The 288358-nt window shown below is 35.9% G+C and overlaps 2 protein-coding genes and 1 pseudogene across 3 annotated transcripts; all 3 read left to right on the plus strand.

Annotated features, from left to right (window-relative positions):
- Window positions 1-50613: 50613 nt before the first annotated feature.
- Window positions 50614-198037, plus strand: LRRK2 (leucine rich repeat kinase 2; the record flags this gene model as incomplete). The annotated part of the gene is made up of 51 exons (XM_079714150.1): window positions 50614-50767; window positions 51047-51132; window positions 55541-55650; window positions 58144-58232; window positions 61530-61664; window positions 64006-64144; window positions 66560-66687; window positions 72120-72239; window positions 72729-72868; window positions 72961-73040; window positions 74382-74488; window positions 80312-80441; window positions 81853-81977; window positions 86218-86330; window positions 97199-97343; window positions 97471-97610; window positions 99792-99920; window positions 99995-100165; window positions 104682-104940; window positions 108672-108860; window positions 115637-115755; window positions 116181-116250; window positions 116753-116970; window positions 124572-124822; window positions 125130-125278; window positions 129142-129235; window positions 131554-131740; window positions 132831-133012; window positions 135538-135767; window positions 136168-136295; window positions 137628-137846; window positions 141197-141398; window positions 142409-142497; window positions 155081-155268; window positions 156149-156303; window positions 157370-157516; window positions 157674-157865; window positions 158519-158665; window positions 161811-161911; window positions 164730-164920; window positions 170140-170300; window positions 179275-179445; window positions 180682-180782; window positions 184220-184414; window positions 185901-186094; window positions 187344-187416; window positions 189426-189610; window positions 193101-193253; window positions 194500-194712; window positions 196741-196808; window positions 197428-198037. The coding sequence occupies 51 exons, from the start codon at window positions 50614-50616 to the stop codon at window positions 197547-197549; spliced, it is 7584 nt and encodes a 2527-aa protein (XP_079570276.1). The 3' UTR covers window positions 197550-198037.
- Window positions 152521-152796, plus strand: LOC307059955 (high mobility group nucleosome-binding domain-containing protein 3-like; the record flags this gene model as incomplete). The annotated part of the gene is made up of 1 exon (XM_079714232.1): window positions 152521-152796. The coding sequence occupies one exon, from the start codon at window positions 152521-152523 to the stop codon at window positions 152794-152796; it is 276 nt and encodes a 91-aa protein (XP_079570358.1).
- A 7428-nt stretch (window positions 198038-205465) lies between the features above and the next one.
- On the plus strand, window positions 205466-208003 carry LOC307061072 (mitochondrial coenzyme A transporter SLC25A42-like; annotated as a pseudogene). Its single transcript has 2 exons — window positions 205466-206095; window positions 207696-208003. The product of its transcript is annotated as a mitochondrial coenzyme A transporter SLC25A42-like (transcript).
- Window positions 208004-288358: the final 80355 nt, after the last annotated feature.

Consider the following 288358-nt stretch of genomic DNA (forward strand, 5'->3'; position numbering starts at 1 on the left):
ACAAAAAAGAAAATTACAGACCAATATCACCAATGAATATAGATGCAAAAATCCTCGACAAAATACCAGCGAACAGAATCCAACAACACAGTAAAAGGATCATACACCATGACCAAGTGGGATTTATCCCAGGAATGCAAGGATTCTTCAATATATGCAAATCAATCAATGTGATACATCATATTAACAAATTGAAGAATAAAAACCATATGATCATCTCAATAGATGCAGAAAAATCTTTGGACAAAATTCAACACCCATTTATGATAAAAACTCTCCAGAAAGTGGGCATAGAGGGAACCTACCTCAACATAATAAAGGCCATATATGACAAACCCACAGCAAACATCATTCTCAATGGTGAGAAACTGAAAGCATTTCCTCTAAGATCAGGAGCAAGACAAGGATGTCCACTCTCACCATTATTATTCAACATAGTTTGGGAAGTCCTACTCATGGCAATCAGAGAAGAAAAAGAAATAAAAGGAATACAAATTGGAAAAGAAGAAGTAACACTGTCACTGTTTGCAGATGACATGATAGTATACATAGAGAATCCTAAAGATGTCACCAGAAAACTACTAGAGCTAATCAATGAATTTGGTAAAATAGCAGGATACAGAATTAATGCACAGAAATCTCTTGCATTCCTATATATTAATGATGAAAAATTTGAAAGAGAAATTAAAGAAACACTGCCATTTACCATTACAACAAAAAGAACAAAATACCTAGGAATAAACCTACCTAGGGTGACAAAAGACCTGTATGCAGAAAACTATAAGACACTGATGAAAGAAGTTAAAGATGATACCACCAGATGGAGAGATACACCATGTCCTTGCATTGGAAGAATCAATATTGTGAAAATGACTCTACTACCCAAAGCAATCTACAGATTCAATACAATCCCTATCAAATTACCAATGGCATTTTTTATGGAACTAGAACAAAAAATCTTAAAATTTGTATGGAGACACAAAAGACCCCAAATAGCCAAAGCAGTTTTGAGGGAAAAAACTGGAGCTGGAGTAATCAGACTCCCTGACTTCAGATTATACTACAAAGCTACAGTAATCAAGACAATATGGTACTGGCACAAAAACAGAAACATAGATCAATAGAACAAGATAGAAAGCCCAGAGATGAACCCACGCACCTATGGTCAACTAATCTATGACAAAGGAGGAAAGGATATACAAAGGAGAAAAGACAGTCTCTTCAATAAGTGGTGCTGGGAAAACTGGACACGTACATGTAAAAGAATGAAATTAGAACGCTCCCTAACACCATACACAAAAATAAACTCAAAATGAATTAAAGACCTAAATGTAAATCCAGACACGATAAAACTCTTAGAGGAAAACATGGGCAGAACACTCTTTGACATAACACAGCAAGATAGCTTTTGATCCACCTCCTAGAGTAACAGAAATAAAAACAAAAATAAACAAATGTAACCTAATGAAACTTCAAAGCTTTTGCACAGCAAAGGAAACCATAAACAAGACGAAATGATAACCCTCAGAATGGGAGAAAATATTTGCAAACGAATCAGTGGACAAAGGATTAATCTCCAAAATATATAAACAGCTCATGCAGCTCAATACTAAAAAAACAAAAAACTCAATCCAAAAATGGGCAGAAGACCTAAATAGACATTTCTCCAAAGAAGACATACAGATGGCCAAGAAGCGCATGAAAAGCTGCTCCATATCACTAATTATTAGAGAAATGAAAATCAAAACTACAATGAGGTATCACCTCACACCAGTTAGAATGGACATCATCAGAAAATCTACAAACAACAAATGCTGGAGAAAGTGTGGAGAAAAGGGAACCCTCTTGCACTGTTTGTGGGAACGTAAATTGATACAACCACTACGGAGAACAGTATGCAGGTTCCTTTAAAAACTAAAAATAAAATTATCATATGATGCAGCAATCCCACTACTGGGCATATACCCAGAGAAAACCATAATTCAAAAAGACACATGCACCCCAATGTCCATTGCAACACTATATACAATAAGCAGGTCATGGAAGCAACCTAAATGCCCATCTACAGACGAATGGATAAAGAAGATGTGGTACATATATACAATGGAATATTACTCAGCTATAAATAAGAACAAAATTAGGCCATTTGTTGAGACATGGATGGATCTAGAGACTGTCATACAGAGTGAAGTAAGTCAGAAAGAGAAAAACAAATATCGTATATTAATGCATATATGTGGAACCTAGAAAAATGGTACAGATGAAACGGTTTGCAGGGCAGAAACTGAGACACAGATGTAGGGAACAAACGTATGGACACCAAGGGGGGAAAGAGGCAGGGGGTTGGGGGTGGTGGTGTGACGAATTTGGCGATTGGGATTGACATGTATACATTGATGTGTATAAAATTGTTGACTAATAAGAACCTGCTGTATAAAAAAATAAATAATATTAAATTAAAAAATTAAAAAAACATTTAAAGTGGTTACTGATAGGTATGTATTTTTTACCATTTTGTTTCTTATTTTCTGGTTGTTTTTGTAGTTCTCTTTTCTTTTCTTCTTGTGGTTTCTTGTCTTGTGGTTTGATGATTTTTTTTAGTGGTATGCTTGTGTTCCTTTCTTTAGTGGTATGCTTGTGTATCTATTGGAGGTTTTGGACTTGTGATTAACATGGGATTCATATATGTTGACTTACAACTATATCTACTTGTTTTAAACTGGTAGGCATTTAACTTCATTTACACATTCTAAATGAACTACATTTTTTACTCCTCTCCCCCATGCTTTGTGTTTTCAATGTCATATTTTACGTCTTTATGTTTATCCCCTTGTATTTATAGGTGATTTTATAATTTTTGTCTTTTAATTTTTTAACTAGCTTACTTAAGTAGTAGATGCACTGTCTTTACTATATATTTACCTTTATTAGCGGGATTTTTCCTTTCATATAAATTATTTCTTCTTGTCATAGCCTTTTCTTTTCCACTTAAAAAAGATCTCTAACACTTCTTATAAGGTAGATTTAGTATTAATGTACACTTTTAGTTTTTCCTTGTCTGAGAAGTTCTTTATCTTTTCTTCCATTTTGAATGATTACCTTGCTGTGTAGAGTATCTTAGATTGCAGATTTTTTTTTTCCTTTCAACACTTTAAATATATCATGCTACTCCCTTATGGCCTACGGAGCTGTTGCTGAAAAATTAACTGATAGACTTATAGGGGTTCCTTGGTATGTGACTCTCTGTTTTTCTCTTGCAGACTTTAGAATTCTCTCTTTATATTTAACTCTTGCCATTTTAATCATGTTATGTATTGGTATGGGACTCATTGGATTCATCTTGTTTGGAAATCTTTGTGCTTCCTATACCTGGATATATATTTCTTTCTCCAGGTTCAGGAAGTTTTCAGCCATAATTTCATCAAATACATTGTCTACGTCTTTCTTTTGCTCTTCTCCTTCTGGAACCCCTATTTGCAAATGTTAAGATGCTTGATGTTGTCTCTGAGGTTCCTTAAGCTACTCTCATTTTTAAAAATTTATTATTCTTTTTGCTGTTTTGAATGGGTGATTTCCATTGTTCTATCTTCCAGATAACTTATGTGTTCTTTTGTATCACCTGGTCTGCTGCTAATTCCCTCTAGAGTAGTTTTCATTGCAGTTATTCACTTCAGCTCTGACTGGTTCTTTTTTTATATTTTCTAGTTCTTTGTTAAAATTCTCACTGTGTTCATCTATTCTTTTCCTGAGTTCAATTAGCTTTCTTATTATTATTGTTTTCAATTCTTTATCAGATAAATTATTTCCCTCTGTCTCATTAGGGGTTTTTTTCCAGAGTTTTTTCCTTTTTCTGTAATTTGAATCATGTTTTTCCAACTTCTCATTTTGTTTAACTTTCTCTGTCTCTGTAAAATTAAGTGAAATGGTTACCTATCCTGGTACTGAAGGTGTGTCCTTATGCAGGAGCATCCTTATGCATTCTTCATGTACCCAACATTCTTCACCCTGCACTTAGCCTTGTTCCTTTCTGAGTGTATGCAGGGGCAGGTGCTCTGGTGCTGGCAGTCTCTATCCTGCAGCTAGCCTCACCCCTTTCCGAGGGTTAAAATTGATGGCCACTCTGGTGTTGGTGGTCTCTTCTCTGGACCTAGTCTTGTTCCCTCCTGAGTGTGTGCATCATTGTGCATGCTGGCAATGGCTTCCTCTATGCTTGTCAGAGGCAGGGCTGGGGTCAGAACTGGTTCTGTTCCCTCCACATGTGTGCACTCTCATTGACAATGGCAGCCTCCGTCTTTGTGAGAAGTAGTGCAGAAGCAAGAGTCTCTGGAGTAGGATCCTGGAATGAGCTAAGGTTGGGGGGCACACTGGTGTAATCCTGGCAAGGGTCAGAGTCTCAAGCAGTTTTCAATCTGCTGCCTACACATTGTGACTGGGAGTAAGCAGGCCTGTGTGTGTGCTCTTTAAGAGCAGAGTCTTGGTTTCTACACCCCTCCAGTAGGCCCCACTGGTTTTTAAACTAGCTAATGGGGCTCATATTCCTAGTGTTAGACCTCAGAGCTGGGGTGCCTAATAAGCAACTTGAATTCCTTGATCCCCAGGGAAGGTCCCCAAGCCTGTAATTTCCCCCTCCTTTTCTGTGTACTCCACTAGGGGTGCAGGTCTTGAACAGATGCTTCTTTTTCCTTCTTACCAGACTCTATGTGGATCTATCTTTACAGTCTTGGTTATAGAAAAGCTCTTCTGCTAGTCCCCAGGTTGATTTCAGTGAGAGCTGGACTATATATAGTTGTAGTTTCAATGTGTTTGTGAGGGGAGATGAGCCCAGCATCCTCCTACTCTGCCATCTTGATCTTCTTTAGTGAACTATTTTTAACATAACCATTTACTTATAAGCTCCAAAATAAACAAGTAAGAATGTTTATGTGTAAAGTTTAAGAAAATTCACAAAGTTCTTGATAAAGCCACTAGAATATTTTAAAATGTGGAATCTTCTTGACTTTGGGAAGATTTCAATATGAGAGGACAGATGAGATGAGCCCTTGGGATCACCTCCAACATGTGTGCTTAGATGAATAATGGTGAGTGTAGATATTGTCAGGGAGGAAGAAATTTTCCTTTACCCTTCTAGGTTCTTCTGGCTGGTCTACGAATTAAATTGCTGTGGGACACATTAATAGTAGAAAATCAAACAAACTTTCAATAACATATATTCCCAGGAGACACCCAGAGAAATTGAGTAACTCACCAAAGTGGCTGAAACCCTCACCTTAAACACAGTTTTCAACTAAAGACAAAAAGGGATGTTGGGGTAGTGATTTGGACCTCAGGAGGAAGAAGACAATTTACATGACCATGGAAAAGCAAGTTTGGTAAACAGATGTTGCTTGCTTATGCAGAGACAAGGAGACACAGAGTGAAATTTTAACAAATAGAATTTGCTTTCTTTCTTCCTGTCTATGCACCTAGTTCATACTCTAGTTATCCACGGTAATAGTTCCCATCTTGGACAAGGTCCTCTACCTATACATTCTTTTAGGCATTAAGGGGGAAGGTCCAAGTTTCTTCCTGAGTCTTTTTGGGCCTTGATTGATTTCAGCTTGAAATAATTCACATGCCACATAGACATTTTAGGGTGGCAAATTTTGCTCCCCTACAGGATCATTGTTTAATTTTTAGGTTATTAGAGCAAAAGGGTATTTGCTTGAAATTTTACTAATAATGCTTGGGTACATGACTAGTTAAGTAAAGAAACTTGTTTGTAATGGTTAATTTCCTCAAGCTCTGTTTGATGAGATGCCATGCTCCCAAGATTCTCTTTAACAACAGGCCCATGGTACGAGCACAAAAACAGAAATATAGAACAATGGAACAGGATAGAAAGCCAGAGATAAACACACGCACATATGGTCACCTTATTTTTGATAAAGGAGGCAAGAATATACAATAGAAAAAAGACAGCTTCTTCAATAAGTTGTGCTTGGAAAACTGGACAGCTACATGCAAAAGAATGAAATTAGAACACTCCTTAACACCATACACAAAAATAAACTCAAAATGGATTCAAGACCTAAATGTAAGGCCAGACACTATAAAACTCTTAGAGGAAAACATGGACAGAAATCTATGACATAAGTCACAATAAGATCCTTTCTGACCCACCTCCTAGAGAAATGGAAATAAAAACAAAAATAAACAAATGGGACCTAATGAAACTTAAAAGCTTTTGCACAGCAAAGGAAACAATAAACATGACGAAAAGACAACCCTCAGAATGGGAGAAAATATTTGCAAATGAAGCAACTGACAAAGGATTAGTCTCCAAAATATACAAGCAGCTCATGCAGCTCAATATCAAAAAAGACAAACAACCCAATCCAAAAATGGGCAGAAGACCTAAATAGGCAATTCTCCAAAGAAGATATACAGATTGCCAACAAACACACGAAAGAATGCTCAACATCACTAATCATTAGAGAATTGCAAATCAAAACTACAATGAGGTATCACCTCACACCAGTCAGAATGGCCATCATCAAAAAATCTACAAACAATAAAATTGCTGGAGAGTGTGTGGAGAAAACAGAACCCTCTTGCACTGTTGGTGGGAATGTAAATTGACATAGCCACTATGGAGAACAGTATGGAAGTTCCTTAAAAAACTAAAAATAAAACTACCATATGACCCAGCAATCCCACTTCTGGGCATATACCATAATTCAAGAAGGGTCATGTGCCGCCATGTTCATTGCATCACTATTTACAATAGCCAGGACATGGAAGCAACCTAAATGTCCATCGACAGATGAATGGATAAAGAAGATGAGGCACATATATACAATGGAATACTACTCAGCCATAAAAAGAAACAAAATTGAGTTACTTGTAGTGAGGTGGATGGACCTAGAATCTGTCATACAGAGTGAAGTAAGTCAGAAAGAAAAAAACAAATACTGTATTCTAACACATATATATGGAATCTAAAAAAAAAGAAAGAAAAAAAGGTTCTGGAGAACCTAGGGGCAGAACAGGAATAAAGACCCAGGTGTAGAGAATGGACTTGAGGACACGGGGAGGGGGAAGGGTAAGCTGGGAGGAAGAGGGAGAGTGGCATGAACATACATACACTACCAAATGTAAAATAGATAGCTAGTGGGAAGGAGCCGCATAGCCCAGGGAGATCAGCTTGGTGCTTTGTGGCCACCTAGGGGGGTGAGATAGGGAGGGTGGGAGGGAGACGCAAGAGGGAGGAGATATGGAGATGTATGTATGTGTATAGCTGATTCGCTTTGTTATAAAGCAGAGACTAACACACCATTGTGGAGCAATTATACTCCAATAAAGATGTTTCAAAAAAAAAAGAATTTATATTATCAAAAAAACCCCAAAAACAAAGAAACAACAGGCCCAGGGGTTGAGCTCATTTTGCTACAGATACTTATCCCTTTAAACATACAGTTAGTCTCAATGACTGAATATGACTCAACTTGTCTTTGCAATAACTTATTTTTTCCCCTTTGGGACATGAATTGTTAACTCTACTTTTAAAGTGGTGAGAATCTTGCTTCTTCTTTCCCTCTATTCTGTACACCCCAGGAGCATTTCAGAGAGTAACATTCTCAGAGGGTAAACTTGTGAAGGGAAATTTAAAGGCAAACATTCACTCTAGGAAAAGGCAGAGCAATGACAGCTTTTGCTTCCAAGGTTACAATGGCTTTGTCAAGAGTAAGAAGTGTCACAGAGACCCAGTAAAAATTGGAAAATAGTTTGTTTCTCTTGAGGCATGTCCTTGCCTACCTTTCCATGCCCTTCCTTCATGCTGTAGGAAAAAAGCTTCCAGATGAGCTTTAAAATCTGACCTACGTAGATTCATCTTTCTTTTGCTTGCAGGTTTGAATAATAGACCAATCAGTGTGGGCAAGGAACTCTAGGAATAGCTTTAAAAATATTGGCTGCTATTTCATGATTTTTTCTGGTTCATAAGGGAACCATGTTGGAGACTGATATCAATATCACTCTTGAGGTTATGCCATTCTGCTTCCTGTACCTCTTTTTGGGCTTCACCAGGTCCTACCAGCATGTGCAGAAGGTCGTAAAGATTTGCCAGTCTGGGGTCTTAGGCCCTGATGAAGATTAAATTCTTTAGAAAAGTTTTGGGGATCCTTTCTGGGTTTAGTGTGGCTCTTGGTTTGGTCTTTGACCCAAAGGTGAAAGATACCTGAAGGTGGTTACCCAAGATGTGGCCTTATTTTATAAGATAACTGTTTTGGGACTTCCCTGGTGGCACAGTAGTTAAGAATCCACCTTCCAATGCAGGGGACACGGGTTCAAGCCCTTGTCCAGGAAGATCCCACATGCCTCGGAGCAACTAAGCCCGTGCACCATAACTACTGAGTCTGCGCGCTAGAGGAACAACTACTGAAGCCTGGGCACCCGTGCTCTGCAACAAGAGAAGCCACTGCACTGAGAAGTCTGAACACCACAACAAAGAGTAGCCCCCACTCACCACAACTAAAGAAAGACCGTGCACAGCAACGAAGAACCAATGCAGGCAAAAATTAAAAAAGAAGAAAGAAATGAAAAAGATAACTGTTTAATATTCTCTGTAGAGTAGAAAGGCAAATCAGATAGAGGATTAGTAGATGTGAGTGCTCAGGTAAAGGAAGGTAGAGGCGAGTAGTAGGAGTCATATTAGTCTTATAGCCTTTTTTTGGGCTACCTCATGTGTCTTCAATTTTTTAATAGCCTTTTGCAATGAATACGTCATTGAAGCTATTTTGGAATCTTGAAGACTTTGGGGGCTTTCTGCAGGCCAATTAAAATTGGTATCCCATTATCTTTGCTTGATTTGGGAACCATTGCTTTCCAGTGTACACCTTTAGTAAGATTTTGCCATTATTATTGATATCTACAGCTTCCAGGACCATATTTCTTAAAAATAAGGTGTGCTGGAAGGTGGAACATTGAATTATTTAGATTTGAAGATCCTATTTCTCTAGATAAGCTTTGGGTGTCTCAGAATTAAATTAACCTAAGAGAGGTGTGCCCCTGGGTTGAGAGTTTTATGGTGTTTTACAGGGTACCAAATTATCCTAGCTTGAGAGTCTTAGATTTAGGTGTTGAGTGCTCTAACAGCTTCTACATGCTTGATCTATACCCACCAGTTTTGCAACTTTGGCTTCTGAGACTCCCATTATCAATAGATCTAGGGACTTCCCTGGTGGTCCAGTGGTTAAGACTTTGCTTTCCAATGCAGTGGGTGAGGGTTCAATCCCTGATCAGCAAGCTAAGATCCCACACGCCTTGTGGCCAAAAACCAAAACATAAAAAAAAAGAAGCAATATTGTAACAAATTCAATAAAAGACTTTAAAAATTGTCCACCTCAAAAAAACCTTTAAAAATAATAGATCTATTATTCCTTTACATCATGTGCACATTAACAGTAACCAAGAGTAACTGAGGAAGCAGAACTATGGGCACCAGCAATGACCAAAGAAACAGTACTGTGGAATGGCCAAGGGCTAGGGACTGGAGTTCCAGGTGGACTGGTTTGCCAGCTCAACCTGACATGCTGAGCCATGGACAGCAATTGTGGACTAACAAAGCTCTAAGGACTGGTACTCTGATAGAGCCTCCTGTCAGTCTAGGCTGACCTATTAAGCCTGGACTAGAAAGTCAGTAATAGTGAGAGCATGGATTAAGATCCTAGAGGAACCTACCTATGGCTTTTAGAAACAGCGAGGAAGACAGAACCCAAAGGATTCAGTAGCTACCAACACCTGCATTTCTAGTTGTCTCTGAAACTTCGGATTCCACCACCACCCACAAAACTGTGAAAAAAAAATTCAGCTGAGTAAATTTTGAAGATTCAGGAATTAATGAATTGGGCAGCATCCAATCTAGCAGATAGAAAGGAGTCTGAAGAGCTATAAAAGGCAAGAGATTTTATAGGCAGAAGGGAGCAGGAACAAGGAAGCTTTACTAGGCTAAAAAGCAGAGTGGTTATCCAAAGTTTACTTTTCTGATAGGGGATGGCAGGGGTCTATCTGACAGATTACCTAACCAATACTGACCAGGTGATTCCTGATTTACTGGTTTAAGGTTCTATTCCTGAGAGAACCAAAACTGTGATTATGTTAAGTCTCAGTTTGGTGACATAGGCCTTCCCATAAATGACTCCATTTTGAGCCTGCAGTCTTGTTTTTAACAGGACTTAGTAGGTATCTAGGCTGTATAATTTTAGAAGGTCCAGGAGAGTGGCCCTAGCTCTCATTATCTCCCACATCAAAGAGTAATGATGTAAAACTCCTAGAAGAGAACACAGGCAAAACATTCTCTGACATAAATCATACCAATGTTTTCTTAGGTCGGTCTATGAAGGCAATAGAAATAAAAGCAAAAAAACCCAAATGGGACCTAATCAAACTTATAAGCCTTTGCACAGCAAAGGAAACCATAAACAAAACAAAAAGACAAGTTACACACTGGGAGAAAATACTTGCAAATAATGTGACTGAAAAGGGATTAATTTCCAAAATATACAAATAGCTTATACAACTCAATAACAAAAAAAAAATCCAATAAAAAAATGGGCAGGAGACCTAAATAGACATTTCTCCAAAGAAGACATACAGATGGTCAATAGGCACATGAAAAGATGCTCAACATCACTAATTATTAGAGAAATGCAAATCAAAACTACAACAAGGTATCACCTCACACTGGTCAGAATGGCCGTCATTAAAATATCTACAAATAACAAATTAGCAAGCAATAAATGTTGGAGAGGGTGTGGAGAAAAGGGAACCCTTCTACAATGTTGGTAGAAATGTAAATTGGTACAGCCACTATGGAGAACAATATGGAGATTCCTCAAAAAACTAAAAATAGAGTTGCCATGTGATTCAGCAATCCCATTCTGGGCATATATCCAGACAAAACTATAATTCAAAAAGATACATGCACCCCTATATTCATTGCAGCACTATTTACAATAGCCAAGATGTGGAAGCAACCTAAATGTCCATCAACAAATGAATGGATAAAGAAGATGTGTGTAATATTACTCAGCCATAAAAAAGACTAAAATAATGCCATTTGCAGCAACATGGATGGACCCAGAGATTATCATACTAAGTGAAGTAAGCCAGACAGAGAAAGACAAATATCATATGATATTGCTTATATGTGGAATCCTAAGAAAAAAAACTGATATGTATGAGCTTATTTACAAAACAGAAATAGATCCAGAGACATAGAAAACAAACTTATGTTTTACCAAAGGGGAAAGTGTTGGGGGAGGGATAAATGAGGATATTGGGATTAACCTATTCACACTACCATAGATAAAATGGATAATCAACAAGGACCTACTGTATAGCACAGGAACTATACTCAATATTTTGTAATAACCTATAAGAGTCTGAAAAAGAATCTATATATATATATATATATATATATATATATATATATATATATATAAACTGAATCACTTTGCTGTATACCTGAAACTAGCACAACATTGTAAATCAGCTGTGCTTCAATTAAAATATATTTATAAAATTAAAAAAAAATAAATCCATGGAGGAGGTAAGGCATACAGTTATTGTTCTTTTCACCTTAGAATAAATTATGTCATCTGTTTTCTAACTCAGGACTGCAAAGCAAGAAGGAGTTGAACAGGGCTGAAAGGGATTCCATTGTAGGCATCACTTACCAGCCAGGGAGCAGTATGAGAACTCTAAATGGAGTCAAAGAGAGGTGGTTGGATAGAGAAATAGGCCTAGTCCTAGCTCTGTTATTACCAGCAGGGTGTCACTTCACCTCTCAAGGTCTCAGTTCCCTGATTTTTAATAAGGGGATTGGATTAGAATGACTTCTAAGTTCCTATATAGTCCTGATGTTCTATCAAGTCTGTCCCCTCCATTCTTAAACTCACTGATTGATGAAGGAGTCTCCATGTGTCCTGTATAAACCTATTATCATACTATGAACTTTGATTTCACCTTATTTCATATTTTCAGACTAAACGGTCTTAGGTATTTTCACATACAGAAGCTACTTTACCTCCTATATTACTCTAGTTATGTGTTCTCTCACTTCTACAGATTTGTTATCTTCAAAGTTTCTTGACCCATAACTTCTTTTCACTGTCTTAGAGACAAGATGCATATTAAAGTAACTAAACAAGGCAAGCTTCCTGTTTCATAATTTGCTTGCTTCCTAAAAGTAACTGGTGTTTTACTTTTGACCAAAGAGCACCCTAAACTGATATTTTCAAGGCCTAATGAGACTCCTATCTTTGCTAAGGGATGAGTCACAGTCACATAGTCATTGTCATATCAGTAGAGTATGGATTATTTTTATCTCAATAGGTTATGTTACTTTTGTCCCTACTGGACATTATCTTTGTTTTGTTTTGTTTGTGTTTTGTTTTTTTGGTAGGCCATGACTCGTGGCTTATGGGATGGGATCTCAGTTCCCCAATCAGGGACTGAAACTGGGCCAGTTGTGAAAGCCTGGAATCCTAACCACTAGGCCACCAGGGAACTCTCTGAACCTTATCTAATACTTTAATGCCTAGTTGCATTGCACAGCTCATGGATACTGTTCTTGCTATCCTTTAGGCACTGTCATATTTTCAAGTAGAAAACAAGAGGGACAGAGCTCCTTCCTCAAATTAAATAATGTCTTTTCATCTTTCTTCTTACTCCATGCTCAAGAATATAAATTGCAGCAGAATCTATAAGAGGGTCTGGACAACAAACAGGATTATATCTCTCAATGTGAGCTTTAGTGCTTGAACATTGATATGTACAAGTGTAGTGAATGGTGTTTGTGGTTCTGGAACTGGACAGGGGACTTTATATGAGTAGCTTTGACCCTGCTACAACAAATTCGTGAATCACATGTGATCCCTGCCCCTGTCCTAATGCTCTACTTCTGTGGAGGGAAAACGATCCGTACTAGAGAGTGAATGGGACATCTATAACTTTCACCTCTGTAAGGACGTTCTTGATGCCGCCCTGAAATGTTTTCTGTTCCAAAGCATTCTCATCATACTCTTTGTCACTGTTTACTCCTCTTTCAACATCTTTTTGTAAGGTTAGTAGAAAAATAAGATTTAGATCTGTAATCTGCATTGTATCCTTAAATATTTTTTAAAAAATAAGTGGGACATGAATCTAGAGATGAGTATGAAAGAAATACTCAAATCATTTGGCCCATTTTTATTAAAAACAATTTAGCAGGGCACCTACATTGGTAATGAGACCTTCCTTAATTCAGTAAATATTTAGTGAGTCCTTAATATATTACAAACACTTTTCTATTTGAACAGACCAACATGGGGGCTCTTTTGGGGGCAAATTTGTCAAAAGGTAAATAGTTAACAAGTACATATAATTACATATAAGAAAGTAATAAACTTTAAGAATTGAAGATACAGAGAAATTGACTTTGAGGCAAGTAATAACAATAGGAAAGTCATATTGCCAATCACTTTATATATATTAAGTTTTAATCTCATAACAATCTGTGTTAGTTTTCTAAAGTTGCCGTAACAAAATACCACAGCCTGGGTGGCTTAAACAGCAGAAATTATTTTTCTCACAGTCCTGGAGTCTAGAAGTGAGAGATCAAGGTGTCAACGTGTTTTCTCCTGAGCCTTCTCTCCTTGGCTTGCATATGGTTGCCTTCTTTTCCTCTGTACACAAATCCTTGGTGTCTCTCTGAGTGTCCTAATCTCCTCTTGTAAACACACCAGTCAGATTGGATTAGGGTCTCCTCTAACTATCCCATTTCAATTTTACCTTTTTAAAGATCCTATCTCCAAATACAGTCACATTCTGTGGTATGGGGGCCAGAGTGGGTGGGTGTTAGGGCTCCAACACATGAATTTAACCTGTGTAACAAATCCTGTGAGGTAGGTACTGTTATTATCTCTGCAGATGAGACTCAGAGAGGTTAAGTAACTTGCCTGGGGTTTGAACTTCAAGAGCTATGCATTTAATTACTATGTTCATGTATAAGAAGACAATCAACTAAGGAAATTAGGAGGTAAGCTATTGGAAATCAGTAAAACTGAGATGCATCCTTCAGCCAAAAGCACATGGCATGGATTCAGATGGTCTGAATTCAAGTTCCTACTCTCCTATTTACAAGTTGTGTAACGTTAAGACTGTTAACCACACTGAGATTTTTTTCTCCCTTCTCTTACCCTCCAAAATAATCCCAATGCTCTCTAAAATTTTCTTTTTCATTAACAACAACAACAAAAAATCTTGGTAGTAATCTGTTAAACATTTCTTTACACACTAATGAGTTGCAGGCCACATTTGAAAAACAGTGCATCATGCAGCTTTTGTGGACAAATGTAAAATCTTCTCAATTAGTGGTCCTAGCTCAGAGTTTTGTGGTTCTGTAGTCTTTGGTTACCTAAAGGCAACTCATAAGAAGGAAGTTACATTCTCTTAATGAAAAGAAACACATACAATATGATGAATATGATGCATTAATTTTATTCTTGCTCTGCTGAGTGCTGCTCACCTGTCCTCTCCTCCTGTGTCCCGACAGAGTGGGAAGGCACGAATTAAGAGCAAAGTGATTGGAGATCAGCTTTTTCATGACACTGTCCCTACATGGGTGAATGCTGCTGGGTCCCCTACCTCCCATCATGGTTTGAACTTACTTAACCTTCTTGGCACAGGAAGAGACCTGGGAGAATTACAGGCTTCTCATGTAAGGTATTGCACAATGCATTGATCACCTCAAAACAGGAAATAGCACTTGTAGTCTTGCAAGGGTGCACACACACACACATGCACACAATGCTTGTACATGTGCAAAAGAGCTAAGAACAGAGAGAGAGAAAAAATTAGCTCCAAGAAATAATATCACTTATGGTCAATGACCTTAATACATTAACTTGGCCAGTAAAACAAACATCAGCTAGTGTATATCAGTCTCTCACCAATCTTCTCAATCAAGTAAGACTCTCCTCTTCTCTTGGGAAGGAGCTAGTAAAAGGGTGGAGAGAATGATGGTGGCTTCCTCCCCAGAACATCCTCATAGTCAGTTAAGTATGGAATGAAAATCTCTAGCACTCCCTGAGAGGTCAGAACTATTTGTGATAGTACCTATTTTATGACCCAAGAAAGGAATGTAAGGAGAAAAGACAAGTTCCCTCTACACTTGTCACCTAGCATTTTTAGATATTCTTTTATGTGTGCCACAAAATCAAAGAAATACTAAAACTTCATAAACCCAAGAAGACTAATTATCACCAAAAATTAAAACACAGTGTAGTATGCCCCTGAGGGAATATATCAGAATCTCCTTAGGTAAAGGATGAAAGAGGTGTAGTTTGAAAACTCCCCTAGTAATTCTGAAAAGTCCCTTCAGCGCTTTTCCATCACTCTCCCCCTACATGCACAAATTGAGAACCAAGCAAGATTCCAAGCAAGAAGGGAAGAGTGCCAAGAACAAGTCCCTAGGGAATACCAATATTTGTGACTTAAGCAGATGAAAATAATCTTATAAAATAGACCAAGGACCTTCTAGAAAATCGGAAGAATGCCAAGAGAGGATGGACTCCTAGAAGCCAAAAGCATAGATTGTTTCAAGATAGAAAGAGTAAGTTAACAACATCAAATGCTGCTGATTGGTCAGTAACATTGATATATTATTATTTTTAATGATAATAATGTACAAGGTGCTTTGTATGTGCTCATTTGATCTCTCAAGGACTGCATGAGGTAAAAAGGAAAATTAGAAGTGTTAAATAACTTGCTGGGATTTAAATGCAGGTCTGTATGATTCCAAAGCCTGCTTGTCTTCAAGCTGTTTTCAGGTTGTTGGTGGTTTTGATAGAATGTGGGGCATGGAAAGCAGAGCACTCTGATGATACTGTTAATGGGAATTAAGGGAAGGTAGGCAGTGAGGACACCGAAGCTCAACCGTGACAAAAAATGAGAGAGATGGAACCAGAAAGGGGAAATAGAGTCCAGCTTATGCTTCATTTTGTTTATAAGATGCAGTTTTGTGTAGTGATTAAGATCACATGCTCTTCATCCAGACTGGGATGATTGGAAACCCAGGCTGCTCATCAGCTGGGTATTACTCAATCTCACAGGGCCTCTGCGTGCTCACCTCACAGGGCATTTGTGAGAATAAAAAGGGAGCTGATATGTGGAAAGTACTTAGGAAGTGTTATTATTTTAAAAGTTTATATGCTGAGAGAAAGGAGGAAGTGAAGAGGAAAACTCTGTTAACAATTCTGTGATTCTATGATTCTATGATTACATACCTAAATAGATCTTACCTAGGAGATAATTTAATTTAGCTAGATGTAGGCTAAAGATATAATTGATAAAGAAGCAGCAATCACTCCTGTTAGCCAGTGTCTTAGTCTGTTCAGGCTGCTCTGACAGAATACCATTATTCTGAGTGGCTTAAACAACAGAAATTTACTTTTTACAGTTCTAGAGGCTGGGAAATCCAAGATTCAGTGTCTGATGAAAGCCTGTTTACTGGTTCTCAGACAGCATCTTCTTGCTTGTCTTCACATGGCAGAGGGAGCAAAGGAGCTCTCTGGGGTCTCTTCCGTGAGGGCACTAATCCCATTCAAGGGGGCTCCACCTTCATGGCCTAATCACTTTCCAAAGGCCACACCTTCTAATACCATCACATTGGGGATTAGGTTTCAACATATGAGTTCAAACAATGTATAGCAGCTGGGACAGGGAATGTTTCATCATTTTTGTGAATTGGACAAATTTCATGTTTTGGTATGTATTCAAACATGATTGCATAGTGTTCTAGTTTTTGTCTTGATCTATCACAGTCACAGAGTGGCCTTGTCTGATGTTAATGTTCTATGAAACTTTAGGCTGCATAGAACAGCAAGGCCTAGTTGTGAGAGCAGGTCAGCTCTTGGCATCACCAAGACCTAGCTGGGTGTTATTTTTGGATTTGGCCTCTTCCCATTATGGGGTTCAAATTCTAAGTGGTTCTTGACACTCACTAATAACTTAAAGGTTGACATATTGCAAAATGTTTTAGAGGATTTAAACCTTAAAACTTTAAGACAGGGGACCCTGGGAAGATGGCGGAAGAGTAAGACGCGGAGATCACCTTCCTCCCCACAGATACATCAGAAATTCATCTACACGTGGAACAACTCCTACAGAACACCTACTGAACGCTGACAGAAGACCTCAGACCCCCCAAAAGGCAAGAAACTCCTCACATACCTGGGTAGGGCAAAAGAAAAAAGAATAAACAGAGACAAAAGGATAGGGATGGGACCTGCACCAGCGGGAGGGAGCCGTGAAGGAGGAAAGGTTTCCACACACTACAAGCCCCTTCGCGGGCGGAGACTGCGGGTGGCGGAGGGGGAAAGCTTCGGAGTAGCGGAGGAGAGCACAGCAACAGGGGTGTGGAGGGCAAAGCGGAGAGATTCCGGCACAGAGGATCGGTGCCCTCAGGCACACACCAGCCCGAGAGGCTTGTCTGCTTGGCCGCCGGGGCGGGCGGGGCTGGGAGCTGAGGCTCGGGTATCGGCTTTCAGTCGGAGCGCAGGGAGAGGACTGGGGCTGGCGGCAGGAAGAGAGCCTGAAGGGGTTAGTGCACCACGGCTAGCCCGGAGGGAGTCCGGGGAAAGGGTCTAGAGCTGCCGAAGAGGCAAGAGGCTTTTTCTTCCCTTTTGTTTCCTGGTGCGCGAGGAGAGGGCATTAAGAGGGCTGCTTTGGGAAGCGCCGGAGACGGGCGCGAGCCGCGGCTAAAGGCGCGGACCCCAGAGACGGGCGAGGGACGCTGGGGCTGCTGCTGCTGCCGCCGCCGCGGGGCCTGTGTGCGAGCGCGGGTCACTGTCCGCCCCGCCTTCCGGGGAGCCTGTGCAGCCCGCCACTGCCGGGGTCCCGGGACCCACGGACAGCTTCCCCGGGAAAGCGCACGGAGCGCCTCGGGCTGGTGCAACGTCACACCGGCCTCTGCCGCCGCAGGCCCGCCCCGCACTGCGTGCCCCTCCCTCCCCTCTGCCTGAGTGAGCCAGAGCCCCCGAATCAGCGGCTCCTTTAAACCCGTCCTGTCTGAGCGAAGAACGGACGCCCTCCGGCGACCTACGCGCAGAGGCGGGGCCAGGTCCAAGGCTGAGACCCGGGAGCTGTGAGAGCAGAGAAGAGACAGGGAAATCTCTCCGTGCAGCCTCGGAGGCAGCGGATTAAAGCTCCACGGTCCACTTGATGTGCCCTGCGTCTGTGGAGTGCATGAATGGACAGCGAATCATCCCAAATTGAGGAAGTGGACTTTGAGGACAAGATTTAAGACTTTCCCCCCTTTTCCTCTTTTTACAACGAATTATCCCAAATTAAGGAGGTGGACTTAGAGAGCAAGATTTCAGACTTCTCGCCCTTTTCCTCTTTTTACAACTAAGTATCCCAAATTGAGGAGGTGGACTTCGAGAGCAAGATTTTTGATTTTTCCCCCTGCTCTCTTTTTGTGAATGTGTATGTGTATTCTTCTGTGTAAGATTCTCTCTGTATAGCTTTGCTTCCACCATATGTCCCAGGGTTCTATCGGTCCGTTTTTTTTTTCAATAATTACTTTTTAATTTTAATAACGCTACTATATTTCATACTTTATTCTATTTTACTTTACCTGCTCTTTCTTTTTTTCCTACCTTACCTTCCTCCCTCCCTCCCTCCGCCCCTCCTTTCCTTCTTTCTCTCTTCCATTCCTTCCTCCCTCCCTCCCTCCCTCCTGCCTTTCTTTCCTTCCTCCCTCCCTCCCACCCCTCTTCCTTTCACTTTCTTTTTCTTTCCTTCCTCCCTCCCTCCCTCCTGTCTTTCTTTCTTTCTTTCTTTCTTTCTTTCTTTCTTTCTTTCTTTCTTTCTTTCTTTCCTTCCTCCCTCCCTCCCTCCCTTCTTCCATTCACTCTTCCTTTTTCTTTCATTCCTCCCTCTCTCCCTCCTTTCTTTCTTTCTTTCCATCCTTCGTTCCTCCCTCCCTCCTTTCTTTCTTTCTTCCTTCCTTCCTTTCTATCCTTCTTCCTTTCTTTCTCTCTCTCTTTCTTTTTTCTACTAATTCTTTCTTTCTACTTTTTCTCCCTTTTATTCTGAGCCGGGTAGATGAAAGGCTCTTGGTGCTGCAGCCAGGAGTCAGTGCTGTGCCTCTGAAGTGGGAGAGCCAACTTCAGGACACAGGTCCACAAGAGACCTCCCAGCTCCATATAATATCAAGCAGCGAAAATCTCCCAGAGATCTCCATCTCAAGACCAGCACCCAGCTTCAGTCAACGACCAGCAAACTACAGTGCTGGTCACCCTATGCCAAGCAACTAGCAAGGCAGGAACACAACCCCACCCATTAGCAGAGAGGCTGCCTAAAAACATAATAAGGCCACAGGCACCCCAAAACACACTACCAAATGTGGACCGGTCCACCAGAAAGACAAGATCGAGCCTCAACCACCAGAACACAGGAACTAGTCCCCCCCACCAGGAAGCCTACACAACCTACTGAAACAACCTTAGCCACTGGGGACAGACACCAAAAACAACAGGAACTACGAATCTGAAGCCTGCAAAAAGGAGACCCCAAACACAGTAACATAAGCAAAATGAGAAAACAGAAAAACACACAGCAGGTGAAGGAGAATGAAGAGGTAATAGGCAGTCTACCTGAAAAAGAATTCAGAATAATGATAGTAAAGATGATCCAAGATTCTATTTCCAAGATCCAAAATCTTGGAAATAGAATAGAAAAAATGCAAGAAACAGTTAACAAGGACCTAGAAGAACTAAAGATGAATCAAGCATCAATTAAAAACCCAATAAATGAAATGAAAAATACTCTAGATGGGATCAATAGCAGAATAACTGAGGCAGAAGAACGGATAAGTGAGGTGGAAGATAAAATAGTGGAAATAACTGATGCAGAGCAAAATAAAGAAAAAAGAATGAAAAGAACAGAGGACAGTCTCAGAGACCTCTGGGACAACATTAAATGCACCAACATTTGAATTATACGGGTTCCAGAAGAAGAAGAGAAAAAGAAAGGGACTGAGAAAATATTTGAAGAGATTATAGTTGAAAACTTCCCTAATATGGGAAAGGAAATAGTTAATCAAGTCCAGGAGGCACAGAGAGTCCCATACAGAATAAATCCAAGGAAAAATATGCCAAGACACATATTAATCAAACTGTCAAAAATTAAACACAAAGAAATCATATTAAAAGCAGCAAGGCAAAAGCAACAAATAACACACAAGGGAATCCCCATCAGGGTAACAGCTGATCTCTCAGCAGAAACTCTACAAGCCAGAAGGGAGTGGCAGGACATAATTAAAGTGATGAAGGAGAAAAACCTGCAACCAAGATTACTCTACCCAGCAAGGATCTCATTCAGATTTGATGGAGAAATTAAAACCTATACAGACAAGCAAAAGCTGAGAGAGTTCAGCACCACCAAACCAGCTTTACAACAAATGCTAAAGGAACTTCTCTAGGCAAGAAACACAACAGAAGGAAAAGACCTACAGTAATGAACCCAAAGCAATTAAGGAAATGGGAATAGGAACATACATATCAATAATTACCTTAAATGTAAATGGACTAAATGCTTCCACCAAAAGACACAGATTGGCTGAATGGATACAAAAACAGGACCCATATATATGCTGTCTACAAGAGACACACCTCAGACCTAGAGACACATACAGATTGAAAGTAAGGGGATGGAAAAAGATATTCCATGCAAATGGAAACCAAAAGAAAGCTGGAGTAGCAATTCTTATATCAGACAAAATAGACTTTAAAATAAAGACTATTAGAAGAGACAAAGAAGGACACTACATAATGATAAAGGGATCGATCCAAGAAGAAGATATAACAATTGTAAATATTTATGCACCCAACATAGGAGCACCTCAATACATAAGGCAAATACTAACAGCCATAAAAGGGGAAATCGACAGTAACACAATCATAGTAGGGGACTTTAACACCCCACTTTCACCAATGGACAGATCATCCAAAATGAAAATAAACAAGGAAACACAAGCTTTAAATGATACATTAAACAAGATGGACTTAATTGATATTTATAGGACATTCCATCCAAAAACAACAGAATACACATTTTTCTCAAGTGCTCATGGAACATTCTCCAGGATAGATCATATCTTGGGTCACAAATCAAGCCTTGGTAAATTTAAGAAAATTGAAATTGTATCAAGTATCTTTTCTGAGCACAATGCTATGAGACTAGACATCAATTACAGGAAAAGATCTGTAAAAAAATACAAACACATGGAGGCTAAACAATACACTACTGAATAACGAAGTGATCACTGAAGAAATCAAAGAGGAAATTAAAAAATACCTAGAAACAAATGACAATGGAGACAAGATGACCCAAAACCTATGGGACGCGGCAAAAGCAGTTCTAAGGGGGAAATTTATAGCAATACAATCCCACCTTAAGAAACAGGAAACATGTCGAGCAAACAACCTGACCCTGCACCTAAATCAATTAGAGAAAGAAGAACAAAAAACCCCCAAAGCTAGCAGAAGGAAAGAAATCATAAAGATCAGATCAGAAATAAATGTAAAAGAAATGAAGGAAACGATAGCAAAGATCAATAAAACTAAAAGCTGGTTCTTTGAGAAGATAAACAAAATAGACAAACCATTAGCCAGACTCATCAAGAAAAAAAGGGAGAAGACTCAAATCAATAGAATTAGAAATGAAAAAGGAGAAGTAACAACTGACATTTCAGAAATACAAAAGATCATGAGAGATTACTACAAGCAACACTATGCCTATAAAATGGACAACCTGGAAGAAATGGACAAACTCTTAGAAATGCACAACCTGCCAAGACTGAATCAGGAAGAAATAGAAAATATGAATAGACCAATCACAAGCACTGAAATTGAAACTGTGATTAAAAATCTTCAACAAACAAAAGCCCAGGACCAGATGGCTTCACAGGCGAATTCTATCAAACATTTAGAGAAGAGCTAACACCCATCCTTCTCAAACTCTTCCAAACAATTTCAGAGGAAGGAACACTCCCAAACTCATTCTATGACACCACCATCACCTTGATACCAAAACCAGACAAGGATGTCACAAAGAAAGAAAACTACAGGCCAATATCACTGATGAACATAGATGCAAAAATCCTCAACAAAATACTAGCAAACAGAGTCCAACAGCACATTAAAAGGATCATACACCATGATCAAGTGGGGTTTATTCCAGGAATGCAAGGATTCTTCAATATACACAAATCAATCAATGTGATACACCATATTAACAAATTGAAGGAGAAAAACCATATGATCATCTCAATAGATGCAGAGAAAGCTTTCGACAAAATTCAACACCCATTTATGATAAAAACCCCTCAGAAAGTAGGCATAGAGGGAACTTTCCTCAACATAATAAAGGCCATATATGACAAACCCACAGCCAACATTGTCCTCAATGGTGAAAAACTGAAACCATTTCCACTAAGATCAGGAACAAGACAAGGCTACCCACTCTCACCACTCTTATTTAACCTAGTTTTGGAAGTTTTAGCCACAGCAATCAGAGAAGAAAAGGAAATAAAAGGAATCCAAATTCGAAAAGAAGAAGTAAAGCTGTCACTGTTTGCAGATGACATGATACTATACAAAGAGAATCCTAAAGATGCTACCAGAAAACTACTAGAGCTAATCAATGAATTTGGTAAAGTAGCAGGATACAAAATTAATGCACAGAAATCTCTGGCATTCCTGTACACTAATGATGAAAAATCTGAAAGTGAAATCAAGAAAACACTCCCATTTACCATTGCAACAAAAAGAATAAAATATCTAGGAATAAACCTACCTAAGGAGACAAAAGACCTGTATGCAGAAAATTATGACACTGATGAAAGAAATTAAAGATGATACAAATAGATGGAGAGATATACCATGCTCCTGGATTGGAAGAATCAATATTGTGAAAATGACTCTACTACCCAAAGCAATCTACAGATTCAATGGAATCCCTATCAAACTACCACTGGCAGTTTTCACAGAATTAGAACGAAAAATTTCAAAATTTGTCTGGAAAAACAAAAGACCCCGAATAGCCAAGCAATCTTGAGAACAAAAAACGGAGCTGGAGGAATCAGGCTCCCTGACTTCAGACTATACTACAAAGCTACAGTAATCAAGACAGTGTGGTACTGGCACAAAAACAGAAATATAGATCAATGGAACAGGATAGAAAGTCCAGAGATAAACCCATGCACATATGGTCAACTTATCTTTGATAAAGGAGGCAGGAATGTACAGTGGAGAAATGACAGCCTCTTCAATAAGTGGTGCTGGGAAAACTGGACAGGGACATGTAAAAGTATGAGATTAGATCATTCCCTAACACCATACACAAAAATAAGCTCAAAATGGATTAAAGGCCTAAATATAAGCCCAAAAACTATCAAACTCTTAGAGGAAAACATAGGCAGAACACTCTATGACATAAATCACAGCAAGATCCTTTTGGACCCACCTCCTAGAGAAATGGAAATAAAAACAAAGATAAACAAATGGGACCTAATGAAACTTCAAAGCCTTTGCACAGCAAAGGAAACCATAAAGAAGATCAAAAGACAACCCTCAGAATGGGAGAAAATATTTGCAAATGAAGCAACTGACAAAGGATTAATCTCCAAAATTTATAAACAGCTCATGCAGCTCAATAGCAAAAAAACAAACAACCCAATCCAAAAATGGGCAGAAGACTTAAATAGGCATTCCCCAAAGAAGACATCCAGACTGCCAACAAACACATGAAATAATGCTCAACATCATTAATCATTAGAGAAATGCAAATCAAAACTACAATGAGATATCATCTCACACCAGTCAGAATGGCCATCATCAAGAAATCTAGAAACAATAAATGCTGGAGAGGGTGTGGAGAAAAGGGAACACTCTTGCACTGCTGGTGGGAATGTGAATTGGTACAGCCACTATGGAGAACAGTATGGAGGTTCCTTAAAAAACTAAAAATAGAACTACCATATGACCCAGCAATCCCACTACTAGGCATATACCCTGAGAAAACCATAATTCAAAAAGAGACATGTACCAAAATGTTCATTGCAACTCTATTCACAATAGCCCGGAGCTGGAAACAACCTAAGTGTCCATCATTGGATGAATGGATAAAGAAGATGTGGCACATATATACAATGGAATATTACTCAGCCATAAAAAGAAACGAAACTGAGCTATTTGTAATGAGGTGGCTAGACCCAGAGTCTGTCATACAGAGTGAAGTAAGTCAGAAAGAGAAAGACAAATACCGTATGCTAACACATATATATGGAATTAAAAAAAAAATGTCATGAAGAACCTGGGGTAAAACGGGAATAAAGACACAGACCTACTTGAGAATGGACTTGAGGATATGGGGAGGGGGAAGGGTAAGCTGTGACAAAGCGAAAGAGAGGCATGGACATAAATACACTACCAAACGTAAGGTAGATAGATAGTGGGAAGCAGCCGCAGAGCACAGGGAGATCAGCTCGGTGCTTTGTGACCGCCTGGAGGGGTGGGATGGGGAGGGTGGGAGGGAGGGAGATGCATGAGGGAAGGGATGTGGGAACAGATGTATATGTATGACTGATTCACTTTGTTATAAAGCAGAAAGTAATAAAAAAATAAATAAATATAAACTTTAAGACATAATTGATAGATTACTGTTTAAAAATATAAAATTTTAATCTACTAGTTAAGGTGTGCCCTCTAAAAATATTAATTTTTAATCTCTCAATGTAGGATTTCTATTTTACCTTAAGAAAATTTCCCAGAAATTTTCATCTCTTTTACCCAGAGTAGTCACAATCAGAAAACCTTTTAGAGAAAATGTTCATCTAAAATTGAAATAGTTTGCACCAGGAACAAAATCTTGTAAGACAGGCCCCGATGGATATTATAGTTTAAATATTAAGTCATAATTCTCTTTTACTTTAATGCTGAGTTAATATGCACTGATATAATAATGGGTAAGATGTTCAATTTCTTTATATATATATAAAATTTTGCCAGAGTTAGAAATAACTACTTGATACAGTGGCTTGAGCCTTCTTTGCATATTTTTCCATAATACATCTTTACTATTGCTAAGTTGCAAAGGCCACATATTTTGGATAAGTTTTTTCAGTTATATTCTACATATATATATATATATTTTTTTTTTGAGCACTAACCATAGGAAAAACAGTATGCTAGATGCTGATGCCCAATTTCATATTTCTTATTTTAAACCGATTCAAAGTGCCCTCAGTTTTGGACTCCTTGCTTCTGTTATAGAGATATGGAGAGAAATATACAGATGTTATTTGAAAATATCTCTTCGACAAGAAAGTAGTAAATCTTTTTTTTTTTTTTTTTTTTTTTGCGGTATGTGGGCCTCTCACTGTTGTGGCCTCTCCCGTTGCGGAGCACAGGCTCCGGATGCACAGGCTCAGCGGCCATGGCTCACGGGCCCAGCCACTCCACGGCATGTGGGATCCTCCCGGACCGGGGCACGAACCCGCGTCCCCTGCATCGGCAGGCGGACTCTCAACCACTGCGCCACCAGGGAAGCCCAGTAGTAAATCTTAAACTGTTGTTGAATGGCAGTCAGTAATCAGAACCATAAATACAGTTTTTTCCCCTTGATGAAACTGTAACAGCCTATTTAGAAATGTTGCAGTGCTCATATTTTACTTTTCTTAAATTTTATCCCAAAGATCTTAAAGTCAAAAACACCACAGAGATTTTACTTTTGGAAGAGTCTCCTGGCAAGAGGATGTGGATTCTCTAGAGTGAATAAGTCATCTCTTTTGACATTGGTACCAGTCAGTGAGCAGATGAACTCTGGTGAGGTTCCAGTCAACAAATTCAAAGGGTTCCTTAATTTTGCTAATGATCAATGTGACTCTCAGCAAATGCTCTCTTCAGTAAGTTTTATATTCTTAAAGTAAATTTTAAGCACAATATATAGTAGTTTTAAAAGATACATTGTTGGAAGTAAAATATTAAAATAATTAGTATCATTCAGTAAGTTTTTCTTGGAATCATAGAATTTTTGAAGTGGAGGAATGTCACCATTATTGTAATAAGATAAATATCGTTTGTTGAGTGTAGTCTTGTATCATGGATACATTTGATAATTAGTATTGAATTTTAACACTTGTTATTTAGAGGTTAGCATGGAAAGATCTAAAGAAAGGAAAATAATAAAGAAAGAAAAATAAACTGTCTGAAGTTAAAAAAAAAAGAGAGATAGTAAATGGTGAAACTGGAGTTAGAAACCAGATGTTTGACTCCAAAGGTTATGATGTTAACCATCATAGTCATAAAGTTTAATACTTTTGATATTAAAGTATCAAAATATTTGATATTACCTACCATAGGCCAAGCACAGTTCTAACGTTTTACATACATTTTATCATTTAATCCTCACGACAACCCTGAGAAATGGATACTATTTCATAGGCGCCCAGAGGTTGAGCATGATTGGCCTGATAATCATAGACCTAGTAACCAGCTCATTATTATGCCTCACTGACTCTCTGGTTGAATAACAAAGTTAAATTAAAGGACTTTTAATCCACCCCACATCTGATGCCTGAAGTCTATCTCTGACTTTCTAAGAGAAAGAATGTCTAGTTGACATTTCCAAGCGTAGTAAATTACAACTTCCCAAGGCAACCTAGTCCATCTCTGGACTATCTGTCCTCCTTGAGTTTATATCCATTGGTCAGAATTTTACGTCTTAGGACAACATAAAGAAAGGCACATAACTCTTCTAATTTGCAACTGAATGCAGAGTTAGACTTTTTTTTCCACATGGAAAAAGTGATGTTTGGAGTCACAACATGAATTTAAGTGTCTTTAGCATATTTATATTAACTAAGATTTATAAGCTTCCTCTATGCGTCGTGTATTTTATTATCTCTTTTTTTACATTCTATTTATACTCTTTTAAAGAACTTTAAAACGTCTCTTCCACTCAAAAAGTATTTTGTCATAAAAACTTTCAAAACACAAAATAAGCCTAAATATATAAAAACCTCAAAATTAATAATTATCAAAGTTTTGCCACATATACTTCGTCCATCACTTTTCCCTTTTCTTTCATGTTGCTGAAATATTTTAAAGCAAATAATAGTATGTTATTCCACCCTTACATATAAATGTCTAAAATTATAGATATTTCCTTATATAACCACAATATGTTCTTTCCATTTTGAAAAGGTGAAGATGATTTTAGAAAAGATTGCTTCTAAGAGGCTTAAACTCCACATTTCGGGAGGAAGGTGCGTTATGGTTTCAAACATTTTATTAGTAGTTATTTATATTTTTTTCATTTCTATGTGAATCAGCAGCTTAGAAATCTTATTACTGAATCATTCTTTTTTTAAATGTTGAAATTGCACGAAGAACATAGGATTTTTAGAGCTGTATATCATTTACGAATAGCTTGCTTTTTCTTCTGAATGACCAACATGAGAGAAATAAAATTTAAAGTAGTTTGTGGCTCACACAGGAAGTGTAGGGCATAAAGTTAATTATGTAAAATATTACCCATATTTTTAAAAAAGAGAACAAATGAAAAAGAAACCCAAAGAACGGCTTTAATTTTCTAACTTTTAGGTCCTATATTTTTCTTCCAGAAGTTTTGTTTTGGGCATTTTCGTAAATTTTACAAGTTTGTTTTAGTCTTTTTTTTCCTAATGTGTCATTTCCTTTAATTGTAAACATAATCAGATGCCTATACTACAGAAGAGTTTTAATGAGAAAAAAAAAGAGAGATGAAAATCACCCACAAATGCCAACATCCAGAAATAACTAGATAACCAATGTTTATGTTAGATAGATTTAAGTAGATATATTAAGTATTTTTATATATTTTGGACATTAGCGTTTTTTCTTTTTCTTATTTGCTATCATAAATACCATTTTTAAAAAGCTTTATTGAGATAAAATTCACATACCATACAATTCATCCATATAAAGTATGCAATTCAGTGGTTTTTATTATGTTTACAAATATGTGTAACCATCACCACAGTCAATTTTAGAATATTTTAATCATCTTTAAAGAAACCCTGTGCTCTTTAGTTACCCTCCCTTGTCCACCCATCCCATTTCTTCCCCACCCCCTAACTTTAAGCAACAATCACTACCTTACTTGGTCTTTTGTGACCGGCTTCTTTCATTTCACATAATGTTTTCAAGGATCATCCATAGTGTAGCATGTGTTAGAACTATATTCCATTGGTTACACCACATTTTGTTCATCTTTTTATCAGTTGATAGCATATGCAATGTTTAACAATGAGTAACATTATACATATCTTCGTGTTCTATTATTTTTGTTTTATTTGATATGAGAATTTTAAAAGTGGAATTACTTGCATAAAGGGTATGAGTTCTTTCAGGGCTTTAACACAAACTATCAAGTATTCTCAAGTTTATAGAAAAAAGTTGATATCTCAGTTGTTGGTTGAACTTATATTTCTTTGATTAATTGGGAGGACGGGCAATTTTTCATGTTCTTTGATTAATATTTTATTAATTTTAGTGCATTTTGCCTAATTTTATTTTGTGATGCCATTTTTTCTTCATTGGTTATAAGAGCTTTGTACAAAATGAGGATCTCACCTTTGCACATATGCTGTTCCGTCTCCATGTATAAATTTTGCTCATTTTTCAGTTCACAGTTTAATTGCCGCATCTCCCATCTATCTTCCCTAAGGCCTCAGTTCAGGTTAAGTGTCCCCTACTCTCTTTTGCCTTGCCTGCTTACAAGGAATTATTCAATTGACATTTTTGCTGGTTTGGCTATGTGCAGGAGAACTGAAGAGTTCCCAGACAGGGCTGTACATGTTACTTTCCCAGGGGCACCAGTTGAGGAAAACAAGTGGAGCCTGAGACCATTCCACAATTTGCAACCAACAGGGGACACCTTTTTCTCCAGTTCTTCCCATAGATGTAACTTTTGGGTAGCAGCAGCCACGGGGACTGAATCTGTGCTGTTTGCCATTGCATCTTCAATTCCTACACAGTATTGGCCAGAATTTAATAAATGTTTGTTGAAGGAAAGAAAGGAGAAAAGGAAAGAAGAAAGGTTATTAACTTTTTTTTTTTTTTTTTTTTTTTTGCGGTAGGCGGGCCTCTCACTGTTGTGGCCTCTCCCCTTGCGGAGCATAGGCTCCGGAGCACAGGCTCAGTGGCCATGGCTCACGGGCCCAGCCGCTCCGCGGCATGTGGGATCTTCCCAGACCGGGGCACGAACCCGTGTCCCCTGCATCGGCAGGCGGACTCTCAATCACTGCGCCACCAGGGAAGCCCGGTTATTAACTTTTTACTCACTATATATTTTGCAAATATAGTCCCTCTGTTTGTCCTTTGCCAAGTAAAATTTTAGTGTATTTGTATGCACAGGATTTAAACATTTAAAAATTTCAGTTGAATGTAATATTCTCCTTTATGGTAGAGTTTTAAAAAAATTATACTCAGAAAACACTTCTACATTTTTGTTTTTTATTTAGTCTCATAATCCATCTAGAATTTATTGTGATGTTTATTCTAATGTGATAAACCTGATACTCTCATCCAATAACTTGAGTTTCTTCAGAGCTATTTAAAAATTTATTTCTTCTCTGTTGATTCATAATGTTTCCCTGATAAGTACTAAGTTCTCATATACACTAAGCTCTGTTTTAGATTTATCAATTCTGCATCATTGTTTAACAGTATTTGCAACAATTATGTACTCTTCTATTGTTTTTGCCTTGCAAAATACTTTAATGTCTAATAGAGAAATCTTCTCTCATAATTTCTTTTCCAAAATTTTCTCAGTTTTTTCCACAAACTTGCCTTCATACATGAATTTTTAAAATATTATGTTTAATTCTACTAAAGATAATAAAACCAGTGACATTTTAATTGGGATTATGTTTATAAATTAATTTGAGATGAATTAAAAATCTTTATAGATCTTTATTATATTTACTTTTCATCCAAAAAAATGGAATATCCATTTATTTCAATTCATCATGTATTTTAATAATTTTAAGGATGTCTTCTGTGTGTATTTGTGTGTTTAATAGACCCTGCACATGTTTCTTGTTAGGACAGTCCCTAGGGTTTTTTTGGGAAGGAGGTGTTAATTTATTTTTTTTTTAATGAAACTATTTATGTGAACCCTTTTTTCCCTATTGAGTTTATGAACTCTACTGTTGTTATATTGCAAACTATCTTTTTAACATAAAGCTTATATTTTATCACTTTAGTGAACTGTCTAATTTTAAAAGATTTGTAACCACTCACTTCGGTTTTATAGACTCATAACTATATCACTTGCAAATAATGAAGCTCTTTCAAATAGTCACTTTTTTGTTGTTTCAGTTTATCTTATGCTCTACCCCAAATTTCCAAAAAGCATGCTAACTAATGATAGCCATTTGCCTCATTAGACATTGAACTGTGATCCTCATGGCAAATAATAAGAAATTCTGAGTTCCTTGAGGGCAGAGCTCATGCTTTTCTTTTTGAATCTTCAGCATCTATCACAATACCTAGAATAAAGGAGGTGCACTATAAATATTTATTTCATTAATAAGCTTGTTTATGTGAATAGGAATGTCTCTAAGCTTTGATCCACATTAAAGGTACATCAGTCTCTTAATTTATGTTTGTTTTTTAAGTGATGTTTACTAAAATGCTTTGTAATTACAAGAGTAGAAATTGTCAGCAATGATAATTAAATATTTCTAAAGGATTAGTCCAACTAAAATAAGAATAATCTGTATGTTCTTTTTTAGGATCAACTTTATTGTAAGAATTTATGCCAATAAAAACAAATCTACTAAGTGCTTATTCATACAAGCGTGCTTTGTTATGATGTATTCAGTCTACAATAATGTAATCTGTTCTAATATGGACGTAAAGAATTTTATGTCTTTTCCAAATGACACAGGTATATAAACCTTAGTTTTTCTGGGAACTATGCCCGACTTTATAAATAACAACAACCACTACAACCATTTTAAGCATGTTTCAGATAATGTTTTAGATATTTTATCCATGTTAATGTATTATTGTTAATTTCACCAAAGGATTGGGATGAATAAAATATGAGTTTTTCTAGTATTTTTTTAATGTCCCTTTTGTAAACTGTCTTCAAGGGATTCATATTCTTCTTTATGAATTGATAATCTTTAAATATATCTATTTTAGACATGTGTGGTAGAGACACATTGTGACTAGTATATTATTTTGATCTCTTTTGTTACAACCTTATCTCAGGATATTTGTTGAGTTTGGTTTAATCAGAAGCTCTGTATTTTAATTTAACTTTAGAAAGAACACTCCTTTCCAATAAAACTCAAATGCATATAATATTCTAATATTATAATTTATTTTTGTACAACATTAATCTCTAATATAATCTCTAATATAAGTCTAATTTAGCAATTTATTTGCTTACTTTTAAAAATAATTAATTAATTTTTAATAATTTTTATTGACATATAGTTGACTTACAATATTGTGTTAGTTTCAGGTTCACAGCAAAGTGAACCTATATCTATATATAGTCATTCTTTTTCAGATTCTTTTCCCATATAGGTTACCACAGAATATTGAGTAGAGCTCCCTATGCTACACTTGCTTTTTTTTTTTTGGCCACACCCCAGGGCTTGCGTGATCTTAGTTACCCAACCAGGGATCGAACCCGCACACTTGGCAGTGAAAGTGCGGAGTCCTAACCACTGGACCACCAGGGAATTCCCTTGCTTATTTTTCTATAGATATAAACCCTTGACTTCCATTTATTTTGCCTAGAGTTTCTAAAGCTTACAACTTTGTTGGAATGAAAAATTTTTTGCCCATTGCTTACTAATGTAAGAGGTCACAAAGACACACTTTCCTCAAACTCTGGCTTTAAATGTATCTCACATTAAAACAGCTACAGTGAAGTCCGGAGTAATTGTGGATTAAAGCTCTGCTTCTCCTGTGTCACACAGCAATGCTGCATCATTAAAGGCTTAGTCTTGTCTCTTATCCTGGAAGATGACCAGAGTGTGTGATGGCTCCCACCTCACTGGTACAATTGAAATCAAAGAGTTATGTCAGTGACTCCAACCAAACTGCAAACTTACTGGCTGTCAAAGCCTAGGGATTGAAACTCATATAGCATCTACAGCCATGCAGGCCCTTCACACAGTCTGCCTAGTTTACTCACAGAAGACCAGATTATGTGGCAGTAGGTATTAGACCCCACTGTGTAATATCAGCCTATGTCATGTGGACCTGGTGGACAGCACTAACAGATATTACAGAGCAGGAAAAATATGGCATTTTACATAAACTCTGTACCAGCCCATATCATGGGTCCCAAATGGAGTTCACCCAGGCTGATAAATATCAAATATAACAAAGTAGTAGACAAATTATCAAGCTAAATGAGCTCAAAAGCATATCACCTTATAAACTAATTGTACTCTCTAGTTGGCTATGAGATTATTGTGTAGGTTGACTTTTTTCCAATTTGCTTTCCACTCAAGAGTACAAAAAAAAGTTTGAGATTTTTTTTTGGATCCATTGTCTGCTCTCAAATGTTTGTAACTTTCATTAAATTTTAAGCTACACCTCCATTACACATAAACTCAGCTGAATAACAATGGTTTGTTCATCCAACTGCCTTAAACAGGTAGAGCATCCACTAGAATCTTTCCAGGCTTTGGAAAATAAAAAATTTTAGCTATCTTTAAGGCAACACTCCTTGCATTTGAACAAGTAACTACAAAGTTAATGTTTAAGGTGTTTTAAAATTTCCAAATGCTGATGACATAGTTGAAAGAAGATTTTTAAAAATATAATCATATCAAAAATATATATATAATCATATCAAATTTTCACTTTAGGAAGGCTCAGATTACCCTCCCCTTGAGCAAACCACCCATCAGTGTCTAGCTCCACATTGCCTGGGCCTGTGTAGTTCTGGGTGAGTTGTAAGACTTCTGTCTAATCTGGTAAATCAGTTAATCTGGTTAGTTTTTGAAGGTAGGCTCATTTTCAGAACTGAAATATTGAACCTAAAATGAAAGTGGAACCAAATTTCCCCTTCCTTATTTTAAACAGAAGTGGACCTGAGCTGCCGCAATCATGGGGGTGTTTGATATTGCAACAAAGGAAGTGAAACAGATAAAAGAATCCTGTGCAAGGAGGGGCCATCTTCAGGTAATAGTCAGATTGGAAATGGCCTTTTTCTGGTTACAAACATTTGCAACTCAGAACTTCTCTTATTGCCTATTGCATGGCACAGCTCTTAACACAAATGGAAATACTAAGAACAAATTTACACATCAGAGATGCTATTCCTGCTGAACCAGTAGTTGTAGCCAGTGGATATGCAAAGGCAATGGGAGAAAGAAAACTTTAGAAACCTGATGAAAATTTGTAGATATGAAAAGTTGGAGCAATCAATTAAACACCCAAGTCCTTTAACACTGTTTTCAGTTACTTGGACCTTGGTGGCCTCTATGGATTCATTCATTCTCGCCACTCCCTGCCTTAAACTCAATGTTTATCTCACTTTCATCAGTACTCAGTGTACTCTCTCCTCTCCAGGTCTGTTGCTGGAGGAACATTCTCTTGTCTGACTCCCTGACTTCTGAGTTAAGTGGTCTCCTATATCTCTCCTATTTATCTTAACTTATCATTATTCTTAGCATACTGTATTTAATTCCACTTACTAGTTTACCCTGCTGCTAGGCTGCAGACATTGGCTTATCTGTCCTCTTCACCATTTCATCCCAAATCCCTGGCACCTAGAAGTCCTTCAATAAGTGTTTGTTGAATGAATGAGTTCATTTCTTTGGTGCAGAAGCACCAAAGAAATTTTACATTTAAAATTTAAAAAGTTTTAATAGTAGGATCAAATCTCAGATGGCACACACAATTGTGCAAATATTATCATTATCTTCATTTTCTTTAAATTAGCTGAATTCTAACTCCAAGCTGCTGTTCGTCTGGATGGTAGGACATTCGATCTCTGTCATTTAGGGTCTGGATCCTTCCTTGCAGTTGCACAGAATCAGAGAGTTTTATATGTGATCCAGGAAATGGCTGAATGGGCTCCAGGGTCCTTCTGGTCCTGCTCCTAGTGCAAGGCTGCAGAAGTCTCACCCATCTCTGCTTTTGGTCTACACAGGGGTTCGTGGATCTGACCTGCTTCTGGGAAGCCCCTGACCAGAGCCCAGCCTTCTGAGTACCTGGAAGTAATTTGCTTTAAAGCCTGATCACTGTCCTGTCTCCCCAGCTCTCCCACCCCTCAATTTGGACATTTATTTTGGATCTTAGGGAAATCTTACCTCCCCCACTCCTTTTCCTTTTGTCCTCCAAATAACACCTTCTCACTTTTCATTGGCACTTAATCTCTTAAAAAAGAGTAGGCCTTAGGATAATAAAAAGGAGGGAAGAAATCTTCTCTCTGAGTCCCATAAATCTTGGACAAGAAACACAAAAGGCATGAATAACCAGTTAGAAGTTGGAAGTGGAAGGAAAAATACTGAGAGTAAAAATCCAAAATAATTTCAAACAATGATGATAATAACAAAAGTCTGCTACCTCTTGACTCACGTAAGTGATGGTCTGCGCTATATGGTCCACAATATAAATAATGTTAGATACAGAATTAGAGATAATGCAGATAGACAAAGAAGATCAGAACCATTTCCCTCAGGTACAAGCTAAGGTGGGCAACAATTTCTAGAAAGCAACATGTGGAAATTAAAACCCAAACACACTGTGTTTTTTTTTTTTTTTTTTTTTTTTTTTTTTTTTTTTTTTGTGGTACGCGGGCCTCTCACTGTTGTGGCCTCTCCCGTTGCGGAGCACAGGCTCCGGATGCACAGGCTCAGCAGCCATGGCTCACGGGCCCAGCCGCTCCGCGGTATATGGGATCCTCCCAGACCGGGGCACGAACCCGTATCCCCTGCATCGGCAGGCGGACTCTCAACCACTGCGCCACCAGGGAGGCCCCACACTGTGTTTTATTTAAAGTTATTTCCTCTCTCTTTCCCTTTCATATATTATGATAAGTTTATATATGTGTTTATGTGTACACATGCATACATAATAAATTTTATATAACTATAATAATATATATTTATATAACATAATAATTATATAATATCATATATCAATATAATATGTACATTGTATGGCATATAATATGTACTATATATGATATATATACACAATTATATATTATAATTATATATTATATAATAAACATGCAATTTGTACTATATATGTTATATGCTATATACATATGTGTATATATGCATACATATGCATCTATTTATATGATAAGCTTATATATAATAGACAAATATATAATAAGCTTAAGAATGAGTATTCTAAGAGGACAATGGAACTAGGGAGACAGGGTTATTTCAAAAACAATGGAATAAAATTCCCCATTGGGTGAGGTATTTCTGAGAACAGCACAGTATTTGTTATGTAGATTGTCCTCTAGTCTGAGGCATAGAATGAGAGGACTACAGAAATCAGGTAAATAAAATCACTATCATTAATAACATTTGTGGGGCATTCATTGCATATGGAGGGCATCAGCAGCTTTGGTTTCAGCAGAATCTGGCTACAATAGAAGGGCATGGCTGCTATTTTCAGGGGACTGGAGATAGTCTCCCGGGCTCAGGCAGCAGAGGTCCATGTGCCCTCAGCACGTGGTTAGCAGTAGTCATCTTGCTTTTGCTGAGGTAGAAACAGGGGCAATCCCCCATTCACTCAATATTTATCAACTATATCCCTGAATTTAAAAAAATGGCTAAGGGTTTTATAGTATCTGGTCTTACATTTAGGTCTTTAATCCATTTTGAGTTTATTTTTGTGTATGGTATTAAAGAATGTTCTAATTTCATTTATTTACATGTAGCTGTCCAGTTTTCTCAGCACCATTTATTGAAGAACTGTCTTTCCTTCATTTTATAGTCTTTTCTCCTTTGTTGTAGATTAATTGGCCATAGGTGCGTGGGTTTATTTCTGGGCTTTCTATCCTGTTCCATGGTTCTATATTTCTGTTTTCATGCCAGTACCATACTGTTTTGATGTCTTGTAGCTTTATAATATAGTCTGAAGTCAGGGAGCCTGATTTCTCCAACTCCATTCTTCTTTCTCAAGATTGCTTTGGAAAACATAGGCAGAACACTCTCTGACATGAATCACAGCAATATCTTTTTCAATCCATCTCCCAGAGTAATGGAAATAAAAACAAAAATAAACAAACGGGACCTAATTAAACTTAAAATGTTTTGCACAACAAAGGAAACCATAAACAAAATGAAAAGACAACCCACAGAATGGGAGAAAATATTTGCAAATGATGAGACCAACAAGGGATTAGTCTCCAAAATTTACAAACAACTCCTGCAGCTCAATATCAAAAGAACAAACAACCCAATCAAAAAAATGGGCAGAAGACCTAAACAGACATTTCTCCAAAGAAGATATACAGATGGTCAAGAGACACATGAAAAGATACTCAACATTACTAATTATTAGAGAAATGCAAAATCAAAACTACAGTGAGATATCACCTCACATCAGCCAGAATGGCCATCATCAAAAAATTTGAAAACAAAAAATGTTGGAGAGGGTGTGGAGAAAAGGGAACCCTCCTACAATGTTGGTGGGAATGTAAATTGGTATAGCCACTATGGAGAACAGTATGGAGGTTCCTTAAAAAACTAAAAATAGAGCTACCATATGATCCAGCAATCCCACTTTTGGGCATATATCCGGAGAAAAACTTGATTCGAAAGTATACATGCACCCCAATGTTCATTGAAGCACTGTTTACAGTAGCCAAGACATGGAAACAACCTAAATATCCATTGAGAGATGAATGGATAAAGAAGCTGTGGTACATATGTACAGTGGAATATAGCTCAGCCATTAAAAAGGCTAGATTGGGAGTTTGGGATTGACATGTACACACTGCTAAATTCAAAATAAAGTACATTTCCATGAAAAAAAATTTTCCTTATTGGAAAAAAAAATGGCTTAACTCTGGGGGCACAGGAGTGAGAAAAACTCATAGACTATCATGGAGTTTATAATCTAATCAAGGAAGAAAAGAAAAAAATTAAGTTAGTTCCTACTTGGTAGTCAAAAGAATACTCTGGGGGCACATGTGATATACATCCTGGGGACTCCACGAATATTTGGAAGATCATGAAGGACCTAATGTTGGCCCAGAGCAGGGGGTGACAGCTCCAGAGAACTGCTGTTTGTCTGCTGTGACTCTCTGTGGATCCCTAGTCTCGTTTGGCCAACAAAATATGTTACATTTTATGATGTGTAAATTAAGTGTGTAGGAACCCAAACTTAGTTCTCAATTTCTGAAAAAGTCTTCTCATTTTGTGGACTCTAAACCGTGAGTCAAAGTCAAAGAGACTTATCTGAGGTTTTAATATGCTTTCAGCCAAAGCAAACCCTACCAACCATTGCAATGATGATCTGGGCCCCAGACCTGCCATGCCACTGGGGGTTTCTCCCGTTCTGTCTCTGCATAGTGATGACTTTTCACAGCCCATTTCTTCCTGGTGAGAATTGTCTCCAGTTACACAGTTAAGTGTTTGAATCCCAGCTCCACGTCTTACTTAGGCAATTTATAACTTCTTTAAAACTATTTCTTGAAAAATAGGAGTAATAGCTGCGTCTTAGGATTGCTGAGCTTAAACACATTACATATGCAAAATGTCCTGAATAAAGTAGGATTCATAGGTGCTCAGGAAATTTTGTGTCCCTTTATTTCCAGTGACTCATCCACTCTTTTATTTCGTATGTAGCCATCTGTGACAAGAAATTTTTTCTGCCCTACATAAGCATTGCTCAACTCCAAGGAAAATGGCTTTAAACTTTGCCCAGGATGTTTTCATAATGTTCTTGAGCCAGAAGTATGAAGAAATACCCGACACGGGAGGAGCACAGTCACTCTCTCATGGCTAGTTCTACATCTACTAGCTGTAGTTTCTCTTTCTCTTTCTTCTCTCTGCTGTTGCAAGTGCTCTGGGCATTAAGATCTTAGCTTTTTAAAGATTTTTTACTCCTCTTTGGGATCATTTATAGACAGACTGTGTGTGTGTGTGTATGTGTGAATGCATAACAATAAAAAACCTGATTTAGCTTTTGCAGCCAGTAGAATTTCTGTTACTGCTTTCATCTTCTCTATTTCTCTTTTCAATTTTTTAATTGAAGTATAGTTGACTTACAACATTGTGTTAATTTCAGGTGTACAGCAAATTGATTCAGTTTTCCCCTTATAGCTTATTACAAAATATTGAGTGTAGTTCCCTGTGCTATACAATAGGACCTTGTTGGTTATCTATTTTATATATAGTAGTGTGTATATGTCAATCTCAAACTCCTAATTTATCCTCCCATCCCCGTCCCCCACCTTTCCCCTTTGGTAACTCTAAATTTGTTTTCTATGTCTGTGAGTCTATTTCTGTTTTGTACATACATTCATCTGTATCATTTATTTTTAAGATTCCACATATAGGCAATGTCATATATTTGTCTTTCTCTGTCTTACTTCACTTAGTGTGATAAACTCTAGCTCCATCCATGTTGCTGCAAATGGCATTATTTCATCCTTTTTTATGGCTGAGTAATATTCCAACTTCTCTATGTCTCTTACCCTTGCCAGGTCACTCTTACAGAATATGATGAAATGTGTATTTTGTATCACATGGATCCCCTGTGATTTGCTTTTTTAGTATTCTAAAAACCTTGTGTCTAAAGACCTTGCTATATTCCTAAAGGACATAATACCTTTTGATGATAAAATCTTACTCTGGATGTTTATATTAACTTATTATTTATTATTTTTAATCATTGAGACATCTTTCACTTGCAATATTTGTACCAGTTGAATAGAAATGTCCTCTATCATTCTCTTCTGTTTATTCTTCAAATCAGAAAAATAAAGGTGATAATTCCTTGATGTCTTCTCTGATTTTCTTTTTAAACAACAGTATTTCCGTTTTAAAAGATTTTTTTAGTACCTTAATACTATTTTCTATGGTAAATATAGCACAAGAGTTTTTGGTTAATCTTTGTCAATTGTTCAGTAATTGGATTGAGTTGTAGAAGAAATTTGTCACAAGAGACTGACATAGCTACGTATACTTTCTATTCTGTTCTATTCTATTATTCCCCCTGCAAACTCTTCATCTTGGCAGCATTTGGCAGTAGACACTGTGGGGAGAGGAGCTAATCTCACTTGTTCATAACCATCTTCCTATTAGGTAGTGGGTGATCAATACATATATACTGAATGAGTAAATGAGGGAATGAATTGATGTGCCTTTAGAGAAGAAGATGACTGTCAATACATCAGAAGTTTTATACTATTTTTTGTCAAAATTTTCCCTTTCTGATTCTTTTGGAATTGCCTTAAACTGTTTTCTGTATCTTGTTGTGATACTTCCAACTCTATTTTTCCTAGTTTAGCTCTGGTTTTGGATGTGTTCCATAATTAATACTGGAAAGTTTAAAAAGAATATGTGAAATTCAAGACAGAGGAAAACAGGAACAGCCTGGTTGGCTGTCCTCCAAGAGGCCTTCCCCAGAGTGCATGGTAAACCTGGCATGGTCCCCTGTGCCCCTGGACTTGATGGCCCAGATACCTGGCCTATATAGACAACACATTCACATTGAACTTGTTCAAGGGCATCCACACAAACCAAACTTACCCTTCCAAGTAGTATAAAGCAAAAATGTTAATGTACTGATTACAATAAGAAATATAACTGCCATGAGGACCAGAATACACATATCATCCTGCATAGTACATTTCTTCCCTGTAATCATAACAACAACCATAGTAATGACTAAAAATTTTTGAGAAAACTACAGGGAAGTCAACTTATAAACACTAGTTATTTGCTGAGCATGAAATCAGAAAAGTGACTAGATGATTTAAATGTTTAGAAGCAACAGGCTACCTAGTTAAGGTATTCTTCCATTCAATATAAATTGAAAACTTTCTTTCTTCTAATCCCCAACTCCAACATGTTCCCATCCTTCACCCTCACAGATGACCTCACACACAGCCCACCATTACAATGGGAACTCTTCTTATTTCCTGTTATTCCACCTACAAACTTACCTGCCTCCACAGTGCCCCTTCCTCCTTCCTTTAGGTTACTCTAAAACCTCCCTGAGGTTAATTCCAACCCTGTTATTTATACTCCAGATATTATGTGCACAGGGTTTCCACTTGGAGTTCATTCTGTAAATTATCTCCTCCTGGCCTTTCCTTTTATGTTTCTGTATCATAAAACAATACAGAATGCCCCACTCTTAATGCCACCCCAACACCACCTCCAGGATATATGGTTTCTTTGCTAGATTCCTACCTCCTGTGATCTGGCTTCAACCCACACTACTCTCCTGGTACGGCTCTTGGCAAGGGAACCCCCAGTCTCTTTGCCAGGAATGTTGAGACATGGTGGCACACTTGCCCCTTGAGTTCATTGTCTCCTTGATCTCTTACTGATCATTCTCAATTGGTTTTCCTCCTACATCTTTGGCTGTTCTTTCTTAATCACCTTTTTTGGACTTCTCCTTTCCAGTCCCAAGTGTTTTTTTGTCCTAAAGGAGATTTCATTTTTCCTTCTGGATGATTTATTATTTTTAAGTTGGAGGCAAACCTAAAAAATGTGGAGGCCCACATTTTCCTCTTACCTTTTGACCTATAGATATGACCCCTTACCACTTGTATGTACCACAGACATAATATCTATGATTCCAAAACTGAGCTTGCCACTGGGCCCTGCTCCATCTCTGTTGGTTCTTGGCTTGATGAATGGTACCACCATCACTTAATAGTTAAGTTTCATACTTCTTCCTTTGCACCTTCACATCAAACCAATAACCAAGTTCAGTTCATTCTGTGACTGAAATTTCTTTCAAATCCATTGCTGTTTTCCATCTTTACTGCTATGGCCTCATCATTCAGGTCACCACCATCTCTCTCTTGGATTCCTTCAAGAGCAACCAAACACAATCTTATTTTCCTCCAATTTTGTCCTTTCAATTTCTTTTCCCACCCTAAAGAATACCCCTTCCATAGTGATCACTTGGAAGCACAAATCTTCACATGTCACTATTTTAAGCAAAACTCTGCAGTGGCCACCCTGTTTTCCTTATGCAAAAGCCAAAGCCCCTAACATGACTTACAATGCCCTTCATGATGTGATTTTGGCTTACCTTCCCTGCTTTATCTCTCACCTGTCTTGCAGTCATGCTGTAATGCAGCTACCAGATCTGCCTTGAGGACTGAAGCTTTATTCTTCTAGCTCCTGGGGCTACTGTTGGCAGACAGCCCTCAGCTGCCATCCCTTTTCAGAACTGCCTTAGCTAAAGAGAATTCTCTCACACAAAGTCATGCCACTTCCCATTCCCAGAAATACCTCTATCCATTGACTGGTTCACATGGAGGAATAAAGACCTGGTTCCATTATCTCAACTTGGAATCACTCTGAGGGCCATTTCAGCTCCAGAGTCCCTGGTAGGTTTGGCTGAGCTCTCTGCTGACACTGTATCACAGCCCAACTTCTCTCTCTGCTCAACCTTATTTCCTTCCCTCCTTTCCATACTCCATAGTAAAGAGTGCTCTCTAATAATCCGCACCCCCCCGCCACCAACCCTAAACTCTGTCTCAGAATCTGCTTCCTGAAAAATCCAACCTGCATCAACTCTGTTTTGCACTCCTGGCTCTATTCATACTGAATATTGTTGAATTTCTAGAATGCTTGTCTTGCTCTCTGTCACCTCCAGCCCTGTGCTTTCCAGATTAGAAGAAAGGCTTCTCTCATTTTATTTTCCTATTCCAAAAATTCCTTTTTCAATGTACTCTCGTTGTAACCTACACGTAGCTCATTACAGCACTTATAACTCAACACTATAACACCCCTGGATTGTAAACTCTGTGTTTACTTTCATATCCCCAGTGCCTGGCACATAACAGAGGCTCAGTAAACAATTTTCATTCATTCATTCATAATAGGGTAGCTTCATCAGAAGGTCCAAAATCCAATGGTCAAGATGCACTCTCCAACAGTGCAGTCTACTTTTTTTTTTTTTTTTTTTTTTGATGTGGACCATTTTTTAAAGTCTTTATTGAATTTGTTGCAACTTTACTTCTGTTTTATGTCTTGGTTTTTTTGGCCACGAGGCATGTGGGATCTGAGCTCCCCCACCAGGGATTGAACCCTCACCCCCTGCATTGGAAGGCAAAGTCTTGACCACTGGACCACCAGGGAAGTCTCATTGTGCAGTCTGCTTTTGTTCCACTTCACTACTAAAGGTTATCTTAATAAGAACCTCTCCTGGTTGGGCATTACTCAAGTTTGCCTATTACATTCTTTATCTGTGTTTTCATGGTTGACCACCAATCCCCTTCACATAAATATATTTGTTCTTTAGATATGTTAACATATTTAACCAGTTAAGTATAGTGTTGCCAGCCTGGGTGCAGTTGTGTCTCTTCGAAGTGATTTTAATATATTATTTTTGGCCTCATCTGCTTTCGTTGGTTTTATGCTTCATTTTTTCCCCAAGTTCTTGTGGAGTTTGGTAAGTCTCCCCTATAGTTCCCATGTTCTGGCGGCCAACAACAGCAAGGCCGTTTATTAACATTTTTCTCTCTTGGCGTTTTCTGGTTTGCAATAAAACAAATACGTTTTCCAACTGTTGGTAGCAACTTATGTTTTTTAGCAGGATTCTTGCTTGTCCATGGGAAGAAACACTAATTTTGGGGAAAAGGTGATACTAATGGAGAGATAATAAGAGGCAAGAAGTAGGTTCAGAATGCTCTTTCAGATACTTGAAATATGAAAAATAACACCTCATTAATATCTGAAAAATACCTGAAGACTAACTGCACATGTAAAGCAGTCTTTCCCCTTTGCATTCCTGTTCAGTGAGCGCAGCACTTGGGCTTCAGGGCTTGTCCTGCACAGAACACTTGTCAGTAGGGTCTCCCAGTTACCCACACCAGAGTGCACTTCTCAGTCCTTCCTGCTCTTACCTCACTGGTAAACACTTCCCCGTTTACACACTTGCCTCCATTCTTCCCTTTCCTCCTCTCACCCCTCCCGGTACCTGCTGGGCCTCTTCTTTCACTTTCACTGTGTTGTTTTGCTTCATAATTTTTTGAATATCTGTCTGACTAGACTGTGAACTACTTCAGGGTAGAGATTGTGTCTTCTGGGTCCCTAACACACAAGCAGAGCTCAAACACAGTAGGTGCACAATGGTTATTGACTTAATAACTGAATATCCTAGAATATGTTTATTTTTATAGTTCAAATTTGCCTTCTTATTAATCTCAAAAAATCACTCTGAACTAATTAAACAATCAAATTTTTAAATAGTCTAGAAAGATATATGCTTCTTATGATAGATTTAGGTAAAATCATTCACTTACGATAGTCATCTAAATTTTTTGGAAACTCTGGTACTAGTGGTGAAAGATATGATTGATATATATCTCTTCATTTGGAACTTAAGCGTGCATATGCTTTTATTTATTTATTTATTTTGTGGTACGCGGGCCTCCATGGCTCATGGGCCTAGCCGCTCTGCGGCATGTGGGATCTTCCCGGACTGGGGCACGAACCCGTGTCCCCTGCATTGGCAGGCGGACTCTCAACCACTGCGCCACCAGGGAAGCCCCAGCTTTTATTTTATAACTACGCTTGGCAGGGATATGAAACTATGTTCTAAAGATACCATTTAATTATTGAGTTGTAAAAATAATGTTTCTCCTAAAAAGAAATTTCAAGTTATTTTTTCCTATGAAGAAATGTGATAAAAAAAGATGCATCATTTAATTTTTCTTGTTCTTAATATTATTTTATCAGTAGAGATTAAGTACTATGAATAATAATTTATTTTTTTCAATTCAAGAAATATTTTTGACCACCTATAATATGCCCAGCAACATAAAGGCAATGATCTATTTTTGGTGAAATAGACATTGAATTGGTTTTCTATGACACTGCTTTTATTTTTCTATAATACTCTTAATATACATACGTACTTCTAAAAATTGTAAACTAGAATATAATATTAGCATAAATTTGGAGACTGATTTCCTGAGCAAACCAAGCATGAAGACTGTGGATACTCTGCTGTTCTAATCTCAGAGTAACTTGGATTTGATTTAATGAGAGATTATTTCAGCTGATAGGGGAAGAATATCACATCACAAGCACAGCTGTAATTTTTATCTCTAGTTCAGAAACCAGAAACAAAAAGTTGCTTTCTGTACATATAAGGCATAGATGACAAAAGGTAAGTGCAGTTTCAGTGATTAGACAGCCTTTCTCTGGTTTAATGAAACTCACATGGAACAACAAAATGATGGAAAAAGTTTGGACTGAGAGTCTGAGACTGTCATACAGTTCAGTTCTGCCTTTTAGTGATGACTGGGAAAGATTATTTTACTCCTCTGGTCTTCCATTTACATTCATTCAGTTATTCATCCAAGTGACAGATATTCATGGAATGGCTATGCTGTGCCAGAAACTGTTTTGTAGTGTGGGTATAGAACAAAACTCAAGATGCTCTCATGGAATTTGTAGCCATCAATGTAGTATTTCTGAGAGCAGGCTTACATTACTTGGATTATTGTTTTTGGGCTATGTAGACTTTTGAATTATAGCATATATCCAGGGAGTCTGCTACAATTCAGTTTGAATTTTCCTGTTTGGCTTGTGCCATGTAAAATATTTTATATTTATTAGTGTGGTAAGTTATATTCTCCAAATAAGTTTTCTACTTATAAACTTTGTATTTTATAAATTTCTTTGCCTTATTTCTTATTATAATACATTATTTGCTGTGAAAAATTTGAAAAACACATGAAGCATAAAAATCACTTATAATTCTATGACCTCACAAGAACCCCTCTTACACATGTGTTTATCTTATCTACTTTCAGTAGTTTATTAGGCATGTACTTTTTTGTTTATTTTTGCAAAACTTGGATCAAAATTCTGTAATTTTATGTCCAACTTTTATATATTCTGAATAATTTATTATTTCCTCATATACTAACTCTCAAACAAATTTCAAGGAGTTCTTTGCCAATTTGATGAATAAAAGGAATTCATCTATTTTTTATTTATTACTTTGAGCACCAGTGAAGTTGAAAATACATTTAATTTTTTTTTTATGAAATAAGTTAGGAATACAGAGCATTGATAACAATGTAATGAACATCCATGTATCCAATAATAAGTTTAAGAAAAAAAATTACAGATACAATTCTAGCCTTCAGTGTATTCTTCCTGGATGCATTTCTACTTTCCTCTCCCCAGAGGTTAACCACTAGCTAGAATTTATTAGTCCCATGCATAATTTTTATACTTTTACTATGGAACATTGCATGTTTAGTATTAGAGTATTGATATCCCAGTAGGATATATATACTACTGGAACTTTTAAAAAGGTATTATATTTTTTTGTTGTTTAGTCATGTTGATGAAGCTCTAGTTCAATAATTTTCACAGATTTATATGTCTATTATATGAATATATGAAATGTAAGTGTTGATGGATATTCAAGTGGTTTTCATTTTCATTACAAGCAAAAAATGCCGAACTGAACATTTTAATATGAATTTCTTATGCATATGTGAGACTGTCTCTAAGGAATATCCTTGGAGAGAAAGTGCTGGGTCACAGAATACTTACATCTTCAGCTCTACTAGATACTTGCATATTGCTTTCCAAAGTGATTTTTCTGATTTATACTCTCACCAGTAGTGTATAAGTGTTCTAGTTCCTCCATATCCCAGCCAATCACTGGCATTATCAAACTTTACATTTTTGGTTAATCTGAGGGGTGTGAAATCATATCTCATTATGGCTTTAATTTGCACTTCTATTTTTAGTGGGGTTGGGCATCAGGTTTAAATGGCATTTTCTCTTCTGTAAATGCCTTTTATATCTTTTGTTATATAAAAACTAGTCTTTTATGATTTATGATAGTTCTTTTTACCTTTTCTTATTAATATTTTCTTGGTTATATGCATTGCAAAAATTTTTCAGCCCGTGGTCATCTTTTAACTTTGTTGATGGAGTCTTTGTATGAAGTTTTAAATTTTAATGTACTTTAATTTAACAATCTTTTCCTTTATGGACTGTGATGATTATGTCTTGCCTTTCCCTATCTTAAGGTCTTCAAAAGGTCATTTCCCCTTCAAAACATTCAAAACATTTAGTTACATTTTTCATATAAAATTGTTCAATCCAACATGGAATTTATTTTTAATATGGCATGAGGTAAGGGTATGATTTGCGTTTTTTTCTACAACCAATTGTCTCAGATTCATTTATCAAATAATCTATTCTTTTCCCACTGGTACACAATGCAACATCTCTCATATAATTTCCATATATATAAGGGTATGTTTCTGGGTTCTAACTCTTTCATTCATTTTTTTTGCATAGTACCAGAAACATGCTGGTTAGCTCTTACAGCATCATAATAAGACTGAACACACTGCTTCATATGTTGTAGAGGTTATGCCCTGCATTAGGACACCAGGCTGAAAGGATGGGTGGAGTCTGAAATCCAAATCTTGCTTTGTGTACCCTGGTACAGGGCTGTGTCTGCCTGGAAGGAGGTGCACATTTTTCTAATTCACAGGAAGACATTGTTAGGCACTTTTTCCTCCTCTGGAAAATTGATAAAGGCTATCAGAAGCCCTGAATCAATGTCTGATTGGGCAATTCTCCTGTTTTGTCCTTCTTCAAAGGTGTCTTGGCTCTTCTAGGCCCTTCTCTCTTGCTGAAAAAAAAATTTTTTTGCTTATATTTTCATTAGCCTTGCACAGTTTCTTTATTACTTTGTGGGGGCATTGGCATCTTTTTGATATTTAATCTTTTCATTAATTGATATGGCCTATTCACTCATTTATACCTTGTTAATAATGCCTTTTAATACAGTTTAATAATTTCTTCATAAAGGTTTTAAAAATATTTTGTTACATCTACTCCCAAGTTCTCTCTCTCTTTCTCATTGTTGTTATTATGCACTGATACACACAGAAAATTGAATTTTATAACTATGTGTTACTGATATTTAGGAACACAATTCTTGTATAGTTATGAATATACTTTCCTTATAGTTATTGTCCATTCACAGTGAATTTCCAGTTCAAAACTTTAATCCATTTTTCTTCTGGGGTACCTGTGGCTTGTCATTTCCCATCCAGTGATTTGTAAGGACTTTTAAAAGATTAAGGCTAATTGTTTTTGTCATATGTATTGGCAAATTTTTTTTTTTTTACAGTATGCCATTTGCCTTTTAGTTTTATTTATGTTGTTTTCCTTGACTGCAGAAAATTAGAATTTTTATGGAGTTACATACACCAATCTTCTGTAGTTTTTATGTTTCCTCATACCAAGATTAAATAACTGTTAATTTATATTTTCTTTTTAGTTATTTTCATTTAACTTTTTAACTCATCTGGAATTTGTTTTGGTAATTTACTGTAATTAGCAATGTCTTTTATTTTCTCCTCCCAGGAAGTTAGTCAACTGTTCCATTTTATTCTCCACTGAATATTACCTCTATCATGAATTTGTACTTGAAGTTTTCCTTTTCAGTCTGTTAACTATCTGAAGACTTAATAAGTGTTGGGATTTTAGTCAATCCATTAAACATTTTTTTTTTTAAGAAGATGTTGGGGGTAGGAGTTTATTAATTAATTAATTTATTTTTGCTGCGTTGGGTCTTCATTTCTGTGCGAGGGCTTTCTCTAGTTGTGGCAAGCGGGGGCCATTCTTCATCGCGGTGCGCGGGCCTCTCACTATCGTGGCCTCTCGTTGCGGAGCACAGGCTCCAGACGCGCAGGCTCAGTAGTTGTGGCTCACGGGCCTAGTTGCTCCGTGGCATGTGGGATCCTCCCAGACCAGGGCTCGAACCCGTGTCCCCTGCATTAGCAGGCAGATTCTCAACCAGTGTGCCACCAGGGAAGCCCTAAACATTTTTCAAAGCCAAGAAGATACTTTGCCTTACCACTGCAGTAGTTTGGGGAAATGGTCCCAGCCGAGAATTCATGTCCTCACATCATCTACCCCCAGTCTGGCTGATATAGATAGAGTGGACAATCAATAGGCAAGAGACAGATGAATAAACTGAGGAAAAGAAGAGACACCTTTCTACTTAGATTTATTTTTTTTTGGCAAGGAGATATATTTTTAACTTTTTGCAAGTTAATAATCCAGGAGACTGGGAAGGAGAAACTGATACAGAGGAATGGGAAGGAAGGCACGAAAGGGAGCATTCCTAGGAAGGAATGTCCTAACTGATTAGTTAGAAGTTGAAACAAGTTCAGTTAGGAAAATATACACTTCAGGTATGATACAGATGGCAAGGCTGAAAGATTTTTGTTTTGTTTTGATTTTTTCATAACGGAAAATTTTATACAGAGAAAACAGTACAGGAATCCACACGAACCCATCGCTATCGTCAACAATTATCAGTTCAAAAGTTGGTATTGTTTCATGTCTCCTTCGACGCATATCCACCCTTTTCCCCACCACTGGATTACCTCTAAGCAAATCCTAATATTCTATCATTTCAAATGTGAACATCTGAGCATGTGTCTATAAAATATAAAAAGTCTTTCTGAAAATAAAACATAGTCACAATATTCAGGCTGAATTTGAATTTCCGATCTACTTACCTAACATATTAAGGAAGCCTAGCTCATTTTGATTAAAGTGGTAGAGTGTAAACAACCTTCAATTTGGGGTTAGGAGATCTACCTGCATTTAAGTCCTGACTCTCAAGTTCTCATCTGTGTGACACCACCAATGCTCTTCTCTTATCGACTCTAAATTTCCGTTTCCTCATCAGTAAAAGAAGGATAAGTAGCTGTCTTATCCATTTCAGAAGTGTCATCAGAATTGGGTAACACAAGTGAAATAAAAGGATCTAACTTCCAGTCCAATCTTCTCCATTGTGAATGATCCCCCCCCACCCCGCCCCCATCCCAGGAGAGATCTTCTGAAGGTAATAGATTATCTTTGTCCAGCCTTGTCTTTAGTTTTTCTTGCTTGGGTTTCTCTTCCTGAAAAAACACATTACTGTGGTACTTTTTTTTTTTTTTTTTAACACTTTAGTAATTTTGAATACCAAGAGAACAATGTTTAGGTTTGTATCTCTCACCTCTTCATTTCATTTATCCTGTGTTTTTCTGTAGTTTTTTTTAAAATTAATTAATTTAATTAATTTATTTTTGCTTGCATTAGGTCCTCCTTGCTGTGCGGGCTTTCTCCAGTTGCGGTGAGCGGGGGCCACTGTACGCCGCGGTGCACAGGCTTCTCATTGCTGTGGCTTCTCTTGTTGCAGAGCACGGGCTCTCTAGGGCACGGGGGCTTCAGTAGTTGTGGCTCATGGTTTCTAGAGCTCAGGCTCAGTAGTTGTGGCCGCTCGGGCTTAGTTGCTCCACAGCACGTGGGATCTTCCTGGACCAGGGCTCCAACCCGTGTCCTTTGCCTTGGCAGGCGGATTCCTAACCACTGCACCACCAGGGAAGCCCTCTCTTTAGTTTTAATTGCACTGAACTGAAACTCAAATTTTCAAAAGCTAATTTTAGTGGCCTTTTGGCCAGCAGAGCTTCCAGATAACTAACAGGAAAAATGTTTTTGTTTCCTTCCCTACAAACAGCCACAGCAACCATATAAAAGCATTTAACTGGGTCCATTTTGGTTGCTTAAATCTTCGTCCATCCTTGGGGGGAAATTACTCATCTCCCTATAGTGGTAACTATAAAGAGAATGTTTTCCTAAAAGGGGCCAACTGGGCGGCTCCCTCTTTTCCCAACGCCCCGATTTCTATTCTTAGATCTGGAGATCCGCGGCAGCTTTTATTTTTCTTCTTCTTCCTAGTTCCCAGACCTTCCGCGGGGCTGCAGGAGTCCAGGCTGGTGGGTCGGGCCGCGTGCGCCGCGGTGCAGACGCGCGCCTCGCCGGCCGCTGCAGGGCCCGGGGACTGGGCACTTGGCGGAGTCCGCTGAGTCGGTTTCTTCCTGCGCGACTCCCGGGCCGCGCCGCCGCGGAGAGCGGGATCCGGTCTCGGGAGGCTGCGCCGGCCCGGGGTCCCGTCTCGGCCGGCGTGGGGGCCACGGCCACTGTCACCCGGGCCGGGCGGGCTCTTGCTGCGTCCTACCCGCCTGCCACGGTTCGGCGGGCACCGCACCTCAGCCGAACCTCTCGCAGGCCCCAGAGCTGTGTTTTGGCCCTGGGTGGGGGAGGGGGAAGCAGAGGAGGAGAGGGAGCGGGCGGGGGAGGGCGGCGCCGGACGCGGAGCCGCCGCCTTCGCATAAATGGGCGGGCGTGGGTGCAGATGGGGTCAGCCGGGAGCGCTGGCTGCGGGCGGTGAGCTGGGCTCGTCTTCTGACCGGAGCGGCCGGCCTTGGTGCGGGAGGGGCGGCCGGTTTGGAGCAGGGTCGGTCATGGCCAGTGGCAGCTGTCAGGAGAGCGAGGAGGAGGATGAGGAAACTCTGAAGAAGTTGATAGTCAGGCTGAACAATGTCCAGGAAGGAAAACAGATAGAGACGCTGGTCCAAATCCTGGAGGATATGCTCGTGTTCACTTACGCCGACCACGGTAATCGTTTTCCAGGGAACTGTCCCTTTACCGTCCCCCGCCCCGGCCCTCCTTCCCGCCCTGGCCTTTTTTACAAACTTTCTCCCCCCGAACTTTGTGGCCGCACAAACCTGGATTCTTGAGAAGCCGCAAACTCTCTACTCCTTAGGGCAGAAAAGAGCTGACAATTCTAGGAAGGTCTTGAGCTCACTTCTTTTGCTTTCTCCCTCCTTTTCAGACTTAAAAGGGGTGCCATGAATCGTGACTTTGCTACTTTTCCCTAACCCCCTTCTTTTCCAGCCTCCAAGTTATTTCAAGACAAAAATGTCCACGTGCCTCTGTTGATCGTCTTGGACTCGTATATGAGAGTCGCTAGTGTGCAGCAGGTAAGGGAATTGTTTTCATTTCTCCCATTTCCCCTTCTCATTGGAAATAGGTGTTTTTCTATTAATATTCTATAACCAGAGTTCTGGGTTATTTCTGAGATTTGTCCTGACAAACTGCTGACTGTGGTTTTAAGATGGAAGCGTTTTCAAATCATTATCAAATGTTAACGGTGTAAGAGGGCCAACTGTGTGCTCCCTAATTGTATTTAAGAAGTAAGTTTATACAATCGGCTGACAGAATATGGATGGTGGTGGGAGGGGAATAATAATGGATTGAGGTTTAGTTCTGACATTGGCTAGATGGCTAGTTCATCAGTGCTTAAATAAAATTATTCTAAGAATCTTCCCAATGTACAGCATGTCCTACAGATGACACAATTGTGAATAGTTTGGGAAAGAGGAATAATGAACAGTAATAGAACTAATAATAATTAAATTAATAAAATGAAGTTACTGGCAAACTCTCATAGGTTTAAGGTTTTCTTTTTTTTTTAAACTTGAAGACAGATTTCTAACCTTCTTTAGTTGTAGTACACCTTGTATTATCTAAAGAGAGTGATGTTTTAGGATTCCCCTATAAGTTTAAATCTATACTTCTCAACCGTTTTCGTATAAAATGAATGTAAAAATGAATCTTAGAACCTGCACCGTAGGAAACCCAGAAATTTGTTACATATCTTAGATATATTTAAAAAGGAGCCTTAAGATGATAATTAAGGATGATTTACAGTCAAAACAAAATTACTGCCTAAGGTTAAGTTCCTTTGTAGATATTGAGATTTGGGGAACTGAAATTACTTTTTTCATTTGCATGTTAGATCCTGAAGGGAAAGAGAATTGAACTTTGAACTCTATCGAGGTGCAGTGTTTCTTAATACCTACTTGAGAGGCTAGACAGATGTAAGAATTATCTGGATCTCTTAAGTCTGTATTTGTCTATCTTATGCTAATCTCTGTGTCTAGCTATGTCTAGTTTGGGTGAAACATATATCTAGCTTCTTTTATATGAAGATGTTTATATCTCAGATAAATGGTTACTTTTATTTTTCTTCAACTGAAATATTTCCCATCTGACTATTGATTTTCAGGCTGTTAGCACAGATCATGAAAAAATGGAGACATGATAAAGACACTGTTCTTTTTAACACCCAATGTTTGAATTTTGCCCATGAAACATGAGTCACTCCCTGGCACTGACCTATCGTGCTTGCTACTCTCCACCCACATCATCCTTCTTACTTGCCTCTGCTTTGGTGTTCCAAAGTGCCTTGTCTGGCATCCTCCATTACTTGGATTCTGTTCTTGGTAGAGTCTCCTCTGCCAGGTACAACTCAGAACAATTGGGCCCTGGGTGACCTTCGGTCTGCAGGATCTAGAGGAGGCAGTGCTAGACTTGAGAATCCAGGGAAGCCTGCAACATTCCCACCACCTAATTCTTCTTCATTTTAGAAACTGCCTGAGCCTGGACATGTTTGTTTGGAGTAGTTATGAATGTCACTCAATATCCTTGCCCAGTAGGTACCAGAGATAAATGAAAATAAGGAATTGTCTTTTGATTTGGTAATTTAATGGAATAGAATTATTAGTTTCAGCACAAAATATTAATCTACAAAGGACATTATGTATATTATATCATTTGATTCTCGCTGGACTCTCACTATCCTCTCAGAAATCTCACTGCATGTTTTTTCCTCAGAATAAGTAGCTCATTTAGGATCGCAGAGCTAGTGACAGAGTCAGGACTCAAGCTTCACACACCTCCAGAATCTTTTTCCATCATAGAGTAGGTGCTGATATCATAAGATTTTTGCACAAGTAAAAAGTACCATGGTATGGTACAAATACTGTGGCCGTGCTACACACAATGACATTATCGATTTAAATTATCATTGATCTTATCAAAGGGATGTGGAGTGGGGTAGCTCTACTGATATTTTAATACTCCACTTAAAAGAAAAAAAAAGTTTTTCCTTCAGATTTCTTCATATTACTGGTGAAATTAGTATAGATATTCTTTAAAGCTTTATATCTTGAATCAGCTGGAGGTGCTGAATTAAAAGCACTTGATGAATTTAAGGAGTTAAGGTAAAGTACCCTTCAAAAGTAAATAGAAGGTTTGTTTTCAGAATTCATTTAACATGATATTCCAGACTCTGAATTTTTATTTTCAATGTCTTTTCATATTTTATTAGTTCTCCTTAATAAATCACAATTTTTAGAGAATTGGTAGTTAGGCTGCTGTCTTATAAATTTCTTTTCCTGTAAGTCATCTGATCATTTCTCTGTGTTCTTCAATTTACATTACTTCTCTTTATCCACACAGTTTCCACCTTGATGTAAGTGAGTGAAATATATGAAAGTGACTAAAATTTTCTTTAACCCCTAGACTCTTTCCCATTGTGCATTACTTAGATACTTGAGTTTACAGAATAATTATAATAAAGTGAAACTACCAATTTAATTGTATTATAACTGTGCAGGATGGGAGCCTTCTCTTTTTGAAAGATAAGCTTTTAATTGAATACATTAATGGATCAATTGTTACCTCTGCTTTGCGGCTAGCAATTCTATTTAATCTTGGAAGCTCAGTTGCCTCAGTCTTTTTGCAAAGCAATTACTGATGCTGCTGCTTCACCAAGCAAAACAAAACAGGTTTTCTCCTTGAGTCAGCCATGCAGGTGCAGAGATGAGTATAGCATCCTGTGTGATTTATGATTTTATATTTCCCACCAGAAACTGTTCCAAATGTTAATTTTTGAAATACTTGGGGAAAAAAGTCTTGATGATTTTATGAAAGCACGAAAATAGCCAGTTTCTATGACATCCAGATTGTCAATATCTGTTTGGCTTATGTGGAGGAGGTTGTCTACTTAAATATAGGCAAAAATAGCTGTCAGAAATTGCTTCCTTTTCAAGGAATTTGAAATCGTGTAAGAGAAAGTGATGACAGAGTAAAGCAATTCATGCTTAATCCAGAAAAGATCTGGAAATAATATTGTAAAGAGATCTTATGTAATCACTTTTATCGTATTAAATACCCCTTGTTTATTCCTGTAAACAAGTAGGAAACGTGCCATTATTCCTTTTTGGTTGCGTAGAGATTTCTCCCCTTTTCACTCAACCCTCTGTACCACTCAGCTCCAACTCACGTATCCAGTCTCATTTAGCAATGGGCCCCTCTTTGGCAGCCTCCTCCCCATTTAACATCCTACTTTACTTCCTCACAACTCATCAGTATTAGAAGTTTCCATTTCCCTATTTTGAGTGACCAAATTTATAATTCTTTTGAAATCTGGCTCAAATCCTACCTTTTCTGTATTATATTCTTCCCTGAGTAATTCTAGCGAATCCTGCTTTCAGGATTCATATTATATTGGTATTTATCACACATCGTGCTTAGGCACTTTTTCATTAATCTCTAGATCTGCATGTATATGCATTTTCTATTTTCTTTTTCTGACCATATCAAGTTTAGTTCTGTAATATAGTAGAAAGAATTGAAGAGTCCTTAAATTTGGGGAGGAAACTATAACAGGAAAAGTGAGTTAAATTTAATCTCCAGTTTGGAATTAAAATATCGTACTGAAAAAAATGTATTTTTTTCAGAAGTAAAGAGCAGCTTATTCAAGTTGGCATCATGTATAAATGAGCTGAACGAAGGTATATTTAAAATGCATCAGGAAGATCATACTTAATTTGGAAATGTGAGAGAGTTCAGGGACACTTGTGATGTCTAGACCTCAACAGCTCATATTTAGGTGTACGGAAGAAATCTAGAGGGATCCACTGAGAAATTCTACCTCCTCTCTATCTCATAGTGCCTTTCTCTTTTACCTATGAAAGATGTTACATTGTCATCACACGATGCTACTTCTTTTGCTATTTTTTCCAGCTCCATTATCTGGGGAGCAGTCTTTCCTGATAACTTACACTTTGCCATCAAAATCTCCAACTTCCCCTAATCCTCCATTCCAAACTACTTCATTTCTTCTTATAATTAAAGTACTAAATATTTAGAAGAAAATCTGTCAGGTAGATATGCCTTAAAAAGTACAAAGGCCTGAGAATAGCCTTTCCTGTACTTCATAATTTTGGTGTGTCCTCTAAAACTATTTTTTCGTGTGTTTTATTTCCTTTTATATAGACAATAGGCAGTCTATTGCCTTCATCATTCAGAAATGTTATAATATTTTTTGTATGCCTTTTCAGTAGATTTTTGAAGAAAGATGTATTCTAAGTATATGAGTTGCTTTTCTCAGCATTTTTAGAGTATCATTTTGTTTTAAAATAACTATTTTAAAATAATGTAGCCACTTATTCTATTAAGAATGAAGAGATTCTTTGACTGAATATATTCTATTTGTTTGGTTTTTTTTTAACTGTGAATATTTGTCTTTCTTCTTTTTAGGTGGGTTGGTCACTTTTATGCAAATTAATAGAAATCTGTCCAAATACAATGCAAAGCTTAATGGGTCCCCAGGATATTGGACATGATTGGGAAGTCCTAGGGGTTCACCAGTAAGTATGCAAAAACAAACTCCATTGAATATTTATCTGTACATATGACAACCGTTCCCTTGATACATTGCATTTGCAATCCAAGCCAATCTAGTAAAAATCCTTTAAAATACATATAGTTTTCCTTGAATCAATGATTTACATTTATAGAGAGCTTTTGACTCAGAAGTCTATAATCTATTTGAATTAGAAAACTAACATTTGAGGTAAGAAGTCAGGTGTTGTTATTATTTTAGTAATTTAATAATAGGTATACAATTGATTAAGTTGTAGATTGTTGATGACTGCTTATGAATTCAAACTAAGGAAAGATTTTTTTTTCTTCTTTTACTTTTTAATAGTAGAACTGACAAACCACTACTTCTTCAAAACAAAAATATGGGAACTAAAATGTTAGTTCTATAAATAGTAATTTAGAAGTTTATGCTTTACTGTCTTTAAAAAGTACATTTATGTATATTCATACATATATATTTAATGAGCTTAAACTACAGCTTTCAAAATGAAGAAAAAAGAGGAAATTATCTTTCAGCACATCTGCAGCCAAATCTTGATAGCTATTTACCAGCTATATTATTGCAGTTTGCAACATAATGACTTCTTAAATGAGACTACTTCTTTAGCCATAATTAGTTAAGAAAAACTTTTCTGAAAAAAAATGTGTTTCTAGGAAAATCCTTTTTGGATAACTTTGTTTCTTGACATTTAAGAAAATATCTTCTGTCATCAACTTTAGGCATTCTTTATACCTAATGTGACTTTTCTTTACCACAGAGAAGTGAATACTAATTGCTTCCAAAGGCATATTGCTTGTGGAAAATGTAATTAAAGCAAAACTAAATTTTACATCTTTGCATTATTTATTAGTATTAACTGTGGCTGCAGATTTTGACAAATCAGAGCTGTTTGTTCATAGGCGAGCATGTCTGTGCTTATACATTTTTCCATCTTTGATAAACATGTGTTGCTGTTCTTCGGTTTCTAGAATCTAAAGACTGTGCTTTGAAAAGAGACTATTTACAGTTAATAGGTGCTCTCATCTCCAAACTAATCTCTGAAATTCTATGAGTCAGTAGTAAAGAATACTGCATTTAATGAGGAATTAGACAAAATATGCCTGCAATTAGTAGTTGTAATGTTATGTGTCCCTTGGTTTGGATGAGAATTTCCAAGATCCCCAAAGATTAGCCATCTATAACTTTAGGGAGCAATGGAAAACTCAACTAGTCATATTCTGGTATAAACCAAATGTTCAAATTAACTTACCTAAGCGTTTCTACAGGGAGTTTCATTCACTCATTTATTTGGTCACTCACTCATTATTCATTCGTCTTCTGTTCGTCAGGTATTACACTCCTTTAGGCCAGAAGTAGTGTGAACAGTGTAGACACACTCTCTCTACAGTGGAGCATATTAGATCATTACCAGCAAATATTTATTGTAAAACATATCTCCTTATATTCAAGGACTTTTATCTCCCCAAAGGCTTACAGTACTAAAGAAGAAATCTCTTGTGTGGTGTTGAAGTCAGGAATAGTGGGAGTGGTGCAGGGAGAGGTAGGGGCAGCATAGGTAGGAGGAGAATTGACAGAGTCAAAGGACATGGTCTCTCAATTCTTCACCTCATCACCTGGAGACCACGTGCCGTTTCTTGGATCTAGGTGAAGCCATGGAGGCTCTCTCTTCTCCTAACAATAGAAAGCCAAACAGCACTGGGGTAGGAATAGACTAAAGATTGTATATATATATTTTTTCGGTACACGGGCCTCTCACTGTTGTGGCCTCTCTCATTGCGGAGCACAGGCTCCGGACGCGCAGGCTCAGCGGCCATGGCTCACGGGCCCAGCCGCTCCGCGGCATGTGGGATCTTCCCGGACCAGGGCACGAACCCATGTCCCCTGCATCGGCAGGCAGAGTCTCAACCACTGTGCCACCAGGGAAGCCTAAGATTGTATATTTTAGAATTGATAACTCAGGAGCTCAAATTTAATGCATTTGAACTAATTGAATACTATTGATAGACTAGGTTCACTTTCTGTTATAAAATATCAATTTCTCTTTCAAAAATAGTAAAAATCAATAATATAAATATTCAAATGGTTAGTTTTTATATACAAGCTAACATTTTAATTACATCTCTCTATAATAATATCAATGTGTATAACATATAATTCACAAGTTTGTATCACATATAAAATGATTGATCCCTTGGTGCATATAACTCAATATTATTTTGGATATAGAATTGGGTGAAATAGTTAATAATTGAATTTGAATATTTAGAGGAAAAAGTTATAACTTTTCTATTGAGACTCATAATAATTCCCTGTTAATCATCATAAACCTGGCTCAGGTTTACAGGGAGAAAAAATACACTAGCTTCAATATAGGGAATGAAATACAATGAGATGAATAAAAATGTAGGTGAGTAAAAAACAATATCTGAAAGAGCAAACATCTAGGCATGATCTTGATCTTTGTTTTCAATTACAGACTGATTCTTAAAATGCTAACAGTTCATAATGCCAGTGTCAACCTGTCAACAGTTGGATTGAAGGCCTTAGATCTTCTCCTAACTTCAGGTAGTATATACACACATTTTTAATGTTGACTCAAAAAAACATTTAAAATCATTTGCTAAATGTGTTTTGATGTTTTTTGTTTAAAGTATAATCACATAATATAACCTCAATATTGATGATTTCCAAAATTCTGTGTTTCCATTTTCCTTTTTTAAAAAAATAAATTTATTTATTTATTTTTGGCTGCATTGGGTCTTCGTTGCTGGGCGCAGGCTTTCTCTAGTTGCGGGGAGCAGGGGCTACTTTTCATTGAGTGCGTGGGCTTCTCACTGGGTGACTTCTCTTTGTTGTGGAGCATGGGCTCTAGGTGCGTGGGCTTCAGTAGTTGTGGCATGTGGGCTCAGTAGTTGTGGCTCGCGGGCTCTAGAGCACAGGCTCAGTAGTTGTGGCGCACGGGCTTTGTTGCTCTGTGACATGTGGGGTCTTCCTGGACCAGGGCCCAAACCTGTGTCCCCTGCATTGGCAGGCAGATTCTTAACCATTGCGCCACCAGGGAATCCCCTCCATTTTCTTTCCTTATCTCTTTTCTCTACACTTTTTCTTTCAAAAATACCACCCAACATCTTGGCCTTAAACAACGCCTTATATATTACTCCCAAATCTAATGTCTGTCACCAGCTTTGCTTCTCAGATCTGGTCCCACATCTCACATTCTCATTAGTTTGTTAGCCATACATGTCCTTGTCATGACTGTATTGTACTTCATTATATCTCTAATATGTTTTCTATAATATATGCTCTAGAATATGACATAATAGTAATATGTCATAATAAAAATATATAGCATTTCTTCTTGAGTGCTTGCTAAATGCTAGGCTTAGCATGTAAAATACTTAATATGCTTTTAAAAGCATAATCCTCAAAACATCCCTTGAGTTTAGTATTTTATCTCAGTTTTCTAGAGAACACTGAAGCATAGAGAGATTACCTCAGCCAAAAACTAGTAGAACCAGGGTCTGATTTCACATGTCAGGTTCTTTCCCTGAGTAAACTTATACTTGGAGGATAATGGACCTGAAAACAAAGAATGTTGCTGTGGTGCAATAGTTGTGATCATTGCTGTGACAGACACTTGCTATGATGTAAGGTTCTGAGAAGAAAGGCTCCTTTCAGGGAAGCTAAGCATGAAGGATAGGGTGGATTTCCTTCAAAGTGTGAAGGGTGCTTTAGGTCAAGAAAACAGCATGTGCAGCGTTGCAGAGGCCTGAGAGGGGCTGGATGTGTGGGTGGTAAGATTTTTAAAGGCCCTCATTGGCCATGCTAAGTGATGAAGGTCCAATAGGAGAAAGAGAAAGGAAGAAAGAGGGTGAAGATCAGAGAATGAACTGAAGAGGGATAGGAAGGGCCAGAAGGTACTCACCACTTCACCAGAGCCTTTTATTAAAATATATAATGGGTACTAACTAGTCTTAACCATGATTTATTTAAACTCATCCTTGGAATCTTTTTTTTTGGTGGGGGTGGGGAGGTAAAGATTTATTCTCCATTTGGCAATGGACAGGAGGTTTATGAATTTGAGAAATCTCCCAACATGAAGATATCAAGGTTAGCAGCATGTAGACAAATAGTAATTTGACATGTGTTTTGAAAAGACTAGTTAATTTCTTCCACGTAACATTAAGAATTTTGAGCTTTTAGGAAAGTTTGTAATGTGTTTTAGAGTCCATTTCAGGTACTTATTAGAGGCTAATTTATGAATCATTTTTTTGTTTGGCTTATTTGTTAACTGAGGTAATAGTTATTGGGCATTTACTGCTGTGCTGGCTGCTAGAGAACTCTCAGACAGGTGAGGCAAAGTTCCTACAATGTAGAAGTTCACAGTCCAGCACCACTGTCCAATATAACTTTTTGCAATGAAGGAAATGTTGTATATGTTCAAAATCATGACAAGTAGCCACATGTGGTGGTTGAACATTGGAAATGTGAGAAAGTGAATTTTAATTTTATTTAATTTTAATTGATTTAAATTTGAGTTTAAGTAGCCTCATGTGATTGGTGGCTACAGAATTGGACAGCACTGACAAACAGATAAAAAGCATTTAAAGAAATGATTTCAATGTAATGAGGAAAGTACTCTAACAGAGATATGAAGAAAACCACCATAGGAACAAAGAGAAGAGAGCAGCTAAGCTCATTTGTAGGAGTTAAGAGCATGGTCATGACCTGCTTTAATTTTAATCCAGCTCTGCCTCTTATTTGTTCTACTTTGGGCAAAGTCACTGCATCACTTCTGTGCCTCAGTGTCCTTATCTCTATCTAACATGAGGATTGCACCTACCTCACGGGGTTGTGGTGGTTTACACGTGTTAGAGTGAACTATCAGTACTTCAACCTATGTCTGACATGTTATGTGCTGTAGAAATGTTTGTTACGACTACCACTCCTACAGTTTTTATTGACAGAATAGATACTATTTGTGTTATTTCTTGATTTAAGGTAGGATCATATTTGGTGCAGAAAATGGCAAAGGCATTCCATGAAGCTAGTGCAAGTGCAAAAATATATCAAAAGAAATGTGTTTGTGATGAGCAAGGAGTTTAGCATGTTTGGAGTCAGTAGTGCAGGGAGGGACGTGAGGCTGATGAGATACATGTAGTCTGTGAAAAGTCTTGTTTGTCAGACTGAGGAGTGCGGGAAGGCCTTAGAAGACTTCAGCAAGGGATTTACAGATCCCATTTGTGTTTTAGAAATATAATGCAACAGGTAAACTAGTTAGGTAGGGATTTGGGCCTACCAGAGCAATTATGCAATTGTGTTTGCATTCTAGGTGAGAAGTGTTGGGGTCCTGAACAAGACAGAAATGGAGGGGCCTAGTTCAAAAGGAGTTTCTGAGATATTTAGAAGGACTTGAAGGACTTGGTAATGAGTTGATTCTTTGGCTAGTCAGAGAATGAGAAGAGAGAGGGAGGATGAAAGAAGGAAGATGACTGTAGTTTCTCTGGTAACTATTGGATGGTGGTTATTGATGAAGAGATGGAACTGGGGTAGGCTAGGTTTGGGTGGCCATGGAGTATTCAGATGGTGTGGTCTAAGAGGCAGGTAGAAATGTTTCAGGAATTCGGGGCAAGAGGTCTTGGCTATGGGTATTGATTGGGAATCACAGAGTTATGGTAAAGTGTACTGGGAATTTATCTCATTTAGAAAGACTGTAAAGCTTGATAGGTCTAACATCTGGGGCAATTAAGTGGTTCATCAAAAAGAGAAGTCCACAAACCATTCATAGCCCTCATGTAAAAATGAAGACATTAAATGTTAAAGCAGATATTTACTTGGAGCATATTGTTCTCTTTGAAATAGGTAAAATCACTTTGCTGATATTGGATGAAGAAAATGATATTTTCTTGTTAATTTTTGATGCCATGCGCACATTTTCAGCCAGTGACGAAGTCCAGAAACTTGGATGCAAAGCTTTACATGTGCTGTTTGAGAGAGGTATTTAAAATGTCAAATTCTTTATTTTGATATTTATATAAGGAGAAAGGGTTTATAGTGGGATAAGTAGGATATAATTATGATAATAAGAAAATATCTGAAATTGTACTATTTATTAAAAGTTGGATTGTCAGGCAAAGATAAGTAATGGAGTTAATTCAGAAATATTGCTTGTTTTTGCAGAATGAATTTCATTCATGGATTATCAATTATGCAATTGTAGTAAACTTTCTTCCATTGCTTAACAAGGCATAGGTTCACTTTGCAAACTACGTGTAGGAGTTAAGGAAGAAAAAGTAATACTGTGAAGCCAAGCATAGGTTAAGTTTGGGTTTATGATGTTAAGTCATCACCAGAGTTTTAGAAATTGCTAAAGGCTCTGGATAAAGAACCAAGAGGTTTACAAAGTGTCCCTTAGGAAAAAGACTAATATGTATTTTATCACATGGCACTGAGAATGATGACAGCGATAACCATGTAATTTTATAGTTGGTTGGAACCTTTAGTCCTTCCACTGGCTTGATGAGGAAATGGATCAGAGAAGTGAAATGAGCAACCTGCCGGAGAGTACATAGCTAGTTATCTCCATTACAGTTCAATTTACCACAGTTTTTGAGAGCACCTTTTTTGTCATTATGAGAGCCAAGAGTGCTAGGAGTTTAGGATAAGAATAACGTATGTGGGCCCTGTGTTCATGTCAGTTTACCTACTCTAGTTTCTGGAAGCTCCAGGAATGGAAATTCTACTGTTTAATTCCCTGTCTTATTCCAGAAGGACTTCAAATAGCTTATAGATATTTATAATACATTAGAGGAAAAGAAAAATGAATGAGGAAATGGGTGAAGGGAAAATGATATGAAGCTAGGTTAAATTTACTGCTTACTTCAGATCCTGTATCTTTGCAAAGGGATGGACCAGAAATTTGGTTCTTTGCTTCCTATCAGGCAAAGAGGTAAACATCATTGGTTACAAAGTTACTTGAGATAAAAGTAAACTCATTAATCAGAAGAAGCAATCAGTCTCATGGGAGACTTGAGAAAATACTCCCTTGGGTTTCCCTGGATAAGTTGATAAAATACATACAGTTTGCAAGGAACACAGTGTATTTCAGTGAAAGAGATTCCATCAAGAGTCAGAACAGCATGGGCATGGGGCTCAGCTCTCTGGTGGTGGAAGAGAGGAATGGAGGAACTGCATGTCTTTCAGGCTGTCTTCTCTAAATGTCATATCTTGAAACTAAGCTTTTGATAAGAATTGGGCAGAATAGAGTTTGAGGAATTACTGTCTTGAGGGCTTATAATCTTCTGTGCTGCAGTTTAAGGAGCACATTCTTATTCATGAAATAAGGGTTAGCATCACTCACCGGCATTGTGGGATCCCTCTAGGACACATGAAGAAGCACCAGGGAATGTTAAAAAGATGATCTTATTTGATAGATCAGTGCTGACAGTATTGTGATTGTAAATGTAGAGTAGAAACATTTCTGAAGTTTTAAAGAATATGAAGTTCCCCAGGACTTAGTGGCACGTGTAAAGTTAATTTTCAAAATTTGAAACTATGCTCTGGAAGCTGTTTCATAAAATGAGAAGGTTTGGTGATACTTCTCATTTATTAGAAGAACCCAGTCAATTTCACATTATATTATATGGACTATTGGTGTAAAGTTGAACAGCAAAAAGTAATGTTGATTATGAAGAGTGACACTAACATTTATGTCAGTGTCCTTCTCAGGCTAGATAAACCAGATTTTTATACATGTTTTTGAGGTTCCCACCCAATAAAATGACTCCAAATGAAACTCATTGGCTTGATCTCAAGACTTTAATTATGAAAATTAATGATGACAATTTTTGATCTCTGATGAAGTCAAGACCATTAAGATGAAGTATTTCGAAGTCTAATTACTTGTTATTTGCTAAAGTTCATTCCTCTTGAACTCATGCATTTAACTGAACTGCCCTTCAACAATGTACCATTAATCACTCCTTTTAAAGTATTGTCATATGTTCACTTCAGTTGGCCACCTTTATTATTCATTGATTAGTTTTCTCTAGAATCTTTCAAGTGAAATTGTAAATAATTTTATTTTTCTGAGAACTGTTTGGTTACTACATTTCAAAACATGGAATAACTAATATGGGTCAAAACAATTATTTTAACCTCAATAGCTTTTTTCCCCATTATAAAATTCCTAGGAAGGGCTCTTTGCTAAACTATAATTTTTAATTTATGTTTATTGTATCTACTGTCTTATCTAATCATCATGAATATTACATTTTTGAGTAATTAAAATTTTATATCATGTTTGAGCTCTTTCGGTATTTTGTCTTTCATTTTTTAGTTTCAGAGGAGCAACTGACTGAATTTGTTGAGAATAAAGATTATATGATATTGCTAAGTACATTAAAAAATTTTAAAGATGAAGAGGAAATTGTGTTTCATGTACTGCACTGTTTATATTCCCTAGCAATTCCTTGTAAGTAGCCTGCATACATGGTTTCATTTTTGAATCTGAAAAATTACAATATATCTTCTTTCTGAGTGTGTTTCAAAAATATTTTTATTATTTAGAAACTTGTAGATGCTAAACTCATTCACTTATTCACTTAATAAATTTTTATTTATTGATGCTGTACTGCTACTGGCTCTGGGCTTGGTGCTGGAGAAACAGTAGCAGAAAATATAAACATGTTTCCTTTCTGACCCCATAGTACCCCACAAGATACAGATAAGCATGGAAGTGATTACGAAGTATTATAGGGCAAGTGTTGGCAGAAGTACCTAGGGTTTTGAGAACAAACAGGGAGTGAGGCAAGATCTCTCAGCAGAGTCTTGAATGATGAGGAGAGCTTTGTGTGCGGAGAGGTGTGAAGTGAAGTAGAAGTGCAGGCAGTATCCCAGGCAGTGGGCATCCTAAGCGTAAAGATCCTGGAGCAAAAGAGAGCATAGAGGAATCAAGATGACAAAAGTAGCTCAGTAAACTGTATTTATAAGTGTGTGCACGCATGCGTGTGTGTAATACACATGGAGAGCCCTGAGCATCTGCTCCTGTGCCATTTCATGGAGGTAGGGGAAGGGCTTGATGAGAGTCAGTGGATGAGGCTGGAGACATAACCAGATCCTAGGGCCTGAAAAGCCACAAGAAGGAGTTGGAACTTTATTGTGATTCTTGTTTAGCATTCGGGTGATGCTATGAAATCTAGCCACTTTTATAACAAAAAAAGTACAAATAAGAAGAAATTAATTTGCTGTGTATGCTACCAGTGAATACTAATGGACTAAAATAATACATCAGATTTCTATTACTTCTGTTTTGTAACTTCACATGAGCATTCTGTATTTCATGTATTACCTGTTTGGGCTTGTACAGGATTTACACATGCATTTATCTGGTAATAATTTCATCTTCACACATGTGAAGTTGTGAGGATTAAATCAGTTAAATAATGTGAAAAATGTAGACTAGCACCTGGTAATGTAATGTAGTAAGTGTGGTTAAAACACTGACAGTATTACTACATGCTTTGTATTTCATACATATGTAGCTTATTATATATAGTATGCATATATGGTTTCAGACATAGAAATCTCACAGATGTGAGACTAATCACCTTGTGAAAGAATGCCCTTTCTTAATAATGGTTATAAAATCCATCATTTTCTTATCCATGGAAAGTTAAACTCTTAGAAGTAGATGGGGCAGAACAATAATAGGAAATGGAGTTTAAACTTTTCTGAGTCGTCTACTGCCAACAAACTGAATATATTCTTCATTTTACCTTTCCTTGGCTATACATTTATTTATTTATTTTGTGCTGGTTGTTCTGAAATTCATTCTTTTCCACGCACATCACCATAACTCCAGTGTAAATGTGCTGATTCATAAAGAAAAGGTCAAAGAAAGCAGCAACTAAAAATTTTAAAAAAGCAAGTGTTTTAAACTTTACCTTGGATCTAGAGCAAGTTGTATCTTTGATTCTGAATAAAAGGAGGTAATTGCATTGAGGCCATTTCCTTTCCTTCTTTTTCCATATTTAGTGTTTTTTAAATACAACTTAGACATTAAAAATGTAGGTTTTGGAAAGCAGTTGGTTAGTTTGATTGTGCCAAAAAAGAAAGAAAAATGTTTTGCAAACACCTTTTTTCTGTCTGTTTTAAGAATAGTCAACATTTCATTCAGACATATAAATTAGTTTTCTCCACATAGGTTCACATACTCTATTGATTAATTGCCTTCCCAGTGGATTCTTTCCTTCCTTTGTGGTTCACCTATGTTTATCACTTAGTTATACATTTTAATATTATGTCTCTCCTCTCCCCTTCATCCATTCTTTTCCCCGTCTATCTCAGAGCCTTCAGGAAGCTCGGTTTTGCTGCCTTTTACACTGGCTGCTCTTCTGCTGCCCTTCTGGAATGGACAGGAAATAGATGATAGCTGATTCTACCTCTTCTATTATGTGATATAATCTTGATTTTCTTTCTGTTGGTTTGAGAAAAAGGAGCAATTAAAATCCGTTATCCAATGGAATAGTGCCTCATTCGGAAACAGGCCCCAAATCCATTTATTTGAAAACTTACAGCCAAAACTTTATGTATTTTGACTGATATAAAAAGCACTCTCAGTTTTCCCTTTATTTTCTTTAAGTTTTTAAGCCAAAAATACAGGAATAAAGCAACTTTCCCTTAATGCTAGAGATGAGTCCTAAATCGTATTATATTAACATCGAACAACAGTAGCTATTTATAGCTATTTGACAGAACATGATATTTAAATTTGGAAATGTAGCCATTATACTGCCATATACTTAAAATCTCTGTAAGGTGTCTTTGTATGCATATTTCAAAGGGGAAATGATTACCTTATTGAAAATTACGATTTCTTTAAATTTAGGCAGTAATGTTGAAGTCCTCATGAGTGGCAACGTCAGGTGTTATAATATTGTGGTAGAAGCCATGATAGCATTCCCTATCAGTGAAAAAATTCAAGAAGTGAGTTGCTGCTTGCTCCATAGGCTTACATTAGGTAAGTTATAATTCTTGGTTAATTTATTGCAGTCTATACGATGTAAGTATATATAGCATACATATATTTATGTTTATGGATAAGTAACATATTGACATACACTGGATGGAAATATTGTAAATTAGCAAACTGTTCTGCCATTCTTAGGTGGAATTCTAATAGGAGTGGCAAAAATAAAAGTGTGCAATATGAGAAGTCTTATCACTGTTATGCTATATTTAAAGTATTATTATGTAAATAGTTGATACATACAAAAGAATAAGCATAACATATAGAAAATGTGAAGCACAGTGCAAAAGAACTCCTCACCCAACTTAAGTATTAGTACATTACCAGTGCTGGTAAAGCTACTCTGGGCTCTGCCCTTCTTCCACTTTCTCTACAGAGGTTAACACTCTCCAGAGTTTTGTGTTAATAAACCTTTTGCTTTCTAAATTAAATTTTACTACATTCATTTATCTCTGTAAACAAAATTGTTAACGTTTGCTTGTTTTTGCTTGATAAAAATGGCATCATGCTGAATGTTGTCTTCTGCAAGTTTTTAAAAGCTATTTTGTTTGTAGACTCATGAATATTTTTGCATATAGTTGTATGTAGTATTCTATGATGTGAGTATACCACAATTTATTTATCCATTTTCCTATCCACGGACATTGGTTTATGTCTTGTTTTATGCTATTACCATCTGTCTTGCTATGAAAATGTAAAGGAAGGTGAATATCTTTTTAAATATTTCTTTGCTCTTGGTGCTTCTTCTTTTTGTGGAGTACCTGATTTGCCCTTTTCTGTTTTCCATGGTGTAGTCTGTCTTCTTAAAAATTGATTCTTAGTTCTGGCTAATAATGTTTTGGTGGTCAGTTATATGTATCGAAAATATTTTGTCTTGATTGGTGAGCTGTCTTTTTATCTTCTTTATGTGGCTTTTGTGGTATAGTTTAATTTCATGATTAGTTGCTTTGTGATTTACCCTTTTTAATGTATTTTAAGAAATCCTTCCTTTGCTTAAGATAATAAATGTATTCCACATTTTATCCAAAATCTTTCTAATTTAAACATTAAAGTGTTAAAATCTGTTTGAAATTATTTTATACATAGGAATTCAATTACCCCCCCCATTTATAATATGGAGAGCAAAAATTATTATATGGTTCATCCATTTCCCAGTAGTATCATATATTGAATATATGTATGTAATATGTATGTATTATTTATAGGTTTATAATATGTAATATATGTATATTTCTGTTTTTGCTGTTCTGTTGTGTTTGTTTGTTGATTTGATTTGCCTGGCTCCATATCAAACTTTAAATTATTATAGCTCTGTAAGTCCTGATATCTCAAAAGCTAATAGGTAAAGTCATTATATATTCTTCTTCTTTGGTTACAGCTTGGCTTTTTTCATGGGCCTTTACAATGCCATATACATTTTAGAATTAACTTGTCCAGTTCCTTGGAAAACTCTATTTGGATTTTGATTAAAATCATACAGAATATATGGATCAATTTAAGAACTGACAACTTTACATTATAATTTTTTCCATACAAGTCTTGCACATCTTATTAGTTATTTCTAGGTACCCTATTTTTGTTATTATAAACGGTGTCTTTTTTAAAATTGTATTTTTGAACTGTGTATGTGTAAAGAAATGCAAATGATTTTTTGCATATTAATCTTATTTAAACTCTTATTAATTGTAAAAATTCATTTATAAATGATCTTAGGTTTTCTGTGTAGCAGTTATTTAATTTGATTTCCTTGTCTTCTTGCATGGCCCACAATTACTAGTATGGTGTTGAATAGAAGCCGTGATAGTAGGCATCCTTGTCTTTTTCTTGATTTTAAAGGGAATGCTTTATATTCTCCCATCCAGAATAATGCTTATTATATGGGCTTTTGTTATTGTTATTGTTAATCTTGTTTGTTTTGTGACAAGTAGCTTTTGTCAAGTTAAGAAGTTTCCTTCTGTTTCTTGTTTACTTTTATTTTAATATGTGGGCTTTTTAAAAAGAATTATGAATATTGAATTTTATCAAATATTTAAAAAAACTTTAAGATCATTTGTTTTCTTCTTATCTTGATAATATGGAGAATTAGAATTGCATGTACAGGTTTTCTAATAGTAAGCCACTTTGTACTCCTGTGATAAATTCAAGTTGGTCATTTTATTAGATTTTTTATATATTTATAAAAAAATCTAAAATATAAAAAATATAAAAAATTTATATATTTATTTTCAGATCTGCCAGGTAACTTTTGACTGACTCTTATTCGCTCTTCCCTTCCCCTTTCTCTTTTCTTTTATTCTAATTTTATTTCTTTAATCATTAATACATAGCTATCTTGTGTTCTGTATCTGATAATTCCAATATATGAAGTTCTTGAGAGTTTAAACCTACTGCTCCTGTGTTGACTGCCTGTCTGTCATGGAGTCTTGTTTTCCTGTATGTTTGTGAGTTTTTCTTTGATTGAGTTTAATCTCTGAGAATCCTGAGGACCTAAACATCTCATCCAGAGATGTTTGCCAGGAGCTAGGGCACAGGACTGACCTGGGACCACTTTAGAATATTTTTAAGATTCAAACTTGAAGTGGAAGACTCTGATTGAGCTACCCTCCTGTGGAGAGAGTACAAGGCTAGTCTGATCAAGGCTAGTTGATCACAGTGACTCATACTTTCCCACATGGCTACTCTGGCTTGACCATTTGCTTTCAGCTCAGAGTTCTTGTTTCAGCTCCTTGTTGAGCCTTCCCCAACTCCCTCAATACACACCTTGGAGATTTCCTTGATGTTTTTGTGAGGAGAGCAACGCATTAAAAAGTAAATGGTTGGTGAATAGTAAGGTAGGATCCCTAACTGTTGGAAATTGGTTCCAACAACCTTTTCTAAAAAGGATCACCAGAAATGTTTTGTGCAAAATCAGGATTATTATAATAGACATTTGACTTTTCATCACTATAACTTTGGGAAAAAACATCACCATTCATTTGAAAAAACTCATTTTTATGTTTTTATAGTAGAAACTTATATTTTCACTTACAGAAATATGGCTATATCCCCTGTATTCAGAATTTGTATAATTCTGCAATTGATTTTAACCTTAGGAATATTCCTAGGTAGTTTCAGTTAAAATGGAATTTTTATAAATTGAATTCTAATTTTCATGCACAACTTCAGTTTGTTTCTTTCCTTGATAAGCATTTATTGAATGCTTATCATATGACCAAAACTGTGGAGATATGAAAATAATGTCTTATTGGCACATTTCTTTCATATTTTCTAAAGTAGTTTCATATACAATATATAATTTTTTGATCCTTGAAACAATCCTGGGAGATGTGATATTTTTATTATCTCCGTATTTACAGATGAGGACCTATTTTAGCAAGTCTGTGTGTCTTATCCAAGATCATGTAGTCAGTAAGTGGTAACATCAGGCTAAGAATCCAGATTTCTGCATTCATAACCAAAACAAAGCATTTCTTCTAAAATGTTGTAGCCATTTACTAGTTTATTTCTTTTATCAGGTGAGAATTTAACTCATATTTTCATGAAGAAGCACACAGTTGTACAAGCTAGCTGATATCTGGTAAAGTTTTAAAGTAATTCAAAAGTTGATTTCTTAAATCTAGCTAATAGAGTAGCACATTAATATAGAATTCTCTATTTCATGTTCTACAATTCACCACTCAAGTTAAAACTTGAATGACATACTAAGAATGTGAGTTTACCTTAATCCCTTAAATGAGCCAGATGAATAAGTGGTTTTATTGTCATGATGAGGAAATGGTACTTGATTTTCAAATAGGTCTACAATAGCACATTAAGGGTGGTTGACATTATACTGTTGAAATTAAATAAACCATATAAACTATTATATCATTTATAAGTTTTATATTGTTCTGTGACATTTTTTGAAAGTAAAAAGTCATCAAATTGATCTTTTTTTTTTGGCTGCACCTCAAGGCTTGTGGGATCTTAGTTCCCTCACCAGGGATTAAACCCAGGCCCTTGGCAGTGACAGTGCAGAGTCTTAACCACTGGACCACCAGCGAATTTCCTCAAATTGATATTTAGTTAAAGGTGCTTTCTTAGTGACTAGAGAATTTATTGTCCCTGTTATTGTTTCAAAGAAGCTGAATAAAACTTTTCACTTCTTCCTCATAATTAAAATAAAAACCCCAAATCAGTAAATAAATACTAAGCATTTTGTCAAATCATGAAATTCAGTTATGGGGTTAATGCATTTAAAGGCCTTATATAATTTACTATATATTTTCACATAAATTAAATATAAATGAAAATAAGATAAGGCCAGTCTCACTGATGTTTGCTCAGAGCCATACAGTTTTCAGTGGTAGAGCAGCTGTTGGCAGTGGCATGGGAATAATACTAGGGAAAAGGAGGTGAGACAGCCCAAGTTTAGATAAGCTGGTAAAAGTGGAAAAGAACCTGTTTTGAAATGACCCTCCAAGACGAGAGACCACTAAGGGCTGGGGAGTATGTCAGCTTAATGGGTGAATGTGGAAGAGGCATGAACATAAAAAGGTGTTGATAAAGAGGAGCTACCCCTAGTTAATCTGCCTTTTGATTTTGAAGCTTTGATTAATATTTAGTGTGGGCTTTAGGCTTTTCATGGTATAGAATCTTTTCCAATTCTGGCTGTGTGTCTCAGGAATCATCTAATTACACATATAGCTAACTAGGAGTTTCATTCTTACTCCTAGAAGGAAACTTGGTGACTGTTAATGAGTTACAGATAAGCTAAGTGGAAGGAGGCACATATTTTTGGACTGTCATTTACAAGTTTTTTCCTTATAAGGATTTAGATTTCTATATGATTATGAGAAGAATGAGTATAAAAATGTAAGGGATGTCTTCCTGGGTCGGGTTAGAGGTAGTAAAATATTCTCATATTTTTCTTCTAAGATTATCATAGACAAGGGCAGATAATGATAAGTGTGCCAATGGGTTTTCTGAGCACTATTCTTTAAGTGAAAGAAGGCTGTTTCAGCAAAAGCATTTAATGACAAGGAAGGTTTTTTCCCCCGTCTTTTAGAAGGCAGGAAAATTAAGCTGTTTTGTACACTCAATATTGTAGTGTCATGAATAACAGATACCTCATTGTTTTAATATGATGATGACATGAGAGGGAGTCAATGAACACAAGTTAATGTAACTCAAACATTTAATTTTTTTTTTTTTGCCCATTCAGTTCCGTTGTCTAAGCAAGATAATTGAATGAGTGCATAAAATAAATTTTCAATACTTTATGCAATCCTCTTAAGCTATTTTAATTAAAGTAAATATATGTTTTAATGTCATTAAGAATAGTCATCACTACTCAAATTTGTTGATTTAAATACTGTTATGTGATTAAAGGTAATTTAAGTTCCATGGATGAGAATTCCACTAATATCTCACTTAACTTTTAGGTAATTTTTTTAATATCCTGGTATTAAACGAGGTGCATGAGTTTGTGGTGAAAGCTGTGCAGCAGTATTCAGAGAATGCAGCATTACAGATCGCAGCACTCAGCTGTTTAGCTCTCCTCAGTAAGTAACTTAACTAACAAGGAAATTCTTACAGGTGCATTTGCTCTTGAATATTAACATTATAACAAGATAACATTATAACAAGAAAGTCATATGTGGAGAAGGAACCCTTAAATGCCTTTTCTGTCTTAATGTAACTCATTTTCCAATAGACGATACTTTCAAGGGAACTAACAGTTGTGGTAAGTACATCCTTCCCAGTTCAGTTATCAGTAAATACATCCTTGATTTAGCTTTATTATTAGCAGTTAACTTCCTTAATTAATCTTCTTCTAGCCTATTAGTTTTGTTTGGTACCCTCTTGCTCATCTGGTAATTTATCTAGATGGGATAGCAGTATGATGAAGTGTGTAATATATTAAAAAGGTCTTTTAATTAACCAGGGCCACTACTAAAGAATACCTCACTCTGTTGATAATGTTTCAATATACGGATTTAGAGTTGGTCATTCAAACTGTAAGTAAGTTACATGTTTACATTTTTTTCAAGCTGAGACCATTTTCTTAAATCAAGACTTAGAGGAAAAGAATGAGAATCAGGAGAATGATGATGAAGAAGAAGATAAATTGTTTTGGCTGGAAGCCTGCTACAAAGCATTAACGTGGCATAGAAAGAACAAGCATGTGCAGGTTGGACTCTTTCATAAATTTTATAGTCGTTCAAAATTGTTTGTTCAATAATTTATTTTTTGACAGGTTTCTTTTTTCTTTCCCTAATCCAGGAGGCTGCATGTTGGGCCCTGAATAATCTCCTTATGTACCAAAACAGTTTACATGAGAAGATTGGAGATGAAGATGGCCAGTCAGTAGTTTTGATTCTATATGATAGAAAATTTCAATCATATTTTTAATCAATCCACATGAAATACCATAACTGAAATTTTTATTGTTTGAAATATTTTTGATGTAGGCATTTATGTTTTAAGTGTTGCCACAAAATACTTGTGGATATATATTTTGATCCCATTGCCTTGGATAGTTAGTAAAAGGTGGTTTGTTTGAGAGTTATTACTGAGAGATTTAGAATCAAGAGTCATTCAGTAAATTATGAATCATCAAGAAAGAACCTTTCAGTTTTCTGGCTAATCATTTAAAATGCCATATTAATTAATCTCAAGTGATAGAAATCGCAGAGCAATCTGTGACCTTTTCTGTTGTGGTTACTAGCCAGCAGGTTGTCAATATCAGGAATTAGATGTGCTTAGAAGCCTCATATAGTGATTCCCCACTTGGTGTAGCAGTGTTGACCTCTCTCCTCTTGAGAGGGTTATATGTAGCTGTCAGCTCTTGAGGATGCTTTCTATGGGAGCACCATTTAAACCTCGTAAGACCAGTCACCTCTCCCACAGACACACGAGTTCTGAGTATATCAGATTTGTTTCATGTCCATGAGCAACTGCTTAGATTTTTACTGTTGGCTCTGCATATCCTCTGGATTTTAAATTTTGAATGACTTACCTTGGAAATTTAAATAGTAATATTCTGCATCTCAAATCCTGACAGCCTGTCAGCAGAGTAATCTACTGCCAATCAGAAGGGAATTAATGACACAGATGCTATTTATTTAAACATCTATTTTGAATGGAAACAGTAAATTTTGAAAAATATATGTTAAACCAGCCTTCTAATCTGCTTTGAGCAATCTTTTAAAGAAATTAGGATAAGGTTGGTTCATGTTGCAGTTTATAAATTTCAGTTCATAGACACTAATTCCTCAAAATCCATAGGAGATCATTAAAATAAATACATCATTAAAACATATTTATGCTCTACATTAAAAATTTCACTTTGCTTCATTATGACTTTTAATTTTTCATTTCTTGCTTACATCATCTTCTTTTTCTCACTTAATCTTTTTACCCTTAGCACCTCTTTATATATCTGCTGAGTCTTTTATTTTCTTCGTCTACTGCTTATCTACTTTGAAGAAACAGAAATACTACTTTATTAGTAGTTCATGGATTTGAATATAACTTTTAAATACAAAACTGTTTAACTGTAATTCACTCCTGTGAGTAGAGGTGGCATAAAATATTGTTTATCTGCCCTTATTTGTTGTTAGAGAGATTAGATAACAGTAAGTGAATATTTGAGCTAATTATTAAAGAGATTACTATTCATATTGTGGTTGAATTTGTGAAAGGTTCCCAGCTCACAGGGAAGTGATGCTCTCGATGCTGATGCATTCTTCATCAAAAGAAGTCTTCCAGGCATCTGCAAATGCATTGTCGACTCTGTTAGAACAAAATGGTAAGAGATACACCATATTTTTTAATAAAAAGAAACACATTTTGTGGTATTTTTTAAATTATAAAAGCAATATATTGTAAAAACTTCAAATATGTAAATTACACATCTGATATATAGATATATTGATATATAGATAAAAGGATAAAGAAGAAAATAACATTTTGATGTTCTTCTTCTGGACTTCTATGTATGTACTTACACATGACTTATACAATATACTTTATATTTTTTGGAGAAATGGGATCATACAATCTTTTATAAACAAATTTTACATTTCTTTTTTTGTGTTGATAAATGAAAATTCTCACATTATTGTTTTTAATGGTTGTGTAGTTTCCCAATGTATGCCTGTTTCCTATTTTGTAGTCCAGTTTCTTGTTGATGGACTTTTTTTTTTTTTTTTTTTTTTCTGTACGCGGGCCTCTCACCGCTGTGGCCTCTCCCGTCGTGGAGCACAGGCTCTGGACGCGTAGGCCCAGTGGCCATGGCCCACGGGCTCAGCCGTCCGCGGCACGTGGGATCCTCCCGGACTGGGGCACGAACCCGCGTCCCCTGCGTCAGCAGGCGGGCCCTCAACCACTGCGCCACCAGGGAAGCCCTTGTTGATGGACTTTTAGTTTGTGTCCAGTGGTATTTTTTTTGGATACCTATAATAATCGCCAAATGGTCACATTTTCCCCCCCATTTCCTTTATACACTCTTCTTGTTAGTTTCTTAGGAATGCAATGAGTGGAGAGATATTCACCATTATAAAATCTGCTAAAATTGTCCATTATAAAAATTAAAAAAAAATAGTCCTTTACATGTAAATCTTATAGCTTTGCATTATTAAGGAGAGAAAAATGGCTGTTATACCTTTGGAAGAACACTTGAGGTTTAAAATTGAGGCTCAGGCTGCTCTGATTCCTGCCCTCATAAACAGGAAATACTGCCAGAAAATCTTGGGATAAAATTCATCATAAAGGCATTGGGACTTGGCAGCTCTTGAAGGATATTTTTGCAGAGAGAAAAATAGAGAAAAACACTGAAAGCTTGAAAGTAAGACCAGTGTTAGCATCAGCTTTTAGTAGAGAACCTGGTTAGAGTGAAAAGAATAAAGAAACCTCCTCATGCATGTTTCCTTACACTACTATTTAAGTCAAATCAAGAGAAAAATCACTTCTTTGTTTTCCTCCTTTCTCACTCTACCTCTCTGATGGCACTGAAAAGTCCATCATAAGAGGCTTGGGCCGGCAAGAGCCCTGAGAGTTAGCCAGGGGTTGCCTTCAAGGGATAATGAGTCAGAGTGGCAGAAAAGGAAACTGCTCTTCTTGAGTCTCCCATCCTCTACTGTGCAGAGACCTGGATGGGGATCTCACTCTTGAAAATGAGCACTGGCCTTGGCTGTTTTTTGTGTGAGGCCCCTTAGGGAGGAGACAAACCCTTACCATGTACAAACCACATTGTGTTGGTGCTGTAGTTCTTAACTCCCTGGAAATCTTTGATATGTCAACAAAACAACCATGATTTTGTGAGATTTAAACTGCTTCTTTTTTTTTTGTTGTTGTTTTTTTAAGAAAAGGATTACTTTATACATATTGACACATACATGTAAGAATCCTGGAGACATTAACTAAAGCTACTATAGTAGTACTCATTTCTGTAATTGGTCACCAGGTCGTAGTTGGTGTGCGTGTATGTGTATATGTATATATATTTAGTTAGTATCTATAGTTTCTGTTTTCATCTCCTCATTCCATATTTCCCATGTCCTCCGCCAGAACTTCAGTTGCTCCTGGTTCTGGAGTGACCCAAATCTTCATCCATAAAAGGTCAAAGTCCTCAGTCATACTGCTTTTTTTTGGTTGCTGTAGTTTTCTTTCTTTCTTTTTTTTGATTTTTTTTTAATTGAAGTATAGTTGATTTACAATGTTGTGTTAGTTTCAGGTGTACAGCACAGTGATTCAGTTATACATACATATATTCTTTTTCAGATTATTTTCCCTTATAGGTGATTACAAATATTGAGTATAGTTCCCTGTGCTATACAGTAGGTACTTGTTGGTTACTTATTTTATATATTATAGTAGTGTGTTGGTTGCTGTAGTTTTCAATTCACTTTTACTGTTGGGGATGCAGGTATCAAGAGGCTGCTAGAGATTACCTTGGATCTCAGACAGTCTTCCTCGCCACCACTGTGTAGCAGTAACCTGTCTCCCCTTGGTAATTGGATCAGTAACAACAGCCGGGAGAGTAGCTCCTTTTTTAAACTGGTGGTTCAGTTCATAAGTAGCTTAAAGTGGCCAGGTAGATGTCACATGCTCTGATTAGGTGGAACCATTGTTGTTTCCCCTGATGAAAGCTTATCCTGCTCCATGCAAGATGGTGGTATTTAGGTTGGAAGATGTACCGTTTTTACTTTTTTAAAATATTTTTTCTTGTGCTTTTTTCTTCATTTTTATTGAGATATAATTGACATAAAGCATTGTATAAGTTTAAGGTGTACAGCATTATGAAATTATTAGTACAATAAGTTCCGTGAACATCCATCATCTCATATAGATACAAAATAAAAGAAAAAAGAAATGTTTTCCTTGTGATGAGAACTCTTAGGAATAACTCTCTTAGCAACTTTCATATATAACACACAGCAGTGTTACTTATATTAATCATGTTGTACATTACAGCCCTAGTATTTATTTATCTTATAAATGGGAGTTTGTACCTTTTCACCACTTTCATCCAATCCCCCCTTCCACCCCTCCCCCAGCTTTTGGTAACCACAAATTCCTCTTTTTCTATGAGCCTGTTTTTGAAATATAATTGACCTGCAGCACTCTGTTAGTTCCAGGTGCACAACATAGCGATTTTATATTTCTATACACTACAAAATGAGCAGCATGATAAGTCTAGTTATCATCTGTCATTATACAAAGATATTACATTATTATAGACTATATTTCCCATGCTATACATTCCATCCCTATGACTCCTTTATTGTGTAACAGGAAGTTTGTACCTCTTAAGTTCCTTCCCTCTCTTTCACTTATCCCCCACTGTTCTCTGCTCTGGCAACCACCATTTTGTTTGCTGTATCTATGAGTCTGTTTGTTTCATTGTTTGTTCACTTCTTTTCCTTTTTACATTCCACATATAAGTGAAATCATAGGATATTTGTCTTTCTCCTACTTATTTCACTTAGTCTAACCCCCTAGGTCCATCATGTTGCTGCAAGTGGTAAGATTTTACTATTTTTCATGGCTCAGTAGTATTCACATCTTCCATTCATGTATCTATGGGCACTTAGGTTGCTTCCATATTTTGGCTATTGTAAATAATGCTACAATGAACATAGGGGTGCATATATATTTTTTTCTTTTTAAAAAAAGTTTATTGGAATATAGTTGATTTACAGTGTTGTGTTAGCTTCAGGTGTACAGCAAAGTGATTCACTTATATATATGTAAATATATGTATTCTTTTTTTACATTCTCTTCTGTTATAGGTTATTACAAGATACTGAGTATAGTTCCCTGTGCTATACAGTAGGTCCTTGTTGGTTATCTATTTTACATATAGTAGTGTGTATATTTTAATCCCAAACTCCCAATTTATCCCTTCCCCCCCTTTGGTAGCTATAAGTTTGTTTTCTGTGTCTGTGAATCTATTTCTTTTTTGTAAATAAGTTCATTTGTATAATTTTTTTTAGATTCCTCATATATAAGTGATATCATATGATATTTGTCTTTCTTCATTTGTATCATTTTTTTAGATTCCTCATATAAGTGATATCATATGATATTTATCTTTCTCTGTCTGGCTTACTTCACTTAGTATGAGCATGTATCTTTTCGAATTAGCATTTTTGTTTTCTTTGGATAAATATCCAGGAGTGGAATTGCTGGATCATATGGTAGTTCTATTTTTAATTTTTTGAGGTATCTCCATACTGTTTTCCATAGTGCCTGCACCAATTTGCATTTCTACCAACAGTTTATGAGGGTTCACTTCTCTGCACATCCTCGTCAACATTTGTTATTTGTGGCCTTTTTGATGATAGCCATTCTGATAGTTGTGAGGTGATAAATCGTTATGGTTTTGATTTGCATTTCCCTGATGATTAGTAATGTTGAGCATCTTTTCATGTGTGTGTTGGCCATCCTTAAATCTTCTTTGAAAAATGTTTATTAGGGTCATCTGCCCATATTTTAGTCTTGTTATTTGTTTTTCTGATGTTGGGTTCTATAAGTTCTTTGTATATTTTGAATGTGAATCCCTTATTAGATATATCATTTGCAAATATCTTCTCCCATTCAGTAGGTGGCCATTTCATTTTGTTGATAGTTTCCTTTACTGGGCAAAAGCTTTTTAGTTCGATGCAGTTCCATTTGTTCATTTTTACTTTTTTTTTTTTTTTTTTTTTACGGAATGCGGGCCTCTCACTGTTGCACTGTTGTGGCCTCTCCCGTTGCGGAGCACAGGCTCTGGACGCGCAGGCCCAGTGGCCATGGCTCATGGGCCTAGCCGCTCCACGGCACGTGGCATCTTCCCAGACTGGGGCACAAACCCGTGTCCCCTGCATCAGCAGGCCGACTCTCAACCACTGCGCCACCAGGGAAGCCCCATTTTTACTTTTGATTCCCTTGCCTGAGGAGAGAGATCGAAAAAAAATATTGCTAAGATCATTGTGAAAGAGCATACTGCTTATGTTTTCTTTTAGGAGTTTTATGGTTTCAGGTCTTCCATTTAATTCTTTAATCTATTTTGAGTTTATTTTTGTATATCCTGTGAAAAGGAAGTCCAGCTTGATTCTTTTGTATGTAGCTGTCCAGTTTTCCTAACACAATTTATGGAAGAGGCTGTGTTTACCCCATTGTATATGCCTGCATCCTTTGTTAGAGAGTAAATGAACATATACGTGTGGGTACATTTCTGGGCTCTCTAGTCTGTTCCATTGAGCTGTGTGTTTGTTTTGCCAGTATCATACTGTTTTGTTTACTGTTAGTTTGAAATCAGGGAGTGTGATGCCTCCAGTTTTGTTCTTCTTTTTAAGATTGTTTTAGATATTTGGTGTATTTTGTGTTTCCCTAAAAATCTTAGAATGGTTTGTTCTAGTTCTGTGAAAAATGCCATTGGTATTTTGATAGGGATTGCTTTGAATCTGTAGATTGCCTGGGGTAGTTTGGTCATTTTAACAGTATTAATTCTTCCAATCCATGAGCACAGAATAGCTTTTCATTTGTTTGTGTCATCTTCATTTTCTTTCATTAGTGTCTATAGTTTTCTGAGTATAGGTCTTTTACATCCGTAGTTAGATTTATTTCTGATGCAATTGTATATGGGATTGTTTTCTTAATTTCCCTTTCTGATAGTTCGTTCTCATTGTGTGTATAGGGAACACAATGTATTTCTGTATTTTAATTTTGTACCTGCAACTTTACTAAGTTTATTTATTAGTTCTAATACTTTTTTGGTGGCATCTTTAGGATTTTCTTTATATATATCATGTCATTTGCAAACAGTGACAGTTTTACGTCTTCCTCACCAATTTGGATTCCCTATATTTCTTTGTCTAGTGTGGCTAGGACTTCAAATACTATATTGAATAAAAATGACAAAAGTGGGCATCCTTGTCTTGTTCCTGATCTTAGAGGAAATGCTTCAGCTTTTCCCCATTGAGTATGATATTGGCTATAGGTTTTTCATATAAGGCCGTTATTATGTTGAGGTATGTTCCCTCTAAACTCACTTTGTTCAGTTTTTATCATAAATAGTATGTGTCTTTTTGCACGATTATGAGAATGTGCTTTCATTTATACAAGTAACATTTAAAAAATCTTGTAGTTAATTTCAGAAAGATCCTGTTATCAAAAGGAATATATCTGAATGTATTGGAGTTAATGCAGAAGCATATACATTCCCCTGAAGTGGCTGAAAGTGGCTGTAAAATGCTAAATCATCTTTTTGAAGGAAGGTAATACATATTTCTGAGTTTATGTAGAATATATTAATTGGACCAGGTAGAATATCAATATTTTGAGCATAATTTTAAGAATAAAAGGAAAAACAAGACATTTGAAGAGTGAAACATTTTGCAATATAATTTCATGTCAGTGATACATAGACTTATTTTATCTACATATTGAAAGGGATGATAAAGTAGAACTATGTTGAAGGTTTGCTTTTGTGCTTAATGCTTGGTGTTGACTATGTTTTGAAAAATGGCAGTTATATAGAACATAACCTTAAACAGTTTTTCAGATTATTGTGTTATGTGAAAGGTATAAAAGATAAAATCAGGATATGGCTTCTAATTGTTATTTTTAAGTTTACCTTAAATTGTGATTTTTATGGTCCTGGCAGTGTGTGAACCTTTATATATGAGGCAAAAATGCAGTGGAATAACTGACAGTTTAAGATTTTGTGCATTCTGGGCAATTAATGTTTCTGGCTGTTTTCTCATATATTAAATGTGTAAATTTCCAGTCCTGGGGATTCAAAGTTAACTATGACATTGTGCCTGCCCTTAAAAATCTCCTTGTCTAGTTGGGGAGACTAATTTATAAACAGATAATTACAATACAGTGTGATAATTCAATGGCAGGATGTGTAAAATCATAGGGTCTTGCTTAACCAAGCTAGGGTGACCAAAGGAGAGAGGCTACAAAGAGGGGATGTGTTTAACCTGGGACTTTAAAGTGGAAAAAAGGGACTATATGTCAGTAACCACAGACCCACGCAAAGTGAGGACACAGTTATGACATGCGGAAGTTTTAGTCAGTAGGGCACTGTGTAAAGCAAGGGCTGCCTCTATTAAAGTTTGTAGGACCTACTGAAATCTACATTTATTTATATGTAAAACAAAGTATAGCTAAAATACCTTAGAGAAACCAAGACTTTAGTGCAAAAAATAATTAAGAATACCATATAAGAAGTCTAGTGGTGTTAATCTGGAAGAGGCAAGTAGTTATACAATAAACAGCTCTCTGGACTTGGCGGTCAGAGTTTGCATTCCAGCTCTGGCTCTGTCACGTTCCAGTGATAGAACCTTGATGTTTAACCTCTGTTAGCCTAAATTCTGTAGCTAGAAAATGCAAATAATAACACCTACTTTCCAGGGTTGCTGCCAGTGACCCATGTATAGATCAGAAGGAAGTTGTTAGTTCTGGGAAACTAAATAAAAGAATTCCCAGTTTACTGTAAATTTAATTTCTTGATGTCAAAGTTTAACTCAATTAGAATTTAAATTATGTATGCTCATACTGCCGAATTCACATCAGCCTTTTCTGATAAAATAGTTCTGTTTTCTCGTACTTGTTTCAACTTGGTGTTTATATTGGAATCAGGTTGTACTTTTAATAAGCATTTCAATATTTTATCTCTAGTAACACTTCCCTGGATACAATGGCAGCAGTGGCCCCCAAAATAATAACAGTTATGAGAAGTCATGAGACGTCATTATCAGTGCAGCTGGAGGCACTTCGAGCTATTTTACATTTTATAGTTCCAGGTAAGTTACATAATTGATTGTGGGAAGAGATGTCATTTTAAGTGGATTTTTTGACTTTTCATGAAATATCAACTTTCTAGGCAAAAATTAAAGGACCAGTTCCCGCCAACCAAATGTAATCTTTTCACTAGCCCAAAAATTAAAATAGAGGGAAAATGATGATGTGGAAGAGTCAGATAAATTTAGATTAAAATTTAATAAGAAACATCAATAATTTATTTCCAGAAAAAATAACTGCAGCATAGTGTGGAGCTTTACCTCCAAGGAGAGTGTCATCTCTGCTATTTCTTTTCTATTTCTGTTGACCTTACCAAGTCCAAGTTTTTTTGTTTGTTTTTTTCCTGTCTGAATTATAATACCCAATTAATTTTCACACTTCCTCTTTTGCCTCTTTCCAGTCCTTCTTTTACTCTGCGGTTGAATTAATCTTTCTCAAATATAACCATGTAGCTTTTACTCATGAGCCACAATAGTGTCCATCCTCCCCACATTTACTTCCTGCTTACATCTGTTATGACCTTATTTGTTCTCCAAAGCCCATTTCAAACACCTGCTCCCCCATTCATTCAGCACGTATTTATTAAGTGCCTTTTATGTTCTATATATTGTGATGACTGCAAAGGTCTGAAAGACAAGTAAAAAAAGACATGACTGTACTATTTATAGGAGCCTAGAGGTAGACAGATAGTTAATTACCAGACAGTTGCGAGGAGCTATTATAGATACATGTATTATAAAAGGCTATGAGAGTATTGGTGGAGGCACAGATAATTTATTCAAAAGAGTAGGCCAGAGACTGTGATATTTGAACCTGAGGGGTGAATAAGGCTGACCTGGTAAAAAGGCCAGGAAGGACATTTCAAGCAGAAAGAGAAAGTGCTCATGGTGTGGGGTGAGTGGAGCATGGTATGTGAGGAAAGCAGTCCTGGGGATAAATGTGGAAGGACAGGCAGAGGCTGAGAGGGAAGGGCCTTGAACACAACACTGAGCAATTTGTGCTTTTTTTTAGTGCAAGTCAATTCAAATTTATTTAAGGTGTTTCAAAATTGCAGTGTCATAACCAAATCTGCAATTTATAACAGTAGCACTGTGGTGTGGAGAATGATTGGCGGGGGGGGAACCTCCTGCAGGGAGATTAGGCTGGAGGCTGTGATAGGTGAGACATGGTGGGGGCCCAGCAGAGAAAACAGAGGAGAGGATGGATGTGGGAGATGTTTAGGAGGTACATTTGGCGTGACTTTCTGACTACTGAATATAAGGGATGTTATTATTATTTTGCTCTGTAAAAGTCCCAATTCTTTTGAAGCCCATTTCTTTTGGTCCTTTTTAAATGAAATCTTCCTAAATCTACCATTATCTGTAGTCATATTGGTATTTTGTGTTTCTGAGTATAAGAGTATTCTCTGTGTAAGAGTATAGATTTTTTCAAGGAGAGGGCTTTCTTTAGTCATGCCTTTTTTTTTTTTTTAACCCCCTGGTAACTTGAACAAAAATAGCTATTCAATAAATTTTGAATTGAATCATGATGTCCCATTCATAGTTGTCATACAACTTTAGAGATATAATTTAACAGACATAGTTTTGCTTGAAAATATTATCATGAATTTTTTTAAACTTTGTAGATTGTAAAAAACAAAACAAAATCCTTTTGATTACCCTTAAAGTTGTCAACCTTCTTCTTTTGAGAGTGGATTTGAGTTTTAAAGATAACCAAAAGACATTATGAATCGTCTGTTAGTGAATAACATTCTTTTAGTTCAAAAATAAGTTTTGAATGCAGAATTTCTTTTATTGTTCTGAGATTGAGCCTGAAGCGACATTGATAGTCAGTAATAATTTAGACGTATGAAATGATGTATTTAAATGTTTTTTTATAATAATGTTTAGGTATATTAAACAGGTGCCCTTGAAAATAATTGTTTAACTTTATGGTGGTACTTTATGTATGGAAACATATTAATAGACATGTTTTATAAGCATATCAACATATAAATACATTAGGTAAAGGCTTAACCATCTACTTTACTCTATGCTAACCTACTATATTACCATACCATACCACACGATACCATACTCTACCATGCTGTAACTATACCATACTATACTTTATCATTCTATATTATATCATTCTGTATGTCAATGAGTAACTATAATATCAGTACCCCAGTAGTTTTGAGGTTGAATATGATTCTGGTTTTGACATGCTGAAGTAGGTACTTATGTTTAGATGTACATGTATTAATTTATTAACTAGACCACATTCAGATTATTAATTGTAACAAAGATGTGCATTATAGCAAATGTGTATAATTTAATTCAGGGTCACATATTGCAGCTAGTATTACGTCTCTTAAGTTTCTTTCAATCTGGTACTGTTCACTTCCTCCTCTTTTATATAACAATAACTTATTGAAGTGATTGAGCCTGTTGCTTTAAAAAAATAATAAAGACCTGCTTATTTTAATAAAATAGCATTTGACTTGTTCTTTCTTGATTTAGTGTCAGTTCTAGAGGAAAAAATTCTTTAGGAAAAGACATATGCATATTGAGAAGTGTATAGAGGAAAGTGATTATGAATATAAAACCACATCCTTAAGAACAATAAGAGAAGCTGAATTTGTTTAATTTGGAGAGGAGATAACGCAGAGGTTATGAAAGCTATTAAAACTCATTTATAGTTAATAACAAATGTGTAAAGCATTATTCAAAGTACTTTATGTATATAAACTTTTAAAATTCTTGTAGCAACCCATAAGGCAGATTCTACTTTTCCACCCCATTTTAAAGATGATGAAACTGAGGCATAAGATGTAGAGATTTTAAGGTCACAGCTTATGTAACGGAGCCAGGTTTTCACCCTGTGCAGCCTGAATCAGAGTGGGTGCTTTTTAAAGACACATTTGTGCAATAAGTGTATGTGGAACAACTGTTATCCCTAAAGCACTATGCTTGGAACTCTTGGTAACCTAGAGATGATTAGGTTATGGATCCTGCCTTCAAAAAGTTCACAGTTCAAACAATTTAAAGGACTATTATGTGGAAAGGAAATTATATCCATTCTGGATAGTAGAACCTCAAGTGATATAACAAAGACCAGAGATGAACTTTTGGGAATATTCATGTGGTCTTAATATAGGAAAGACATTTAATAAGTCTCCTTGCATATGACATGAAGATTTTACTTCTCAACAGGACTGCTTTTAATGGTCACATCTGCTTGTGATATAATGGGCAGCTTCAGCAATTAATGTGATCTTGGTCACTGAAAATGAGACACTGAGAGTTTAAGTAACTTGTCGAAGGTCATACAGCTGTAGTGGATGTCAGGACCTGTTTGAATAAATTTTAAAATGAGGACTGAAAGTTCTAGGAGGGTGAAAATCATGCCTGTCATATTCACTGTGGTATTCTCAGCATGTAGCAAATCCCTTGCAAGTATTTGGCATTCAAATGTTTGTTAAGTAAATGAAAAGTTATATGCAGTCAACTTATAGTTTGTGTTAATACAAATTATTGAAGTGAAAGTTTAGAAGGAATTGTTTACTAATAATTATTTCTATAGTCATAGGTTTTAGAAACGTTATTTATTCATAATAATTTTACTTATATGTTCTATTGTATAACCAATATTTTTTGACTTCCTGTTTTTCCAACAGTTTTGGGTTAGTTCAGCTACAATGTAGATGAATAAAGAATATGTTTTCTTTAAGTTACTTAATACCTTTATACAGCCTTAGAGGACTTTTAATAAAACTATATGCTCTTTACCATTACAATGCTGAAACTAAAAACTTTTTTTTTCACTGTTATTCCAGCTGCTTTTTTATGTCTACATTTCGTATCTGACCTTTTTATGTTGCAGTCCAAGTAACTTTGATCTTTTCTCAAGTTGTCCATTGTTGCATAAAAATCTTCTAGCTTCTTGTAATGAGTACAGCCTATTCATACAAAAAAGAGATTGTTTGTTCCAGAAAATTCCTCCACCATAGTAACTTCTTGCTACTTTAAATTCAGTGAACATCCGCACACACTGTATTTATTTTACACTCAGTGATGAACTGTTTTTAGAAATTTCTTAAAGCTAAGAGTTATTCTTTGGTAAGGAACCATGGATTAGAAAAAGGTATAACATATATATGTATTGTTGGGTTAATTATAATCATTCCTAATAAGTGACAATCTATTCAGCCCAAATCTTTATGAGAAAAACATTTGTTTATTTGTTTATTTTTTCATTTAGGCATCCCAGAAGAATCCAGGGAAGATACTGAATATCAGCATAAGCTAAATATGGTTAAAAACCAGTGTTTCAGGAATGATATTCACAAATTGGTCCTAGCGGCTTTGAACAGGGTACGTATAATATAGGTTTTCTGCCTTTCTACTCTTAACTAGAATATGAAATTGGGGAAGTAGGGGGGCTTTTATCAGCTTAAGTTTTCCATGTTCCGTTTACGATGATAGTAGGAAGTTATATGTTTAGAGACATAAGATGAAAGTAGGGATGTAGGGGGTGAAGAGATGTGCCATTCCAGCTAAGAGAAGTGCACCGTTAACTACAGACTTTTGACAGGCTCTTTTGATAAATCCATTCGAGTCTGTTCAATCAGAAAGAGAACTCTAGATGTGCACCTAAGCCTCACGAGTGCTGTCAGGAGCCATGACTGCTATTTTCTCTTTCTGTCCTCCTGGCTGTTTGTCTTTATTTTCTGGTCCCAGGCTGAAAGGTTCAGTCCATGAAGACACACAGGGCACACATTAAAGTCTTTTATGATTCCCTGTGCTTGTTTTCATTTTACTTCTTAGGGATAACCTCTGAAATGGCTCAGTGTGCATTGTTTTCTCCCAATGTTAGGTATTTACATATCTATGTACATTTGCAATAATATAATTAATAAATTAATAACCATACTACATCTGAAAAAGAAGAGGAGCATTATGTTTATATTGTGCAGTGCAAAAGGTATTGATGGAATTGAGATGGTTTTGAAATTTAACATAAGATGAATTGGTTCTTTATAAAAGATATCAGAGTAAAGATGTGAAGATTAGTTAATGTTTTCATGAAAGGAAGAGAGTAGTCAAAGCAATTAATGGAGATAATTTCTTGTGATTTAGTATACTTTGAAAAATGTCATGAAGTAATTAGAAGAGCCTGCAGAGAGATCTTCAAAAATGCGATTTAAACTGAACTTTATAATGTAATTGTTTATGATATATTTGAGTCATTTGTACTCAGACCTTAATATGATTCTTGAGTATAGCCATGGGTTGAATTTAATTCCAGAAATATTTGGTGAAAATAAGTATATGGAAGGAACTGTGTTAGACACTGGGAAAACAAAAATGAATATGCTTTGTATCCTTCTGTAATGGATCTCATAATCTGGCTGGGCCATGCATAAAACATAAAACACATATTAGGTTGTTCTGTATTAGCACTTATGAGCTGCACTAGCTTTATGGACAGTACTTTAGGAACATAGAGGAGAGAGTAGTTAATTTTGTTCATGGTATATGTTGGTGAGAAGCAAGAGGTACCAGAAAAGCCTTTTGGTAACTCTGATTCTGGTTATTCCATCTTTCCTAACATTATTGAATACGGGTGTGATAGAGTGGAAGGAGTGGACAGTCAAGGGAGAAGTACTGTGCTTACTGCCGTCAGTACTGTGATGCCAAGAAGATCACTCTGCTCCCAGGTCTTACTTTCTGTTGCTATATAATCCCAGGAGGAGTGGTTGAGAACCTCCCTACCACTTCCTTTATTTTCCATGCCACACTTGAGTAATGACACACAGCATCTCACTAAACAGTGACTGTCATTTGTGGGCAGGGAATTAAGGTCATGGGGAAACAGAAGTGACACTATTTATTTTAAAAATTCTCCCCTGTGTAATTCCCCTAATTCTTCACCATGGTTGAGAAAAAATGCTCTAAAAGATGAATGTATCTTTTTTTTAGTTCTAAAATTCTGTGATTGCATGTTTCACTCTGAATTAGTGTTACAAGGCATCAGAGATTTTAGGTCCAAATACTACTGATGTAATAAAATGAATTACCATTAAAAATAAGTCTATTCTTGGAGAGCAGACTTCCAAATAAGATAGAATTTGAGATTCAGCTAAGATTTACAATGTGAAGACTACTAAAAGTATTTATTAAAGTGAATCAATGTTTGGAGACATATGTGTGTATGTATATATATACACATATAATATATATATATATATATATATATATATATATATATACACATACATATGTATGTGTAAATCCAATAACATTCAGGCTGAAGTTAAATGTCTGAAATATTGACATTCCATTTATGTTTGATCCTTTTAGCTTTTTCTGCACATGAAACATTCAGTTACCTGTTCTAGAGAGATTGATTTGCCCAGTATTGTCTCTGGAGAACACAGTAGAAAATAGGACTCTCAGCATTTTGGTCACATCTGTGCTTTGTCTGCAGTGACACTACTGCTGTCTTCAGCCAGGGAACTTACAAAGTCAAACCAATCTTCTGATTAAATGGACACAAATCAAAGAGCTTGTGTGCTTCTCAAAAACCTTAAAGCAAAATGTACCCAGTTTAAATACTGAAGATATTTATTTCAACTGTAAATAATATGTAGTGAAAGAAAGAGCCTATTTGCAAAAGTAACAATAATAACAACAGCAAAAAGAAATTACATAGGAGTAAAGTAATAAAAGTATATAAAACTACTCTAAAGAAAACTATGAAACAACTGAGAGTAAGTACAAAAGAAGAGTTGAACATAGGAAAATGTATATACTCTCTGTTTTGATAAAATTACTAATTTTTAAAAAATGAAAATTGATCTGTATTTATGAACCCTTAATAAAAATAACAATAGTATTTTATGGCACTAGATAAGCTAGTATAAAATTTTGAGAAAATTAATTAAATAATATACATGAATAACCAGTCGAATTTTGAAAAAAAGGATAATTAATATGGCCTAACTCTAGTAGATTATCAAACATATTATAAAATTTTAGTAATTAAAATGGTGTGACATTGGCACTGGAGATGGATCAATGAATCAGTGAATCACATAATGGTGATTTAGGATATAGACTCAAATGCAAATGTTCAATTCATATATGATATTTCCCAACTACTGGGGAGGGAAATAGATTGCTTGTGTTGAAGAACTAATTCTCTCACCATTGGAGAAAGCAAAGGAAGCTGCATATTTACCTTACTCATTTAAAGATTAAATCTCATGTGGATGAGATTTAAAGGTAAAAATGAATTTGGCATATAAACACATAAAAAGGTTCTCAAGTATGTACAGTCATTATTAAAGAAATGTAAATTTTAAAAAAGAAAAACCTTTTGGGGGAAATTTAGTAATATCTATCTAAATTAAAATGGACATGTTTTCTGACCAGCGGTTCCACTCTAAGAATTTATAATATAGATATACCTGTACATGTACACAAAGTATTTTTAAACAAGAATGTTTATTGTGGCATTATCTGTAGTAAGAAAAATGTGGTAACAAGCTAAATGTTTATGTGGTAATCATTAGTGTTGTTTGCCAAATGTTTTCAGTTCTCCACCTTCTGGTGATTTTGGGATAGTATTTATTGACCCTTTTGTTGTTAGATTGGATCATGTGTCTGGTTTTGACCAAGCAGTTGTAAGTAGAGGTTACATCTGTCATTTCTGGACAAAACATTTAATTGCTGGTGAGGCATCTTACAGAACAGGGGTTCCCAATCCACAGGCAATGGAGCATACTGGTTCGTGGCCTGTTAGGAACCAGGCCGCACAGCAGGAGGTGAGCGGTAGGCGAGCGAGCTAAGCTTCATCTGTATTTACAACCACTCCCCATCGCTCACATTACCGCCTGAACTCTGTCTCCTCTCAGATCAGTGGCGGCATTAGATTCTCACAGGAGCGCGAACCCTACTATGAACTGCTCATGCGAGGGATCTAGGTTGCACGCTCCTTATGAGAATCTAATGCCTGTTGATCTGAGGTGGAGCTGAGGCAGTGATGCTAGCGCTGAGGAGCGGCTGCAAATACAGATTATCACTAGCAGAGAGGTTTGACTGCACAGAGACCATAATAAATCAATTGCTTGCAGACTCATATCAAAACCCTATCAGTTTTTCTCTTTCTGACTAGCTGATTCACTTTGTTATAAAGCAGAAACTAACACACCATTGTAAACCAATTATACTCCAAGAAAGATGTTAAAAAAATAAAAATAAAACACTATCAGTGAGTGGCAAGTGACAAGCTGCATCTGGTGGCAGGCTTTAAGTCAGAATCTGACACTTATTTTAGTCCACACATGGCCCTCCCATTATTTTATTTACCACTCCTGTCTGCGCCTCTTTCCTTCACTGCGCACTTGTCTCAGTCAGTTTTGGTAAGCCCCCCACAAGCTAACCCTAGCCAAAATGAGTAAAAAACAAACATCGCTGGAGAGCTTCTTTGAAAAGGGAGAAAGACCCAATGATGAGACAGTAGAAGACTCTAAGACTGCCAACAAAAAGAAAGCTGCATATAAAAGAAAAATACCGAGTCCTTAAATTAAGCGTTCATTGCAACAGGTGAATCACATTTTCCAAGCCCGCTTTGTATAATATGTGGCGACCGGCTATCCAGCGAAGCCATGAAACCTTCAAAACTGTTTTGCCACATGGAGACCAAGCACCCTGCATTAAAAGACAAGCCTTTGGAGTTTTTCAAAAGAAAAAAATGTGAACACGAAGAAGAGAAGCAATTATTGAAGGCCACCACTTCATCAAATGTGTCTGCACTAAGAGCATCATTCTTAGTGGCTAACCACATTGCTAAAGCTAAGAAGTCCTTTACTATTGGTGAAGAGTTTATCCTGCTTGCTGCTGAGGACATTTGTTGTAAACTTTTAGGAGAGGCTGCAGTTCAAAAGGTGGCACGTGTTCCTCTCTAGGCTAGCACTATAAGTAGACGAATTGATGAAATAACAGAGGATATTGAGGCACAATTGTTAGGGAGGATTAATGAGTCACCGTGGTACACAATCCAGGTTGATGAGTCTACCGATGTTGACAACAAGGCAGCAAAGCTTGTTTTTGTGCGATATATATTTTCAGGAGGATGTGCATGAGGATATGTTATGTGCACTTTTGTTGCCAACCAACAACACAGCTGCAGAACTATTCAAGTCTTTGAATGATTACATATCAGGAAAACTGAATTGGTCATTTTGTGTAGGTATATGTGTGGACAGAGCGGCTGCCATGACTGGACAGCTTTCTGGTTTCACTACTCGGGTCAAAGAGGTCACTTCTGAATGTGAGTCTACACGCTGTGTCATCCATAGAGAAATGCTGGCTAGCCGAAAGATGTCACCTGAACTTAACAGCGTTTTGCAGGATGTGATTAAAATTATCAACCACATTAAAGTACATGCCCTTAACTCACGTCTGTTCATGCAGCTCTGTGAGGAGATGGATGCAGAGCACACACGTCTTCTCTTATACACAGAAGTGAGATGGCTTTCTAAAGGTAGATCACTGGCCAGCGTTTTTGAGTTACGAGAGCCACTCCGAAGATTTCTTTTAGAAAAACAGTCACCACTGGCAGCACATTTCAGTGACACAGAATGGGTCACAAAACTTGCTTACTTGTGTGACATACACAACCTGCTCAACAAACTCAATCTGTTACTTCAGGGGAGATGACAACTGTGTTCAAGTCAGCAGATAAAGAGGCTGCATTCAAAGCCAAACTGGAATTATTTGGGCGACGAGTGAACATTGGGATTTTTGACATGTTTCAAACATTAGCAGAGATTTTGAAAGAGACTGAGCCAGGACCTTCTTTCTCCCAGCTGGTGCATGATCACCTATCTCAGCTTTCAAAAGAGTTTGAGCATTACTTCCCAACCACAAAAGACCCCCGAACTGGGAAGGAATGGATCTGTGACCCATTTGTGAATAAGCCAGGTGAATTGACTTTGTCTATGCTAGAAGAGGATCAGTTGCTTGAGATTGCAAATGGCCTTAAATGTATGTTTGAGACAACTTCAAGTCTCCATACGTTCTGGATTAAAGTCAAGGCAGAATATCCTGAGATTGCCACAAAAGCACTGAAAAGCCTGCTTCCAGTTCCAGCGTCCTGTCTTTGTGAAGCAGGGTTTTCTGCAGTGACAGCAACCAAAGCAAGATTACGGAGTAGATTGGACATAAGCAACACACTTGGGTGTCACTGTCTCCCGTCACCCCTAGATGGGACCATCTAGTTTCAGGAAAACAGGCTCAGGGCTCCCCCTGATTCTGCATGATGGTGAGTTGTATAATTATTTCATTATATATTACCATGTAATAATAATAGAAATAAAGTGCACAATAAATGTAACGTGCTTGAATCATCCCGAAACCATCCCCTCCCGCCCTGGTCCATGAAAAAATTGTCTTCCACGAAACCAGTCCCTGGTGCCAAAAAGGCTGGGGACCGTGGATACAGAACACTGTCTCAGGCACTGTGACCTGTAATTTCTGAGATGGTTGTTGCTCCATTAGCAGGGCTCCCAGAGGGATTGTGCTGAACAGAGACCCCTCCTGACCGGTAACACAAATGAAGCGTGAATAAGAATTGAACCTTTTCTTTTTTCAGCCTATAAAATTTTGAGGTTGTTACTACAGCTTAATTTAGTCTATCCTGACAATACAATTCTTATCAATAGGTCCTAATTAAATAAATTATATTATTTCCAAATTATGTAGTTCTACATAGGGATTAAAAACAACTAGATGAGATTCCCATTGTGTTGCCATGGAATTATCTACAGTTTTCCATGAATATGAATGTATCACCCAGGTACTCATTTTTTTTTCCTTCATATATGTTAGCACATTATGCACACTTTTGATGAAATTAGCATATTTTCACATCTTTATGTCTTCCTCCCCTCTATCACTCAATTAAAGCAGATTATGCGGTGTTTACTTTTATAGCTTTAACTCTACCACATATTCTAACAGTTAAATGTGTGGGTGCTGGAATCAGGATATCTGGGTTTGAATCTGGCTTTACCACCTACAGACTAATGTATTCTGGACAAGTTATTTACAGTCTCAGTTTCATTATCTATAAAATGGAGACAATAAATGGCTTTTCACTTGGGGTTATTATGAAGAATTTTATGAGATAATTCATGCCATGTACTTGGTACAATGCCTGGCACATAGTATTCGGTCAATAAATGTTAGTTAATGCTATTACTATTAGATTTAAAAGTATCTTTTGGCCATTGGCTATAAAAGATGAGAAAATTGAAGTATTCACACTATCTTCCACTATTTCTACCTATCTTCTCACCAGCTTTTGTTAAATAAATTTATTCTACATTTGACAAGGTTTAAAATATTTACATTCAGCTCTATAACCATACTTAATAAGTTTGTTTTCATCTTGTTCCTACAGTCATGTGGATTCAGTGTTCACTGCAAGTTCTTTTATTATAGTTTTTCCATTTATCTTTTAGTTGTCTGTTTTTTTTTTTAAAGTTCCATTTCCTGAACATTTTGTTGTTGTTTCTATATTTGGACTCTTGAAAAAAAGTTTGGTTGGTTGCAAAGTATTGTGGTTTTATTTTCTTTCTTTGAAAACTCTGTAGGCATTTCACTGTTTTCTAGTACTGAATGTTTTAGTGGAGCAGTCTGAGACCAACTTGATTCTTTTCTCATTTTTAAAGGGTTTGATATTTTTATCTGGGACCCCAAAGGATTCCTTTCCTTGAAATATACTTTATTAGGATATATCTTAGTGTTAGTCGTGTACTGTGGTGTCTTCTTTCTAGCTGTACATTCAATTAATTTTTTTTCTGGAAAGTTTTTCTGAGTTGCAATTGACTTAGCTGACAGGAAAGAGACTGGTGTGGGCATTTTCCTCTTGAGCTGGCTAGCTCACTCATTAGCGAAACCATTTGTATTCTTTGAAAAAATTTGGAAAATTGTGAAGCATAGGTACTAGGATGTTTCTAATCAATGTTTGTAGCTGTCCACCATTGGTACTTCCAAAAATTTCATGTGGACAACACTTGCTAGTAAATTAATTTCAATCCCTATTTGAACAACAATGCAATAAATCATTATTTTCAAGATAGACCATTTGATAAGTGAAAGAAGGTCCGTTGTAAGCTTGTAAATAACATATATGTGTATATATATATATTTTTTTCTAATTTATGAAACTGTCAAAAATCAGACACCACTATTTAAAATAATCAAATAGTTTATTTGAGCTCCATCACATGTAATAATGTGATACTCTGCATTCTCTTTCTGCATAGACAAATCACAGATTTCTTGTTGCTAGTCATTTGTCATCATCGAACTGCACCTGAAATAGAGATTAGGGGAGCTCAGGGTAGCACAACCAATAGTTGAGTAGAAACTTGTTAGAGGTGATGATATTAAGACAAGAACAGGTACTTTATAAATATCAATTTGACTTAACTTTAGCATAAAAATAAGCCTATGGCTGCATTTTGAGCTTAAGAGCAGGACCAGCTACATAACTTGTGGGGCCCAGTAACAGATGAAAATGCAGGACCTCTTGTTTAAAAATTAAGTATTTCAAGGTGGTAGCTGCAGTGCATTAAACCAGGTGTGGGGCCCTTCTGAGCACAGAGACTGTGCTACTGCACATGTGTGCACCCCGGAAGCTGGCCCTGCCTAGGAGGCAGGAAGGATGGTACTATTAATTAAAACAGAAAGTTCAGAATGACAGTCTGAGTTTTCTTTTTTCTTTTTTTTTGAGAAGGTGATAAACTTTGAACTTTGAACATCTGAGTTTAAGATACTGGTGTCAAGCAAAGAGAAACATGGGCTTAGAGCTTAAGAGAGTTCAAACTTGTGCTTTGAGTTATCTGCTCAAAGGTTTCTGTGTTTCAATTTTTTTTCATCAGTAACGTAGGGAGAATAATTGTGTGTCTACATCATAGGGTTATTGTGAGGATTAAATGAGTTAATGTATATGAAGTGCTTAAAAGAAAGTCTGGCACATAGCAAATGCTGCTTAGGTTTTGGCATTATCCTTATGGTTGTTGCTATTGTTGTTATGGTGACTTGAAGCCATGATAGTGTATGAAATTCCATCCATGAATAGAAGAGTTTTAAGAAAAGTTCTTTGGATAATGTCTGGAGTTGAAAGAAGTGATTGTGAAGGAGATGGGTAAATGAATGGTTTTAAAGTTTGAGAATAATTGCTGGGGCGGGGGGAGGGGGGGCGCGGGGGGGGTGGATTACTGTGTCATGGAAATCAAGGGAGGAAAAAGCAGCAATTCAGTTGTTAAAGGACTTGTTTCTTTGAATCGTTTTAATTTGGAGTGGTTAGGGACAGAAGTCTGATTATGTGAAATTAAGAGGTGGGAAGAATGTGGGGGTCATGGGTGTAGACTTTTCTATTAATAAGTTTAGAAATGAAGGAAAAGTGGTAGCTCGATGGAATGGAAGACCAAGTTAGGGATACTCTCTCCCAGTGAGAAGGCTTTCACTTTTGAGAAGAGTGTTTAGCCCAAGGCCTGAACTGTGCCATCACTCAATGTTTATTGCATGGATGATGAGTTATCTCATTTCACACTCCTAACAACACTGCATTATTAGGATCACTTCAGAGGTGAAGAAGTCGAGACAGACACTGAGCCATCCCTCCAGCTTCACTTTGCACCACTTTGAATTTCTTTATATTTCTTGAATAATACCTTCTGAGTAAATACCACTTCTCAGGAAATGTTATTTCATTCATTTTTAATGGTCCTCAGATTCATGGAACTATTGAGTGAGAGACAATTTAAACTCAAATTTAATTGGCTCCAAAGCTGATATATTTTTACTGCTCAAGGAGTTGGTAAGACGGAAATAATGATGGGAAAAACTGCCAAGGGAGGCAAGGATATAAGTGTCTTGTTGAGATGATAGATGAAATGATGTCCAAGGTGAGCAGTTACGGGGTGGAGGAGAAGGACACAGGATGAGAAAATGATGCTTCTCCCCACAACCAATACAAAGAAAGATGCTGAATAAGGACACTTGAGAGGTGTTGAGGGACTAAATTGGGAAATGAATGAAAATCTGTTCATTGACAGTATGGAAGTGAGAAAGGCTGGAAGGTAGGAGGTTTTGGTTGAAGAGACTACATCAGAATTTGAGGTCTGGCTGGAAGCTATTTCAGCTCTATAGTTGAACATGTGGTGGGGTCAATCAGAGATTTAGAGTGAAGATAACCATGAAACTAGTGTCTATGAAAGCAGAAGTCCTCAGAAAGATAGCATTGTAATTTTTGAAAGGAAAACTATTAGGTGGGCATTCATATCACAGTTGAAGTTTAAAGAGCACCATGGAAAAGCAGACTGTAAGAGTTAGGTATATGTCACAGACATCAAAAGAGGGGAAGTGTTTGTGATTGTCACATGGTTGGAAAGTGTATTGTTGCCTGTTTTCTTCTCAGTCAATGAGAAGGATGGCCTGGGAAAAGAAGTGGCCTCTATTAGAATACCTGTCAAATAATGTCAAATTCTGGAGGAATTGAGATGAAAAGTTTGGAAGAGATAGTGATTAAGATTCTGTACTTTTAAGTCAGACACACTTATATTCAAGTACTAGGCCTGACACGTGTTAGCTGTGTGACTTGAGCTCTTGTCCCTGCATCTTTAAAGTCTGGTGAACCTATTGGATGAGGCTGTTGAGGGGGAACAGATGAGATATGGCATGTAAAGCACGTAAAGAGTAAATTTTCAATTAGTATTTTCTATGGTGAGAGACAGCACTGATTTTTCTGGTTAAGAATTTAGGCTGTGGGAGCAAATGTCCTTGATTTGGTATCTTCCCAGTAGTGTACAGTCTGTGAGAATTTAGGAATAGCTACTCCACCCCGCTAACCCTCACAGTAAACTCATCTTTTAATGGGAATCATATTAGTGTGTGTTTAATAAGAAAGCCCTGCAAAGAAGAGCATGTAAAAGTATTTAGTATAGTGCCTGGCACAGAACAGGTACTTAATAAGCATTAAAATGTTAGCTCTTATTCTTAATAATAAATAAAAGTAATTTGTGATATAAGGCAGAATCAAGGATAGTAATTTTATTTAGACTACTTAGTTTATATTTTATCAGTCTGTAGCTGGCTTTAACTAAGGTAAGTATTAGAATTCATGTTTTAACAGCAAATATTCTTAATTTTCTTTTTGACTTTAGTTCATTGGAAATCCTGGGATTCAGAAATGTGGATTAAAAGTAATTTCTTCTATAGCGCATTTTCCTGATGCATTAGAGGTGTTATCCCTGGAAGATGCTATTGATTCGGTGCTTCACACACTGCAGATGTATCCAGATGACCAAGGTTGGTACAATTGAACTCAGGATTTAGATTTTTATAGGCCTTTAGCTGTTGGTTGGACATGTTTAAATTTTTTCTTCAGTTTTGAGATTTAAAACAATAAATTTTGTTTCTTTTTTTTTTTTTTTAGAAATTCAGTGTCTGGGTTTAAGTCTTATAGGATGTTTGATTACAAAGAAGAATTTATGCATAGGCACTGGGCATCTGCTGGCAAAAATTCTGATTTCCAGCCTACAACGATTTAAGGATATTGGTGAAATACAGATGAAAGTATGTGCATTATCTTGAAGGGAATTGCGATCTTGCACAGATGTCTCTTTCAGAGCAACTGGTGTAACTCCCACTTTGTGTTAATGGGTATATTCTAGTTAATTGAAAACCTTTTTTTAAATCATTTTGTAGTATTTTAATTATAGTAGATGAAGAGAATTGGATTGAATCTCAAAATATCCTGTTTCATTACTAAATCTCTAAAATTAGTATGTTTATTTGTCATTTATCTTTTCCATGAAAGAGCACAGAATGTGCTAAAGAAATTTCAGCTAGCTGAGCTTTATTTGCTTAGATTTTAGATAAGTAAAAGTTATAATTATTCTGAAGTTTGTCATTCTCTGTGTTTTATTTATTTATTTATTTATTTGCTGTACGCGGGCCTTTCACTGCTGTGGCCTCTCCCGTTGCAGAACACAGGCTCAGCGGCCATGGCTCACGGACCCAGCCGCTCCGCGGCATGTGGGATCTTCCCGGTCCGGGGCACAAACCCGTGTCCCCTGCATCGGCAGGCGGACTCTCAACCACTGCGCCACCAGGGAAGCCCTCTGTGTTTTATTGTTAGCTGCTTACCTAGTAATTTTGCCCCTTGATTTTTTTTCTTGCAGTGAAACAATATTTTAAACATTTTTCATCAAGCAAAATTTCAAATGGGATCTATATTAACTGTCTATAAGGAATCCAAGATACTGGTTTAAGATTAATTTAGGGGAGATTAAGAAGTAAATTGTTTCAGAGTGTTTTTCTTTTAATGTTAGCAAAACAAATAGTTTCCTTAAGAGTTTCTGCCTTGGTTGTGGTTTTTTAGTAATGGAGTTTACAACTTTCATACACCAAATATTTTCATAAATGGCAGCCTTCACCAGGAGTGAAAATGTCTAAGCTCTAATCTTTGGACAGACATTATTAGTAAATGTGATAGTGCATGTAAGATTTTAAATTTTAAAGTGCTGAACACACAAGCAAAAGTGTGTTTTAGAACCAAAAGGTCTTTCATAAATCTGCTTTTTGTAATGTGCCTCAACCTAGGCTGATTAAAGCCAAGGCAGAATTGATTATAAGTAATCCTAGGGAAAGGAAATTATTTTGTGCAGGTATGAAGGTGTCAGTCAGTATTTATTCATCTAAGCATAAATTTTAGGATTTTTATAGTAGAGGTTGTAAACTATTGACCAGTGGGCTAAATTTGGCTTGTCAACATATTTTATTTGGCCAGTTCAGTGTTTATAAGTTTTTAACTTGAATTATATGCCTTCTATGCATTTGCATTACCTGCTTTGCTATTGCATTCATTTGAGTTTGCAAGGACTTCTGCTCTAGAGGTTAGTGGACCACATGCCTCTCAGACCTGCACAGATTAATACTATTTCTCCCGTCAAATATTAGGAAGCATTTGTAGAAACTCAGCATCTTAAGAGCTCAAAATAATAATTTTAACATTTAGATGATTTCATTAATATATACTAGAAAGATAAAAAATTTAAAAGTTAAATTGATCTTTGGTGAGTTTACCCAAGGTATATAATAGTCAAGTCAGAAGTTCACAACTCTTGGGGTGGTTCTAAAAAGTAATGGTGTACTGATCAGTTCTTTATAAATGATTTGCTACAAGGATGTAAATCTCAGAGTGTCTTTAGAGCTTCTCTCAGATGCACTCAATGTGAATAAAATCTAGGAACTCACATTTGTCTGAGATTAAAATTTCAGAAGATAGCACAAAAATGTTGGGGGAAATGCTAAGCTATCTAGAGAACCTAATCTGCAATCTTGTAATAAACAGTTCACATCACTGGTCTATTTGGATTTGTGGCACTGCTGACTCTGCTGTTCTAATCCTGATTAGTATCTGGCTTTCAACCTGTAGGTATGGCTTCAGGCAGGGAATCTTTAAAAGGCAAATTTTGGTGTATTAGGTATTTTTCCTGCTTTGCTAGATGATAGTTTGTTAACTAGCATCTTATTCTCTGTGCATTTGCTTATTTCTTAGTAATGAGAGAGTGAGGTTTATTTGTTTCATTGTTTCAAGGTTTATAGCTTTAAAGTACAAACCTAATAAATACATCTACTTAGCTGAGTGAACACCCAAGGTTTTAAGTACCATATACAGTCTCTCTTTTACATTATTTATTTATTTTTTGTCTACAATTGCTTTGTTATTATTATTTTTGATCACACTTTCAGGGATTTCAGACAATCTTGACAGTCCTGGAATTGTCAGTGTCTTTTTCCAAGCTGCTGGTGCATCATTCCTTTGATTCAGTAATATTCCATCAGTTGTCCTCCAACATCATGGAGCAAAAGGATCAACAGGTACAATGTTTTTCACCTGTATTCTGACTGTTACACATTTAGCTGACTCTAATCCTCACTTCCATTCTTTTTAGTTTCTAAATCTTTGTTGCAAGTGCTTTGCAAAATTGGCTATGGATGATGAGTTAAAAAGTGTGATGCTAGAGAGAGCATGTGATCAGAATAACAGCATCATGGTTGAATGCTTGCTTCTGTTGGGAGCGGATGCCAATCGAGCAAAAGAAGCAGCTTCTTTAATTTGTCAGGTAAATATTCAAGGACTCACTTTTGTCTTTTTTCTGTTATTTGACTCTGCCATTGTATAGCTCTTATCTACGTCCTATTATTCTACACTACAGCATTTATCAGTTTATTGAATAAATGCTTGTGATTTGTAGAGTTTAAATTCACAGAATTTCAGAGGTCATAGGTCCCTTAGGTGTTCTTACCTAATCATTCATTTGACTTTTCTACCTAGCTTGTTAAGTTGATAAATAACTTTTCAAATGTGTCTCCTACTATGCACCTCTGTGCAAATCGTTCTCCAGCCACACACCATACAACACATGGTTTTATCTTGTTTTGATCATCTTTCAGCTATTTCCTCTCTGTTTTCAGTTTCTCTCTCTAGAAAATTCTCCCCTCAGGGCTACCACATGTGGCCCTGTAGTCTGTGTACTGCACGCTTTGGGGTGCTGTACACGTTGACAACCCTGCTGGGGGCCACCCTGCAGTTGTGTGGCACTGGGCCTGCTTCCCTTCTCTCCCTTCCCTCATGAACTGTGCAAACACATCTATCTAATTCTTCTGCTTTGCCTTCAAAATCTAACCCAAATTCCTTGTCCTCAATAAAGCCCTCCCCACACTCCCAGACCTCCGTACAAAATAAAGATTTACTTCTTGTGTAAGTCCATGACGGTTTATGTACACCTCTTTATATTTTGTGAGTTATGTGAAAGTAGAGATGTACAAGGTTCATCTATGTATCATTCAGAATATCTAACTCACTGCTTTACATACAGTATGAATTTGGTATGTATTTATCAGAGTGCATTACATGTTATTTCAAGTTTGTCTTCATTCTATAAATTTTAGCGTTTATAATAGCATTCGGGAAGCACTACATATATTTTCTGGATACTTAATATTTCCAACAAAGCCATTATGTAGTGATTTAATATACATTATTAAATAACCAGCAGAGTGCTATGTTTTCCAATAATTTACTTTTAAAGGCTTACTTTATTTAATTTCCCAGTCACCTATGGATTCAAATCAATTTGTCAACTGTAAGATTAAGTTAGCACTAATTAGCAATCTACCTAAAAAGAAACTGAACCTGTAACTCATTTTCATGCACAATTAATTTATGCATTAAAACCAAATACATAATCAAATTATTTAAATTAGTCATATTTCATTTAAGCAAGCAACATTAAAAATAGTTGCTTCTCTGTTATTAAAGATAATTAAATTATTTTCCTCAATAATTTAATATGTTTTTATTGTCTATCTTTTGTGTGATCTTGAGATCATTGAGTTCATGTTACTTGGATTGAAAAGAAACTTCCCCATCAGGTTTTTCCTAGGGAAACAACATACCTAAAATCACTTGAGTGCAATTACTCTACATTCCCCACAGGGAGTGCTTTCTACTTTTCTCTCAATTTATCCAAATATTTCTATACAAAAGGCTTTTTACCTTGTTCTTCTTCCCAAGTTCTTTTGGACTTAATGTACTTATTTATATCTTTTCTTCTTAAAATCAGATCTTTACATCCATGGGTGTATTAAATGTAAAGAATTTATCCTAGTTGTCAGAGATTATTTGTATCTAACATGATAAATGTTGATTAAATATTGTGGGTAGATCGATACCTTATTTTGTACCAGTGCAAAGTAACATAATCAAGACTATTCATGCACCAATGCTGCATAATTAAGAACTATTCAGAGCAAGGACAGAGTTAATCTTGTTAGGTTTTCTGAGGTGAATGTAATAATAATGTAATGTACATGATTGGTAGAGAAGAATATGGAGGATTAATAATGGGTGTGAAAATGCATGAATAGAGACCTGAAGATGACTCATCAAGTCATGGTGGGAAGAGCAAGTATAATGAATTGTGAATAAATATAATAGCAGACACTTCTGTGGTGTTCATTATCACCTGGGCCCTGCTCTGAGCCCTTTACTTAATAAACTCCTCACAACAACCTTAGGAATAAGTCCTAGTATTATCCTATTATGCAGGAGAGGAATTGAGGCACAGAAAGGTTAAGTAACTTGCCTGAGGACACTCTACAGGTAAGTAGTGGAAAATCTGCCTGCTTTAATCTTTTGTTTACATAACAGATTCATGATAGTGGTGGTGGAAGGAGGGGGTTGTACATTCATTCCTGAATGCTGCTTTGAAATATTACGATTTGATTGTGGGCTGAATTATTTATAAATTAGAATATGAGAGACAAGATGGCAAAGGATAGTAAATTACAGTTTGATTATATTTGAGTTATCCTCATTATTAAAATACAAAACAGTGTGTATCTGAGCAGTATTTTTTTTCCTTCTCATGAAGTTGGAATTTCATAATTTTATTTCTTTTGTCTGATACTGTTTCTTATATATTTATCTCTTCATGGCACCATATCCCTGAAATCAGCTTGGATAGCTCGGGTCCCCTGAGGAAAATTCTGCTATAAAATGTATTGAGCATCTTCTCTGTGGAAAGCACAGTGCTAGATAGTCAGTAAAGAATAGAAAAGGAGTTTCCTGTTTCAAGATGGTTTCAAAGTGTCTATTGGGAGATGGGGGAGGATAAAACATAAATCACCTTAATACAAGGTAGGCAGTAAATGGTATAATTTAGAGATAAAAGATTTCTGGGCTCCAAGAGAAGAAATGAGTTTTTTGGCCCCTCCCTTCCTCCCTTCCTCCCTTCCTCCCTCCCTCCTTCCTTCCTTCCTCCCTTCCTCCCTTCCTCCTTCCTCCCTTCCTCCTTCCTTCCTTCCTCCCTTTCTTCCTTCCTTCCTTCCTCCCTTCCTCCCTTCCTCCTTCCTTCCTTCCTCCCTTTCTTCCTTCCTTCCTTCCTTCCTTTCTTCCTCCCTCCCTCCCTCCCTTCCTTCCTCCCTTCCTTCCTTTAAAATTTCCTGTGGGCCCTTAAAGGATTTTAATAATTTGCTAAATTAACTATATTCCTCAGGCATTGTGCTAGGGTACAGAGGTACAAATTGAATTGCAGGAGCATCCGTGCCTTTCATTCTAGTTATAAAACAGATAAGCATGTCTAGTTCAGTGTGCTAAGTGCTATGTTAAACAAAATGGGATGGTCATCAGGAGGAGGAAGGGTGTGTGTAGCCTGGGAAGTTGATAGAAAGGACTTAATGTGCAAGAGAGTTTAAAACTATTCCTTCAAGAATGAACGTCTTTTTACTGGCTGAAGAACAGAATTAGATATTTGAGGCAAGAGAAATAGCATAAATGAAGGTAATGAGGTTTGAAAAATTGCATGTCATATTTGGGGGAATGTCCTGGAGCAGAAAGGTTTTAGAAGATTTTAATATAGGTTAATGACCTGATCATATCGAGACTAGAAAAGTACTGTAGTGGCTCTGGGGAGAATGGGTTGAAGGTTGGTGATCCTGGAGACCAGTGGGCATTAAGTTGGTGCCATCACACCACAGGACTGTCCCCTCAAACCTCTTGGACACACTTTAATTCTGAAGAATTCAGGAATTTTCCCCAACCATCTTGTTCCACCGACCTGGTACCCTGAATCTTAGGGTCTTCTTTCCTTTTATTTTTTAATCCTTAATATTGGGTCATGAAAGGAGCACAGGCTTTGGAGCCAGCAGATTTGATTTCAAATCCAAGTCTCTTATTGACTAGCTCTAAGGGTTTGGACAAATCACATATTTTTCCTAAATATTCATCTATAAAATGGGGGTAATAATTTTTATGGCATAGGTTTTTTAAAAATAAGGATTGGAGGTCATGTGTTTACAGAAGTTAGCACAGTACCTGGAATATAATATTTATATTATCTATGACTTTGTTCTTCTAGTTGATAACATCACATTCCATTGCCTTTCAGAACCTGTTGCTGGGTTGGGCCAGTGTGCTACGCTGCACGTTGCTAAGGCTTCTCTATGCTTACTATGGTCACTCTAGTTTTTGTAGCAGCTAGCATGCTAACCCACTTTGAGGACATGCTCTGAAAACGTAACATTCAGGAGAAGGTAGAAAACTGAGAGCCAAGATATGTTTTTGTGGAAATTAACATTCTTGTCCTGGAAAACCAGAAGTAAATGATGACTGTCCTTTGCATGTGGCATTAGCAAATTGTATAATATTTATACTCACACTTAGTTATTCTGTGTCACAAATGAAGGCAGGGCAGTAGCATTTACTGTGTTAAGGTACTAGTTTCCCAGATCTCTTCCAATGAGCAAACAGAAGTCCAGAAAGTATGAGAAACGTGTAAATTGTTGGAGCCTCAGGTATTCTGACTTCAAGCCTATGAGTTTTATTTCATATCTTGTTGCCTTTTTCGTGGTAACTGACTCTCATGTGGCAGATTTATTTGATTTATGCTGCTCTGATATTTGTGGTGCTAATATTATTTTATTTTCCTAATCTATTTCAAGGATGAGTTTTGCCTTATTTTGTTTCATTCTAAATTTACGGATGTAGGGAAAAATCACACCAAGTTTGATTATCAGTCTCTTAAAAGGAAAAATGACAGGTTGTTAATATGCTTACCTTCTCTTTTTCTTTAATAGGTATGTGAGAAAGCGAGCAGTCCCAAAGTGGTAGAACTTTTACTGAATAGTGGATCCCGTGAGCAGGATGTACGGAAAGCTCTAACAATCAGCATTGGGAAAGGCGACAGCCAAATCATTAGCTTACTCTTAAAGAGGCTTGCCCTGGATCTGGCCAATAATAGCATCTGCCTTGGAGGATTTTGTATGGGAAAAATTGAACCTTCTTGGCTTGGTCCTCTATTTCCAGATAAGACATCTAATTTAAGAAAAGAGACAAGTAAGTATTAACAGGAAAAGTCTGTACAAGTCTTAATTTTAGTAGTATTTTTAAAAATCACTAATCTTTTAGTTAGTTTTCATTCCAGTTTTGTTCAACTTAAGCCAAAAATATTGTAAAGGCTTGGATATCTTTTTTTTTTTTTTGTCAAGAAATGCTTGAAACTGACATTATATTTAAGTTCTTTATGAGCCAGCAAATACATATTTTATAAAGATAGAGCAAAACAGTGGGATCTTTCTGTCAGGTTTTTTTCTTTGTTACATATTTTATTTTTTATTATAAAAATCATCTATGTGCATTTACAAATAGAAAAACATAAGAATCTTAAGGAAAAAAATAACAATGTATTTTTTCACTTATAGGTAATCAATGTAGATTTTTTCCCTAGACTTTTTGTATGCTTACATATGAATTAAAATATGTGCATGGAAACATAAACACATATATACTTTGCATTTTCAAGTTAGTATACTTCGCATTTCACTTAAGGATGTAATTTCAAGTTAATATAGATCCTGTATACATTAAGTACATTGATGACAGTTACCCTTAGCATCTATACTAGCGCTTTTCACATAGTAAGTGCTCATTAAATATAGTATAGGCAAATATAAAATTCGGTAAGAAATTATGTTGATAAGCATATGTGGAAACAGGCACTTCACACATTATAGATATGAATTCAAATCTTCCTCTTTTGAGGAAAATTTGGCAATATCCATTAATATTTTAAATGTACACCCATCCTTTTTTGACCCAGGAATATGCTGATAGGGATCCATGATACAGGCATTCTTTTTTTTTTTAATTTTATTTATTTATTCATTTATTTATTTTTTTGGCTGTGTTGGGTCTTCGTTTCTGTGTGTGGTCTTTCTCTAGTTGCAGCGAGTGGGGGCCATTCTTCATCGCGGTGCACAGGCCTCTCACTGTCGCGGCCTCTCTTGTTGTGGAGCACAAGCTCCAGATGCACAGGCTCAGTAGTTGTGGCTCACGGGCCTAGTGGCTCCACGGCATTTGGGATCTTCCCAGACCAGGGCTCGAACCCGTGTCCCCTGCATTGGCAGTCAGATTCTCAACCACTGTGCCACCAGGGAAGCCCCAGGCATTCTTAATGTGTACAAAAATTATGTTCAAGGATGCACATTAAAATATTATTCATAACAAAAAATTAGGGAAAAACCTAAGTATTCCCCAAAAGGAACTATTCAAATTAATTATGGTATGTTCATTCAGTGGAATGCTTTGCATTCATTGGGAGAAAAACAATCCAAATGTCCAGATATAGAATGCATTCTTTTTTTTTTTAATACATTTATTTATTTTTGGCTGTGTTGGGTCTTCCTTGCTGCGTGCGTGCTTTCTCTAGTTGCGGTGAGCGGGGGCTACTCTCCATTGCGGTGCATGGGCTTCTCACTGCGGTGGCTTCTCTTGTTGTGGAGCACAGGCTCTAGGTGCGCAGGCTTCAGTAGTTGTGGCACACGGGCTCCGCAGTTGTGGCTCCTGGGCTCTAGAGCACAGGCTCAGTATTTGTGGCAAACGGGCTTAGTTGTTCCGCGGCATGTGAGATCTTCCCGGGACAGGGCTCAAACCCATGTTCCCTGCATTAGCAGGCGGATTCTTAGCCACTGCGCCACCAGGGAAGTCCCTAGAATGCATTCTTTTTTTTTTTTTTTTTGCGGTACACGGGCCTCTCACTGTTGTGGCCTCTCCCGTTGCGAAGCACAGGCTTCGGACGCACAGGCTCAGCAGCCGTGGCTCACGGGCCCAGCCGCACCACAACATGTGGGATCCTCTCGGACCGGGGCACGAACCCGTGTCCACTGCATCGGCAGGTGGACTCTCAACCACTGCGCCACCAGGGAAGCCCTAGAATGCATTCTTAAGGGAAAAGACACTGTTAGAGAACAGTGTTTTTAGTATACTAGTATTGGTGAAAAGACAGTTGGGATATGGTAGTCATAAGTGTTCAAACGTAAAAAGACCATGTTGAGAAAAAAATCCAGAAATGGGTTGCCTGGTTGCCCTTGGGGACCTTGGAAACTAATGAAATATGATTAGAGTCCATGCTTTATCACTTCAATTGGTCTCATGCCAACAACCTGCCTACTTTGATCTTTGATCTCTGATGGAGAGGAATTGTGGGCCTTTGGAGAGGTATGAAGGGAGATATACATTCAGGGTATTCTTTTGTTTCTGTATGAAGTTTTTTACAAGTATTGAAAAGTCTTACCTAATTAAAAAAATATAATGTCATTTGAGAGATTGGAGGGCATAGCCATAATTTTTTGACAACTGGTCTGAGTAAAGAATATTTTGAATTCAAAGCTTTAAAACATTTTCCAGGTACTATTTGAGTTATGCACACATGTTGTAATGTGAGTTACGAGAGTAATATTTGAAGAAATTTTCCAGGATATATGTAGGACAATGAGAACTCTGCCAACTTATTTTTTCAAAATAAAGCATAATATAAAATGCAGTAAAATAGCAAGAAGAATGTTAAGAAGAATTTTGAAATTTCATCAGATTTCCTAATAGAATGAATCACTCAGCAAATAGTTTATAAAAATAAGAATATCATTTATTATCTTCTGTGTTCTAAGTGTTTTGCTAAAAACTTCACATGCAACATATTCTTTAATTTTTTCCATAATCCTATGCTGTGTATATTGTTGTCTTCACTTCCCAAGTGAGGACACTGACACTCAGGGAGCTTGTATAACTTGCAAGTGACTTGAGCACAGGCCTGTCTGGCTTCAAGGCCCAGACCTTTTCCTGGATCAAGTTAGTTTCATAAAGGTTCAGTTTTGTCACCACCACCAAAGCTTTGTGTAAATTTTTATGATTTAAAAAAAATTCAAGTTCATTGCCTGCTACTTTATACAGTATCATGATTGTAAAGTGACTTTGAAGTAAGAATAAAAAATTCTCTTAGAAGTAGGAGACTATATAAGGAACTTTGGTATGATATATGTTTATGCTTGTATAATTATTGATTTCTAAAAATAGAACTACCATACGACCCAGCAATCCCACTACTGGGCGTATACCCAGAGAGAAACATAATTCAAAAAGAGTCATGTACCACAATGTTCATTGCAGCTCTATTTACAATAGCCAGGACATGGAAGCAACCTAAGTGTCCATCGACAGATGGACATGGATAAAGAAGATGTGGCACATATATACAATGGAATATTACTCAGCCATAAAAAGAAACAAAGTTGAGTTATTTGTAGTGAGGTGGATGGACCTAGAGTCTGTCATACAGAGTGAAGTAAGTCAGAAAGAGAAAAACAAATACCATATGCTAACACATATATATGGAATCTAAAAAAAAAAAAAAAAGATTCTGAAGAACCTAGGGGCCGGACAGGAATAAAGATGCAGATATACAGAATGGACTTGAGGACATGAAGAGGGGGAAGGGTAAGCTGGGACGAAGTGAGAGAATGGCATGGACATATATACACTCCCCAATGTAGAATGGATGGCTGGTGGGAAGCAGCTGCATAGCACAGGGAGATCAGCTCAGTGCTTTGTGACCACTTAGAGGGGTGGGATAGGGAGGGTGGGAGGGAAAAGCAGAGGAGGAGATATGGGGATGTATGTATATGTATAGCAGATTCACTTTGTTATAAAGAGACTAACGCAACATTGTAGAGCAATTATACTCCAATAAAGATGTTAAAAAAATTGTTGCTGGTATATTTTTTTATTTTTAGATATAGGATCCACCCTAGCAAGAATGGTGCTCAGATATCAGATGAAAAGTGCTGTGGAAGAAGGAACAGCCTCAGGCAGCAGTGGGACTTTTTCTGAAGAAATACTTGATAAATTTGATGAATGGACCTTCATTCCCGAGTCTTATGTTGACAGTGTATTTGCTCAAAGTGATGACCTGGATAGTGAAGGTAATTATTACTAAACAATAGAGTCAGTTACGTTTTAAAACACTTACCCTCTGGCATTGAACAGTAGAAACTGCGACAAAAATCTTGATTTACTTCATTTGGAAAATCTTGAGGAAAACTGTATTCATTAGTGGAAATAGTTAATGCTTACTATTACTTAACTACTACTTAAGGCAATGAAGAAAATGTATGTCTACACTTTTAAGTGTTATCATACTGCCCATAATCAGTGAGTGGTGGCTATTGCAGTGAAAACACTGACTCAGACTGGAATTGGATTCCATATTCCATCATTGACTAGATACTTCTGTGTTTTGTGTAAGCCCCTTATCCTTATTAAAGGCAGTGTTGCTAAACTTCCAGGATTATTTATAGGACTTTGGAAAAATGTATGTAAAGTGTCTGGGAGAGTGCTTGCAAATAGAAAGTGCTTAATAAAAAAATATTTTTATCTTTATTAGAGTTAAAATAATATTTTAATAACTCCTGAAATAAAAAATGAACATGAAAAGATATTAATGGCAGTGATTAAGGCTGACATTTAACATAATACAGTTTGGTAAAAATAGGGTGAGGTGCTTTTTTATTAAAATAGTATGATTGAAAACTTTGGGTGATAGAATAAAGACAATTGAGAGGGCAAAAATAAGGGTTATTCCAAAATCTCATGTCTCAAGTCCAAACATTCTTTAAAGCCAACTTTATTGGGACTTCCCTGATGGTGCAGTTGTTAAGAATCTGCCTGCCAATGCAGGGGACATGGGTTCGAGCCCTGGTCCAGGAAGATCCCACATGCTGCAGAGCAACCAAGCCCATGCGCCACAATTACTGAGCCTGTGCTCTAGAGCCCGTGAGCCATAACTACTGGTCCCATGTGCCACAACTACTGAAGCCCACGCACCTAGAGCCTGTGCTCTGCAATAATAGAAGCCACCACAATGAGAAGCCCAGGCACCGCAACCAAGAGTAGCCCCTGCTCGCCGCAAATAGAGAAAGCCCACACCCAGCAACGAAGACCCAATGCAGCCAAAAATAAATAAATAAACAAAAAAAACCCCAACTTTATTGAGATATACTAATTTACCCATTTAAAGTATATGTTTTCATTTATACATCCATGTAATCATCACCACTATTAAGTTATGCAACGTTTCTATCATCCAAAAAAGTCCCTTTATATGTCTCTTTACAAAAAATGTCCCCCCCTACCTTGTCCCTTGGCAACCGCTGATTTGCTTTCTGTCACAATAGATTAAACTAGTATTTTCTCAAGTTTCATATAAGTAGGATACAGTATGTCCTTTTTTATGTCTGGCTGTTTTCTGAAGTGGTTATACCATATTATACTCCCACCAGCAATGTATGAAAATTCTAGTTGCTCTGAATCCTCATTACACTATAACCCTTAATATCGTAAGTCAGTTTAATTTTAGCCATTCTAGTGAGGCTGTAGTCCTAGCTTATTTGGGTTTAATTTTCATTTCACTGGAAACTTTTGATATTGAGAATGTTTTCATGTTCTTATTGGCCATTCATACATTGATATTTTCTTTGCAAAGTGTCTGTTCAAATCTTTGCTAACTTTTAATTGTCTTGTTGTCTTATGTTATTTTAAGAATTCTTTTTATATTCTAAGTAGAAGTCCTTTGACAGATATATGAATTACAAATATTTTCTTTCATTTATAGCTTGTTTTTTCATTTATTAATGTTATTTTTCAAAGAGCAGAGGTCTTAAACGTGAGGTAGATAGATAGTGGGAAGCAGCCGCAGAGCACGGGGAGATCAGCTCGGTGCTTTGTGACCGCCTGGAGGGGTGGGATGGGGAGGGTGGGAGGGAGGGAGATGCATGAGGGAAGGGATGTGGGAACGGATGTATATGTATGACCGATTCACTTTGTTATAAAGCAGAAACTAATAAAAAAAAATTAAAAAAAAAAAGAACAGAGGTCTTAAATTTTGAAAAGTGCAGTGTTTCAGTTTTTTCTTTTCTAGTTTGTGCTTTTTCTATCCCATTTAAGAAATCTTTTCCTATCTCAAATTTGTGAATATTTTCTCCTATGTTTTCTCATAGAAGTGTTAAATTCTTAACTTTTACATTTAGGTCTATAATCCATTTTAATTTTGGTATATAGTGTCAGTAAAGAATTGACATTTATTTTTTTCCACATACATATCCAGTTGTTTTTTTTGTTTGTTTTTTTTTTTTGCGGTATGCGGGCCTCTCACTGTTGTGGCCTCTCCCGTTGCGGAGCACAGGCTCCGGACGCGCAGGCTAAGTGGCCGTGGCTCACGGGCCTAGCCGCTCCGCGGCATGTGGGATCTTCCCGGACTGGGGCACGAACCCGTGTCCCCTGCATCGGCAGGCGGACTCTCAACCACTGCGCCACCAGGGAAGCCCTATCCAGTTGTTTTAACATCACTTGTTGAATATACTATATTTCCTCATTGAATTAATGACATGTTTGTCCAATTTAACTGACCATATAGGTGTGGTTCTATTTCTGCATTCTTTTTTAAAAAAATCAAAAAAAAATTATTGGAGTATAGTTGATTTACAATGTTGTGTTAGTTTCAGGTGTACAGCAACGTGAGTCAGTTATACATATACATATATCCACTCTTTTTATAGATTCTTTTCCCATATAGGCCATTACAGAGTATTAAGTAGACATACCTGTGCTATACAGTAGGTTCTTATTAGCTGTCTATTTTATATATAGTATTGTGTATATGTCAATCCCAGTCTCCCAATTTATCCCTCCCCTCCTTATCCCCTGGTAACCATAAGTTTGTTTTCTACATCTGTGACTCTACTTCTGTTTTGTAAATAAGTTCATTTGTACCCTTTTTTTAGATTTCACATATAAGTGATATCATCATATGATATTTGTCTTTCTGTGTCTGACTTATTTTACTCAGTACAACAATCTCTAGGTTCATCCATGTTGCTTCAAATGGCATTATTTTGTTCTTTTTTTTAAGACTGAGTAATATTCCATTGTATATGTGTACCACATCTTCTTTATCCATTCCTCTGTTGATGGACATTTAGGTTGCTTCCATGTCCTGGCTATTGTAAATAGTGCTGCAGTGAACATGGGGGTGCATGTATCTTTTCAAATTATGGTTTTCTCCAGGTATATGCCTAGGAGTGAGATTTTATTCTGTGCCATTGATTTAAATCTTTATCCTTATGCCAATGCCATACTGTCTTGATTACTTTAGCTTAATGAAATTTGGTAGTATAAGTTCTCTGGTGGTGTTTTTTTTCAAAATTTTTCTTATTATACTAGGTTTTTTGCATTTCCATATACATTTTGAATCAACTAATTAATTTTATGCTGGGATTTTTTATTAGAATTAAATCTATATATACATTTAATATAGAATTAATGTATAAATAATATATTATTGTTATATAATATAGAATTAACATATAAATAAAAATTTCTTTAGATTAAATCTAGAAATAAATTTGAGGGAACTGGTGTCTTAATAATGAGTCTTCTGACATATAAATGTAGTATTTATTTCCGTTTATTTGTCATTTAAATTTATCCCACCAATATTTTGTATTGCATGTTTTTTGATGCTATTGTAAATAGTATTGTTTTTGAATTCCAATTTCCAGTAGTTCATTCACTGCTGGTTTATAGAAATGCAGTTGATTTCTTTGTATGTTAATGTATCCTGTGGGCTTGCAAAACTCATGAGTTCTAACAGCTTTTTGTTGACTCCACAGATTTTTCTATGTTCACAATAATGCCATTTGCTAATAAAGACAGATTTACTTCTTCCTTTTAACCTGCATATCTTTTTTCTTCTTCTTCTTTTTGATGTCTTATTACACTGGCTAGGGCCTCCAGTACTATGCTGAATAGAAGTGTTAAGAGTAGGCATTGTTCCCTGGCTTCCAAACTTAGGGGGAAAGCATTCAGTCTCTCATCATTAAGTATGATGTTATACGTAGTTTTTTTTTTTTTTTAAATAGCTATCCTTCATCAGGTTTAGGAAACTTGTTTCTAGTAATTATTTGCTGCGACTTTTTATCATAATGGGTGTTGGAAAATGCTTTTCTGCATCTGTTGAAATGGGCATATTTTCTCCCTTTATTCTGCTATTTAGTTAATTACATTGATTGATTTTCTAATGTTAAACCAAACTTCCTTTTCTGGGGTAAATCTTACTCAGTTATGGTGTATTATCCTTTTAATATATTATTTGATTTGATTTTCTAAAATTTTGTTAAGGATATTACATCTATGAGGGATATTGGTCTGTAGTTTTGTTTTGTTGTAACTATGAGAGTATGCTAGCCTCTTGAAATGAATTGGAAAGTGCTCCTGACTCCACTGTTTTCTGAAAGAATTTGTGTAGGAGAGGTCTTAAATGTTTAATAGGATTCATGAGTAAAGCCTTGTAGGTTAGGAATACTTTTTGGTGGGGGGGGGAGGCTTTTTAATTAAAAATATAATAACTTTAATAAATTTATGGTTCTTTTGATTTTTCTGTTACTTCTTTTGTCAGTTTTTGTAATTTGAAATGTTCAAGGAATTTGTCCACTTTACGTAAGTTGGCAAATTTATTTGTTTATTATTTATAATCTCTTATTGTCCTGTTAATGTTTATAAGATCATTAGTGATATCTGATCTTTAATTCTTGACATTGATATTTTTTGTCTTTCCTTTTTTTCCTTCTTCAGTCTAGCTCAAGATTTATCAATTTAATCAATCTTTTCAAAGAATCATGTTTTTGTTGCATTGACTTTCTGTATTGATTGTCCATTTTATTTTTCATTGATTTTTGCTTTTTCTTTTCTTTTTTTTTTAACTTATTTAGATTTTATTTGACTCTTATTTTATAGACTCTTAACATGGAATCTTAGAACACTGATTTTTAGAGCTTTCTAATTTTATAATATAAACATTTAAGACCATGCAGATCCTTCTGAGCACCATTTTAGCTGCATCCCACAACTTTTATATATTCTGTTTACATTCACTTTTGAAATTTTCTAATTTCCTTTGTGATTTTTTGACTCATGAGTTATTTAGAAGAGTGTTGTTTATTTTCCAAATACTTGGACATTTTTCCACATAGCTTTCTCTTATTGGTTTCAAATTTCATTTTGTTGTGGTTAAAGAACCTACTCTGATGGTTTCTGTCCTTTTACATTTATTGAGACATGCTTTGTGGACTACTGTGTGGTCTATCTTGGTGAATGTTTCATGTGCAATTAAAAAAATGTGTATTTGGTTGTTGTTGGGTGAAACTGGGTCAACTTGTTTGATAGTGTTTTTCAGGTCCTCTGTATCTTTACTGATTTTTTTTCTCTACTTGTTATATTTAAGAACGAAATGTTGAGATTGTAATTGTCAATTTGTTAATTTTCCTTTTCATTTTATCAGTTTATGCTTTGTGTATTTTGAAGCTTTGTTATTAGGTGCACATACATTAAATACTAGAATTTTTTTTGATGACTTAACCTCCTTATATTGATCCAAGTTTGCATCTAGTATCATTTCCTTCCTCCTGAAGAACTCCCTTTTACATTTCTTCTAGTGCACAGCTATAGGAAATCCCTATGCAGATTACTGGAGCTCTTTTTCCATGACTCTCTCCTGGAACTCCCAGCTAACTTAGTCTCCATGAACACTGATCTCCATTTCCTCATCTCAGGAAAGCCATTGGGCTTTGTTTAAATTCCTTCTCATTGTGCGTATGGCCCTTAAATTGCCTCCAGGCAGAAAGCCAGGGTGATCATAAGGCTCACATAATTTGTTTCCCTTCTTTCAGGGATTACACAGTCCTGTACTCTCTGCAGCCCAATGTCTGAAACCAGTTGTTTAAAAAAATTTGTCCAATTTTCTAGTTGTTTGTTGTGGGGAGGTTAAGTTCAGTGTTTGTTACACCATCATGGATGAAAGAGGAATTCTCTTTAAATATTTTTAAATAAAGGAAAACATCAGAAATGCTAACGTAAAAATAATTCATTTTTGGATTTGTAAATTTTATAATTTGTTTTGACACAATTAATTCTTTATGCTTCTAAGATAAAAAGTGATAGAATTTAAAATCTCATGAGTTGTTAAAAATGGCTTTACATTATTTATCCTTAAAATATGACTAATATTGATCCTTATTTTCTTGAAAATCCATAATTTTAAAAGTAATTCTCTTCTCTCTCAAAACAATACTGCCAGCTAAACTCATTTTTATTTTAATGTCATTTCATAAATGAAACTATAAAATATGTAATTCCAACAGAGATGTACTCAAAATTACTGAATTATAAATAATTTAGTGTGATTCCAATATTTAAAACAAGATTCGAAAATTTTCTAAGCAAAATTCAGAGAAACAGAAAGGAATAACATTGATCAGATTTATGTATAAACTTTCTCTGCTTCCTGAACATGCATGTATTTATTGTAGCACTTGTAACTATTTTTTTTACTTGGCTCTTTCCTGCTGTACTGTGAGCTCATATGAGGCCTGGATTATTTTTCCTGCTTATCTTTATCCTGCACTTACTCAGTGTCTAGTCTGTGACAGCCATTCAATAAATATTCGTGGATGAAGAATAATGTAGCTGAATTTGAAAATGACAAGCTGACATAGTTTATCATTTCTATTTTAAAGATGTTACAAAAGGAATTGGCAATTTCCATTCATGAAAATGTGTTTAATGTTTTGTGATTGAACTACTATGCTAGCATCTTATGATTAGGTCAGCTTTTTTTACTTACCTTTATGTTATTGTTTAAAAATAGGAAGTGAAGGCTCATTTCTTGTGAAAAAGAAATCAAATTCAATTAGCGTAGGAGAATTTTACCGAGATCCTGCCTTGCAGCATTGCTCACCAAACTTGCAAAGACATTCCAATTCATTGGTAAGTTATATTGTAAAAACTGCAGTGAAATATTGTATATTTTTTTTGACATTCTTTCGATAACTGAAATCGTGTGCCAAAGCTAGGAGCTATTGGTGCAGAAATTCCCTAATGTGAGAAAACTGTCTCTCTATATAGACACGTGTGTGTGTGCGTGCACGTATGCTATTTTAAATTTACATTTGTAGACTTTCGAGCATGTTTGGGGCATATAGGTGCTCTGTACACTTTAAAATGGTTTTACTCTTTTTTCTTTTTAGAGCTTCATGTCTATGGAGCCCAGACTAGGTCTGTGTCTTATGGTATGTCTTGGTCCCATGAATACTTTAGCTAGTAATCTTATAGTGACTCCTAAAGAAACCAGATAGGAAAATGTTCTCTTTGCTCCAAAAAATGACGGTAATTTTATTATAAATATTTAATAGGGACCCATGTTTGATCATGAAGATTTACTGAAGAGAAAAAGAAAAATATTGACTTCAGATGATTCACTCAGTAAGTATTTGAAAGTAATTACAAGTAAATAGATATTTTGAGCAGAATACAGCACTTTGATAAATTTCCTCTGATTATGCAAATTTTCTTGATGCCAATTTAACATAGCCTTCAAATTATATTTACCTAATGATTCCATAGACTGTAGAAAAATGAAATACAATTATAGATTTAAAAATTTAGCCTTTATGATGTTATACAGGCCACTTTTTATCCTTCCTACTGTGTTCCTGAAATGTAAATAATACCCTCACCAATGCCACTCTTGATGTTCTTCTTTTTCAGGTCTGTTGTTTTTTTACACTACTTATATCACCTGATTAAATATTTATTATTTACTGTTTATCTCTGCCACTATAATGTAAGTTCCATAGTTTCGTTTTCTGTTGAATTTCCAGTGCTTTGAAGAGAGCCTGACAGTAGTAGGTGATCCATAAACGTTTACCATATGAACTTAAATTGCTTGTTTATATTTCCATTGTTTGTTTGTTTTTGACAAAAGGAGCATCAAAATTCCAATCACATATGAGGCATTCAGAGAGCATTTCTTCCCTGGCTTCTGAGAGAGAATATATTACATCTTTAGACCTTTCAGCAAATGAACTAAGAGATATTGATGCCCTGAGCCAGAAATCCTGTATAAGTGGTCATTTGGAGCATCTTGTAAAGCTGGAACTTCACCAGAATGCACTCACGAGCTTTCCACAACAACTCTGTGAAGTAAGTTTAATTTATCCTTATAATTCTCAGGATATTTGAAGAGCTTTTACATTTATATCTAACTTGCATGCTTAAACGTTCCTTTAAAAGGAACGTTCTGTTTTTGTGTCATTGGACAATAATTCCCCCATTCTTCTGGTTGTCATACAAGTATCTTAGTCTGTGTGGTATTCCAGAAGCATCTTTGGGGGCAGATAAAGGAAATGGAAATGTGATTAAAAAGGAATTCGAGGTTCTGTCCTGATGCTACATGGTAAGTATTAAAGTCTAGCAAGGCTACGTGTTGATTATGCCTTCAATTATTTAATCCTAGTAGGACAACTTAAACTGTTTAAATTAGGTTAGACCTGATTTGGCGGTCCTTGCTCTGCTCAGCTACCAGCTGTGTGACAGTAAGAACATATTACTCTGACTGCTGTAGACCCTTATTTTCTTATCTGCAAAATACAGAGGCTCAACTAAACTATCCATAAGGCATTAATTGAGTTTTAAAATTATATGCAGCTTAAAAATTGATTTTTATGCTCAAAGTTCCTATTTCATAAAAATTAAAGTATAAAATAGTCTGCTGATAGGGTAGTCCTCTGACTATTGACTTTGTTCATCCTTTTTTTTTTATGTACTATAGATCAGAAGTCAAAGAAGATATATGGACAAAACGATCTTAATACAAATGTTTAAATTTTTAAACAAATTCTTGAACTGAACTTCAAAGTTTGAAAAAGAATTATACCAGTTTTTTAAAAACTAGTTTTGTTGCAAGTACATTTCCCTTTTTCTAATTTATAAAATTTACCATGATTTTGACATATTTTAAGAGCAACATTGCATGATTTTTAAATATATTTAAGTGGTATCTTTCCCTTAAAGTTTGTATATCTGGGGAGAGAGAAGAAAAAAAGGTGATCCCTAACCCTACCCCAATGTCTAAAATATATCCATACTCTATCCTCCTCTTTACCTGAATAAATCCCCCAAGTCACAAGGGCCTCATTTTTTTTTAAACATCTTTATTGGAATATAATGGCTTTAAAATGGTGGGTTAGTTTCTGCTTTATAACAAAGTGAATCAGCTATATATATACATGTATCCCCATATCTCCTCCCTCTTGTGTCTCCCTCCCAAGCTCCCTACCCCACCCCTCTAGGTGGTCACAGAGATCCGAGCTGATCTCCCAGTGCTATACGGCTGCTTCCCACTTGCTATCTGTTCTACATTTGATAGTGTATATATGTCCATGCCACTACCTCACTTCGTCCCAGCTTACCCTTCCCCCTCCCTGTGTCCTCAAGTCCATTCTCTACGTCTGTGTCTTAATCCTGTCCTGCCCCTAGGTTCTTCAGAAACATTTTCTTTTCTCTTCTTTTCTTTTTAGATTCCATATATATGTGTTAGAATATGGTATTTGTTTTTCTCTTTCTGACTTACTTCACTCTGTATGACAGACTCTAAGTCCATCCACCTCGCTAAAAATAACTCAATTTAATTTCTTTTCATGGCTGAGTAATATTCCATTGTATATATGTGCCACATCTACTTTATCCATTTATCTTCTTTATTGATGGACACTTAGGTTGCTTCCATGTCCTGGCTATTGTAAATAGAGCTTCAGTGAACATTTTGGTACATGACTCTTTTTGAATTATGGTTTTCTCAGGGTATATGCCCAGTAATGGGATTGCTGGGTCGTATAGTAGTTCTATTTTCAGTTTTTTAAGGAACCTCCATACTGTTCTCCATAGTGGCTGTATCAATTAACATTCCCACCAACAGTGCAAGAGGGTTCCCTTTTCTCCACACCCTCTTCAGCATTTATTGTTTCTAGATTTTTTGATGATGGCCATTCTCACTGGTGTGAGGTGATACCTCATTGTAGTTTTGATTTGCATTTCTCTGATGATTAGTGATGTTGAGCATCTTTTCATGTGTTTGTTGGCAATATGTATATCTTCTTTGGAGAAATGTCTATAGTTATTCTGCCCATTTTTGGATTGGGTTGTTTCTTTTTTTTATATTGAGCTGCATGAGCTGCTTGTATATTTTGGAGATTAATGCTTTGTCAGTTGCTTCTTTTGCAAATATTTTCTCCCATTCTGAGGGTTGTCTTTTCTTCTGGTTTATGGTTTCCTTTGCTGTGCAAAAGCTTTTAAGTTTCATTAGGTCCCATTTGTTTATATTTGTATTTATTTCCATTTCTTTAGGAGATGGGTCAAAAAGGAGCTTGCTGTGATTTATGTCATAGAGTGTTCTGCCTATGTTTTCCTCTAAGAGTTTTATAGTGTCTGATGTTACATTTCGGTCTTTAATCCATTTTGAGTTTATTTTTGTGTATGGTGTTAAAGAGTGTTCTAATTTCATTCCTTTACATGTAGCTGTCCAGTTTTCACAGCACCACTTATTGAAGAGGCCATCTTTTCTCCACTGTATATTCTTGCCTCCTTTATAAAAAGTAAGGTGACCATATGTCCATGGGTTTATCTCTGGTATTTCTGTCCTGTTCCATTGATCTATATTTCTGTCTTTGTGCCAGTACCATACTGTTTTGATTACTGTAGCTTTGTAGTATAGTCTGAAGTCAGGGAGCCTGATTCCTCCAGCTCTTTTTTCTTTCTCAAGATTGCTTTGGCTGTTTGGGGTCTTTTGTGTTTCCATACAAATTGTGCAATTTTTTGTTCTAGTTCTGTGAAAAATGCCATTGGTAGTTTGATAGGGATTGCATTGAATCTGTAGATTTTTTTGGGTAGTATAGTCATTTTCGCAATGTTGATTCTTCCAATCCAAGAACATGGTATATCTCTCCATCTGTTTGTATCATCTTTACTTTCTTTCATCAGTGTCTTATAGTTTTCTGCATACAGGTCTTTTGTCTCCTTAGGTAGGTTTATTCCTAGGTATTTTATTCTTTTAGTTTCAGTGGTAAATGGGAGTGTTTCCTTAATTTCTGTCTCAGATTTTTCATCATTAGTGTATAGGAATGCAAGAGATTTCTGTGCATTAATTTTGTATCCTGCTACTTTACCAAATCCACTGATTAACTCTAGTAGTTTTCTGGTAGCATCTTTAGGATTCTCTATGTATGGTATCATGTCATCTGCAAAGAGTGACAGTTTTACTTCTTCTTTTCCGATTTGGATTCCCTTTATTTCTTTTTCTTTTCTGATTGCTGTGGCTAAAACTTCCAAAACTACGTTGAATAATAGTGGTGAGAGTGGACAACCTTGTGTTGTTCCTGATCTGAGGGGAAATGGTTTCAGTTTTTCACCATTGAGGACAATGTTGGCTGTAGGTTTGTCATATATGACCTTTATTATGCTGATTTAAGTTCCCTCTATGCCTACTTTCTGGAGGCTTTTTATCATAAATCAGTGTTGAATTTTGTCGAAAGCTTTTTCTGCATCTATTGAGATGATCATATGGTTTTTATTCTTCAATTTGCTAATATGGTGTATCACATTGATTGATTTGCATATATTGAAGAATCCTTGCATTCCTGGGGTAAACCCCACTTGATCATGGTGTACGATCCTTTTAATGTGCTGTTGCATTCTGTTTGCTAATATTTTATTGAGGATTTTTGCATCTATGTTCATCAATGATATTGGCATGTAGTTTTCTTTCTTTGAGATATCTTTGTCTGGTTTTGGTGTCAGGGTGATTGTGGCCTTGCAGAATGAGTTTGGGAGTGTTCGTCCCTCTGCTATATTTTGGAAGAGTTTGAGAAGGCTTTGTGTTAGCTCTTCTCTAAATGTTTGATAGAATTCGCCTGTGAAGCCATCTGGTCCTGGATATTTGTTTTTTGTAAGATTTTTAATCACAGTCTCAATTTCATTACTTGTGATTGGTATGTTTATATTTTCTATTTCTTCCTGGTTCAGTCTTGGAAGGTTTTGCTTTTCTAAGAATTTGTCCATTTCTTCCAGGTTGTCCATTTTATTGGCATACAGTTGCTTGTAGTAAGCTCTCCTGATCCTTTGTATTTCTGCAGTGTCAGTTGTTACTTCTCCTTTTTCCTTTCTCATTGTATTGATTTGAGTCTTCTCCCTTTTTTTCTTGATGAGTCTGACTAATGGTTTTTCAATTTTGTTTACCTTCTCAAAGAACCAGCTTTAAGTTTTATTGATCTTTGCTATTATTTCCTTCATTTCTTTTTCATTTATTTCTGATCTCATCTTTATGATTTCTTTCCTTCTGCTAACTTTGGGGTTTTTTTGTTCTTCATTCTCTAATTGCTTTAGGTGTAAGGTTAGGTTGTTTAATTGAGATGTTTCTTGTTTCTTGAGGTAGGATTGTGTTGCTATAAACTTCCCTGTTAGAACTGCTTTTGCTGCATCCCATAGGTTTTGCGTCGTCATGTTTTCATTGTCATTTGTTTCTCAGTATTTTTTGATTTCCTCTTTGATTTCTTCAGTGATCTGTTGGTTATTAAGTGGTGTATTGTTTAGCCTCCATGTGTTTGCATTTTTTTTTTTGCAGTACGCGGGCCTCTCACTGTTGTGGCCTCTCCCGCTGCGGAGCACAGGCTCTGGACGTGCAGGTCCAGCAGCCATGGCTCACGGGTCCAGCTGCTCCGCGGCATGTAGGATCTTCATGGACTGGGGCACGAACCCGCATCCCCTGCATCGGCAGGCGGACTCTCAACCACTGCGCCACCAGGGAAGCCCTGTGTTTGCATTTTTTTACAGATTTTTCCAGTAAGTGAAATCTAGTCTCATAGTGTTGTGGTCGGAGAAGATACTTGATACAATTTCAGTTTTCTTAAATTTACCAAGGCTTGATTTGTCACCCAAGATATAATCTCTCCTGGAGAATGTTCCATGAGCAGTTGTGAAGAAAGTGTATTCTGTTGTTTTTGGATGGAATGTCCTATAAATATCAATTAAATCCATCTTGTTTAATGTATCATTTAAATCTTGTTTCCTTATTCATTTTCATTTTGGGTGGTCTCTCCATTGTTACAAGTGGGGTGTTAAAGTCCCCTACTATGATTGTGTTACTGTCGATTTCCCCTTTTATGGCTGTTAGGGTTTGCCTTATGTATTGAGGTGCTCCTATGTTGGATACATAAATATTTACAATTGTTATATCTTCTTCTTGGATTGATCCCTTCATCATTATGTAGTGTCCTTCTTTGTCTCCTGTAGTAGTCTTTATTTTAAAGTCTATTTTGTCTGATATGAGAATTGCTACTCCAGCTTTCTTTTGATTTTCATTTGCATGGAATATCTTTTTCCATCTCACTTCCAGTCTGTATGTGTCCCTAGGTCTGAAGTGGGTCTCTTGTAGACAGCATATATATGGGTCTTGTTTTTGTATCCATTCAGCCAATCTGTGTCTTTTGGTTGGAGCATTCAATTCATTTACATTTAAGGTAATTATCCATATGTATGTTCCTATTCCCATTTTCTTAATTATTTTGGGTTTGTTACTGTAGGTCTTTCCCTTCTCTTGTGTTTCCTGCCTAGAGAAATTCCTTTAGCATTTGTTGTAGAGCTGGTTTGGTGGTGCTGAATTCTCTCAGCTTTTGCTTGTCTGTAAACATTTTAATTTCTCCATCGAATCTGAATGAGATCCTTGCTGGATAGAGTAATCTTGGTTGTAGATTTTTCCCTTTCATCACTTTAAATATGTCCTGCCACTCCCTTCTGGCTTTCAGAGTTTCTGTTGAAAGATCAGCCATTAACTTTATGAGGATTCCCTTGTATGTTATTGGTGTTTTTCCCTTGCTGCTTTTAATATTTTTTCTTTGTATTTAATTTTTGATAGTTTGATTAGTATGTGTCTTGGTGTGTTTCTTCTTGGATTTATCCTGTATGGGACTCTCTGTGCTTCCTGGAGTTGATTGACTATTTCCTTTCCCATATTAGGGAAATTTTCAAAGGGCCTCATTTTAAATGTCACTTCCTTACCATCTTTTTCCTTTCTTCTCCTTGTCTTCCCTCCAGGCTAGGTTGGCTAACATCTTGTTTATCTTTCCCTGGCACCCACTCTTTTTCTTCCAGTGCTCATTACTATAAATTTTGATCTAAGGTATATTGTCCTCACAAAATTGTAAACTCCTTGAGAACAGGAACTGTTTTAGCCTTGTTCATGTGTATCCCCAGTGCCTACTAAGGTCTGACATATAGTAGAGGTTTCATAGATGATTACTGAACTAATTTGTGAAGGAATTAATGACTGGCACTTGGTAGACCATCAATATTTGCTAAAGAGTAAGTAAAAGAAAACTAGAATTTAGCCTAACTGAAACAAAGAGAATGAAGAGAGCATGGCAAGGTGAGATACATTAGGGCATTCAAAGACTGGACCAGCTCATAACTTTCTCTAAGGAAATTTCAAGTCAGCAACACTATATGGCACTTTTTGTTACTGCTTGTAACTCTCTCTTTACAAGAAAATTTGCTGATTAAACCTTGGGAATAAATAATGTAAAAATCTTTCCTTCTGAATAATCTTGTAGTATCTGAAACAATGATAGAAATTTTGAAACAAATTTTTTGGGCAGTGATCCATTAATAAGCCTTTATAATCATGTTAAACTGTTTAGAATTCCATATGAGAATAAGTACATATATTGATATATAATAAGGAGAATAAAGAAGTGATTGTTTTCTGGTAGTTTAGCCCTTTGACAATAATTCATACCAAACATTTAAAAAATTGATATGATACATAAATGGAAGTTTGCTATTATCATAGTAAAATTAGAAATTGCTTAAAAATAGAAAATAGAGATTTGAAACAAAACGTTTCATTTAAAAGAGGAGGTTAGGCCTTCCCTGGTAACACAGTGGTTAAGAATCTGCCTGCCAATGCAGGGGACACGGGTTTGAGCCCTGGTCCGGGAAGATCTTACATGCCGCAGAGCAGCTAAGCCTGTGCACCACAACTACTGAGCCTGCGCTCTAGAGCCCACGAGCCACAACTACTGAGCCTGTGTGCCACAACTACTGAAGCTTTTGTGCCTAGAGCCCGTGCTCCGCAACAAGAGAAGCCATCGCAGTGAGAAGCCTGCACGCTGCAACAAAGAGTAGCTCCTGCTTACCTCAACTAGAGAAACCCTGTGCACAACAACGAAGACCCAATGAAGCCAAAAATAAATAAATTAAATAAATTAAAAAAATAAAAAAATAGAAAATAAAAGAGGAGGTTATAAAATAAAATGTGTATTATATACATGACTACTTTATGGTAAATCTTACTTATATTAAAATGTGTAACAATTTCTAAAAGCTAGTGTTAAAAACTGTATTCCCAGGATTATGTTATACTGCTTATTCATTAAGTCATTAGTTCAAAAATATTCTTCCATGTTACTCATTGCAGGAATAGTTTACAAGAAAAGCTGAATTAGACTCTCTACCTTATTTCTGTGAGCCTGCTTTTGACCTTCTACCTGTTATATTTTTCCTGGCTTTACCCATTTTATAGCAGAGCAGGTAGTACCAGTCAGTATACTGAAGTTCTCTTGTAGATTGTGTTTTCAATTTTTTGGAAAATTCTTAATGGTTCTAGTTACCAGAAGTATAGAAGGCAGAAATTATAGCTAAACTAAAGTTGTTCAGGTGGTTCATTTAAAATTTTTTAAATATTGTCTTTCCAGACTCTGAAGTGTTTGACACATTTGGACTTGCAAAGTAATAAATTTACATCATTTCCCCCTTACTTGTTGAAAATGAGTTGCATTGCCAACCTTGACGTCTCTCGAAACGACATTGGACCCTCAGTAGTTTTGGATCGGTCTGTGAGGTGCTCAACCTTGAAACAGTTTAACCTGTCCTACAATCAGCTATCTCTTCTTCCTGAGAATCTCAGTGATGTGGTAGAGAAACTTGAACAGCTCATTTTAGAAGGGTAAGAAAGGGGTTCATTGAAGAAAAAAGGGTCACCTCACATTGAAGTTTCGTAAGGTTGACATACAATGACATTGTTTCCGTAGTAATGAGTTTTACATGTGATAATGTGATACATGTGATAATGTAATGTGATAAAAGACTGAGGAAATTGATAATACAGCTTCTATCAATTGACTTAAATTTTTAAAACTAATTTTAAAATTAATAAACATGCTTTAATGCTATTTTTGAAGATATTTTGACTATTTTTCTTCAAAGCATGTGAATTTATGCAATTTAATCCTCATTTTGTCTCTTACGACTAGAAATAAAATATCAGGAATATGTTCCCCTTTGAGCCTGAAGGAACTGAAGATTTTAAACCTTAGTAAAAACCGCATTTCATCTCTATCAGAGGACTTTCTTGAGACTTGTCCTAAAGTGGAGAGTTTAAGTGCCAGAATGAATTTTCTTGGTAAGTGTTTTATATGAGTCTTCTCCTTCCAGTCCTTTTGAGTGTTGTATGGGTCGAATGCAACAAATAAATGTAATTGCATGAGCCATTTATGGACATTTTAGGTGGGGACTTAAAGGTGGCATTTCAGTTAAATATTATGCTAGAGTTTTAAATATCAAGTTAGCAGGTTGGTGATAAAAAGAAATGAGCTGTCAAGCCGTGAAATGTGGAGGGAACTTAAATGCATATTGCTAAGTGAAAGAAGCCAATCTGAAAAGGCTACACACTGTATAATTTCAACTATATGACATTTTGGGAAAGGCAAAACTAAGGGGTTAGTAAAATAATCAGTGATTTCCAAGATTTTGGAGGGAGGGAGTGATGACTAGGTGGAGAAGAGGGGATTTTTAGGGCAGTGGAATTAGTTTGTGTGATACTGTAATGTGGATACATGTCATTATACATTTGTCAAGACCCACAGAATATAGTACACAAAGAGTGAACTCTGTTGTAAACTGTGGACTTTAGTTAATAATAATTTATTAATATAGGCTCATCAATTATACATATAAGTATACCAAACTATTCTAGTTGTTCATAATGGGGAAAAGATGCATGTGTCTGGGGTGGTGATGGTGAGGGGTAAAGGTAGATGTGGGAGCTCTCTGTATTTTCTGCTCAATTTTTCTATAAACATAAAGCTGCTCTAAAAAAGTCTAGTTTTAATATTCAAAAATTTTAATATCAAAAATTGTATTACAGTATTTAACATGTTGTTATTGTCATAGGCTAAAATGTCAATATCTTGGGATGCAGATAGTCATTAAACTGTGGTTCCTTTTACACGATTATACTAAAAATGCTTATAGTTGCCAGAGCTGCTTGAAGCAGAAATACTGAGTTTCCTACTGAAGTTTCTTCAGCAGATTTTTGGACTATAAGTACTATTATTATTTTTTAGAAATAAAATTAATTATTTAAAAGTTTTTAAATTAGTTAGGTTAATGTGTATTCATTGAGCTCTTGCTCTGTACAAAATATTATAATAGTATACAATATGATCATCACTTGTATTAAAAATCCTGGAATACTCTATGTTCTCTTAGCATGTGAGACAACAGGGAATTATGTTCATTTGTAGCCTGTCTGAAAGTTCTAATATTGAGGAACAGAATACTTCTATGGAAATAAATGGGAACTTTCCCTATTTTATCTTCCTTAATGGAGGCTGTGCATACCTTGCCACCCACATACCTATTCTATACCTGACTTGGTAAAATAATTTTTAATACTGTTTAATAGCAGAATATAGTTTGACAACTTACTTTAAAATATTTTACTTTTCCAGAACTTTGAGAAACTACTAACAATAAAGTCCATATTAATTTGCATAGAATTATTTTCCTTCTTTTTCCCTTCCTTCCACCCTCATTGGACATTGACCATATTCTTACCATGAGAGTGAAACTGGGGAATAGAGTGATTCACTCACTAGTGAGTAAAGCAACCCAGTCTCTGTCCTTAAGGAACGTGTAGTTAAGTTCAGAAGACTGACATTGAATAATGGTGAAATAAATAAATGTAATTGTATATCGTACTAAGTGCTGTGAGGAGACGTTTCAAGATGCTATGAGGGTACCTCAAGGGGATCTGATCCAGACTGTGGAGGCAGGGAAGTGTGTCTGTGTCTGTGACGTTTAATTAAGTTAAGTCTGGAAAGAAGAGCATCTGAGGGTTCCTAAGGCTAGCTTATGGTCAATATGTTATCTCAGCTGAATCTCACAAAAATCCTATAGGGTAGGACAGGTATGATCTCTGCTTGACTAATTGAGGAAATTGAAGCACTGAGATTTTTATGTGACATGTTCAGGGGCATAGAATTAATTAATTAGTTGTGAAAGCTTGAACATACCTCTGTTCAAAAAATCTGTTTGCATTGCGCAACTTTGTAATAATTTTAGAAGTGGTTTTATATTTGGAAAGACGCATTATGGAGGTCATACCTGAGTGGGACCACAACCATTAAAAATTCCCATGTGAAATGAAGTTTCAGTTCTTTGATTTTATCAGTCTTCCATATAGAATCTGAACCTTAAGACTTTTAATTCCTAAATGGAGAATCATTTCTACTAATTTATTTTGCTACAAATACTTTTTGGAAATAGGTGAGGTATAGCATGTACCTTTCTGCTTCTCAAGAAGATAGCTTCTAGCAATGTCCTGGAACATTTTGACCCTCGAAGATTTTCTGGATAAAAGATAACCCATATTTTTAACCTTGAAAATGCTCAGAAATAATTTCTCAAGCCATTTTCATAGAACCACAGATTTTCAGATCTCTAAAGAATCTCAGAGTTCATCTGATTTAGCTACACTATTTTACAGATGAGAAAACAGTCTGTATGATTTGCTCAGTTTCCAAAATTATGTTCCATAGAATTTTATTCCTTGGAGGTACCTCGTACTGTATTTTCCTTTTGGAAATTCATAAAATATACCAGAATATTGACAGCTCTGAGATATTTCACTTTATTTTGCATAATGTTTCCCTAATCTCTTTTTTTTTGTAAAGTATATATTTTTAGTCTCAAAAGATATAAAATACCTTAGGAATAACTGACAAAATTGGCATATCTGTCTTAAAGGGAAATTTGGCATTTCTAATGAAATTGTAGATGCCCTACTGTTCCGGAATTCTACTAGTGGTTATATACAATAGAGTCATGCTCTCACTGTTCACAGAAGACCCTTTTGCTTTATTTATTTATTTTTTTTTCAGTACGCGGGCTTCTCACTGCTGTGGCCTCTCCCGTTGCGGAGCACAGGCTCCGGACGCGCAGGCTCAGTGGCCATGGCTCACGGGCCTAGCCGCTCCGCGGCATGTGGGATCCTCCCGGACCGGGGCACGAACCCGTGTCCCCTGCATTGGCAGGGGGACTCTTAACCACTGCGCCACCACGGAAGCCCTGCTTTTTGTTTTTTTTTTGACAATTTGCTAAACATTGTCATAGGCACTGAGTATTCAGCAAGTAAGCATAAGCATAGGAATATTTATTATGGCATTTTTCATAGTAGCCAAACATTGGAAAGAATGTAAATGTCTATCAACAGGAGAATGAATAAATTGGCTATATTCATACAATGGAAATGCTATGTAGCGGTTAAAATAAATGAATAAGATGCATTTATCAACATGAAAAATAAATCTAAAAAATTGTTACATGAAAAAGCAAATTGAATATAGATATGTATGATATGATAATATTTATGTAATGCAAAACAGTAATATGTATTACCTGTGGATACATACATCATAAAACTACAAAAACATGTATCGAAATAACACCAAATTCAAGGTAGAAATCTCTGTGGAGAGGTCCCTAATCTCTTAAGATCGTATGATCAAAGAATACTTTTATTAAGTAACATCCATAATTATTCCATAGAATACTCTTTACAAGATGGTGTTATAGAGAATTTTTATTTTTATATTATATTGTGGATTAGTAAAATATTCCAAAATGTTTTGTTAGACTTACTTCAGAGTAACTTGAATTAATCTATAATGTATGTCCCATAATATCACACATAATTTGAAATGAATATTCTAATGATTTCTACTTTGTACAGATGTTGGACAGATGAATTTATACTTAGACACTTTTGTGGCTTTCAGGTTAAAAGAGTCTTCTAATTATGGTGTATTGTTTTAATGTTTTGTGATAGTATTTATTTTAAAAGTAGAATTATTTTATTGTCAGTATGAGAATGGAAATCAAATTATGTGACAGATCATTGGTAGCTGCTCTTATTGTAGAATTTAATGGAAATCTAGTTAAAGTGATTAAAATCTCCATTATCTCACTTTCATTTTCTCTTAGCTGCTATGCCTTTTTTGCCTTCTTCCATGACAAGCCTAAAATTATCTCAAAACAGATTTACATGTGTTCCGGAAGCAATTTTAAATCTTCCACAGTAAGTTTATTATTTTAATTTTAAAAACCACATGAGGTGGAACAGAACCTTCAGAAACATAGTTTTAACTTAGACATATAAATGTAATTGATTTCTAAACCTACTAAACTTAATGTTTTTAAATCTATGAATGTTTGACTTTTAATATTAGACAAAAGATGTGAATTGTTATTTGGACTTTTTAACTTTTATATTAATTTAATGTGCTGTTGTGTAGAAACAATTTAAGAGTAATTGTTGCATTATTATAATCAAATGAGATTGTACTGGCTATCACTTTAACTTTTAAAATTTCACTTGCTTTGGGGATTATGTTGCTAAAACACTATTAACTTTGAAATTATACTTAAGTTATGTTTGAGTGACATTTTTGGTGAAGAATTGGATAATTTATGTCGTTCCAAGTATTTGGGGATATTTTTGGTTAATTTCATTAAAAATAAAAGCTTCCTGTTAACTACAAATCCAGGCATTAATTAGATTTCAAATGTGTTGTAATCTTAAATAACTATTCTACTAGTGTTATTTATTATAAATAAAATCCATCAAGGTACATGTACAAATATATACATATACAGGCAAATAATAGTTATAATTTAGCCATGGAAGGTGTGAGACAGATGAATAATAGTTAATTTAAGTCTAGGTTTAGAATGTGTCAGACACTGTATTTTACTGCTTAACAATGGATCATCTTTTTAATCTTCCTAATAATCCTATGGAATACTTACTGTTATCATCTCCACTTTATAATGAGAACACTATTTGATAAGAGAGAGAAAGTAACTTGCCCGAAGTCATAGTTCTTAAACACTGGTGGTTTGATTTCAGACTCTTAATTCTGACCACAGGCATCTATAGAATACAGGTGGTCGGTTCTGTATTTTAAACATAATCTTGAAAATGTGTTTGGAAGCCACCTATTTATAAAAGCTCATTAGAGGGCTTCCCTGGTGGCGCAGTGGTTGAGAGTCCGCCTGCCGATGCAGGGGACATGGGTTCGTGGCCTGGTCCGGGAAGATCCCACATGCCGTGGAGCGGCTGGGCCCGTGAGCCATGGCCGCTGAGCCTGTGCGTCCGGAGCCTGTGCTCCGCAACGGGAGAAGCCACAGCAGTGAGAGGCCTGCGTACCGCAAAAAAAAAAAATAAATAAATAAAAAGCTCATTAGAAGATGCATGTCATAAGAAAGCTTTCTTCCCCCAGTCCCTAATTACACTATACCTTTAGACACCATCTTCAGGTATACATTTTAGTATTTTATATGTATTTTTTAAATTTATTCTTTTGTTTCACAAATGAGTGTGTGGTTGGCCAGTTTCAGTCTCCAAGCTTAGTCTTAAAACTAAGAGACACTGCCTTTGAACAACCTGACGATTCTCAACTTTGTCTCAGTTGCATTGTTTGTTAGACATACATGTCTTATCTTTAATATAGTAAAATTAATTTTCATGTTTTCAACATTTTTATAAGGTAACTAGGGCAAAATCTAGATCATTTAAAAATTAGCGCAATAATGTTGCTCTGCAGATCTGAATCTTGGTCTAGCAGGCAGTACAACTATTTGAGCTTAGAATTAATTCATAATACTTCAAATAATGCTGGATGAAAGGGATCAGTATACAGTAGTAAAAGTCCAGGCAACCTTTTACATAGTCATATATACCACAATTGTTGACTATCTTTATTCTTCCTACACATGTACATTTACACGTGACATGTGTTTTTCTATTTCCTGCAAACTTTGGGTAGCTATTCCTGCCTGAAAGCAACAAATTTACATTGAGGGCCTACTGTATACAAGACATCATGCTCAATGTTATGATATTTTTCACACTGAGGCAAGCTGCTAAAAATGATAGTAAACTTAAGGACCCAACCTCTGAAGAATCCCTCCAGGTATGAGTGAAATTGAACAGAGAAATGGAGGCTACATATTTGTAAATCTTGTATAGAAGGCAGGAATTTTAATGACTGTTTTTGCCTTTGTTAATTATGATTTCTCATGCATCATAAGTGTTTGTAAAACACTTGGTCTTTCATTATGGTTGACATTTTTATGTTTCTGAAGTACGGAAATTAGGCCTCAATTTTGTTTTTATTGGTCCTTTTAAAAATGTTCCTATTGAGACATGCCTTTTTTTTCTAGCCCGTGTATACCTTTATGTACACAAAAAACCACACGTATGTACTCATATATAAATAATGTTAGTTTTAAAGTTATACCTTATTCTCACTCTGGTGAAAATTACTTGTGATGTTATTTCATGTATTTTGGAAACACTCATTTGATTTTTATCTTGACATTGTATTGTTTCAGCCTGCGATCCTTAGATATGAGCAACAATGATATTCAATATCTACCAGGTCCTGTGCACTGGAGATCTATGAACTTAAGGGAACTCTTGTTTAGTCATAATCAGATCAGTATCTTGGACTTGAGTGAAAAAGCATGTGCATGGTCTAGAGTAGAGAAACTACATCTTTCTCATAATAAACTGAAAGAGGTAAGAGGTCATCTTTATTTATTTAGAATTATTACCAGTTTGAAAATATGCTTTTATAATTTGAATTATCACAAATGATCATTTCAGAATCTGTTATTTGATATTACTTACTTTTTGAATAAGATCAATCCTACCCTGAGGTAAATGGGTATATTAACAATGCTTAATTTCCTAAAATAACTTTTTGTGCTCTATTTTATTTTGAATATTTATATATATATTTTATTATGAATGTGTGTAATGCTTTAAGTGTGTCAATTTATCACAAAATCGCTAATCTGTTAACAGACTCTCAGACACGCTGCATTTCTCAAGTTGTCTCCGGGCCATATATAGCCTGTGTTTTTCAGCTGACATTCTTTTCCACATTCTTAAATTTCTGCATTCACCCAAATGGACAGGTCTCTGTTATAAATCTGAAATTGATTATCCATTCGTACCAGAAAACTATTTTTTTTTTTTGCCAGGTTCAAGTCTATTGCCTCTAAAAGCCAAAAAGAGTAAAGTGTCTGAAACCATGAGGTTCAGAATAACTCTGAATATTTTTGAATGCCTGACTTTTTTTGCAGCAAATTAATGTTTGCTATTATAGAAGTAATGAATATTGCTTAAAAATTTGGAACAGAAAAAAATTCCAATATTTATGCCACTTAAGGTATAAACATTTAGTTGTATTTTAAGAACAGTAAGTTGTACATAAGTCTGTGATGATTAGATCCTTAGTTTTACTGAAGAACACAGTGTGAGGGAATAGACTGAAGCCACAGATGATTGGTTTTGGATACATAAAAAGAACTTGTTTACTTTCAGTGTTGTGAAGTGATGAAATATGTTACTAAGGCAGAATGGGTTTTTAAAGATTATAAATAAATGACATAGATTGGGGTAAGTCCTTTATATGTATGTTTTCAAACATTTATAATGAAAACTATGACAAGCCTTTGGAAAGTTTTAGAACTCTGTTGAGAGGCTGTGCAAGGTGATGATGGGATCTCTGAGCCTCTCTTGTTTCCTATTAGCATCTTGTGTTTTGGCAGCACACATTTCTTTCTTCCCACCAACAGGATTTGCCCTTTTTTATTTCATTAAGATTCCTCCTGAGATTGGCTGTCTTGAAAATCTGACATCTCTTGATGTTAGTTACAACTTGGAGCTGAGATCCTTTCCCAATGAAATGGGGAAATTAAGCAAAATATGGGATCTTCCTTTGGATGAACTGCATCTTAATTTTGATTTTAAACACATAGGATGTAAAGCCAAAGACATCATAAGGTTAGATAATTTTATTTTCATTTGTTTTTATTAAATTTGTTTCAGATATCCTTTCTTTGTGACTTTGATGGATATATAGTTAACAATTTAAGAAAAAAATGTATAGTACCATCCAACGTTGATTTGTCATTTGCCCTTTATTTAATAAATGGGTTTGTTTGGTGCCACTGCAGAGTTTTTCATTTCCTCCTAGCCAAGTTAAGGTTGAGAGAATGGCTTCTCCTTATCATGCTTTTCAGTAGAAAGGGACTCTAAAAGGAAATTATTACTATTTGGTCTCTTGTTACCAATTATACAATCTAAAGAAATAAAGCGTAGTATTATAACTTCTCAAGCTGCATTTCATATAGCAAATAGTTATCGTATGTCTATTATATCTTAAAGCATTATAGTTACTTAAATGATATAAAATTACATCAATTTTGCCTAGGAAGCTGATAACCTACTCAACTTGATCATTTTTGAAACCACCAAAACTTCCACATATCACTGTTTCTGGTTTTATATTTTATGAACTTCAAATATCTTTAATAATGAACTTTATTCCACTCTTTGTTACTGTTTGAGCACATTAATTACTGTTTGAGCACATTAGTCTTATTGTTACTGTTTGAGCACATTACTGTTATTCTTACCTAGCTGTAAAATCATTTATTTTTATTTCCACAAAACTACTGCTATCTATATTTATCTTACAGGTTTCAGCTCAGTTATCACCTCTCAATGTATCCTTGACTTGCTTATAATGTCCACTAAGTCAAGGACCATGGCTACATTTACTTACTATTTCATTCTTGGCACCAAACACAAAGTCTGGCATACAATTGATAATTGTTGCATTACGAGTGAACTACAGTTACCTAAATCTCTTCCTTAAAGTTTCTTAATTTATATTTAGCTTTTTGTCTCTTTTTATGAACAAAGATTTGTTGTTTTGTTCTCTTGAGTGTGATTTAATTTGAAAAAAAAAAAGATCTTTTCACCAACTATGCTAAATAAACGTGACTAGCCCTCACCCTACACAATTGTTTCCCATGACTTTCCTTCCTGAAACTGGAAAAGATGTTCATATAAAATTTTGTTCAATTCTTACTAAAAATTTAGTAGAACTGGTTTTTGATGTATTATGCTATATTATCAAGCTACTATATAACTAAATATTTTTAAACATATTTAACATTTTTAGAGAGAACATAGACCTGGAGTAGTTTAGAAATTGTAGTACTCATTTGCTTTTTTAAAGAATGACAAAGAATGACTTCTTAATAAATAGACATTTGGACCATTGATTTTCTTGTTTATTGGTGATGAAAACAGAACATAAGCTGTATGTGAGAAAATGACTGATTTCAATAACAGCAGGTACAAGATCTGATCTGCCAGATCTTGTTTTCTAGAGCATCAAATAATTCAAGAAAATAATGATGCTTTTTGCTCAGATCATCAGGAATGTTGGACAGATTCCTATTAGTTACGAGAACTAATCAGTCAATATTCCCTAAGATTCACTTATGATTTAGTTTATTTTTCTAATTTTAAACTGTGGCAATATTTTAACAGTTAAAATATATCTTTCTATATCCATTTTATTTTTGAGAACATTTAAATGTACTATTAATTTAAAAGTGGTATTGCTAGACACCTGCAGCACTTCTAGTTAGTTTCAATTATTTTCGCATTAAGACTGTTAGGAACAGCAACATATTATCTGCTGATAGTGTAATCATTTATATGTATCAATTTATAATTTAACCAATATGTTCTCCCTTTCCATTTACATTATGTATATGCATGTATGATATATATGAATATATACATTATGTATACCATACATGAGTATATGTACACATACACATGTATAATGTACCAAATACGACCTCACTATCAAAGTTTAGTATAGCAGTATGCTTATATACTCTACCTTGATTGTTTATCCTATGTACTTTGTAAAATTTTATACTTTGGGCTTCCCTGGTGGCGCACTGGTTGAGAGTCTGCCTGCCGATGCAGGGGACACGGGTTCGTGCCCCGGTCCGGGAGGATCCCACGTGCCGCGGAGCGGCTGGGCCCGTGAGCCATGGCCGCTGAGCCTGCGCGTCCGGAGCCTGTGCTCCGCAACGGGAGAGGCCACAACAGTGAGAGGCCCGCGTATCAGGAAAAAAAAATATTTAGACTTTATAATTTTTAGGGTTTTATTTGTGTCATTTAAAGAAATTATGTGTGTGTGTTTGTGTATAAAATTCTAATGAGTATTACAAACATTTTGAAATTTTGATTATTTCTGGTGATAGAATGTCATTATATTTGATAATGCTGCCGATCATTATCAACTACACCAACATCACTAACAAAATAAATGCATTAATAGTGCATTGAAAGACACATGCATTATTAGTTACATGAGCTATGCACTCTTTTGCATACTGTACAGTTTGATATTTGAAAGAATTCAGTGCATAAGAATTCACCTATATCATAAGTACACTGCTAAGCAGTTTATTTTATTTTTGTTTTTCAAATACCAGGTTTCTTCAACAGCGGTTAAAAAAGGCTGTGCCCTATAACCGAATGAAACTTATGATTGTGGGAAATACCGGGAGTGGTAAAACCACCTTATTGCAGCAATTAATGAAAATCAAGAAATCAGATCTTAGGATGCAAGGTGCCACAGTTGGCATAGATGTGAAAGACTGGCCCATCCAAATAAGAGGCAAAGGGAAGAAAGACCTCATTCTAAATGTGTGGGATTTTGCAGGTATTTATTTTGCTAGAATTTTTTATTCACACATCTTTTTAAAACAGGGATTTAAAAACTGAATTTTCTGTTCCAATACTGCAAAGAGACCTGCTGGATCCTATGGAATTATTCCAAAGCCATTTATTTCTCCTAATTCTACCCTTGCCACCAGAATGGAGAAGCTGTGGAAGGAAATGTTAGGAACCAGTACATGCCAACTGAAGCTAAGTAGCTGACACATGTGAAAAGTTGTCAGTCCCTAGTAAAAAGCCAGTGTAGTCATGTAACCATCATCGTTTTATAGTTTTTCTCTTTTTTGTGTGATAGTGGATAGTATCACTTAATTTTATTTTTGAAGAAGATGAAGAATTCTTGACTATTTTCTGGAAGGCTAAAAAATCCTCTGATCTTTATTTAGGTTGTGAGGAATTCTACAGCACTCACCCCCACTTTATGACCCAACGAGCCCTGTATCTTGCTGTCTATGACCTCAGCAAAGGGCAAGCTGAAGTTGATGCCATGAAGCCTTGGCTCTTCAATATAAAGGTGATCTGTTCTAATCATTTGAAAATAGAAAATAATTCTTGGGTTTTTTTTTGGTATGTAAGGTAATTTATTTTGGGCAAACAGGTGCTTCAAATAGTCTCTTCAAATAATTTTTTAAAAGAAGCACTAAAATTTTGAGTTGGGAAATTTTAAAAGTAATTAAGTTGTGACATGAAAATAGTGTTTTCTATATTAGTGAGAGTTATAGAAACTGGAAACCCTTTTAAGCTATAAAAATTGAGATTTTATAAGTTAAACTATTTTTGATATCACTTCTGTTTTTTTTTTTTTTTTGGCTGGGCCACGTAGCTGGCAGGATCTCAGTTCCTCGACCAGGGATTGAACCTGGGCCACGTCAGTGAAAGCCTGAATCCTAACCACTAGGCGACCAGGGAATTCCCTGATATTATTTCTTAAGGGTAATATGAACTTCCCTAATTTAAAATAAACCATAGTGAAAAAAAGCAATCTGTGCATCACCAACTCTGTCCTCAGAGGCAATTTAGTGTGAAGTCCTTTAGATCTTACAGTTTTAAATGGTCCCAGATTAATAGTATATTTGGAATTTTACAATTTTTCCAATTTGTCCCTTGCTGTCATATTGTCAGCTATTACTTTATGTATATATGGTTTTAAATATATATGACTTTTTAGAATTGAGACCAAAGTAAGAGTGAATGGTCTTTGAATGATGCTCCAGTGGGCATTTCTGTGAGGCAAGCCCTTAAAAAGATTTGTCAGGAAATTTTGGCTCCATCAAGCTTGTTTTGTCATTTTGGTAATTTTTTTAACTTCCTTTTTTTTGACTTTATTATAGCTAGCCAAAGTGAGAAAATACTATAGTCGCAGTAATATTTGCTTTAGTGACTTTTTTCATTGTAGACTCCACACTGAATGACTTTAATATGAATTAAGGAGATTGAATTTACAGGTAAGGAAGAGAAAATATAAAACAAATTGTATTACTCTGATATAATTTGGGGGTTATTAAATACTATTTTATTTAGACGACCAAAGCACACTTAGAGAATAGCCCATTTTAAGGCACGGGAAAAGGAAAAGAAAAATATACTATTACTGTTACATAGGCCACCTGAAAGAAAAGTGGTAATAATTGGATAAGAAGGGGCATAAAATTGACTTTTAAAAATTTCTTAAGGGTAAGTTTTTTCTTAGGTTTAAGGAAGGAAAGGCAGTTGTTATTTTCTTCTTAGAAGTCTTGATTTCTCATTTCCACTCAAGTGAATTTCATAGAAAGTGAATGTCAGTGGAAATGTAAGCAGTCTTGATTTTAAAACAAACACAAAAGTATTTTGTATCTTTCCCCCGTAGGCTCGTGCTTCTTCTTCCCCTGTGATTCTTGTTGGCACACATTTGGATGTTTCTGATGAGAAGCAGCGCAAAGCCTGTATCAGTAAAATCACCAAGGAACTCTTGAACAAACGAGGGTTTCCTGCAATACGGGATTACCACTTTGTAAATGCCACTGAGGAATCCGATGCTTTGGCAAAACTTCGGAAAACCATCATAAATGAGAGCCTCAATTTCAAGGTAACATGTTTCTTTGCCGACTTCAGGTAGTAGATAAATATAATTTATTAATTCTCATGTTGTGCAACTGCTAAGAAATGTCAAAAGTCTTGAAAAGAGAACAGCTATCTTAAAATTGTGGGTCTCTTTCAGAGCTGTTAACATTATTAAAGTACTTTCAATTTTAAAATTATTTATGCTATACTTTATTTCCAACTCATAGAAGTGGGAATAAAAATAATTTGAGGATACTGAGAGAAACTAAGAGGATATCTGAGAGGCTGAGAGAATATTCCTGAGAGAATCTGGGGACATGTTTCTGATGCCCTTTCTCTCCCAACTTCCTGTAGTGGTGATTCAATCAAAAGGATAAAGACGAATGTTGGGGTCTTGGGGTTATCTTTCTTATATTTTCTATCTGCTCCTTTCTTTTGGAGTTCTCATTTTATGCTCTCCTTGATTTTCTTTGTTGTTCCTTCACGTCTCTTGTCACTATGATCTCCCTTCCAAATATTTTTTTCTCAATATTGGGAGAAGTTTCTTTCATCTGATAATCAGGGTCACTAATTTGGTTTTCATCAATGTCTAAGCAATTTTTAGTTTATACAAACAGGGTTTTTTCATTTTAGGAATTATGTTTTTGATTCCAAAGTTTTCTTCTGGTAAGACAAATGTAATTCATAGAGTTCATAAAACACAAATAAATTGGTTAACAGTGAGAACACTTGTTTTTAATACTTGCAAGAGAAAGAAATTTTACCTGGGTTCTACAGACAGCATGGTTTGAACTGTACTGAAAAACACCCTGAATTGTTCAGTATAACAACACAATGGTGGATTTCACTGTTAGTCTCTGTTGGTTTAGCTCATTAGCACTAATGATCAAGGCCATGGCTTATAACAAGGGTCCTGTTTTGCCTGGACAGTCCCAGCATAATTATTAATTGTGTCCCACTATATTCTCAGATGCATTCCAGTTTGGATGATAAATTATATGGTCACCTTGGTTATAATGTGTTGGCTCGTTAGCTTAGTTCTTTTCCATTTCCACAGATTATGCTCCTATCCAAAACCTAATGAGCCATTTATAAGCTGGTCTTTGTGGTGCCCAGGGAGAGAATTTGCACATTTGTATCTTTCAGCACATTTATCCCAGTCACTAAAAGCTTTTACAAATGGTGGGTCAGTGACATTTTATATAAGAAGAATGAAATATCATTTATTTTGTAGATTTTCTTACTTTTTTGTGGGACATATGACTAAAGAGTAATATGACTTTTAAGAAACAAATATACAAAATTAGTATATTCAATTAAATATTCTCTTTACCCAGGGAGTTTTCTTTTGAGACTATACCTGTGCTTACAGAACTTTGTTGTTATTTATAATATTTTAATAGCTTCTCTTTTTATCATTGGTATCAGAGCATTTATCATATCTTAAAAAAGACTTCTTGGAGGATGAGTTTGTTTTGAGAAAGCCTGAATCTAGTTGAAACAAAGTCTGTGGATAAGGTGGTTCATCAAGCTGGACTGGTATTGCTTTAGGCTAATAGCAATTTATCACTATCAATCAATGAGACCAATTTTCTTTCTGCACTTGTACATGAACTCTGAAGGCAATACCAGATAAGGAAGTAAAACAAATGCTTTGAGAAATGGCAGTATTATTTGAAGAAAGGTATCTATTGCTAATGGATACATCATTCTGGCATATTGGTTTGAAAATCTGTTTGATTGCTTTGCAGAATAGTGACTCAGATGACCCCAAAACAATAAACCTGCCAGAACTTGAATATTCTTTCCTCCCTGAGGTGCTTCAACCTGTATTCAAACAACAGCTTTTAATCTACTGGAAATCTTTTTTTGTTTACCCTTTCATTTGTTTTTCATCTTTTCCTTTTATCTTGGCTCTTTTCTAATCTTTCCCTGTCTCACCCTTATTAACATGTGTCTGTGCAGACTTCAGAATAAAAGTTTTTTGTTTTTGGCTGTTGGTGACCTGATAATAAAGCTTAAAACAAGTCGGACAAAACAGAATTCAGTGCCAACCATATCCCTCTCAATCTTGTCCAGCCCCTTAGCAGAGTGGGATCCTTTGCTGGCCCTGTAATCCAGCCCTGTGAAGTTCATCCTTTTGTTACTTGATTGCTTTCTGTGAGAACTCTTGTTTACTTTCATATGTAGGTTTCCCTTCTTGGGTTAAAACATAAATTTCAATCTGAAGTTCTGTTTTATCTTAATTTATAAATTATGAAGAGAGGGAATATGAAAAGTGCAGGTTAGTGAAATTATATTTAATTTTCTGGTTCAAAGCGTACATTGAAACAATCTTGAATGTTTGGAGGTAAATATGAAAGTAATGGTTACAGTTGCTGTAAATCAAGTTCCTTAAGATTCTAGTTAAAAGTAGAAAAAGAGCAAGTTAAAGTGTGTGTGTGCATGTGTGTGTGTGTGTAATAAAACCCAATTTCTGTTTGTAATAAGTTGAAGAATTCAAGTAGAAATTATGTTAGTTATTGTCAGGTGAAAAGAATATACAAGAATATATTCATGGGTTGAGAAATGGGGAGAGTATGCCACCTGGTGGTTCTCAAAGGTATTTTAGTTACTATTGTTAGAGTTGCATTTCTATTTAAAATTAGATTTTTAAGAAAAAAGTTTGGAAAAGATTTTAATTATAGAAACTATCACTTTAAGGTCATTCTTTTAAAATTTTATTTTATGTGTCTCTTTATTAGTAGACAGTTGTTAGATTCTAAGTGTAACAGATCCCAAATCATCCTATCATATCAGAATCATTGGGGTTTAGATGATTTATTTTTCCAAGTTCAAGTTTCCATGAAAAAGCATAGCTTGGGTGAGGAAATTTTATGTCTGTCTCCAGATTTCACTGTTGATATGTACATTCCACTAATAAAACATTTTGCAAATAACAAGAACAAAATTTAGTTTTACCTTGGGTTGTGGATCACATTTTCATCTAATAAATAAGGTTCAAACGCTCTTACAATACTTGCTGACTTCTTATGCTAGCATATCTATTGCATGTAAGTTTAATGTCTTAGAAAACAGAAAGTCCTTTATTTACGGTCAATGATTTATCTTGGATTTTGCCATGGATTTTCTGAATAGCTAGATAAATATTTCCATGTAATATTATTTGATAGTTCTTTCCAAATTGGCTTCTGTGTTCATATTTTTCTTATTTTAAGATCACCTTATTTATTCCTCACAGTTTAATTGGTTTTACATTACATTTTGATTTTATTAAAAAATACAGTTCTGAATGATTAGCATAGAATTTACCACCCACCTGACAAATCGATGAATAAAATGGATTTTTACAGCTTGTCATTTGTAATTTCATAGATCCGAGATCAGCCTGTTGTTGGGCAGCTGATTCCAGACTGCTATGTAGAACTTGAGAAAATCATTTTATCGGAGCGTAAAAATGTGCCAGCTGAATTTCCTGTAATTGACCAGAAACGATTATTACAACTTGTGAAAGAACATCAGCTGCAGTTAGATGAAAATGAGCTTCCTCATGCAGTTCACTTCCTAAATGAATCAGGTTTGTTTATTGCATATTCTTTGAAAGCTCTGCTGTAGTAATTTGTGAAAATGCACCTGAACCTTGTATAGAACTTACATTTAAAATTTAACAGAATATTGACAAAATTCTTTAATAGGTAACTGATTTTTTTTCTTTTTGAAAGATCATCATGAGCATTGATGTTGAATCATGTATTATGTCATAAGAGAATAATTTAGAAATTATCTAAGGGCAGTAGTGGAAAAGGTCTCTGAGCAGGAGTTAAAACGTGGGTTGTAGAACTTGACTGTACTATTCAGGAGCTGTGAGACCCTATGTGGAGGCTATTTGTACACTGTAAAGAAGAATTATTATTGGTTTAACTTGGCACTTGGAGAATCAATGGTTGCCTGAGATGATGCAGCTACTGAGTGGCAGATCTTGCTCTGTTGCATAACATGTTGTCAGCATGACCTCACAGATGAAAACTCTTCAACAGACTTTGGTGCTAATTGTGTACTTGATCAATATAACCTTGCTAGAAATGTGTGAGTTGATTTATAGTGCTCGGATAAGTGGTTGGGAAGTTGCTTTTGATCCCCAGATTCTGTTGTATGAAAAATAATCTTCATGTGGATTGAATCTGATCAATTCATTTCCTCATTGTTCTTAAACCAGTAGCTTCCTTTGATATTTTGTGTTTCTTACCTGTATTCGAAAATAAGATGTCTTTGTAGTATGTAATTAGAAAGCCAAAAATATTTATGAATTTCTATTTATTTCTAAATAAATGCTCTGCAATGTATGGCTTTGTCTTAAATATGCTTAAATATGATCATTTTATATAGTTCAAAATATAACTTTTTAAAATAATATTTGGATTTTAGAGCTTGGGAACTGGGCTGCCTGGGTTCGGGTCTCAGCTCTGCCACTAATGATGCTGAAATTTACTCATCTGTAAAATGAAGAGGTTGGACTAGATTCTCTCTAAAGCCCCTTGATATTTGCATATTCTAAATTTCAGCATTCACTCTTGATTTTTACTCCAGGGGTCCTCCTTCATTTTCAAGACCCAGCCCTGCAGTTAAGTGACTTATATTTTGTGGAACCCAAGTGGCTTTGTAAAGTCATGGCCCAGGTTGGTATATTATATTTTTGTGGCATGGGAGTAATGATTGAAGAAAACTACAAGTGACACCTAGAGCACTGAGTTTTATAGAGTTTGTGTTCAGTTAAGGTAGAAACTACAGTGAATATAGAAAACTGTAGAACAATTTGTGTAGAAGACTGCATAAAGAAGAACTTCATGGAAGAAGAGAAGACATCTTAGAATTTACTTTAATGTCTTTGTTTTCAAGTCACAGACAGGTGTTTGTACTGCTCTGTTCCATAGTACTTTTCTAGATCCTGATGTTAGCTTTGGTTTGGTTATTGATATAGTCAATTGAATGAAAGCTTTGTGAAAATCTTTGGGATAAGTACATATACGAAAATTGGGTTGATGAGCCTCTGAAACCTCAGTCTAGACAACATGGAGGAAAATTTTGACTCTTCAGTGGAATGTAAGTTCTAAATGCTTACGATTTAAAAAATTTTGAATAGTGGTGGTTATGACTGTCTTTATATTTCATATGGAAAATTATTTCTTCTCCCAATAACAGTTACCAATGAGTTTATATTAATTAGCTATCATAATCCACCTCTATAGATTTGCCACAGAAAACCATTCAAGCAGAACACACTAGCTCAGGGTTCCTCATTGTCAGCACTATTGACATTTTGGGCCAGATAATTATTTGTTGTACATTGTAGGATGATAGCAGCATCTTTGGCCTCTACCCTCTAGATGCCAGTAGTACCTTCCCAGTATGACAAGCAAAAATATGCCCAGACATTGCCAAATATTTTAGGATGCACAAAATCACCCTGGGTGAGAACAACTGCATCTGGATGAATCATGAATTAAAGTGAGCCTGGGGAGGGCATCTCCAGCATGTGCACTCACTGGTGGCTATTTTGTTTATGAGTATAATTTTTTGAGTCACTAAAATGATTGTATTTTTTTATGTTAGAAATCTCTCTTCTAATCAGCTATAATGGTAATGAAATTCCCTCAGGTAATCTTGAATAATAGTTCCTAAATTTCATCTAAGGAAGAATAAGAAAGATATTTTAAAGAGGGAACTCACTTGTGGCTAAATCCTATACCACAGAACTTGAGAATGTATTGAAACATTGCAATTGGCAATTAATTGTAATGGGACAGTTATTAATATTCTGGCAGATTTTTTTTTTTTTTTTTTTTTTTTTTTTTGTGGTACGCGGGCCTCTCACTGTTGTGGCCTCTCCCTTTGTGGAGCACAGGCTCCGGACGCACAGGCTCAGCAGCCATGGCTCACGGGCCTAGCCGCTCCGCGGTGTGTGGGATCTTCCCGGACTGGGGCACGAACCCGTGTCCCCTGCAACGGCAGGCAGACTCTCAACCACTGTGCCACCAGGGAAGCCCGTCTGGTAGATATATTTAAAGTAGATTTTCATCCTTCTGCACATATGCCATGGAAAGTATGATTTTACTCATCTACCTAATGAGAATGGAGCCAGGAAGGTATAGTGGTCAAAAGCACAAGCTCAGGGTCAGCATGACCTGCGTTCAGATCTCTCCTAAATCCTTACTCACTTTGACATTTCTTCTTTTTTTTTTGATTTTTTTTATTAGTTTCTGCTTTATAACAAAGTGAATCAGTCATACATATACATCTGTTCCCACATCCCTTCCCTCATGCATCTCCCTCCCTCCCACGCTCCCCATCCCACCCCTCCAGGCAGTCACAAAGCACCCAGCTGATCTCCCTGTGCTCTGCGGCTGCTTCCCACTATCTATCTACCTTACGTTTCATAGTGTATATATGTCCATGCCTCTCTTTCGCTTTGTCACAGCTTACCCTTCCCCTTCCCCATATCCTCAAGTCCATTCTCAAGTAGGTCTGTGTCTTTATTTCTGTCTTACCCCTATGTTCTTCATGACATTTTTTTTCTTAAATTCCATATATATGTGTCAGCATACAGTATTTGTCTTTCTCTTTCTGACTTGCTTCACTCTGTATGACAGACTCTAGGTCCATCCACCTCATTACAAATAGCTCAATTTCATTTCTTTTTATGGCTGAGTAATATTCCATTGTATATATGTGCCACATCTTCTTTACCCATTCATCCGATGATGGACACTTAGGTTGTTTCCATCTCTGGGCTATTGTAAATAGGGCTGCTATGAAAATTTTGGTACATGTCTCTTTTTGAATTATGGTTTTCTCAGGGTATATGCCCAGTAGTGGGATTGCTGGGTCATATGGTAGCTCTATTTGTAGTTTTTTAAGGAACCTCCATACCGTTCTCCATAGTGGCTGTACCAATTCACATTCCCACCAGCAGTGCAAGAGTGTTCCCTTTTTTCCACACCCTCTCCAGCATTTATTGTTTCTAGATTTTTTGATGATGGCCATTCTGACTGGTGTGAGATGATATCTCATTGTAGTTTTGATTTGCATTTCTCTAATGAGTAAAGATGTTGAGCATCCTTTCATGTGTTTGTTGGCAGTCTGTATATCTTCTGTGGAGAAATGTCTATTTAGGTCTTCTACCCATTTTTGGATTGGGTTGTTTGTTTTTTTGTTATTGAGCTGCATGAGCTGCTTATAAATTTTGGAGATTAATCCTTTGTCAGTTGCTTCATTTGCAAATATTTTCTCCCATTCTGAGGGTTGTCTTTGGGTCTTGTTTATGGTTTCCTTTGCTGTGCAAAAGCTTTGAAGTTTCATTAGGTCCCATGTGTTTATTTTTGTCTTTATTTCCATTTCTCTAGGAGGTGGGTCAAAAAGGATCTTGCTGTGGTTTATGTCATAGAGTGTTCTGCCTATGTCTTCCTCTAAGAGTTTGATAGTGTCTGGCCTTACATTTAGGTCTTTAATCCATTTTGAGCTTATTTTTGTGTATGGTGTTAGGGAGTGATCTAATCTCATACTTTTACATGTCCCTGTCCAGTTTTCCCAGCACCACTTATTGAAGAGACTGTCCTTTCTCCACTGTACATTCCTGCCTCCTTTATCAAAGATAAGGTGACCATATGTCCGTGGGTTTATCTCTGGGCTTTCTATCCTGTTCCATTGATCTATCTTTCTGTTTTTGTGCCAGTACCATACTGTCTTGATTACTGTAGCTTTGTAGTATAGTCTGAAGTCAGGGAGCCTGATTCCTCCAGCTCCATTTTTTGTTCTCAAGATTGCTTTGGCTATTCGGGGTCTTTTGTGTTTCCATACAAATCGTGAAATTTTTTGTTCTAGTTCTGTGAAAAATGCCAGTGGTAGTTTGATAGGGATTGCATTGAATCTGTAGATTGCTTTGGGTAGTAGAGTCATTTTCACAATGTTGATTCTTCCAATCCAAGAACATGGTACATCTCTCCATCTATTTGTATCATCTTTAATTTCTTTCATCAGTGTCTTATAATTTTCTGCATACAGGTCTTTTGTCTCCTTAGGTAGGTTTATTCCTAGATATTTTATTCTTTTTGTTGCAATGGTAAATGGGAGTGTTTCCTTGATTTCACTTTCAGATTTTTCATCATTAGTATATAGGAATGCCAGAGATTTCTGTGCATTAATTTTGTATCCTGCAACTTTACCAAATTCATTGATTAGCTCTAGTAGTTTTCTGGTAGCATCTTTAGGATTCTCTATGTATAGTATCATGTCATCTGCAAACAGTGACAGCTTTACTTCTTCTTTTCCGATTTGGATTCCTTTTATTTCCTTTTCTTCTCTGATTGCTGTAGCTAAAACTTCCAAAACTATGTTGAATAAGAGTGGTGAGAGTGGGCAACCTTGTCTTGTTCCTGATCTTAGTGGAAATGGTTTCAGTTTTTCACCATTGAGGACAATGCTGGCTGTGGGTTTGTCATATATGGCCTTTATTATGTTGAGGAAGGTTCCCTCTATGCCTACTTTCTGCAGGGTTTTTATCATAAATGGGTGTTGAATTTTGTCGAAAGCTTTCTCTGCATCTATTGAGATGATCATATGGTTTGTCTCCTTCAATTTGTTAATATGGTGTATCACGTTGATTGATTTGCGTATATTGAAGAATCCTTGCATTCCTGGAATAAACCCCACTTGATCATGGTGTGTAATCCTTTTAATGTGCTGTTGGATTCTGTTTGCTAGTATTTTGTTGAGGATTTTTGCATCTATGTTCATCAGTGATATTGGCCTGTAGTTTTCTTTCTTTGTGACATCCTTGTCTGGTTTTGGTACCAGGTTGATGGTGGCCTCGTAGAATGAGTTTGGGAGTGTTCCTCCCTCTGCTATATTTTGGAAGAGTTTGAGAAGGATAGGTGTTAGCTCTTCTCTAAATGCTTGATAGAATTCGCCTGTGAAGCCATCTGGTCCTGGGCTTTTGTTTGTTGGAAGATTTTTTATCACAGTTTCAATTTCAGTGCTGGTGATTGGTCTGTTCATATTTTCTATTTCTTCCTGATTAAGTCTTGGCAGGTTGTGCATTTCTAAGAATTTGTCCATTTCTTCCAGGTTGTCCATTTTATTGGCATAGAGTTGCTTGTAATAATCTCTCATGATCTTTTGTATTTCTGCAGTGTCAGTTGTTACTTCTCCTTTTTCATTTCGAATTCTATTGATTTGAGTCTTCTCCCTTTTTTTCTTGATGAGTCTGGCTAATGGTTTATCAATTTTGTTTATCTTCTCAAAGAACCAGCTTTTAGTTTTATTGATCTTTGCTATCGTTTCCTTCGTTTCTTTTTCATTTATTTCCGATCTGATTTTTATGATTTCTTTCCTTCTGCTAACTTTGGGATGTTTTTGTTCTTCTTTCTCTAATTCCTTTAGGTGCAAGGTTAGGTTGTTTATTCGAGATGTTTCCTGTTTCTTAAGGTGGGATTGTATTGCTATAAACTTCCCTCTTAGAACTGCTTTTGCTGCATCCCATAGGTTTTGGGTCGTCGTGTCTCCATTGTCATTTGTTTCTAGGTATTTTTTAATTTCCTCTTTGATTTCTTCAGTAATCACTTCATTATTAAGTAGTGTATTGTTTAGCCTCCATGTGTTTGTATTTTTTACAGCTCTTTTCCTGTAATTGATATCTAGTCTCATAGCATTGTGGTCGGAAAAGATACTTGATACAATTTCAATTTTCTTAAATTTACCAAGGCTTGATTTGTGACCCAAGATATGATCTATCCTGGAGAATGTTCCATGAACACTTGAGAAAAATGTGTATTCTGTTGTTTTTGGATGGAATGTCCTATAAATATCAATTAAGTCCATCTTGTTTAATGTATCATTTAAAGCTTGTGTTTCCTTATTTATTTTCATTTTGGATGATCTGTCCATTGGTGAAAGTGGGGTGTTAAAGTCCCCTACTATGATTGTGTTACTGTCGATTTCTCCTTTTATGGCTGTTAGTATTTGCCTTATGTATTGAGGTGCTCCTACGTTTGGTGCATAAATATTTACAATTGTTATATCTTCTTCTTGGATCGATCCCTTGATCATTATGTAGTGTACTTCTTTGTCTCTTCTAGTAGTCTTTATTTTAAAGTCTATTTTGTCTGATATGAGAATTGCTACTCCAGCTTTCTTTTGGTTTCCATTTGCATGGAATATCTTTTTCCATCCCCTTACTTTCAGTCTGTATGTGTCTCTAGGTCTGAAGTGGGTCTCTTGTAGACAGCATATATATGGGTCTTGTTTTTGTATCCATTCAGCCAATCTGTGTCTTTTGGTGGGAGCATTTAATCCATTTACATTTAAGGTAATTATCGATATGTATGTTCCTATTCCCATTTTCTTAATTGTTTTGGGTTCGTTATTGTAGGTCTTTTCCTTCTGTTGTGTTTCTTGCCTAGAGAAGTTCCTTTAGCATTTGTTGTAAAGCTGCTTTGGTGGTGCTGAACTCTCTCAGCTTTTGCTTGTCTGTAAAGGTTTTAATTTCTCCATCAAATCTGAATGAGATCCTTGCTGGGTAGAGTAGTCTTGGTTGCAGGTTTTTCTCCTTCATCACTTTAATTATGTCCTGCCACTCCCTTCTGGCTTGTAGAGTTTCTGCTGAGAGATCAGCTGTTATCCTGATGGGGATTCCCTTGTGTGTTATTTGTTGCTTTTGCCTTGCTGCTTTTAATATGATTTCTTTGTGTTTAATTTTTGACAGTTTGATTAATATGTGTCTTGGCGTATTTCTCCTTGGATTTATTCTGTACGGGACTCTCTGTGCCTCCTGGACTTGATTAACTATTTCCTTTCCCATATTAGGGAAGTTTTCAACTATAATCTCTTCAAATATTTTCTCAGTCCCTTTCTTTTTCTCTTCTTCTTCTGGAACCCCTATAATTCGAATGTTGGTGCGTTTAATGTTGTCCCAGAAGTCTCTGAGACTGTCCTCTGTTCTTTTCATTCTTTTTTCTTTATTTTGCTCTGCATCAGTTATTTCCACTATTTTATCTTCCACCTCACTTATCCGTTCTTCTGCCTCAGTTATTCTGCTATTGATCCCATCTAGAGTATTTTTCATTTCATTTATTGGGTTTTTAATTGATGCTTGATTCATCTTTAGTTCTTCTAGGTCCTTGTTAACTGTTTCTTGCATTTTGTCTATTCTATTTCCAAGATTTTGGATCTGGGAAATAGAATCTTGGATCATCTTTACCATCATTATTCTGAATTCTTTTTCAGGTAGACTGCCTATTACCTCTTCATTTGTTAGGTCTGGTGGGTTTTTATCTTGCTCCTTCTCCTGCTGTGTGTTTTTCTGTCTTCTCATTTTTCTTATGTTACTGTGTTTGGGGTCTCCTTTTTGCAGGCTGCAGGTTCGTAGTTCCCGTTGTTTTTGGTGTCTGTCCCCAGTGGCTAAGGTTGGTTTAGTGGGTTGTGTAGGCTTCCTGGTGGTGGGGACTAGTGCCTGTGTTCTGGTGGATGAGGCTGGATATTGTCTTTCTGTTGGGCAGGTCCACGTCTGGTGGTGTGTTTTGGGGTGTCTGCGGACTTTTTATGATTTTAGGCCACCTCTCTGCTAATAGGTGGCGTTGTGTTCCTGTCTTGCTAGTTGTTTGGCATAGGGTGTCCAGCACTGTAGCTTGCTGGTCGTTGAGTGAAGCTGGGTGCTGGTGTTGAGATGGAGATCTCTGGAAGATTTTCGCCGTTCGATATTATGTGGAGCTGTGAGGTCTCTTGTGGACCAGTGTCCTGAAGTTGGCTCTCCCACCTCAGAGGCACAGCATTGACTCCTGGCTCCTCAATTTGGGATGAGTTGTTGTCTATTCATGTATTCCACAGATGCAGAGTACATCAAGTTGATTGTGGAGCTTTAATCCGCTGCTTCTGAGGCTGCTGGGAGAGGTTTCCCTTTCTCTTCTTTGTTCTCACAGCTCCTGGGTCTCAGCTTTGGATTTGGCCCCGCCTCTGCGTGTAGGTCGCCGGAGGGCGTCTGTTCTTCGCTCAGACAGGACAGGGTTAAAGGAGCAGCCTCTTCGGGGACACTGGCTCACTCAGGATGGGCGGGAGGGAGGGACACGGAGTGCGGGGCGAGCCTGCAGTGGCAGAGGTCGGCGTGACGTTGCACTAGCCCGAGGCGCGCCGTGCGTTCTCCCAGGGAAGCCGCCCCTGGATCCCGGGACCCCGGCAGTGGCGGGCTGAACAGGCTCCTGGAAGGGCGGTGTGGACAGTGACTTGCGCTCGCACACAGGCTTCTTGGCGGCGGCAGCAGCAGCCCCAGCGTCCCACGCCCGTCTCTGGGCTCCGCGCTTTCAGCCGCGACTCGCGCCCGTCTGTGGAGCCCCTTTAAGCAGCGCTCTTAATCCCCTCTCCTCGCGCACCAGGAAACCAAGAGGGAAGAAAAAGTCTCTTGCCTCTTCGGCAGCTCCAGAGTTTTCCCGGACTCCCTCCCGGCTAGCTGTGGCACATTAGCCCCCTTCAGGCTGAGTTCTCGCCGCCAGCCCCAGTCCTCTCCCTGCGCTCTGACCGAAGCCTGAGCCTCAGCTTCCAGCGCCGCCCGCCCCGGCGGGCGAGCAGACAAGCCTCTCGGGCTGGTGAGTGCCGCTAGGCACCGCTCCTCTGTGCGGGAATCTCTCCGCTTTGCCCTACCCAGGTATGTGGGGAGTTTCTTGCCTTTTGAGAGGTCTGGGGTCTTCTGCCAGCATTCAGTATGTGTTCTGTAGGAGTTGTTCCACGTGTAGCTGTATTTCTGGTGTATCCATGGGGAGGAAGGTGATCTCCGCGTCTTACTCTTCCGCCATCTTACCCGGAAGTCCTGACATTTCTTAATGTTTTAAGCTTTTGTTTCTTCACTTGTAAAATAAGGATAATAACAATATTATCTTCTACATTGCCTCCCTAATTCAGTATAAGTGAATAGTAAGTTTTAGCAAAAGTTTATATTTGACCTATTTGGTAATTAAAGACTTATGATTTCAGGAAATGAAAAACAATCTTCAAAACTGTAAAGGTGTATTCATGTAGTTTTGGAAAGTGTGCCAGGTAGGGAGCTAAGTAAAACAATATGTGTAGTTATATGCACTCTGTGTAGAAAAGGGAGTTTTAATTATACCCTGAAGATTTGTTGTTAGGTGGCACACTCTATCAGAAAATAACTGAACTCTGTATAGTCAAGAAAAGGCTAAATTTGCACCAAAAAGTGATGTGTTTCCATGTGAATTGGGACTATTTAAAGTTGCACACATGTGGATAATATTAGAGTGGGTACATCTTATTCAATAGAATAACAAAGTGGTTTCCATCAGAATCACTATCTTTTAACAGAAGCAAATTTCCATCATGATGCAATAAAATCCCTGGAGATACTATGGAGTAATTAAGTTGAAACTCCATGAAAGTTCTCATTAGCATAGTTATACTATTAGTTATACTATAAACATGTTAATTTAATTGAAAATTAAGTCAAGAATTTGAAGAGCTCAGATTATTTTGAAAGATAGATCTAAAGGGTCAGTAAAATTTCTTAATGTAAAAGATAAATGCCATCATTTTTATTTATGCGATATACTGAAATATGTCATTTTTATTAAGGTTTAAAGAGAATGAAAGCCATAAGTAATCAAGTGAAGACAGAATGACCTGCCTGACACCAAACCAGCAAAAATAAATAGGGTTACTCACCTCCAAGTGAGTCATCAAGACAAGGGAAGAAATAATTTCATGGTGTAGAAGCTCTAATGAGCCCAACCACCCTCTTTGTGCCCAGAGCTGTTAGGTCACTAAACTTATTAAAGTTTCCTTCAACACACAGAGGAATTTGCAAAACTCATTTAACTATATGATAAAAGAGATATGAAAGGGACTTACTGGTAGAGTAATATAAAACTTGCATGGCAATTTAATCTTGATAAAATGTTGTGTGAGAAATTTGGAAAATTTTCTTTCCTTGCACAAGGGCATAAGTTAGCCTTAGAAGTTACCAGGCTGAAGGAATAATAAGAGGTCTTTTAAAGGTGATAAAATTAAGATAAGGTTTCAGTTTTTTATTGCTATATAACAAAATACCCCAAAACCTAGCGTACACAAGTAAAACTTGGAGTAAAACATCAACAGCTTATTGTTTCTCACTGTTCTGTGGGTTGACTGGGTTCAGCCAAGTGGTTCTGCTCCACATGGCATTGACAGGGGTCATTCGCTTGGCTTCCTCATTGAGCTGGGCTGGAGAGTCCAAGAAGGCTACACTCACATTTTTGGTGTGTTGCTGCTCCTCCATGTGGTCTCTCATATATGCCTAGACCTCTTAAAGGCCAGGCCCAGAACTGGTAAAATGTCAGCTCTGCCACATTCTAGTGAGCAGAACAACCACAAGTCTTGTTCAGGGAAATGGATGGATTCTATATCTTGAAGGATTAAGCAGCCCACATATGTAGGGAGAGAAAAAATTAATGTGTCCATCTTTGGAAACTATCTGCTACAGATAGTGGTAGCGCAGCATAGATCTACTAAAAACATCAAGCACAAACTTCTATTTTAAAATCAGTTTGTCAGAGGACAGGCTATGCCGAGCCCTGCGCGTGAACAGCTGCGGCAGGGGCAGCATCCAGCGACGGTGCCAGCAGTTCCAGCCCATTGCTTTACTTTTTAGCTGCACCAACGTAGTCATTATGCCAAAGAGAAAGTCTCCAGAGAATCCAGAGGGCAAGGATGAATCCAAAGTAACTAAACAGGAGCCCACCAGACAGTCTGCCAGGTTGTCAGCGAAACCTGCTCCCCCAAAACCTGAACCTAAACCAAGAAAAACATCTGCTAAGGCCCTTATCCTATGCATAGATCCTCACATTAGCCCTACTGAGAAAGAACTGGCAACAAAAGTTAACAAAGGTGCTAAAGGGAAGAAGGAGGAAAAGCAAGAAGCTGGAAAGGAAGGCATAGAAAACTGAACCTGTAAACGAGGGAGAATGATTTGTCATGAAAATTGGGGTTGATTTTATGTACCTCTTGGGACAACTTTTAAAAACTATTTTTATCGAGTATTTTGTAAATGCTAATTTTTTAGGACTCTACTAGTTGGCTTACAAAAATATATATGGACGGACATTTTACCTTCTCATAGTCATGATTTTTGGAAATTCCCATCATCCTTGAGTAAAATAAATACCAATTTAGTATTGGAAGCTGTCTGTAAAATTGATTCACCATTCCATGCACTTGCTTTGAAAATTTAGTCCTGTGCATACTCTGGTGTTTTTACTGTGTGTATTTGAATTTTTTCATGCAGTTTTTCTAGAGCAATAATCAGTGGTGCTTTTGTACCTAGGTTTTATGTGATTTTAATGAAACATGGATAGTTGTGGCCACCTGATGACTATTTGTGGTTTAAAGTAAAAGGTTTTCCTGCCTGCAAAAAAAGAAGTAAATAAAATAAAATAAAATCAGTTTGTCTAAGTAAAATAAATTAGAATAAGTATACAATAATGGCTGACATATTAGAGGTTACTTATATGCTTTTCAAAGATTATCTCATTTAATTATCAGAACAACTCTTTTAAATGGTACTTTATTAGTGCCCATTCTTGAAGATGAAGAAATTGATGGACAGAGAGGTTAAATAATTTATCCAAAGTTACATATTCAGGGAGAATTAGAGTTATGATTTCAAACCAAGTGGTTTGACTCCAGTGCCTATGAACGTAACCCTAGGATAAAATGCTCCAAACTTTATTTTCCCCCAGTTCACAAATTCAACAGTATTTATTCAGCACCTAATGATGTTCCAGATATTGCTCTGGTGCTGGGGCTATAGCAGTAGACAAAACAAGTTTCCTGCATTCATGGAGTTGATGTTCAAATGGGAGGAAATAACCAAAACATGTATCCCTAACATGTTAGGTGGTACAGAATGCTACAAAGAAAATATAAAGTATGGCTGGGGGTAGACAGTGAGTTTGTCAGACAGGTCTTAGCAACTTTAAAAACACTAAAACAGCAGTTTTCTTCACTACCTAAATTGTAAGAGCAGTTTGGGCTATAAACTATACAATATGGAGGAAGTCCCAAATTATATTTTTTATTATTTAATGACGCATAATACATTGCATTAGATATCATTATGTTCAATCAGTCATGCATTCATTGATTCAATGACGGTATACGTACAAAATAGAAATATAGTGTTGAGTGAGACAAGTCCTCGGGCCTACGGATTTTACAGTCCAGTATTTTACCCAGCTACATGATAATGTAAATAATGGTTGTTCCTATTTAAGTATCCCTTAAACATTATAGTTCTACTAAAGAAAATTAAGCACAAATCTCTTTTTAAAATTAATTTGGCCAAGTAAAATGAATAGGAATATGTAGATAATAATGGCTAACATTTGAGGGCTTGCTATTTGCTACGAATTGTTGTATGTATTTTGCATGTTTTATGTGTATATTATTTTGTTCTCATGGCAACCTAAGAGACAGTCACTTTTATTATCTTATGTTACAGAGAAGGAAACTGTGGGTAAAGAAATTCAATATCTTTCCCAAGGTCACACAATTGGCAGTAGAGCCTGGATTTGAACCTGAGTTCTTCTGAACTTAAATTTTTAATTGTTATGATGATGATCAAAGCTCAAAGTATGGTCTCCACATTAGAATCATCAGAGTTTCTTGTTAAAAAAGCAGATTCTCAAGCCTCATCTCAGACCTACTGATCCAGACTGAGTGGAGTCCAGCGAAATTCAGTGGTTACTTACTTTGTTTGAGAATCACTGAAATGTGCTAAGCTACCTCTCTTCTCGCTGATGGAAACGATCTCCTATTATATAAATGTAAAGTAACATTTCTATTGCAAACCTGTAGTGATAACACAGTCTGGAAGATAATTTCTCTAGGAATATACTATTGATGAGCCTGTAACAAGGATGTGGGGTACTGGATTGATGTGTTAATTGGAGTTGGGGAAGGCTTGTGGTTCATTGGTTTCAGAGGATCTCCAGGATTTCTGATCTGAATTAACTCCCTTAATTTAATAATTTTTTTTTGTGTGTGTAGGGAGTACATGCCCCACTGGGCTTCTAGGCTACATGGCTGCTAACTAGAGAAATTAGGTCCTGTGTTGTACTTGACAACATTAAAATTGTTTTAATCATTTTTACTGAGCACAGGAAATGTTTTAAATTCAAAACTTTCCAGAAAATAAATTTTAGTGATTATGTATAAGTTTAAATCTTTCAGATTTTGACAGTGAAAGTGGAGGGCTATCCAAAACATCCTAAGGGAATTATTTCACGTAGAGATGTGGAAAAATTTCTTTCAAAGAAAAAGAGATTTCCAAAGAACTACATGTCACAGTACTTTAAACTCTTAGAAAAATTCCAGATTGCCTTGCCAACAGGAGAAGAATATTTGCTGGTTCCAAGCAGGTAAGCCAAAACTTAAAATTTAATTACCCTATGGAAATTCGCCATATATTATATTGTTTTAGTAGTCAAAGTAACTTTGGTCTGTGATAAATGTACTAATTTTTTTCTTCTTGTGTAAACTTTGTATTGAAGTATAACATTTTCTTTTAATGAAAACACTAAATTTGACATTTAAAGATACAGTAAATGACTGATTTTATGTATATAATTACTATTTGATTTAACACTGCCTAATTTATTTAATAAAGGTTAATAGTGGACATAAGTTTGTGTGTGTGTGTGTGTGTGTGTGTGTGTGTGTGTGTCCTTACATGGTACTGGAAGAGTTATTAGGCAGATTCTGGGGATATAATGAGTTTTCAACATAGTCTTAAAATAATTTATGGCTGTGAATTTTCAGAGGTATGGGCAACACAATGAAGGCCTAAGTTATAGCCCTGTACTGTAGAAATTCTTACTGCTTTATAAGCACCTGGGAAATGTTATAAAGTAATATGACATTGAAAAGTGCAAATTGCATTGGTTGATGGATGGTAACTAATTCTAAAAATAGATATACACTCTTTTCTAGGACATGCATTTTTTCTAGTTTTACATAATCCCTTTACTTGTCTATGCATAACGAACTGTAATAATTTATTTATAGTATAAATAAGATTATTGAAAATTTTCATGCATCTATATCTGAGCATGCATTTGAATTAATTAAATAACCATTAAATTTTGAGTAGGAAGAGCATGTAGCGAAAGAACATTATAAAAAATGCAATTGCTTAGAATATTTATCTTCAATTCATTGATTTCAAGTAGTAAAGCACTTTGGTCAACATGATTGGGTATTTTATGAAGCTGTATAATGACAGTGTCCTTTTATCTTTAGTTTGTCGGACCACAGGCCTGTAATAGAGCTTCCCCACTGTGAGAACTCTGAAATTATCATTCGACTATATGAAATGCCTTATTTTCCAATGGGCTTTTGGTCGAGACTAATCAATCGATTACTTGAAATTTCACCTTACATGCTTTCAGGAAGAGGTATGTATTTAATGAAGAATTAATATTTAGAGAAGTTAGAAGGAAAGCATATTAAAATTAATATGTCATTTTCCCAGAGTTTACTTGTTTGTAAGGCAGCTGAAAATCAGAAAATAAGCTTGAAAGACCCCAGAGTGGCCAATATAAAGACATACACTCAAATAAGTTCATGCAATTTGTTAAGAAGAAAATGCCTCAAAGCCCATGTGTACTTATTTTAGACACATTTACAATGCCTATGACTATCTCGCTTTGCAAGCCAAAGCAGACTAGAAGTAGCAATTTTAAAAGGTGAAATTAGTAAGCATCATTAGTTTAAACACACCCACCCAACCTACACATACACACAAACATACACACACACACGCACGTGCGCGCAAAGAAAAACTAGGAATGGCCACCACTGCAGTCAGGGAGTTTTATTTAACAATGTAACAGTTCCTGACCATTCAGACCATTCTGTGTAGGGACTATACTAGCTCTATTCTGCTGCACAATCCCTGAGGGGTTTACAAAAAAGAATAAAAATGGGTGTTTATAATGCTAGCTCTTCCTCCTGGAAGAAAGAGAGATCTTAGTGCTCCAAAGGGAAAATATAATTTTTTATGTGCTTAACAAATCAGCTTTATGGAGGTGGTACTGTATTCTGAAGTAAACCTTATGTTGCTTGCAGTTAATCGACATACAGAAAGTTACATCACATCAAAGTGTTGGTTTTAGCATGACCACCAACCTCTTTTTAAAAGTTATGGGAACTTATTTATGATTCTCTTTCTTCATCTATTACACATACTAAACTACTTAACACCATGAACCTGAAATCTATCTTAGGTTGTATACTGGGCATTTTATTTATTTCATTCCAAAATTGAGGATAAAATATTTAATATTATATTTAATAGATATGGATGGGGACTCATATCATTAACGATTCCAGTACTTTCCTTCAAAACAAATATATCTCTCTTACTGTCATTTGTGGTATGTGCAGTGAATTTTTCCCCTTTAGTTTATGGAGCCGCTAATAATTAATGGCTATATGTGGGTTCATTTAAACTTCTTTCAGAACGAGCACTTCGCCCAAACAGAATGTATTGGCGACAAGGCATCTACTTGAATTGGTCTCCTGAAGCTTATTGCTTGGTAGGATCTGAAGTCTTAGATAATCACCCAGAGAGTTTCTTAAAAATTACAGTTCCTTCTTGTAGAAAAGGTAAGGAAATTAATTTAAAACTTTGAATTGTACCACTAAAGAAATCTAAACTTTAAAAAAAACTTTATAGTTTTGTGACAGAATAAGGTTCTTTCCAGTTTTGTGACAGAATAAGGTTCAGCTAGGGTGTTGATGAAGTCTTCTTTGGATTATGTAGGCTGTATTCTTTTGGGCCAAGTTGTGGACCACATTGACTCTCTCATGGAAGAGTGGTTTCCAGGGTTATTGGAGATTGATATTTGTGGTGAAGGAGAAACTCTGTTGAAGAAGTGGGCATTATATAGTTTTAATGATGGTGAAGAACATCAGAAAATCTTACTTGACAACTTGATGAAGAAAGTAGAAGAAGGTATGCGTTGACACAACTTACAAATGTTTTTAAGTGATCCTTTCAATATTTGTGAAGTTTGAAATAAATGTAAAAGTTATTCTTATCCATAAGGGATGAGTTAGAGGATACTACATTCAATTGTAGTGACAGTTCAGAAAAATATATTTATTACCCAGTAAGATCTTATACTCTAGATTCAGAAAAAATGTTGGTTTGAGAGTTTGAATACTGGCTATTGAGCAACATAACTTCATCTGTGAAATAAAAGTACTGACCAAAATTACATCATAGAATTGTTATGAGGATTAAAATAGATGATACATAGAAGTAACTTAGCAATGTTAACCATAGACTAAGTGCTCCGAGAATGTTGTAAAAGTAAAGAATATATAATTTCCTAGTCATGTATCAATAGCCTAAGGCAGTTCTGAATTCTACTTTCTAGTGAGTGAACCTAGGAATGAGTATTTAAAATTCCTAGTAGATAGGTATTAATTCAACTTTTAAAACTTTCTCAGAGTTTCTAGAGAAAAATAAGATTGGTAAGAAAACCTAAAAGAGTGATTAGAAATCATAGAAAATATGTGATTATTTCTGTAAATCAAAAGGACAAATGTATGTACAACCTTAAAAGTTTGTCTTTAAAAAAAAATGTTTTATGTACTTCTCAGGAGACCTCCTAGTGAATCCAGATCAACCAAGGCTCACCATTCCAATATCTCAGATTGCTCCTGATTTGATTTTGGCTGACCTGCCTAGAAATATTATGTTGAATAATGATGAGTTGGAATTTGAACAAGCTCCAGAGTTTCTTTTAGGTAACTATTTTTGTTGGATTGAGAATAAAAATTAGGGTGCAGCTTTTATTTTTAATCTAGAAAATATTTACATATAATTATATTGTCATAGTTTTTAGTGTCTTCATGTATTTTTTGTAATGTTTTTCCTTTGGGATAATATATTTTAAAGTAATATCATGTTGGGACTTCCCTGGCGGTCCAGTGGTTAAGTTTCTGCACTTCCACTGCAGGGGGCGCAGATTTGATTCCCTGGCCACGGAGCTAAGATCCCGCATGTGGCACGACACAGCTAAAAAAAAAACCCAACACTTTTGTAGGCTGGGTTTGAGTTGAGGATGGGACCACCATGGAAGCACACATATTTATGAAATATGTCCTTACATTTGCTTTAATTTTCAGTGATAGGGAAGGCATTTAGGAAGTTTTCAGTTGAGTAATGCAGCCATTTTTCAGTCGCAAAAAGAATAAGTAAAAGAAGAACACTTCTATGTAGTCATTGTAGCAATTTTGTTGCTAAGTATGACAATCATAAATTTTCATTAAAATATTCACAGAAAGCCAATTTGAGATTAAAAATTCAGAAGCATTAAATTGGTGATATACTCAAGTTCTAAACATTCTTGAGAATACTTGGGAGCTATGGAGAGTATTGAGTTGATTTAATGTACAGTATTTAAGTGGAGTATTTGCTGTTGTTATGTGTGTATACATTTTATTTTAATTAAATTTCCACAGAGAGAATGACTAGACGATGTGTCAGGATATTAATATTATTAACAAACAATGTCCAAAATTTGGGATATGACATGTAGGGGTAAATAACCTCCTTTGTACCTTTATTCTTTACATTGATTGGGAAATTTTGAATTATTTTAAATGCCTTTGCACTCTGGGAGTGAATATATTAGTAATAGTAGGCTAATGCAAAATGCTGAATTGTTAACACTGAATCTTAGACCTTAACCAACACCAAACTTGACTTGTGATTTGAAAGATACAGGCAAGTACCAGACATACTATTTTCTTTCTCTGAAAGAGTCTCAAGCCATCAGATACAGCTCCCCCAAATATACCCTTTTAGTGCACTAAGTTGTGTTTCAGATTAATGGACACATTTTGAGCAATGTTATGTAGAAATGTTCAAAAAGTTCATTTTTGAAGCACCTGTGTTTTTCCACCAGTTTTATTGAGTTGTAATTGACATATAGCACTGTATAAGTTCAAGGTGTACAGCATAATGACTTGACTTAACATGTATGGTGAAATGATTACCACAGTAGCTTTAGTTGACATCCATAATTGCATATATATAAAAAATAAAGGAAAAAGAAAAAAGTATTTTTCTTCTTGTGATGAGACTCTCAGGATTTACTCTCTTAACCACTTTCATACATAGCCTACAGCAGTGTTAACTGTAGTTATCATGTTGTACAGTACATCCCTAGTATTTATTTACATTATAACTGGAAGTTTGTACCTTTTGACCACCTTCAAAAGCACCTGTGTTTTATATTCTTTAATTATGCAGATAGGAAAATGTTTATAAGAGTACTCCCCATTCTCTAGCCCCATTTCCCATAAACTCATAAATTCCATTTTTATTTATTATACAAAAAGCAATCTAGGTCAGGGTTTCTCAACCTCTGAACTGATGCTGTTTGGGACTTGATAATTCTTTATTATGAGGGGTGTCCTGTGCATTGCAGGGTGTTTAGCAGCATCCTTGGCCGCTAACCACTAGATGTCAGTAGTATCTCCTCACCCCTGTCTCAGATTTGACAATCAAAAATGTCTCCAAGCACTGTCAAAGGTGGGGGCTGGGGATAGGGAGCAACATCACCCTAGTTGAGAACCACTGATCTGAACAAATCAGATAAATCCTTCTAAAAACATTTTACAATCAGAAACACCCTGGTATCTTTATGCTGGGATGATCTGGGGGAGGTCATTCATCTCCCTCCCTTCTGCATTTTCTTTGTGGGACAGGAGTGAATTTTAGGGCTTCAGTTATTAACCCTTTCCTTCCCAGATAGCAGTTACTATTAGGCAGTGACTAATATGACACATATTAATAGATTTGTGAATATTAGTAGACTTGTTTTTGTAAATACAGTTGACCCTTGAACAACACAGATTAGAACAGTATGGATCCACTTATCTGCAATTGTTTTTCAATAAATATAGTACCTGTATTTTTATTTTACAGATCTTTAACTAAATGTAGGGAAAAGTTTGTGTTCAATTAGGGATTATAGTGTGTGAAATCAAAAGAACTAGGGTTTGAGTCCTGATTGTATCCAAACTGTTTCAGCTTCCTTTCCTTGGGTGAGACATTTTTCAGTTCCTTTGTTTTTGAGGCAGAGACAGCAGTGTGCAGATTTTCCACAGCACTCGGGGCTTCTGCATTCCTAACCCCATGTTGTGTGTTGTGCAAGGGTCAACTGAATATTTTAAAATACACATATATGGGGTTTTGTTTGTCTATCTGAAGAGTTATGAGAGGGGGTACATTTCCTCTTTGAGGGATTATTTTTCCAGAGAGCCACAATAAAAGATACTTCAGTGGTATTATTTGTCAATTTTTTCACACCTTTGTGTCACAAGTACACAATAGCAGTCCTTAACCTTATTTTTGCTCTTAGTTACCTGCAGGGTACGACAGCCCATACTCCAATTTAATATGGCAGTGATTACGAAATAGGGAAGGGCTTTAAAAAATTAGAAAACTCTACTACTCCCACCTGAAATTTTTATGTTTCCCTAGAGTGTATTTCTTTTCTCTGCTCATTAAATTTTTTCTTTGTTGTCACTAGTTGTTCAGATTGAAGGGAATCAGAGCAGGATATGTCTATTATTTAAGTCTCCATCTCTTCTTGTCTCCCTTCCCCCTCCACTTGCTTTCCTTTTTTTTTCCTTCTTCTATTTGCCCAATCCTATTTTGAATTCAATACCTAACTGTTACTATAGCCTTCGTTTCCCCCTGAAACTCCATCTTAGTTCATGGAGTAGAAGAAGGAAGAGAAAGCATTAAAGGAGACTTGATTCAGTGAAACTAGTGGGTCATATTTCTCTTTGAAACAGATATAATTACAAAAGATACAATTTATTGAGTTTTTCTGCTTGCACAGATTAACCTAAGTGCTTTGTACTTTCTTTTCAAAAGGTGACGGCAGTTTTGGATCTGTTTATCGAGCATCCTATGAAGGAGAAGAAGTGGCTGTGAAGATTTTTAATAAACATACATCACTTAGACTGTTAAGACAAGTAAGAAATGCAACAATATTATTACATTAAATCATACATTGTTAATCTCCTGGAACTCTTGTTTTGCATGCATTTGTAATTACCGTATTTTCCCTCAAAGTTTACTTGAGTTTAGTTATGAAATCCTACTTTTGTTCTTTCTTTATGGAGTGAAATAGGTTTCTCCTGTTGAAAAACAAAGACAGTATTCTGAGAATTCTTGTTCCAGGCTTTACAAGCACAGAAGAAAAGAGGGTACCTTTTTCGCATTTTTGTAATTCAAAGGACCCAAAATCCATACAACAGTAGTCCATTTAAAAACTTCTCTTGGCCTCAGTTATGTCACATGTTCTTTTCTCGGCAAGCACCAATATTCAGGGCAGTACTGTTGCTGATTGGCTTAGGCCTGTGTTATTGAACCAATCACTGTGATAATGAGCAGGGTATTATTTAAAATATCCCCCCCTTTCCCTGAAGCTGAGATTGGGGTCAGTTCCCCTTAAAGTTCATGGGCTGCTTGGCTGAGGGTTGGATACCTCAGCAAAAGTCAGGGTACTGTTAGGAAGAGTGAAAGTTGATTGAATGCATAACCAAGAGTGGTCACTCCAGTACCCTCTCTTGTTTTGAATACTGGTGGGGATTTATTTCTTTTTTCTGAGTCTTTCCTAACAGTAGGGATGAGTGAGAGGGACAGGGTGAGAGGAGAGATAAAATCCATGTGAATTCTGCAGTCTTACACCAGAACTCAACCATATTTTTGAATCTATTCATTCTTATATTTTTCTTGATTTATTAAAAAAAATTGTGCCTGAATCTGAATCTAAATAACTTATATATATAAAAAAATACAGTTGCAATATATTAGTTACTCTGAATAATGAAAATAATTTCATGTCTGTGTAAGATATCCTGGAGTAATTTTGATTATTAGCACCAAAAATTACACTGTAGCTCTAGGAATAAGCTAATAAATATTTTGTATATAATATTTTGTAAGTCAGTGAACCAAATCTGAGCACAATCTCTTTCTATCTGTAGGCAGTTTGTTGTATTAATTGTAATTTTCCAGTCTTGATCATTAGTCTTCAATATGTTTCAAATTTTATGTAATGTGCTCAGGGAACCTTGTTGGAAATCAGAACACTAGAAAGGTTTTTGGGACTGATTAGTGTATGGGCAGCTAGGTGAACCAAGGAAATGGTAGAAGAAATAGAAACAATAGAGTGTATGTAATATCCCTCTTTAGAAAAACAGAAAAGGAAAGGAAAGGAAAACCCTTCAGTGTTCAGTGCTGCATTTTAAGGGTCATTCTACCTGCGGTCATGAACCTGGGCTGATCTGTTACACTCTTTTTGTTCCTTTCTCTTTGCAATCAGTGAGCTGTTTTTCTAGGATAGGAAATTTGGATTAGGCTCCAGTCTGTGCTTATGAAAGAAAACAAAGCTAACTTGACTTGTTCTCATCAGTTTTAGCCAACTGAGCTAATCAGACATAGAAGAAAAAAAGATTTTTACCTACTAAAGAAGTATGATTGCAGTCTGAAGCCCGTGTTCTTGAAAAATCCCCTCTCGGAGTGTTGAGCCTTTATTCTTCAGCTTGCAGAATTCTTCACACATCAGTTTCCTGATAAATGCAGTTGGCACTGATACTCATCTTTTGAAGCTGGTTGTTAAGAAGCAGAGCTTCTGCAGAAATCATAATTTAAAACATGCATCAGTTTAATACCACATAAGCTATAAATTTCAACCAAATACAGTTTCAGAGTAGAGTGAAATATACAGAATAATGTGTATGGAATTCAAAACAACAGTATCATGAAACAGGTTGTAAAGTCTCACAAGATGTGGCCTAGGAATCAGATTGGAGACCTCTCTGTTCCAGCTAACTTCTTGGATTAGAGAGAGGTTGTTGCACCTGGTGATTGCTTTCTTTAGTAAGGGTGGTCCAAGACAGGTCACTCTGAGGAAGTAAGAGTTTTGAGCTAAGATCTGAATAGCAAGAAGCCTTTAGCTGTGTGAAGGGTGAAGGGATTTCTAGGCAGAGGGATCAGCAAGGGCAAAGGCTCTGTGGCTGGAAGGAAGGAGCCGGGTGTGTGTGGTGCTGGGGATTTAGTGAACACCAGTGTGGCAGAAAGGTGGTGAATAAGGAAGAGAGAGAAAGGAGATGACGTTTGAAAGATGGGCTAAGGCAGATCAGGTCAGGGGCCACGAAGGCTGTGTAAGTGCATGGGATCTTAATCTATTGGGTTGGCCAAAAAGTTCGTTTGGGTTTTTCTGTAACACCTTGTGGAAAAACCCAAACGAACTTTTTGGCCAACCCAATAAAAGTAACAGGAAGTCATTAGAGAGTTTTCAGGCAGGGGCAATGCCATACATTTCTTTAGACTTAGGCATTTCTCTCCAGAAAACTCCCTAGTCATTAAACCAGAGACAATAGGCAGGTTGTACCTCACATGCCTCAAAGTGCTGTTGATTAGTAGTGGCTGCTTAGGATGTTGGGCTGAGAAGGATTCTGTGGCTAAGGAGGATTCAGTAGGTAAGACTGACATGACCTATTAGTGTGCCACAATGTGTGTCCTGTCCTAGCATTAAATGTTCTGATAAGGCAGAGCAAACGGAAAGGGAGAACTTAAAATTTTAATTCAGAATATGGTTGCAAAACCAGTGGTTTAATTCTGAAAATGTGGAAAATGTAAAAAAGCTCAAAGAAGAAATGGAAAGTGTGCTGTAGTCCAGTCACTCAGGGAAAACTGTGCTCCAAGTGTTGATGGGCTTAAGGAAGGAGACACTTGGGTAAAAGGTGATTGTCTGTGACTCTGAAATGATTCTTGACTTTGCAGGAGCTGGTGGTGCTTTGCCACCTCCACCATCCCAGCTTAATATCTTTGCTGGCAGCTGGGGTTCGTCCTCGAATGTTGGTCATGGAGTTAGCCTCCAAGGGTTCCCTGGATCGCCTGCTTCAACAAGACAAAGCCAGTCTCACCAGAACGCTGCAACACAGGATCGCATTACATGTGGCTGATGGTCTGAGGTAATAGATTAGGTCATTGCTGTTTTCTATTCAGGGCGTGATGAGCATGAGCCCAAAGTTACTCTCAGACTTTGAGAAGAGCGCTTCCCTGTAACAATGTGTCCTGGTAATATTTCACAAACTATTTGGGTGTAAAACTACCATTTCCCTGATGAGATTTTATAATTTCATAAAATAAGAGTAGGAAGAGCGTGCAGATCTCATAGCTAGCAGAAGCAGAGTTAGAACCCAGGAGGCCTTCTCCAGAGCCCACGTTCTTAACCCTGTATTGACCTACCTTCCCTAAAAAAATATAGGTAAGGCTTCAAAGTATCAAGTAAAGTGTCAATTATAATGGGTAATTCTAATGAGGAAAGATGAGGCCATATTTCTGAAGGTGACTGGAGTGATTTGAGTTGGGTTGTCCTGTAAGACCATAGTGTGTCTCAGAGGTGCACCCAGCCCCGCGGCCAGATGGAATCCGGACAGAGCCTTGGAGAGTGGAAAGGCCATAACCTTTGGAGACAGAGGGACTGTCCACACACTTGCTTTGATTTTATATCTCTGATTCTCTCTTTTTGTAGTCTCTAAACTGTGCCTAATACTTAGTGAATAGTGTTTTGAGTTCTTCTGTAATAATTGAAGACATCCCAAGTCAAACTCTTGATTTCCCCCTTTTCCACTGCTCTCCATCTCCGGTCACCCAGTTGTGTCACCTTGGAATCATCGTTTAGTCCTTCCTTTCTCTCACATCCCACACCTCATCCTTCAGCAAATGTCTTTAGCAAACATATCTCAGTGCAGCTCCTTCTCCTAACTTCTCTCCCTCCCAGCAATGTCTAGGCTGCTGTCATCTCTTCCTGCCCAGCTGGTCTCCCTGCTTTCACCTTTGCCTCCCAGATAACCTGCTTTTCACATGGTAGCCAGAGTGATCGTTCTAACATGGAAGTTGGATCACATCTTTCTCCTGTTATCAACCCTCTCCTACCTCACTCTCTGGTCACTGTGCTCAGCCACTCGCCTCCCTGAGGCTTCTGGAATATACCAGAGACTTTACACCAGCTATTCTCTCGGCCAGAATGTCGAACCTCCAGATATCCTCTTGGCTCACTTCTCATTTCATTCAGGTTTCTACTCAGAGAGGGTGTCCCTGACTTCTTGTGTCTCTTTGGCACCTGTAGCACTTATCACTGCTGGGTATTCTTTATGTTTTTATTTTAAAAGTTTGTTTATTGTCTGTCTTTGCCACCAGAATCTAAGTGCGATGATAGCAAGGATTTTTCATCTTGTTCACCGTTGTACCTCAGCACCTAGAACGGTGCGTTCTCATTACACATGTTGCCACTGGGGAGAGAGGGAGGAAGGAAGGAAGACAGTGCCTGGTGCATGGTAGCCACAGAGTGGATGCAAATTTCCTTCTCTTCCTTTCCTTCTTAAATAGTGTCTATTCCTTTTGAGCAGTATCCAGAAATGTAAATGGAATGGATGGTAAGGAGAACAAACACTGATCACAAACAAATAAAACTAAACTATTGACATATACGATATAACTATTAATACTGTATAGGGAATATAATAGGAGAATAAAATGAGTAGATTTCCTTTCCTGAAAGAGTCCGGAAGCTATTGAAAAACACAGATTATTATATGAAACAGGAATGCAAAGATTTGGATCTGGGTTGCTACATCTACTTTTGAACACCAGGGGGAACCTTGTACTAAATTAATCCAGATAAAGGGCAACTATGTCTTACGTATTTCAAAAGCTGTATTGGTCATTTTCCTTGATTAAACCGACTCCAGGTCCTGGTTTTCCCCTAAATCTTCCACATAATTCCCAAAGTGCTTATTTATAAAATGAATAATTGATTTTTTAAAAATCCATCACTGTTTGAAAGACCTCATCTCTTAAGTAACTTGAAGACCTTACTTAAAATAACAAATCCAGCAGTTTCTGTTAAAGTAAATGAAATCTCATCATATTTTCCAATCATTTGCCTGATTTGTTTTCAGCATAATGCCAAGGGAGCTTTCTGGGTCTTGTGCTACAAGAGGCTAGTAGATTTCAGTAGCAATCGATCTTCTCCCAGCACTAAGTATATTTAAAAATCTCAGCACTAGGGTTTGTCTTCCCAAATATATTTTAGCACAGAGCTATAACTATGGAGGTAGAAAGAGACAATAAAGTCGCATGCCTCTGCAGTCCCTTAAATGATGGAGCTGTTTAGAGTGACATACAGGAACTTTCTTCGTGTTACATATTTTCTCTTTTGCAGTCTTGCCTTCAGCTATTAGCTTACACCTCTAACTGTCTGCTGCTTTGAGTTCTTTATTATAATTCTCAACTACCTTTGAAGATATGGTCACCTATATTTCCCATAGCTTCTGTGTTTCAGTATTTTCAAAATTGAATTTGCTTTCTCCTTTTCCTTCCACCATGAATCTCTTCTTTATCTTGTATCTCCCATTTGCCAACAAAGGTCTTTGTAGTCACATCCAGAGCAACCCCCTCTCCCACAAAAGTAAGTACTCATTTGTCCGCCAGGTCCTTGACTATTTTACATCATCTTTTCAATTGGTTAATTTATTTTTATGCCACTACTGCTGACTTGGTCCGGTACCTCCGGGGAATTTTCAGAACATTTCTGATATTATATTTTTCTAAAAAAAAATCTAATTATCCTTGAAATACCCTGGCATCCCAAGTTATCTGCAGAATACATCTAAACTCCTTGGCCATAGCATCAAAACTCTTTATGTATGCCTCTAGCCTGCCTCTCCAGCCTCCTCCTATTCCACTGCCCTCGTTCTAACCATGCTGAAGGGCTTGACTTCTCACTGACATCCATGTCTGTCTTTGCATTTGTCATTACTGTCTTTTCAAAAAATTGTTTGCCTAGAGAACTCATTTTCCTCTAGAATTTGCTCACATACCATCTCCACAATGATGTCTGACTGCACCATGAAGAGTTGGTTTGGCTAACACATGTTTCTTGAGTCTCCATGCTGGACTTTGTGCTGGCTGCTGAAGAAGGAAAGATAGAAATTATATTGCTCTTATCAAGGTTTAAAACTTATAGTCTAGTGGGAGAGTCTGCTTTTCTATCTGTACCTTTGTGCTTTTCTTCCTCTGGCTTCCCTAGCATTTGGTACTCATCACATTTCTGCAACCTTGTTTGAGCACCTGTCTCTCCTAGATTGTGGCCCCTCAAGAGCAGGGAGATAAAGATGACATTATATCCCCAGTGACTGTCCCTCATAGATGCCCAATATATATTTGTTAAATGAATGAAGACATTCTATTTTTAGAGTAATTCTCTTTAGGATGAGATAAAGTTTACTTTAAGTTATAAGAGTTTCTTAGCAACATTGATGATAATCACAATTTAAAAATGACTAGTTGAGTTTAGACCAGTTTGTTTTAATAAGATATTTGACAGTGCTCGCTGTCATGTAATACATAAATTATGGCTGAATTATTCTTAGTAAGACAAAATCTGTACTTGTTAATATTTCGAAAGCTATTCTGCTATTCTATTAAAAGCTATTAAAACTGCACTTTTAAGATTAAATTCTATAACTGAACATTTTAACTAATCCAGATAATCTTTCTCTCCCACTGACATAATTTCAAATTAAGTTTAACTAATTTTTTTTAACCTTTGGAAAGTATTCCGAGAGAGTCTGTATTCTATAAATATTCTGAAAGAGGCATGCATTATGAAGGATTTGGATTCTATTCAATTATGTATGACTTGGCTTTAACTTTTTTGTTCTTAATCTCCCAGCTTTTCTCTTCAGCAGGGCAAAGTAGCTAATGGCTTTTCAGTAAGCCCTTAGTAAATTTTTCTTTTAAGCCCATAACTTATTATTAAGGTCAGCTTCATTAGTACATCTATCTTACTTTTCAACCAAAAATATATTTACTGAAAGGAATAGGCCTAATGTCAAATGTCTTAACTACATCCTGGAAGAGAAAGAATCTTCTCCTGCATTAGTTGATGCAGTTAAATGATACATACACTCCCATCAATCAGTGGAAAGTTCAGGGTATTGCTGCCACTCTGCTCCTAATCCCCCTAGCAGTGATTGGTATTAGGTAATGGAGTAAATATTTATTAATATAATGTGAACCTAAACCAAAAGCCACAAACAATAGATTTAAATTTACCTCTATTAAGTTCTATGAAAAATTCTTTTCTCAAGGTAGGACATAATGTAATTGTGAGATCATGTGCAGAGCTATGGCAAATTTAATGTCACGGGGCAGGGTAAACAGAGTGGGGGAAATCTGAATTTTGCGAGTGTGTAAGGGAGGGTAATAGAGTTACTTTAGTAGTTGGGGCAAAGTAATAGCTCTTCGGCCATGTTTCCAGAATGGACAAGACCTGGTTGAGATGAAAACTTTTTATTTTTTATATTAACTAGTTTTTATTCTTCACCTACAGTGAGTGTCCAGCTCTAGTTGCTGATGGTTGAATGGATCCGTTTCTAAAAGGAAAGACTTTAAAATCCCCCATATCACATTTCCCAAGACAATGTTTTACTCATTCCAACTCTCAGTCTAAAATGTTCTTTGATAATTTATAGCAGAATTGGGTTTTAAAGTAAATTACATCTTCAAACGGTACAGTATTGATAGCTAGAAAAGTCTTTTATTTTGATTTATTACTATTGAAAAAGTAGAAAATATTTTCCAAAAACTTAGGAAATAGTTTAGTCAGAAAAAAATAAATATCAAAGGAGAGATGGAATAGAGAGAATTTTAAAAGCTAAGAAAAACTTCTCTGTGGTTTTAAGAAAATTAAAACTTAAATAAATGGGAGTTATAACAAAATACTATCAATTCTTATTTAACATATATACATTTTAAACTAATTAAAATAGTCACATGGTATTGAGGGAATTCAGAGTTCCTTTTAAGTAGTTATTAAAGTATACAGAAGAGAAGTCTTCAAAAATTGGTACTTTGCTTAAAGTGGTTGTGCCTTAAAGTTTAAATCACTTATCAGGATTGACATGTCTTTTTGTTTGTTTGTTTTAAAAGCATAAGCTTGCTCTGTAATATTGGACTTGTAGGTTTTGATTTCCTTCTACAGTATCTCTTAACTTTGAAGGTGAAACTTAGCACAGAATTTTTGATGCTTTGTGTAATAAACATATATATATTTTAAAATAACGACAAAATTTATTATGGTATAATCACATTTTAATAAGGTTTCCTGTGCATTTCACGGCAGATACCTCCACTCAGCCATGATTATATACCGTGACTTGAAGCCCCACAACGTGTTGCTTTTCACCCTGTATCCCAATGCCGCCATCATTGCCAAGATTGCGGACTATGGGATTGCTCAGTACTGCTGTAGAATGGGGATAAAAACGTCAGAGGGCACACCAGGTGGGTGACAAGGTTTGTGTGATAATTCCCTCTTCAGAATGAATAACCACTGACTTCAGTTGTGAGTTCAGGAGAATCAAGAGAACACTGTAGCCTATCACACTGTGAACAGATATTTGTTGTGACCAGTACGTGAATAATTGTGACCAGTACATTTGTGATTTTGATCATTATATCTTGTAGGGCAAAAATATCAACTGATATAATTTTCCAGGGTAAAAAACAAATTAAAAAAATAGAGTATGTTTTATGGCAAGTTATATTTTTAAAAGTTGGACTTCTTAAAAATGTTTAAATACTCCAGAGGTGGTGAAAAGGAACCTCAAAGTTTTAATCTAGCTACTGTTAACACTTACCTAAAAATGAGGCAAACCAAATTCAGGTTTGCAAACCCTTTTTTGCAACTTTGAAAATCCAAAGTTTTTTTTTATAACTGATTCGGTGGCAAAATCTGACCCAATCGAATTGATCCTTGTTAGGATCTTTATTTCTCATATTCACTGTGAATGTGTGTATGTTTCACAGCAGAAATATAAACATGTTTGTTTGAGTACAGGATGTTGGCTCTGATCCCACTGAAGTTTTATGTAATTTGTTATATGCATTATTACTTTCTTAAATATGAAAAAGTGTAAATTCCTAAATACTTCTAGCTCCAAGAGTTTCAGATAGGGACTTTGGGACTGGTGTTCTTAGTTGCACTGTTCTTGACACAAGCATACTTTCTTATTCTTTTTAAAAAACTTTTTAATTAAAAAAATTTTTAATTTTAACTTTATTGGAGTATAGTTGATTTACAGTGTTGTGTTTCAGGTGTACAACCAAGTGATTCAGTTTTACATATACATATATTCATTCTTTTTTAGATTCTTTTCTCATATAGTTTATCACAGAATATTGAGTAGAGTTCCCTCTGCTATACAGTAGGTCCTTGTTGGTTACCTTCCTTATATATAGTAGTGTGTGTATGTTCATTCCAAGCTCCTGATTTATCCCTCCCCACCACTTTCGCCTTTGGTAACCATAAGTTTGTTTTTGATATCGCTAAGTTTGTTTCTGTTTTGTAAATAAGTTCATTTGTATCATTTTTTTAAAAATTGGATTCTACATATGAGTGATATCATCTGAGATTTGTCTTTCTCTCTCTGACTTCACTTAGTATGATAATCTCTAAGTCCACCGTGTTGCTGCAAATGGCATTATTTCATTTTTTTTATGGCTGAGTAATAGTCCATTGTATATACGTACCACATCTTCTTTATCCATTCCTCTGTCGATGGGCATTTAGGTTGATTCCATGTCTTGGCTATTGTAAACAGTGCTGCAGTGAACATTGGGGTGCACGTATCTTTTCAGATTATGGTTTTCTCAGGGTATATGCCCTGTAGTGAGATTGCTGGGTCATATGGTAGTTCTATTTTTAGTGTTTTAAGGAACCTCCATACTGTTCTCCATAGTGGCTGTACCAATTTACATCCCCACCAACAGTGTAGGAGGGTTCTGACTGGTACAGGAATTTAAACCTTCGAACATTGAACTTTGTTTTTCTTTCTTCATAATTTATAGGTTTGTTAATACTTCAATACTTAAAAGTACTGTAGTGTCTCTATTTGTATAGCAATATGAGTCATGTTACTATGTAAAATTTTGTGTACTGTTATATTTATGGTCTCCAGAAATCACAGGCATCATTTTCTTACCTTAGATTTTAGTATTGCTTTTAAGGGTCATACCCAACTGTTTTTTTGTCATGCCTGCTGTAATACTCCTATTACTTTAACTGTAAACTGACTTTCTACCAGTGAAAATTCTATTTCCTTTGTTCTTGGGTTTTCATGATCTTATACTCAAACATGTTCTTTCCACGTGGAGTCCTCCCTCCCTTTCTCAGCTCTCTTTCCTCTTCTAGTATTAGATTCATCAGAATCTCAGCCTCTGAATAGTAAGAAACAGTCATAGGGCAAGTAATCTATACAGACATCTTGTCTTTCAGATTTCAGTTTGCGTGGGAATAGAAAATTGAAGGGTTGACATCTGTTTAGTGGGGGGCAGCTCTAGCTCTGGAGAAATCTTACATGGTTACTTATTTGTAAATAAAATTACAGGTGGCTTTACATCATCTTGATGATTGCAGCTCAATTAAAACACATTCTTAAGACAGAAGAAAGTACTTTAGAGAATATCTGACTAGGCAAAATTGCTCCCTACCCTCTTCCCCTTTCCCCATTTTTGTCCTTAGATTAGCAGATGGCCCCAGCTTCCAATGCCTGGTTTTATTTTTGCTCCAAATACATATCTTCTCTTTCATTTTACATGGCTATCTGTTGGAAGTAGAGTGTGCATTCTCATAAACATTTCAAAGTATATTTTCTGGCTCAAATGTCTCTGGGTTGTTCAATAATAATAAAATAATTATCTCTTCAGCACCTGCTGTGTCCCAGGCTCAGGGCCAGATACATTAGACACATGGTATCCTATCTTCATGCCAGGGCTGAAGGTTGGCTTTTATCTTCTCATCTATAAAATGAGGAAGCTGAGCCTCAGTGAGATTGTGTAACTTGCACAAAGTCATGCAGTAAGTGGCCAAGATAAAGCTCAGTCTAAATGACATTTGAATCCAGAGCTATTTGGCTTTAAGTCCTATACAGGCATACCTTATTTTATTGTACTTTGCTTTATTATGCTTTGCAGATGTTGTGTTTCTTACAAATTGCAGGTTTGTGGCAACCGTGCATCAAGCCAGTCTGTCAGAGCTATTTTTTCAACAGCATTTGCTAACTTTGGGTCTCTGTGTCACATTTTGATTATTCTCACGATATTTCAAACTTCTTCATTATTATTATATTTGTTTTGGTGATCTGTGATCAGTGACATTACTATTGCAAAAAGATTGTGGCTTGCTAACAGCTCAGATGATCGTTAGCAGTTTTTAACAATAAAGTATTTTTAAATAAAGGATTGTACATTATGTTTAGACAGTGCTATTGCACATTAATAGACTGCAGTATTGTAAACATAACTTTTATATGCACTGGGAAACCAAAAAATTTGTATGACTCACTTTATTGCGATACATGCTTTATTGAGGTGATCTGGCACCAAACCTGCAATATCTCCAAGGTATGCCTGTAGTCGCTCTCCCGGATCACATGCAACTATGACATATACTTCAAGAGGTTTACTTAACCTTAGTTATTAAAAATCCAAATAAACAAAGCAAAATGACAGGGCCAGAAACCACAAATATTGTCAAGTACAGGTTTGGAAGAATAATCTTAGAAGATGGGATTCCACAGGCCTCGTAAGCCCACCTAGAAATGGGCACATGACAGCGTTCTTCTCTTGGAAGATCTGCTCATTACTGTCATGTCTCATGAAGGTGGGCCAGGCCACTCATCTGGGGCCTGCAATTTGTTCCCCCTCCCCCCAGCCACGTCACTGTGTTCGTGGCGAGGAAATCCTGCTGTTGAAGCCTCAACCCCCTACTTGGCAGTGGACCTTTCTGATCCTTGTAGATTGTGCTCCCTCAGTGGGCTGGGCCAGCCAGCAGTCAGCTCATTTCAACTCTGTTCAAACTCATGGCCCTTCATTTTATGTGTCTTCCTGGTTTGGGTCAAAACCTGTCTATAGTTCAATATCCAACTGATTTTTCATACCAGGCCAGATACTTGTTCCTGACCCCTTTTAATCTGCTGTATCAATGTGCAGTAACACAAGTATGGAGGAAGATCAGGACAGGAAACCCAGAGCCCGATTCTTTCTGTTCTGCTCGCTTTTCCCCCAGGCTGCTTAATACATGGTAAGCATTTTTCCTTGCTATATCTTGGACCTTCTCTTTATCATTACTGTATTTATTATTGTTAGAGCACTTCTAATCACCTCAGCCCTAAACTCAAATTAAAAATTTTAAATAACAGTAATTGTCACCACTGCTGCCACCATCACCAGACTTTTCCTTCCCCAGAGCAATTATGTTTGAGAAGAAAATCATTCCCTCTCATATGATTTTAGTTCTCTCCTTGTCTTTTCCTTTCTAATGGATCTTCCTGTTAATGTAATACTTAGAAACTTTATGAGAAACAAAATATAAGGTTTAACTTGGAAATTTTAGAGGAACAAAAGACCATGTGTTTGTTAAGCTTTTGTGAATTTTTATACTAACTCTTACTGTGGTGCATCAACACTGTGTGTGCATGTGAGTGTGGGTTCATTACTGTTGTCTCAGGGAATATGGTAATGGGAGCAAACCTTTCGTGGCACGAACAGAGTGCTTGTCTCATGCTTAGCCCTTTGCATAGGTTGATTATCTCATTTAACCTTCATGACCCTCTGACATGAGTCCTGTTATTATTCCTGGTTTACAGATAAGGAAACTAAATAAAGCTTAGGGACCATTAAAAATGTCTATAGGGTCACATAAGACACAAACCCAACCTTCCTGAGAACACAGCCCCTGGCCAGGTACCATCACAGCTGGAGTGCAAAGGTAGAAACAATTTGGTTATTGGCAAGTACCACAGCACCGTGTCTGTCTACATTTTCAAAGGTAAATATGGGATGGAAACTTTCAACTTCAAATAATTTGGAGAGATTCAACTTTAACTCAGTCAAATGGATATGTATGTATTATATCCTGTTAGAAACAATGGTTAATTCTGGGTCTTATGACAGTTACACTGTTGACTGAGATGGATGCTGACTGTTGGCTTTTACCCCGCCAACATCCACAGAAATACAACAGTCTTTGGATAAACAAAAATGTTATTCTCTGGTTATACCTATCATCTGATAGAAATTATGAAACATGCTCTACTCAGACTTTTTGGAAAGTAAAAAAGGAAGTATATGTTTCTGTGTACTTTGTGATATATAGTCAGACCTAATTTATAAATTTCTCATGTTTTTGATCTATGGATCTTTTAAATGCAGACTTATCTGAAAAAGTATCTCTAAATATAGTTTTTAGACAAATGCATCATATTTTCCAAATTATTTTAACATTGTAACTTGTAATAATTCTCTAAGGGAAAGGTATTCTTATTTTTTATTCATTTATTCATGCATCTGGCAATAATTTATTGAATGTTTACCAAATATCAAACTGGTGTCACTACTTAATAGCTGTGTGGTGCTCAAGATTCACTTTCTGGGGCTCAGTTTTCATTTCTGTAAATTGTGACGAGAAAAATAATGCCTACCTCAAAGAGTTGTTTCAGGGTAAAATGAGGTAACCCATGTAAGTAACATAGAGAAGAGCTGGCATGTTGCAGTTGCGCCAAGTGTGTTAGGTGTTTTAGTGGTAAACTTGGAGAATAGGCATGAATAAATGTAAATTTTAGTCTCCAGAATCACACATTTTGCCAAAAGAAACAGGGCTGTAAACAATAATCATAAAGCATTGTATCAGTTTCAATAGGAGATCTAGTTCAAGGTACAGTGATAGTGCAAGGTGCAGGTGGTTAACTGAGCTATGAGTCGTCAGGACTTCCTTCATAGAGGAGGTGACTCTGGAATGACATCTTAAAGGAGAAGTTTGAGGTTTGAGTAAATAAATAAATAAGTGGGAGGAGACATTTCAGGCAAAACGTGCTAAGGTAGAAAATGACTTGTCTCATTCTGATAACTGCAAGAAGTTCTGTGCGGTCTAAGTGACAGATGGAGGATGGAGGATTCTTTGGTTATGTTTTTCAATTCTGGCTGTATATTAGATAACATGTAGGGCTTAAGAGATATATCCCCTGGGGTTGTGTCCTTTACAGTTGTATTTTAGAAGGTGTGGAGCAGGGGCTCTCAATGTGGCCACATGTTTGAAGCTCCTGGAGGACTTTCAAATGTATGGGTAGCAGGACCCCATGCCCAGGATTCTGATTTAACTAGTTTGGGTGGAGCCCAGACACTGAGGTTATTTAAATGATCCCCAGGTGATTCCCATCTCTTCATCATATAAATAGTGTCATTGCCTCTATAAATCCGTTATAAGATGGGCAGCTCAAATTTTGGTATTGTCTCACTTTGGGGAAAATGTTATTTGCAGAAAAACTTTTAACAAGATGATTAGCATTTACTCTAGATTTTGAGAGTATTAGCCTGTGATATAAACAAAAAGTTATGAGAGTAAATATGAATAGCATTTAGACTTATGTTCAAATAAAAAGAGCAAATGTATATTTTAAATTAATCTTTCTCAATGGTGCACATTCTAGGCACCGCAGTGGATTCTAGAGATAGATATATATGACCTAATGACTATTGGCTCTCTAGATTCTGTTAAACTTGGGCTATGAAGTCAGAGTGTCTTAGTTTGAATCCTTGCTCTACCACTTACTAGCCAGGGCTGGAGAAATTACCTAATTCCTTTCCTTGGTTAAACAGTAGTACCTAATAATAGTATCTGTTGTAGGGGATTGTTGTGAAAAATTAGATGTAAAGTGTTTAGCACAATGCCTGGCACATTCCTTAGCTGTCTTTGCTTTCCTGGACTCTCTGCTCTGTCTTCTTCTTTTTTTTTTTTTTTTTTTTAAGCGGTACTCGGGCCTCTCGCTGTTGTGGCCTCTCCCGTTGCGGAGCACAGGCTCTGGACGTTCAGGCTCAGCGGCCACGGCTCACGGGCCCAGCCGCTCCGCGGCATGTAAGATCTTCCCAGACCGGGGCACGAACCCGTGTCCCCTGCATCGGCAGGTGGACTCTCAACCACTGCACCACCAGGGAAGCCCTCTGCTCTGTCTTCTTAACACAGGGGGCCCCCTTCTTAACACAGAAGGCTCTGTTTGCCTTCTCTTTCCCTGTCCTCTGAAGGCCACTCAGAAAACTCATCTTGTTTGTTTGCTCTCTCTCTCTCTCTATTTTCCTGGTGTCCAGAGTTTCATCCATGTTGTCTAGTTATTTCATTGTTTTATGCAGAATGGTAAGTCTAGTCCCTGTTATTCTGTCTTACCTAGAAGTAGAAGTGATACATGTTTAAATAAATGACTTATTTGAACAGCCTAATACAACAATGTACATTTAGGATTTTAGTTAGTACTTAACATTTGTAGTCTTTGAGGGGCATCAGTGCTAAACAGCGTATCTGTGTAGTACAGTAGCATGGTCCATACCCACCATAGATCATTCACAGTATTAGATCAGGTGACAACACTGTCCTTTAGTAAACAGACAGGAGATGTTTCTATTTCTAACCTTCCAGTGACAAGTAACATTAAAAGTTGTTCATTTTCTTCCCAAATTAAATTCAGTGGTGAATACATTGAGTAGCTTGAAATGTTATTCTTCCTGTTACTACTATGGTGACCAGTATACTGAAATATAAGGCAAAATTTTTTGAAGAAATTGCAGTTGCTTTTCCAGGGCAGTCCTCAGTGATAAGGATACACGTAGAGTAGCTTGGAGGATCTTATGGTTTAGATTGATAGTTAAATGTTATGTTGGTAGCTTAGGTCTTGATGCCCTCAGTCCCCCTCCCCTCCCCATTTTCGTTGAAAGACTCCATGATGTTTTAAATTAAGGTTTGATTTGCAAAACATAAGGTTGTGAGTTGAAAGCAGCAAATGCTATTGAGCAGGTCAAAAGATGTGTTTCTAATAAATTAGTGGAAATAATAACACTCTGGCAACAAAGAGATATCTAGATTTAGATATGCTCGAGTGTTTTATATACATACTGTATAGTAAATTCTGTGTCTTTGTTTTCTTTTTCTACTTAATATTTCAGGGACATCTTTCTGTGTCAAATATCAGTTTTAACAGTTACATAATATTTCAGTAATTTACTTAACCATATCTTGATGTATATTTAATTTTTTCTAACTTTTTGATATATTGAAAGGCTTTAATTAATAGACTTGTAAATTAAAAATTTCCCATTTATGAAACTAATTTTTAAACATTAAATTTCTAAAAATCATATTGCTGGGTAGGCATATTTTGAATTTTGAAATACTAATTGCCTTCTAGAAAGGTTTATCAATTAAAATTCCCTCAAAACTTGAATTAGAGCACCTTTTTTCCATTCTGGGTTTGTTATTGTTTTTAATCTTCATGAAGTTAATAGTCAAAAAGTGATAATTTAGGGCTTCCCTGGTGGCGCAGTGGTTGAGAGTCCGCCTGCCGATGCAGGGGATGCGGGTTCGTGCCCCGGTTTGGGAGGATCCCACATGCCGCGGAGCGGCTGGGCCTGTGAGCCGTGGCCGCTGAGCCTGCGCGTCCGGAGCCTGTGCTCCGCAACGGGAGAGGCCACAGCAGTGAGAGGCCCGCGTACCGCAAAAAAAAAAAAAAAAAAAAAAAAAAAAGTGATAATTTAATGTTTTTATTTTTCAAATATTTATATATAGAACATAGTTGGTTTTCCTTAGATTGTTGACTATTACAGATAATGTTGAAATTATTTTTTCCCCTGAAGTGATTAAAAATGATTTATCTCTATTGTAAAATGAAAGGTTTTATTTTTCTTTAAGAGAATTTCAGGCATGAACTTACACCTGAGAGAGAGGGCTTTTATTCGTTTTATTCGAGGTTTTCTTTTTAGTGTTCAGTTGGGTTCAAGGAGCAGAGTCACAATTCTTGGAATGATAAGGCCATTAATATTGCAGCCAGGTTAAAGTGACTTGTAGTGAAGTCTAGAAATCTCCCTCCTGTCTCCTCCTCTGTTCGAAACACTGCTCTGGGAATAGTTATTATTAAGAATGATGTAGACTTCCCCCCCACCCCTTAGGCTTTATTTATTTAATTATGAAGTATCACTTAATAATTTATTATTGAATGTTTATCCTTATTATTCTTCAAGATCAACCTTGGGGTGAAATGTCCTGGGACAGGGCTGTTAATTGACTTGATTAAGATGTCTTCTTATAGAGATGATGTGGCCTGTTTAGAACTCATCTTCCTGTCTCTTCATCAGCACATATGCCTAAGTATATACCTCCCTGGGTGTATAAGTTCTGGGGTTGGGCATATTTATTAATATGTCTGCTTACTTTCAGGGTTTCGTGCACCTGAAGTTGCCAGAGGAAATGTTATTTATAACCAACAGGCTGATGTTTATTCATTTGGTTTGCTACTCTATGATATTTTGACAACTGGAGGTAGAATAGCAGAGGGTTTGAAGTTCCCAAATGAGTTTGATGAATTGGCAATACAAGGAAAATTACCTGGTAAGTTTTATTTTATCTACAATAAAGATTATTATTATTTTTTAATAGTAGCAGCTTCATTTCCAAGTTATTTAATTGTAGTTGCATAGTAATTCATTTCACAGCTGAAAATATTTTTAGTGCGTGAATATTCTTAAATTCTGTGACATATTAATAAAATCATATGAGAAAGATAGAAGTTATAGGGCTTCTTTTTAATATTCCAAATATTGATATATTTGATATTATATTTAGAAGAATACTCAGAAAAGGAAATACTATTAGAACTCCAGGTTTAGTGACTTGTCTTCTCGTAAGGAGTTACTAAGTGTCCATTAGCTTGGAGTATTTTCATTTTCTTGGAGTGAAATAATTTCTATGCAGGAATGGAAGCTTGAATTATTTACAATAATAATTTTTAGTAGTAAATATTAGTAAGAATTAGTAACTGAGTATTTAATGAGATCAAATCTCACTTTGAATGGTTTGCCTCATGCTCTAAAGAAATTCTAGGGCTTTGTCATTCATTCCTTAACTCTTCAGTTCTCATTCTAAAGTATTCTTTTAAATATATTTAGTTGTTTCTCATATTTTCTGCTTTTCTTTTCATTTAAGAAAAGTTTTGAGTGTATACTATGTTCCATCTACAGGGAATACAGCTTTAACTATCTCCTTCTGGGGGACCTTTAAAGATTCCCAACAGAAGGAAATCTATTATTACTCGACTAAACTTTGTGCACAATCTAGGTCATCTCCCTCATTTTATCAGTTAGCTTTCCAGTGAAAGTTTTCGGGTCTGTATTCTATACCAATCAGAAAAATGGCATACCTCTTATAAAAAAACCAAATGTGCACAAAGTGACTGTGGGGGTCACTTTGGATTAAATGGATTAAATAATGCTTGTCTACACTGAATATTAAAATAAAAAGTATTTGCAAAGAAGTCTATTATATGAACAAAAGTGTTTTCAAAGTCTATTTGAAATGAAGGTATGAAAGGAAAATCTATTTTTATTCAGTTGGTATTTGTGTCTCTTTTTATACTGTAAAAATTAAGAACTCATTCTTGATGTCTCTAGTAGAGACAGTTAACAAAATTAGCTTTAAGAGTGATAAGCAGATTCATGATATATATGGGATTATAGACATCAGTGGTTCCTTTGCAATGTCTGGACCTCTCATACACATTGAGAAGAAATAAAATAATTGTTCTGATTTGTCCAGTGTTTAAGCGTAATATGTTTTTTAATGTTTTAGATCCAGTTAAAGAATATGGTTGTGCCCCATGGCCTATGGTTGAGAAGTTAATTAAAAAATGTTTGAAAGAAAATCCTCAAGAAAGACCTACTTCTGCCCAGGTATTTGTGTAGTCAAAATTTATCAATATTTTGTTCAGAACATCAAAAAATATATATGTAATATTCAAATATATATACAAACATATAAAAACACACACACAGTTTAAAACAGTTATAAAGCAAAACTCCTTTATCTCCTCACTACCCCAGGCACAAAATAAAGGGCCAACACCCCAGAAACGCACATATGCCCTCTTTCTGATTGCATCACCCCCTTTTCCCTATAGATGTAGCCAGTCTCCTGACTTTCATGATAATCATTGTTTTTGTTTCTTTTTATGATTTTACTACCCAGTTTAGTTTTCCTGCATTCATAATTTATTTAAAATGGAATCATAGTCACGTGCTGTTCTGAGTTTTTTCAGTTGTTCTCCCAACATTATTTTGTAAGCTTCATTCATGTTGTTGAACATAGCTGTTGATTACTTTCCCTACTGTTCCATTCCATTGTTTGAATGCACAACAATGTATTTACCCGTGATCATATCAGTGGGTATTGGTATTGTTTCTAGTTTTTTGCTATTATAAATAGTGCTGTTATGAGTGTGGTCGTACATGTCGCCTAGTGCAAATTGTATCAGAATTTCTTTGTGGTATCTAACCAGGAGTTGAATTGCAGAATCATGGGATATGGGAATATCTAAATCATTTCTTGAAGCAGTTGTACCAGCTTAACAGTTCCATCACCTGTATATTAGGGTAGCTGTTTTTTTTTAAATATATTCTCCCTAAACGTTGTACTATCTGACTTCTTAATATTTTCCAAATAGATCTAGTCTTGTGTATTGATTTACATTTTCCTAATTACTAATAAAGATGAGCATCTCTTTATATATTCATTGGTCATATATGTGTTTCCTCTTCTGGAAAATGCCTGTTCATTATTTAGCTATTTTTCCATTGAGTTGTTTGTGTAAAAATAAAATTTAAAAAGCGCTTCTTTATACATTGTATACTAAAACTTTGCTGGTTATATATATTGCAAATTTCTTTTCCCAATTCATGGTTTGCATTTTTATTTCCTAAAGAGTGCCTTTTGATTAACAGAATTTCTTAATTTTAATAGAGATAAATTTAACAATACTTCTTTTTATGGTTATTAATTTTAGGGTCCTGTTTTAAAAGGTCCTTATCTCTCTCAGAGTCACAAAATATTTACCTATGGTTTCTTCAAAATGTTTAAAAGTTTTGCTCTTAATAGTTAAGTTCTGAATCCATCAGGAAATGACATTTTTATCTAGATCCAATTTCCTTTTTTCCATATGGGTAACCAATTTTTCCAGCTTCATCTATGAAATTGTTTCTTCCTTTGTCTTCTACTTATCTTTTTATTTTCCATTTCCACTCTGTAATATACACTCAAAGATAAACACACACACATTCTCTTCCACTGGTCAATTTACCTGTTCTTCCTCCAGTACAATCCTGTCTTAATTCCTGAAGCTTTATAATAGTCTCTTTTCCCCTTATTTTTATCCTTTAGGAATGCTTTAGCTGTTCTTCAGTCTAGTTTTTCCATATAAATTTTTAAATCACTTTGTCAACTTTTATGAAAAATTCTATTGTGCTTTGGATTAGACTTGCATTGAATCTGTAGACAATATCTTTATGATATATTGTCTTTCTATTCTTGAATATGGGTTATCTCTGTATTTAGGTCTTCTTAAGTGTCTTTCAATTAAGTTTTATAATTTTGCATATAGGTCTTGCACATCTTTTTCTGGATTATCTTGCTATAAATTGCTTTACAGTCAATTCCTGGCTTGAGATGTTTTTGAATCACCCAAGTGATGAGAATCTGCTCTACAAATCTTGAGAGCAAGCTTATTAATTAATAAACAGTTTCTCAGGGTTCTTTTGCTCTCTCCCCCTGTGTCTGTAAAGTCCCAAGGCAACTTTTCTTATAAACTAGTGAGAGTGGGAGTGTAGAGTGGCTTTATTTCTGGTTCTCATTTATTCTAAATATGCAGTCCTTTTGGGATCCTAGTTTTGTGGGAACAAGACCATTAACTACATTCTCCACTTTGGGCAGGCCATAGATTTAACTCTTTCCCACTGGCCTCACAAGGCACTAAAAACCACACATCAATTTTGCTTCAATAGACAAATGCCTAAAGGGAAAATTGGGCTTAAGGGTTCATCTGACCTCTCTGGATTCTGTCTTTCATTAATATTTTGGCCATATAGAATTCTATATGGTGTTGTCAGATCTTTAATGTTTTTAAGAGATTAGAAAAATAATTGTGTTGTCAGATCTTCAATGTTTTTAAGAGATTAAAGAAATAATTTCTTCAGCATTTTAAGTTGTATTCAGCTGGAAGTTTTGTCCAAATAACCTCTTCCACCATATTATTGGAAACAGAACTCTTACTATGTTTTAAATGAAACAGATTTTAATAGATCAAAATAAGAGCTGTTTTTATGTTGTGGACTCTCAATTTTGTATAATAATTCATTGAAAAATTTTGTTCAATTTTAAATTTCCTACTCAGAAATAGCTGAGGACATGTATACACTGCCTTTATCAAACATCATATAATTATCTTGACTAGTTGCCTTACTGGCTTTTTAATTTTGGTTGCTACCAGTGTTAATTACACAGACTTAAAAAAATTTATCAAAGCAAAATTTTCCAGAGCTTAATTATTGTTTTACTTTTTCTTCTTTTAATTTTCACTTATACTTCACCTGTATTTTACAGATTACATAACAATCTTGACGGTTTTTTTTAGCACATGACAGTTTTCAGAAACTTTCACATACCCGTTTAGTCTTTAAAATACAGTGTGTACTAGGCAAGGTGGATAAACTCATCACCTTTGTCAGATGAGTCACTGGGAGAAATGGAGCACTCTCTTGGGGCCTTGTGAATGGCAGGTAAGTGGCTGTGACACAGGGCTCTAATTCCATTTTCCTGACCCCTGGTTCTGTTTCCTTACACTGGCTCTCTGCCATCTCTTTAGTTCATTAGTGCTTGAAGGAAAAATGTAAAAACAGAATCTAGAGGTGATTTGTGAGTTTTGTTACCAAAATCAAAATGTCTTTTCCCTTCAACTGGTAGAAGGTGTATTCTATTGTGCGCCCTAAAGTTTATCTTCAACATGATGCGTCTCTGCAGTATGAAACTGAATGAAGAGTAGCTCCTGACTCTGCTAAATTTCTGTTCATTTGACACTTTTGAGATTTTCTTTTCAAGTTACAAAACATACTATATGTACAAAAGTGCATGTATCATGCACAGTTTAAAAATAAGTATTATCTTAATATCTATAGTTTGATTGTTAATCTTGTTGCTCCGAATGGGTCACAGTTTAAATAACAGATTTAGGTTTAGTGCTGTAACATTTAATACTACATTATGCATAATGATATGATCTTTCAAGAGGGCATGTGTTAACCTGATGTATGTTATTTTGTTATTTTTTAAACTTTCTCAGGTCTTTGACATTTTGAATTCAGCTGAGTTAATCTGTCTGATGAGGCATATATCAATACCTAAAAACTTTACTGTTGAATGCATGGTTGCTATGAATCATAACAGCAAGAATGCAAGCATTTGGCTGGGCTGTGGGCACACTGACAAAGGACAGCTCTCCTTTCTTGACTTAAATACAGAAAGATACACTTCTGCGGTAAGTCCAAATACCATTTAAATTAGTGAAACTCCAGAAAACTCACTTTGCAAATTATTTTAAAGCATGTACCAATTGAAAATTACTTAGGGGTACTCAATGTGCAGGTGCGAAGGGTCCATCTGGGGCTGGGGGAGGATTTGAAGAACTGGCATTTGGTTTTGGACACAGCTATCTGGGTTCAGCCGCTGGGCAGAACCTTTTGTCAGGGGCCCAGCCAAGAACCAGGCCCGTGAGATTCCCAAGGGTGTCCATGACTTTCAAGTGGACTGCAGTGACTGGTTCTTTAAAAAAAAAAAAAAAGTTACTTACAAGGGAATAAAATAAGAGATAATACAGGAGTGTTATTAAATTAGCTTCCTGTTAGAACAAGTGTATTCACATGAAATGAAGTAGTGTGTGTTTTGTTTTAAAATCACAGTATATGTGTGTCTTAGGTCAGGAATGCTAGAAACACAGCCTGAAACAGAGAATCTTATATGAGTGATTCAAGGAGAGAGAAACTTTTAAGGAGGTATGGGAAGCCACATAGATCAGGGAAAGAAGCTTAGCAAAAATGTAGTGTCTGGGGCTTCCTTGGTGGCACAGTGGTTGAGAGTCCGCCCGCCGATACAGGGGACAGGGGTTCGTGCCCCGGTCCGGGAAGATCCCACATGCCGCGGAGCGGCTGGGCCCATGAGCCATGGCCGCTGAGCCTGCGGGTCCAGAGCCTGTGCTCCGCAACGGGAGAGGCCACAGCAGTGAGAGGCCCACGTACCGCAAAAAAAAAAAAAAAGAAAAAAAAAGAAAAGGTAGTGTCTGAGGAAGTCTAGCCTCAGTCTTTACCCACAAGAAACTCTGGAATGTGAATAACGGCACAGATTTATCCCTTCATCAGGCAAGGGGTCCAGTATTTCATTCCCACTTATCAGTCAGTCATCAGCTGCAATTTGCCCAAGGGTAGGGGTGGCATAACCTCCCAACCATTTCTGAACAAGCCAGCAGAAGGTAGTGAAGGGTGCAGCTCTGAGCTCTACTAAGCCAACACTCAGAGCAGCCGGGGGTGGGTGATAGAGGAGATCTCGGCATGGCTTCTGCAAGATGGATCAATAAATTATATTGGGAAATATAAGGTAAATTTCTAGACTTAAAAAAGCTTATATTTTGACTGTTGCCTTGAAAGAAATGTTGTACCTAAACATTATTCTTAAGGTTGAACAATCTTCTTATATTATTTTGATGGAGTGAGAAATGATACTGAGAAATAATTTTCAATTTTTAAATTTTAGTTTCAGTTGCATTCTAGACAGTCATTTTTTTTTCTTTTTTTGGCCAGTTAACTCATTTATTGTTGAAAGTTAAATAAAATTGGCATTGTTTTAAAAATGAAAACCAAGAAAATAAAAGGAGTTAAGTATGTGGATTACATAATATTTTCATTCTATGTAAGTTCTAGTCACTTAAGCTAGAACCAAGTCCTTTAGAGAGTGTTTTCTTTTCTTAACAGGAAGTTACTGATAGTAGAATATTGTGCCTAGCCTTGGTGCATCTTCCTGTTGAAAAGGAAAGCTGGATTGTATCTGGAACACAGTCTGGCATGCTCCTCGTCATCAATACTGAAGATGAGAGAAAGAGGCATACTCTTGAAAAGATGACTGATTCTGTTACTTGCTTGTATTGCAATTCCTCTTCCAAGCAAAGGTAAGGTAGTGATTTTGACCATTGGGGGAAAATTACAAATCTTTTAGATGACTTAATTGTGTGCAAAATTGTTACAGTATCAACAAAGGTTGCTCATTTTTAACATTTTCCCATTGGTTGCATATATTAGAGGGAACTATAGGAGGCCATGAAGATATTTGTATTTTTCTGTATACAGATCAAGCTGAGACAGTTAAAATATAGGTCAGTCATTTCTTCAGGCTTCCAGCCTTGCTCCTGGTTTTATCTCAACTATGGCTCTTAACTCTTCACCACTCAGCACATCAGTTCATTTTTGTAGGGCCTCTTCAAAAATGAGTTCTCATTCATTCTTACTTTGAATACATGTATATCAGTAAACTGTTATATGCCAGTCTAAAGCATATCACTTAACTAACTACCAAATTGGAAAATAACTTCAGTAGATGAATTCAGAAGTTGTCAATAGTGAAATGGCTTAACCATTATCAGTCGAAAGGATTTTATCTCAGGAATTTATCGAAATGGCAGAATTTCAGGTGTAACACGTTAGTTGCTGTAATATTTGGGGCAGTATGATTTTCAGGAGCCATTTAGATTATGCACCATATACTTCTCTGGTTTAAGTCAGTACTGGAAAATAAAAAGTATTAGAAAAATGTGAAGTCCAAGTTTCTGGTGACTAAAATATAAACTCCACTGGCAATTTTGGAGTTGAAATTATTTAGATACTGTCAAATAGAAATTTCATCAGGTGAAGTCAAATAGGCAAGCAAGACTTTATATTTAAGATTAGTGCAATAGGGGAGAGGGATTGGACTCAGCTCTGCTGAAATAAAAGGTGGGAGAGTGTTTAAACCCTGTAATGAGCTAGTGGAAAAGTACTGGAGGACATTGGGGGAGGGGGAGGGTCAGTGTGATTAGGTCATCCGTGTTTGCTGATTGTTGCTTATTGAAGTAGGCTCCTACCGTCCCACAAAGAATGGGAGAAGGGGTGCCATCCTTCCTGATAACATTTCAGAGAGGGCACCCAAATCCTTGAGAAAGACATTCTTGAGTTGTAAAACTTGAAGAAGCTCTACATCTTAAATGGGCAGAGAAAGAAGTTGCAATTTAAGTTTTCTCAAGTAAATGCTATAAGGAAAAGGAGGTAGAGGCCAATAATCAGGAAGAAACCTGTCTAAGTTTAGTTAAGGTAGGTGGAATGTTAAGACCATCTTGGTCAATATAAGCATTATTTTTGTAACAATTTTGACATTCTTTCTTTTAGCAAGCAAAAAAAATTCCTTTTAGTGGGAACTGCTGATGGCAACTTAGCAATTTTTGAAGATAAAACGGTTAAGGTAAATGTTGAACGCATTCTGCACCAAAATTTAAGTTCTTTGTTTTACGTTTACTCATCACCACCCTCCTTCTAACTGATTATAAACTCCCTGAGATTCTGGATCATATATTCTGCTTTTTATCTTTCTCTTGCTTCAGGAAGTCTTGAACACAGTACATTCTCTATAAGTACTTACTGATTAACTGTATATTTTATATGAACTAACCAAGGATGAATTGATAAATGAGATCTGATTTATAAGGTTAGGGATGGAAATAATTCCATTTTTATATAAGGGAAGTAGATAATTTCTTATAAATACATTGTGGAAAAAACAAGGGAAACAAGTTTTAAGTCTGGCTTGCTACCAACCTGTTCTTTCTTTTTTTTTTCTTTTTTAAAACATATTTATTGGAGTATAATTGCTTTACAGTGGTGTGTTAGTTTCTGCTGTATAACAAAGTGAATCAGCTATATATATACATACATCCCCATATCTCCTCCCTCTTGAGTCTCCCTCCCTCCCACCCTCCCTATCCCACCCCTTTAGGTGGACACAAAGCACTGAGCTGATCTCCCTGTGCTATGCGGCTGCTTCCTACTAGCTATCTATTTTACATTTGGTAGTGTATATTTGTCAGTGCCACTCTCTCACTTCATCCCAGCTTACCCTTCTCCCTCCCCGTGTCCTCAAGTCCATTCTCTATGTCTGTGTCTTTATTCCTGTCCTGCCACCTAGGTTCTTCAGAACCATTTTTTTTTTTTTAGACTCCATATATATGTGTTAGCATACGGTATTTATTTTTCTCTTTCTGACTTACTTCACTCTGTATGACTGTCTCTAGATCCATCCACCTCACTACAAATAACTCAATTTCATTTCTTTTTATGGCTGAGTAATATTCCATTATATATATGTGCCAAATCTTCTTTATCCATTCATCTGTTGATGGACACCTAGGTTGCCTCCATGTCCTGGCTATTGTAAATAGTGCTGCAGTGAACATTGTGGTACATGACTCTTTTTGAATTATGGTTTTCTCAGGGTATATACCCATAGTGGGATTGCTGGGTCGTATGGTAGTTCCATTTTTAGTTTTTTAAGGAACCTCCATGCTGTTCTCCATAGTGGCTCTATCAATTTACATTCCCACCAACAGTTCAGAAGGGTTCCCTTTTCTCCACACCCTCTCCAGCATTTATTGTTTGTAGATCTTTTGATGATGACCATTCTGACCAGTGTGAGGTGATTTTGTAGTTTTGATTTGAATTTCTCTAATGATTAGTGATGTTGAGCAGCCTTTCATGTATTTGTTGGCAATCTGTGTATCTTCTTTGGAGAAATGTCTGTTTAGGTCTTCTGCCCATTTTTGGATTGGGTTGTTTGTTTTTTTGATATTGAGCTGCATGAGCTGCTTGTATATTTTGGAGATTAATCCTTTGTCAGTTGCTTCATTTGCAAATATTTTCTCCCATTCTGAGGATTGTCTTTTCATTCTTGTTTATGGTTTCCTTTGCTGTACAAAAGCCTTTAAGTTTCATTAGGTCCCATTTGTTTACTTTTGTTTTTATTTCCATTTCTCTAGGAGGTTAACCTGTTCTTTAACCTTGAAGAAATCATTTGACTTTCTGTTATTAAGATTCACATTTATCATTAAAGAATTAATTTCTCCATCCATCATTCATCTGTGGTTCTATCTAGTCATTCAACATCCTACCCATTCATACTCTTTGTTATCAAAAAAGCTTATTATCTAATGAGAGACAAAGAAGTAATTATAGTATAATCCCTAGGTTACTTCCTGTACAATTTTTATATGGAGAAGTGAAGAGATTGGTTATAAGGATAACACATTGAATACCATTTGAATTAAATTTATAAGTCCTTTGAAAAATGTATCCTGAATTTTTATTTTAATATCTCTAACCATTTAAGATGGGAAAGTAGTTTTTAGAAAGCTGAAATTTTATACTGTTTCATTCTGTGGCTACTCAATTTACTGAATGTGTTTTCTCTTTCTGGCAAAGTGTAAAGGAGCTGCTCCTTTGAAGACACTCAATATAGGAAATGTCAGCACTCCACTGATGTGTTTGAGTGAATCCATGAATTCAACCGAAAAAAACATTATGTGGGGAGGATGTGGTACAAAAGTTTTCTCGTTTTCTGATGATTTCACCATTCAGAAACTGATTGAGACCAGGACAAATCAGCTGTAAGTTATTCTTATCTATGCAACTCATTTACCATTTTTTTCATGTTTATTCTTTATAATCAAGTCAATAATGCTATCGATAATCCCAAACAAAGATCTTTCAAAATGCATACTTTATTTTTCTATTGTAAATTTAAATATTCATTATAGAACTTAGAAAGCAGAGGAACATTAAAAAATCACCCAGTCTAATCACATTTGGGATAAAATATGAAAACTCATAGTAATTTTAGTAGTATCTATCAATCTAAATTTTTATTATTTTCATTATCTCTGTATCAAATTAAACATGGAATTTGAGAGGCATGAACTCATTATTTTACTAAAGATATGGATTTAACACATGTATTTTGTATAATTTTCTTTGTTCTTTCATTTTTTATTGAGGTATAGTTGATTTACAATATTATATAAGTTTCAGGGGTACAACATAGTGATTCACAATTTTTAAAGTTTATATTCCATTTATAGTTATAAACTATTGGCTATATTCCCTGTGTTGTACTATATATCGTTATAGCTTATTTATTTTATCCATAGTAGTTTGTACCTCTTAATCCCCTAACATTATCTTGGCTCTCCCCCACTTCCCTGTCCCCACTGGTAAACACTAGTTTGTTCTCTGTATCTGTGAGTCTGTTTCTATTTTGTTATATTCACTAGTTTGTTTTATTTTTTAGATTCTACATAGAAGTGATATCAAACAGTATTTGTTTTTCTTTTACTTATTTCACTTATCATAATAACCTCTAAGTCCATCCATGTTGTTGCAAATGGCAAAATTTCATGCTTTTTTATAGCTGGGTATTATTCTATTGTATATGTATATATACCACATCTTCTTTATCCATTCATCTGTTGATGGACACTTTGGTTGCTTCCATATCTTGGCTATTGTAAATAATGGTACTATGAATATTAGGATGTGTGTATCTTTTCAAATTAGTGTTTTCATTTTTTTTGGATAAATACCCAGGAATGGAATTGCTGGGGCATATGGTAGTTCTATTTTTAGTTTTTTGAGAAACCTCCATACTGTTTCCCACAGTGGCTGCACCAATTTACATTCTCACCAACAGTGTATGAGGTTTCCCTTTTCTCCACATTCTTGCCAATATTTATTATTTGTGGTCTTTTTGATGATAGCCATTCTGACAGGTGTGACGTGATATCTCACTGTGTTTTTAATTTGTATTTCTCTGATGATTAATGATGTTGAGCATCTTTTCATGTGCCTGTAGAGCATCTGTATGTCTTCTTTGATGTCTGTTCAGGTCTTCTGCCTATTTTTTTTTTTATTTTTATTTTTTTGCGGTACGCAGTCCTCTCACTGTTGTGGCCTCTCCCGTTGCGGAGCACAGGCTCCAGACGCACAGGTTCAGTGGCCATGGCTCACGGGCCCAGCCGCTCCACGGCAAGTGGGATCTCACGAGACTGGGGCACGAACCCATGTCCCCTGCATCGGCAGGTGGACTCTCAACCACTGCGCCACCAGGGAAGCCCTTCTGCCCATTTTTTAATTGGGTTTTTTGTTTTTTCTGATGTTGAGTTATAGGAGCTGTCTATATATTATGGATATTAACCCCTTATCAATCGTATCATTTGCAAATATTTTCTTCCATTCAGTAGGTTGTCTTTTCATTTTATTGATGGTTTCCTTTGCTGTGCAAAAGCTTTTAAGTTTACTTAGGTCCCATTGTTTATTTTTGCTATTATTTTCTTTGCTTTAGGAGATAGATCCAAAAAAATTTTTTTTGTTACAATTTAAGCCAAAGAGTGCTCAGCCTATGTTTTCTTCTAGGAGTTTTATGGTACCTAATCTTACATTTAAGTCTTTAATCCACTTTGAGTTTATTTTTGTATATGCTATTAGAGAATCTTCTATATTTCATTCTTTTCCATTTAGCTGTCCTGTTTTTCCAGCACCACTTATTGAAGACACTGTCTTTTCTCCATTGTGCATTCTTGCCTTCTTTGTTGTAGATTAATTGAACATAAGTGGGTGGGTTTATTTCTGGTCTCTTATATTCCATTGATCTATGTGTTTATTTTTGTGCCAGTACCATACTGGTTTGATTACTGTAGCTTTGTAATATAGTCTGAAGTCAGGGAGTGTGATTCCTTAAGTTATGTTCTTTCTCAAGATTGTTTTGGCTATTCAGGTCTTTTGTATATCCATACAAATTTTAAAATTATTTGTTCTTGTTCTGTGAAAAATGCCATTAGTATTTTAATAGGGATTGCATTGAATATGTAGATTGCCTTGGGTAGTATGGTCATTTTAACAATATTAATTCTTCCAGTCCATGAACACGGTGTAGCTTCCATCAGTTTGTGTCATCTTCAATTTCTTTCATCAGAGTCTTACAGTTTTCTGAATACAGCTCTTTTATCTTCTGTAGTAGGTTTATTCCTTGTTATTTTATTCATTTTGATGCAGTTGTTAATGGGGTTGTTTCCTTAATTTCTCTTTCTGATTGTTTGTTGTTAGTGTATAGAAATGCAACAGATTTCTGTATCCTGCAACTTTAGTGAATTCATTGATGAGCTCTAGTAGTTTTCTGGTAGCAACTTTATGATTTTCTATGTATAGAATCATGTCATCTGCAAACAGTGACAGTTTTACTTCTTCCTTTCCAGTTTGGATTCCTTTTATTTCCTTTTCTTGTCTGATAGCTGTGTCTAGGACTTCCAGTATTATGTTGAATAAAAGTAGCGAGAGTGGGCATCCTTGTCTTGTTCCTGATCTTAGAGGGAATGCTTTCAGGTTTTCACCATTGAGAATGATGTTAGCTATGTGCTTGTCATATATGGCCTGTATTATGTTGAGATATGTTCCCTCTATGACCACTTTCTGTAGAGTTTTTATCATAAATGGATGTTGAATTTTATCTAAATCCTTTTCTGCCTCTATTGAGATGATCATATGGTTTTTATTCTTCAGTTTGTTAATGTGGTGTATCACACTGATTGATTTGTGGATATTGAAAAATCCTTGCATTACTGGGTTAAATCCTACTTGATAATGATATATGATCATTTTAATATATTGTTGGATTTGGTTTGCTAATATTTTGTTGAGGATTTTTGAATCTATGTTTATCAGTGATACTAGCCTGTAATTTTCTTTTTTATGTGTTTTCTTTGTCTGGTTTTTAGTATTGAGGTGATGCTGGCCTCATAGAATGAATTCAGGGGCATTCCTTCCTCTAATATTCTGAAATATTTTGAGAAGGATAGGTGTTAAAACTCTTCTCTAAATATTTGGTAGAATTTCATTTGTGGAGCTCTCTGGTCCTGGACTTTTGTTCGCAAAGTATTCTATCCAGAATGGTTAGGGGATAATATGAAATAATTGCCAAATACTCTAGTCTGTTTCTTTTTCAAAATAGTGTTAATCCTTTATATGCATTAAGAGCTAACATAATAAGGTTGTATTATATTTTGAAATACTAGAAAAATGAAATGACATTCTTTTCTTTCCCCCTAGGTTTTCTTATGCATCTTTCAGTGATTCCAACATCATAGCAGTGGTGGTAGACACAGCTCTTTATGTTGCTAAGAAAAATAGCCCATTTGTGGAAGTGTGGGACAAGAAGACTGAAAAACTCTGTGAACTGATAGACTGTGTGCACTTTTTAAAGTAAATTAATTTTTTAAAAATTTTATTGTGAAAAGAATACTACATGAGACCTACCCACTTAACAAATTTTTAAGTGTATGATATGTTGTTGACTGTAGGTACAGTGTCATTGGTTCTTTATTTTATGCCTGTAACAGCAGTCCTTACACTTCAGATTTCACAGAGAGAGGAAGTATGGCTTATTTTTCTTCCTTTCTACTTCTAAATAGAAAAATGTTTAAAAAAAAAAAACACCCTCAGAAACAAAATTGTTAATACTTCTCAGCACCATCCGTTGGTATCCAACAAATTTCATTTTTGAAAACAAAATAGGCACATAATAGATATGGTTTCCTCAAGGTATTACAAAGAAAAAGTCACAAAACAATATAAAATATGGATGAAAAAATGTACCAGATTGACCTGTGCACTAAGGAGGGAAGATCAAGATGCCAGACTGAGACCGCAGTGCTCAGTCTGATACAGTGTCTCGGAGACTTCCCATCAAGCACATCCCTTGTTTGCTGCTGCTGGCACACAGGACCATTGCCAGCCTTATTTGCTAGCTACTTCATAGTTTTGTTCTGCTGGAGAACATTTAGATTATATACTGTATCCATAAAATGAGATTTCAGAGTTTACTTTCCTAACGCCTTCTTAGTTTTTCTCTGGATGGTGAGGAGATTTATGTTCAGAAGAGCCGACAGTTCTGCCTGGTAAAGGGTCCCTTACTTTCTGAAATTCTAAAATTATTACAATTCTTCTACTTCTGGATACCTCATTTTTGTCATGAATTACTCATTAGCTCAGTGAAAAATTCAGTTGTTTGTATTCATATCTTTTACATGTAGATGATTATAATTTTATTTTCCTCTATAAATTTCAGACTTCATAAAAACCTTTTGAAACTAACTTTTTCCCTTCATATTGGGCAAATTGGTTCTTTTTTTGCTGGATTACATAGGCTTATTACTAAAAATTGTGTCTGTCTTATTTATTTCAGAATTTCTTGAAGTTAGGAGGCAATTGTGTTATCTTTGATCATTTATGCTTTATGTAGTGAAATGTGGCTCTTTGACATTATGTATTTAGCAAAATTAGTTCTGTATGATTTTAATAGTATGTAATGTATGCTGTCATGTATTCATAATTTAAAATGTTATATATGTGTGTGTGTGTGTCTGTATATACAGAGAGAGACACACATTTATTTTATCTCTTTATTTCTGAAAAAAGTATTAATGCATACTTTCCTTATGGTTTTTAGGGAGGAGCTGGTCAAAGCAAACAAGGAAGTGAAACACCAAATGTCTTATTCTGGGAGAGTGAAAACTCTCTGCCTCCAGAAGAACACTGCCCTCTGGATAGGGACTGGCGGGGGGCATATCTTACTCCTTGATATTTCAGCTCGTCGAATCATCTGTATAATTCACAGCTTTTGTGATTCTGTTAGGGCCATGATGACTGCACAGTTAGGCAAGTTTCCTTCCTTTAGATCTTTTTTTTTTCATATTCTCTGACTATAAAAATATGTTTTTATTTTAAATTTAAGTTTTCTCTTCACTTTCCAATGTCATTTGAAGTGTCTCAGAAATTCACAGTGAAATTTTGCAGGATGTATTTTGAATAGGCCCCTTAAAAACACAGAGGGGGGCTTCCCTGGTGGCGTAGTGGTTGGGAGTCCGCCTGCCGATGCAGGGGACACGGGTTCGTGCCCCGGTCTGGGAGGATTCCACGTGCCGCGGAGCGGCTGGGCCCATGAGCCATGGCCTCTGAGCCTGCACATCCGGAGCCTATGCTCCGCAACAGGCGAGGCCGCGGCAGTGAGAGGCCCACGTACCACAAAAAAAAAACAAAAAAACACGGAGGGAATAGATGTTTTTAGTCCCATAAGAGAAGCAGATTATTCTAACTGAACACTAAATTTGGGTCTTACTTTCTCTTTGTTCTTTATAATTAAGACAAAAACATATAATGTTGAGTATTTTAAAGTTTTTGACCAAAGAAATTAAAACATGTTTATTTTGATCATAGTTTAAGCTTCCTACTAGTTTTTCATTTTATAAATAAATTTATATTCTTATAGCAATATATGCTGAACTTTACAATCTACAAATATTGACAAATTATTATGTTTTACTCAAGCTTTTATGTTTTTTCTTGTTACTCCTTTTCTACTTAAGTATGAAAAAATCATGATAGCACATGATACTCACACTTAACTATCTTCTTTTGACTAATTATTTGCTTTAGGGAATAGACTTAGTATATATAGAGTTTATCACAAAAATGGGGTTAAGTTCTGCAAAACTAGAGTTAATGTAGCTTTAGCAAATGAGAAGTAAAATGTTTAACAGGGTAAAGAGAATAGTAAATTCCTTTTACAGGAATATATTAAGGGGTGAGACAAATGTTTCTCCTCAACCTCATCCATTTTCCATGAATGGGTGTCAGAGTTGCACAGGAGTTAGAATGAGGTGCTCCTAGTGACTGGTGACTACCAGGACACATGTCCACACCAGCAAAGTAGTAGGTGTGCAGGGGGTCGTCCCTCTAGTCTTACTCACCAAGGATGTTGTATCCTTTCATTTAATTCGTATGTATTGACTTGGCCAAAAAGTTCATTTCCGTACGAACTTTTTGGCCAACCCAATACTTTGGGATCCAAATGGTTGTTCATTACTGACATTATAGTGAGATTTCAATGGGTTTTATTGATTTTTTAAATAATTTAAACATAATGTACAATGTATGGCATGATCTGGCTTCACTGTAGCTCTCTAGCCCTTATCATTTGCCATATTCCTCTCTGCTCTTTCTGGTCTAGAAGAACATTCAGTCCCTCTTAAATACTATGCTTCACCCTACCTCAAGGTTTTATGTGTGCTGTTTCATCTTTTGCCTGGTTAACTTAGTTACTGAGTAGTAACTAATCACCTCACTAGACCGTAAACTCCATGTGGGTTGGCTCTGCTTGTGTTTGTTCCCTTTTATTCCCATGACCTAGCCTAGGGCCTAGTACATAGAGGCTTTTGATAAATATTTGTTGAATAAATTATTGAATGACTTGAGAATAAAGTATGGTTATGGTACAGGGTATCACTAGATTATCTGTCCATGCAACTCTCTATCCAGATGCTTCACACTTGACCAGTGCCTTATAGTATCCAAAGCACTTTTGCATACACTATCTCTTCAACATATAACTTTGGCTGGAGGGGTACTGTATAAATATTGAACCCATTTTGCAGAAAGGTTAAGCTATTTTCTCAGATTCATAATTAATAAGAATGATAATAAGAAGTAGATTACAAATTTTCTAACTTAAAAAAATTTCTCGTCATCTTGGAGAGATTTTTTATTCAGTATAGTTGAGGGATCTCATAAATAGTGGAATTGTAAGTTAAGTTCCAAGGTTTTTGTGTCTTAAATATGAACAGTTGTACTCTTTGAAGTCCAACTTATTATACTGTTTTAACAGAAAACTTTTATTTTTTGATAAAGGAAGCCTTAAAAATGTCATGCTGGTTTTGGGGTATAACCGGAAGAGTATTGAAGGTATGCAACATCAAAAAGGTAATGTTTAATAGGATACTGTATTCCAAGCAGAGTGCAATGATGTGAATGATTATAACATATTATGTGTTTATACATTTACAGTAAATATTACATATGCTATAAAACTTTAGGCATTTTTAATTGGTAGCTTCTTTATAGTGCAAATAATTTAGATATAAATCTTTAAAATTAAGTTTTAGTGATTTAGCAGTGTTAAGTATTTATTTTTCAGGTGAAATAGAGATATCAACCACTATAAAATGAGAACTAGCTCAAACCTAAACTAAATGTGGATATTTTTCCTTACATATTACCTATATCCATATTATGTCTGATTTTGAACAGTGTTTGAAAAATCTTTATTTCTTTCAGAAAATGAAGTGTTATAGGTTATTAAAGATCCACACTTATTAAAGTTTAATAGTTATAGAACAAAATACATTATAGAATGTATTTTAAACATTTTCCAAATGTAATTTCTTATGAATGGCAATAATTTAGTACATTATTTACATATACATATACACACACACACACACACATTTGTCCAAGGCAACTAAATATAAATTAACAAAAAGTAAAATAAAAATGTCTCATGGCAGAACTTTGAAACATGATTTGTTTTTTAATTTTCTAGAGATACAGTCCTGCTTGTCTGTTTGGGACATCAATCTTCCACATGAAGTGAAAAATTTAGAAAAACATATTGGAGTGAGAAAAGAATTAGCTGAAAAAATGAGAAGAATATCTGTTGAATAAAAGGGATCATGGAAATCTTTGTCTTTGGATGGGAAAATTATTATCTTGTAAATAGTCTTTAAAAAATGTTTACATATAAAAAGAGTATTTCCACTACTTGCTGTTTGCTAATGTGTATATGAAGGAATGTTTATAGGTTTTATTTTGTAAAAATGTATAAAATTAATGTTTCTTATATATCCTAATTAATATTGTGGATTAAGTAATGACAGGAAATCGAAAAAGTACTTAATTGCAGTACTCGTACTGAAATTTACAAAGTGGATAAATTTTGTTTTGCTACTCATAATGAAGGTAAACTTTATTTTACATTCTGTGATTGACAGGTCTATTGCTGGACTACTTTCTAGATATTCTATAAAATAGAATAAAAATGTTAGAACAATTTTACATGTAATACATTCCTTCTTAGATTGCTTTTAAATGAAGTTATCATATATGCTTGTAAATAGTCAATGAATTTGCACTAATAAAGCCCTTTGTTGGGACATGAGTTCTTTTTGTTCCTGATGCAAGTAGTGCATCTCATACAACTTCACTTTATCTAAAAGGAAATGCCATGAAACGTGCTGTTAAGAAACCAACATATTGTCAAAATCCTCCTATCCAAGAAAGACATAGCCACTCTCTTATCCTATATTACAACTCTGCCTTTGAATGTGGGACCCTGAAGTTTTATAATTGGTGTAAATAAGATGTTCAATCCTTCAAGTGATATTTTTATGTTTTAATTTTGATTCTAACTGCTAAGCCTGACCACTGGCTACTTGTTCCTAATCTTCTTCGCTCCAAATGTTTCTACTCTTCTTTTTCCTAAATTTGTGACCCTGCAAGTTCTACATCATTCAGGTAGAAACTCTATTTTCAGAATTATAGAATTCTACAGCTCCCACCAAGACCATTGGGACAAGAATGTAACACACCAGTTTGCTGAAGAAGAAAGGAGCTTTAGCTATAATGGTTACCTGTTAACCTAGTCTTCTAAATTATACTTAAATTGTTTAAATAAATTCCCATGGTAGGAGTATCAGGGCCGAGTACCTAGGTAACCATTTAAGTGTCATTTCTGCTTTAAGAAAATACATTTTTGGTAAATCTGTTGGCCCTGGCCAATATTTATAATTTCAAACAATTTCCTATGATAGAATAACTAGCCCATTTAGTAATCTCAAAACTGAGAATTCTATTATATGAAGACTAAATTTCTTTATATTAAGGGTAATTAATAAATTCTTAACCCTGAAAGATTCTCCATTTTTCAGAGGACCTATATTTTAATTTTTTGTGTAGTTCAAAAAAAAGTCAGAAATGATGGAGCTATTTGTTCCTGTGATATTTCTCATTGTTACTTTGTATTCATATGCCAAAGACAATTATGGAGAAATATGTAAAAGAACATTGTATTTAAATGAAGCAATAAACATTTTTAACACATATTTGTGAATTTTAAAACTCTTTGTGATAATGTTTTATTTTTCACATATAAATCTGTAATCCATCTAAACTTTGTATTCATCTGTGTATGTGACATTCCACTATAGGAGTTGCTAAGTGAAGTATTCTCCTGGAACTTTATTCAATTTTCTATAGTACAACCAGTTGTCAGGATCTCGGGATAAAACCCAATGGGCATAATGTATTCTATTTTCAAATTCTCATAAAAATTTTCTTAAGAAGAATGGTTCACTCGAGTACTGTTCAAAAAATAAGACTTTAGAACAACCGATTTATTAAAAAAATAGTCATTTAATTTTTTTTCTGATTAGAACCCTAGTGTAAACTGCTAATCATTATCAAAACATAAGCATTTATCTTAACAGAAAATATACTTTGGGGGAAGTTTAGATATAAAGAAAAGGGAGCTTCTCTGAATCTAATTCTGGCAGGCATTATTGATTATGTGTGAACTATTTATTTTTCATCTGGACGGTAAGACATATTGATGAAACAGAACAGAAGTAGCAAAAAAGATTGACTTCTTGTCAGTTCTATTGCTGCTTACTGATTTACTTTTCTATCCTACATTAGTCTAAATTCCATGTCGGCCTATTACAGCAAGGGGACTTCCTCATGTCAAAATGAAAGTGGTACTTGCAAAGAGTTAACAGGATTTTTTTCTGCATTTAACGAAATAAGCATATTAAGTGCAACTCTATCAATGGTATTAACTATGGACATACTTAATTTTTTAATATGAAGATCAGTGTAATTGATAGGATTTATGATTTTCTCTCCTCCAATGAATTGCCTGTGGCTGCTGATTTCCGGATGGTACATCCCTATTCTGGGCTGGGTAATGTTTTGTGTACAGAGTGGAGTGAGATTGCTCTGATTTTTTGTTGTTGGGGGGTGGGGTAGGAGTGGGAGTAGAGAGAGTATTGTGGTTGAAGATCATCCAATGAAAACTCTTCGGCCTTAGCACAGAATTATTTTTTCTATGTAACTTCCATGTATTACACTCAACATCTCTTTGCTCCCTTCCCCTCCTACAATATGGGTTTTTAAAAAATTTATCTGTTTCATATCCACTATGTTTGAGCTACATTACTGGCTAGCACAATGCTCCTGGCACATAATTATATATGGGAAATTTAATTTGGCATTCAAAACCTTCTATGAATTTCTGATAATTTCTGGACAGTTCTTTCTTCCTGCAGTAGGAGATTATAAAATAAATGAGATCATTTCCGTTTTATGTGACTAGAATTCTTGAATAAAGGTGGAAGTATCTTTGTTTAGCAAGATAGATTTTATTTCAAAGATGAACATAAGTTCAGCCACATACAATAGAATGTCTTCACTGATATATATTTATTTCAAAAGTAAACACAAGTAGTAACAATATGTAGCAATACCCTTAGTGAATTGTTATGTTAGTCTTTTAAGTCAACTCAATCCCATTTTCATAAAATGCCCTCAATTATTTTGTACATTTTGGTGTTCCATAAAGATAATTAGTATGTGTCAATTACAGAGAAATAAGTTGTCCTGCATTCATAACTATTGACATTTTACTCTTTACCTCCACTTTTTGGTTTATTGACTTTATATTAAAGAATATGGTTCTCCAGGTGTTGACTTACTTTCTAAATGTCATGCTATAAATTGGTCTATAAATTATTTAATTGTTCCTTCAAGTAATTTTTACATTTTCAAGGTAATGTAAATAGGAAGAGAGAAAACTGACATAACTTGAAACAGTGACTGAAAGAGATTTTTATAGCAGAATTGCACATAATGGAAAAAGTAAAGAAGTAGTCAACCTGTCTCAATCCCTAGTTAAAGGCCTACCTGAGAAAAACATGTAGAAAAATCTCCCTTGTAAGTGTACACACACATAAGAATTAATCTTTTAAAATTTCTGTTTTCGTTCTATGTGTCAGATTCAAAAAATTTGTAGAAGTTAGGAGATGTGCTCTGGGCTCCTGGGCCTGACCCCATCTCCTTGTGCCAGCCATGTTGCTTAATCCTTCTTCATGTTAATGTCCTCAGATGTCAAAAGGGACAAAAATACTATCACATACAGTTGTTGTGAGAAGCATATTCTTATCACTTTTATCCCCAAACCTAAAAGAACTGTTAGCTGCTTTATATTTGTTGATGACAGAAAGGTGAATTTTGACGCCTGAAGCTGGTAGATGGAGCCAATATTCTTCTGATTATTCATTTTGCTGTGTTACTTGAGTGACAGACGAAGGCCTCTGGATTATATATCATGGGTATCAGAGATCGAGAAAGCTAGTAACTTGACATCCTGTCAAACTAATACTTTGAATATTTGCTTAGCATTTATTTAGTGGAAGCTGGTAGAAACTGACTTTGTGTTAATAAAAGTAATATGAAAACAAATTGCCTTTGGTTTTGTTTCCATTTGGCAATGATTTGGAGAAGTCCATCTGCTGAAAACTAAAAAGCCTAGGTAAACAGAAAAGATCTGGTAAAATGGCATAGAAGTATCAAGGTGAAATTAAAGTGAAGGTGAAGACAAAGACTTAAGCAGAACACCAAAGCTGTTTTTCCTGTGAGCATTTGCTGATCCTAGTGAATATAGTGGCAGTTTTCTCAGCTTCAAAAGGATTGAAGGACAGGGCTTCCCTGGTGGCGCAGTGGTTGAGAGTCCGCCTTCCGATGCAGGGGACATGGGTTCGTGCCCCGGTCCAGGAAGATCCCACATGCCGCGGAGTGCTGGGCCCGTGAGCCATGGCCGCTGAGCCTGCGCGTCCAGAGCCTGTGCTCCGCAGCAGGAGAGGCCACAGCAGTGAGAGGCCCGCGTACCACAAAAAAACAAACAAACAAAAAGGATTGAAGGACAAAGGACAAATCCCAACACACTCCAACGTCAGGAATCAAATATAGACAGGTATTCCCACTGGGCTGGAACATGAAGGGATACGTCTCAGTGTAAGCGAGAAGCAGAAGAACTGTCCCATCCTCTCCCTACTGGGTACAGCAAGGTTCTGGGAAGGCCCATAAGTCATCCTTCCTGCAGTTACAACCCAAATTCGCATCATCTATATTATTTTTAAAAAATCACCCAAGCTATTAATTAAATGAAAAATGTTTTAAAGTCCTTGAATTAGCTAGGGAGAAAGCAAAGTCTTTAGATTTTGTTAGATATACATGTATATATTGACAATGTATATAGTGTCAATTCTTGAGTACCCACTAAAAGAATAAGTACAGAGTATATAATTCCCAAACTAGTTGAGGGGGAAAAAATAAATTACAAAATATTTTTCAATCCAAATGAAAGTAAGAAATGACTAAATAGAAACAAAAAAATGGGGACTGATAAAAAATATTTCATAGGTATAAAACCTAATGTATCAGTGCTTAAATAAAATGTAAATGAATTAAATGATCCAGTTGATAAGATTTTGAGACTTGATAAAAAATAAAAATCCATCTGTGCATTATGTGATACATCTAAAATTTAAGTATATATAAGTGTTGAAAGTAAATAGAAATATACACACACACAAACATGCACATATACAATTAATAACCAAAATGAAGCCAAGGCAGCAATATTAATGTCAGACAAAAAGACTTTAAGGCAAACATCATACCAGAAATAAAGAGGATTATTTCATAATGGCAAAATGTTTAATCCACCGTAAAGACATAAATTTTAAATTTATATGCACAATATGCATTAAAATTTGTATAATCACATATTCTCAAATATTGGGTTGGCCAAAAAATTCATTTGGGTTTTTCCGTAAGACGGTATGCATAAATTAGCAAAACTACAAGGAATAGTTAGACAACAGAGTGAAAGATTTTAACATACCTCTCAATAATAGATGGAGCAACTAGACAGAAGAAGTACAAATGAGTGAGGACAGAGGTTTGAACAGCACAGTGAATAACTGACATGATGGACATATAAAGAACATGGCAACCAATATCTTTACCATATGTGTTTTTTTCACTCTAGATATTTTATTTAAGTATCTTGAATTAACAAACTTATACATAAGCTCTCAAAGTTACAAGTTTATTTTGTAATAAACTTTGATTTAAAATGTCTTAGTTTCAGGTGTATAGCAAAGTGATTCAGCTACATATATACGTGTATACACACACACACACACACACACATATATATATATATATATATATATTCTTTTTTAGATTCTTTTCCATTATAGGTTATTAAAAGATATTGAGTATAGTTCCCTGTGCTATAAAGTAGGTCTTTGTTGGTTACCTGTTTCATATATAGTAGTGTGTATATGTTAATCCCAAACCCCTAATTTATCCCTCCCCCCTTTTTTTCAAATGCAAAGAACATTTAAAAAACTGACCATAAAAGGGCCCATACATCATTAATGTCATCATTTAATTTTAAAGGGCTGAAATCATACAAGTTTATTCTCTCACTAGAATTGAATTAACATAAAATCAATTGCAAAAAGATGTCAAAGCGGGATTCCCTGGCAAGCAGACTCTGAGATAGAAATTATTGTGCAGGAAGTTCTTCAGTTTGTGCTCCCTGAATCCACACGTGGTTGGGGGAGCAGGGGGGAAGCAAGCACAATGGGCAAAAGGAGAAACTGAGTGGTGTCACAAACATAACAGAGCCTCAGTTAACCTCATGGAGACCCGTGAAGCTTCTACATTAGGGTTGTCCTAGGTTGGGGTGAGGGCCCCAGGCCAGTTATTAGATGTGGGATACCTGAAGAAGGCAGAGTAACCTTGGGCATTACAACACTTTCAGCAGAGGCATCTCTAGGAGCAGGCTGTCAGATAAGTTTACAACCTTCCCAGCAACTGGGGGAGTGGATCCTGGGTGGCAATGAACAACATCTATGGTTGATAACTAAAATTCTGATATGTTTTGAAAGTAATAAATACATGTGTAAACAACCAATTGCTTGAGTGAATTTGTTAATTCTGGTGAAATTAGGGTGAGATTTTGAAGGATTTATAGGGACAGAAGACATAAATGAAGTCCTACCCAACATGGGGAGTCTAGTTGTAGATTCACTCCTCAAATAAAGCTGTAGCCCCAAAGAAGTATACTCTTCGAATAAAGGTAAACCAGACCTCACTCACTCCACAATTTGCAGCCTCTCCCTCCAGGTAAAAGTGTGTTGGTGCTGAGCATAGCAAGGTGGTGATAAAAGAATCTGAGACATTGTAACTCTGAATTCATAATAGATTTACAGACCAAATTTACATGACATGTGTTTCCAAAAAATATCAAGAGACTATTGAAAGCTGTTCCACTGGTATTGATTAGGTGCCTGGAAAAAGAAAACTTACATATTCTCTGGAGGAATAGACATTTATCCTTTCTCTTAAATAACATAAATAAGTTTTTCAAGATAATAAGAAGTGTACACTTTAATAAACAAAGCCTACAAGAAAAGAAGACAACATGAGAGAGAAGCTTCAGGATCAACTCAGAGGCTGTCTAAGAGTCCAAATATTATTGTAGAATTGTGAAACAGAATCTGAAACAAAGATAAACTTGAAAATTTCTTCAGGGGTCAGGAAACCATAATTATGAGTAAGGAGATTTGTAAAAGAATCAAGTGTAACTTCTAAAAAGGAAAAATATAATAATTATAGTTAAAAGTGTCATAGATGAGTTTAATAGCATTTTAGACAGGTGAACAAAAAGTTAATAAACTTGAAGATAAATCAAAAGAGATTTTCTGTAATGCAGCAGGGATAGCAAAATAGATCAAACATGTATAATGAGTAGTCAAGAATCTTGTAGGATGGAGTAAGAATTTCTCACATTTGTCTGATTGGACTATCAGAAGAGGAATAGGGGAGAGGTGTGTTTGAGGAGATAATGGCTAAGAAATGGCTAGAACTGATGAAAGGTACCAATCTTTATACAAGAAACCTTGAGAATCTAAATTAAGGTAAATTAAAAGATATCTCCACACAGACAGAATGTCAAATAAAAAGACCTGGGTGATTCTCACAAACATTACACTGAGTGAGAGAAGCAAAACACAAAGAATATACACAGTAAGCTTCCATTCATACAAAAATGAAAAGAAAAACTGAACTCTTGTTTAAGGATGCATAGATAGATGGCAAAACTATAAGCAAGTAAAGAAATGGTGATTACAAATGGCAAGAGTGTGATCATCTCTATAAAAGAGGAAAGGAATTATGATTGAGAAGCAGGCAGGTGGGGGATTCTAGGATGCTGGAAAATGTTCTATCTCTAGACTTAGTTGTTGATTAGATGGGGTTTTGTTGTATAAAAAATTTCTTAAATTACACATTTATATTTTATTTACTTACTCATGCATGTTATCTCTCAATTTAAAAAGAGGTCACGAGTCAGGTCAGGGGACTGTGGCATCCAGATGCAGGCTCGAGTGTCTTTATCCTGAAGAGAGACAGAAGCCAGGACTGAGTCTCCCGCCGTCCTGAGCAGGCCTGGAATGGGTAATGGTGTGAAGGAAGGCGTGGTGCGTTTGTCCTGCCCGCTCATGTGTCTTCAAAGAGTGATCACAGGCAAGTTCTTAGCTCCCTCCTGTCAGGGGACCTGGCTGGCGCTCTTGCCAAAACGGTGGTAGCTCCCCTGGACCGAACCAAAATAATCTTCCAAGTGTCCTCAAAAAGATTTTCTGCCAAGGAGGCCTTCCAGGTCCTCTACTTCACCTACCTCAACGAAGCCTTCCTCAGCCTGTGGCGCGGAAACTCGGCCACCATGGTGCGCGTGGTGCCCTACGCCGCCATCCAGTTCAGCGTACACGAGGAGTACAAGCGCCTACTGGGCAGCTACTACGGCTTCAGCGGAGAAGCCCTACCCCCTTGGCCCCGCCTCCTCGCTGCTCCACTGGCTGGAACGACGGCCGCTTCGCTGACCTACCCCCTGGACCTGGTCAGGGCACGGATGGCCGTGACCCCAAAGGAAATGTATAGCAACATCTTTCACGTCTTCATCCGCCTCTCCCGAGAAGAGGGCCTGAAGACCCTCTAACACGGATTCATTCCCACCATGCTGGGGGTCATTCCCTACGCCGGCCTGGGCTTCTTCACCTATGAGACACACAAGAGCCTGCACAGAGGTCAGGAGTGTGGAGCCAGGGCAGCACCTCTGCGGGTCACACAGAGCTGGAGGCGGGTGGAGGCAGAGGGGCACTAAGACTCCCCTGGGAGGGGCAGAGTGGGGGCCCAGGGTCTGGATCAGAAGACACATATCAGGCCAGCCCTGGGGAAGCTGGACTCCTGACCTTTAATGCCTCATTTTGATAGCAACCTTGTGAAGTCCAGAGTGTCACCCAGAGGGCTGGAGGCCCCTGGTGCGCACACATGCCTATGGGTAAAACCTAGACGGAGGGGAAGTGCCCTCATGTGTTTTGGTAATTTTGAGAAACTAGAAAAGTACAAAGAACATTGTAACCCCACCCATACCTGCCCCCGCCGGTCCAATCAGCCAGGATGTTTTTTTGTTAAAGAAGGAAAAAGGTCCAGGTAAAGCTGAGATCCCTTGTCCAGAACCCCCAGCCCCACTCCCCTGAGCCTCCTTATTAGGGGTGGGACTCCACCCCTCACCTCCGTTGGAAACCCTTCTACCTGTGCTTTTGTGTAGCGAGAACAAGTCTTGTGCTGTTTCCTGGTTATGGGAAGTGAGTGAGCGGTCACCTCCTGCACTTCCGGGTAGTGCAGCTCTGACCCATCCTTTTAGCAGTGGGGGGGGGTCCCCCGTTGGGGTGCCGTGAGGCCATTTGTGGGTTTTCTGTGATCAGCTGACATCAAGAGCTCCTCTCCTTGTGTGGGTGTGAGACCCCGTTTTTTTGGTTTTACTCTCCACCCTCCGCTCTTCCAGTGACTGCTCTTGCCCTGGCGCCCTGCCCCCTTCTCACCCCTAGTGCTGCTGGCAGGTTCCTTAATGTTTTGCCAATCTGCTGAGTGAATAGGGCATCTCCCTGTTTTTAATTCCTAGTTTCCAATTTACAACACATTTTTAAAGAACCCCTGTGATCCCTTGCTGCCTCTTCCTCCCTCCAGCCCACCCGCCCTCACAGCACCCAGGGGAGGGCGCCTGTCGGGCAGGCTGGGCCGTGGAGAGGGTTCCAGACATGAGTGATGTTTTCTTTTTTCCAGGTTTTTTTTTTTTTTTTAACATCTTTATTGGAGTATAATTGCTTTACAATGGTGTGTTGGTTTCTGCTGTATAACAAAGTGAATCAGCGGTACGTATACACACATCCCCATAGCCCCTCCCTCTTGCGTCTCCCTCCCACCCTCCCTATCCCACCCCTCTGGGTGGACACACAGCACCGAGCTGATCTCCCTGTGCTATGCGGCTGCTTCCCACTGAGTGATGTTTTCTTTCTTTACTAGACGAGAAACAAGAGGGACTGGGTGTGAGCTCGTTCTTGGCCTTAGGACTTGTTTATAGGATTCTTTGTGCTTTTCTGTCTTGTAAGAATCTTTTATCTCTCAAATTTGATTAAAAATGAGGGACCAGTAGGTGAGGAAGTAAGGAAGCTATGACCTGGGTGGGAAGACCCAGGAGAGCCGGTCAGGTCCTGAAATGCAGCTGTGGCACTGCCGGCGCATGGGAGCGCGGGGCGCAAGGGTGCACAAGTGGGTGCCAGTGCGCCGTTGGGTGTGCACCCCCTCCCATCGCCCTCACAGCCCCTCCCCCGCCTCCCCCTGCAGAGTACAGTGACCGCCCGCAGCCCTACCCCTTTGAACGCATGATCTTCGGGGCCTGCTCGGGCCTCATCGGGCAGTCGGCCTCCTACCCGCTGGATGTGGTGCGGCGGCGCATGCAGACGGCCGGCGTCACAGGCCACCAGCACACCTCCATCGCGCTCACGATGCACACCATCATGCAGGAGGAGGGCGTGGTGCGCGGCCTCTACAAAGGCCTGAGCATGAACTGGCTCAAGGGTCCCATCGTTGTGGGCATCAGCTTCACCACCTTTGACCTCATGCAGATCCTGCTGCAGCACCTGCAGAGCTAGGGGCCAGTGGGGTCGGCTGCTCTCGAGCTTCAGTTCGCGGTGGACTGCTGACCCCTTCTGTTTCTGAGCCCAGCGAGCAAGGATGCGTTGGGTTCCACCCAGGAGGTGCGTGGATGCGCCTTGTGGAACAAGCTGGGGGGCCTGGGCTCAGTGCACACAGGTCTGAGGGTAAAGCCAGTGGTCCTTGAAGTGCATTGTTGGGATCGGGGGGCCGGAGCTCCCGTGCTCTCCTCTTCCCACCTCAGAAGGGCTGGGGCTGCCCCGGGAGGTATTACCATGAACACCCTGAGTGACGAGGGGCCAGCACTGCTTCCTGGTGAGCTCTGTGTCCTTGGACAGGCCCCTGGTTCTAGTGACCTGGTCCCCCCTGGGCTCAGAGCCAGACCCCGCCTGCCCCTTGTTGTTCTGAGTCTATGTCCATTCAGAGTCTATGTCCTATGGCGGGGGGAGCCCCAGAGAGTGTGGGGCTGAGGCCTGGTGTCCTGCCCTGTCCCCATGAGACCAGCCTCCTGCTCAGATGTGGCTACAAATGCAGCCTCTCGCCCCACCCTGCCTGCCCCCGCCTTTCCTGCCTTCACCACTTCCCCGGTAACACGACTCCTTGTCTGTCCCCAGAGTCTACAGCCTGGGCACAGCCTTCTCCTAAGAGTGTTACCCCGATCCCAGACTCTATCCCGGGCCCCTGGGATTGGGTCTTCCCCTCTGTTGCGTCCCCCCACGCCCCAGTTTGTAATGTTCTCAGGAGGGTCACGCCTCCTCCAGGCAACAGGGTTTGAGGAATTGCCATGGGTTTGGGTCTGAGCCCCAGCCTGAAGCATCTGCCTGGGTTGCCAGAAAGCTCTCATCCCCGCCCCAATGGCTGTACTAATGGAGGCTGGGCCTCAGGCCCTGACCCTCTGCCCATAGGCATGGGGGCTCGTGGCGGGGGTGGGGACCCATGACATCTGGCACAACCCTGGCTCCCCACCTGAGCAGTTACTTGGCTGGGACATGGGGCAATTTAAGGCCCGTGGGGTTGTCTGATTTCTCGTGAATGGAGTACATGGAGGCAGCTGGCTGCCTTGATTCTCCCAAAGTGAGAGCCCGAGACAACGTCTGGCTTGGGGGAAGGAAGCTTGGAAGAGTCAGGGTAGCCCAGAGATCTGGTCTCACAGGGGAGGCCCCCCAGGGCCCACCGGGAATCACAGGGACTTGGAAGCACCTGTTTCCTAATGACATTTGGAGTTTGATTTTTTTGGGTTTTGTTTTGCAATTTGGCTGGCCCTGGGTCTAGGCACAGTAAACCCTGACCAGTCCAATCTGGTTCCAGGACCAGGACCACCAGAGGATTGGTTTTCACAGTGGACTCAGTAGCCATGATGTGTGAAAGGGTCTGAGAGGGTATCTTTGCTGCCACACATGCATTTCCAGTTGTGATTTTCATTTCCTCCCTTCATTCTGTCCTGTTTCTATTTTTCTTGCCTTAGTCCCGTGGGTGTGAAGACCCCTCTTTCTGTCCTTCCTGCATGTTTCCACCAGCCAGCCCCAGTCTTGTCCCCAGACTCTCATTCCCAGGGGCCCAAGCAGCCTGTGATGGCTGTCCTGTTGGGTAAGCACCCGACCCACCTTCTCTCCCAGCCTTGCCCAGTGCTCAGGAGAGGCAGGGGCGTCCCTCACAGGGAGACAGGATGGGAACATGAGGGCCCCCAGGCGAGAACAGCAGGGACTGGCGGTCCACCCCAGGTGGGTGAGACCAAGTAGATGGTTAGGCAGCACCCTCCTCTGAGCTGCAGGCTGGGCAGGAGCGGGGAGGGTCCCCCAGGGTTGCCAGCCCCAGTGTGCCTCCCCAAGGTGGCTCCCAGCCAACTGAGCCTCGGCAGCACAGCCCCCAACCCCCCAGCCCTGCACACAGTAGGACCTGCACCCTCGGCAGTCACCCCTCTCACTGATTGCCTGGCCTGATTTGGAGTTACATTTTGACGCCATGAAGACACTTTGTATATACATAATGTTTATATATTTTAAAGATTTGTGACAAGAGAGTATATTTAATAAAAATTAAAATGACAAAAAGAGGTCACACTAATTACTTGCACTTAATGAGGTAAAATTGTCCTGAAAACATTTGCTAAAAATTTTCATAAATTTCTGGAGTTCTTCTTATCTCTTTGGGTTTAATTTTTTTCCCCAGCCTGTCAAGTGTCAGTAGGGCATATGGTTTGATAAGGAATAAATGATTCATAGATAATGAAATGTATCACTCATTTCTAGTTAACATCACCACATACTGCCTTACTCAGTTTTAACATTACAATTAAGACTCTACATGTAAAATAATTCTGAACTTTTAAGCTTAGAGTGTTGAGTATTAAGACATACTGGAAAGTAAAAAAGAGTAGCAGGTTTGGGGCAGATGATTTTTTCATTTTTGACATTTATTTCAGCTTCTTGTAAAACATACAGATGGGAATGTTCAGTAGGCAGTTGTGAATGCTGATCCAAGACTCAGAAGAAATTATGGGTCAAAGGCAGATCTGGAAGTGATCTGTTGAGAGGTCATCTGTATTGGTTTGCTAGGGCTGCTATAACAAAGTACCAAAGAGTGGGTGGTTAAACAACAGAGATCTATTTTCCCACAGTTCTGGAGGCTAGAAGTCTAAGATCAAGGTGTTGACAGGGTTGTTTCCTTCTGAGGGCTGTGGGGAAAGGAACTTCTGTAGGCCTCTCTCCTTGGCTTATAGATGGCTATCTTCTCCCTGTGTCTTCAGATTGTCTTACACATGTCTGTTCAAATTTTCTCTTCTTATAAGAACACCAGTTGTATTGGATTGAGGCCCACATTAATGATGTTTTAATTTAATTACCTTTTTAAAGACTCTATCTCCAAATATGGTTATGTTCTGAGGTACTAGGGGTTAGGACTTCAACATATGAATTTTTGAGGGATCACAATTCATTCTATAGCAGCATCATTTAAAAATGTGAAAGTGTGAGATGGCCAATGAAGAGGGTCACATTGGAGAAAGAAGGCTCTGGAACACATCTGTATTCAGAACAGACAGAAGGGGACAGCCCAAGGAGGAGACAGTTTAAAGAAGGAGATGATCAGTGGAATCAAAAGAGACAGAACATTCAATAAGGATCTATCAGGACTGAATACAGCAAATAAATGTGGTGTTGAAGCCGTCCATGGTGACCATTTAGAGGACAGGGTTTATAGGGTGGAAAGCTGATGGAAGTGGCTTGAGAAGTATGCCTAACTAAGAAGTACAGCAAGAATGAAAATACAGCAGTGCATGTTAAGAAGCAGAAGAAAGCTAGAAAGAGGGAATTGATACAATAAGTGGGGTGAGGGGGTAATTTTAAAGGACAAATGGTAAAGGGATCTTTAAAAATATGCTTTAGATTGAGCACAAGAAACCATTTCAATGATACAAATGCAGAGAGAAGACATAAAGCTATAGTCAGGGATATGGTTTACTATAAACCTCTTTATCAAGAGAAGGCCGGTGTTCAAATTCCTTTTAAAATTTTATGCAGAGAAGTTGACATAATAGCTGTAAGTATCAAGGTCACTATAATAGCCTGCTCAGAACCCTGCAAAATTTCTCATTTACTCTAAATCACTATCTGAAAGTCTGTTCCAACATTACCAGTTTCTTCTTCTTACTAAGTATTACTCTAAGAAAATTTAAGGAAGTTAAATTGGAGGTGGTAATTTACTGTAGAAAATTATTTATTGTCTATATCTAATGTTAAATATTAGTTTAATTATTTATATAACTTTGAATAATATTTATTTAAAAATTCAATTGTATTATTTTTTTGGTATGAGGCTTCCCATATAGCAAAAATTTTCTAATTTTCAGACACTCAACTTTCAAATATAATTTCAGGTAATAATATATGAAAGTAGCGAACTTGTTCCACAATCCAAAGAGACACTGTTTAACGTTTTCTGTATTTGCTTCTGGAATAAACGTTATTGATAAAACGAACTATCTTGCCCATCCTGATGCTATTGTTTCAGCTGTTGACTTTTCCTCTGGCAGTATATCATTATGTGTAGACACTTAAGCCACATCCTTTAAAATCAAGAAGGAAACATTTGACTATTGTTCTTTTTGTTGGATGTGCTTTTAAGCTATGTACCGTAGTTATGCAGTGTATGTTTCAGTATTATTACATGGTTTTATCCAAACAATATACTATTACAAAAGAGTTAAAGTGCTTAATTTCCTTGTAAAAAGGAGCTACATAATGAGATGTTCCAGAACAAAAATGAGTCTACCTCCTAGAAAAATTATTTTAAGAACACTATTTAACATTTGCTAAGTGGATAGTTTTAATTCCTTTAAAAATACTTTTCCTCTTATAATATCAATAATGGATACTTTAAAACTTTAGAAGGTAAAAAAGAATAACCTGAAGTGAAATCCTAAAAGGAGTGGTCTGAGGAGGAGAGAGGCACTAGGGTCAAACAAATGTGGTTTGTAACTTACATGCTTTCATGAATATGCATTGAATTATCTGGTTCTCAATGAAAATTGAAAAAAAACTCATACCAAGACCACATATATAAATATAGTTTACTGACATTTTATTGTCATCTTGACTTTTAGCACCACTGTAAACCAAATTTTATCTATGGTTATTAACCTTATAGTGAAAAAATTCTAGGACACATCTTAAAACTTTGTAACAATTTTTCACTACTAGGCAAATCTGAGTTGGTGAAATCAAACAAAACTATAATACTTTTAGTATAGCATTTTCCCTGTGTCATTAACTGAGAATAAATCTGGACTAGAAATTTCAAATGGTGGGAACCTTTTCTTAACCATCAATATTTTCTTTGTTTCAGTACAATGTGTCTAACTCAATGCCTGCTATATTATGTTGAAGTAAATCTCAATATAAATAGCTTCAGTACTAACACCTAATTATGATTATTATTATTGCCATTATTATTTAATGTAATGTTTATTTAGCCCCCCAAAATCATTCATTCAATATTTATTGAGCCCTGAGTATGTGCCAGGTTATTTTCTAGGTACTGGGACTCAGCAGTGAACAAATGACATGAAGATACCTGTCCTAATTGAATTTACATTCTAGAATTAACAACAGACAATAGTTAAATGTATTAAACAGATTAAATCAAAATGTATACATTAGATGGTGGTGAAAACTATGGAGAAAAAATCAAGCAGAAAGAGGGGAGAGGGAACAAGTGCCATGGGGTGAGGTTTGTAATTTAAAGTATTCAGGGAAGGTGTCCATGAGAAGATAGTATTTGAGCAAAGATTTATGAGGTGAGGGGGTGGTATTTAGGGGAAGAATTAGCAATTGCATAAAAGTAAAAAATAACTTAGAAGAAATTTAAAAGTGCTTTTAATTTACTTTAAAATTAGAAAATTAATTTTAATTAATATTAAATTTAATAGTGTAAAAATAGTAATAGTGACAAATAATTATGTTATCTAACCATCTTTCTGGACATCTATTTAAAATATATGCAAATTATCCATAATTTAAATGTTTTACATATAGAGAGGTTTTAATTCTTAAGGCTAAAGTTTAATTATAACCCTGAAAAGAGTTATTCTGGAGAAAAATAATTATAACACATAGAAGTGGATGCTAGCTATTTGCAAAATATGTCATTAAAACTCCAGTTTGAATAAGGTGAGCGAGCACAGTCTGTGGATAGCTGAAGAGAGAGTATTCCAGGGAGAGAAACAGCAAATGCAGAGGCTCTGACGTGGGATTCTGTCTGGTGAGCTTCACCAAAGACAGCAGAGAGGCCTCTGAGGATGGAGGAAAGAGGGTAAGAGCGAGTTGGTAGGAGGTGAGATCAGAGTTGGGGCTGATGGAGTGGGCCTTGTAAATCCATAGAACTTGGGTACAGTCACCAAGGAAGTAAAGTGGCTAGAAAAAAAGAAGAGATTCAAATTTGAGCCTTCAGACCCTCGTGTTAAGAGGTCTTGTAGATGAGAAGGAATCGGCAGAAGAGGGAGCAACAAATGAAGTAGGAAAAAACTGGAAATCGCAGAAGTCAGGTGTACCGGGAAGGAAGAATTGATTAACTGTGTTAAATGAGGTTGAGAGGTCAATAAAATAAGGACTGAAAACTGATCATTGGATTCACAAAAGAATCCAGTGTCCTTGACAAGAGCACATTGTGTTCAGTGCTGGAGCGAAAACAATGGGAGTTAGTCCGTTCCCGAGAGAATGTCAGGAGCCAGAGTCAATGGGCACAGGTAGCACCTTTGTGAAGTTTAACCATTAAGGGCAGTGGAGGAGTGGGAATAGAACTGGAGGGAAGTGAGTTCAATAGCTAAGAATAACAGGTTTATTGAGATATAATTCAGATACCTTAAAATTTTTTTGTTTTATTATATTTATTCATTTTTTAAGTAAAGACAAATAACAGCATATATTTATACGGTTGGGAGTAAGCCAAAAGAGGAGGGAAACCTTGATGATACAGATAGAAATGAGCAAATTACTGGCATGATGCTCCTGGATGGAATCCAGTACACAAATGGGAGGTCAAGCTTATGTGGCAGCACATAGTGTTCATCTGTATTAATAAGAAGGTCGGCAGAGTTCAGGGTGCAAACACCAGTAGGTGTGCTTGCATGGGGATGTAGAGTGTCTCTTTTGATGGCTTTTATTTTCTTAGGAAATTTAGAAGTAAGGTCATTGACAAGAGGGAGGATGGGAAGGAGATATTGGCTATTGGGGAAGAGAAAAAATATGAAGCAGAAGAGCATAAAAGCAAAGGGACTACAAAGTATAACTGACTGTCTTAAGGATCCACTTGGGGTAATGAATTTAAGTGAGACAAGATAGCCTGATGATGTGTTTTTACCCTATCATGTTCATCTGCCTGGTATAGGTAGGGAAAAGGAAAGAGTCTAATTTAAGCCATGGTTGTGGTTTTGCCAAGCAAGTATAGAGAGGGTCAAGGGAACTGAGGGTTCATGCAAGGGAATGATAATGATTGACCACAGACTTTAAACCAAGGAAGAAGGTACTTGAATTGTTGAGGGAAGTGAGTGTGAATGAAAGGTAAATAGGCTCAACGGATTATCGTTCTGAGTGGGAACCAGTAGATCGTTATAATCACACTATTAGAAGAAGTGACCTGGAAAGAGAGAGGACATTGAAATATTTGAAATTGCATTTGACCTTATTCATAATGCATTTTCCACTTGGAATCCTTCCCTGATTCTGCAAGTCCAAGCCTTGGTTCAGCCCTTAGACTATGAAACCATGAAATTTTCCCTGATTCTCCCAAGCTAAAAGAAATACTGCCTTTCTTGGTACGTCTATAGGATTGCCTACTAAACCCCACTTATAGAAAATTTCTATCTTCTGTGTATTCTTAGTTCCCCCAAAAGCCTCTAGGTAACTTAATGTTTCATTCTGGTCTCCTACATACCTAAGCCCACAGTCAAGCACATAAAAGAATAATTATGTCATAATGATCACCTGATATATGGGTGCTCCGGGACCAAATCTCCTTCACGATGAAGTCATGTTATGATAAAGAAAAGGATGTCTTAAATGGCAGCAGTAATGGTGGCAATGTTCCCTCTTAATTATACTTTTATTTTCTCTGTTGGAGAAAAGTCCTCAATGTACAGTCTTTATTTGTGAATTATCGAGACAATCAGAGCTGGGTTTTGGAAAAATTATGGTCTGTGAAGTCAGTCCTTTGTCACCTCCCTCTCTGTTCGTGGCATGAACAGCCCTCTCCTCAGTGCTCCTGTGTCTCCTGTTTGTCCACTCTCCAGGTCTCTGTCCCACAGGGAAAAATCTGATACTTTCACTGATGTCAGATTTAAAAATGCCTGGCCTTCAGTAAATGCGTTACCTTAAACAGGAAAATGAATTTTAAATATTTAAATCTGTGGAATTCTGCCCACTTTCAAAATGATTTAAGAATTCAGTAAGTAGACTAAGGAGATCCTCTGGGGCAGAGAGCACAGGAATACAGGCATTCAGTATTTACTGAGGAGGCCCTCGAAGAAGGCAGGCATCGCTTTTTCCTTTAGATTAACGGAGGCGTGAGTGAATAAAGAAGAACGAAAGGGATGTTTGGCTACTTTTTCCCTTTCTTGTGATTATTCTGCTCTTCTGGAGGGAATAGACTGTTCTCCCTCTGGCTACGGAAGTCTTTGATTTGTAGTGGTTGGGAGCAGATGAGAAGAAGATGGCATCATCAAAACCATGGAGTCGGCCCTTCTAGTTTTCAGGTCCAGCTGATCAGTATCAGGGTTTCCTCTAATTGTCAATCCTCTCTACCTTGCTCAGCACAGACTGGATCTTCTCTTCTTAAATCCTAATTTGAACTTGCTCCCTCTATCCCAGAACATCTACATATATAATTCATGGATGGCGTTTTCTATTCAATTTAATTTTGTCCTAAAACATTTTTTCAGATATTCTCATTTTCATACATCTTCTACTTATATATCTGATTATAAAGTTCATGGTAAAATGTATATTACTGGAGGATTATGTATCCTTGTGAGTAATAAAGCAACTACTATAAACATATTGCACTTAAATATGTCTTAGTATGTCTATACCTATGCATATACCCTATGTGATAGCTACATATTTCTCTAAGGAAATACCTAGTAATATATCTATAAGTAAAGAGTTCTTTGTTTCAAGGTTGGTTAATGTTTAAAATTCATTTTCTTGTTAAGGGAGAGGCAATTACAATATTTAATCACAGTATTTGAGTTTCTTGAGGTATTAAGACTTTTGCAATGATCAATAGAGTACAGATAAATATATATCACTGGCATATGTGGTTTTTAATCCTGGGGCTTTTAGTTCCTGCCTCTGCTGTTTGCCTAGGGTGGCAAGAAGGCATGGTCTGTGTTTGGTGTGAGCTGGACTTGATTCAAGATAGAAGATGTCACAGAAATAAGACACTAAACTGACTCGAGATGGATTTCATCTGGGGCATGCTATGATATTTACTTTTGCCCTGTCATCACTAACTTTACCATACCTAGCCCATGATGAAAGACGGTGGTATGTGTGGGTATAAAAACTCCAGTTACAGGAGCCCTTGCAGATTTGATTCTCCACTATGACTGTTCTTCATTTCTAGGTCCCAAATCACCACCATGAAGTTGATATTTTTGTATTTGGTTGTGGTAATTTGCATCTTCTGCAAAGGTAAGGGACTAATTTAAAGAATCCTTCCATATCTTGATAGATCCATGCATATATTTGTTTAAATGTTTAATGTTCCATATTTCAAATATTTTTCCTCCTGGGAAATCTTTCCTACACCAAGAGTAGGATAATAAGTAAGAAAATTGGATTTGCATTTTATTAGGTATTATTTCAGCTTTTACAAGCCTGTCTTAAGGCAATACATGTATCTGTATCTATATGCTTAGAAATATTAGTCAACAGGTTTTTGATGACTCTGTCTTGAACTTGCATCTACCTTAAGACTAAAGACCCACACTGGTAATTTCACTTTTCACAAATCAAAAAGTTTCATCAATTAAAAGACTGGTTCATCATCAAAAGAAAATTTTGTAGGGAGAATATTTCTTAAACAACTTTCATGGACATTTTAGAAAGTCAATTAATTAATTTCTAGAATTAATTGAAAGATAAGATCATTAATGAATTTTAATTAAAAATTGAGCAAAATGAAAAAAATCTTTAGAAACAAATGTATTTCTTGCCCTTTAGGTTTGTTTCTGAAAAGGATAGGAAAACAATAACATCCAAACATAAGGAGAAAGGTGTGCAAAAGAGAGGAAATTCATACTATATCTAAACTTAAAACCTATTTGCTAAATTTGGAAGTAGAAAATATTTTGCTTCTCTGTGAGAAACCAGAATAAAGAGGACTACAATTATTTGTTTTGATTAAGAGAAAACATTTCTATCCTTAATCCAGCTACCTGGGAAATTGATAGGCCATTAGAAAATGATTATTTCAAGTAATGGTGACTTTTGTAATCTTATACAGCATTTTGCTGTAATCTTTGCTTCTATTTTATATAAATATAAATATTCTTTGCCTATACTTTGCATAAATGTATTTCTTATGTCTTAAGTAACAATTCACAAAACTCATTTCAAAGCATTTATTAAATGATATATCACAACAAAATGTGTTTGTATTTGCTAAAGTATGCTAAATTCACCAGAGAACTGGAGAATATTTCTAAAGTAAATTCCTAGATATCCATGATAATTCTGGTAAATGATTACAAATATTTCAATAGGATTTCAATAGGCTGGTTATTTACTGACAAAATTCAGGTATTTTATGTATTTATTTATAAGTTCATAGTCAGAAGTAAGGAATATACCTGGAAAACTGTTCTTTGCAGAAATTCCAAGTGCCTTAGTTGAAATTAATTTTTATTGCTCTTAGTCAATAAGATTCATGATCCAAACAGATTCCCTTCATTTTCAGTGGGTTACAGAATGGTAAAGAATTGATGACTGGAAGTTACAGAAGACAGATATTTAAAGGGCCTACATAGAATCAGTCAGAAGAAATATTTGTATTGCTTAATCAACCGTAAATGTATAGAAAGAAAGAAAACTAATAAATACTTCCCTGGCTAAGTGGAAAAAAGCTTCAGTGATACAAGGGGTAGATTTGGCACAAAATGGATATGCAAAAATCAGTTCTTATTTTATTCCCAGGCTATTTTATCCTCTCAGTAGAGTAAAAGCTATACAATTGTCTTTTTTCCCTTTTTTGTCTAATTCCTTGCTTATGAACACATTAGCCAGAAAATGTTTAGGGAAAATAGTCAAGTGAAATATAGATCAGAAAATAAACATCACATTGGCAGCTGTAAAAGGTTTGAAAAAGGTGTAAGTATACATAGTATAAATAGTATGTTAAAGGTATGAAATATTGGTTAATATTAATTTGTGAGTCTAATTTATTTGGCTACATATATTCCCAAGAGTACATTGATGTTAAAAACTTTAAGTATGTTGATAGGTAAATGTATTACATATATATATATATATATATATATATATATATATATATATGTATATATAAATGAGATTTATTAAATAAGAAAGCTCCAAAATAATAAATTAACATTGAAATAACATAATGGTTGGATATAAAAAGTAGATTGCTTATAATGAATTTAAAAGAAGAATGGAAACAACAGAATTAATCTCATTCTTTTAAAAAGTATGCTATAAAATGATCTAACTGTTTTCACTTTTTTTTTTCATTTTTATAGATGGGGAAGCCCTATTTTATAGGCTAAGCTCAAGTCAGTATCTTTCAGAAATTAATCTTCACTTTGATATAACAAGGTGTATTCTGAGCCCACTTTTGGAACACAGAAATTTTTTCCACATATTTTGAGATATAATGGACATAAGTTTAAAGTATACAATGTGATGGATGATTCAGTATGCGTATGTATTTAAAATGACTACCACAGTAAAGTTAGTTGACACCTCAATCACATCACACAATTATTTTGTGTGTGTGTCTGTGTGTGTGTGGTGAGAACAATGTAAGATCTACTCTCATAGTAACTTTTACATACCTGATACAAAATGGTTAACTCTAGTCACCATGCTGTACATTAGATCCCCCGAACTTATTCGTCTTATAATTGGAAGTTTGTACTTTTGGTCAAGCTCTTCCCATTTCTCCCATCTTCAATCTACTGGACACCACCATTCTACTCTCTGTTTCTATGAGTTAGATGTTTTTAGATTCCACATAAAAGGGAAATCGTATAGTATTTGTCTTTTTCTGACTTACTTCACTTAGCATAATTGTTACCAAGTCCAAGCTCGTACTGCTCGCCACACAACAGGCCAGAAATTGAGAGACGAGTGGGTGGGGTAAGGAATAGAGACTTTATTCAGAAAGCCAGAAGACCAAGATGGTGGAGTCATACCCCAGAATACCATTTTGCCTGAGTTAGAATTCAGGCTTCTTTTATACTAAAAGGAGAAAGAGTAAAGTCAAACATTTCCTGGTTCCCATCAGCCTCCGGAGGGGATGTGTTAATTTCTTCCTCCCTGAAGTCATTCACAGGTGGGCCTGTTCAGGATGTTTCTGGTGAGCTAAACAAGGGTATTTTAGCTTAGTGTTCATTACCTGGGAGGCAGGGTTTCCAGAGACAGGCCATTATGTATAATTCAAGTTTATAGGCAACATCCCTTTAGTGATTAACTTGTAATAGAATACAAAATGTTCTTCCCTATTACATAATGCCCTTAAGATCCATCCATGTTGTCACAAATAGTAGGGTTTTCTTTTTTATGGCTGAATAGTATTCCACTGTGCATGAGATATAGATATATACATATATCTATATCTCACACTTTCTTTAGCCATTCATCTGTTGATGGCCACTTAGGTGGTTTCCATGTCTTGGCTATTGTGAATAGTGCTGCAATGAATATGGGAGTGAAGATATCTCTTTGAGATAGTGATTTTATTTCCTTTGGGTCTATACTCAAGAGTGGAATTGGGGGCTTCCCTGGTGGCGCAGTGGTTGAGAGTCTGCCTGCCGATGCAGGGGACAAGGGTTCGTGCCCCGGTCTGGGAGGATCCCACATGCCGCGGAGCGGCTGGGCCCGTGAGCCATGGCTGCTGAGCCTGCGCGTCCGGAGCCTGTGCTCCGCAACGGGAGAGGCCACAACAGTGGGAGGCCCGCATACCGCAAAAAAAAAAAAAAAAAAAAAAAAAAAAAAAAAAAAAAAAAAAAAAAAAAGAGTGGAATTGGTAGGTCATATGGTAGTTCTATTTTTAATCTTTTGAGGAACCTCCATACTGTTTTTCATAATAGCTGTACCAATTTACATTCCCACCAACATGGAATACAGAAAATTGATATATTCAGTTTTTATACATACTTGATTTTGTGAATGAACTACCAGGACTCCTCACTCATTTATCTCACATGATTGTAAACTACTCAAGGGTAGGAGTTTTGATCTATGGCTGCAATGACACTCAGTATATGTTTGTTTTGAATTAATAACATAATTCAGGATCATTGATAAATGATTTGTTCTACATACAAAAATTTTCTATATGAAGGTAACCAAATCCTCTGCAAGGTAAACTTTCTGAAATGAACCACAGAATGCCTATCTTCAGACCCAGGGAGACATGGGACTTCTGAACACAGTTTAACCTTATTTTGAGGACATAAAAATAAATGCCAATTCTATAATATACCATTCAATGATGCTCTTGGGATTTGCTGATATGTGTGTGACAGTTGGACCCTACTCTAGAGATAGTTTCTGAGTTTCTATGTTTCTTCTTAATCTGCCTTTCTTTCTCCTCACTTATGTTGAATATCTAGCTTTATATCTTTATAGGGTCATTATGTCTTCTTTTAGCACTCAGTTCCAATTCTTACTTACTGTCTTCAGTCTAGTGTGATGAGAACACCTTTGATCCCAGCTCATTAACCTCATATATGTTGTAAGGGTATGCACTCTCTGTGAGACACCAAGGAATTTTTCCTGAAGGGAAAAGTTCATGCATGGGTTTTGTGACATCTCTATTTATTGCAAGGGGGGGTTGGGGATGACTCCTGATTGAAACCTACATTTCAGATAGCTAGAATTTTCCAAGTATTTAACCTATATGGGGAATGTTATTGTATAATTTTTCTTTAGAGACAATATTAAGTGTTCCCAAACCCTGTCTGTAAACCATTTCCTCTTATCTTTTGGCTAAATGTGTGTGTGTGTGTGTGTGTGTGTGTGTGTGTGTGTGTGTATAACTATGCACAATTTAGTTTTGGCAATGATTTATGAGAACACATAGGAAGCCCTTTGTCTTTTAACCAGTTCTATTTGCTGTTTGTTTTAATTTGCACCTATATCTCTCAGATAGATTTGCTGACCATAAGTCTTGGATTTCCCAGAAGATCTCCAATTTCTAAAACTTTATCTTAGTATCAGACCATATGCTTTAACTTTTTATTTGAATGATATAGTCAGTTTGTATTTAGGAAATTTGTGAATTTTAGAGCATAGAGAAGCACTAAAAAAGAAAAGAAACCTGCAATCCACTAAGTCTCCAAATAAAAATGTTGCCCAAAATGATTTTTTTGAGGTTTCTTGAATATATAATTGACTGGTAACTTTATGCAAAATTCTATTGCCATTGTTAAGTATTTTATTTCACATAGTTATTGAGAAAATTCTTTTGGAGACCAATGCTTTGATGTATTTGATAAAAATATTTTGATGTCTCTAGATCTTTCTTAATATGTGTGCTTGCATGTAAATCATGCCATTTGTTGTAAAGTACTCATTCTTATTGTGTGTTTTTGACTGCTATACTTACTATAGCTTGACAGTATTGCAAATTTGCATGCTATTTATTTAAATATGAAGAAAATTCACCTTGATTCATAATAATAACAATCCTGGAATCATCTGTAAGTTGTGTGTACATGAATTTTGGTATCCAGCTGTAAAATAGAAATTGTAGCCATTTAATTCAAGTTAATTAATTTTAGTTTATACAGTACTTTTGTCACATGAAAAACTCTTTTAACTAAATATTCTACATTTCACCAACAGAATAATCATTTATGCTTTGAGGCACCTTTTCAAGTCATCTAAGAATTATATTTTTCTGTGTTCTAATTCATGCATCTAGGCTGACTCTGTAAAATGGCTGGAGCATTGGTGCAGCCATTCTCCTTTATGGGGCTGGTCTGGAGGTGTATTAAATACCATGGTCAATGGATAATTACTATATTCATGCCTGAGTATTGACTCAGTTAGCAGATGTATATGGGAACACCTCTCAGGACAAGAGCTGGCTGCAATCAAGATTCACTTTCTATTGACAAATCTATTAAAAAATTTATCAATGACAGCAGTTCTCCCTTTTTTTATTCAGATGATAAAATAGCTTAAAGCAAATCAGGTAAATTACTTTGTTTTCTTTTCTTATGCTATTTATGCTAAATAACAATAGAGTGGCAGTGCTTTTCTTTGGAGACAGGACATTTCTTCCATGGAAAATCATTAAAACACCTAAAATGAAATATTCCTTATTAATACAAAGGAACATATCATAGTGTATTTTAACATAATCTGGGCCAGCCATTTAATATTTAATCAGTATTTATGAATGTGGTGACCTTTGAAATACGAAACTGCTCTGGTTATGTGCTTTTTAAAAATTTCTTAAAGCTATGAGAAAAATGTGAATGTAGATTTAAAGTTTTACTTTCCTATATTTTTATTGACAGAACATGCTTTTATTTTATATTTTGTGGTTAATTCCTTACTGATTTATTTTAATTAAAATCGGTCTTAGTTCCAATAGTTTTACTACAGATTTCTTTGAGCAACTGAATAGCTATGATTATTACTCATTATTTTGGTACAGCTGGAAACTAGGCCGCTACTACCCATTATTTGTTTTCCCCCTCCACCAAATGAAAAATAAGCCACAGAAAATGAACACTACTTTTATGGATTTTTCCTTAAACCTAACGATAGGATTTTTGTCAATATCAATATAGATTCAATTTGATTCTGGTGTAATGTACACAGCAATCAAATAACCCAAGATTACTTTTATATATTTTTTCGATCTCTCTTTCTACAACCTTAATACAATAAAATGTAATTGGCAAATATTTTCTTTGAGGTAAAACACAAACTGAAAATAAGCAGCAGGTCCGCTGTCTCACGAAGAAGTCACCTCCTCATAACTACAAACAGGACTCATTAGGTTCTGTCACAATGGCATAGCAAGAGCTTCTCTACTTCCTCATTCAGGAAGTTAGAATGAGGCAAGGGAACACTTGGAATTCCATAGCTCTCTGAAAATCCTCTGAACTTATGAGCAATTGGATTTATTCCTTTGTCATTCAGGGAAACTTCCAGGTCTCATTGAGGAGGGACCAGAGGGCCTCTAAAACTAGAGCTGCAATGGATGAATAAAAATGCCAAGCAAGGAAGCCTCAACCAACCACCCAACCAGCCAACATAAAATTAGACAAACTCCAGAGCTATGTTAATCCCACAACCTTCATTCCTAAAAGGGACAAAGTCTCACATATCTGAGAAAAGGATCCATAGGCCACTGTAGTACTTTATACTTTTGATATTCATCAATTTTAGACAACATAACTCATTTATCACCATTACTTTTAAAATCCCCCCTTCCACACAGCTCACTCATATTCTCCTCTTTGATCTGGCAATTTTTCTCCATAGGGTGAGGAGCAGAATTATGTCTATTTCTTTATTCTATTCCATTCTAAGATCCAAAGTATAAGATAACTCTTCCAAAAATTTGTGCAAAATGTATGCAAAATATAGTATGACTTTACTCTGAAATAAGTAAATGTATTTTACCTACCTTTGAGCTATGAAGTATATGAACATATTTTATTTATCTCTAAGAATTGTATAAGCAATCTGTCTTTAAGCAAGGTGAAAGCAGTGTACCTCTTGCTTGAGAGAAAAGGGTTTCTTAGCAGATTTTACCACCTGATCTTAGGCAAGTTATTCAACCTTTTAAAAATATCAGTTTTCTCATTTACAAGTGAGGATTAATAATAGTGCCTACCTCATAGGAGAACCGTGAGAGTTAAAGAGATAAGGCAAGTAAGATACTTTTACACATCTAAGATGTGGTACATACAACTGGCCATTACTACTGGTGACCTCAATGGCAATATTTATATATTGAACAAGTTTTATATAGTAAAATATGAGAAGGATAAAATAGTTAGTAGAAACAAATATGGCACACTGACTAAGATACCAGGCTATTCATTTCAACAACAGAATGAAGAAATAAATTCAGAAGAAATGTTGGTCTAACAAAATGAAGGATCTAATATATCTGTGAGGTTAAACTCAGGAGAGATATGACAGATATAGTGAATACTTATCATGAATTAAATAAGTGAAATAAAATGAATCTGCATGAGTTTGAAGTGACATGTTTGGTGAAGAAAATGAAATATATTAAAAGATATGTGGCTTTTGACTGTTGATTATTTATTTGCCAGACACTGTGAGAGGTGCTTTCATCTCATTTAATTCTTTTACTTAATTAATAAATATATTATGAAGTAGATATTTCTTTATCCTCATTTATTATGTACTCTCGGTTTAATAGATAAGGAAACTTTGTTTCAGAAGTATTAAATAATTTATCCAAGGACAGGTCAAGGGCACAGCCAGGGGCAAGAATAAAAATGAATGTCTACATAGCATATGCATAAATAAAAAGAAAAACATCTAATTAAAATGTGTTTTTTCTTCTACCTTGAGAAAAATATATTTGCAACAACCTGGAAGGCCTGATTCCAACGCAGAATTTTTAGATCACTGGAATTCAACCCAAGAATGGGATGGGCAGTACCCTTGCCAATGTTCCTGTCCCATTGCTCTTTCCATCCCTTGCTTTGTCACACACACAGAGGGATACCCTAACCTGCATGTCTCAGTTCCATCTATTTTTCCTATAAGCAGCCACCTCCTGGCCTTTCCCCCAGGCCTAGGGGTTCTCATCCCTGTGATGTGGTCTAACCTTGGAAAGACAGTCTTGAGAAAGATGGTAACATGCTTGGGACTACAGGGCCCTAGGGCCTTAGTATGATCTACAGTGGAGGAGGGAAGATGGTCCTGGCTCTGGGTTAGCATATCCACCTGACCCTATGTCTGTATTCTTTGCCCTCTAAGGAGGGCCATGACTCAAGGAAGGCCAGAATGAAACTTGTGTGGCTTACAGCAGGAACCCCTCTTGTCTGTGTTTAAGGGAGGTCCCATCAAAGGCCATTCTGATTGCAAGTTTGGAAGTTCAGATGAGTTTGACTCAAAAGCTCATATATTTCCCACTACTGAATATGGCCTTATTTCTTTCTGCTTCGCCATCAAACTGAGATATTTAGATTTCAAGATGCAGTTATAAAAGTACATGGCAGTGAAGAAAGACAGTGAGATAGAGAGAGGATAAAAGAGGAAAGGAGAAGAGTGTGTAGTGAAGTAAGGCAGGTAGAGGGCAAGCTCAGACTAAGAAAAAAGCTCTATATGGAGAAGAGTTGTAAATGTAATAGTGGTTTGAGGATTACTTAATAACATAATAATACAAATTGGCTGTAATTTAAGCAGCACTTGAATTCCTCCTAAACCAAACACTAATAAGTATATATTATAATTTCATGATGTTTTAAATGTTGGGGACCTCTTCATCCAACTACGTAGTAGACTAACTCATTACTATTCTCAAAGTCATTAATATTTTATTTCTGTATATTGTTTGCTATAAGAAAATAATTTTGCTGTAAACATGGAAAATGGCTAAGAAGTGCAAGAGTAGTTGTTGAGGAAAGGTAATTTAAAACAAAATCTCCTGTCACCCCAGAAAACCTCCCCACAAAAGTAGAAGAGAAGGAAAACAGTTTTATTACTGAATAAGCATTAAACCAGAATGTGATGCACATCACAGGCAATCTGATGGAGAGATAGCAAGGACAGAAAGAAATCTTACCCTTTTATACAGCCAGGCAGATACAACTCACTACATACCTGTCCTCAAGATGAACAATAACTAGTCCTCAAGTAAGAGCACTTGACATCACCAATTGTCACACATGGTTTGTCCTAAATTTGCTTGGTATTTGGGGTAGCCACCTGTGTTTGCTAATTGCCTTTATAAGAAAAAAAATACTTTCTTGTATCTTTAAAATCATAAAAGAGGTAGGTTTGTGTTTGGAGCCAGACACCAGCTGAAGTTATGTTCATAACATCTAGGACATAGGGGAACTCTCTCCCTTGATGACAGCATTTCAAAAAGATGGTCACCAATCTCTCGAAGAAACATTCTTGCGTTGCTTATATAACCTTTAAAAAGATTTACAAACATTTTAAAGAGGTAGACAAAGAACTCACAAGTTTTCTAAAGTAAATGATCTAAAAAAGAGGAGAGTCCCTTTTCCCTTATTGTCAACAGAGAGAATTGTCTCTTATTTTTATTTGCTCTTACATAGTCTTCAAGTTTTGCTTACAAATCACACATTTTATTTTATTGTCTAGTTAGTGACCAAAATACATGTCTTCCACAAATTTACAAGACTATCATAGTTATTAAGGCCTAATTCTAAAGTACTTTAATTTTATCATAGATATTAAAAAAAACATAAATGGTATGACAGAAAGCACAAAATAACTCATGTAATTTAGTGTATATTACTAACAAGGGGTCTTTGTTGATGAATGCATTTATTAAATAAATATTAATTGAGTGTCCTTTATGGGTCAGGCACATTTCAAGACATCTGGAATACCCCAGTGAATAAAACAGGCAAAAATCTTGAGTTTATAGAGCTTAAAATCTGGAAGAAGGAGACAGTTCATAAACAATAAACATTATAAGTAGTAAACATGGTATACTACAAGGTGACAATTTCTATGGAATAAATTAGAGTAATATAATGATAATTGGGAGGAATAAAATGGGGGTTGCAACTTTACACTGACAGAGTATGCCTCATTGAGATGACATTTAAGCTAAGACTTGGAGGTGAGTAAATGTTAATTTATGAATAAATGTTTTCATCATTTTTCTTTGCAGAAATATGGAAAAGAGAATCAGCTATGTTATTTTAATTTTATCAGCTGTTACTAAGCCAAGGACAGCGTGGATCCAACATGGTAGAATATTTTGATGAGTGGAGGTTGAACAATAGAACTTGGGGCTTAGTGATAGACAAGGAAGCAGATGGGGAGGTTTCTGCCCTGTCCATGAGAGGAAGAATTTCTACTACACATCAATTAAATCTTCACAACTCTGTTCAGCTCTTTCTTGAAGTCTTAGAACTATGACAAAAAGATATGGACATAGTGATTAAGTCAATAAGGGTGTATGTTGTTCCAAGTGCCACCAGAATAAAGGCACTTACACAAAATAAAATATGGCTTTTTATAGTCACAATCCAATAACCCTGTATAGTGCTAGCAATACTGTTTCAAATACAATCTCCTGTTATTCGCATTAGGTCCTTTTTTGCTCAGTAGTTTGTCCTTTTGTGACTCAGACAGGAGAAAGAAATCTCTTGTTGGTTCACTCCTTAACACTGGATTTAGTGCTCAAGGAGAAGTTGAAGACAGGTCGAGAGAACCTCAGGATACTAATAGTTTAGAGTTAAAAGACACCCCAGCAGGTACTGTTGGAGAAAAATACTGACCTAGAAGTGCTTTTTTTCATTTGCGATAATCTGATAATCTTTGTTCTATTTGCAGCACATGGCCTTAATAGTAATAGTGAAAAACTAAAGGCACTAATTCCAGTGTCAACGAGAGTGATGAATTCTGTTTTAAGAGAATTTTGGCAAAGCAGTTTACATTAAATTAAATTCTTCTTGATAATTTTTATTTTCTTATGCTATCTTTCTTACTATTATTGTGATGAGCAATCATTTTTATAAACTAATAATTTAAAATGCTTCCTGGACCCAGTTTTAGTGCAGAATCTCTCATGTTTCTGTCGGCAACCACAATCCATTTTCTATACCAAGATTCTCTCTTGAAACTGTATACTCAGTTTGCCAAGTAATATTATAAAGTAGGGTTTTTAGACAGTTTGTGGCCTTTAATTTTGTTTTGTTTGGAAAAAAGTTTTAATTTTCATTAGGTGAGGCACGTTCTCTCTGATTCAATATGCTTCTACCTATTGGCTGATTCAAACTTTTCCTTTACTTGCCTGGTCCCTGAAGTTTCTGTATTTTGTACCTCTGCAAAAGTAGGAAAGAAGGAGATCCAGTGAAGAAAATAACTTCAATATTTTATATTAAAATTTAATATTTGAGTCCAGGTGGTGATAACTGAAAAGGGAGAAATGGTTTCAGGTGTAGGGGTATGGTTGAAATCTCTTCAGGAAAGACACAGAGGTTTCCTATCTGTTCAATCATCTGTTCTGGGATTGACAAGCTCAGTATGACTAATAAGTTAACACAGATATTTGCTCTTGTTTACAACACTGAGGTGTGAATGGTTTGCTCATATTCTATAGGATATATTGGAACTTTATCTTAAATGAACCTAGTGCTTCACTTTTCTTATGGAATTCTCTCAAACTTCATGGTAAATTTGTTGCTATGCACACCCCTAGTTACACTGTGTGGAATCATATATGGAAAGATATGTGGAAGGGAGGGGATGATACATTCAAAACTATAAGGAAGGCCTAGTTCAAGCAATGTGTATAGATTAATTTCTTGTATAATATGAATTAATGCAACTGTTCTCTGATAATGATTATTTTTTGTATGGTAGAGAAAACCAATTTAGTAAGTGGTCTTGCCAACAGTGTCTCTGGTGGTACAGAATTTGTGGCACCGCTTCAGATAAAAATAAAATTGGTTGGGGTCCTTCTAGCCAAAATGGATTTGGTGTGAATTCAGTAAATGGATTAGCCAGCTCTAATTCTGCTGCTAGTGAAACAAGTATTCTAAGTTGTTTCTTAGTTTCTGCTTTTGACAGAAAAAGCAATCAATTAGCAAAGGAAGCAGTGATGGTTATTTTTTTGACCAATACAGATTTAGTGTTGGAGGGACTCATGGGAAAGATTTTTAAACTATGTTTGATTCTTAAAGGATCTGTGTTATCTTCAACAGAAATCAATTTAAACATTTTAGTGAAGAGGCAAGTAGATTGAATGCTTTTATGAAGGGGCTTGGACCTGGAATGAAGAGATCCGGTTTCTCTTCAGTCTTTCTGACTAACCTTCTGTAGACTTTGGTAAAGCTACTTAAAGTCTCATGATCCCAAGTTTTGTCATAAGAAACAGAAACTTTTTGGTCTCATGTTTCTGTATGACTTTGACTTTTTAAGTCCTATTACTCACATTTGAACTAGCTGTCTTGAAAAGGAATGCCAGAATATTTGAAACTGTCAAATGTGTATATCTATCATCAAGAATTAGGAGGTGATAAGCAAAACAAAAGTGCTAAAATTTGTTATAGTGATTTTTATTTCAAACTGGTTTTCAATATTGTTTTATATTATATTTTCAATAAACAATAAAAGTGTGGATAAATAGCTTTTTATATTTGGAAATTAAAGTCAGTGACAGAAGTGAGGGTCAATAAAGTACAGTAAATATAGGTATTTTTTGTGTCAGAGCAACTTATCTTAAAAGATGTGGAAATCGGTGGAAACGGGAAAAAGAGCAAGGAGTTTGTTCTCCCTGGGCTTTGGCTTTGGCTCTCACTTCAGAGGCTCAGGAATTCTGATCTAGACTCTATTAAGAAAAAACACAAATGATTTACATCCTTTGTTTATTGCTCCTGATTACAGTTTAAGTTTCCATTTGTCTTTTGATTTTGGACTTGATGGTAAAAAGGCAGGTTAATTTGGATTTGATCTTGGTAATTCTGGCTCATGCGGAGTTGGTGCCAGTGGTCTTGAAAATAAAAGGCTTTGGTAAAAATAAAACAGGGAGCATTGGAAAATCAAGTTCCAGTGATCTAAGTATTACTCTTTAGGTTTTGTGCATAAAAAGTATTGACTCATAAGTTGTACCTAAATATTCCCTAGCGACAATCTTTTTAAATTTCAGCAGACAGCTGAACATAGGCAGAGGGGCTGGATTTAGTAGCAGTGCCTATGGAAATTTAGCATTTGGTTTGGGAACATCTGGTCAAAAGGGATTGGAAGTCAGTAGAGTTGATTGGAGTGAAATTAGCAGTAGAGGATCTGCTGGGGGTGAATCCATAGGTTTTAGATGCCTGTAGCTTAGGTATTCCAACTAAGACTCATTCCAGAAAATTTTTAAATTAATTAAATTAACTAATTAGTTAAAATACTTCTCTTTACATTTAACAACAAACTAATTAGTTAAAAAAGATTAATTTTTAATAACATCTTGATTTTTTCATCAGTTGGAACAGGGTGTTTTGGCTGGGAACTTGGAGCTAGAAGGGGTGATGCTGCATTTGGTTTTAGAGCTTCTGGTTTGAGTTCATTTGGTGACAGCGGCTTTAGTAGCAGAACAGTTGAAGGAAATTGATTGATTAGATCTGAAGGATCCATTTCCAATGATCTAGGTATTGATATCTCATATTTGTGCATACAAATTTCTGAATCATAAAATATTTTCAATATACTCCGTGACAGTCATTTTATATTCTCCAGGTGACACCAATTTGAGAAATGGTAATACCTTTGTTGGTGATAGCTCTGGAAACTTAGAATCCAATTTAGGGGCTTTTGGTCAACAGGGATTTGCAATCAACGAACTTGGAGGGGATAGAATGCGTGGCAGTACATCTTTTGGGGATAGACACAAAGACTTTGGCTCTGATGCCAGTAGTTCAGATATCCTCTCAGTCTCTGTTCCCAAGGGACAGAGACATTAATGTCTCTTGATATTAGACATCTTGAGATTGAACATCTCAATTCATCTAGATTAATAGTTTTAATACTTCCAGTTTCTGTGAATGCAGAATCCTTTATTCAGTTGACATCTTGAAATGGTACCTAGGTTTCCCAAGTGTAAAACAATTCAAAGTGGGAGCAAGTTTGGTTGAAACTGAAATAACAGACTTGGAACCCTGTCTACACAACCCTTTTCTCTTTCCCTGAACAAGTTTTTGTTGTTGTTGTTGTTGTTTTGAGGTACACGGGCCTCTCACTGTTGTGGCCTCTCCCGTTGCGGAGCACAGGCTCCGGATGCGCAGGCTCAGCGGCCATGGCTCATGGGCCCAGCCGCCCCGCAGCATGTGGGATCTTCCTGGACCGGGGCACGAACCCGTGTCCCCTGCATCGGCAGGCGGACTCTCAACCACTGCGCCACCAGAGAAGCCTCTGAACAAGTTTTAAGGCAATTTATCTGGAATAAAGTAATTTGGTGTCAGTTCATTTGGTAGTGAGACTTATAATTTTGTTGCTCCAGCAGGTTGTTGAGTTGATAATATTTTTTTCTTATATAGCTTCACGTGGCTCTAAGTCTGCTAGCATTACCATTGCTGAACTTGGATCTATGGTTTATACATCAGATCTAAAAATATGTTTTTCATATTTTACCAGATAAAATTATACACATAAACAGCCTAATCATTTTGTATTAAATAGGTGTCACAAGCTCATCTGACTACAGTACTTCTGGACCACTCAGCACTCCAGGTAGTTTGATTTTTTAATGTTCAGTGTTTATAATGTATACGTAAGGTGTTCTGTTGATTATTGATTTACTAGGACTTGATATTATTATGTGTTTCTCATGTAGCATTGAACATCTAAGTGCTTCTCCTCTTCCAGTACTAAAATTTAGATGACCAATTGGATATTTGAAACAATTTTTTGAATAAGAAAGATTAAATTATATCTTAATAGAACCTAAATAAAAAAATGCAACTTCCCCCTTATCATTTTAGATATAGTATTTAAAGAATGATTTTATAAATAAATTAAGAATTTAATCTATTATCACTCAACCTGGGCAAAGAGAAGTGGCCTCAAGATATACATAAATGACATTGTGAAAAATATTTTAAAATTCTATCAAAATGTTCACTTTTTAAAATTGTTGTTACTCTTCTATTCTGCTTGCTTTTAAACCTTGCTCTAAGATTTCATGTGTTTACTTGGTTACATAAAAGGGTCCATGCATTGGAAATAAATGATAATGGGAAACAAAGTTTCAAGGTTATGAATTTTTCCCTTTGATCAGGAGAACTGATTATTTTTGTATATAGATGATTGAGTTATTAGTATTATACAGTAGACTGATTTAATAAAATCTATCTTGGGCCTGTTTGGGTAGTATTTTCTGATAAAAATAGGCTACAGTATTCTATTTTTGAAGTTGAAAATATAGTTCTGTAAGAGATGCAGTATATGTTATTAATTGTACATGACCCAAAATGAATAAACTGTTAATGATTTCTGAATATATTGTGGCTGATTGCTACACGAAAAATATGGGCTTCAGAGATAATCATACATATGACTTTGACAAATCATAGCTGTTACAAAATCAAATTATATATTTAGGATTAAAAAAAATCCCATTGATGACCTTCAATATCAACTTTTAAATTCCCATGTAGAAGACCAAATATCCTGTATATTTAAAGTCAATATATATTTGAAATTTAAGTAATCTATGCATTGTGTTGAATAGGAAAAGGAACCCATATTCCAGAAGCAACCCCCAAATACTCAGAAACAAACATAACTATTGGTAAGTAAAAATGACTTTGATTTATATCCATATTTATATGACCAAGCCAACCAGTACCTAATGAGGTTTCAAAGTAACGGAAATTTGAAACTGGTTTAAAAATTTTTTCCATCATCTATCTGTTTTATACACACACACAGACACAGACACGCACCACACATACACATTAACCTATATACACACACATACATATGTACATACACATATGTGTATAGAGAGAAATAATATAATTCTTTATACTTATTTAATATTAATGGTAACCCACTCAGACAGCATTAGAAAAACTAGCTCTACAAAAAGCAAAACAAACGAGCAAACAGACCACAGCTTCCCTCCATATATCCCTTCCCATAGTAGAGACAATTTCCCTTTTCCACTGGGAAACAAGATGTTTTTCTTTTTTTGTTTTAGCCAACTTTGGGTATTTCCAAGTACTCAGGTATTACTTTTAGCACATTTTGCAGTATGTAAGAAAGAAAAATACAGACTTAAGGTGGATGTGAGAATAGTACCTTTCAGTGATTATTTTTCTTGGTACATAAACACTTAAAAAACAGAAACTAAAAGCTACATTAATTGTTCTAAATAATAATGAATATTCTACCCTAAATATTTTGTAGGTGAAGTTTCTACTTGGGGCAAAGGAGCATATAAAGATTTCAACGGCCGTATCTTTTCCTTTGAGTCTTCATGCACGTATAGTTTCTGCCGTCACTGTGTTGAATCTGGAGGAGATTTCAATATTGAGATCAAACGAAACAATGATAGTGAGATTGAAAAAATAACAGTTATAGTAGACAGTAATGTCATCTCTATTGTTGGCAATATCATTTTAGTTAATGGAGAAAGGTAAATGTCACAGTGTTTTGAATAAAGGCTATAGAATTACTTGAAGTAACCTGAGCAAAAAGAAAATAAAAGGTTGATTAGGGGAGAGATAATACTCTTTTCCTATTTTGGTGCTCATATTGATATTTATAATAAATTCTTGTAAAATGTATAAGACTCTGCTATATGTGGGATTATAAGATATCATATTTATTCCTATCACAAGGTGGGAAAAAAAGAGTAGTTCTGTTGTTTGACTATTTTGAGTATCTAGATTTGGGGCAACATGCATATTCAACAAAACTGTTAATAGAATATTTCAATTTTCATTTGCATGTTTAATGCTAAATAAAAATTTGAGCTTTTACAATACATTGAAACTTAAACCATTGTTTTTAGAAGTAGCAGTTTATATTTGGAAGGGATGACATATTTGAATATTTTTCAGGATAAGAAAACGAGGCATGATATTCTGCTTGTGAACATTTCAAATTATTTAATCATTTTATTCTTATAATGGACCAATTTCTTCTTGTTCATTTCTCCAAAGCCCCAAAGATGTATCCATCATTCCTTAAAAGTCTTTCTAAAATCAGAAGAAAGCCATTGTGTCTCTTCTTCTGAAATGATCAGAAAAAAAAAACTTTACTATTTATTAGCAGTATTATATTTATACTAAATATAGAAACATGAATTACCAGAAAAAACATGATGTAATAATACTGTTCTTACACCTTTTATATGTACTTTTATTTTATACTTTTCAGTGTACAGATACCATATGACAATAAGATGATTCATATTAAAAAATATGGAGAACATAATATTCTGAATAGCCGTAGAGGAATCCTGTCTTTAATGTGGGATGAAAATAATAAACTCTCAGTAAGTCATCTATGATCTTCTTATAGTTTGTGCTTTTTGTTCTTTACTTTCAGTTATAAAATAATACAATATAAGGAAAATAAGAGCTAAGGTTTATTGAGAAATCTCTATGTATCAGGCACTGTACTAAACATTATCTAATATTTAAAATATGATTATTAATCTTATTGTACAGATGATGGAACTCAGGCAATTCAGGCTAATAAAAGTTAAATAATCCACCCAAAGACACAGTTAGTAAGAAGCGAAGTCAGGATCTTGCCAAATTCTAAATCTAAATCCTTTAGAAAAGGCCCTGTAATACATTCCTAAGTAACCAGCTTAGGTAAAATTGAACATGAAGGGGGCCTGTCTTTTGGTTTGGTTAAACTTTGTCTTGAGATATTTTCAATATTTTATAAACATACACATAATTTTTTTTTAAAGCTCACTCTTCACAAGCAGTATCCCACTTGTGGTCTTTGTGGTAACTTCAACAGCATTCCAGGTAAGATTTCTATGCATTTTGTCTAAGAAAATTGCCTCCCAAAAGGAAATTATAAAGTAATTCTTCATATTTGGATAAATCTAACAATTAACAATTTGCATTTGTCTATAGAATGAGAAATTGTTAAAATAAAAAAAAATATTTATATTGTCAAGTCCATATTTATCTTGAAAATAATGTATATATACATATATATATATATATATATATATATATATATAATAAATATCTTGAAGTTAACATTGCTTTCTTTTCAAGGAGACGATATTAATGAGAACATTGACAATAGTAAAATTCCTGGTAATTGTCCCAAAGCTGTTACCAAAAGCTATCAAGTTTGTGAAGATGGAGTGCATGTAAGAAATATATATTTCATTTACTAGCAGATTTCAACAATATTCCCTTTGGTTTCAATTTGGACAGTCAACATCCTTTTCTAACACTCAGACCTTATTAGAATTTTGCCATTGCTTCCTCTCCAATGTCCCTGTGGTCTGTTTCTCTGCTTTAGTCTAGCTGTAGATGCTAAAATAAGTGTTTTTTTAAATGATATTTACTATATATGAGTGTAACGATTCTAATTTCCTTTGAACAGTGTTTTAGTTGGTCTGTAAACTGACATGCTTCACCTCTCCATGATTATTTCTTAATAAGGACTGACTTGACTCTTACAGTTTAGAAATCCCTGTAGTGCATTCCTAAGAACTACTTTCTGCTCTCACTCCCTTACTTTTGCCCCAGATAGCCAGTCTGAATTGTCATCTCCAGTATACTTTAACTTCTCTCTGAAAAAGTCACAGATAATCTTTTTGACTACACCACTTGAAAATAGTCATCATTTATTCTGAATTTTCTGCACTTGCAGAAACTCTTAATGTTGAATTTGGTAGATTGCACTCATTTGATGACTGAAGGAATTTTCACATATTCTTATTTCAATCTAGAACAAAATTCTCAAGACCAAGATATGTATGAATAGTATAGGTAGAAGAGACTTGTGTTTTAAGTGACATTGGGTGTTGTATTTATAACCATCTTGTCATCTTTTAGCAAAACAAACTAAGGTCATCTGCTATCTTCCTTGTGAAATGCTCCTTGATTTTTGCAGTTAGAATTGCTTTCTCTTTCCTCTGTTACCCTATGTCACTCATTGGTACTTATGATCTATAAAAATTCCTCTTGTTTTTCTCACAGGTTTCCTAAGAGATTATGAGCTCTGTGATGACAGAGATTAGGTTTTACTGTTGTGGTAGTTGCACAGTGTGTGAGAACTTATGTCTGGTTGCTCAAAAATGTTAGTTGAATGAGTATACAAATTTATATTAAAGCCAATGTGTATTTAGTAAGAACTTACTATGTACAAGACATTGTGTTAAGCCTAGAGATTATAAAATTCTATTTCTTGCTCCAAAGAAACCTGTAATCTAGTGAGAAAGATACACAAAGAATAATACATTAAAAAATCTTTGAAGATTTCATTTCACTTAATTTTATACCTCACTTGGAGAATGTTATCAGTTGTCCTGGGGCTTAATTGGTACAAACTGTGTTATTTGCTTGCTAGTAGCTTTTATATTTCTCTGAAAACAAACATAGTTAAGATAGCAAAAAGCTATGTGGTAATGAAAATATTTTGAAATTTGAACATTTTGTGCTTGAAAATATATGTCTTTACATCCTTAAACAACATGAGAACAGATATGTTGTTTCCAGAGCAGACTCACATGGCCCTCACCAAGAAACCACAGAATCAGTCCATTTTATTTTTTTGCTCATCAAATATAAGCAGACTGACAGTTAAAGGGCCAATATCCCTCTGTCTATTGTGGTATCAATTATTCACCATCCCAATCTCTGGCACTGACAACCTTTCCTTTTCTCACCCCTTCCATTTTCTCAAGTTCTAAACTTCATGTCACTTTTAGAGAAATTTTCGATGAGTTTAGGTACAACAAATTTTGAAGTCCTTATATAGCAATCAAAAGTATCAGAGGTGGGCTTCCCTGGTGGTGCAGTGGTTGAGAGTTCACCTACCGATGCAGGGGATGAGGGTTCGTGCCCTGGTCCGGGAAGATCCCACATGCCGCGGAGCGGCTGGGCCCGTGAGCCATGGCCGCTGAGCCTGCGTGCCCGGAGCCTGTGCTCTGCAACGGAAGAGGCCACAACAGTGAGAGGCCCGTGTACCGCAAAAAAAAAAAAAAAAAAAAAAAAGTATCATGGGTGAAGTTTTCTTTTAGGAGTCACTGTACCAAATGTAATAATTCAAAACTCCCCATTTCAACCAGTGTTCAAGAACTTTTCCTGTCAAAGCTACAGGGTATTATGCAAAACAAATATATCTGAATTTATCTTTCCCAAAATAGTCATTTGATTCTTCATTTTTCCTATGTTTTCTTAAAACTTCATGCTTTATTTCCTAGCACTGTAACAAAATTATTGGAACCTACTTTGAGAAATGTGGAAAGGTTGGCACTTTATTCAACAACTACAAAATGATCTGCATTGATGAGTACTGCCAAAGTAGAGACAAAAAATCCACCTGTGACACGTATGCAGAATTGTCCCGCCTCTGTTCATCAGATGGTCCCGGCACCTATGTATCCTGGAGAGACGATCCCGATGTGGTTTGTGGTAGGTTTTAAATATATTGTAGATTCCAAATCAGGAAGTTTCTATAGCACTTAAAGTTGGGCTGTGTTTCAAAGTAATCTTCTCAAATGCCTAAGCCCTGGAAGAAACCTCAGAGACCAAAATCTTGTCTCTGACATGTACCTGTGAGGAAACTGAGGTCCATTTTGTGGGGTTACTTGCCACAAGTGCTTTGTGTTAAGATCTTAATTGGGAACTTTATAATCAGTAAAAGTCACTGGGAAAAATGAATAATTCTGTGAAATTCTGTAAAAACTCTGTAAAAAATAACTGAAAAAGTTATCAAAAGTATGTTGATGGGTAATTATTTTTTTCAGAAAATTAGAAAATCTAAATGAGTTTCATATAAATATGAATATACTTTTCATTTATACTTAGTTCAATTTTTATAAGTTAAAATGCAAATAGAATATCAATTTCAAAGTAAGGTAAAATGATACTATATAATATACATTTCCTCCAAATTAAATATTGTATCATAAAATAATGCATGGGAAATTGGCATAATTTAGTTACTGAATATCTTTAAAAACTGACATATCTTGAAAAGTAGACTCAAAGAATCCCATTTGAAAAGATCCACATTAGAATATTATGTATTTATCACATTTATTTTCCTCTAATTTCCATGTATACATATTTCTATATTTCTTCAGAAAAACCTAGATGCCCAGAAAAACATATCTACAAAGAATGTGGTCCCTCAAATCCTGCAACTTGTTCTAATGTTGCTCCTTTTCAAGGCATCGAATGTGTGAGTGGCTGCACCTGCCCAGAAGGTAATAATATTTACAGTAAAACAATTGAAAATGAAGTGACTCAGTTATAGTGGGATCTTGCTTCTAACAAGATATTTAATAAATAAATTATTACCTATTTATAATCCATCCTTCTAGCATACTGTGGGGGAGGGGTAGAGAGATTATTTTTTTTCTTCTTCTTTTTTGCGGTACGTGGGCCTCTCACTGTTGTGGCCTCTCCCGTTGCGGAGCACAGGCTCCGGACGCACAGGCTCAACGGCCATGGCTCATGGGCCCAGCCGCTCTGTGCCATGTGGGATCTTCCTGGACCAGGGCACGAACCCGTGTCCTCTGCATCGACAGGCGGACTCTCAACCACTGCGCCACCAGGGAAGCCCCTAGAGAGACTTTTAAAATTAATGTGCATTTCTGTCTCTACAATACCTGAGGGCCATGGTACTACACAGATGATTCGCTAGCTCTGTATTAGGCTCAAAAGGACTGCTCTGTGGCTCCGAAAATTGTCTATACTCTTGCCAGTTCTCAAATTTCTTAAATAGAAATTATCATTTTACGTGCATATTTACACGTGAAAGAACAACCTCAAAAGTGATTTTGCAATACACTGTTTGAGAATTTACTGATGTTTATATAGTTTCAAGATTAACTTTATATAATGTACTCTAGGTTATCTATTGGATGATATTGGAGAGAAAGGGAGATGCGTGTTGAAGGCTGACTGTCCCTGTGAATCTAATGGAAAGGTGTATCAGTCAGGAGAAATCCGTGAAGGTTCCTGTGGTTCTAAGTGGTATGTGTGTGTGCTTTTTGTCTACATTTCATTGATAGTGAAATAATACTAATATTTTAATGTAATTTGAAGTAATTCCCTAAATCCACATGTAAAATAAACGTTTCAGGAAAAAAAAAAACGCAACCTTCTGGCATTTTCTGTGTTGATATTCTGTCTTTCAATTTTTGAGGAAAGTTTTGTGTTTTATGTAAAATATATGAGCTTTCTTTGTATCTTTAAAAGACAATGTTTTTTTTACTAACTAAAATAGTGTTTTGAATAGTAAACCGATTGGTGGTTGCAAAACAGAGCAAAGCATAATACAAAAGTATGGTTACAATAATGAAACAATATGCTAATTGCCAAGAATATTTAAAAATATACAATTAGAAACAACCCAACACTTTTCAAATAATTTTTATATGAGGCTACATTGGTGAAGATACATTTAATCCAGATAGGATTTTTTTTTTTAGATTCTATACTTTTGACATTTTATTGGTACTTTCTCTCACCTTGGCCACAAGAAGTATCGGTGTAAAGCTTATCCATATTACTACATTATATAAGGAAAACAAAGTTGCTTTGCAAATTTTGGGGAAGGCTGGAAAGGAGTGGGTTGAGGGTGAGAAAGGGAAGAAGAGGCAACAGCAATAACAAAAATATAAACTTTGCTAATTGTATCCCATTAAACCAGTGCTCTCCAAACCTCCAGATAGGATTTTAAAGTGCCAAAAGTTAGTGTAGATCATTTCTCTTTTAGTTGAATAGCTTGATTCTTCCTTTTGCATTCAGGAACAATATTCTGACCAGACAGACTTCCCTGTTCCTCATTAAGCCTTTTCTCTGAAACTCCACATATCTGCTGGACTTCAGAGGACTTTCTAGAATGTACTGTGTCCTTGTGAGGAAATAAACTGACTCAATGAAAACTAATATATTATTTATACTGTAATATTTTCTCAATAAATAGGCAATGTTCTGTTAATCTGGTAATAATATATTAATAATAATTATGAATAACAAGAGCTATGATTTATTGAATGTGTATAGCTGTGCTGTCCAAGAGAAATATAATGTGAGCCACAAATACGACCCACATATATAATTTAACACTTTTAGTTGATGCATTTTAAACAGCAAAAAGAAACAAACAAGTGGAATTAATTATAATCATGTACTTTACATATCCAAAATATTATCATTTGGACATGAAATTAGTATAAAATGTTGAGAGATTTTACAATCTTTTTTCATATTAAGTCTTAGAAGTCTGTGTGTATTTTACATTTACAGCAGACCTCAATATGGACTGACAAGCCACATTTCACATAATCAGTAGCTATGTCTCTATACTATATTGGACAGTGCAGGTCTATAATGTGGCATGTAACAGGTGTTTTAATACTAATAGTGAAATGTGTTCCATTTAAACAAACTCCTGAAATCCAGTTTATGAGTTTTTATATGTTTAATGCAGGCAGAAGTTATTATTTTGGTCAATGGAATTAGAGTCTTTTAAAATACCAGGATACCACTGTCAATGAGACATTTTATCAAAGCTGAGATTTTGGGTGGGGAATGAAAATGGTGTAAGAAAACTTAACTAGATGTCGTAGTTTAAGTTGTGATTTTTTAATGTTGTGTTATTTATTTTCACCATAGAGAAAACATAATTGATGACCTTTAACATAACGATTGCATTTTAACAGCACATGCCAAGAAGCAAAGTGGTCTTGCACTAAAATATTATGTCCTGGAAGATGTAAGGTGGAAGGAAGTTTGATTACCACCTTTGATGGTGTTAAATACAATCATCCTGGAAACTGTCACTTTTTGGCCATCCATGTATGTAATAGTCTACAACACTTGAGAAAACTGATACATCAAACTATTTCTCAGCCATTTTAAAACACAATCGTCATCTTCATTTTCTATTAAAAATAACGAACAGCCCTTCAATCATTGGTTATGTATTTCAGTATCTGCTTTTGGTCACATATTGACATTGACAATGATTATTACCTGTGCTCCTTAGAAATTCTTGGTAAACAAAAACAATCAATCAAAATCTCCTTCATTACTAATAATTTTCTAAATACACTGGGAAAAGTTTTCCTTTTTCTACTTTTCTTTGTATGTGTTCACTAGTGCCTCAAATGAAACTATCTTTTACATTGCATAAAGCATCTTCCTATTTCATCATTATTCTTTTACATTTATTTTTAGTTTTTATAATATAACAGTATGATAGAGGTTATCCTTACATTTAAACTCTTTTCAACATTAAAATTTTAAGTAATCTGAATTTCAATAAAAGGGGGATTCTATTTTGTAGCTTGTACCTTTAGCTAGCATGAGAACAGGCAATTTTACTTAATCTTCCTGGTCAGAAACAAAGATGAGCAGAATTTGTGACTCCTGAAGTGAGAGATGTGTGTCAATGACCAGTAATCTGAAAAATGTAGTTGCTGCTATTAAAAGTCAGTTTTCCAAATCTTCTTTCCTTTTTTGTAATACTCTGCACATAATCCATGAGAATAGGGGATGGGCAAAGTGAGAGGGAAATATGTCAAAATATATAGAATATTTGCTTCTTATAGATTAGAGATTCCTAGATCTTGAAATGAGAACTGGAAGTCAATGTTTGGCATGACTTTTATTATGGGTTGACAAATTAAATACCTCTCTCATTGGATTTAAGTTGACATCATGGATTTTCCAGAGAATAAACAAGCTATGTTACCTCTAAGTCCTATTAGTCTCAATAATGCAGTGCAATTCCTGTGGAGAAGATGGAAAGTAAAGCTAAAAGAAAAAAAAATGATACTATGAAAATCCACCAGTTATAGACTACTTAGATAGATATTATGCAAGAAACTTGGACCATCTGTAAAGCTCTTGGCCAATCCTAGACTGTACCATTGACTGAGCTAGGTTTCTAGTTTCAGAGCAGACTGATAAGATGTAAGCCTTTTGCATATTTGAAATGCAAACATGCATTGTGAATGAATCACATAGTAATAGCATATATTCAATGACATTTTAATAAACATTTACATGAAATGCATTTTTTTTAACAGGATAGAGATTGGTCTATTAGTGTTGAGCTTCGTCCATGTCCAAGTGGTCAGTCAGGAACGTGCTTAAATAGTGTTACACTCCTCTTGAATTCGGTAAGTAATCAGATTCCTAAAGCAAAATCGAATCAATTACTCCACAAATTCAGAATTTTCAGGTTGAAAAAGAGAGGTTTTACTGTGTAAATTAAAAGCATAAATAAGATTGATAAAGTCTTTGGAAGAGCTGGATAGTTCCAAGGATCCTTAAATATACCAAAATTACCATAGACACATAACTAATGTGCTAATTACAGTTCAGCCTTATGTGCTTATTTGATTATTAAAATCTATGGCCCATTTAAGAAGACATTTATATTTGTTTAGAATTTCATGTATTTGGAATTATCATTTTAAGTGGAGATGACCTATATAGGGAGGGAGTTCACCTAGCTTGATCTTTGGTACTTACAAGTGTTTCGACCTTTGGAAATCCAAGTTAACTTCTTGGGTCTTGGTTTTCTCATCTACAAATCAGGGATGAAAAGTCCTTTATAATGCTCCTCAAAGAATTTATATAAGAAATGCTTTAAAAGTGTTCTATATTTTAGATATTTATAAATTAATCCATTACAATTAAACTTTTATGGAAAAAATTCAGGTTCATATATTACACTAAAATGAATTAATATTGTAAATTAATATGAACTAACAATGTGTTTTAAATATTAGTCTGTTCTAGTTGACAAATACATATTCAATAGAGATGGGACAATCACAAATGACAAGATTAGAAATCCAGGTTATTATTATTCAGGTAAGTTTAATAATACCATTTTTAAAATAAATGTAAAATGCATTAATTTATTCAATCTTTAAGGATATTAAATATTTCTGTTTTTTAAAATCTATTAAAGTATAAAAACATTTTAATAAATCAAAAACTGTTTAATATGTCAATTGTTGCTATTAATATAAACTATTACTTTAACAGAAAAAATACAGATCTCCAATGCATCTTCCTCATACCTTCAAGCAGAAACATACTTTCATGGAAAACTGCAAATACAAATTTTTCCTGTGATGCAATTATATGTTTCCATGCCACCCGACAAATTCACAGACACTGTAGGTAAGTCGTCTAGATATGTTTATTTCCAAGGCGCTCTTGTAACCATCTAGTGTAATTTTCAGTTGTCTCAATTAATGACATTAGACCATAAGGCATTTTTACTTAATCTTTCCTTCCATATTATGGTAAAATAATTCTAACATACAGTGAGGACAGCTTTATTTATTACAAAATCTATTACCTAATGGTTTTCAACAATTTAAAATTTTAAGGTTTTTATTTATTATTTATTTATTTATTTATTTATTTATTGAATGTTTTAAGATCATATATTAGAAGGTAAAACAACCAAACTACCAGCCAACAAACCTCACAACAACAACAAAACCTACCCTAAAGTTTTAAACTTACTTTCAAGACTACTTTCATATTCTAAAAAAAATTTTTTTTTTACATCTTTATTGGAGTATAATTACTTTACAATGGTGTGTTAGTTTCTGCTTTATAACAAAGTGACTCAGTTATACATATACATATGTTCCCATATCTCTTCCCTCTTGCGTCTCCCTCCCTCCCACCCTCCCTATTCCACCCCTCCAGGTGGTCACAAAGCACCGAGCTGATCTCCCTGTGCTATGCGGCTGCTTCCCACTAACTGTCTACCTTACCTTTGGTAGTGTATATATGTCCATGCTGCTCTTTCGCTTTGTCACAGCTTGCCCTTCCCCCTCCCCATATCCTCAAGTCCATTCTCAAGTAGGTCAGTGCCTTTATTCCTGTCGTACCCCTAGGTTCTTCATGACATTTTTTTTTAATTCCATATATATGTGTTAGCATACAGTATTTGTCTTTCTCTTTCTGACTTACTTCACTCTGTATGACAGATTCTAGGTCTATCCACCTCATTACAAATAGCTCAACTTCATTTCTTTTTATGGCTGAGTAATATTCCATTGTATATATGTGCCACATCTTCTTTATCCATTCATCTGACGATGGACACTTAGGTTGTTTCCATCTCCGGGCTATTTTAAATAGAGCTGAAATGAACATTTTGGTACATGACCCTTTTTGAATTATGGTTTTCTCAGGGCATATGCCCAGTAGTGGGATTGCTGGGTCATATGATAGTTCTATTTGTAGTTTTTTAAGGAACCTCCATACTGCTCTCCATAGTGGCTGTACCAATTCACATTCCCACCAGCAGTGCAAGAGTGTTCCCTTTTCTCCACACCCTCTCCAGCACTTATTGTTTCTAGATTTTTTGATGATGGCCATTCTGACGGGTGTGAGATGATATCTCATTGTAGTTTTGATTTGCATTTCTCTAATGATTAATGATGCTGAGCATTCTTTCATGTGTTTGTTGGCACTCTGTATATCTTCTTTGGAGAAATGTCTATAAAATTTTTAAGGTTTTTAAATTAAGGATTTATTAAGTGAAATTTGATAATTTTTGTTATTTCATTTTGCTAATATATGTTACTAAAGCTTTGACTTTTAGAAGAATAAATGAAAATATACATATAAATCTTTTGAAAATCAAGTTTCAAATACAAGCTATTATAACTTGTCTTTCTGCTCATAGATCACATTTCTTTTACTGAGTTTTTCTGTTATAGAAATCAGCTCTTACATACTGTCCAAATATCAAACAAAACAAAGAAATGATGGCAAATCCCACAGTTACTCATTTAAAACCGTCTAAATGTTTGCAATATACTTTTGCTTAAGAAGGTGACATTTATACACAGGAAAAAAAATGTAACTCATGGGTCAGAAGGGTCCAGATAAGAAAGACAGTACTCTCAGGTGGCTTATTCATGTTTTGATTTGAGCAAAGAACTGGATATGAATCCAAAAAGAAGATGAGAAAATGCTAAAATTTCTTCTGTGCTCTATACAGGACTCTGTGGTTCCTACAACAACAGAGCAGAGGATGATTTCATGTCAAGTCAGAATATATTAGAGAAGACATCTCAGGCATTTGCTAATTCTTGGGAAATGATGCCTTGTCCTAAAGGAAACACTGCTTCATGCATCAGTATAGAAAAAGGTAAGGTTAATTGAACGTCAAACTCTGTAATTAGATATTTGGTACTGGAATTATAAACTTATTCTGGTAATAATATGAGACTACCAGATAATCCTGGTTTCAGCTAGCGTTTGTTGTACTGTCCCAGTTTTAGAGGGAACAGTGGAGAAACAATCGGGCTGGTTGATGACACTCTTAGAAAACATGTCTCATTGGGGAATGGAGGGAGGAAAAGACACAGCTGTCTTTTTCTATACTTACTCTTTTCCTCCTTATACAGTTTTCTCCATGGTTATAGAAAAATAGGGTTAGAGGAGACATTACCTATCACTTAGTTTATTATTATTCCTATTTTATTTAGTTGTAGAAGTCATCATTTCTTTGAATAGCGAGACACATCCTAACTGCTGAGACACTTAACGATGCAGCTATAGTTAGATCCAGGTCTCCTAACCACTGCCATCATGTATACCAAACCCCAAATATAGATCTTAATGGGAAAACTGTATACTTGTATGATTCAGCTCATGCTTTATCTTACCAAATACTTTCATACCTATTAGTTCAATTTATTTCCACAAATATTCATGAAGGACATGGATGAGGTTATTATCTCCATTAATGTAGATGGTGATAATGGAGTTTAGATAGGGTGTTCTTAATAAGGTGTAATCCAAGTGTTTTGAGTCCAAGTCTTTCTCTGATTGTTCCCCTAGTATTGCTGATTTTAATACATACTTCACTTTATGTTGCTTCTTTCATAAGTAATGGAATGCAATGGAAGGTAAGTTAAGATGTATTATGATGATATGTTAATTAGTTATTTCGAAATTAATCTGCATATTTGAAACAAATGTCTGATCAGTTTTTAATAATATTTTAAAATTACTAAAGTGATTCTTTTTGAAAGTTTCAACTATTTGTTTTGATTTAAAAGATGAGCTGATAAATGCATTAACATCAACGTGGTAATACATATTTCACAGTTTTAATTATTGTTATTTTGTTTTGTGGGTGTTGCAATGAAAAAATGAGCATAGGTAAAAAACATATGTATCTCATAGAAACCAAGCCAATTTATGTTAAGCAGACTATATGTTAACACTTTTGAGAGATATGTAAATGACTCAATTTTCAGTGTTTTATATATAACTTAATAAAATAAAATACAGAAAATTAAACTATACTTTAAAGATGTTAATAATGTTTACAAAAAAACAGTGATACCTGGTCACAAGTTTGGCCTCATAATTAGCCTCAATGTCCTTTAAATAGGTTCAGTCATCTTCCTTTATTGCTTCCTGGTGACAGTAACTTTTAAAGGCCAATCAACAAATAGTTAAAAAAAATTTTTGTAATGTTTGTCCTAGTCATGGTCATCATCCTTAAGAATCTGCAAATCACTGAGCAAAACATTTTCTACTCAGATGCTATTTTTGTGAATTTTCTCTTCTGTTAATTTAATCTGAGACTAGTTGTTTATAAACCAACCAAATATCAATTAAGCAGTTAAAAATAAAATTAGCATATCTGAATTATTGATACTGGTTGTCCTAATGTATGACCTTCAGAAACACTGATCTGACCTACTTGGGTGACAGTACTAACCTTTCATAATTTGACATAAATATGTATTTTAAATTAAAAGATACGTAAATAAATACTCTGGTTCCCTTATTCGTATTTTTATATAGAAACTGCACTTCAGAAAATGTTAACCAATTTAATATAAAAGTCCAAAGCTAATAAAGATTTACCTCTAAGTTTAAATAGTTTCTGATTATATCATGCTATTTTTATATATAGTGATAAAAAATTATAGCAAAACACTTTAAAAACACAATTGTTTTAATAAAGACAAAAGTTAAAAATTTACACTTTCTCTTTTAATCAAAAAATTCTGACATTATTGATCTAATATGTGGTGCATTAATTTTCTTCCAGAAAGGTTTGCTGAAAGGCACTGTGGAATTCTTCTTGATTTGAGTGGGCCTTTTGCTTCCTGCCATTCAGTTGTGGACCCTAAACCATATCAAGAGGTATGTGAGGGTCTAATATTAACAGCTTTTTTTGAGAAATATTTTTATAACATTAAAAGAAGCATGAGATATTAAAAGTGTTCAAATAACAGCCATTGTCAGTAAATTAAGATATATGTTTAAATTTAACATTGGATTATACTAATTTATTCAATTGTTAGATATACCAACTCAAAACAAAAAGAGGTACTGGAAAATAACCCCAAATGAGAAAAGTCTTGAATAAGTTTCTCTTTCTGTCTTTTCTAAGTTCTTGGAAAACTCATTTAATAATTGATTTGCTATTTTGTATATTTTTGAAAAGAAGTAATTCTAAAAGTTTCAAGGACAAACGTTTTTCAGTGAAGAGGAGTGGTTATGAACTGATTTGTTATACACAGTTTTCCTGTTCTGAATATTTTCATAATGTAATATAAATTTGTTTCTTATTTTAAAGGAATGCAAAAAATACACTTGTACTTGTGAAAATAGTCAAGACTGCCTGTGCACGATTTTAGGCAACTATGTGAAAGCATGTGCTGAGAAGGAAACTTATATGATAGGATGGAGAGCTGGGCTTTGTGGTAAGCAGGATAGATAGCTTTAGATAACTCTACTTTCTTCTCAATTTTACAGCAGTTTTGTGTGAGTGTGTGTGTGTAGGTGTACTTTAAGCATGTGTATTTACAAGTTTGTACTTTGTTCTCTCAAAGATGATTTTATGTTTTTTCAAAAAATATTTTTTTTGCTATTCTTGCATATTTACTTCTTGGTTTATTCTATCTTGATTAAATACATTCATATTTTAACAAGAACAGAATATATATGCATTTATATATAAATATGTGTTTCTGTTCAACTTTTGTATGCTGAAATTTAAATAATGTTCTGACATGCATTTTTAACTGATAGTCAAATATTAATAACTTATTTTGAAAACATAAATTAGTAAACTAAGGGCTCAACTACTACGTTTAGAAAATCTTACTTTGGGGACTTCCCTGGCAGCCCAGTGGTTAAGACTCTGAACTTCCATTGCAGGGGCCACAGGCTGGATCCTTCGTCAGGGAACAAAGATCCCTCTTGCCATGTGACCAGAAAAAAAAAATCTTATTTTGTTTGAAAATATTTATTACACTAAAGTCAGAAAGAGAAGGAAAAATACTATATGTTATCACTTCTATGTGGAATCTGAAAAATAAAACAAACTAGTGAATATAAGAAAAAAGAAATAGACTCACAGATATAGAGAACAAACTAGTGGCTACCAGTGGGGAAAGGGGAGGGAAAATATAGGGGTAGAGGATTAGGAGGTACAAATTTACTATGTATAAAATAAATAAGCTACAGGTATATATTGTATAGCACAGGGAATGCATCAAATATTTTGTGATAAATATAAAATAGAGTATAATCCATAAAAATTTTGAAGCACTGTGTTGTACACTGAAACTAATACAATATTGTAAATCAACTGTACTCAGTAAAGAAAATGTGAAAAAAATCTTATTAGAAGGCTGATAAATCCTTCATTTAATGGAAAAAAATGTTTATTGCACTATTCAAATACGACTTCAGAGAAGTACTTGGTTTACAAAAAAGAAAAACTTTTGTAGAAACACATCTCTATAGATAAAGCTTAATACTGCATAGCCAATATCCAGTCAATCAGTAAGGTCTGTCAAGTTCACTTCCAAAATTTCTTTCAAATCCATTCATATCTTTCCATCTCTTTTGCCACCAAACTAGTTCAAAAGCCGTCACTTTTACTTCTGGGTGATTGCAATAACCTCCTTCAATATCCAGTCTTGGTTCCCTCTAATCCAATTTCTGCAGAGAAATCAGTATAATCTTTAAAGTAAAACCAAATGAAACTAACCTGATCATGTGACATTCCAGTCTAAAACAAGTCAATGGCAATTCATTGCTTTTAGGCTAAAGACCAAGCTGCTTACAAGGGCCGTGCAAGTTCTAAAGGCTACTTGTTTCTGGGCTTATAGTTTCTATTCTTCTACTTGTTTTTTGAAAGAATTTCCCTCTCTTGTAATTTAGACATAGAATTACCAGACATAGAATTACCTTTCTCCAGGCTACCAGACATAGAATTACCTTTCTCCAGGCTGTCTTCATGCTGTCCATCTACCCCTCCTTTTCACTAAGTGCAGGTTCCCAGCTGTACACACGTAGAGCTTCCTATCTTGCTTTTTTAGCATGCATCACAATTGTCCTTTCCTCAGGAATATAAGCTACAGGAGAGCAGTGTACTGCCTATCTTGTTTATGGGCTTTATTCTCAGCAGAATGTGTAAACATTATAGTAGTGTCTCAATAATGACAGAAAAAAAGAATGAAAACAGGACAAGTACCTTTTCCTCTATTATTCATAATCTCAATTATGATTAATTCACTATAATACCTATAAACATCAACTTGAGGTAAGATTATTAATTTTCCTGGTTATTTACATGTTGACTATTTCTCCCTATACCAACAGATCAATCTTGTCCAAGTGGCCTAGTTTTCAGGTACAATGTAAAAACCTGCAATAGTTCCTGCCGATCATTGTCAGAGAGAGATAGGAGCTGCGATATGGAAGATCTTCTAGTTGATGGATGCACTTGCCCTGATGGAATGTACCAGAATAATGAAGGAAATTGTGTTCCAAAATCTCAGTGTGACTGCTACATAAATGACGAGGTCATGCAACCAGGCAAACTCATCCATATTGATGACAATAAATGGTATGGAAATTACAAATATACTTGTTATGACTTTGAAATCAAGGGACTGTGCTTTTCAGAGAAATAGTCTTTTGCTAGTATGAAGCCTTCTTTAGATCTATCATATTTAAAATTTTGTATTTCTTATTAAAGTTTGATATTACCTCTTTTACCTGGAGTGTTCATTGCACTGTAATGGCCATCGCTGATTTATCCCACTCTTGTTTGGTTTTAAATGACAGTAGAAAAAATATTCTAGCAGCTACTACATACAGACAATGCAAAATGATTTTATATTCAATGTTTCCTAGTTGTCTCTCAGCATTTGTCATTCAACAAAGAGTTATTCGATAAATATCTACTGTGTGCCATGCTTTGTGCTGAGCCCTGGATTTACAAAGATGAGTGAGCATTGTCTTGGACTCAGATATTGCAAGGAGGTTTGTATACTATCATATGGTACCAAAAAGGGCCAGTTGCTACTGCAGGAGATAAAAAAAACTTCTCAGAGGAGACCAGCATTTCAGTTTTCCTAAGGGATGAATCTTCCCAACAAAATTGGGTTGTGAAGAGTGACTTCTAGTGGAGTAAACAGAATGAACTGATGTAGGAAATGTCTGAAAAAGTATTGCACATGCAGGTTGTTGTTGCACAGGATTACGCTGGAAAAGAAGGCAGTGACCAGGCCATACTCAAGAGTTTGAACTTTGCTCCTGGGCAGTAGGGGGTGCTGAAGAATTGTAACTTTTTGTAATGGATAAGAAGGTTGTGATTTCTGCAGTCTGGGCAAAGTAGTCTATCCACATTTCTAATTCGATACACATAAATAGCAATTCTTAAAAACATAACTGCAAAATTGAAGCAGCTGTTCCAAAAAAACTTTGGATGTATCTTCTCTTTTTTCTTTAGTTCCATAATGATATCACTTAGCAATGAATAATTTTTCTTGGTCATTTTAAAGGAAAGCATTTGTATCAACTATTTTTCAACAAATATGTAAAACATTTGGTTGGGGTTTGGTAATGATACTTTCCCTGTAGATGTTGGGGAATCCGTAGATTACCTTTTTAATAAAACTAGGCCAGCGCCTCCAAATTATGGTTGCCTTCATCATTATCCTGTTTCAGACCTCTAAGACCTCTTATTGGCACTACTGTGAGAGTTAACTTGGCTGTTCTTTGCCCTGTCTCTCTCTGTCTCTGTCTCGTTTCTTGTACTACCACTAGAATATCAAATCTAAAGCACTATTCTGATTGTGTCACTTAGCTGCTCAAACACTTTTGTTATGGTTACAGTTGCCTAAAGAATAGAAACAGGGCTTCCCTGGTGGCGCAATTGTTGAGAGTCTGCCTGCCGATGCAGGGGACACGGGTTCGTGCCCGGGTCCGGGAAGATCCCACATGCCGTGGAGCGGCTGTGCCCGTGAGTCATGGCCGCTGAGCCTGCGTTTCCAGAGCCTGTGCTCCACAGTGGGAGAGGCCACAACAGTGAGAGGCCCGCGTACCACACACACACACACACAAAAGAATAGAAACAAACTTGCATGTCATTTGAGACTAACTGAAATCTGGCCGTAACTTACTTCTAGTACTTCTCCCTGTAATGTATCCTGCCTTCTATCAAACAAGTCATTGGAACATACATTGTTCTCTCCTTTGTCACATTTTATATCTTATCAGCAATATCTGTTGAATCTTACTCATCCATCAAGATCAAGCCATCTTTTCCATGAAGTTTTCTGTATGTCCATAAGAACCTTGTTTGTACATTTCTATAATACATACAGGATTATATCTTATAATTTGGTACATTTTATGCATCTTCTGGGGTACTGTGTCTCATTGGTCTTATTCTTTGTAATAAAACAGGTGGTTTATGAATGAGAGGTTAAAGTTGCTGTAACAGTGTATTAAGAAGCTGTCATTGGAATTTTATTTAAACGTATCATTTCCAGGACTTCCCTGGTGGTCCAGTGGTTAACACTCTGTTCTCTCAATGCAGGGGGCACGGGTTCAATACCTGATTGGGGAACTAAGATTCCTCATGCTGCACGGCACAGCCTTAAAAAAAAAAAAAAAAAGTATCATTTTCTTTTATTTCCAGCGTATGTCGAGATGGAATTCTTCTTTGCCAGACTCCCATTGATTTAACGCTACGTAAGTTTTGAAATCATGATGCTTAAGATATCTACTTTGGTTAAAATAAGCAGATCAAGGGGCCCTTGTTTAACAGCTTCCCTTGTTCCACAGAAAATTGTTCTAGAGGGGCTGAATATGTTGACTGTAGGAATCCTAAGGCACAGAGAAGAGTTGACAGTACCTGTAGCACTCGGAACATACCTAGTTTTGAAGTAAGTAACATGGCATTAGAGTTTAGTTTTTTAAAACTTTTGTTTCAGTGAAGAAGGAAATTAAAATATCAACGAAAAGTAATTAGAAGGTCATATTATTTTTTGTGTGTCATTTTGATTTTTCAAATGTTGACTCTAAATGTATACTTGGTATATTTCTGCATTGTCAATTAAAACTGATAATGTGATGTATTTAGACTAGTGCCTCATGATGTATATTTTATATTTATTTCTGTAGGAGAACTTGCCTTGCAAGCGTGGATGCTACTGTCCTGTAGGAATGGTTCGAAATTCTAAAGGGAACTGTGTCTTCCCTGATGACTGCCCATGTTCTTTTGGTGGACAAGAGTATGACCAAGGAAGTGTCACCTCAGTTGGCTGCAACAAATGGTGCATAATAAAAGATTACTACTTTATTTGTTTTGGATATTAGAAAATGTACAATCTGCTCTGATTTTTATGGGAAAGAAGTCATACTTTGGGATATTTTGAAAAATAATGGTCAAATGTAGTTAGAAAAATGCTATCTTTAAAACAGAAATTTTACATAGCATTATGTACGATGAACATCAGATAATGAAGAAACTGCAAAATTTAAACCAATATGAAACATTGTTTTGTGCTTCTTTACAAAAAAGATATGAGTATATGAATCTTGGCATAATGTAATTACCACACTGTATCATTGTTTTCTTGTAGTACTTGCATAAAAGGATCTTGGAACTGTACACAGAATGAATGTCAAACCACCTGCCATATCTATGGGGAAGGTCATGTTAGATCCTTTGATGGAAAAAGTTACAGCTTTGATGGTCTCTGCCAGTATTCATTTATCGAGGTAATTGCAAGTGTGTTTTATCACAATTTTTCTTTACTTATTATTTATTTGTAGATGAACTCTGGAGTATTTTTATTCTCAAAATGTGAAATTAAAATAAAAAGGTCCCTTATATGTTTCTCAAAGGCAGTAAAATGTAACATAATGTAAAGATGAGTCTGGAGGCAGTAGACCTAGATTTCACTCCTGGCTCTGCCATTTCTCAGATGTGTGACTTACTTTGGGCACTTTCCTTAATCTCTCTGTGTCTCAGTTTCCTTAGCTATAAAATGGGGATGGAAATAGCCCCTACTTGAAACCAAAGTAGAGAAAATATTGGCGCACATACTAAATGCTCAATAAATGTTAGGTGTCATTATTTTAACAACAGCACTATCAGCAATGACAGTTACATTTTTTGAGTGCTTTTTGAAAAGAGAATTTATATATTTTATTACATTCAATCATTTACAATATAAAAGGCTTATATTATTATTCCTATGGTGGAGATGAAGAAATTGAGGATTAGAGAGGTTAAGCAACATGAACTACTAAACAGAAAATGCCATATTCAACCTAGATCTGTCTGATTCTGGAGTTCATGCTCGTTCCATACACCTAAACTGCTTCCTAAGTAACACGTAATGGGTGAAATTTGGATTGTTTTGCATTAGTTTTGATTGAATATCAAATTTCATATAAATCACTGAAGAAAACCCCCCCACATCTTACCTAGCTTTTTGCAGAGCCTAGAAATAAATCTAAGACTATAAACTTACACAATTTAAATATATATACATCTATGGTATAATTCTAAACTTGTATAGAGGTAATGGGAAAAGGACTCAGTCAAAACAAATTAACTAGTTTGGACTCAGCAAACGCTACAGACCCATAACACAGTTACACCGCTGTCTTTTGGAAATTCCATAACAAAACATATGGTAATTTATTGATTATAAGGTGTCACTGTCTAAGAAATGTTTGTCTGATACAAATATTGTAATTGAGTTCCATGTCCCTGACATAAATAAACTATTATTAACATTTAATTTTTAAAGGATTATTGTGGTCGTGAAAATGGCACATTCCGTATTTTAACTGAAAGCATCCCGTGTTGTGAAGATGGGCTTACATGCTCAAGAAAAATTATAGTTGCTTTTCAGGTACAGTACTGTTTCTCTTTATTTTCTTTTTCTCTCAAATTATGCACTGCCAAATAAAACAAATTTTTTTTAAGTCTGTCTTTTAATTTATAGGATCAGAATATTGTCTTGCAAGACGGTAAAGTCACAGCAGTCAAAACTACAGAAAGTAAGGAATGTGAACTCAGTGGAAATTCATACTCTGTTCATACCATTGGCCTGTACTTGATTTTGAAAATTTTAAGTGGAATAACCATAATTTGGGACAAAAATACAAGAATTTCTGTGTCATTGGATCCACGCTGGAATGTATGTATATCATTCATATATATAATAATATAACAGAAGCAAATAACAATAGAAGCAAAATCATTTTTGCTGCTGAAGATTAGAGACATATTCAAATGTAGAAAGTGGGAGAATGGTAGTCTTTGTTACAGAGCAAGGCTCCACATTTATTCCAACCTTACATGAAATATTAAATGTAATCAAAGATGATAGAATTTGGTGAAAAATAAATACAATAAACCTGAAGCATTCTAGTTTAGCCATATGTGGTTGCTTGGTGTATAGATAGAATTAATGTAAGCTTTGGAACAAATATTCTAAGAACCTAAGAGTATACTCCTGTATGATTTGAAGCTAGTGAATATAATTATTTTTAAATTCTTAAGGCATTTATCTTGGTCAATACTGCAATATAGGATATCTTGGATTAAATGGGAGCAGAATCTTACCCACAGATTCTGGTTTCCATCCAAAATTTGGAATTTAAAATAAATTTATAATATACACAATCTTAATATCTCTATCATATGTCTATCTATCCATATCTATCTATCTCTCTATATATCTCTAGCATAACTCACTTTTAAAGTTCGCTTTCTGATCTATATAGGACAAAGTGTGTGGTCTTTGTGGAAATAACAATGGCGATCTTAAGGATGATTTCACAACGAGATACTCATCAGTAGCTGCTGGAGCACTGGAATTTGGAAATAGTTGGAAAACAAGTCAAGAATGTTCAGACACAGTAGCTCAAACCTTCCCATGTGACTCAAACCCATACTGTAAAGCTTGGGCTGTGCGGAAATGTGAGATCATCCGGGACAGCACCTTCAGAGACTGCCACAACAAGGTAGTGGGGCTCTGAGAGCAATGGCAGGCACAGGTTTTGCTCTCAGGTACTCAGGTGCTGTGCTTCATGCCAAAAATCTTGGCTTTCCGTGCACAGATGGTGAAAAGAAATACAGAGACAGAGTTTTGGAGCAATGAGAAAAATGGCTTTAATCTTTGCCTGGCAAAGGGGAAAACACAGCAGGCTAGTGCCTCAAGAACTGTGCCCCCCTTCCCTGGGAAACAGGGAAAGGTTTATAGCCTGAGGCTCATGGTCTGTGGTAGGTGATAAGGCTCAAAGTAATTAAGGTCTTGAATGTCTTTTTTTCTGCAAATTCATGGCCAAAGCTGGCGTCAGGTGGCTCAGCAACCGGGTCTGGTGTCCCTGAAGTTATTGCCTGTGACCTTCTTTCTGAAATGAAGAGTGCTACAAGGGAGTGTAGGGGAGAAGAAATGCCAGGTGCAAAGGGTAATTCATATGGAGTCAGAGAGTAACTAGCTTTGTGAAGGACAAGTCTAGCTACAAGTGTGTGTTAGTAGTGACAGCTAAAGAATAACCAAGATTGCTTAACTCTTTCAGGTGCAGTTATATTGTTTCCCCAGTCTGTTCATTGTTTTCTTATTTTCCTTATTTATCAGAAAAGAAAATCTCATTTCTATTTTTGCTTTAACATGGTCTTCCTAGGTGGACCCCACTACGTACTATGATGCATGTGTTGAAGAAGCTTGTGCATGTGACATGGAGGGGAAGTACCTGGGATTCTGCACAGCTGTGGTGATGTACGCAGAAGCATGCAGTGCGGTTGGAGTCTGTGTTAGATGGAGAAAACCAGATCTCTGTCGTAAGTCCATATGTTCTTGTTCTTTAAAACGTAATCAGACAGAATTGTTTTGTTAGACAACCATTCTTCTCCTCATATTTTCTATAAAATACATATTCTTGTGCATAGACAGGTTTAAACACGTGTTAATGTTTGTTTATGATTGGAAAAAAATACCTATTTAAAAAAGTATAGCACCTGGCACAGTACATCAAATTCAACATTTTTAGTTTCAAAAGTTCTTCTGTTCACAGGGGAAAATTGAATATTGATGGAAAATATTTCTTATTCATACTTAAATGAACTGTTTACCTATCTTGGTATAGTTATATGTTCTTAAATATTTACCTCATATATCACTTTTGGTTGAAGTCCTCACACATCATCTTGAAAACTTCTACAGAGTTCTAGTCAAGATAAACTGTAAAATGAATATAAACTGGATTTTGTTATGTGTGGAATGTGGTAACTTTAGTAGAAATTAGTCAACGCATTTCCTTCCAAAGGAAGGTACGAAAAGAGAAAATGTGCCAAATGAGAAATGTTGAAATTGAATCCTCATTTTATTTAGTTTATTATGTACAGCTTTATATATTATATTGAAATCTTTAGTTGCCTCATTTGGGAACTGTTATTTACATATTAAAGAAGCTTAATTTTCCTGGAGATTTATTTTTCTCATTTTAGCTTAGACATTAAAACCATGAATATAGACTATGACCTAAAATAGCTAAAAAATGGGAAAATTAATATTTTACTCTTCCACCTCAAACCAATCTTATTGTGAGATGTCAAAGAAAAGTGCTATTTTGATTCTATATGCTTTCCCTCCTTTTTTTGTAAGCTGCTTTTGCTCATATGGCAATTTAGATAAAGCCAAAGGGACTTGATAGACAGAATGATATACTTTAGTTCTGTTTATTGTTCGTATCATTCAAAAACTCTTATAAAAATGTTTTGGAAAGTGAAAGTTGAAAATTGTCATATAATGAATGCAAGTAATTTGATATAATTCAATTATAGCTGTCTACTGTGATTATTATAATGCACCTGGGGAATGCAGCTGGCATTATGAACCTTGTGGTACACTGACTGCAAAAACATGCAAAGATAAAGTAATTGGCCAGAAGTTTTCTGCAATTTTAGAAGGTAAGACATATTTTAATAATTTCCATGAAGAAGTGCAAATTATACTGATATCTTAAAACTGGAAAATATTTTAAGATACTGATAATTCAGTATCTTACATTTTGTAATTTAATGAATAGTTGTTTATCTTTATTATGATATTAATATTTCTACATTAGAAACATTTCGTCTAGACATAAACGGTCTATTTAACAGGAGAGAGACAGAGAGACAGAGAGACAGAGAGAGAGAGAGAGAGACAGAGATAGGGAGAACATAGCGATCTGATCCCATTGGCAATCTTTATACATTTCATTAGACAAGGTAGTTTTTTGAGAATGTAGTTTCAGAATGCAACATATAATATAGTCTCACTTGAAAGGAGGCCAATTAACTATATCCTACAGTTAAAAATTACCTTATTCCTGGGCTTCCTTGGTGGCGCAGTGGTTGAGAGTCCGCCTGCCGATGCAGGGGACACGGGTTTGTGCCACGGTCCGGGAAGATCCCACATGCCGCAGAGCGGCTGGGCCCGTGAGCCATGGCCGCTGGGCCTGCGCTTCCGGAGCCTGTGCTCCGCAACGGGTTAGGCCACAACAATGAGAGGCCCGCGAACCGCAAAAAACAAACAAACAAACAAACAAAAAAAACCTTATTCCTAGCATTACGCATCTTAGAGAAAAAGAAAAAAGTGGCAAGAAAACGAGATGATACAAAAACTTTCCAAAAGTCACATCTGTGTTAAATCCCAGGCTTTGGGATATTTTCAGCCCATTTTATTATGATTTCTGTTATCTTCGTCTACCCTTGTGAAAGTAGATCTTTAGAATTGGCATTCACATTTCAAGACCCATATTTATCCAAGTCTTGCGTTATGTTCAACATCGTGGCTGTCATTAAAGTAGTAAGCCATTTAAAATATTTTAGGAAACATTTTAGAAAAAAATTAAATCAGCCAAAATTTTTAAGTTCTCAGGTTTATATTCATTGCAAGAGGGTCTGAATCCTGTTCAATTTTTTTTTTCTCAACAAAACATATTTATTTATTTAACATCTTTATTGGAGTATAATTGCTTTACAATGGTGTGTTAGTTTCTGCTGTATAACAAAGTGAATCAGCTCTACATATACATATACCCCCATATCTCCTTCCTCTTGCATCTCCCTCCCATCCTCCCTATCCCACCCCTCTAGGTGGTCACATAGCACCGAGCTGATCTTCCTGTGCTATGCAGCTGCTTCCCACTAGCTATCTATGTTACAACTGGTAGTGTATATATGTCCATGCCACTCTCTCACTTTGTCCCAGCTTATCCTTCACCCTCTGCGTGTCCTCAAGTCCATTCTCTACATCTGCGTCTTTGTTCCTGTCCTGCCCCTAGGTTCTTCAGAACCACTTTTTTCTTTTTTTTCCATATACATATGTCAGCATACGGTATTTGTTTTTCCTTTCTGACTTACTTCACTCTGTATGACAGACTCAAGGTCCATCCACTCACTACAAATAACTCAATTTCATTTCTTTTTATGGCGGAGTAATATTACATTGTATATATGTGCCACATCTTCTTTATCCATTTACCTGTCGATGGACACTTAGGTTGCTTCCATGTCCTGGCTATTGTAAATAGAGCTGCAATGAACATTGTGGTACATGACTCTTTTTGAATTATGGTTTTCTCAGGGTATATGCCCAGTAGTGGGATTTCTGGGTCGTATGGTAGTTCTATTTTTAGTTTTTTAAGGAACTTCCATACTGTTCTCCATAGTGGCTGTTTCAATTTTATATATTTTTCACTAAGAGTATGTTGTTGTTTTGCTATTATCTACTTTGGTTCATGGAACCATTGAAGTAAATTTACAAAGGTACAATGCAGTTTCAGCAAATAGAGATGAACTGCGGGTCATTTTTACACACAGGCTGTTATGCTAAGTGCCCGGACAGTGCTCCCTTCCTGGATGAGAACACCATGAAATGCGTCAGTTTGTCTGAGTGCAGCTGCTTCTATAATGACATCATACCTGCTGGTGGAGTGATCCAAGATAACTGTGGGAGAACATGGTAAATTCCCTAACTGTACAGTATTTCTGTTTCTTCCATGTTTATTTAGAAAACAATTAAGAAAAAAATCAGTGAATATATTTTTTAACTGTTATTCTAAATGGGAAGGTCAGCTTTAGGTTCAGTTTTATATCATTTATATTGGTTATTTTGTGTTTTCAGTAAATCCACATATCAACAAATGGTTTGTTAAATCTTATACTTAGTGCAGAAGACAGAACAGAAAATGTCATTCTGTACTTTTGAGTAAAAAGAAAGTTTTCATTCCATAAATGTAAGATCATGTTTATAGGCTTTCAGACAGTGACATGGAAGTAAAGAGGGGAGGTCTGTACTAGAGCGGCATGGCCATCAAAAAAAGTCATGTTTGAAACTTAAAATCTAAGAACTAACTTTACAGCTTGACTCCAAACATTCCTTTAGGTCCCAAGAACTCCTCAGTGAAAAGATTAGGAAACAGTACATGAAAAATACAAAAAAACAGTTTGAATCCACAGCATGCTCTTGGGGAAACAGTTATTTACTGTTCTCTTATTTGGTTCTGTTTTGATTTTCACTGTTAGACAATTTGTTATTTTAAATTTGGGAGATGTATGTAATTAGGAGCTAAAAATTTCAACCTCACTCTTGTTTTTTATTTTGATTGTTTCTTTTTTGTTTATAATTTAACTTTCAGCTATTGCATCGCAGGAGAGTTGGAGTGCGGTGGTGAGTCACTATGTTTTAGTCTAATCAATTTAGGAAAGATCAGGTAAAGGGTTTGGAACATTTTCATATCATCAACAGCAGAGGAGTAAGTACTTAATGCTTTTGACTGCTCCTCAGTGGATTGAGACAATTCCATTTCAGGGTATTTGTTCATGTTGAGTCAGTTCAAAACCAATGCTGTCTAGGCACTTCGAACCACTGGTAGATGGGGCAGTTCTTCTGCCACACTCCTGCCTGTCTGTAGGTTCTGGGAATTAAAGGAGTGAGACCGCAACTAAAATAGTTTAATAAAGGGATGGAGTGGAAGGTGAGGAATATATAGATAGAATTCAATACTTGAAGGATTACTCATGTGCAACATATATCTTTAAAAGAAATTTCAATAAGCTTCCAAAGAATATATAAATGACTCCTTTTTTGCATACGGAATTGCAAGAAGTGAAATAAAAAAAAGCCAGATAACTCATAGGCAACTTGAGTTTTAGAATTTTTTTTCACAATTTTTCATTCCTGTCAATAATAGTAACTTATGATTATTTCAGAAACTGCTCCTACAAACTCAACATTTACAGGTAAAATCATCATTATGGTTTAAATGTGTATTTCTGATGCCTTTTTATGGATAATCATTTGTAGTTTCACATGAATCTGTGCCAGTAAAAGATATGCTGGTAAATATGCTGATATAAAATTTCAAATTAAAATTAACAGTTACTAGAAAATATGTCAAAATATTATTTCATTATACTTCTGTGAATTAAGTTAGAAATATGATTAGAACATACAATAGGTATTGTATGCTTATTAGTTAAATATAATCATCCAAAGCTTGACATTTTTAGATGATAATTGGAACAAGTGGAATGAAAAAGAAGTAAATGTGATCTCCTGTGAAGTAAATATTTTGAAATCATGATTATACTGGGAGATGACTTGAAAACATAGAAATAAAAATTAATTTATTTTCCTTAACTCATGTATTTGTTGCAAGCTATAATTTGTTGCAAGTATTTCAGTTATGTCCATTCAAGAGAGTATTGGGCAAAATACAGTTTAACTTTGGGTTTGGAACTTGTAATACATTGGTAACATAAGTGTACTTAGAGTTGCTACAGTACACATACACATTCCTGTCTTGTATGATTCAGCGATAGAATTTATTTCCTGTTGATCAATATTTGCAGGTGGTGTCAATTAAGAGATAGTATAGTAAATTGGAAGCCTTAAGTTTTGGTAATGTATTTAGTATGTGGTCATCAGTGAAGTGTTATTTATTTTAGTTATCATTAGTTACTTTCCTAAAGCTAAGGTATCACATGTCAGGGTTTGTCTTGGCCTTGTCTTATAAAGTTCCTGTGAGATTTTGGTTAAGTGGTAATAACAGAAAATAATTTTTGTCAGGCATACAGTAAGTATATAGTGTTATTCATATTGATTTAATGAAAGATTGTTTTGTTAATTAACCTCTGCATACACCTTCAGAAACTTTTATTAAGTTTATGGCAACTGGTTTCTTGAACTAAATTTTCCAGCAAAATTATTTAAGTAATTTATTTTCATAAATATTGTCTTCCCTAAACAGTTTCTACTACAACAGCTACCTCCATACTAAGCGTTGAAGCAGGTAAAAAAAATGCTTATTTGTTTTTTAGCTTCTAAATAAGCATCAAATTGAATTTGCAACTCAGGCATTGGACCCTTTTCTCAAATTTGTCATTCTCTATTTATTTATTTCCTAAATGCCAAATAGCAGGGTCTACATCCCAACTGTGATATTGGTGAAGAACCTCTTCCCTATTCAGAGATCATGTGTCCTAAAAAGAACATTCTACATATTACTAATTTGGAAGAAAATGGCTACAGAAGAAAATTCTATGCTAAATTCTTTGAAAATAATTTATATTTTCTTTTCACCTGACACCAAGGAATTTTAACTTTAATTGAATCACTTGTAATTAAAGCAGTGATCAGAGAAGTACAGGAGTACTTCTGGTAAATGAATTTAACTGTTACATTTCATTATTTATTTGAATTTTAGAGATATCTAACCCATATCTAATTAAATACTTTGTAATCTTGCCTTTCAACACCATTTTAACATACATTTCCAAATATTTGTCTCCTCCTTTGTACAGCAATTACACTGGTGACCAGTAGCTCAGGCACAGGTAAGCCATAATCATCAACCACAACTTAATCAAGAGAGCATTAAAAAAAATTCAAAAACTTCCTTTTTTCATTATTATACCTTTGCAGTTACACTTTTCAGGGTAGATTTTTTTTTAACATCTTTATTGGAGTATAATTGCTTTACAATGGTGTGTTAGTTTCTGCTTTATAACAAAGTGAATCAGTTATACATATACATATATCCCCATATCTATTCCCTCTTATGTCTCCCTCCTTCCCACTCTCCCTATCCCACCCCTCTGGGTGGTCACAAAGCACAGAGCTGATCTCCCTGTGCTATGCGGCTGCTTCCCATTAGCTATAAGTTTTACAGTTGGTAGTGTATATATGTCCATGCCACTCTCTCACTTTGTCCCCCTCCCCGTATCCTCAATTCCATTCTCTAGTAGGTCTGTGTCTTTATTCCCGTCTTGCCCCTAGGTTCTTCATGACATTTTTTTTTAATTCCATATATAAGTGTTAGCATACGGTATTTGTTTTTCCTTTCTGACTTACTTCACTCTGTATGACAGACTCAAGGTCCATCCAACTCACTATAAATGATTTCATTTCTTTTTATGGCTGAGTAATATTCCATTGTATATATGAGCCACATCTTCTTTATTCATTCATCTGTTGATGGACACTTAGGTTGCTTCCATGTCTCAGCTATTGTAAATAGAGCTGCAATGAACATTGTGGTACATGACCCTTGTTGAATTATGGTTTTCTCAGGGTATATGCCCAGTAGTGGGATTGCTGGGTCATATGGTAGTTCTATTTCTAGTGTTTTGAGGAACCTCCATACTGTTCTCCATAGTGGTTGTATCAATTTACATTCCCACCAACAGTGCGAGAGGGTTCCCTTTACTCCACACCCTCTCCAGCATTTATTGTTTGTTGATTTTTTGGTGATGGCCATTCTGACTGGTGTGAGGTGATAACTCATTGTAGTTTTGATTTGCATTTCTCTAATGATTAGTGATTTTGAGCATCCTTAAATGTGTTTGTTGGCAATCTGTATATCTTCTTTGGAGAAATGTCTATTTAGGTCTTCTGTCCATTTTTGAATTGGGTTGTTTGTTTTTTTCATTTTGAGCTTCATGAGCTGCTTGTATATTTTGGAGATTAATCCTTTGTCAGTTGCTTCATTTGCAAATATTTTCTCCCATTCTGAAGGTTGTCTTTTCGTCTTGTGTATGGTTTCCTTTGCTGTGCAAAAGCTTTTGAGTTTCATTAGGTCCCATTTTTTAATTTTTGTTTTTATCTCCATTTCTCTAAGATGTGGGTCAAAAAGAATCTTGCTGTGATTTATGTCATAGAGTGTTCTGCCTATGTTTTCCTCTAAGAGTTTGATGGTGTCTGGCCTTACATTTAGGTCTTTAATCCATTTTGAGCATTTTTCACAGAACTGGAACAAAAAATTTCACAATTTGTATGGAAACACAAAAGACCCTGAATAGTCAATGCAATCTTGAGAAAGAAAAATGGAGCTGGAGGAATCAGGCTCCTGGACTTCAGATTATACTACAAAGCTACAGTAATTAAGACAGTATGGTACTGGCACAAAAACAGAAAGATAGATCAATGGAACAGGATAGAAAGCCCAGAGATAAACCCACGCACATATGGTCACCTTATCTTTGATAAAGGAGGCAAGAATATACAATGGAGAAAAGACAGCCTCTTCAATAAGTGGTGCTGGGAAAACTGAACAGCTACATGTAAAAGAGTGAAATTAGAACACTCCCTAACACCATACAAAAAAATAAACTCAGGGAGGATTTTGTTTTCTGTTTTTGTTTTGTTTGTTTTTAACATTTTAGAAGAAAACTTTGGAAAAATATGTTATACAAACTGATAAGAGTCTTTGACTTTTTACTTGTGGTCTATAGATTTTAAACTTTAATTTTGACATCTATTTACCTATTTAATCAAATTTCTCTAAAACATTAATTTCAAGTTGATCCATCTTATATATTGTCATAGATGTAACACAATTTTCCTTCCACATGAAACTTATTTTTTTCCATTATGTTCTCCAATTCAGCAGCTTCCATTCCAGGGATTACTACATCAAGCAGTGAAATAATCGGTAGGTGAATCAACAAGCCTATAAACTGACAAATATAGGTTGTTACATATATTAAAATTGTTTTTTACATATTAGAATCAACAGACCCACTCTCCTATATTTAGGACCCTTTTCTTCCCCACACATTATTTTTCTTTCTCCTCTTATGTATTACTTTCTCCAATCTGTCTGTCTCTGTATATACATATATATTTTAAAACATAATATTTTATTGAGGTATAATTGGCATGTTAACATTTTATTAGTTTCAGGTGTTCAACATAATGATTTGATATTTATATATATTGCAAGATGATCACCACAAGAAGTCTAGGTAACATCCGTGAAGTCACAGATAATGGTTTGCCATCTTTGTATTCCCAATTGCACTTAGTTCCAAGCTATATAATGGTATTCAATAAATATTTGTAGAATGAATGGATGATTCTTCTTTTCCCTGTCCCAAATATGTAATTCATGTTTTTTCTTTTGGTACAGAATTTCTAGTGAAGATTAGACTACTGATTAGATATTATTTATACTGATGATTCTTATAGTTCATACATTTCATTCGTTGGAGCTAATATTTCTTCTCTAGAATACAAAGAGATAGTGTAAAATCAAGACTACTTTTTGATTATAATTTTATATCATGATATAGAATTATGACTAATTTGGGGTACTTTTGTAATATTTAGTGTTGTCTGATTTATTTGGTACTTAATACATGTTGCTTATATTCAAAGGGCAAACATGTAACTTTATCACCATCATAGTGTGGAATATCATTAAAGTGCCCAACTGTTATGTTTAATTTCTATCAAACTTTCTCTTATGTTGAATATCATTACCAGGTCTGGCCCTTTCAATGTAATTTTAGAAGAACTGACACGTTTCAGAAATATTTTTCTTTAGTCTATAATTGTAAATTAATTTCTGAAGGCTTAGTAACAATTTCATCCCAGTAGTTGTTTAATATATACTGCATAATGATATTCTATCTATGTATTATCTCAGCCATAAACAATGGGCTGAATTTCTAATTCTCAGCCTTGTTCTGTTTCTAAGATAAGTAATTTGGTTCAGTTATATAGGTCTCTTTCAGTTAAAATAAAATCATTCACTCAGCTACTAAAACTTTTGAATCTTGAGGTCATTTAAAGTATTCTTGACTGTTGATTTTATGAATTGTGTAGTCATGCATGAGTCATAAGCAATTTGGATAACTATTTCAATATGATGCTGATATCTGCATCTTGCATTAAAAGTAGGCAATCAGAACTAAGAAGACTGGTTTGATTTCGTCCAGTTTATACATATATTTTCTTTATTGCCTTTTCTTCCCCAAACATTCGGTTTTGAACATAATATTCTGGCAATTTAATTTTGTCAACATTCTGTATTGTAGCAAGCAAACTTTTCACATAAAACAGAAGACCATGAGTAGATTACCTAGAGTTTTTGTTACTTCATCATTAGCAACTGATAAGGTTTTAGATGTAAAATTAACCTTAAAACACTACAAAAATCTCATCAATTGCTTCCACCATAGCATTTAAAAAATTATAAATCTAATGTAGAGTTTAATTATAGGGAAGATTAGCTAGGTGATTTTTTCCTGAATTCATTTGGTATTACTTATGACTTTTAATGCTTAACCTTATCAAATCCTAATGTTTTATTTAATTACACTGAAACTCCAGCAGACATTTCATGCTGTTAGTATAATATTATTTTACTAAAACATCATCTTAGTACTGTATTACAATATATAGCAAATAATAACTGTTAATGAGTGCTTACTATATTTTAGTCATTATATCAAGAACTTTTTATCCAATTTCTCATTAAATCTCAACAATCCCCTGATTCAACAATCCTCCACAACACAGGTGCCCTCATATTTTACAGGGGAGGAGATACAAAGAGCTTAAACATTTTTTCCAGCATTACAAAGATCAGAAGAAAAAGGGATTTTCTGGTATAACGTAGAGAGAAAAAAGGGTTGTCTTTTCCTTTTTATCCGTGAAAGCAAGAAATTATAGTCAGAAATTATAGTTTCACAGATGTGAATCATTAAGGCTTGCCCCAACGTTAATCTGAAATCAGGAGAAAAAAGTAGTTTTTAGAAGTTTATTTTTTTCATTTTAAAATTCTGTAAATGTGCCACAAATCAAATAAATTTTAAGTAGATTTAGTCAAATAATCCCCATATGGAGAAAATGCTGATTATCAAGTTATAGAATCATTAGTAGCTTTTCAGAATTTTTGGATAATGTAGATGTAGCTTTATATTGATGCTGGAATAAATTAGTAATTGCTTATTTCCCAGATGAACTGAGGCATGTAAAATTTTGTATATTAATTAAATTTCAATTCTAAAATAATTATTAGTGATTTAATGCTTAGCTCCTCTTCGACTATTCCACAACATCTTTTCTGAGAATATGCCCATATCATACATAACAGGTAGGAAATTAGAAATTATTCAAATAATCATTGACTTAGTTTCATCAAAAATCTGTATCTTGGGGGCTCAGATAGTACCACTTGGTTATCTTTGTTCATTTAATTAACTGCATAACCATAAATTCTATTTAATTTAATTTATTTTTTAAACATCTTTATTGGAGTATAATTGTTTTACAATGTCGTGTTACTTTCTGCTGCATAACAAAGTGAATCAGCTATATGTATACGTATATCCCCATAGCCCTTCCCTCTTGCATCTTCCTCCCACCCTCCCTATCCCACCCCACTAGGTGGTCACAAAGCACAGAGCTGATCTCCCTGTTCTATGTGGCTGCTTCCCACTAGCTATCTATTTTACATCTGGTAGTATATATATGTCAGTGCTACTCTCTCACTTCTTCCCAGCTTACACTTCCCTCTCCCCATGTCCTCAAGTCTATTATCTATGTCTGCATCTTTATTACTGTCCTGCTTCTAGGTTCATCAGAAACGTTTTTTTTTTATTCCATATATTGTGTTAGCATATGGTATTTGTTTTTTTCTTTCTTACTTATTTCACTCTGTATGACAGACTCTAGGTACATCCACCTCAATACAAATAACTCAATTTCATTTCTTTTTATGGCTGAGTAATATTCCATTGTATATATGTGCCCCATCATCTTTATCCATTCATCTGTCGATAGACACTTAGGTTGCTTCTATGTCCTGGCTATTGTAACTAGTGCTGCAATGAACATTGTAGTACATGACTCTTTGAATTATGGTTTTCTCAGGGTATATGCCCACTAGTGGGAATGCTGGGTCATATGTAGTTCTATTTTTAGCTTTTTAAGCAACCTCCACACTGTTCTCCATAGTGGCTGTATCAATTTACATTCCCACTAACAGGCCAAGAGGGTTCCCATTTCTCCACACCCTATCCAGAATTTATTGTTTGTAGAGTTTTGATGGTGGCCATTCTGACCAGTGTGAGGTGATACCTCATTGTAGTTTTGATTTGCATTTCTCTAATGACTAGTGATGTTGAGCATCCTTTCATGTATTTGTTGCCAATCTGTGTATCTTCTTTGGAGAAATGTCTATTAAGTCTTCTGTCCATTTTTGGATTGGGTTGTTCGATTTTTTTTTTTTGACATTGAGCTGAATGAGCTGCTTATATAGTTTGGAAATTAATCCTTTGTCAGTTGCTTCATTTGCAAATATTTCTCCCATTCTGAAGGTTGTCTTTTTGTCTTGTTTATGGTTTCCTTTGCTGTGTAAAAGCTTTTAAGTTTCAATAGGTCCCATTTGTTTATTATTGTTTTTATTTCCATTTCTCTAGGAGGTGGGTCAAAAAGGATCTTGGTGCGATTTATGTCAGAAAGGGTTCTGCGTGTAGTTTCCTCTAAGAGTTTTATAGTATCTTGCCTTACATTTATGTCTTTAGTCCATTTTGAGTTTAATTTTTTGTATGGTGTTAGGAAATGTTCTAATTTCACTCTTTTACATGTAGCTGTCCAGTTCTCCCAGCACCACTTATTGCAGAGGCTGTCTTTTCTCCATTGTATATTCTTGCCTCCTTTATCAAAGATAAGGTGACCAAATGTGTGTGGGTTTAGCTCTGGCCTTTCTATTCTGTTCCATTGATCTTTATTTCTGTTTTTAGCCAGTACCATACTGTCTTGATTACTGTAGCTTTGTAGTATAGTCTAAAGTCAGGGAACCTGATTCATCCAGCTTTGTTTTTCTTATTCAAGATTGCTTTGTTTATTCAGGGTCTTTTGTGTTTCCATACAAATTGTGAAATTTTTTGTTGTAGTTGTGTGAAAAATGTCATTGGTAGTTTGATAGGCATTGCATTGAATCTGTACATTTCTTTGGGTAGTATAGTCTTTTTCACAATATTGATTCTTCCAATCCAAGAACATGGTATATTTCTCTGTTTGTATTCTCTTTAATTTCTTTCATCACTGTCTTATAGTTTTTTTCATGCAGGTGTTTTATCTCCTTAGGTACGTTTTTTCCTAGGTATTTTTTTCTTTTGTTGCAATGGTAAATGGGAGTGTTTCCTTAATTTCACTTTCAGATTTTTCATCGTTAGTGTATAGGAATGCAAGATATTTCTGTGCATTAATTTTTTATCCTGCTACCTTACCAAATTCATTGATTAGCTCTAGTTGTTTTCTGGTAGCATCTTTAGTATTGTCTATGTATAGTATCATGTCATCTGCAAACAGTGACAGTGTTACTTCTTCTTTTCTGATTTGGATTTCTTTTATTTCTTTTTATTCTCTGATTGCTGTGCCTAAAACTTCCAAAAATATGTTGAACAATAGTGGTGAGAGTGGACCACCTTGTCTTGTTCCTGATCTTAGAGGAAATGTTTTCAGTTTTTCACCATTGAGAATGACGTTGGCTGTGGGTTTCTCATATATGACCTTTATTATGTTGAGGTAAGTTCATTCTTTGCCTACTTTCTGCAGGGTTTTTAATCCTAAATGGGTGTTGAATTTTGTCGAAAGCTTTTTCTGCATCTATTGAGATAATCATATGGTTCTTCTGCTCCAATTTGTTAATGTGGTGTATCACGTTGATGATTTGCGTATATTGAAGAATCCTTGCATTCCTGGTATAAACCCCACTTGATCATGGTGTATGATCCTTTAAATGTACTGTTGGCTTCTGTTTGCTAGTATTTTGTCGAGGATTTTTGCATCTATGTTCATCAGTGATATTGGTCTGTAATTTTCTTTTTTTGTGTGACAACTTTGTCTGGTTTTGGTATCAGGGTGATTGTGGCCTTGTAGAATGAGTTTGGGAGTGTTCCTCCCTCTGCTATATTTTGGCAGACTTTGAGAAGGATAGGTGTTAGCTCTACTCTAAATGTTTGGTAGAATTTGCCTGTGAAGCCATCTAGTGTTGGGCTTTTGTTTGTTGGAAGATTTTTAATCAGAGTTTAAATTTCAGTTCTTGTGATTGGTCTGTTTATATTTTCTATTTCTGCCTGGTTCAGTCTTGGAAGGTTGTCCTTTTATAAGAATTTGTCCATTTATTCCAGGTTGTCCATTTTATTGGCGTATAGTTGATTGTAGTAATCTCTCATGATCCTTTGTATTTCTGCAGTGTCAGTTGTTACTTCTCCTTTTTCATTTCCAGTTCTATTGATTTGAGACTTGTCCGTTTTTTTTTCTTGGTGAGTCTGGCTAATTGTTTATCAATTTTGTTTATCTTCTCAATGAACCAGTTTTTAGTTTTATTGATCTTTGCTATCATATCCTTCATTTCTTTTTCATTTATTTCTCATCTGATCTTTATGATTTCTTTCCTTCTGCTAAATTTTTTTTTCTTTTGTTCTTCTTTCCCTAATTGCTTTAGGTGTAAGGTTAGGTTGTTTATTTGAGATTTTTCTTGTTTCTTCAGGTAGGATTTTATTGCTATAAACTTCCTGTTAGAACTGCTTTTGCTGCATCCCATAGGTTTTGGGTGGTCGTGTCTCCATTGTCATTTGTTTCTAGGTATTTTTTTTATTTCCTCTTTGATTTCTTCAGTGATCACTTCGTTATTAAGTAGTGTATTGTTTAGCCTCCATGTGGTTGTATTTTTTGCAGATCTTTTCCTGTAATTGATATCTAGTCTCATAGCATTGTGGTCAGAAAAGATACTTGATACAATTCCAATTTTCTTAAATTTACCAAGGCTTGATTTGTGACCCAAGATATGATCTATCCCGGAGAATGTTCCATGAGCAGTTGAGAAGAAAGTGTATACTGTTGTTTGGGGATGGAATGTCCTATAAATATCAATTAAGTCCATCTTGTCTAATGTGTCATTTAAAGCTTATGTTTTCTTATTTATTTTCAATTTGGATGAGCTGTCCATTGATGAAAGTGGGGTGTTAAAGTCCCCTACTGTGATTATTTTACTGTTGATTTCCCCTTTCATGCTAGTTAGCATTTGCCTTATGTATTGAGGTGCTCCTATGTTGGGTGCATAAATATTTACAATTGTTATATCTTCTTCTTGGATTGATCCCTGATCAATAGATATGTCCTTGTTTGTCTCTTGTAATAGACTTTATTTTAAAGTCTAATTTGTTTGATATGAGAATTGCTACTTCAGCTTTCTTTTGATTTCCATTTGCATGGAATATCTTTTTCCATCCCCTCACTTTCAGTCTATATGTGTCCCTAGGTCTGAAGTGGGTCACTTGTAGACAGCATATATGCAGGTGTTGTTTTCTTATCCATTCAGCCAGTGTATGCTTTTCGGTTGGAGCATTAAATCTATTTCCATTTAATGTAATTATCAATATTTATGTTCCTGTTACCATTTTCTTAATTGTTTTGGGTTTGTTTTTGTAGGTTTTTTCTTTCTCTTGTGTTTCCTACCTAGAGAAGTTCCTTTAGCATTTGTAAAGCTGGTTTGCTGGTGCTGAATTCTCTTAACTTTTTTCTTGCCTGTAAATGTTTTAATTTCTCTGTCGAATCTGAATGAGATCCTTGCCAGGTAGAGTAATCTTGGTTGTAGGCTTTTCCCTTTCGTCCCTTTAAATATGTCCTGCTGCTCCCTTCTGGCTTGCAGAGATTCTGCTGAAAGATCAGCTGTTAACCTAATGGAGATTCCCTTGTATGTTATTTGTTGCTTTTCCCTTACTGCTTTTAACATTTTTTCTTTGTATTTAATTTTTGATAGTTTGTTTAATGTGTCTTCGTGTGTTTCTCCTTGGATTTATCTTGTATAGGACTCTCTGTGCTTCCTGGACTTGATTGACTACTTCCTTTCCCATGTTAAGGAAGTTTTCAACTATAATCTTTTCAATTATTTTCTCAGTCCCTTTCTTTTACTCTTCTTTTTCTGGGACCCCCCAATTCAAATGTTGGTGCATTTCATGTTATCCCAGAGGTCTCTGATACTGTCCTCCATTCTTTTCATTCTTTTTTCTTTATTCTGCTTTGCGATAGTTATTTCCAGTATTTTATCTTCCAGGTCGTTTATCCGTTCTTCTGCCTCCATTATTCTGCTATTGATTCCTTCTAGAGAATTTTTATTTTCCTTTATTTTGTTGTTCATCATTATTTGTTACTCTTTAGTTCTTCTAGGTCCTTGTTACACATTTCTTGGTTTTTCTGCATTCTATTTCCAAGATTTTGGACATCTTTACTATCATTATTCTGAATTCTTTTTCAGGTAGACTGCCTATTTCCTCTTCATTTGTTTGGTCTGGTGTGTTTTTCCCTTGCTCCTTCATCTGCTGTGTGTTTCTCTGTCTTCTCATTTTGCTTCACTTACTGTGTTTGGGGTCTTTTTGCAGGCTGCAGCCTCGTAGTTCCCATTATTTTTGGTGTCTGTCCTAGTGAGTGCAGTTTATTCAGTGTCTTGTGTAGGCTTCCTGGTCGAGGGGCTTGTTGCCTGTGTTCTGGTGGGTGGGGCTGGATCTTGTCTTTCTGGAGGGCAGGGCCACATCTGGTGTTGTGTTTTTTGATGTCTGTGAACTTAGTATGAATTTAGGCAATCTCTCTGCTAATGGGTGGGGTTGCGCTCCTGTCTTGCTAGTTGTTTTGAATGGGGCATCCAGCACCGGAGATTGCTTGCCATTGGGTGGAGCTGGGTCTTAGTGTTGAGAGGGAGATCTCTGGGAGAGCTCTCTCCAACTGATATTACATGGGCCCAGGAGGTCTCTGGTGGTCCAATGTCCTGAACTCATCTCTCCCACCACAGAGGCTCAGGCCTGACACCAGGCCAGAGCACCAAGACCCTGTAAGCCACACGGCTCAAGAGAAAAGGGAGAAAAAAGAAAGAAAAACAATTTTTTTAATTATTAAAAAATAATAATAAGAAGAAAATAAAAAAATAAAAAAAGAATAGAGCAACCAAACCAATAAACAAATCCACTAATGATAACAAGTGCTAAAAACTAAACTAAGATAAACATAAAAATCAGAAACAAATCAGTCACAGACAGCAAGCCCCAAGTCTACAATTGCTCCCAAAGTCCACTGTCTCAATATTGGGATGATTCATTGTCTATTTAGGTATTCCACAGATGACGGGTAAATCAATTTGATTGTGGGGATTTAATCTGCTGCTCCTGAGGCTGCACAGAGAAATTTCCCTTTCTCTTCTTTTTTCACACAGCTCTGGGGTTCAGCTTTGGTTTTGGCCCCACCTCTGAAAATAGTTCACCCTCAGGCAACTGTTCCCTGCCCAGACAGGAGGGTTTTAAATAGTGGCTGATTAGGGGGCTCTTGCTCACTCAGCCCAGGGGGAGTGAGGAGTACAGTAGTCATAACTGGAATGTGGGGTGAGCCTGCAGTGGCAGAGACTGATGTGACGTTGTAACAGCCTGAGGGATGCCATGTGTTCTCCTGAGGAAGTTGTCCCTGAGTCATGGGACCCTGGCAGTGGTAGGTTGCATGGGCTCCCAGGGGGGCAGGGAGTGGTGTGGATAGTGACCTGTGCTTGCACACAGGATTCTTGGTGGCTACAGAAGCAGCCTTAGTGTTTCATGCCCGTCTCTGGGGTCCAAGCTGATAGACACAGCTCACACCCTTCTCTGGAGTTCATTTAGGCAGTGTTCTACCTTCTGTGGGCAGATGGGGAAGGAGTCCCCTCTCCTCTGTACCCCGAAACAATGGTTTCTTGCCTCTTAGGCAGGTCCAGATATTTTTCCGGACTCCCTCCCAGCTAGCTGTGGTGCACTAGCCCCCTCAGGCTGTCTTTACGCAGCCAACCCCAGTCCTCTCCCTGGGATCTGACCTCTGAAGCCCAAGCCTCAACTCCCAGTGCCCACCCACCCTGGTGGGTGAACAGACAAGCCTTTCAGTCTGGTGAGTGCTAGTCAGCACTGATCCTCTGTGAGGGAATCTCTCCTCTTTTCCCTATGCACCCGTGTTGCTGCACTATCCTCCATGGCTCCAAAGCTTTCCCCTTGCCCACCCCCCGTTTCCACCAATGAAGGGACTTCCTAGTGTGTGGAAACTTTTCCTTCTTCACAGCTCCTTCCCTGAGGTGCAGGTTCCATCCTTATTCTTTTGACTCTGTTTTTTCTTTTTTTCTTTTGCCCTACCCCGGTACGTGGGGATTTTCTTGCCTTTTGGGAAGTCTGAGGTCTTCTGCCAACATTCAGTAGGTGTTCTGTAGGAGTTGTTCCACATGTAGATGTATTTTTGATGCATTTGTGGGGAGGAAGGTGATATCCACATCTTACTCCTCTGCCGTCTTGAAGGTCCCCTCTCTGGAACCACACCAACCATAAATTTTATACTTCAACTTGTGCTATAGATTCCTGGACTGGGTATAAAATGTTGAGAATTAAATGTAACATTTTTGAATTTTAACAATTATAAGAGATAACATGTCCATTTGCTGGTGACTGAAGTATCATAAGAATCTACTTAAAGTGAGGATGGCAATCAGTAAGACTCTCAGAAGTACGAGTATGTTTATTGATAGTCTTATTTTGAAGCTCTTAAAAAAGCCAAGTTTAGTGTTCTATTGATCTTCATTTTTCATGTAAGAATAAAGCATTTCATTTTAAGGCACATCAACATAATTAAAAAAAAACTGGTTTTATAAATTCATCCAAAAAACATCACACCATAGTAAAAATAAAACAGTTTAGATTGTTTGCTTTTAGAACACTTTTTTTCTTTTTTCTTTTTATTGGAGTATAGCTACTTTACAACACTGTGTTAGTTTCTACTGTATAGCAAAATGAATCAGCTATATATATATATATATATAGCTGATATATACATATATATATATATTATATATATATAATATATATATATTATATATATATATATATTATATATATATCCTATATATATATATATATATATATATATACATATATATATATATATATATCCCCTCTTTTTTGGATTTCCTTCCCATTTAGGTCACCACAGTGCACTGAGTAGGGTTCCCCGTGCTATACAGTATGTTCTCATTAGTTGTCTATTTTATGCATAGCATCAATTGTGTATATGTGTCAATCCCAATCTCCCAATTCGTCCCACCCTACACTTTCCCCCTTGGTATCCATACGTTTGTTCTCTATGTCTGTGTCTCTATTTCTGCTTTGCAAATCAAATTATCTATAACATTTTTTAAAGGAAGTAAGGATCCTTTTTGTGGAGAAATTGTCTTGCACAAAGTGAAGGCTTGAAAATCATATCCCATCTCTTTTACTGACATCAGTGATTTAAAATCTGAGCAGCATTTGACAAGTTGTGATGAATTCATAACTACCTAATGATTTTTGGTTTTTAGCTTTCTAGTGGTGAAGCTCTCTTGATCAGTGATGAGAAAAATGGATCCCAAGATTCTTATCTTTAGTCATCATCACTAGCAAGTTTCTCATTTTTTTCTAAATATAGTATGCCTCAACTAAAAATATTTAAATAGACACTGAAAAACAAAATGTAATATTTCCAGATATAATATAGCTAGGAAGACACATCATTTTGAACATGTGTTGCCTCTCCATGAACTGTCTACGATAGATGGAAGGATTTCTTTCTTAGACATGAGAACCCATTTTACACAGAAATTTGGTTTATAGTCTCAATGTTCTAAATGTACTTTCATTTTGGATAATATATTTGTCCTTTTGAATTGAACCAATATGATTAGTGGGTTAATTTAATTTAGCCAAAACTCTTCTATTTTTATTTTCTGCATTGTCTGAAGATATCAATGTGGTATTTAAAAGAAAACCTATGATTTTTGAATAGGTAAGATTTATTTCAAAAAGAGACTGTGCAAAAGGGCACCTTTTTTTCCATTATCTTGTTCCCTGGGTGAAGTACTTTTGATCAAGAAGTAGATCAAATACTTCCCTGTATCAAGTACTTTTCACTGGCCATTAGTTATTTTTTTGATTTTGTTTCTCACCTATAACTTGAAAATAACTTGTACAATAACTTGTACAAGTTATTTTAAAGTTCCTTCAATAAATTTAAATGACCTTCTCAGATGGATCAAAGGCATTCCTGCCAGATAGAAGGAGAAAAGCCTGGGTGCTCAGAAGAGGATTTATGATGTATTTGACTTTAAAACTTTAAAAGCACAAAGGAAGCAATATGCAAAGCTTAAGCTTTTTTCCATGCCTTATATATCTATTTTCTTTTCTATACAGTAGTCTTTCAAAGGGTTAAAATGCCCTGAGAGATGCTTAGCCAACCATTGCAATAAGTATGTTATTTTTAGAAGAAAAATTATGCAATTATGATTTTTTCCTGTTTAGCTTGACAAATCTTGACACAGAGCTAATATTTACTGAGCACTATTATAATTATTTGACACATATTACCTCATTTGATATAGAATTCTATGAAGTGAGCACCATTATTTTCCTCAATTTACAAATGAGGAAATGTAAGCACAAAATGTTAAGTTGTGTGTTGAAGGTCACTTGGTAATAAGTAGCAGAGAGAGGATTAAAATCCAGGGCATAGTTTTCTAGATTCTAGTCTTAAGGCTTTTGTGTTTTGATATTTTAAAAAAAGTTAAATTTAATTTAAATCAGTTATTGAAGTAGTAGCATATAATTGTAGATTCCAATTTCAAATTGAGACTTGTGTTAAAATTTATAATAACTTATTTAATAAGTTTCTAATAAATTTATAACTTATTTAATAAGTTTAATAAATTTATAACTTATTTAATAAGTTTCTATTAAAACTAAAAATAGTTCATTGACTAAATGGGATACTAATTCATGTAATTAAAATGTAGGTTTCTGTTACATAACTATTTGATATCTTAAAATGCATCTTTCTTGTCTCAAAAAGTTAAATTTTATCAGAATTTATATAAGTTGTATATAAATTTTATTTGTTTGTATAATGTGCTTATTCTAAAATTGCATCAATCATAGAAAGAAGATAATTGTACCAGGATATTACAGAGAGCCAGCTGAGTGTACTGGGAAGCAGAAGCAGATAAATAAGAACTAGAATCTCTCCTCTTCTACTTACTAGCTGTACGACCCTAGTTTTAGTCCGTCAAACTCTCTGAAGATTAGTTTTCTCATTCTTTAAGTAGGAAAAATATAATATCTACATTACAGGACTTGAGTAAATGTGATAGTGCAGCTTCGTGTAATACATAATAAATACTCAATAAAGTCAAATTTATTACTAGCTACAGTTTTTTAAAGAATAATTCATTATGTAAATAAACTTCAATTTTAGCAGAGGAGTTTAGTATTTTTAATAATTAATCACAAACATACTGCTTCCTTAATTAAAACCAACTTTATGAATTTTTAACTTTTTTCAGAAATAAGATACTTTGCAAAAAATAAACTTTGCAGTGCTGAATTTGTTGTTTATTATGGCAAATGTTATAGATACTCCTTAAGATTATCTTTCAAGTTTATATTAAGTAAAATAGAATCCATTGAAGAAAAAAGGCAAATTAATCATTTATAAAAGATTTTATAAAAATTTAAATGGTTCTTAGAAGTAAACAAAAAACTTAGCAGTAGCTGGGAAATTAATTGCAAGATTTTATTTTAATTATTAAGTTTATTGAGAGGTGAAAAATAAATGAGGTTAAAATAATAAAATGAATTATCAATTTTATCATGAGGTAAAAATAAATGGACACAGTCACTTTGAAAATTGTTAGGGTGGATTAATACTTTGTAATACACATAGCTATCAATATTTTGGTAAAGACAGCTCTTTCTATTATCATTTATGTCTTGGCAACAAAGAGTATGATACACAGTAATTCGTAACATCAAGTACTTTAGTGTGTATGTTCATCTGCAAGTAATGGAAAAATCAACTGAAATTGTAATGGTTATGGATGTCAAAATTAATGAGAACAGAAATGCTTTATCTATCAGTTTTGGTAATTAAACCATGAAGACAAGAGGATGTGGATTCTCATATATTCCTGTTAGTAGAGGCTTATCCATACTTTTTATTGCTGTATCAACAATTTCAGACCTACTTCTTCCCAAGTTCTTTTGTGGGAAAAGATAGCATGACTTTGTTAAAAAAAAATATGGCAAGAACTAAACCAAAATCTTAGTAGTAAAGTAATAATGGAACAAAAATCTTAGGGACTCTTTGCAGAAAGTCACTGGATTCATGATTCTATTTTCTATAGTAGGAATTGACTGAACAGTTAAATCACCCATTTGTATTAAAGGCCAAGTAAACTTAAAACGAGAAGTTCACTTTGTGTTTTTCTCAGGTATTACTAGAACTCCAGTGCCTATCACCTCCACAGCTGGAAGTGTGGGCACCACAGGAGCAGTGGGCCCCACCTTCACCAGTCCTGGGTTTATATCAGGTAAATTAAGTTCAGAACAAATATACCAGCCACCCCTAAGCAGCTGGTTTCAGGCAATGCTGCTCAGTGCAATATTTTACAAAATAAATGTATCTGACATGTATAATCAGATTTGGATGTTCTTTATATGTAATTAAAATGTAGACTCTGTAGTTTTTGCACAAGTTACTTTCTTATTGAATATCTTGTTATAATCATATACACCCATTACCTTGAGAGTTGACAGCACGCACTTTTTTAACAGAAAAAACTTTGTTTTTTCTTTACCTTCATCAGGGTCAACTGGAGGATCAGTAAGTGCAACCACAGGCACTGAAGATGGAAGCACAAGTGACATAGGCTTCAGAGTAGGTGAGACAAAGAAAAGATTCCATAGCTTCTTTCCACAAGCAGTCCTCCTTTTCAAGTCAAGAACAACTGTACTGTGAGTTCATTAGATAACAGGGGTTTGGTGTCAGCACTATGTTATCTGGATGAATTTGGGAAAAATTCAAAAATTAACATTTATAGGTTAACAAAATATTAGTGAAATTTCTATGGCACACTGAAATTTCTGAATTATGCTGAAATATGTAATTTAATCCACATTAACATCATGGTAGTTAGGTGTCTTTTTTCCCAAGTGGAAGAAAATAATAAAAGTTCTCAAAACTGGCAGAGGCAGGATTAGAACCCAGACCCTTAACCTCCTCTGTCATAGCTCCACAATTCTGCGATCTGTGCCTAAGAGCAAACATCCAAGAGAAGTCAGTGAGAGTATGCTTGCCCTTGTGCATCACTGACTAAATTTCAACTACTGTAGGTTTCATGAATAAAATATTATTGAATTCTTTAAGTGTAGATGATTTTGATTAAAAACAAACAAGCCTGAGTTCACCCTGTCCCTTATGCTGCAAGTTAGTGACTTTAAATATTGAATAACTCTTAAATTTCCTCTGTGCATCACATTTGCCTCTGCTTTTGCTCAGGTGTTAAACATTTTCCACCAAGTCTTTACATGCACTCACCTCGCTCACTTTCCTCTGATATAGTGGTGCTCAAAGTGCAGTTCCCAGACCAGCAGCATCCACAGCTCTTGGGAACTTTTTAGAAACACAAAATTTGGGGGCCTACCTGCCTAGAATCAGAAGCTCTTAGTGTGGAGCCAGGCAAACAGTGTATTAACAAGCCCTTTAGGCAATGGATGCTTGTCAATGTTGAGAACTTTCCCACCCTTCCCCACTTCCCTCCCAATTTACATTTTAGTCGATACCACACCATAATGAACTTACAAAAACTCAACTGTCCTCATACCACTCCAGTACTTCAAATCTTTCAACTTTTCAGATTGCTTTTAGGATATCAAAACTCCTTTATATACCATTAAAAGCCATTTCTATAGTGTTTGCATGGAATTTCTCTTTATGCATTTATTGACTAATCCATAGCCTGATTTTATTTTTCCTACATTTATTTTCCCTTAGTAAATTTCTCAATTTAAAATTTATGTCAAAAACTTTTTGGAATAAGATATTGTTTGCATAAAAAATAATGTGTTGAAAGATATAATCTACAGTAGCACAAATTAAGAAACTATTTAATTCCAACTAGATCAGTGAATTGACTGAAATTTGAGGGTGATGACTATTTAGTATATATTTTCTAGAATTTGAATGGGAATTATTTGGGTGATAATGACAAGTCAGTCGAGAGCTTCTCAAAGTTTGGTCTGCCAATGAGTGCAATTCAGAACTGTTTGTTACTGGTCCATGAAGTGATAAGAACAGAAACAGAAAACAAGTATTTAGAAACATGGCAATTTGACACAGCAATTTTTATATTTGTTGAATAAAGCTTATGTTGTGTATGGATTTATTTTTTAAAATTTTATTTCTCTCCTTTCATGGCATTTTTCCAAAGCATCAATATGGAAGACTGAAAATTTTACAGAGTTGATCTTTTACCACAGATCTTCTGAGAAGCATGTGTTAGAGTATGAACTTAGGTCTAGATTGTCTGGGTGACCTGGAGCAAGTCACTTAACCATGTCTCTTAAGTGAGAATAGTAATATTACCTGCCTCAGAGGATTTTTATAGGATTACATGAGTTGATTTATGTCTAGGGTATTTTTCAAACTACTATTCTTTATGAGCAGGAACAGGGGTCCTACTGCACCAACAACAGGAGGTGAGGAAGACGGCACACCCAGCGAACCAAGCACAGGAGCAATAAGCCCAGGGAAATTAGGCAATTCAGGATGTGCTCCTTAACCCCTGTTAAATGGCACTGAACATATTGCAGGTTGAACTAAAGAGTAAGCTCTATGTGGTATAAGACCATCTAGTCACAGAAATCATAGGGATCATTTAAAGTTGTCTTTTATGTGAGAAACCTCAATTCTGTCACATTAGAGAAGAGTGGTATGTAGAATCCGGCAACAGTGGAAGTAATACTCATTCCCTGCTGTTGTGTCAGGGACCCCAGGAGTATCAGAGGGTTTCACAACCATGCATGGAAGCAAAAGCACAAGTGGAGACTCACCTACCCCAGGCACAACCCCGGGAGGCCAAGCAGGTATTGAAATGGGAAGTCTGAGGCATCTTCTTACTGACCTTAGGGAAGTTGCCAGCACTTCTGAGTTATTAGTTACAAGTAAATGCACATATTCTTGACCTCACTATCCTTGCATTTATGGGATTAATGGCAGTGTTTCTCTAACATTAGCTCAGAGGTGATTTATAGCAAAGCGTGTTATGTTTCAGATTCTAAGACTCCTGCCTTTGGACTTCTGAGGCTGTGAATGTGCAGTGGGGCTAAAGTCATGGTTTGCAATCTTGGCTACAAATAAGAATTGACTAGAAAAAATTTTGAAAATACATACTGAAGAGGCTTTTACAGAGTAATTGAATCAGAACTCCTGGAGGAAAGACCCAGGCATACGTAATTTTTAAAAGCCTTACAGTTGGTTCCAAGGTATAGGCTGGAGCTGAGAATCACTGGGCTAGTGTATCTGTATATTTAATAAGTAACCCAGATGGTTCTTATGATCAATTTTTGGAAAGAGTGAACTGGGAATGTATAAGTGTGACAAGTCTTTTGAAAGCAGAGAACAGCATACTCTGGTCGCTTAACTAAAGATATATATATATATATATATATATATATATATATATATATATAGATATAGATATATATATATATATATATGTAATTTGAAATATATTGTTTATTTTGAAAGAGACTACCAGATCATCAGCTGGTGAAACAACTAGAGCACGAAGCAGTGAAATGACACAATCTGAAGGTAAGTTAGGTGAGTAGAGGATCTCAGTGAGGCCACGACTTTTGTCGAAAAGGACAGTCTTTCATCAGAATACCACTGATTGCACTTAGTATTAGTTAATAACATACCATCCAACAAAAGATGTAGGATGCAGAATAGTATAAACATGATTAACATTTTCAAGAAGTTTTTTTTCTGGTTTCTCCAAATCTTCCCTTCAAAAGTACTACAGTACTGGATTGTCATAATAATATATATACTCTCCCAATACTGTTTATCAGGTGTAACAGGAGAATTTGTTGGAACTACCACTGGAACTGGCAGTGGCATCACAGCTAAACCACCTTTCCCTGGTTCCAGCCCAACTGGTAGCTCAGAGTCAAGGTGCATGTCACCTGGACACTTTGGTGGTGTTCCATCAGGAGTTTAGCTGAGACTCCAAGTTCTCATGAGGAATTTAGGTGAATTGAGCAATGGCTATGGCTTTAACAGTTATAATTTTAGGACAAATGAACATGGATAGTTTGAGCATTTTCATCACAACCATCTATGTAGACTAGAGTTGCCAGATAAAACACAGGATGCCATTTAAATTTGAATTTCACATAAATAAGAATTTTTTTGGTATAAGTATGCCCCATGCAATAATTGGGATATGATTGTTTTTTACCTGGAATTCAAGTGTAACTGGGTGTCCTCTATTTTGATATGCTATATCTGGCAACCCCAATGTCCACTGAGAGCCATTGTTCTTTTCAATTAGGAACAACTGGAGGGGAAAATGCTGCCATCACTGGAGCTGCTGGTGAAAACACTTCTGGAGCAGCAGGTACTGAATGAACATAATCAGAATAAAACCAGAGAATGGAAATGTGAGTTCTTTATTTAAAATTTTGTCAGAGGCAAGGTTTTCTGGAAAATTTAATTATTATTATTCGTGTGATGTCAAAACTGATGAAGATCAGAAATAAATCAAGAGTTATTTATTGATGTGTGCCCACATCACACTGGGTGTCCTAGAGAAAGTGGGAGAGGAGTAGAGTAAGATACTTATTCTCTTAGAACTTGATTTTTGAGCAGGAGAAGTGAATATTTATATACACACAAAGGCAAAAACCATGTCCAATAGGAGATAATCTAAATTGAGGAAATGTTCAGTGACAATTGTTGAAGTGGGAACTCCAGAGGACCTTCTAGTAAGAGAGCTGATTTGTTGGGGTTAAAGGCAACAGAATTATTCTATTTTGAAAAGAATATGACATTATGATCAGTACACTATGACTGTGTTGACTGAAGAAAAGCACACAACCTAAAAGTTGTGAGTTATGTTTTATTTAGGGACCTTATTGAGGACTATAGCCCATGAGACAGCCTCTCAGATAGCTCTGAGGAACTGTTCCGAAGAGGTAAGGGAGGAGCCAAGATATATAGGATTTTTGCTGAAAACAATACATGTGGTCTTACATCAAAATATTACAGCTAATCATAAAAAAATCAGACATCTCAAGTTAATGATTTTAGTGCTTTTCTGTATATGGGAGGATGCAAGAGTCTAGGCTCATTGAAATTATTCCTTAAGTGTTCATCTTAACTATGTAGGGCCAGTATCCTGTTTTTCTCCATCTTGAATTCCCCTGAGGGTGCACTGTTGGTGGGGGAGGCCGCAGTAGCTAATGGCATGATGGCAGGCAACATTCTTTGTTTACTGGAATGGCAGGAGACATTCTTTGTCTATAACTATACACTTTAACTTGAGCAAATATACTCAAAACATAAGCAATCTGAGTGAAATTTTAGGGATGTATTCAATTTCAGGGGAATAAACAGCAATCATATTTCAGGCGTTGGGGAAATAGAATTGAAAACAAAATCTCCCAACCCAGAGACCCTGTCCACAAAGGTAGAAGAGAAATAAAACAGTTTTATTATTGAATAAGCATTAAACCAGAATGTGATGCAAATTATAGCCAATTAACTAAATGTCTATAAAGACAGAAAGAAATCTCACCAAACCAGTACAACCTGCTACATGCATTTTCTCCAGAAAAATAGTCCTTAAGTAAGAGAACTTGACAACACCATTTATTACACATAGTTCATTCTAAATTCACCTGGCAATTGGGTGACCATCTGGTTATTTAATAACTGGTTTTATACAACAGAAAAATAAACTTCTATCTTGATGATAGGAGGAAGTTTTGTATCTAGAGGAGGAAGAACCGCTGTCTTCTTAGATGTTTACATTCCAAAGAGATAGTGCTCAAGTCCTTGAGAAAGACATTTCTGGGTCATTAAGCAGACAAGAGGCTTATTTAGTTTTTTTGAAAGATTTACATACATTTCAAAGACACTGAAAAGAACTTACATCTACAGATATTCTAAAGCAAATACTCTAAGTAAAGGAAAGGGGAAGTCTCTTCCCTTATTTTCAATAGAGAGAATTAAGCCTCTTATTCAAAATTTTTATTTGTTCTTGCACAGGCCGTCTTCATAAAATGATCAATTTTATATTTTAATTAACTATCTTTTTTCTCCCATTATAAAATTAAACCATGCCTAGGGTATTGCCTGGAGCAATCCCCGGAGCTGGAGGTGGCAACACCCCTGGGGAACCAGGCACTGGAGCCACAAGTCCTAGGAAGCCAGGCAAGTCTGGACCTGATTTTTTAGCAGTTGCCAACCACACTTCCCTCATCAGTGTCTGATCTGGACTAAGGATCTGATCCTTAATTTGCACTGATGCTCTTAGTGTTGAGTAGCATTTAAACTCAAGGAACCTGTGAAAAAAAATTTTTTTTAAAAAGAGGAAAATGGTGGCTGCATACATTAGAAGCTACACATACCTCCTTTCACCAATCAGAAATACCAAAACAGAGCCCACATCTAGAATATTTAGAGGAGACAGAGAAGATTAAAATCTCAAGACTGGAAAAGAGGGCTCTGGGGATCATAGAGGAACCAAGATTCAGGTCAGAGCATCAGAACAGAGGGAAGTATAGAGAGGTCTTTAATAGTGGTAGAATGTAGATAGCATCAACTGGGTTCACCTCCAAAAGGAAAGGTGCTCACCTTGATTAGAGAATACTGAGAGATCTGGGATCTGACAAGTCAGAGCATTTGTGAATGTGAGGTTGAAAGAAAGGATTGGAGAGTTCATGGAATGAGAACTGGCAGTCTTGGGAAGGCATGCTACTGCTTGTAAAGGGGAAGGAGGCATATTGGAAGGTGAAGGAATCCTTGGAGAATGAATGTCAATGGAAAAAGAAAAAGATATGCTCAGGGTCTCAAGAAAACAGTATAATAATTAAAAATTAGAAGACAGAAAAAGGAAAAGCTCCACTTATAAAAGAATCTTCCCTTCAATGTAACAAGAGGAAGCCCTTGATCTTAGAAATCTGATGAACCTCACAGAAGTCTCTGTGCCCTCATTGCATAGGATCTCCTGCTATTGCTGTTTTAGGAAAACACAATGCAAAAAAAAAAAAAAAAAAAGACATGAAAAAAATTAAATTCCAATATCTATTTTAAACTATTATTTTGTATACATTTTCAGAAATTTTCAGCAATAACAAGCAAATTCTAAAAATCTAGTCATAAAGCAGAGGAACACTAAAATGTTACTGAATTCAGGTTTGGCTGCTCACTGCTTGAAAGCCAATATTGAGAGGCAAGTGTTGGTAGAAAGGACAAGTTGTTTTAATCAGAAGTCCAGCAATCTGAGGAGAAGTCGGACTCATGTCCCAGAACCAATTCCAAAGATTCTACTCGGCCATGACAGTTTTTAAAGGGAAAACGGGGAAAGAATCTCAGTGAATCATTGAGGCAAAATGTTAGGTTCTGTATCATTTTCCATTGCATGCAGAATGCCTGACTCCTCATGATCTTTCTTCAGATGTTTTCTTGCTTGCATTGTCTGCCTGCAGAATTGCTAAGGGGGAGTCTGGGGGTAGAAGTCTAGTCACTCTTTAACTATGGAATTCTTCATTCCTACTGCTTTTAATCTAGGGAAAGAATCAACAGGTTAGGCAAGGTATTGTGTGCTCATTAGGGCATAAGTCAGGAGTTAAGTTAAATGTTGCCTAGTGATCTCATTTCTATAAGATTTGAGAGGAACAGAAACAGGCAACAGGAAAGGGGGAAAGGAGCTTCTTACAAATCCCCACTGTCAGACATCATTCTATTTCTCTGGGATTAGGAGTGAGGGTCCATGTTCTGTAACTTCTTCATGTTGACATATGGTACCATATTCTTAGAGTGGAAGATGTTGACATGGGCCTGTAGCATCTCTTTGCTGATAATTTTAGTTGCCTGCTTACTTATGCAGGCAGAACAAGTTATAATTATTTTGATACTCACAAAGATATAGATTATTATGAGCAACAATGTTAATCCCATTCTCCTGAGGCCAGTTCTTGGAATTCTGCTAGCTGTAGATGGCTGACATAGGCCAGCCTATGTCATGGGTACATTCTGGTCATCATGAAGTTAGCTTTTTACCTCTGGTGGCAGTCATAGTTATCTGTAAAACAACTCAAGAATGCACATCAGACACTGAAAGATTCTGTGACTCTATTCCATAAACATTAACTGCTTGAACTTGCTCTTCTGTGACTCAGGGAGGCTTGGGAGATTTCAGCTTTTCTACAAACAAGAGGCAGGGGACATGGAAGGGCCTTTGTACTTGGGGGAGCCATCTGGGTTCTGCTCAGTTTCAAAAACATAACATTAACACAAACTTAAAATAAAGAAACAACTGAAGATATAGAGACATCAAAACTATAAACTAAAAAACTCAGGGTAAAAACAGATAAATAGTAGGAAGATGTTAAATTGGTATTGATGAAAACTAAGGAGAGATATTGAAAAAAAAAAAATTTTTCTTGAAAATAAAGACCAAATAACAAGGTCCCCAACAGAGAATAAATGACTGAAAGTATGGGAAAGGGATTAGAGGGTAGTTGGAAATATCACCACCTCCCCCCAAAACTGCAGACAGTTTTAAAAAAGGTAAAGTGGATCACAGTAGGACATAGTTATAGGAAACAGACAAAAATATTGTATATATATATATATATATATATATATATGTACATATATGTGTGTGTGTATGTGTGTATATATATATATATATATATATATATATATATATATATATATATATATATATATATATAAAATTGCAGTTTTTGGAGAAGAAAAGGCAATGAAATAGAACTAATATTTAAAATTGTAAATCAGATTTTCTACACGTTGAACGGACCTACCTGGAAGAATCATCCCTGAACAGTCAATTCTGTGGCTTATTTTAGAAAAATGTTAGGCTTGAAAGATAAAGAAATTTTCTGGATGTTGAGGAAAAAGACAGTTATTAAAAAAGAAAGAAAATCAGGTTAGCATTAGACAAGAGTAGAGTAGCATTTAGATACCCAAGGAAAGAGAATGTGGGCCAAGGTTTTCATAGCTAACTAAATGTAATTCAAATATTAAAGCTATAGAAACATGAAATAATTCAAGGAATTAGGTAGCTATGAGCCCTTCATAATGCAATCACTGGAGGAGTGTTAAGCAGCAAAAAGATGCTTGAAAACAAAAAAAAAGATTGTAACAATATTTTTAACTGTAGCTCTAAAACTATAACAAAGGTTGAAAGAAAGGTGGAATATAAGTGTTACATATTTGACCAAGTAAAAACGTCCAAGTATAAATGACCAAGTAAAAACATGAGCATTAAGAAAGAAAATGATATTTACTTAAATTGGAAACTACAGAAGAGAAAGAGAACAAGGAAAGAAGAAATTATGAGTTAATTTTATTGCTGCCCACAGGGGACCACCAATAGACACTATCTGAAAGAAAATTTGGAGGATGCTAATGGAATTATATAAAAATATCACTATAAAATATAACCTTTCTAACTATCAAAAGAGAAATAAAAAGCAAAAAGCAAAAAAGAAAAAAGAGCATCTAAAGAGTTTGCATAGCAAAAGACAAATGGCTAAAGTTAGAATCCAAAAGTGTATTAAAATAATGTTTAGTAATAATTCCAATTAACTTTCAATGAAAGCTTTTCAAAATTACAAAATCATTAAAATAGTTCATTGTACTAATAGCTCTAAGAGAAATAAAAACAAGTAGTTTTCTACATAGAGGCTAAAAAAGCCATTTGATAAACATTCGATAACCATTTCTGATGTGAAAAAGAATTAAAAAATAACTTGCCCAAGCAGTGTCCATATGCAAACACTACTCCTAGAATCAATATCATGTAATTAAGTGAGTGAATCATTTAACCTCTATTACCTTAGTTTTCTTATCTGTAAAAACTGAGTAGTGTAATCTATTGAGTAGCATTGTGGTGAGGATCAAATGAAATAATGAATAAATGTATGTCAAAGCACATTTTTTGAAATGTATAAAGGGTAATAATT

This window comes from Hyperoodon ampullatus (genome assembly GCF_949752795.1).
Source record: "Hyperoodon ampullatus genome assembly, chromosome: 11".
NCBI lineage: Eukaryota > Metazoa > Chordata > Mammalia > Artiodactyla > Ziphiidae > Hyperoodon > Hyperoodon ampullatus.